The sequence below is a fragment of the Phocoena phocoena genome, chromosome 5, assembly GCF_963924675.1.
Source record: "Phocoena phocoena chromosome 5, mPhoPho1.1, whole genome shotgun sequence".
Lineage (NCBI taxonomy): Eukaryota > Metazoa > Chordata > Mammalia > Artiodactyla > Phocoenidae > Phocoena > Phocoena phocoena.
The window spans coordinates 1,135,099-1,423,456 of NC_089223.1; the positions used below are offsets into that span (position 1 = coordinate 1,135,099).

A 288,358-nucleotide genomic window follows, 5' to 3' on the forward strand; every position below is an offset into this window, starting at 1 on the left:
CAAATGCTGTCCATTGAGTGAGACCAGTGCCTCCCTGAGGTTGGCCCCCGACCTGCTAAGGGAGAGAAACTCAGCTATGATGGTCGCTGGTGCCCAGAAGGGACAAACGACTACTCCACACCTATCGTGTACCAGCCACGTGGCATCACACCTTACTTACCTAATCTAGTTCCCAGCAGCGGTCCTCTGATCTCTGCATCACACAGGAGCAAAGGGGGAAATCAAAAATATTAATAAATGGTCTAAGGTCATGTAGGTAGAGGTGGATTGACCCCAAAGCCCTGGCGGAACAACCCAACCTCCTGCTGGATAAAGCAAGGGGTGAAGCACACATTTTTGGAAGCAGTAAAAATCTGTGAAGGCATTGCAGGGCAAGTGGCATTTGAGCTAGGTCTGGAAGGATGGATAGGATTTTGCAATAAGCGAGAAGGGGAAAGGAGTTGAAAGCAGAACAAAGGCACCTATGAAGGTAAGGAGCTGAGGCAATGCATGGTGAGAGAAGCAATGGAAGAGCTGGTAGAGTGGACCGTCTGGACCAGGGTCACGAGAAAGCCATGGGAACTTTATCGCACCAGGTGACAGAGAAGATTTTTGAGGAGGGGATGGACCTGTGTTTTATTTAGTTGCCTCTTTACAGAAATACAACGTTCTTTGTGCTTGGTCGGAGCGGGGGGCTGGAAAAAGAACAGAGGTAGTGCAGAGAGAGAAATCATATTCAAGAGGAAAACTAAATTAAGAAATTGACAGTAAAGCTTGAAAGACAATGGGAATCTAGGCTGGAGCAGTGGGAGTGGGTCCAGAATTAGCTGGTTCAATGGTGAAACAAGGCTGGGTGGTTGATAAGATGCTGAACGGAGAGGGATACATTCAGGATGCCTCCCAAGGTAAGAACTTGGTAGGTACCACTCACTAATTAACAGAAACAAAAAGAGAGGAGGATTGGGTGAAGTGAATTCCTTCTAAGTGGTACCCACAGAACATTCAGGTGGACGGTTTAGGTGACCAAAGCTCGAACTCAGAAAGAAGAGCGGGGTTGGAGGTGGGGTGGGTGTGAGATGACCAGTCCGTGGGGAATTGAAGTCAGGGAAGTGCAGGGGTTGAATCAGGAAACGCATATAAAGAACCAAGATGAGCGAACAGAATTCAGCACAGGAGACTGAAGGAGGTCCTGGGAGAGAACTAAGAACAAAGGCGTCCTGGGAAACAAGTACAGAAAGAGTGTCAAGAAACAGAGTGTTTGGTAGCACCACATCCGTTTACTGACGGCTACAGGCATTATAATGACGTACTTTCTTTTAGCACAATGTAATAATATAATACATATATTTCTTTTTCAGACGTTGGTTCCGTCTGTTGACCACAGCTCAGTGTACACCAACACCTAGAGACCTCTACCATGTCAGTGCTTCTGGAACTTTATGTGGATGTGAATCACTGAGGAGCTCATTAAAATACAGATCCCAACCCAGTAGGTCTTCTGCGGAGACCCATGTCTGCATTCCTACAGACTCCAAGGGATGCGACTCGTGCACGAGCCCCACTTGTATTTCAAGGTGCTAGACCAGCTGTTGCAAACCTAGGCTACTTTAACAAGAATGCCACAGCCAGGCCAAAGAAAGTTCTGGTCTCAGCAGGCTTTGGGAATCAGGATGCAATTTTAAGACAAGTGGTCTACACACAGAACAGAATATGAAGCCGTGACATCTGAGGTTTAGTATGGGCACTGGCAGGCTTCACTTGCGAAAGGCAACTCAGAGAAAAAACTGGCAAGTTGTCTTCCAATATGTGAAGGAGAGAGCCTCAGTTTTTACAAAGGTCAAAACCTGGACTGATGGGTGGAATTTGCTGGCAAATAGATTTGTTTTTTGAACTGTCTGAAGAAATCCTGACCCAGTGAGTACTGTCTACCCTCGCTGAATGTTTTCAAATGAAGTTTCTTCTTTAAAAAATTTTTATCGACGTAGAGTTGATTTATACTATTGTGTTAGTTTCAGGTATACAGAAAAGTGAATCAGTTATACATACATATGTATCTATTCTTTTTCAGATTCTTTTCCTTATAGGTTATTACAGAGTATTGAGTAGAGTTATTACAGAGTTGTGAGTAGGTCCTTGTTGGTTATCTATTTTACATATAGTAGTGTGCGTATGTTAATCCCAAACTCCTAGTTTATCCCTCTCCCCAACCTTTCCCCTTTGGTAGCCATAAATTTGACTTCTATGTTTGTGGGTCTATTTCTGTTTAGTAAATAAATTCATCTGTGTCATTTTTTTTATTAGATTCCACATATGAGTGATATCAAATGAAGTTTTCAATGTGAGAGCAGGGAGAAATCTCAGAAGGCACGTAGTTTAAACTATTCACGGATTTAACATATGAGGAAAAGTGGTAGAAGTTTATATGTAACACTCAGGTTATGTTCGAACACTGGTTATCGTATTGAAGCCTTGACTTCAAAGGCCATTTTTAACTGAATGATCGTTTACATTCGTAAGTTTGAGCAATTAGGTACAGATCTTCATTCTAGGAACCAATTTTACAGTCAACTTGTTAAGCAAACAAAAAGGAAATTTAGTGGATTTTGGGGGGGGCGGTTCTGAGAAACATCAGGAATTTGCATCTATAATAATATCAGGACACTACCTAGGTACTTAACCATGGGTTACACGTGATTAAATGGCTGTGAATCATCTCATGGACCAACTGGAACCATGAGAGGCGATAAGAAAGTAATTTGGATGTTGACTTTTAAATGTATTGCTTCAAAATTCATCGAACAAGTATCGTATGTGAGATCTTAGGGTGGTCATTGAGGCTATGATGAATCTACTTCTATGGCGTGACTGTGGGACAGAGGGCTGCCTGCGAAACCTGAGGAGGAGAGGGCTGGGCCGTGCCCTGTCAAAGCATCTCAGAATCTTTGAGCCCAGAGTGTATCCGCTGTAACTGCAGGGTGACAAGTGGGCACATTAAGGACTTTAGGCACCATGATCATGTCTGATAGAAACAGCGGTAGTCTACAACAAGGTATCAGCTCACACCAGTCAGAACGGCCATCATCACAAAGTCTACAAACAATAAATGCTGGAGAGGGTGTGGAGAAAAGGGAACCCTCCTACACTGGTGGTGGGAATGTAAATTGGTGCAGCCACTATGGAGGTTCCTTAAAAACCTAAAAGTAGAGTTACCATATGATCCAATCATCCCACTCCTGGGCATATCTCTGGAGAAAACTCTAATTCGAAAAGATGCATGCACCCCAGTGTTCATTGAGGCACTATTTACAATGGCCAAGACATGGAAGCAACCTAAATGTCCATCGACAGATGAATGGATAAAGAAGATGTGGTACAAATACACAATGGAATATTAGCCATAAAGAGAACAAAATAATGCTATTTGCAGTGACATGGATGGCCCTAGAGATTGTCATACTGACTGAGATAAGTCAGACAGAAAATGGTATCGCTTATAAATAGAATCTTCAAAAATGATACAAATAAACTTACTTACAAAACAGAGATACAGTCAAAGATGTAGAAGACATGGGATTGACATATACACACTAATATGTAAATGGATAACTAATAAGAATCTGCTGTATAAGAAAATAAGATAAAATTCAAAAGGAAAAGAAAACAAGACTTACGGTCACCAAGGGATAAGGGGTGGGAGGGATAAACTAGGAACTGGGGAATAACAGATACACACTACCATATGTAAACCAGGTAAGCAACAAGGACCTACTGTGTAGCACAGGGCACTGTACTCAATATCTCCTGAGAGCCTTTAATGGAAAAGAAGCTAAAAAGAATACGTATACATATGAATCGCTTTGCTGTCACCTGAAACTAAGACAACATTGTAACCAGCTCTACTTCAATAAAAAAAGTGACTCTATAAGAACAGAAGCAGCAGTAGTCTGGCGACGGAGGCAAAGGGCTTCATGACCTGTTTTGATCCCAGGATTTTACTGAGCACCCACGGTCTACGTTTTCCTCAACAGACATCGGGCAACATCTTTGATCAAGTTCAAGAGTAAAAATGAAGCTTGTTTTACAGAGAGAAGAACACAGGTTTTGTTTATTCGCAGGCTAATTTTAAAAGCAGACGCAAGTGCCGGCACAACAGTTGCCTTCTCCCAGGAAGAGAAACCAAATATGGACCTCATAATTGTCTTCAAATGTTTTTACATGTCTGTGTGTGATGCCGAGTAATTACTCCGTCATGGTACATTCTCACTTCCTGACTCAGTCTCCAGCTGCAGACATCAAGATGAAAAACTTTCCACAAAGGTAATCATTGCAAAGTAGTGAAGTGGTTTCGGATAAAAGACAGTTTAGAAACAAATCACTCTGATTTATTACCATGCCAGTTGACGGCGGCAAGACGTACGTCTTGTTAACAACTATTCGTTTGCCTTAATTCCACGATGATGACACAATATATTGTCAAAGCAGATATGCCTTATGCAATACAGGAAAAAGTTGATTTAGCAAATCCCGTACATTAAGCCATCCAAATATACGATGGCAGTCAAAAATTCGTTGGTTGAATTATCACGTCTTCCAGAAGACTTCTAAAGATATTCACCATAGGATTGGTCAACACGAGCCTCTTCGTCTTCTGCTTTTTGCTTCTGGTCAGTTTCTTCTCAAGGTAGTCAAGTCCAGTAGCCCCTCAGGCTCCAGAGTTTCCAGGAGCTAAGCTGGAAGCGATCCCAGCTCCCTCCCTCCTGCTTCTGCTCAAATGCTGGCAAATCATGTTTTCAGATCACAGCTTGAGGATTGAAAACAAGGCACATCAAATCTGGTCAATGAATTATTCATGTATTTCCTGCTCTCCTTGTAATAGATTTTGTTCCGGATACATATGACACATAGTTGCTGAACTCTGAACACCCTGAAATTAAGACTGCCAGTCTGGAAATTTGGAAGATAAGCCCTACCACACATACTGTCTTGAAGAAAATAGCATCTGCATTAGGAGATATTAACTTTATTCCTTGCGCAGGTTACTTGGAATGCGTCTTATTTTCTGGATTTTGGAGGGAATTGCTCCTTAAAACTTGTCTATTGCTTATTTGTATTAAATATATACACATTTTAGTTACACCAGAAACTAGGTTATTTCATATAAATGATATTTTATTTACATCTGTCTATCTGGGATGTCATTGGAGCTAGTTGTCTATTGGTAGGTCCATCAGGTACTTCTTTAAATAACTGTACTAAAATTGATAATTTTTTCCCCTAGGATTTCTTTTAACAGGAAACTCATATAGTGTTTAGTGGGTTGTCATGGGTTTGACTTATATTGGAGGTGTCACTTAAGGAGGTAATACTAAGCTCTTTAAACAGAGTTAAATTTTGTACTTCTTAGTATTTACTGATTAAATGGATTGAAGACCGTTACAAAATTTAAAATACTTTGTTTTTTGCCTAAACAGGAGATTAAAAAACACTTGTACAGAATTTCAATTTAGCTTAGAAAATAATTGCATTTTTTTCTACCTGACTTCTGTGGAAGACCTTGAAATTAGACTAGTGTAATATCTCAGTCTTTCTGAACAGATGGGCAAAACATCCACCACCCACCTAGTACTGAGTAGCATTAATAATTTTAAAAATTAAACCTGCAGCAAGATTTAAAGACAGAGTTCATATTTCATAGAGTCAGATAATATTTAGTTTATACGTATAAAATGGAAATAGCTTATTTCGGTAGCAAAAAATTTTTAAGCAAAAATTAAATGATCATTAGAGTCACAATAATTTATAATATTAAAAGAGTTTCTAACACCAGGATAATAACAGTCAAGGGGAGCTTAATCTCAGAAACGAAATTCCAACAAAAAGTTCAGTTGCTAGTAGCATCCAAGAAAGGGACATATTCCTGCTACATGAATGAGAATTTAAGAGTGAAAGAGGAGTTTATGGTGAGGCTTAGGATAATCTCCATTCCAACCCCTCTTTCCAGATACAGGACTGAGGTAAAATTCTAAGCATCCTCACAAATATGGCTAACTTTAAAGAGAAGCAGTCAGAGGAGGTAGCATTATATTTCTCTCTGTTGTGAGTAGAAGGGCAAGGAGCAATGGTTTCTGGGGAGGCAGATGAAACATGGAAATCGGAGAGTGGGGGCTGATGTCCTCAGGCAAAAGGAGAGACTCAAGGTCTTTGCACGAGTCTTGAATATGATCTGAAACCTTCCTCTCTCCTTTCCCCACTCCATGAAGAGTGGATGCTTCTCCCAGAGTGAATCCCGGCATGAGATATTTTACAAGGGGGCTGAGCAGGATTCTTTTGATTACTGTAGCTTTGTAGTATTGTCTGAAGTCTGGGAGCGTTATTCCTCCTGCTTTGTTCTTTTCCCTCAGGATTGCTTTGGCAATTCTGGATCTTTTATGGTTCCATATAAATTTTGGGACTATTTATTCTAGTTCTGTGAAAAATGTCATGGGTAATTTGATAGGGATTGCATTAAATCTGTAGATTGCTTTGGGTAGTATGGCCATTTTAACAACATTAATTCTTCCAATCAAAAAGCATGGGAAATCTTTCCATTTCTTTGAATCGTCTTTAATTTCCTTTTTTAATGTTATGTAGTTCTCAGCATATACATCTTTCACCTCCTTGGTGAGCTTTATTCCTAAGTATTTTATTTTACATTTTGATGCGATTTTAAAAGGGATTGTTTATTTACATCCCTTTCTGATGCCATCAAAAAGAATGAAATAATGCCATTTGCAGCAACGTGGATGGACCTAGAGGTTATCATACTAAGCGAAGTAAGTCAGAAAGAGAAATACAAATAACATATGATGTCACTTAAATGTGGAATCGAAAATATGATACAAATCAACATATCTATGAAACAAAAACAAGACTCACAAATATAGAGAACAGATTTGTGGTCACCAAGGGGGAAAGGTGTAGGGGAGGGGCGGACTGGGAGTTTGGGATTAGCATATGCAAACTGTTATATATAGGATTGATAAACACAATGTCCTACTGTATAGCACAGGGAATAATATTCAATATCCTGTGATAAACCATCATGGAAAAGAATACGGAAAAGAATATATATCTGTGTAGAACTGAATCACTTTGCTGTACAGCAGAAATTAACACACTGTAAATCAACTATACTTACTTAAAAAAAAAAAAAAATCTGCACATTTCTCCAAATGCTCTTGACCTCCTTCCTCCACAAGAAACAGAAAATTAAATAGAATATAATATCTAATCCTCAAACTGTAGTTCTGGTTGGCAAACAAGTTGTAGAAAAGTAAAAATGGAGTCAAGAATTTACCCTTCCCACACAGAGTAAACAGTATTCTGGACGTAAACTATACATATGTAACTAATCAGAGAAGAATTAAAGGCATGGAGATTATATAAATAACCTAATGTTTTATAAAGAAAGAGGAAGGAAGGAAGGAAGGAAGGATGGAGAGTGAGAGAGAGAGAAAGTTTGGAGAGAAAAATAACCTAAAGAACAGAAGAAAATTTCCCAAGATGCTTTAAGTTATAAAAGAGCTTATTAAAAATATAAACATTAAACATTATTATTAAATGTTTCAATGTTTTGTATTAGTTAAACGTTTATTAAAACATAACATAGGGCTTCCCTGGTGGCGCAGTGGTTGAGAGTCTGCCTGCCGATGCAGGGGACACGGGTTCGTGCCCCGGTCCGGGAAGATCCCACGTGCCGCGGAGCGGCTGGGCCCGTGAGCCATGGCCGCTGAGCCTGCGCGTCCGGAGCCTGTGCTCCGCAACGGGAGAGGCCGCACGGTGAGAGGCCCGCGTACCGCAAAAAACAAAAACAAAAACAAAACCAAACAAACAAACAAAAAAACATAAATAATAAACTACAGTGAGAATGGTTACTGAAGAGGTGGACCACATTGTCCAAGAGCTTACTTCCTCTTCTTAACAGCAAAATGACAGATGCTGACTGAACTAGAAGCAAGTGCTTTGCAAGTGGTTTTATGTTTTTAACATTTTCAAGAACATTTTTTCACAATTTTAGTGGGATCGTTTAAGCAGATTATATCTTGTGTTGATGAAACATTTTCCAAAGTACATATTTTTCTGTCCCATTTCAATTTTCTGTCCGTAAGTTTCAAGTGAAGGTATTCAGGAAAGTTTCACTAAAAAACAGCAAGTATGATATGACCTCCTTTTAAATGAAATACCTATTAGTCACTCTCGCCAAATAATGTTGTGTAACAAACACCCTCAAGACCCCAGCAGCTTACAGCAAGAATTGTTCGTTTCTCACCCAAGTGCATGTGGGTTGCCTGGGCTCAGCAGGACTTGACCCCACGGCAGGGACTGGGTTCAGAAAAGCAGCAGGAGTTCTGGTCCAGGGTGCTCTCTGGAGCACACTCTTCTGGTGATGGCAGCAAAGACAGCAAACCGTCTGCGCCAGCACATGGCACCTGTCACAGGTACTTTCCTCCCGTAGGTTAGAGCAAGACATGGCAAAGACCAAATTCAAATGGGAACATATAGCCATGGCAAAGGTACAGACATCAGCCACTACTACTGGGGACACAACTGAGTCCAGTAATCCCCTAATAGCACCCATTCACTTATCTCTACACTGACAGGCATAGATAGAAATGGTGTGGGCTAGGGTGATAGAATTTTAGATTTTTTTTTTACTTTATTCCTTGTTTTTTTTGTTGTTGTTTGTTTTTTTGAAGGGAGCTTTATTTCTTAAATGCTGCAGTATATAATTTTAAAAAATACTGCACTTGTAATTAAAAAAATAACTTCATTGAGATACAATTTGAACACAAAAATTTCACCCTTTTGAAGTGTGTAACTCAGTGGTTTTTAGTATATTCAAATAACTATCGCCACTATCAAATTTCAGAATATTTTCATCACTCCAAAGAGAAAACCTGTACTCACCAATAGTACCCCCTTCCACTAGGCACTGGCAAAACACTAGTCCCCTTTCTTTCTGTATAGACCTGTCAATCCTGAACATTGCATATAGATGGAATCATACATTCTATGGCCTTTTGTGAAGGGCTTCTTCTCCCTAGCATAATGTTTTCAGGGTTCATCCAAGCTGTAGCCTGTATCAGTACTTCTTTGCTTTTTATTGCCTAATAATATTCCATTGCATGGATACACAACATTTGGTTTATCCGTTTATTAGTTGATGGACATTTGGGTGGTTTCTATTTTTTGACTATCATGAAAGATGTTGTTATGAACTGTCACATGCAAGACTTTCAATTTTCTTGAGTATATACCCAGGAGTGGAGTTACTGAGTCATATATTAGGTTTGGGTTTAAGGTTTTGAAGAATTGCGTCACTGTTTTCCAAAGTGGCCACACAATTTTACAATTTTTTTTTTTTTTTTTTTGAGGTACGCGGGCCTCTCACTGCTGTGGCCTCTCCCGTTGTGGAGCACAGGCTCCGGACGTGCAGGCTCAGTGGCCATGGCTCACGGGCCCAGCCGCTCCGTGGCATGTGGGATCTTCCCGGACCGGGGCACGAACCCGCGTCCCCCGCATCGGCAGGCGGACTCTCAACCACTGCGCCACCAGGGAAGCTCCCGATTTTACAATTTGACCAGCAATGTATAAAGCTCCAATTTCTCCACATCCTCCCCCACACTTATTACTGTCTGTCTTTTGGATTCTCGCCTTTCCAGGGGGTGTAAAGTGGTTATCTCACGATTTTAATTTGCATTTCCCTAATGACAAATAACGTTAGCTATCTTTCTATGTGCTTCTTGGCCATTTGTGTATATACATATATTTTTTGAGAAATGTGTATTCAAGCCCTTTGCTCATTTTTCTATTGAATTATCTTTTTATTGTTGAGTTGTGAGAGTTCTTTATACATTTTAAATGTAAGACCCTAATCAGATATATAAATTGCAAACATTTTTTCACATTGTGGTTTTTCTTTTCATATTCTTTATGATGTCCTTTGAAGAACAAAAGTTTTTCATTTAATAAGGCCCAGTTTATTTTTTTGTCACGTGTGTTTTTGGCATCATATCTGAGACATGATCACCTAAATCTAAGGCCCTCAGAATTTCCCCCTATATGTCTTTCTTAAGAGTGTCATATTTCACCTCTTACATTTAGGTCTTTGATTCATTTTGAGTTAATTTCTGTATATGGTGTGAGGTAAGGGTCCAAATTTATTCTTCTGCATGTGGATACCCAGTGGTCTTAGCACCATTTGCTGAAAACAAGAATACCCTTTCACCATTGTATTGTCTTGGCAGCCTGGCTAAAATCAGTTGACCGTAAACGTAAGGGTTTACTTCTGGACTCTCAATTTGCTGCATGTCTAAATTGATTAGACTTACCACACTATGTCTATAGCTTTGTAGTATGTTTCAAAGTTGGGAAGCGTGAGTCCTCTGAATTTGTAGTTCTTTTCCAAGATTTCTTAGCTATTTGGGTCCCTTGCATCCTCACATGCATTTTAGGACCAGCTTTCCTATTTGTTAAAAAAAAAAAAAAGCTAGCTGGGATTGCATTTATAATCTTTTAAAATAATGAAGTTATTAATGTTAAAAGCTCTATTTCCTACCAAACTACTAAATTTCTTCCTAAAATTTTATATAGGTTTAAACTGAATAAAAATTACTATAATGCCTTAGGAGTTACTAAAGAAATTGGATTTGGTGTAGGTGGCTGTTCAAATGCTTTCTGAAGCAGAGTGCAAAAGTATATAATGAACATTTCAATACACATAGGAGGAAATTATTGAAATAGGACTTCCCTGGTGGTGCAGTGGTTGAGAGTCCGCCTGCCGATGCAGGGGACATGGGTTCGCGCCCCGGTCTGGGAAGATCCCACATGCCGCGGAGCGGCTGGGCCCGTGAGTCATGGCCGCTGAGCCTGCGCGTCCGGAGCCTGTGCTCCGCGACGGGAGAGGCCACAACAGTGAGAGGCCAGCGTACCGCAAAAAAAAAAAAAAAAAAAAAAATTATTGAAATAGATGAGTCCGGAACCATTGGTCCCTACAGAGTGCTAGCACACGAAACAGGAAGACTCACAGACATAGAGAACAGACTTGCGGTTGCCAACGGGGAGGGGGGGAGGGGAGGGATGGATCGGGAGTGTGGGGTCAGCAGATGCAAACTATTATATATAAGATGGATAAACAACAAGGTCATACTGTAGAGCACAGGGAACTATGTTCAATATCCTGGGATAAACCATCATGGAAAAGAATACGAGGAAGAATGTACCGATACACGTATGTGTAACTGAATCACTCTGCAGTACAGCAGAAACCAACACACCATTGTAAATCAACTATACTTCAATAAAATAAATTAAAGACAAACAGTTGGAGGTGCTGGCTTGAACACAGTTCCACCGATCACTGCTCTTAGATTTCAGAGCCTCTCGACTGTGCTAATGAGCGTCGTCAACCGCCCAGAGGGAGAGGCAGCATAGAGCTTCCGGGGGAGCAGCTGGGCTGTATCTAATCAGCCTCCAGGGACCTGCAACACAACTATGAAAATAAGTCAATAAGACACAGCACGGATTTTCACTTTTCATTTGTCTTCCACATGGTTGGGCGCAGGGTAGGACTGCCAGGTGGAAAAGTGCCGGAAAGGGTATTGCCTTGGAAGAAGAGTCTGGGACCTAGATGGCTCCCGGGCAAGTTCAAAGGCAGGGATCAGGTGTTGAAGATACCAGCCTGCATAGAGATCTACCTCTGAAACTGAGGCCGCCACCTGGAGGAGTGCCGTGTAAACTGTGTGGATCCACGTGCCACATGGACTTGGGCTCAGCCCCTCTAGTACCAGCCGTTGGAAATGAAGACAAGAGTGGAAAGTTACCGGATCCCCGCCCACTGTCAGCTGCATACCACCATACAAGCTATCATCAGGCATTTCATTAACCACACGCAACTCCAAGCCATCTGCAATTTAATTTACCAGCAATTACTCTCAAGATGACTGGGAAAAAGAAAACTACTGCACAAAAGCACTGGAGTCCAGGGGCAGGAAAGTCTCACCAGAAATGGTCACTTTTCTGCCTGTCTTTTGAATTGATACCAGCTTTTGCCTAATAAAAATCATGGTAACACAAAAGTCTGTCGCTTTTATTTTCTTGGCATTTAAGGGACAAATCTTGCAAACACACACTCAGTTTCTCCCCGAAACAGCTGCATTTTTTTATTTGGTGATTCAACACATTTTTAATTCAAATAGTCACCACTTAACCTAGGCACAATATTAAACATTTTACAAGCAAAGGATCTGACTGATTTTCTTTTTAATTGCCAGAGAGTATAATAAGTGAATCGGTTAAAGGATATACTTCTGTACATAAAAATATTCATGTATTTATACAAGTGCATGGAACAGAGTTTAAAGACAATCCAACCGGAACATCACAATAAATAGGATGTGGTCCTACAGGACAGCCAAGCATGCTTTGTCAGGAGGCTGTCAGGTCTCTTTCTTCAAGGTGCTTTATGTTCTACTGAGCTAGGCTCACATTCCCCAAAATAAGGGTTAGGGGTTAGTAATTCCAGGATGCCTACGGGAATATGCTGCTTCTTGCTGGCGTCTCCAGTAAGGGGAGTGGAAGATGACATATTTACTTATTTTCCAAGAGTCTTTGCCACTTATCAAATTCTATCCATTTCCCATGTCAGTATTTTAAAATGCAGACTGATCTAAGCTCTAGCACCATACAAGAAGGAAATACATGTATTTCTGTCAGAGCAACAATATTTTATATCATCTTCGTCCCTCTGGCTATAACCATTCTGTTTAGAAAAATTTACCAAGCTAAAAATAGTTGATCTAGGTTGTCATAAAAAAGAATATTAAATACCTTTGGTAAAAATAGATATATTTAACAAGATTAGAAAAGCAAACAGTTATAATGTCAAAAGGAGACTATAAAAATGTACACAATAACACAAATAAACCAACTTATAAAGTGAAGATAAGGCCACTCTTCTTCTCAGGTTTGTCTGTTCCAAACCGTGGATGGAGGTCTGTTCTTCTAAGTGGTAGAAATCTGAGCAAGAAATAGGGAAAATCCAGTCTTTCCTATCAGCGTGACACAAGTTTAATTCATGGCAACACAGTTCTTTTTTTAAACCCACGTTGGTAGAACTTAGAACCCTCTGGCTTATGCATGTGAATGAGAAACAATCCCAGATTTCTGTGACTGTAGGCCCAGAGCAGGGGGCTTTAGAGTTAAGCAAGGCGACAGAACCAGGGGCTTAGGGGCAGTGTTTCCTGTGCTGACATGAACCTAGGCCACATCCAGACAAGAGACACAGATGCAGCCAAGGGCGCACGTGGGGACTTTGCCACTAACTAGGAATCTACAAGGTTCATCCTTTCCCCGGCAAGGACTTTTCTCCTGTCGTGGGGCCTCTCCTCCAAAGGGCCGTTGCACAACCCCTACTTCTGCGTGGTATCTCCTCTCTCAGAACACGCTGTAAATCCTGAAGATGAAAGGGCCCTGGAACCAACAGCCAGCCGGGATTGTGGATGGAGATAAGGCACGAGCTCTGTCGCAGTGGCAGCCCTGAGCCACCGCGAGGCGTTATCCCCCGGGGTTCCCCCTGCACACGCAGTCACACTCTTCGTGGTGCTCCAGGGCCACGTCCGTGAGCGACTTATGCAGCCCCCGGACGCCCGTCTTGGGTCGCAACTGAAGGACCTGAAAGGGAACGATGGAAACCACCTTTAAAATCAGGCCACGTCTGCAACTTCTGATTTCACGGACAAGGTCAATTTCAGACCAGAATCTCGGGGTCCAACAGCGACCTACACATTTTAATTTTTAACCACTGAAGGCAGGATGAACACTCCCCCACTCCTCAGAGAAATCACAAATGATCGTCATCACTGTATGAAAGGAAGGATCTTTTAACACCAACGATTTGGAAGGAGGCTGCTCAGAATAAAGAACAATCCTTACACGAGAACGGACTTGTGGTTGCCAAGGGGGAGGGGTGGGGGAGGGAGGGAGTGGGAGTCTGGGGTTAGCAGAGGCCAACTATTACATATAGAACGCATAAACACCAAGGTCCTACTGCAGAGCACAGGGGACTATATTCAGTATCCTGGGATAAACCATCACGGAAAAGAATACGAAAAAGAACGTACGTATGTGTATAACTGAGTCAATTTGCTGTACAGCAGAAATTAACACAATGTTGTGAATCAACTATACTTTAATAAACTAAACTAAAAAAAAAAAAACGTCCTTAAATGGAAAGACCCACCATGCCATGCCCGCTTTCCTTTACGCACCTAACTGTATTAGAAAGAATTTCACCTCGGTTAGGTGTCTTGGAACCACTACTGCACATTTCTGTTTGTTGGTTTCTTTCACTCATTCATTTATTCACACACTTAGCAAATATTTATCCTTGAAGCAAGGCAGGCAAGTACTGCGATGCTGCGAAAAGAAACATGGTCTGCAGGTGAGTCTCAGTCAGTTATTGCCACTCATTCACGCCCTTGGCCAAAGGTCAAGTCCTCCGTCAACTTGATGAGACAGGATTACTCGTACTTCGTAGACATCAGCCTCGGTCACAGCTAACTTTCTGCAACTGGGTCCTAGTGCACTGTAGACGGTTTGGCAACAATGACAAGAATGCCTCTATTAAATGAAGTTATTTGCAGTTTGGATGGTTGAGATTCTTAACCAGAAATATAGCACAACGGACACTGATACCAAACACACCCTTTTCACACTGTGACGGAAGGGCACGGCTATGTACGCTGTAAGAGACTATCTGACGTATCTGATAAGAACTCACTACTCAATGTGTATTATTACATTTTGGGTCTTATGACAGAAATGGCGAAGTTTTAGAAATTATGTGGCTTTGGCTTACGAACAAAGCCTAGAGCACAGGACAATAAGAAGTCGTCCAGTTTCTCTGCTTTCTGGGTCTGACACGGATGACCTCATAGAGCAGCTTCTAAAAGACAGCATTGCTGGAAATATTCATTAATCCAAAAAGCCAAAGGTCAGGTTTTATGACTGTCTTACTTGAAGATTTAAAGCAGAAAAACAGAGAACGGTCCCTCATTTGGAGTATGTGATCATATCGAAGGTTAATCAGGTAACGTTTTTTGAATGCTTATGGGTTGCCAGGCGCTCTGATAATGTTTTTACATACTTTAACTCACAAGAATTCTACGAAGTAATTTGCAGTTATTACCCCTATTTTACATGTGAGTGAACAGAAGCTTAGAGAGAATGAGTGGCACAGCCAGTGTCTGGACTTCTGCCAAACAGAAATGATTAAAGTTGCAGTGATGGATTCTAACTTCATCAAGACTCAGAACATTACTAGTCATACACTCTATTTATTTAGTAACCTTCTTCCTAGAGAGATAAACTGTAAAATCTTACGACAACGATGAGAAACAGTAAACTTTTAAAGATTCTCCATTACATTTGCAATTCCAGAATAAAAATTACTAAGACTATTATGTTAATGAGAAACGGAACCCAATGAGTATTGAATATAGATCATGGGTTGGTACTGATTTCTTGTTTTTGACCAACACAAGGCGGTGTCAAAGCCAACTTCTCTTAAGATGCTGGCACTATACCTTAGCAGCACACTCGCGCCACAAATGGCTTCTGGAATGAGGTTGGGTGGAGATACACTGCGATATTGGCATAGACAATGTCTTTAAATCCTACGTCCACTTGTATACATTTTCCCAGTTGGCAGGGGAAAAATAACTATGAAGGCTAATGGTTAGAGAGGCCGCCATATACAGTCCTGACAGTCGATGACACCAGGCTGCGATCTCACAGTCTTCCCTTCCTCTGCGGTGCTTACGCAACATGCATTCGCCAGATAAACGTCCCCCCCACATGCCCAGTCTTCATCCACTGATACCTGTGGACATTTACAAATAGCAGAAGAATCTCGTAATGTTCCAGTGACGTTAAGGTCTTGTACGTGGTGTGGAGGGGTGGGTGATAATCAGTGTTTTCCCTCTCAATTCCCTTTGAAAGTTTGGACTTTGGGAGACAAAGAGAGACTTGGAAGATGACCAGCTGGTCCCAGATAATGTTAAAGAAGAGAATTTGGTTTTTAGGACATAGCTTATGACACAGAAAAGAAACAAGGTAGAAGCACATCTCACAAAAATGTTGAGGAAGAGGTTCAAACTAAAATTACGAGGCCATGAAAAAATAATCCAGGGAAAAGCTAAAACCAGAGACTGCGGACAGAACAGATCAGGCACAGAAAGACCCATCGAGGAATGATGCCCAAAATTCTGGGCGGCATAGAACCTTGAGTGATGGGGCTCACTTAGAATAAGGCAATTGGGTGGTATATTTATTTCCCCCAAACAGACAGATCTAAGCAAGAAAACACTACCTGTTAAGGAAAGAAGTGACCCTAAATATACGAGGATATAAACAAGGTGAAACTCATCATGCTGCTTAAGAATGGAAGAAAGGAGCAAATCTGTTTCTTCTGTCAGTCTCCTATAGATCTTTTTGCCAGAAAGAGAATACCGTCCTACCTCTGGGCAAATTCATTAAATCTTTACTGATCGTTTGCCATGCTTTAATGAGGCTAGGAACAGGGAGGAAGTGAAGGTGAGTGAGACAATGGCTAGCATGTACTGAGGGCTTGAAATGTGCCAGACCTTGTCCTAAGCCTTATTCATAATAAGGCACGAGGGGTGACAGCTCACTTCACAGATGGAGAAATCGAGGCCCAGGGGACGAAGTAATTTGCTCCAAGTCACACAGCTAACAAATGTCAGATTCAAACCCTGGATGCCCAGCCTTGGAGTCCCCACTCTTGAGTGCTACACTGTGACGGGATCTTTACTCTGAGTTCTCAATTTGGGAGAAACAAATACAAATAAATAATAATTAGGAAATAATAACAGTTAGCTTATAGAGATATCTTTAAAGTCCTAAACATGCACAGAGGAGGAATGAGTTACGCTGGGACTGGCGGGAAACTCAAAAGTGTTTCAAGGAAGAGGCAACATCTAAGTTTATATGTATGTAAAGCTCCCGTCTTGCTTTTTTTTTGAGAATTCCTATTCGGGAGACGGGGAAATTAAGAGAAAACATTTTTTGTTTTTGGCTAAAATGGCTTGATACAAAGAATCAATCTTAATGATACTATTATGCTATAATATTATACCAAAACACTACTATAGTGATATCATTATATTTTATGAGACTTTTAAGTCTGTAAACTTAGCTTTGATACAGTGGTTGAATGAAACTCAAGGAAAATGCTAAAGGAAAGCAAAAGAGGGAATAACTCAGCTATATTTGTAGTGATACAAACGGACACACATCGGCTTAATATGCAGGGAAGCTGGTGTAATAGAACTGGATGGAAGAGAGAAAAATTAAAACGCCTAAGCTCTGTCTTTGCTTTTGCCTTGCCCGTGAAGTGGGATAATCTTTAAACTGAAAATTGGAGCAATGATCATCAAAAAGAATTAAAGCCCAAGATGGGCTTAACTTTGAATGAGTTAAATCTCTAGATCCAGATGAATGGTTTTCGATGACTTAAGAACGATTTTGAATTATGTTTTCAAAAAATTTCACTTACTTAGGAGTAGTACTAGACTCCCAACTTGCAAAATATAAGACTGAGAAAAATCTAGGCCTCAGAAATCATGAATTACACCAAACAAGTAATCCTTTTCTCATAGGGTAATTTGATGGTTAACGAAACAACTATCACAGAAAAATTTGTAATTCCCGTAGAAGAGAACTGAGATGATTGGATTGGAGATATCTATGAGAAATGTGGAATAGGTAACCATGTATATTTCTGCACACACACATTAGAGATATTTGTGGGAAACGTGCACTACAGGGTCGTACAATTAGATAAGCGTCCGAAGTTGTAAGTGTGGACATGCAGAGAATACATAGAATCAACCCCACCTGAAGACCGGAGAGGCTAAATCAATACCATTCTGGAAGAAGGTCAGTGAGCGTCCAAGCACTGACCATGGCCTTTCCCTACACAAGAACTTTACCTCAGACTTTAAAACAGATACTGCACGTTCTGGGGCAACTTTCTGGAGAAACCTAAAACTAATGGTATTTGAAAAGAAATGTACAAGTATAGGACGGGGGAGGATACACTTGATCTGAGGACCGATTCAGCTGTCCCAGAAGCATGGTACCAACTCAGCATCTGATACACTTGTTTAGAAAAGCTCTGGGTTTTACAGGTCGTAGCAAGGTTGAGTCATAAACCCAAGACTTGTTGGCTAAATCAGGTCCCCAGATACACTTTGCTTAGTAAGTCCCTGCTTTAGAAAGTTCAAAATGAAATGATTTTAGGTGGGGAAAGATCACCCCAGCTTAATTCCTACTCTCATCCTATTCTTTTACATTATGCCAACCAACTCTAAGATCTGCCGACCCTTTAAGGCCTTTTAACTTTCACGTGCTTTAGGGCTGTCACTGAGCAGGACCCTGGGAGGCCTTCCCAGAGCAGACCTCCTCGCCCGCCCGGCCGCATGTCCTCTGCCTGTCTTTTGTCTGTGGAAAAACTCTAGCCATTTAATCAGAGAAACGAGAAAACGCAGAAAGAAAGGAAAACAGTACGGCAAGACAAAATAATAACAGTTTAGCCATTAAGCAAAGTCAAGGACCTTTAGTTCCTCCTCACGGGCTACAGATGATATTCTGAGTCAGGTCCCTTGAGCTGTTTTGCAGATACTGAAACCGCCACCAGATGGAAGAAGTTAACTGCATGCTGCCCACAAGCATGTAGATCCCAGACCGGTTGGAACCAGAAGGTTGATGATGTGGGCTCCCGATGACCTCACCACCAACCAATCGGAAGAGTGTCCGCCAGCTGATCACGCACCTCCCCCTGTCTTTAAAAACCTGTCCCTGAAAGCCTTTGAGGAGTTGGGCCTTTTAAGCCCTGGCTGCCCGGTCTCCTTGCTTGGCGCCTGCAATGAATGCTGCACTTTCCTCCCCACGACCTGGTTCAGCAGCGTTACTGCCCCAGCAAGCAGACCCGAGTCTGGCTCGGTAACAAAACTACCACGTTAAGGGTTTTTTCTTGACTAGACTTCCAGTTCTTAGAGTAGCAGCAAGCCGTCCTCTGGGCAGAGTGGAGCTGGGGCTCCCGCAAGCTCCCGAGGACCTCCTCCTGAACAGGAGTGCACGCCGTTCCCAGCACAAGGATCTTTAGACGTGTGTGGTGTAGAAACGGAAGTGGAATATGAGGACGGCAGTCAACAGTCCTACTTTTATCCCGGACTGCCAGGTTTGGATGTCATCTTCTAAAACTTGCCATCTAACAATTGTCAGAGAATAACACCTTTAGGAAAAACCTGAGAGATTATCATAGTTTGCACATATTTTACAAAGGTTAAGTGTCCTGTGGATGGTTACAAGTTAATGGTAGATCTAGGAGGGAAACAGGCACCTTGTCTGGAATCCACTGCTTTTCTCCCACTTAATCACCTGCCAACACAATATTGGGGAAGAGCTGGGCAACCACGTCTCATGAGCACAGCTACCTGTTCAGATTACCCAACAGATGAGGGTTTCACCGACGTCTCCACTCACAGGTAAAATCATTTCATTTATTAAGTGGGTATTTAGTTCGTGTTATTCTTTTATTTAGCAGAAAAAAGTGAAAATGAATGAAGCCATATCCAAATGAAGTCAGGAGGCAGATTTTGGTTTGGTTTTGTGAAAATTAAAGTTTGTAAAAGACATTTTGTAAAAATTGAAGGTGAGCCATCAGGAAGGGATTGCTTCCGGATGTACGAAAGCTAGGTGCTTCTGGGGAGGACTGGAGGGGGTTGGGTATCACCGGGGATAATGAAAATTTGAAATGTATAAACTCTAAGGTCCCCAAGGCTCTGAAAAACAATAATTACTAACATTTAATATTGTATTTTCCTTAACTCCACGGAATAAAGGGAAGGATGAAGAATCTATAAAAAGCTTAACATACTATTTGGCGCACCATGAATAAGAGGAAGATATAAATGATGAAATAACAGGAAGTATAATTATGAATATGTCCCTTGGAATTTATGTGCCCAAATGGCCCCAAATGGAAAGATAAATATTAAAGATCTTTATTTTCTCCAAAATAGACCATAATTTACTTCCAAGTTTGTCTTTAAAATATTTTCCCTTCATATTTTGAAGAGGTGAAAAGTTTCACCCATTCTCCTCCCTGGAAAAACAGTTTCTTTTTTGTATGAGACAGAAAACCTCCACTGAGTACCCATGATGTGCTATCAGAGGACAAGCTTTCTAAATCCTTGATGTCTGGTTTCCTGAGTTCAAGGTCCTAATTAAAAAACAGGGATTTCCCTGGTGGCGCAGTGGTTAAGAATCTGCCTGCCAATGCAGGGGCCGGGTTTGAGCCCTGGTCCTGGAAGATCCCACATGCCACGGAGCAACGAAGCCCGTGCGCCACAACTACTGAGGCTGCACTCTAGAGCCCGTGAGCCACAACTACTGAGCCTGCGCTCTGAAGCGCACGAGCCACAACTACTGAGCCTGCGCTCTAGAGTCCAGGAGCCACAACTACTGCGCCTGCGCTCTAGAGCCCACGAGCCACAACTACTGAGCCCGTGCGCTACAACTACTGAAGCCCACGTGCCTAGAGCCCGTGCTCCACAACAAGAGAAGCCACCGCAATGAGAAGCCCGCGCACCGCAACGAAGAGTAGCCCCCGCTCACCGCAACTAGAGAAAGCCCGCACGCAGCAACGAGGACCCAACGCAGCCAAAAATAAATAATAATAAATTTAAAATAAATAATAATAATAAATGAAAACTTGAGCTCTTTGGTAAACCTTGGTTTCGTCTGGTCTGGTTTTCGTGAAGACGACATCTCCCTTCTAAACCAAAATCCACTTCAGAGAGGCTGGTCTGTCATCTTTCGGGAAGGGAAAGGCTGTCCGTACCTCGTGATACTTCTTGGTGACTTTGCTGGGGACACACTGACACTCGCTGCAGGTGTGCAGGCAGCACGCGCAGTTCCCGCCGCAGCGCTTCACCAGGAGACAGCCCGGCCAGAAGACGGTGTCGGTCCTCTTGAGCTCCTCCCGGATGGACACGGAGAAGTTGCGAGGCGTGCAGCTATAGAGCCGCACCTCTTCCTTGAGCAGGTTCAGGCCCAGCACTGCACGGCACACAGGGGAGCAGAGGAAGAGGCGGTCATGCTCTGAGCCTTGCGATTTCACCAAGCGCCCTCGCGCTCTCTCTCTCATACAGAAATCTAGACATCTCCCGAACAATCGCCCCAATAAGAACCCCGATTATTTAACTAGGTCTTAGGGCGATGCAGCTCGCAGGCTGGGCTTTCCGTTTTACGGCAAACAGAGCTTCCCTGTGACCCAGGGACGGATGAAGGGACGGCATTGTGCAGTGTTGAGGATGGAGACTACAGAAGAGTTACCAGCTATAAACAGGAAACTTTCTAGAGAAAAAGGGGGCTACACCTTTTAACCTTTGGAAAAAAGTAAACAAGGGGGGGCGTGGGAGGGAAGAATAGAATGTAAAAGGAAAGCTTTGATGAAAAAACAGATGCGATTTTTAGAAGGATGACAAGCTCCCGCAATGAATGGAGCACAACGTACAGACACTTGCTGACAGAACCTTCTATAATCTTCCTGGCCACAAGAATCATAGAGCGCGAAAAGGAAATGAAGCAAATGAATTTCTGAAGACGGCTGAGTGGACCAGGAGTGGGGAAAAGGACACGTTTTAAAGGAGCAGAAGTTGCTGGAAAGCACTGCTTCTGGCGCGTTGAGAAATTTTTGGACTTGGAAATTGAGCTTAACTAGACTGCTTTTCCGATTTCTATTCTCCTGAAGGGCAGAAGAAATGACTAATTTATAACCACTGTCTCTATTCTTTTAGTAACTTGGCTAACTATGCTGTGTTTTCTTCTTTAAGAGAGTGCCTCCATGTGAAGACCAAATGTCCTTTCATCAGATTGTTGCAGTATGTTCTAAAGAACCATTGTTATTAACTATAAAATGATACTGCCTCAGTTAAATCGTATCAAAGTAACACATCATGTTTAACATGAGCCTACATATAACATATGAAGTAGCTGATAATTATTAGGATAAGCAATTCTAATATGATTTTAATTTCTGCTTTATAGCTTTGCCTTTTTTCCCCTAGAAATATTCAAATCAAAGCAATTCCAATAAAATTGAAGTTTTGAATAGCATATAGTTCATCAGAGCTTTTTTCCTTCAAAAACAAAGTTTTTATTAAAATTTAGGAATACTATCTAAAATACACTAAATCTGGTTAAATACCTTTTCAGTGATATTGGCAACATTATAAATAATATTTTCTGGTTAAAGATAGCTTCAGGTGATAATAATCACTACGTAACCCAGTCTTAAAAATTAAGTGCCAACATTTTTAAATACTTTTAAGGCGACAAGGTAATTAGGAATCAAATGCTTGTTTTCTTAGCTAGGTTATTCGTGGGTATGTGGTCAAGTTTTTCTAAAATGTCAAAGGAAGCCAATGTAAGTATTTTCAGGAAATATATTATAGCTTATGCAAATGCAACTGTCAATTATAAGCACACGTAAACCATATGGTTGACTAAAACCTTGGTCAGGTAAGGGAAACACGGAGGAAATGCTAATTCAGTAAGTTCATTTCAACATCTTATCCAGCTAGAAATTATTTTTTCCAACTCAAGAGAAAATCAGTTTTATTTGAGTATCTAAAGATTTCCCTTTCATCTGAAAAATGACCCCGTGACAGTAAAGCTTTTAAATATTTAAGAGGAAAAGAGTGCATTCTTTCGAGGGCCATTAAAGAGAAGCTTATCTCTAATAAAATTAATGAGATAATTAGGTTAAATGATGTCACGTATTTTACCTCATTTCATTTTGCCGAACCCTAACCTATGTCTATACACGTACTGCTCTTTCACTGTCAAAGCTGTATATGAGCTTCTTTGAATCTTTTCGCTAGAAGTTAACATCTAGGCAAGGAGAGAGAAAACCTAAGACAGGCACACACATACAAAAGCCAGTTGCCAGAGTTTTTAATGCTTCTTTAAGATTTATCCTTCTTTAGAATGTGAATGAAGCTCTCAGCTTTCAAAGGATATTCATCTACCTTAAAGAGTTTTAAACATACTATTTCGTGAAACTAGAAAATGAGTCTGTATATGTTAGCTTTAAAATGTTTACTTAACCACAATAAAAGGTTAGATGGATTTCCCAAGTGAATCAAGCTATGATACCTGCTACAATGTGAAAATTTAAACAGACTTTCAACTTAGCTTCCACTCATCTATCATGTTTGACACAAAAGTCAAAAGCCCTTTTTAAGTACTAGTTAAGCCTGACTTAAAAAATATGGGTTTTTCTTTTCTGTAGTAGTAAGGTATGAATGAACACGCTGAACCAGAGGAAGAAAGGGAAAATAAAGAAAAGGAAAGACATTAACACAGTCCCCTCTGGGCTAAAAATACAAGTAAGGACTTTACATTTAGCATACGTTATTTGAAATTTATGCTTCCTGCTTCTAGGGCTTCAAACACATCTAAGCATCATTTAGAATAAGTCACGTGACTACGATTGGTGTCACAAATTCTCCAAACACTGGGTAAAACATCTAGTCAAAAAACAAAGAGAGAGATCAGGCACCAGCACATACGTCTTAATAGCTTAACTGTAATAACGTGGAAGTCTCCCTCTGCAAAATATTTGCAAAGTAAACTTAGCCTTCAGATGCTTTATTTCCTTTTCGTAACAACCTCCTAAGACAATACATGCATTAGCTTGTCTTTCTAAAGAATGAAGATTTGAAGCCTGTCGTCAATAAAAACTGTTTTTCTAATGCCTGTTTTCTTGTTCAGATTCATAAATATTGCAAGTTTTCCTAAACAGAATAATACTGATTGAAAAAAATTACGATCACAGTTTACTTTGTCAGTGTTCATTTTTTTCAGACACTCAGCCCAAGGATATTCTATTAACGTAACGCAATCTGAGGGTGGTCTTTCTAAGATGAATGTGGTAACGCTGTGATATGTTTATTCTGTGGAAAATCTATCTCAATCTCTAATTAGAAGCTTTTAAATGTTTTCCTCCTCCTTCCTTTGTAGAAAGACTCCTGTGGGGGGGAGTTGGTTTTGTCTATAGAGATGTTATCCCACACCTGCATTTTAGTTTATGTAGAGTTCCAAAGATATACACTGCTTTGCTCACACTTACTGTACGCCTAAAAAGTTAATAGTTTTGGCAAACTGCAAAGGGCTTCAATTTGGAAAGTGTTAAATGAATAGTTGAGAGATCTGGTTCAGCGCTGGGCCTTTTAAATACACCCTAGCCTCCGGCCAAAACTTCACTGAGCACCACGTGAGAGGTACAGGCATAAAGGCAGGGTTAGAGGGGAGATTTTCAGGCTCGTATCCCAAGATCGGCTGTCAAAAAACTAGATCTGAGCTCAGTCCGGTTGACTCCCTCTGCTTCTTATGGATCCACAGGATAATCTACCTCGAATTTGCTAACAAAGGCTCTATTCAGGGGCGTTTCAGCCAGCCTTGCAAATCTTCATCTTCCCGTTCCTAAGTGGGAGGGAAGGGAAGTGTTGTTGTTGGTGAGTTATTTGTCACGATCACGTCCTATGAATATGTAACCGTTTTCAGCATCTGGACAAGATTCAGCTGCCTCTGGACGTGAACAGCGATTTCCAATATCGCTGAGAGGAAACCAGGGCTGCTGGTCCAGCAGAACACCGTGCTGGGCAAGTCCGAACATGATCTGCTGAGATGTAAGCCCTGATCAGAAGGGCTGCAACTCTTAGCAGGAGAGGGCAGGAATCGGGTTTCTTTCTGACCAGTCTGATGCAATCTGCCCCTGTGAGTCGCTCAAATTAACTAAACACTGTGCTTTCTACAGACTTTCTGCAGACCGTCCTCCGTTCTCTAAAGGGACCCTGGGTAGATTTCAAAGTTTCTGACGGACTGAAACAGATTGTCTGAGGGCTTTATAACTACCCAGTTACGTTTTCATTTGTGTTTGAGAGGGATGCTTTCCAAGTTTAGGGTGACGAGGAAAGTTACCTGACCTGAGAACAGATTCGGCTAACATTATCTCCCATCTCTCGACCATGTGAAATTAAGTTTAATTATCAACACTTTCACTCTTGAAGGGAGATGTGCTCATAGAATCAAAAGTGATCATTTCAGAAGCATATTTACATAGAAAAAATTATCATGGTGTGAGTTCCTTTAGAGCATTATTTTCTTACAGTGACTTCTATCAGTGGAAACTACAGTTCTGTCTTCTGGGGAACCATTGTTATTTTTCGTATTATTTAGAAAAGTTTCTAGGCTTAGGAAATGGAAATTGATATAATCCTGACTCATGGGGTCATGGTGAATACAGATTTTAATAGAGCTTTCCCCTTTTCTAGCCCTAAACCTGGTTTAGCAGCTACGATAACCTCTCTTGAATCTCTGAATCAATATACCCCAAATATTAAGTTTGAATAAGCAATGTTTCTTGTGAAGTGTAGCACAGGACTTCATCAAAATGATATTTTTGAATTAAAGAAATGACAGGAATTTTCAGCAAAAGCATCTCTTTTAATCTTCCAAGCCCTCCTTTTATACGTATTCTTATTTAATATGTAAATATGCTCAAATGTTAAGAAAGTTGATTATTTAAACTTATCGGGGAAGAATTTTAAACTCTCCTCATTAGAAGGTATGGCAGAAGAATCTGAAACATTAGCTGCTAAGAAACTTAAATGAGCTTCTAGCCTGAAGAGAGAGCTTACCTCTGGATTTTCTTCCAAACACAAAAGCCTTGCCCAGCAGTTGCCAAGTGGGCCTGTATAGATCTTCTAAGTCCAGCTGCCATCTATCTGGTTCAAGATACCGAATAAGATCTTCCAAGGTGCTAAAGGCAGTGACAGCATCGTTAAGCAGGTCCAGTGGCAAAGCTGCGGCGGGGAGCACGGAAGGACTCACAGTTTCTGCCAACTGCTGAAAGTAAAACGAATCCAGTGTCAGACGGCAACCGTTTTTAAAAAAACGACGTGTTCCTTCTGGACCCACGCGCGAGGTTAGATAGGCAGACTAAGGCCGAAAACACCTGGAAGTGAAATTGTATTCAAGCCCAGTGAGCAGTAAACTACTTTGCCAAGACTTCATGCAGATGAACTTGGACGGAGTTTCTGTGGGAAAAGATTTTCAAGGGGCAAGACACTCACTTTCGTTACCACAAACCATGGTAGGTGTGGGTATCTGTTGTTTACACAAAACAGAAGATGCCTCCGTGGTTCAGTTATGGACCTAACAACGGAAGCCTTAATAGAGTTTTTACCAAAGTTTTCTTTTGTTTTCAACTTTTTATCCTCCTCATTCTGGAAAATCACCTGGGAACTCCCAGGTGTGTCAGAAGAATTAAAAATGTAATGTAAAGTAATTAACCCATAAAGAATAAGAAAAAAATATATAAGTGAAAAGCTAAAGCCTTTGACGTTAGAGAAGGAGTTGTTAATCAAGATAGAAAACGCCCAAACCATAAAAGAGAACTTTGATAAATTTGCCTAAATTTTTTGTAATAAACAGTTAAAATACAGACACTGGGAGAACACCTTGGCAAACCATATACCTGTCACAGGACAGAGTACACGGAAAAAAACAAACTCAATACAAAATGGACAAATTCCAGACAAGAATCTTGAATGGCCACTAGACATATGAAAACATGCTTAAAATTCATTAGTTATCAGAGAAATGCAAACCAAAATGAGATATTTCACATACAAAAAAAAGAGATACTATTTCACTTACAGGAGATCGGCGAGCATTGAAAGGAAAGGATTGCCAAGGATGTGGGTAAATTGGAATTTTTCTGGTCTGCCCGCAGAAGTGAGTATATATTGGTACCACTGTAGTTGATGTAACTGATGTACACAGGATACTGAAGTTGAAGATGGATATGTCCCATATCCCTGTACTTCACTTTTGAGGCTATAGCCTTTTATTTGTGCACGTGGAAATATGTGCACATGAATATCAGTTCATCACAGTGTTGAAAGGAGAAAAACTGAAAACCACCTAAATGCTCATGTATAGAGCAATGGATTAAAGTACACCATTTTAAAAGGCAAGCACCAAAAGGAGATAATAATTTCAGGAAAAGTCCGTTAAGAAACACCCTCCTCCCTTCCCCAATTTTTAAAGTGGACTAAAAGCGGGGAGTGGTAGCTTAGAACTGAAATCAAAACAGGCAAAATAAATACAGGAACAAATGTTCCACTTAATTTTTTAAATGTATCTATTTGTTTATCTGCAGAAGAAGAAGAAAAGGGAATAGTATGGAATAAAGCATTTATGTTGACTGACGTTTATTACAGTCATGTTTATAATAACAAAAAGTTGGTCACAGTCTAAATTTACAATAGTGGCATAGTTAATGACCCTGCAGTCATAAACTGAAATCGTGGGACAGGCATTAAAAACGAGGCCCTCTAGCAAGATGTGGAGCAACCTAAATGTCCATCGAGAGATGAACAAATAGAGAAGACGTGGTACCTATATACGATGCAACATCACTCAGCCATAAACAAGAAGGAAATAATGCCGTTTGCGGCGACATGGACGGACCTAGAGATTGTCATAGTGAGTGCAGTCAGTCAGAAGGAGAAAGACGAATACCATATGACATCACTTACATGTGGAATCTAAAACATGACACAAATGAACTTATTTACAAAAGAGAAAGAGACTCACAGACACAGAGAACAAACGTATGATTACCAAAGTGGAAAGCGGGCTGGAGGGGGAGGATAAATTAGGAGTTCGGGATTAACAGATACAGGCTATTAGATATAAAATAGATTAACCAACAAGGACCTACTCTATAGCACAGGGAATTCTATTCGATACCCTGTACTGAACTATAATAGAAAATAATCTGAAAAAAGATGTACATACATGTATTACTGAATCACTTTGCTGTACAGCAGAAATTAACACAACACTGTAAATCAACTATACTGCAATAAAAAAAAATGAGGTCTTGGGCTTCCCTGGTGGCGTAGTGGTTGAGAGTCTGCCCGCCGATGCAGGGTACGCGGGTTCGTGCCCCGGTCCGGGAAGACCTCACATGCCGCGGAGCGACTGGGCCCGTGAGCCATGGCCGCTGAGCCTGCGCGTCCGGAGCCTGTGCTCCGCAACGGGAGAGGCCACAACAGTGAGAGGCCCGCGTACCTCAAAAAAAAAATTAAAAAAAAAAAAATTAGGTCTTCTAGGAGTTTTTTATTAAAAAAGAAATGCCTAATATGTAGTAAATGACAAGAAATCCAAGCTCTGTAAACATAGCATTATTATACCATGATTTCAACATACATACATTGAAACAAAACAAAGAAAAATCAAAAGCACCTAAAATGTGGAGTGTTCATCCATGGTTTTAATGAGAATGGGTGATCTTCATTTTCTTCCTTATACCTATCCATGTTTTCAGCATTTTCTGTAATAAGTATGGATTCTTTCTAGAGATCAGGTAAAAATGATAACATTTGCTATAATTAAAAAAACTATCATATCAGCTCTTCCTTTTCATCGTCATTACTCAGATACAGGGCAGACCCTGAAAACAAGGGACTGTATTTAGCAGTCTCTAACCTTGTCTCCCTGCCTTTACTCTTTCTTATTCCTTTTATTCTATGCTGCATAATCCTGGGTTAATCTACCTAAAATAAGTTATCGCTGATCATGGGATGGATTTGGACAAATGCCTAGAGTGATTTCTCATCTGGAAGATAAAATCCGAATTCCTTTCCCTGCACTCAGAACCCTCAGCACCTGACCTTCACTCACCTTTCGCATCTAATCCTCCACTCATCAAAGACAGGCACATTTTGTCCCAATCAATCTAGTCCCCTCACTGGCTGCTGCACATGTCATATTCCTCTGACCTTGACCTTGCACTTCTACCCGTGCTTACGTTGCTGCCCCCCCTCCCCGGGCAAAACTCTCCATCTTGTGATCCACATAATAAATCTTTACCATTTCTAACAGCCTTTCTTGAAACCCAATCCATCCGTGAAACCTTCCCGAGTAACGGGGCCATTGCTTCCCCAAACACCTCAACTGGGTCAATTTAGAAAAGACCCTCTCCAGGCTATCCTGTGGACACATGGCTTGAAAAGCAGAGGGTACTTGCTTTTCAGAAAAAAAGGACATCCGTTCTCTGGGGCAGACACAGCCCCTGCTGGGACTCATGGCTTTGTGGGTCCCGAGCCCCACCTGCCCATGGTGGTTGTGGGGTTTATAGAGGATAATCGGCAGAAATGAATGTGGCAGCTTTGGTCAACACTGATTTCGTTCTTATTTTAAAGATCTACTTTCAATAATGTCAAGATTCTGGCTAAAATATTAGCAGTAAGATGTTTTTCCATTATTCTATCCAACTTTTAAGAGGAGAAAGCACATTTAATACATTCCTCTTTACTACCAGAATGTTTTTAATTGTCCAAGAAATGCAATATTGCTTTGACAGAGAGTACTATTATGACCGATAAGGACAGTATGGATATAAATAAGCAATTCTCTAATAAAAGTGTTCATTACTAATTTAGCCAGTTTGGTTCATATCGATTAAATTTATAATGTGAAAAACTCGATGCAACGGTTTGGCAAATTTTTAAACTATACGCCAAAATGTGTATGTTTATGTAAAGTGAAAAGAGTCAGTATTACTCAGAGGATAACTGAGTTATGACTGTGATGATACAAGACCAATCAAACGTGTCAATCCGCACACAGAGGGTAAGTGTATAGAAAGCCCATACAAAAAGTAGACCATATTCATCAAAGTGTCAGAGTGCAGATGTATATTGTAGGCATGATATAAAATTGTTATTTATGCTCTGGGGTTGGCTTATTTTGCTTCCACGTCTGTTGGAAACGTAGAGAGCATTCCTTCAAGAACAATGAAAAGTTCCAACTGAAATGAGGACCCCTGAGATAAAGTTTAAAGTAGTTACACAGAAAAAGAAAACACAATAAGTCTGTAATGTTGGACAAACAGAATATGCCCATCTTGGGTTCAGTGAAGTTATCAGAATATCGATCCCCTCAAATGACAAAGGGAAAAAAACAACTTGGCAAATGTTACCGCATGCAGTTAACTGGTTGATGTTATAAATCTCCACACTTTTAAATATTTAAATTAAATAAGACAATGCTTTAAAAAGATAACCCCCATACACACATACACACAGGCGCACACACAGCAGTCCCCACCCAAAAGAAACAGGAGGGGAGAATTAACTCATTTCCTCTGGATTCAAAGATTCAGTCCCGGGACAGAACAGAGGAAGCAGCGCTTTTCTTTTTTAAGGGCTTCCTCATGACTGTCACCCACCCACTGGTTCAAGGAACAGTCAAGTTGTTCGCTTTTGAAGTTCTGCTTTTCTAAGTTGTCTAAAGGGAGTTTTCAGAGAAAAGGGGGGACATTGGAAAAAAAAAAGTTAGAGGGAAAAATACCTTCTACTTTTTTTAAGCTTTAATTTCTCCTCTAAGAACTCCTCTTTCTGGTACAAGCCTAGAGGCTTTGCTCTCATATTTAGTGTCTAGAAAATTCTACCAGTATCTTTGCTGTGTAAAAGTACTTACGATTGGGCTAAGTGCCTCGAATTGAATTGGATTTGCCTATTCCCCTCTCCCCAGCTCTCTCAGATGCCATGAAAATAGATGCTTATCACTGAGCTATGGGTTGTGCTATTTAGTGGAAGCCAATGTTCAGAAACAAAAAGCAGTTTCTTGGCTTCTGTAATGTACACAGCTAACTAAATCAATACCCCTACTTCAGTAAGCCAGAGAAAAGCTTTTCTGCTATCCTCTTCAGTGCAGCAGCAGTAACCTGGGTGGATAACCTAATCCTAGTCTAGACCCTTGTGGCTATATGACTTTGTAAGGACAGATCCTGAAAGACGAGAAAAGAGCTGTGAAATCTCTATGCCGTGAGTTGTCCTGTCAAACCATTTCTAGAATGTCAGGACCGTGTGTAATGATCCTATACAGGACGAGGTCTTTTTAATTCATTTCTAGAATGTCAGGACCGTGTGTAAGGATCCTATACAAGACGAGGTCTTTTTAATTCCTTGGTGAGGGTCATTCCGAGTGGCAGCATGACACGAGAGAAGAGCCCTGATCAGGAGTCGGGGAGCCTGCACTTACCCCTGAAGCTACCACATCAGGAGAGGGAATTTCAGCAAATACTGTAACCCATATGAGCCTCAGTTTTCCCCTCTGTGAAGCACGGCTGCTTAAACCCAGTGACCTTTAAGATTCTTTCCAGCTTTTACGTTTAAGAATTCCACGTAACTGTGCGATACAAGAGGGTCCGTTTTCTCCACACCCTGGCCAGCACCTGCTATCTCTCGTCTTCTCGATGACGGCCATCCTAACAGGTGTGAGGAGATATCTCACTGTGGTTCTGAGCTGCATTTCCCTGGTGATGTTGAGCATCTTTTCATGCACTGTTGGCCATTTGTACACCTTCTTTGGAAAAATGTCTGTTAAGTTCCTCTGCCCATTTTATAATTGGATTTTTGTTTGGTTTGGTTGGTTATTGAGTTGTATGAGTTCTTTATACATTTTGGATATCAACCCTTGTCCAGTACTTGGCTTGCATACATTTTGTCCCATTTCACAGGTTGCCTTTTCATGTTGCTGAGCGATTCTTTTGATGTGCAGAAGCTGTTTTAGTTTGATGAAGTCCTACTTGTTTGATTTTTGCTTTGGTTGCTGTGCTTTTGGTGTCGTTTCCAAAAAATCCTTATGAACCGTTAGTGGGAATGTAACTTTGTTTAGCCACTATGGAAAACAGTACGGAAGGTCAGCAAAAAATGAAAAATAGAGCTACCATCTGATCCAGCAATCCCAGTTCTGGGCTTGTAAGAAGAAGAAATTTGTAAGAAGAGGTCCTTGAAAAAAGAGGAAATTTGGACACAGATACGCACAGAGGAAAGACCACATGAAGACACAGGGAGAAGGTGTTCGTCTACAAGCCAAGGAGAGAGGCCTCAGAAGAAATTAATCCTGCTGACACCTTGATCTCCAACTTGCAGCCTCCAGAGCTGTGAGAAAATGAATTTTGTTGTGCAAGCCACCCAGCCTGTGGTACTTTGTAACAGCAGCCCTGGCACACTAAAGCATGCTGTCACGGAATTCCCAACTTCATATCGACCAGAGCAGCAAACGAAGGTTAATATTATACCGTGTCCATTAAGTCATTTAACAAACATTTATTAAAAAGCCCATCATGAGGGTGCTGTGAGAAAACCGACAAAAATTCTTGCCCTTGGGAAGCTTAACCTTCACAAACCAAGTATTTTGTTTCACAGAAGAGACTTTTTCCCTTTGCCAAAACAAAGCCAAACTGAGAATTTGCTATTACGAATCACATAAGCAACTCAGCAAGGATCAAACAAATCCTGGTGAGTGTGGACCATAAAAAGGGAACTTAATGTGAAAGAATAACTGAAAAACAAACATATTTCTACTTTTATTATTGAAACATAATGGGCAGCCCATGTGTTTGGACAAAGTAAGGGCCAGGATGAATCAGTGTTACAAGCTGAAGACAGCAAGTGAGTTCCTCTGTTGGCCTCTCCAGGTTCATTTAAAAGATCAACATCTTAGTGGTTTTGTACTTTCTTATGGCTATTTAGATACCTTATGCATTAATTATCATCTTCTTTTTTAGAAGAAGAATAGCTGACTTCCTATTTGGAATAGTGCTATCCGAACTGCTTATAATTCCACGATAAATACCCAGCTTGAGAAAACCGCAGCTTGTCTTTCTATTAGTATTTCTGCGGTGAGTGCAAATTTAAAAATATAACATTGACAATGAACCTTCCCTGGACAAATACACACACACCAATGTTTACCTTGAGTAGCATAGCAACTGCTGCAAAATGTTTAGGGCCTACGATTTATGCTGCAGCTTTCCTAGCCAAGGCATAAAGGACATTTCAAACTGATAAGGGGGCTTCACTTCATTCATACCTAACAGAAGGGTTAGGAATGCGGATTAGGTTTTACTGTTGTAGTTATTAAAAACAAAAGAACAACAAAGTAATCATCCAGGTGTGGGGAGAGAAGAAAAAAGAAAAGTTCAGCCTTGCAGCCTTGCTTTCCATCACTTTGAAAGGTGTCTCCAGTCTCCGTTACACCATGTCAAGCTGATATATTGAATATAGGGCTGCCTTTTAAAGAGCTTAAGAAGCAGACGGGGCCTGCAGACAAACATTTCTGCCAGGAACGACTGACGGGCAGTGCCGTAAAGACACAAGAATGCTCTGGAACAATTCATTTAAACACGCTTCTTCCTCCTTTCCCCCTGCTCTTATCTGAATCTGTCCCAAAAGTTATCTGGGTTATGTTTTTAAATGATTTTAAAGCCAGCAAAGAAAATCAGATGCTTGCATTACTACTCCAGAACAGATGTTTTAATACTGTGTGGGTGAGGCAGATTATATATTTAAGTGAGAAATCCTAGGGAGAGTGGCCAAGTGTATTCATGTCGTGTCTTAACACTGAGCGACGCCTACTCAGAGAGCATGGCAATGGAATAAACCTTGATTTGTCTACACAGCTGATCCCAGCGACCGTCCAGGCTGAAAAGGGAACTATGTTTACCCTCCAGCACTTAAAAGCTGTCACGTCAAGGCTCAAACCTGAAGCTGACCTTCCCGGAGTTTCAGGGTTTCAGGCAAACCCTGAGTAGCAGCTGTGTTCTGTCTGGGCCCAAATATGGGAAAAGAGATGGCTAGCTTTGTTAAAAAATTCCAAAAAAAAAGAAGAATGGTTGTGTTATAAGCACAGTTTCTTACTAAATTAGTGGATGAGACTGTTACCGGCCCAGTGTTCCTTTCAGTGCGAAACTTGAGAACCACTGCCATCTGACTAGACTCACAAATTACAACACCATTACCCCAACTCCTCTCCACCTAAAGTTCCTGGTCTGAGGTCACCCCAGTTAAAGGGTGGGAGGCCTCCTGGAAACCAGCGCTTTCCCGGGACAGCTGACTGCGGGCTGGTGAATCAGTCTTCCACTTCCTAGGTAAAACTGTGAATTAGCAGTAATGACCCGGACTGAAAGCTAGGATTCCATGGGACAACTAAATAACACGGCACCAAGGACTCCTTCCCCAATGGCATCTGCGGGCGAAGCCAAAATGAAGGGTTCTTTCCTACTGAGATTGTTAAAAGGATTCCTCTGAATCAAAAAATGTGACAGGCCCTGAAAAGCTGAGACAACATCTACAGCTACTAGCGTTTGACGGCAAAGCACCACACGCCTTTTCCCCTAATCTCGTTATATCGAATGCTTGCGGATTTGCTTTGTTTCAGTGCTCAAGAAGGGACCGACAGGAAGGCACTTCACAGGAAAGAGAAGGTGAGCTAAGAACTGTTAGAAGAAAAACACGTCTTCCCCGAAACACTAGAATTAACGTACGCCTCAAGCCATAATCCTTAAGGCTCTTTCTTACAGAAATTTCTCTTGCGGCTCCATATTTATTCAATGCATCACTTAACAGCCATTAAGGGAAATTTTCGGAATGCTTTGTGGGGATCTAGCTGAGAAATGGCGCCTGTACTGGTTGATATTTTCAATTATCTGTTCAGTAGGCTTAATAGATAAGACCCTCAACCTCATTCAGATTTTATATGGGTGGAAGACTTTATCTGGGGCAAGAAACAATAGTATAAGTTATTTATTTTAAAATGGCTTGCCAATATAAAGAGTGTGACCGAGTAGCTGAAACTGGGAGTAGTAATAAAAAAATCCCTCAGAAAGTTACTTTGAGGGGAATCATGATATAATCTAATGGAAATAATTAGCGTGTACGTAAGGCATGAAGGTCCCCGATGACGCCCCACCCCTCAGGGTTGAATCTAACAGTCCATTTTCTGTCTCCAAGCCGACACCAGGCTCTGCAGACTTGCTTCCCACTTTGACAGATGCTTCTCCTTAGCTGTGCTTGCTGGGTCCACCCCACCTCCAGGCTGTCCATGCTTGGACCTCATCTATCTTCTGTCCGCGTTCCTTCCTTTAGTGACCTCCCTCCAACTTACACGCTACCACCATCCCCCTCTCTGTAACCTTACCCTGTGCTTCCTCAGTAAATGGACCCCATCGTGTGGAGTTGTTCTTTGCTTCTCTCCTGTGTCTTCACCCCGCATCCCACCTTATCTCGGCTCTACCATCAGACTAGGGTTAGAATCTGTGATCATCTGATTTATGGTAAGAAATATGGATTTGGTCTTCATCCTGTTTCTTCAGAGCTCCTAAAACCCTTGGAATTGCCAAAGTGATGAGAGCAATAAGGGTGTCTTTTGTGGTGTTAAGGAGATGACTCTAAGGATGGGGGCTGGTCGCCAGGAGAACCAATCAGGTGAGAGGGGTTTGAACTTTCAAGTCTCTGGTCACCCCTCCTGCCCCCATATTCCCCCCCTATGCCCCATCAAGGAGGCAAGAGGACCAGGTGGGTGAATCTAATGCCAATGGCCAATGATTTGACCAGTCAAGCCTATGTAATGAAGCCTCCATGAAAACCCAAAAGGATGGGTTCAGAGAGCTTCTGGGTTGGTGAACACGTGAAGATCTGGGGAGAGTCATGCCTGGATGGGGCACAGAAGCCTGGAGTCCTTTCCCCATATCCCGCCCTGTGCATCCATCTGCCTGCTCTGAGTGATATCCTTTTATAATAAACTAGATAATCTAGTAAGTAAAATACTTCTCTGAGTTCTCTGAGCCATTCCAGCAAATTAATGGAATCTGAGGAGGGGGCGGGGGTCAGAGCACCGGTAGCAACCTGTATTCATGACTGCCAGCCAGAATCGGAGGGGACTGTTGGAACATCCCATGTGTAGCTGGTGGGTCAGAAGCCCAGGTAACAACCGGGGCTTATGCCTGGTCTCTGAGGCCAGGAGGGAAGCAGTCTTGTAGGACTGAGCTCTTAACCTGAGGACTGAGCTCTTAACCACCAGAAGATGGTTCCCCCAGCTGGTGCTGGGACATTGCTGCCAACACTGAACTTGGTCTCGGGACACCCCGAAGGGGATCTGGGCGCTTTTCGCCACTTCCACTGCTACCATCCTATCATCCAAGCCACCACCTGCAACAGCCTTCTAGCTGGCCTCCCTGTTTTCTTTTGCCTTTCCCTTTGTTGACTGAATTTACATAATTCTATGCCAGATGGTCCGTAGGGTACAGTAAAAACACTAATTTTTAAGTTTTACTTTCCCAGAAATATATATCAGCTTTTAAACATTATACTTTTACAAAACAGCCTTGTTTGAAAGATGCTATAAATTACTCACAGTGGAGCCCAACGGGAGAGGTTTGTACAGATTCCATAAACCTCTGTACACTCCTTACGCCTCCTGAAATCTGCTCCTCCCCTCCCCTCCCCTGGCATCCTTCCTTCCATCGGGTGGAAGGCACTCCCCAGGCCTCCTGCAGAGAGCAGATGATGGAAAAGATGGTCTCTTCTTCAAAGTAGGGGAGCCATACCCACCGGCCAAAGAAAATGGAGCGTTTGCGTAAGTTACAAATGAACACTTCATTTATGTGTTTCTCTAGGGATCAATGTTTCAAGCAGGGATGATACTACCTACCTAAGAAAAGTTTTAAGAATTAAGTAAAACAGTAGCACTAAACATTTTAATAAACAGTTAAGCCTTGTACAGACTTAGGAATTATCATACACATTTTTAATTGTACATTTCATCGTCCCCACTATGTCAGTTTTACTCAAGATAAACAATTATCTTTAAAAATTTAGTTCCTGGGGACTTCCCTGGTGGCTCAGTGGTTAAGAATCCACCTGCCAATGCAGGGGACACGGGTTCGAGCCCTGGTCCAGGAAGATCTCACGTGCCGCAGAACAACAAAGGCCGTGCGCCACAACTACTGAGCCCACGTGCCACAACTACTGAAGCCCGCGCACCTAGAGCCCATGCTCCGCAACAAGAGAAGCCACTGCAGTAAGAAGCCCACGCACCGCAAGGAAGAGCAGCCCCCGCTCGCCGCAACTAGAGAAAGCCCGCGCGCAGCAACGAAGACCCAACGCAGCCAAAAATCAATCAATCAGTCAACCAATCAATAAATCAGTAGGTAAATTATAAGATTTAGTTCCTGATTTATGTTGTTTTGTGTGTATGGAGTGACATCAGCTATTTAGTCCATGTTCATTGATACCTCGTCCAACATTCTTATAACACTGACACGGCTTGCCCTGCACCACAGGGAAAACCCTTGTTCAAACTTCTTTCTCTCCTAAAACAGATTTATATTCAGTAGCTATTCTGGGGAGTGAAACGGGCATTTTAGAACCACAGGTCCAGTAAAGGCACGTCTAGGTATGTTCGTGGCCGTGAAAAACTCTGTGCTGAGAAACTTAAAAGAAAAAAACAAACGCATAATAATGTTCGTAACCAACATCTCTAGTTTTCAGTTTTCTGAATTCATATTTCTTGCCTAAAAAGTCTTTATATGAAATGAGACAAATAGAAACCCCACCAAAAGCGCAGGATTTCACGTCAGGCACACCGTGTAGCTGTATCTTAACTACAGTGTGTGGCATTGTATTAACACAAACTTCTATAAAGTAACTAGTCAGCACACAGTGTGAAGAACAGTTATTTCATCGAGTGTGAAGTCATTGTCTTTCACAATTGTAATCGCTCCGTGACATTCCTATCACGCTACGAAGTCTTCAGTGACTGTCCACACATCCCAACATCTCCAAAAAATAAAAGTATAAGCAGTTATATGTTCTTCCATCATGCTCTTTAACGCTTGTCACGGCACTAAAATGAAATCGTGTCACGTGGTCAGCGTTCTGGGCAGGTCCAAAAAAAATCACACAACGTGAGAAAAAGAAAAAAATTGTGAAATGTCGCTACCATCATCCCCAAATACACCTGAGATGTCTTTTCCTTCTGTTGATAGAAGCAAGACATGGCTTTGGAAATAGGGACACATGAAAGTAATGTCATTCTGCAAACTGGACTGTACGACTCAGGTGCTTGCAAGAAGCGATGAAGACGAACAGCCACTGAGCTTCTGACGGGCAAACCTACGTCCGTGCGTAAGGACTGCAACAGCGTTTAAAAACTAAGTGCCAGGAGAGCAATTGACTCTGCCCGAAAAAATCAGGGGAGACTACGAAGAAGAGATGAAAGTTAACCTAGAGCTCAGAGAACAAGAAAGCACTTAGACGAGGAGGAGGACACTTCGGATATTTACAAAGAACTTGAACTGGGAAACAGAAAGGCGATGGGTTAAAAGGAAGAGGAAGGGCAGCAGAGGCACTGCCATCGGGTGGGAGAGCAGGAGGTGGTGGGTGGAGAGACAGACCGAGGTCTGATCAGGATGCCGCTGTGTGTGCCAAGCTCCACAAGCAGCAGGAGGGTGAGAGAGATTGTAAGAAAGGTAGGATACGATCGCGGCTTTTTTCTTGGTCTTTCTACCTGAGGAGGAGTCCTAGATTGCGGGAAAGGGCGTGTAGACTCTGGCGGAGCCATAAACAAGGCTTCGGGCTTGAAGCCCTGCCCGTGCTGCTTCCCCGTGATGGGAAGTGCCTTGTTCCCTTCTGCACCTGGCTCCCCACTGCTCAGCCGTGAAGACTCAGCTCGTCCAGGAGGCTGTCACCAGCCAGACTTCTCTGTCCATCCACTATCGCTGGGCTACCTGCCCTTCTCTGATCCCATGTCTCTAGCACCACGCTGACTTGAAACTATTGCACATCTCCTTCAGGGCAGAGGACAAGCCTCATGTCTCCTGGATAATGTTTTGGTTTTCTTTTCATTAATTCATTTATTTATTTATTTATTTTTGGCCGCATTGGGTCTTTGTTGCTGTGTGCGGGCTTTCTCTAGCTGCGGTGAACGGGGGCTACTCTTCGTTGTGTTGTGCTGGCTTATCATTGCGGTGGCTTCTCTTGTTGTGGAGCACAGGCTCTAGGCACGCGGGCTTCAGTAGTTGTGGCACGCAGGCTCAGTAGTTGTGGCTCGTGGGCTCTAGAGTGCAGGCTCAGTAGTTGTGGCTCGTTGACTTAGTAGTTGTGGTGCACGGGCTTCAGTAGTTGTGGCTCGCGGGCTCTAGAGAGTAGGCTCAGTAGTTGTGGTAAACGGGCTTAGTTGCTCCGTGGCATGTGGAATCTTCCTAGACCAGGGCTCAGACCCATGTCCCCTGCATTGGCAGGCAGATTCTTAACCACTGTGCCCCCAGGGAAGTCCCTCTCCTGGATAATGTTGATCCCTAATGGCTTTTAGGGTCTGGCAGAAATACATCAACGGAATGCTGAAGAAAGAGTATATGCTATGAACCGATACCCACCGTGAGGAAGGGAAAGAAGGGTGTCAAAGCACTTGACTGTGGTTGCATCAACGGGACCTGGTAGCTGATGGAGTAGAGGGAAAGGGGGGAAGGGTCCTGCATGACCTCAAGTACTTCCAGCTTCAGAGAGTGGGCTGCCCATGACATACCTATCCAGGGTACACAAAACAAGTAAGGATGGAAGAAAGAAAACGTTCAGCTTGGGGCATCTGACAGAGAGGAGTGGTGGCCACCCCTCCCTGACATCACATATGCAGGACTGGCCATCGATGGAAACTGACGGTCATTCACAGGTATATGTTGGTTACAGCCATGGAGTGAGAGTGCAAGAAAAATGAGACTATCAAGGGGAGGAAATCGGGATTTCCCAGCACGTAGCTGCGATGCTGAGGCAGGGGGGCTGGCACTGGTTCCCAGAACACAGGAGTCAAAGGGGCTGAAGGGGGCCTGAGGCACCAGTGGTCCTGTAGCCAGAGAAGAGAGATCTGACAAGTGAGATGGGCAACATTAAGGTGATGGAAGGCCAAGGAGAGGGATGCTAACAGGCCACTGTAGTCACTAAATAGGTGGCCTTCTGTGTCCTTGGACTTACTGACCTTTCACTGAAGGAGGTGAGGAAGAAAGAGGGCCTTCCCGGGAAAGGAGCATCAGTGCAGGAGTGAGAACTGGGTTCAGTTGGACAGTGAGAAAGAAGGAGAAGAAAGAGCAGTGGATTTATGGGCAGGTTGACTAGAAGAAGGCCTAACAGAATAAGGGGAGAAATCTGTGCGTATTTCCAATCAGAATACAAGAGGCCTAATGACGAAGGGCAACTTGAAGACAGAAGAATTCATATCCACTGCAGGTAGAGAGAGGGCAAGAATATCCTTCCCATAAACCACAGGGAAACAGAGTAAAATGTCACAACATCTCTGAAGGACAACTTGATGGTATTTTCTAAGATCTTATAAGTTTATATTAAGAAATTTATCCTAAGGAAATAATCAGAGGTATAATCCAAGGACATTTTTTGTAGCAATATGATGAGGGAAGAGTAAAATTAAAATGAAATGAAAAACTTAAATGTTCACCAAAGGAAGACTGTTAAAAATGGGATTATACTGTATGTGTGAACAACGGTCCGTCATACTGCCAATACTTCTCAGTGTAGATAGAACACTGTAGAAATGAGCTCTAACAGCGTACGGATAAGATTGCCCGTGAGCTAAACTATAAAGCAAACGACAACTGACATCACACATAAGCTGAGAGAGAAGAGGCAGCCTGAGATCTCCTTCATTGTTCCCTAATTTAAGATTAATAAATATCTAAAAGGAGACTCTCTGGGGACTTCCCTGGTGATCCAGTGGTTAAGAATCCGCCTTCCAATGCAGGGGGTGGGGGTTCGATCCCTGATCAGGGAACTGAGATCCCACATGCCGCGGGGCAACGAAGCCCGTGCGCCGCAACTACTGAGCTCGCACCTTCTGCAGTCCGCACGCCGCAATGAAGAGGCCCGCGCTGCAGTGAAAGATCCCCCATGCCGCAACTACGATCCGACACAGCCAAATGAAGAAAGAAAGAGAAAGAATCCTTAAGATAAGCAGGGCACCTCCTGGATATAAGCAGGGCACCTCCTGGATGCATGTATCTTCCTGAACGGAAACAGGAGCATTGAAGGAAGGGGGTTACTGGACAGCTTTGTCTGTAAGTGAGAGGGGTTGACAGTGTGATTCTAAAGAGTGCAACAGTCACAGGTATACAGAAGGTAAAACTCTTCCAACCAGAGTCAACTAACGGGGTTACTAAAACAACCAGCAGATTTCTGCACTAGAATTTCTAGATCACTCAGGAGAAGCTAAGTCACAGCTGGGTTTATTGAAGTTCAAGGTAAATGTATAGATATCCTCCCACATTTTTTTCTTTGTCTTGTCCTTACCCTGCACCTCTGCTCTGCCGACCTTTGCCCTAAGCATCTTGTGCTCTGGAACCTTCTTTACACCCCTCACCCCCACCCTGCTCCCTAAAAATCCTCATTGTTTCAGCTGATTTCAGAGAGGGGACTGAGGGCCTAAAACATGTAGAAGTGTTAGTAAAAGCTAACACTTTTACTCTATAAAAAGTAGATACAACCACAATTAATAGCATCTTAATTATGCAATTAGGATAACACATACACTCATCCAATTATTTTTATTCGCTAATTTGGGCAGCCCTAGTTGGAGAGTTTCAAGCAAAGGCGTGTTATTATTTGACTATGTTTGAAAAGGGTCACACCCACTGCTGTGCTGAAAGCAGACTTCAGGAAGGCACTTAGCAGGTAATGCCAGTAAAATCCAAATGGAAACATTGAGGAGGCATGTGGATGTTCAGAAAAGGGTTTTAGCTGAGACACTGGGGCTGGATGTATAAATTTCAGAGCCAGTGGCTTCTGGATTGTATGAAAAGCCATGCGATGGGCTGAGCTTGCCGAATGAGTGAGTTTTGCTGAGGAAGAGCTAAGTATCATGGCTTCCAAGCCTGGCTAGAGAGGTCCTGATTAAAAAAGGGCCATGACCCTAGGGATACTCCCATAATTCCATGTCCAAGGAGGAAGGGAGAAGCAGTACAGGGAACTGAGTTAGGAGGAAACTGGAACGGGTGTAACGATGTAGAAAGCAGGAGAAAAAGTGTTCAGCGGGAAAGGATAAAGGATCTGCTGCGTCCAACACCGAGGACAGGTCTGATCAGAGAATCGGACACTCGATTTAGCAATGCCTGTACGACAGCATTGTACATGGGGCACTCCAGCATCCTCAGATTTTGGTCCCCAAGGGGGTCCTGGAAGAAATCGCCCTGGACCCTGAGGGACGACTGCGTGCACTCTTTGGAGACATTTCAGGTGTGATTTTGGTAGAGGGAGGGGGTGAAAAGCTTGAGGAGGGTGAGTTGAGGAGAGAATAAAAACAGACACAGCAAACACAAAGGACAGTTGAGAGGCGCTGCTGACCGCAGAGCCGACGACAGGATTGGTAGTGGGATGGGGACATGGGATCCGGAGGACTTCTTCTTAATATAGGAGAAATAACAGCCTACTCGTATGCTGAGGGACGTGGGCCAATAAAAGGTCAAAAACATTAAGCTGGGGCTTCCCTGGTGGCGCAGTGGTTGAGAGTCCGCCTGCCGATGCAGGGGACGCGGGTTCGTGCCCCGGTCCGGGAAGATCCCACATGCCGTGGAGCGGCTGGGCCCGTGAGCCATGGCCGTTGAGCCTGCGCGTCCGGAGCCTGTGCTCCGCAACGGGAGGGGCCACAACAGTGAGAGGCAAAAACAAAAACAAAAAAAATTAAGATGGTGCAAGAGAGAGAGGGGGGTGCCCCCGAGTAGATGCAGATAAGAGGGAGGGGTCAGGCAGGCACGGGCTCCCCGAGGTTCCCCCAAGGCTGCAGGAAGGAGGGCCAGGTGGGTGAAGAGCAGGCTGAGAGTTCGTGATCGCTGGTGTTCTCCTTGTGAAGCAGGAAGCAGAAGCATCTTCTGAGAGCGAGGAAAGAGGAAAAAGATGCTCAAGGTTTTAAAAGAAGATATTGTCCAGTGGAGTCGTGGAGAGTGGGACGGAGGGCGGACAGAAAAGGTGTAGAATGACTGCCCAGCAACACAAGAGAATGTGTGAATCTAACCTAAATGCAGAGATTATCATTCCGAGCGAAGTCACTCAGAAAGAGAAAGACAAATACTGCATGACATCACTCACACGTGGAAGCTAAAATATGACACCAATGAACTGATCTGCCAAACAGAAGCAGACTCACAGACACAGAGAACAGACTCATGGTTGCCAAGGGGCAGGAGGGTGGGGGAGGCAAGGATTGGAGCTCGGGATCCGCAGATGCAAACTAGCGTGTATAGGATCGATAAACAACAAGGTCCTACTGTACAGCACAGGGAACTACATTCAGTATTCGGTGACAAACCGTCATGGAAAAGAGTATGAAAACGAACATATCTGTATAACTGAATCACTTGGTTGCACAGGAGAAATTAGCACAGCGCTGTAAATCAACTCTACTTCAACAGGATACTAAAATAAAATAAAATAAAAGCACCATCAGTCAGAATGACAACAGGGTTTCCTTCCTGGACTCCATGAAGCGTGTGGGGCACGATCTTGTGGTTGGGTGTTTCCAGAGCTTTCTTACATCAGGTGCATTTGCCGAAAGTCACCAGTAAGGGGTCAAAAGTAGGCACACACTGGGCTGATACGCGTGGAGGCCAGCCCGGAGCCAACGCTGAGCAGAGAGGACACAAAGAAGTGGTTAACTCGGGGAAGAACGTCGCGGGTCCAGAATCACTGCACCCTCCCAGGCGCCCCGAACTTCAGCATGCTGTCGCTGCGGCCCTTTAAGAACTTGACCAAGATTCACCAAGAGTCGGAGCTTATCTCTTTTAGAGATTTTTAACGACAAACCGATACGAGAAGTTTTTATGAAAACATTCATTTCAGCGTCAGAAACTCAGCCAGGCCCCCAGCCTCCTTCATTGAACTGAGCATCTACCTAATTTAGTCATCATTGTGAATTCAACGTTACCTCTTATCCACCGTGAAAAGATGCTGAAATTCAATTTCTAACTTTCATCATTTTCTAACCAACTCACTTCAAAGAAGGGAATCCGGTTAAAAGTATTAACTTCATGGCGAACTGGAAACTTCGCACATAAGCAGCGTAATTTGAGATAAATCCGCTTTAAAGACTTTCACTGAAGTCTGGTCACATGAATATTCATGCCGTGAACACGATGCCACTGGTTTTTTTCCCCTGTGTTTCACAAATGGTTACTTTCAAACGATTTATCTTTCTAAATGTCTTTCCTAGTCACTGACGTGGAAATACTTTCCTGCTTCTGATGATTTTATGAAGAATATATGGAAATAATTATATAGTGGTCCCAGCAAAACTGTGGTTTAGATGCTCTGATCAGCTGTCATTTCAGCTTTGCTACTGCAACTCACAGTCTAGGAAGTGGTTAGTTTTGTTCTAGGGTTGAAAGTATAGAATTATATATTTGTTGATGCTGGGCTAACCTCTTTCTTTGATATGCAGAGCATGGCACAATCCTGTATCCACTGAGTAAAGCAGTTTCTTAGAGAACTCTGGAAATACTTGGGTTTTACTGAGTGCACTACTGCCACCTGAAAGCACTGATTTCCTGTGCTAGCCAAGCTGGATGAAGTTGGTCAGATGTGAGGTTTTCCCTCTAACCCAACACAGAGTGCAGACAGAAAAATGTAGAAATCTTAAACAGCGGTCCAGAAAAGAAGTTTTTCTGATTTCACTAAAGAGTAATGTACAAAATAAGGGTAAGGCCCACACTTCTTCACTTGAAAACTATGTACTCCGAAATGGTCAATGATGTACACATTGGCTTTTTAAAATATTTATATAAAATTTTACATAAGACAGGAGACTCAGAGAAACCAAAAGTATCTACGTGGGATGGGGGTAAAAAGGTTGGTTATGAGTACAAAATACATTACAACCACCAGAAGGCTGTGGGCTTTTTGCAAGCTCTTCATGGACATAAGTACACACACATGCACACCATCTAGAACCACTGACACTTCTCTCACTGAAAATTAGGTCACTTGAGGCATGGCTAACAGACAGAGAAACTGAAGAAGCTGAGGGTTTATAGCATGTGGAGCAGTGAGTACAGGAGACACCACTTAAGACTGGAAAAGATATTTGGAGGCAACGCAGCACCATGGAAAGAACATGGAATGTTGAATCCAAAAATCTCGGCTTGGACCTGGATCCACCCTGTATTATCTGTGGGTGTGACCATTAGCAAATCATTTATTTTCTCCGTGTTTTAGAGTATTTGTCTATGTGCCGGGGATAATAATAATACATAAGCTACCTAATTTACTGGGTTGTTTTGAAGCTCAAATCAGAAAATGTGCATAAGCATGTTTCATAAGCTAACAGCTGATCATGCATTACTAGTGATGGAGAAAGTCATAAAATTATCGCAGGCAAGGAGAAATTAGGACCAGTAAGGGGGAGTTAAGAGAACAAAGATTTTTGCTTAATATAAAAAAGAAATTTCTAAAAACAATACTGTTTAAAAGCAGAGTGGCCTCAACAGCTTAAAAGACAATGAGTTCATAAGTTTTGCATCAAAGTCGCAAAGTCATTTTGTTTGGGAAACAAAAGATTTTTGAACCAGATGGAAGTTATGCAAAATTAATAGATAGGGGTCTTCCACGTTTGAAACTCTATGAACTTGGTTAGACTAAAAATATTCAAATATTAATAATACAAAGAATCTTTGCCCTAAGTCGGCCACCAGGAGCCATTGCTTTGTGTCCTGCAAATCCTACCCACCCCAAACTTTCTAAATAAAAATACTAAGTTCAAAAAGTAAGCACAGGAATTGGCACCAATTATTTATTGAGATTTTAAAAATCACAGTTACCTGTGTTAAAATAAACATGTTAATGCATGTAAAAGTAGTGTGTGACTGGAAACTTACGTGATATTAACCTACGTATAGATACTATGGTGCTTTACTAAGAAATGAACAATTCAGTTAATTAACAGGGTAGGAACTTGGACATTTTTATATTACTTCATATAGCCTGAATCTCTTTTCCTGTCTCACTTTTAACTTTTAGTTCCTAAGTAAGCATCACTCTCACACCTTGAAAGTGACAGTGATTTCTTGGGCAAACCACCAAGGTTTTTCCCAGGATCATCATTCTGAATGGGCCCAGGGCTATGCCTCCCTGGCTTCATGCTCCAGGACTTGATTTATTTACAACAGAATACAGAGGCTGGCATCTTTCCAGCCAGTGCTACTAATGACGGTGCTACTGGCTATCATGGGAACACCTGCCTGCCACCAGAACCACCCATGAAAGATGTTATTTATCACTCATTCATCTGCTTAAAATTTTGGAGTGCTTTCTCTGAGCCAGGTACCCTGCCAGGAAGTGAGACTACAATAGCGACTAAGACAGCTGTGCAGGGCAAGGCATTTAGATGAACTGTAGTGATCCCTGCAAAAAAAAAAAAAAAAAAAAAAAAAAAAAGTATAATTATTATGGTTTACATTCAATTTGTGATACCGTAAAAATTAATAAACAGAAACCTCAATTAAAATAGAGTCACAAGGCCAGAAGAAGGAAGTCTCATGCCCTATAACTAGCCTAGCCCAGCAAAAAGAAGAGGACTCCCCTGCTCGCCTGGCAAGAGCTCAGCCAACGAAAAGCCAAGACACTTTGGAACTCTCGGCTCGTCCCGTGGTCTCTGGGCTTACGACAGCCCTCGCAGCTTCCTGCCCCCTCTTTAAAAGAGGTCTACTCTCCTGGCCGTGCAGGGACCTGCGTGTGCCTTGCCAAGGCTGCAGAACCCCAGCTGCAATTCTTTGGTGATCCCAAATACATCCATTTTTGCTGCAGAACTAAGGAAGTCTCATGCTCTACAACTAGCCTAGCCCCACAGGAAGAAAAAGTCTATTTGCTTTAGATCAACAAAACATTTATAAGGAACTTTGAAATTTCAAAATGACCACATTGAGTTTGATGTGCCTTTAAAACATCCAAGCCAAGAGGCCTTGAAAATGAATTTTCTTTTTTATCAAGAGTATAGTGACAACAGCTTTAGGAAAGCAAAAAGCAAAACAGGAAATAATGTGAAAAATGAAACAAAATGACCTAACAAGTAAGGGTTATTTAAAATAAGGCTTGCGTTCTAAAGAACTGACTCACATGTTGACTGGGGGAAAATCTACTAAATACGAAGCAGTGCCAACAAAGATTTTATGGCAGTTAAATAAATCTTAAAAACAAAGGTTTACGTATTAATTATTTAGTTTAATTATTAACTATTACATAATGCCCAACAGAATTGTTCTAAAGGTAGTAAAATATGTTAGTAGCAGTAACTTTACACAGATGCGATACAAAGGCAAGTCTTAAAACAAATTAAAAATGTGCATTCACTACATGGTACATATAGCTACGGTAGCAACAGTGTAATACCCTGTCCGTCTTGGGCCTGAAAGCCTAATCTCCATTTGGCCATCAACCTTCAAATCTATTCTAGGAAGGCCTGGAAACTTTGTACGCCTAATGAAACCCTCCCGTTTATTATTCATAGAGATCAAAAGGGGTATGTGAAAAGCAGTTTCACCATGGTTAACATCTGTAAATATTTCCTCTCAATCCCAAGGGTCAAGAAAAAGTCTAGCATCTTTGCCCATACTTAAAACAAATGTGACAAGAGCTGAAATTCTTCATGTTCTCAAAAGTAGAGCATTGATAGGAAAATGATTCAGTAAGTATTAATATCTGTATGATTTAGATATGGATAAAAGATTGAAAACATACAGATTTCATTGGAGCAATAATCCAAATATATGAAGAAAAATACAATTGTTATGAATACAACTTACTCAGAGTAAGAATAAAATGGCAATGCTGTGGGATGCTTGAGACAATTTGGAATTGAATTGAGACCTAAAAGTCACAGTCCATACAAAATATTTTGCTTTAATTATTTACCACTACATAGGACATTGTTCTAAAAGTAATAAAAGACGTTAGTAGCAGTCACCTTACACAGATGCAAGACAAAGGTAAAAACCACAGAGCAGAAGATTTAAAAACAAAAACCAACACATCAAAATTAGAAAAACTCAGATGAGCAGGGGAACAGGAGAGCACACATGAGCAGAGAAATATTTTGAAACTAAAGCATCTTCCAAGCAAAATGTCTCAACGGAGTGACAAGTTATTTTTACCGAAAGTGCTTTATCTTCAAGCAGAAGTGTCATTAATACACAGAGAGTAAATACCATGAAAGGCCCCATTTCATGTCATGTGCACAGCTCAGGAAGCCCAGAGACCTGTCTAAACCACGAGAAACGGTGCTTTCCAAAACCTTTCATCTGTGTTTCCAGTTGGACCGTGGACGGCACAGAGAACTAATTCAAGCCCCATCTTCATGAGTTGGCCCTGAGACAGCTTCCCATCCCAGCTCCAGCCTCTGCTCTGGTGTCACTGAAAACTCACAGAGAACCACAGTGTGTGCAAGAAGCCATGTCCTCCCCCCGTGCTGATGGCCGTCGGCACCAAACAGTCATGGGGGACAGGGGGGCCCTGGACTGCTGATTCAGAAACTGCTAAGTGAACCCTAAATTCCTGCACTAGAAGATGGATGAGCTCTTCAAAAGCCAAGCGCGGAAGCAAACTAAGCCAATAGAGCATCGTCGCAAACCAGCTGTGAATTTAAATACCGTAGGCTACAGGGAGGCATTCAATCCATAGTTCCTATCGTCATTCAGGTGTCAGTACAATTCTGAGAAGTCACCATCAAGCACAATCTCCCAAAGGAGTAACTTTTCAACGGGTCAACACTGATGAAAGACCTTAAGTCTCCATTTCCCAAAATCCATGGGACATTTTGCAGGGGATCATGGAAAGCGTTCTTTAACATCAATTTTGGGGATTTTAAGAATGAATTCTTACGTATTTTAGCATAATATGGTACTTTCCCAGGAAGGTGAGTAAAATGGTCCAAAGCCCTACTCTTCCACCTACAAATGACGCATCTTTTACAACTGAGGTCAGATTTCTCCAACTCAAGTTGTGATGTGTTTAGTGGGTTGTGAAACTGATCTAGTACATTTAACAAGCGTTCTTTAAAAAAAAGAAACGGAAGGCCAAAAAGTCGGGTTAACTTACAGAAGAGTTGAAAAACAAAACAACAACAACAACAAAATGGCATTTTCCCAAGTGAGGAAAGGGTGAGAAAGTATAGACAAAATTCTGAAATACTAACTTTGAAAATAACAAAAGTCAAGCCGTTGTTTAGGATAAGGAGCATTTAGGAAGAGGAAAGAAAGAGAGAAGGGGAGAGAGAGAGAGAGAGAGAGAGAGAGAGAGAGAGAGAGAGAGAGAAAGAGAGAGAGAGAGAGAGAGATAAAGTGAAGGAAAGAAAGAAAGAAGGAAAGAAAGAAGGAAAGAAGGAAGGAAGGAAGGAAAGAAAGAAAGAAAGAAAAAGGAAGGAAGGAGGGAGGGAGGAAAAGGAAAGCCTGCTCCACCATTACTTTGGTAAATATCTAATATTTTTCATAAGCTATTTTACGTTTTCAGTAAGATAAAAACATCTCTTCCTAAATCTTCGTCGGGAGTTCTCTATAAAGGATATTATAGGGGAACTCTATAAAGTTCTCTATAAAGGATATTCCGAGTGAGTCGGAAACTCACTCCTTCAAACTAAGTAACTTCCAGATGCCATGCTCTTCTCTGCAGCTTGAAAAACAGCAAAGCTAAATGACAGGAAAATTTACGGAAGAGAATCAAAGTGCGTTAAATGTCTAATTTGTGCCAGGCGTGTTGTTCCCACTCTGACAGCCATACGGAGGCACAGTTACCACTACATTTCTACTGGCCACACTCATTTAATTTACAATTTCCCAATGACACACTATCAGGCAGTGTCAATATCAAAACTGAACAAAGGATGAGGGTCCTTTTCTTAACTGACCTTCACTCGACTGGCCTCCTGGTTTAGGTAGCTTTCCTATCACGCAAAGCACACTGACCGATGACGCCCACAACTAACTGAACGCTACTGGCATCCTTTCTGCTCTTTCCAGTTGGATTCTACACCTACCAAGAGACAGTTGCATTGTTCCCCAAACTACTTCTATCAGTAGTACCTGTTACTGTAATGCTCCTTATTTAAATATTATGTAACCCAATCAAACAGAGCAGGTGTCTCTTTGAAAACTTAGGTAATCGGGAAGGATTCCATCCAAAATGAGTTACTATACAGAGCTGCTATTCAAGCAGGTATGAGAGAAAAAACGAACATTTAGGAGGGAAAACCTCACAACAGCTTAGTGGAATTCTGCACTTCGATTGCATTGAAAGCTACCTTTGACTTCTCATTTTTTACTTAAAGACACACAAACTGAAAGTCAATATTAAGGCATTACAGCTATGATTGTTGAAAGAAATACACAAGTTTCCAAGTAGCATATCCCTACTTAAATAAAAGGTCCTGGCTTAAATAAAAAGTAGTGAAGTTAAAATTAAATGCTTGTAGAATAAACAGCAAGGTCCTACTGTATAGCACAGGGAACTATATTCAATGTCCTGTGATAAACCATCACGGAAAAGAATATGAAGAAGTTACACATCTATATCTACATATCTATATGTATAACTGAATTACTTTGCTGTACACCAGAAACTAACAGAACATTGTAAATCAACTATACTTCAATAAAATAAATTTTTCAAAATTTAAAAATTTAGAAAATGAAATGCTTACAGAATATGTGTATCATTGTTAGGACTCTCCTTCTGAGCTCTCTACCAACTAATGGACGAGCTACCAGCCCCCAAGGCATGCAGGAGCTGCATTCCACAGAATTCTAAAATTTAAAAATACCTGGAAAATATCACATGTTACTGTATTTTGCTTTTGTAATAGTTTAACTTTTACATATTGTACAGTTACATTTGCTATGTAAATACTCCCACATACCATACCTGTTGGAACCGCAATATACAGATTTCGCATGAGAAGAGACCTAGTAGCGCTGAAGTCATCAATCTCTTCTGGGGAGATGAAGGGCTTTTAAAGCAATCAGTTCTGAATCTTGACATCAGTTTAAAGCTACAGATTATATCTTGAGCTCTCAGCATCCTAAAACTTCATTAATCTCTGTCTCAGAGGAGCAGACCCTTATTCATGGATTTATTTATAGTGACTATTTACGTTTCATAGTTCACTCTGAATCCCACATCCAGAGGGGTGATTTGTGGTATTACTTTTGATTTTATAAGCTTTAATCTATGATAGATGTTCCACTCTAAAATGCCGCAAAAACGGTTCTGCACCACACAACGGAATCTCAGATGAGCATTACAAGATCACCTAGTTCAGGACAGAAATTCTTCTCATGACCGAGGCTGATGTTCCGAAGCCATTTCGTGACACAAAAATATGTGCTCTTTCTTGACTGAGCCATTTTAGAAACTGTCTATTAATCAAATGTCCTTTTAGCTTTTATTTGTAAAAGTCTTTTCATATAGCACTTTCATGGAATACCTACTACGGTGCTGTGTATTTTCAGTCAAAAATTTCTTCTTGAGGTCGGTGGGCTGTAACAGCGTCACTTGCTAAGTTGTGATACTGTTCTATGTACGATCATGCGCGAAGCTAACCCTTGGGGCAAAGCAGGTGAAGGGTGTACAGGACCTTTCTTACAGATGAATGTCAATTTACCATTATCTCAAAATAAAATGTTAAAAAGTTCTTATTGAGCAAAAGTTGATTAGGGGATATCACGTACTATGGTTGAAATGCATGGTTTGACTATCACTTTTTCCTGTTTATTTGCTCTGAACCTTAGGCAAGCGGAATTCCTTCTGGGCATATGCTTCCTCACAGGCAAAATGGGAATCATTTCCCATAGTTACTATAAAGAATAAATGAGGGAATCCCCTGGTGGTCCAGTGGTTAGGACTCGGTGCTTTCACTGCCGGGGCCTGGCTCCCACCCCTGGTTGGGGAACTAAGATCCCTCAAGCTATGGTACGCAGCCAAAAAAGAGAAACGAGATGACGTATATCAAGAACCCAGTACAGTAGCAGGTGTTACAGAAATGGTTTGTACTACGATTATTCATGTTGGTAGACTGGAGTTTTTAAAATCAGCTTGATACGAAATTACAGTTAAACTACAAAATTCCATCTACCTTCAAGTCAAATGACTGAACCCTTTTACTTAAGCTAAACTGCCGCACCTCACAATATAAAGAAGTGAAAACCAGATGCATGAGGGCCCCGACGGAAGGTCCAAGATGGTGCTTTCCAGGAGTTAAATTTCCTTAAATTGCTCAAGCGTGGAATGATGCCACACCATTTGTGCCACTTATGGCAAGCCAGGGGCAACAGTGAAGGCTTTTTATGTAACAAGGAATTCTATCGGAAGAGAAAACACCCCCTGAGGATAAACGGAAAGCATGACCCCAAGATTTGGGGAGACCAATTTAAATGTGCAGTGTGAACGCACAATTCTCCATCAGTGTCATCACCATCACAGACTTCAGTCAGACGTACCCTTCTTGACATCGAGTCACAAAATAGGAAACCTGTTTGGAGTTCCACGACGTGACTGCGCAACCAGCAGACATTAAACTCAGGGCAAAGTCAGTTCCCTGCAGAAAACCAAGTCTGAAAGGGATCCCCCGACTTTAAACAAAACACTGCAGGCCTGGGTGGATTCGGGAGTTCTTTTCATTACCTTTACCAGTAATGGGATTAGAATACCACAAAGCATCACTCATCATATTCCGAAAAGAAAGGAAAATATTTCTGTCAGAATGTTTGAGATGACTTCTAAAGAATCTCGTCCAAAAGATGTGTCATATATTTTCGCATTGCCTCACTCAAGCACTGGAAGTCAAGCTTTGGCATGCAGCGTCTTTCTGTTTCTGGAACAATTCTGTGTATTTCACATGTCTTCTCCTAAAACGACTAATTATACTTAATGCTATTTCATTAACTTATACCCGGCGGGAAAATGCCTTTTTTTTCCAAGCTGTATCAGAATGTTATTCTTCTGGAAAAAGGCATTTCCTCTTTAGCGACCGTGTGAAATTTAAAAGCACAATTTCAGAGACGGTATTAAGACACTCGCACAGGCTGACCTGGAGCTATCCACGCTTACTTCCTATTCCTATCTCAGATTTTATTTTAGAGTCTTAAGATAATTGCCATTTCAATGCCTTTTCTATTATTCTTCCAAAGGAAAAAAATAAAAGTTTTTAATAGACACCTTAGCTTTCGTAAGCAAACCTGCTTTGGGAGTACTTAAAATCATTCACATAGTATTTTAAGGCAGACGACAGCCTTAATCCAGCTTCTGAGTAAGTACCTGCAGTGGGGAAGCACAGGCAAAGGTACGAGGCAGGCGTTTCCGAAATAGTGGAAGTTTTACTTCCACTAGTAAAGTAAATAGTGTTAGTTTTACTCACACTAAAACAAAAGCTGACTTACCTTTTTAAAAAACTTTTTATGTTATATTGGAGTATAGTTGATTAAAAATGTTGTGTGAGTTTCAGGTGTACAGCAAAGCGATTCAGTCATACATATATATGTATGTATTCTTTTTCAAGTTATTTTCTCGTTTAGCTTATCACAGAACATTGAGCAGAGGTCCCCGTGCTATACAGTAGGTCCCATTTTAAATGCAGCAGTGTGTACTTCAATTTATCTTATTGTAGCTGATTTACAGTGTTGCGTTAATTCCTGTCGTACAGCAAAGTGATTCAGTTATGCACATATATTCATTCTTCTTCATATTCTTTTCCATTATCATTTAAAAACGGACTCAGTTCTCTAAAGAGGAAACACCTAGGCAGATGCAGGACCTCTGTTCTGGGGCCAAGACACCAAGACATTTAGGTGCCTGAATGTCCTCTCTGTTCCCCAGGCCTTTGGTGGCCTCCAAGTAGCCACCCGGCAGACAGCTGCGGAATGGCATGCCCTATGCATATTTGTGCTTACGTGAGCGTTTCCTCTTCCGTTCATCTCAAATCTTACCAAATGTCTGCTATATTTCAGACACTATGCACAAACTGCAAGATTTCAAACTAAAAATGCTCTGGGTCTTTTTATTTCAGTGGGACTCACTGAGTAGCTGCTTCATAGGAGACTTTCAGTGGAGTCTCGTTCACACTGTTATGCTTGTTTTCCAACTTTATTTTCCTATTTCTTTGTATCAATTTTAGCCTTCAAAGTTTCCTTCACGATGAAATTCTGAAAAATTCTTTGGAGCTGAAAAGAGTGCTAGGGTACTTACAGGGAACTGTAATTTTTCAATAGCAATTGAATTTGATGGATAAGTGAAATTATTAACTCCATCGGCATTTTTACCTTTTTTTTTTTTTTTGTAACATTGCCTTTACTCTGAAAGTGACTTTTAAAGGAGCTTATATGTCTTGTTTGCATTTTAAAGGTAAGCGTGTGGAGAAAGTACAATAACCCTCAATATTGATTACCACTATCATTTTCACAACATTGGCAAATTCTAATTTAGTTCACCAGCTTCTCAAAGTTCCTAAACAAGCCATGACATCGTAATCGGCCGAAATAAAACTTAGGTGTCTTAACAGGAAAACATTTGCTCTTCTGTCCTCAGTGATCTTCCTAATATATTTCCCAAACCAGTGCAGAAGCAGCCTGGCTTTAACTAGAGTGAGGAAAACCCTAATGAACATCCTTATTCCTCCGAGTCATAACCTGTAAAATGGTGGTAATGCCGCAGTATGGGGATTCAATGACCTAAACGCGCCCATCAAGCCGTCAGCATGTGTTCGTTCTCTTCTCTTTCTGCCTGATTCAACTCCTTCCAAGATGACGTCCTTGAGCACCTCCTTTCCAAAATATGTTTAAAATATACTTGACTTTCAAAAATTAACTTCTGCACAGGGAACTACACTTGATATTTTATAAGAATAAGGGGAAAGAATCTGAAAAAGGATACACACACACACACACGTATAACTGAATCACTGTGCTGTACACCTGAAACTAGCACGACACTGTAAATCAACTAGGCTTCAATTAAAAAACAAATCGACCTCTTCAGAAGCACATAACACTAATCACACTGACCCTTTAGTTTTGTTCTAAGACTGTCAGAGGATGTAAAAACTGAAGGTTATATGATATATAAAATCAGGTTCATGTGGTTTTAAAGTAACCTTCAATAAATAACAATACAAGTATGTCATCTTAGTTAAAGGAATAGGTAAAATTTTTAAAGTTCTGGGTTTAATGTTTGAAACATTCAAATACTTTAACAGCATAACTCAAACAAGTGAATATGTGAAGACTCTTCTTAACGATAGCATTTTCTCAAATGTATGGATCCTATGAGCTGTTTGGTTAAAACTGACACGTATAAAGAATGAATCACGTCTTCTTATCCATTCGTCTCTCGTTGGACATTTAGGTTGCTTCCATGTCCTGGCTATTGTAAATAGTGCTGCAATGAACACTGGGGTACATGTGTCCTTTTGAATTATGGTTTTCTCAGGGTATATGTCCAGTAGTGGGACTGCTGGGTCGTATGGTAGTTCTATTTTTAGTTTTTTAAGGAACCTCCATACTGTTCTCCATACTGACTGTATCAATTTACATTCCCACCAGCTGTACAAGAGGGTTCCCTTTTTTCCACACCCTCTCCAGCATTTATGGTTTGTAGGTTTTTTGATGATGGCCATTCTGACCGGTGTGAGGTGAGACCTCATTTCTCTAATAATTAGTGACGTTGAGTACCTTTTCATGTGCCTCTTGGCCATCTGTATGTGTTCTTTGGAGAAATGTCTATTTAGGATGAATTGGGCAATTAGGATTGACGTATATACGCTACCATGGGTAAAACAGACGGCTAGTGGGAACCTGCTGTATAGCACAGGAGGCTCAGCTTGGTGCTCTGTAATGACCTACATGGGTGGGATGGTGGGGGGACGGAGGTCCAAGAGGGAGGGGATGTGTATATACATACAGCTGATTCACTTCATTGTACAGCAGAAACTAACACAACATTGTAAAGCAATTATATTCCAATTAAAAAAAGAAGAAGAATGAATCACGGTTGGTGTCCTATGGTTACTACCAGACAGGACACTAATACTGAAACATAGTTCAGGAAAAGTGAAATAGCTGAACAAGTCCTCTCTGCTTGTCCAACTTTAAAAGGATAAACACAATATTAGCATAACCATGCGAAGCGACTTCTATATGGGCTTATTTTATCTGGCCTGGGAGGATAACCGAGAGTCATTCTGTAATAGGGAAGAAGATATCTGACTCCATATTGGATCTGTTTCTTTGACTTTAATCTTTGTATTTTGTTGCTTTTGCTACAAGTTAAGAATGCCTACAGCCTGAAATATACAGGACAGCCCATTCTCAAGGCTCTGACCTTTAAGGGTATAACACTTTTCATTCATCTGAGACAAAACGTTGCAGAACAGAGAATAACATTCATCTCCTTGGAGGTTTATAGAAACATCATGACCTGACCTACAGGGACAGCTGCAAGAACAAAGGATGCTGCTACCAAGAAGTCTGCAACAACCAGCCACGCCCCTCCCTGACCTGGCCTTTAAAATGCTTTGCTGAAACCCTTGCGGGAGTTCGGGGACTTTTGGGCACCAGCCACCATCTCCTTGCATGGCCCTGCAATAAACTTTTCTCTGCTCCAAACACCAATGTTTTGGTTTGCTTTGTCTCACTGTGCATTGGGCCCAAACACTCGTGTTTGGTAACAATTCCTGAAAGCCAATTACAGAGCATGGCACCTGGCACACAGTGTGTCCATAGTGTGCAGAGTTTCCGAATATTTTCTTAAACAAATAACAACTTAGTCTTTAATAAGGACGTTGTTATATAAATAAAAGAAAAAAATGAAAAGATGGTGATTTTAGCTCTGATCTAAAGGTATTTTTTAAATGCATAATCGTTAAGGCCAAAGAAAATTGGAAAGGAGCCTACTGCGGTAACATTCTGAAACCGACACGCAGGTGGATGCGTAGTCCTTGCATCGGTGGACCTGCAGGAGACAAAGCCAAGAAGCAACCTGACTGACACAGAAGAACCACGCAAAAGCTCTGGGGGGAGGGGGGGGGCGTCAGGTAGCTATGGGCGTGTTAACGACAGGGAGGCTGCATATAGGGGGATGGGTTGGAGATCGCAAAGCCGTCAGGCACCCCAGAAAGACTTCCCCACTGGGGCAGAGAGGGACATATTCCCTGCTCGGACTTGTACCCTGAACAGGATAAAACTGAGCATTTACGGCCTGGGGGACCCAAGCATAGAAGGGAGCAGTGATGTTATTCTGAATGCGGGGTGAAGAAGCTGAATGAAAACCTTTATACTTAACGCTGTCGACTCTCAGCTCTGAGTCCGTAGAGCTGGTAGCCAGGACTACACCCTCAGCTAAGAGGCGAGGAGAATCTGGGGGTTTTCAAGGAATTGAGCCGCCTTTACTCACAGGACAGTAAACACCTTCATCAGCAAGCCCATCACATGCACAGAATGTCCAGTCAGCTTCAAAGGGGTCAACTCACATTCTAGACTGAGCTAAGAATTCAAGTCTGAGGGTTAAATCAAGGCGTTTTCAGTTATGCGAGGTCACAAGATCTTTCTCTGTGATACTCCTTTTTCTCAGTAAATTCATGGGGGTTTTACTCCCTTCCCAAATAAGGAAGTAAACTAAGAGAGAGGAAGACAAAAGATGGTACAAACAAGGGATCTAATTCAAGACAACCGCAAAGGGGATGCTCAGGGCAGGGGTGGAAGGAGGCCCCAAGGATGATGGCTGTGCAGCAGGTAAAGGGCAACCAGCCCAGAGGGAAGCAGACAGACTGCTTCTGCAGGGATTTCTTCCCAAAGATGAAACGATTAGGAAACCTAATGCATCTGACTGTACTGAGAGGAGATTCACACAATCTGAGGAATGATTGGGGGATGAATCAATGATAAATATACAGAAAGCTCAGCAAACCGCAAAATGACACAACTCTAGGGAGAATAAAACAAAACAGAGGGCAGGAAAGGAAATGTAGTCACAGCATACTTCATGGCTCAGCTGTGAGAAATGGCTGCGTGGCCACCAGGATGCACGGGGTGCATTTGGATCTTGATATAATTAGGATCTAACGGAGGATGGGGGGATGGATGGGAAGGGGTCTGTGAAGGCAGGAGGGTGAAAAAGAGTGAAGGTCTCACCTCCCAGAGCGTGACGTCAACGACGTCCACAGACAATTCTTAAAACCAAAGACGCCAGAAGTAGCGACAAAAGCCTTTTTGACCTGAAGGTCTGAAGGTCAATTCTAAGAGCATCAGTTAAAAGAACCAGAAGTACCTGCCGCCAAAGGACAACAGTCGGGGCAGGGGAAGTGGGCAGCAGGGGGCAACTGCTACGTCTGTAACAAGCCTAAGAAAAAGAGTCGCCTTTCAAAGCTACGTGCAAGTGTAACTCAGACAAAAATTAAAATTACATGTGAAAAAAACAGAGTGAGGAGAATGAAAGAACACTTCTTGATGGCTGGAAGTGTCTTGTTTTACTGAGAGTGGCCCATCACACCCATCACAACCGACAACAAAAGAATACGTTGTCCGGAATGGTGCCTCACTGCTGGACCTTGGCCACCTGTGCATTACCAGATAAGCTAGTGTTGACCAAGAAAAGATGGCGGGTGGTCATGTATCCTAGTTCCACGGGGAACAAACACTGACAGTTGACAGAATTGATAGGTTTTAGTCTACAGCTTAGAAAAGTCGGTACAATAAATGCAAGTACTACAAACTGAAATCATAAAAATGTAAAATAAGATTCTCACTGGAATAATTTGAAAAAAAATCTGAAATCTATCCATCTGAAAGTAAGTCCCACTCTTTTCTGCAGTCCTGAAAAATAGAGAATGCATGGACACGTTAGCTATTAAATACACGGGCAGAGTCTCCAATCTGTTCCATAAAATATTCATGCTAGTTTGAATATAAAAAATATTTCCCCAACATCTTCAGTAAAACTCTCTGTATCCTGCTCAGTTTATAGTTTCGAGAAATTTCTTCCCCCTAATTCAATGTGAGAACGTCTTGGAGCATAATATATAAGCACATTTGATGAAAATGCAGATAACTGGGCACCACTCCAGAACTAGAGAATCATAACCTCTGACATCTGAAAACATACATTTTAATAAGCTCTTGAAAGGTATTTATCATGCAGTTGTTATCGAATTTATACTAGGTAACTCCCGGGGTTTTTGTTTGCTTGTTTAGTTTTTTTCTCTTTAATCTAAGAGTTATGACATCCTCTGCTCTCAACAATCGCCTCTCTTCCTTCTCAAAATCTTTCCAAACCACTTATAGGACACACTGACACACTGTATTTGTATAGGTATACAGTACGTATCTCTTGTCCAGAATAAGCGAGGTTCTTAGAAACACAGGGCAATACCATATACACCTCTGAATTTTCCCATATCAAAATACCTCATCACATATTCAACAAATGTTGAAAGAATTAACAGGAACATGGATGGCGATATTGAAGAAAAAGTATTTCTTTTATCGTTTTAAATTGTAACAAACTTATTTCTAGAGAGCAGTTCTCTCCATTGGGTTTAGGTTGCTGTATTAACCCTAAACTTCCAAAACTTTGTGGCTTTCGATGTACAATATGAATCAAACTTCAAACTTTTAATTCACCTAACTTCTAATTTACAGCCCACTTGCACATCGACTTAAAATGATCTGCGCGCCTTTTAACCATTCCCGCAGTTGTAACAACTGCCTATTTCTTTCCAACTACAAATCATTCTATCTGTGAAATTCCTTCTTAGATAGCTAGGAATTAAATGGAACAAAAAGAATCAGCAGAAATGGAAGACAGCCCATGCCCTTCACGTGAAAGGGAGCTCTGTGTCCATGGAGTAGAGGGTGGGTAGAAAAATACATTTAACAGCTCTTAGGCAAGTAAGAGTTTAGTCTCTGCAGCAATTGTATAATTTCTTTGATGCAAGAAAATACTGTCACCTCAAGCCTCCTTGCATAAATATACAAGTACATTGTATATTTTAATGAAATTCAAATCATTTCAACGTGTTTCAGACTCCAGTATAGACATACAACACTTGAAATACTTCTTCTATTCTCTGCTACAGAAAAAATTCTAAGAACACATTTTTCTCTTAATTCTCTCTTAAGGGAAATAGAATTTTATTCTGAAAGGTTTAAACCTAATTTTCTCCTTGTTCAAATCGGTTTAATACAATAACATAGGAATGCAATGCAGTTTGTCATGAAGATTTACGATTTTTAAAAATCCTGAATACATTCTGACATTTTTTTTCCTAAGGCATTTGTGTTAGGATATTATTCTAAGTATTTTTATTCCAGCCCCGCTGCTGGAATGAAGTGAACCAATGAATTTGATGCCTTGTTTGAGAGTTAGCTGGAATTTTTCCTAACCTGAACATAAAAGCAAATCTGGCCTTCTGGTAAGACATTCCTTGACAAGATAGTAACAGTGATAAACCTACTGGCATATCCAGAAGGGAAGGAAACCCCCAGTCCTTTCTGCCCCGGAGCCAATGTTCACTAAGCTGCTTTGTTCTCTGCATCCTGCATAATTAATAACTCTTTGGCGATCAGTCATGCATTCCTCAATGGCACCTCGGGCTTCCAGTGTCCTCTGAGCCTGCCCCACGGAAGGCCCTGCTGCTGCACGGCCGCCCCTTCACTCCCCACGCGTCCTTCACAAGAAGGCCGCTCAGGAGAACACACGGTGGGGTCACAAAGTGGCCGCCATACTTACCCTCTCTCTCTCTCTCTCTCTCTCTCATACTTTGCTCTCTGGGTATGATTTTACTAATAAGAATAAAAAATATGTGATATCCAACAGGTGCCATCGATTATACATATTGAAAAGGCACCATAGGGAACTAGATTCAATATTCCGTGATAAACCATAATGGAAAAGAATATATTAAAATAATATATATATGTGTGTGTGTAACTGAATCACTTTGCTGTAGAGCAGTGATTAACACAACATCGTAAATCAACTGTATGTCAATTAAAAATGTAAAAATATTGAAAAAAAATGATTTTGGATATTTAAAAAAAGAAACATTAAAATCATACAAATAATAGAACAAATGCGGAGGTAACTTAAGATGAGCGGCACGGGATTGTTGGGTACCAAAGGAGCCTTCAGTTCATTCAGCCCCGCACTCTCCCCTTTTCAGGCAATAAAGTAAAGAAGATCAAAATACACGGCGTCAAGTGGTATGGTAGCGCTAACATCTATTTCTTTTCATCTAAACTGATCCAGTCAATAAACTGAAAATGAGAGCAAATAAACTGTTGAAAATATTGTTACTACTTCTGATCAGAAAGCTTAGATTAAAGCTCTTTAAAAATATTCAATAAAACCATCCTGAAAGAAAGCGGCAGTAGTGTAATCACCCTTCAAAATGTTAACCAGTTTGGAGAAAAGAAAAATCCTCAAATCCTATAACCATTTTAAAAAGTATGGATTACAAGTAATATTATACTCAAGAAGAAGAGTTCTCTATATAAAGAAGAAAACCACCAAAAATATCAGATCTGGATTTGTGCCGTTTATCTCAGAAATAGGTATGGTTTTGTGAAGTGACTGACAAAAATACGCGGTATATTTTACATTAAGGCTGAGATTTTTTAAAAAATAAAACACTTTTCACAACGTTTCTTGATATGAGAAAAGATGTTACTTTTCAGCCTTTGTAGGTTCTTAACGTTTTAAAATAACGGTGCTTATGCTACAGTACCCAGAGTGAGACACACATACTCTATTATAAATTACTCCAAAATTAAACAAGAAATTTTCTTTTCTTTCTAAGAGGTCTGAAATGTGCGCTGGTGCTCACTGCGTGTGGCCTCCAAACAGAAACAGGCTCGCACTGTTTTATTTCAGTTTTGCTTCATTTCTTCCCAAACAATCTCTCACTGCTAATCTACCAGGCCTTTTTTTTTTCCTCTTCTACCATAAAGGAAACAAAAATCAAAGACATTATTAACTCCTTATGCCCCTTCAGAAAGCTGGATATATATTGTTTGGCATCCATTTGCCTGCATTTCTTTTCCATTATGTATTAATGGAGCATGATTGGGGAACATACATTTCCATAAATAATTCTTGAAAACAGCATGAAAATTCTGGAAGTTTTAATTAATGTAGTCAATCTGGTACTATTTTTTTAAAAGCTACAAAGAACTAGCTCTAATTTCAGGTAAACATCCTACGTCACGTTTTTTTTTCTAAACTAACAGTCTATAATATCAACTTGAAAGAGCAAAATGGAAAGATAAATGTTATTCCTGTCTTAGTCTAAGGTACCTGGGAATCAAGAAAATGGTACTGAAAACATAATATTACAAAGGAAAGCATATCTCTATATAAAACACATATGAACTATGTTAGGTCAGCATCACTTTGTCCGAAATAGTAAGGGAGCCCTTGTTTAACTATACGCTCTCTCATTCACTGGTGGAGGGAAAAAGAGTGGGTAAATCATCTTTCAAAGGCGATCCCAATTTTTAATGGCAACACGTGTAGCAAAAACTATTTCTGAGAACTTTAACTAATGCATTAAAACTCTCCTGCTAAGATGTATGGTAATCAGAACCACAGAGTCTTAAAGGTTGACTGGAATAAATATTCATTCAAGCTCCCAAAGACGGCTGCGGAGTTCACTCTCTTATTTGTAAAATATAAAGGATATTAAAATAAACATTCTCTATAATCATCCCAGAAAAAAATGTGATTAAACTCAACATTATTTTTTCTGTGTCGACAGATGCAAAATAGTCGTTCTGCTCATTATAAAAAAGCAGGTAAGGATGATTAGACCCATCAATGCGTACGACATCATACGTAGGTACTAATTTCTTTACCCCGGGAGTGTGCTCCAGTCCCCAACAACAACAACAAAAAGAAAAAGAAGGAAAGAAAAGAAAAGATTCCAGTTCCATTCTTTCTTTAAGGAGGACAAGAATGTATCCTTGGCAATACAGCCTAATACACCAGGACCAGGAGAGTGTGTCGTGTCATTACTGCGATTCTTCGGTTTTCCGGTTTATGGATCATCGCTACTCTGTCACATAAAGTAAGTGAGATAGCTCCATGGGGGGTTCACACCCCCCCCCCCTGCAGGGGTGATGGCAGACGAGGGAACGCTGAACAGCTACACAGCGACAGCTCGAGGCAGGAAGTTCACAGTGCGCTCAGGGCCTGTGCTGAATAGCATTGTATCATTACAAAATCAAGAAGCCATCGGGCCGGTGGTCCCTAGTCCCCCTGTGCAGCAGGGGGTTTGCAGTCAGGGAGACCATGGCGTCTGGGGAGCTGGGTGTGTTAATTATGAAGTTCATCTCTGGGAAAAAAGAAAAGAAAAACAAAAAGTGTGAGCGAGGATCCAGGGGCTTGGAGGGGCACTTGCCCCTGAGCAAATGCCACAGAACTTTAAAGCCTCCTCTCCAAAAGGCAAACTTTCTTCCCTGAGGCTTTCCTTCGCTGGTGCACAGATAAGACTGATGGATGATGCCCTGCTGGCAGGGATGCTGGGCGAGAGGGTCAGGCAGGGAGGGGTGCCCTTGAGCAACGTACACTGATAATGCACAACACTCTGGGAGGCTAGAGTGCAAAATCACTCACCAATTTTCACTCACCAACTTGGGGCAGTTGTTGAGAGCAGAATGAGTGTGGGCTTCATGGAGAGAGCCACGGCTGCATGGGATCAGGGCAAAGGGTAAGTGAGGGAATGGCAGGTAAACCGTCAAAGTAAACTCACACCCTGAGGAGCCAAAGCTTGTGAGACAGTACAATTCATGTATCAGTGATCACTCCAGAAAGCCATCTGGCAAGATTAAAATCACCAGGTCACACATGTTCAGCAAGGCAGGAACCTACTGTCCTCTTCTCTTGCTTCTTCTGGCCCCAGCCTGATGGTTTCCTAACTAAGCATAATGCAAAGTGTTTCCCCAGACAGCCATCACAGGGCAACTAGTCACCAAGAAGTTAGTTACCAAGAAAGACACGTTCAACAGAGCCCAGGAGAGTGTCAATCCGAAGTCCATACTGACAATTTATCCAACTATTTCAGTAACGATCTACAAACGTACTGAACTTAATATTTTTTGCGGTACGCGGGCCTCTCACTGCTGCGGCCTTGCGGAGCACAGGCTCCGGACACGCAGGCTCAGCGGCCATGGCTCACGGGCCCAGCCGCTCCGCGGCATGTGGGATCCTCCCGGACCGGGGCACGAACCCGTGTCCCCTGCATCGGCAGGCGGGCTCCCAACCACTGTGCCACCAGGGATGCCCTGAACTTAATTCTGATGATGCAAACAGAAATACCCTCTTCACCCAAAGTCTCCCAGATGCAGTTTCTGCTCTTAGTCACAGTGAATCCCTGGTAACAGGTCAAACCCAGGGGGCAGGGTCCTTCCCAGCCCAGAGGATGGGTGGTACTTACAGCAGATCCTTATGGGTCTTTATCTCATCTCCAGGCTCAGGAATCTGACACACACATACATATGGAAACACAAGTGTCAGTGAATCCGCTGTTAGTTAAGCTGGGGTGACTGAGTTGTATGGTCAACTCAGTATTCAACTACTTATTGAAAAACTATAATGGGGCCAGAACTAAGCGAGGCACTGTACATTTCCTGTGTTTTTGTCTTTACATATTTTATTTCTTCCACACCACTCCGTGGGTTATACAACCAGGCAACCTATGAGATCATAAAATCAGAGGAAGGCAACACTTGGTGTCAGCATATATATGTTTTTGCTCTCATGTCTTATTCTGTGGGATGATAATAGATTGCTATTAATATAATGTGAAGACACTAGTTCATTTAAAATACTGTACAAATAGCCTCTCAGTTTCAAGTTTATTTTTGTCACAGGTTTGGGATAAATCAAACCTTCGCTATGATACAAGACCTACCATTATGTTTTACAGTAAAATTTGATTGTTTCATATTTAAATATTTAAGAACATTAGATGTGCTAAATCCAAACTGGAAAGTATGGACTGTATAACTTTGTGAAAGTGTAGCTTTCTCATGGCTCCCAAGGGCGTTTTAGGCTTAAAACAAATATTCAACTCATAAATTCTGTGAAGCAGCATACTGTGAAAGGGTGATAAACAGATTCTTAGTGGTTTCATTCAAACAAACAGTCACAGTATCAAAAGGTTTTTAAGTAAGTTCATCCTTGTCTAATACTAACACTTTTCTAGGTGAAATTATTAAATTTTATTAAATTTAAATTAAAATGTTAAACAGTTAAATTAAGAAAAATTTTGGAAATTAACAAAGGACATGGTAGAGAATCTATACTGTGCAAAGTACTTCATAATGGAATAGAGACACACATATCTCAGATAATCTGTATCAGAAAATTGATCAAGATTCACAATGGAAATTCACAGCATATTTTAGAGGTACCTCCCTTAACTTCAATTGTACACAGTAAATGATTCTGTTAATAAATAAATTATCATCTTTCCAACTTCAGTTTACATTCTGTGTTTCTTTTCAGCTGTATCTCAAGCAATACTTAAACTTCATAATTTAGTCAGTTGCTTAAATACTATTCCACGGAATTGAGTTTGGGCAATCAAAAAAGGGAAATTCCTGCTTAATGTTACAATATGAATAATATATAATTATTCACAATGTTTAAAAATTATTATATAATATAATATTATAATATTATATAATATATGAATAATGTACAATCGTTCACAATATTTATATGTTAATGTATAATTATTCGTAATATTTACATATCAATATAATATATAATTATAATTTTATATATTCTAATTGTAATTATAATAATTATATAATAATATATAAAGTTAAATATTGATCCCATGTTTTCTAGCTGGCCTCATGAATTGTTAGGGTGCTGGATGCATTATTTGTATACCTGGTTAGAATATACATGTTAATTAATGCATATAGCCCACGCCATTTCATGTTCCCAGTGTGCATAGTGATTTGCTAGATCTGTCAAAATCATTCATGATATCAATTTTATAGTCTTTTAAACGGTGATACTCATCATATTTGAAAAGTATACTAGGTGACACCATATTTGTATAAATAGTTCTGAATTACCATCATAAGCAGAATGTGATAAACAGCCAGAAGGTTTTCAATATTTTTGTTGCAGCGCAACAAATAGATACAAATGTTTGAAATAATACATAAAATGAAGGGAATAAACAATTGCAATACAAATAAAAATAGATTTCCTAAATCCCTGTGAGAATTTTGAAACTTCCTCTTTGGGGTACAAAGGCCATAATATTATTAATCAGGACAAACATTAAGTAGGAAAACTGAGATAACTACTTTTTAAAATATATTTTGCTAAAACACTGATTTGAAAAGAGTAGTTAATAAGTTGACCTTTCCCCCCAAAAAAGATAAAATGACACATCTAAACAATCAACTTTTGGTGGGTACAGAAAGGAAAGATGACACCTTAATGGGGGAAAAATTAAAACACATAAAAGCGTGGACTTTTAAGGCAATGGAGACACAAATAATCTGCAGTGAATAAATTATAGTTATAGCGATAACCATAGTGACATTTATGAAAAAAAAAATCAAGCTATGGAAAGGTTTTTGGTTCTTGGTTTTCCCAAATCTCTTGTTTAAAAGGAGAAAAAGAAGTGACCAAACAACTGATCCAGATACATAAGGGCATCTCTAAGTGGTACTTACTGGCATGACAATGTTATAGTGGATGCAGAACCCGGGTTCCGAAGGAAAATATTCATCAGACACAAACCGTATCCTGATCTGATTGCCTTTAGAAATCTGCTTTCCCGGAACAGTGCCAGACCCACACCAGCGCCCTAATACGGCTCCATCGCTGGGTTCCTCAACCTCTACAAAATCATACCTGCAAGAGACCAAGATAGAAGAGACATCAAACCATGGTCTGTTATTTTAGGAATTCAAAGTCCATGTCCATGGAGACAATGAGTCCCTGCAGACCACAGCTGTGAGTTCATCCCAAATTTAACTGCATAAATAGAATAAAATCTTCCAAAGAAGAGACACAACTGAAAATGCATTCCCAATTAAAGAAATACAAGTCTTCGATTCTAAGCCCTCCAGTTTTACTGGTAACGAACTTCAAATTCATTTAAAGAGCCATGTCAAAGCTTGAATATTTTGTACAGAGCGACCATATCTGACGTTCATGAATTATTCAATTTAATCTCCATTTGGATATGACAGTTTTGCTCCAACTTAATTTCCATGATCACTGCCCATCACTTTCTGGCAGTCGCTCCTTCACCCCAGTCAGGCTCCTTGGCCCCCTTTCCTCATCTGTGTTCCAAGCTTTTCTAGAGCCACTTTTTTACAGACACGTCCTCCAAATCTCACTCTGTACTGAGCTGCCTCTGTGAGACCTTTCTGGCTGTTCTCAGCTCACTGCCATCTTTCTCTTCCTGATAAACGCATACTTTTAACTACGCCTATGCAAGTGATCCATCTTGTTAGCTAGGCTGTTAAACCCTTGAAGAAAGGAATCAATTCTTACATGCTTCTGGTTTACGCTGTGCTACACACAGTATCTTAAACCTATGGAATGAATGCTTAATACTCTTCTAACCAATGTTAACTTGGGTTTGAAAGTTTCGATCAGTGGCACTCATGGAGAGCAGGGCTGCCCCTTATGAGAATTGTGAGAAATGTGTAGGGCATTTTACATTGTCTCAATGAGGGGGCGGGGGGTGAAGTGGGCAAGGTCCGTGGACACCCAACAAGGGACAGTCCCAAAAATGGGTGTTTGCTCCACGCCCTCCACGTCTTTCAAACAGTTCGCTGGACACTCACGTAAGGCAACATTTCTGCTATCGTCCATCTGAGTCTAGAACGTAATACTGTCACACAGAAGCACAAATGTGTTTTGCAGATTTAGCTGAAGCCAAATTTTCTAGAAATAGAACCATCACGTTAAGTCGAAGGAAGCGTCTGTACTTTGGAACAACAGCTACTACTTTGGAAAATCAAATCACTAATAGGAACGTTGCTTATACTCTTTGCATCACAGTGAAAACCAGAAAACATACCCATTTAGTCCGAGTCTGCTGCTTAAAAGATACAAACATCTGACTGCTTCATTTTCCGTTTCTTGTAATGGTGCGTGTGTATTTTAATATAAATGACTGTTATCATTTCAGCTTTACAGAGCATGTAGGCCATGACATTTAGTTTTTAAACAACTGCACATATAAATAGACGATCGCTGTTATGAATTGCGTTTCACAATAGTAAAGAGGACGTTGCCAAACTTTTCTTAAGGGAGGTCTGACATGGATGAAGACGACTGGTTGGTTTTTTAAAGAGTCTAAATTCAGTAGATGTCAGACAACTAAAATTAATATACTCTGTACAGTACAGAATTTACAGAAGAAAAAAAACTGATGAAAAAGGACAAAGTGCATAATGAACCAATTGTACTTACGCAACTTTGTCCTCAAGCAGTAGCCAGAGCTCTCCTATGGTGTGTAACTTAACCTGTTCCAGCCTCGTTTTTCTTGTCCTTAAAATGAGGAGAATGCTACCTGACTCACGGGGATGTTTTAAGAGAGGGAAGGCGGGGCAGCACACGCGCGGCGCCTAGACGTCGCGGGCACAGAGCTCCTACTCAACAGTTTGCCCTTCCTCTCTACCCAGCACCCCTTCGCTCCCACCCGGCACCTACTTTAATGTGACCCTGCGACTGTGAAAGCAACAAATAAGAAAACTCAGATACCGGAGGAGAGCATAGCTTTTGCTCGATCGCACGACGAGCCTGGGTGGTAGATGATAAATGCACAAGGCAGCCAGTACAACCTTCCCAGGAGTCTTGCTGTGAAGGTGGACCAGGAACGGGGGCAGGGGGAGGAAGATTTGGGTAAAACAGACTGAGTGGTTATTTCAGACGTGACGCCGTATAAAAGTTGATAACTAGCATTTTAAATCAAAGAGTAACTTTTATACCGAGATCGTTTACAGGTGGAACAAAGTCGCTTTTCACAGAGTATGTCTGTTCTGTGTTTGGGAGGTGATGCTCCCTGATATGCGTTACCATCAGGGCTAGTTTGCAGACAGCTGATTTCAGGCCTGGTCAGTCATTCCACGAGTACCTGTGAAGCACTGTGTTGGCCCAAAGTGCCAGCCCACAAAGTGCTGGGCTAGATTCTCGGGATACAGAGATGAAACCATAGCTTCTATGGGCTCAGGGTCCATTGAACAGCGCTGAGCGCTCTAACGGGAGTGCTTAGGAGAAACGGGCAGTGCGGAACACTTGCAAGGTGAGGGAAACCCTGTACAGTGAGATGAGGGTCAGCCTTCAAAGCAGCATCTGGGCTGTCAGTGAGTCCTGACTGACCAGGGGGGACAAGGAGAATGGAAACGCATTCTAGCGAGAAGCACAATCCCGAGGACATAACAGAGGAAACCAGGGGCCCGGGGTGGTCCCTTGTGAACAGAGGATGGAGCTCAAGCTGGAAGAACAGGTGTAGGTACGAAGGCCTTTAAGTTTCAGAGTCGGATGTTAGAAAAGTAGTTTGGAGACCAATGTTCCAAAGAGGTTAAGCACAGTGTGAAGAGGTTCTACCCTTCTTTATTTTTATTTATTTATTTATTTATTTTGCGGTACGTGGGCCTCTCACTGTTGTGGCCTCTCCCGTGGCGGAGCACAGACTCTGGACACGCAGGCTCAGCAGCCATGGCTCACGGGCCCAGCCGCTCCGCGGCACGTGGGGTCCTCCCGGACCGGGGCACGAACCCGCGTCCCCTGCATCGCAGGCGGACTCTCAACCACTGCGCCACCAGGGAAGCCCTCTACCCTTCTTTAAAATATTTGTCGACATTTAATGAATCGATTAAGTTTTTAGGTGCTACCTGTATTTTTAAAGTTACTTTTTATTGAACTATAGTTAATTTATAATGTCAAGTGCCCAGCAATGTGATTCGGTTACACATATACATATATTTTTTTTTCAGATTCTTTTCCGTTATAGGTCATTACAAGATACTGAACGTAGTTCCCTGGGCTGTGCAGTAGGTTCTTACTGTCTATGTATTTTTTATATAGTAGTGTGTATATGTATGTTAATTCCAAACTCTTAATTTACCTCCCACCATCCCCCCATCCCCTTTCCCCTTTGGTAACCGTAAGTTTGTTATGTCTGTGAGTCTATTTCTGTTTTGTAAATATGTTCATTTATATTATTTTTTTCAGATTCCACATATAAGTGATATCATGTGATATTTGTCTTTCCCTGTCTGTAAGTCAACATTTTCAAAAGTTAAATTTCACAGAAAAATCTGGATTTCAGGCCCTTTTAAAACAAATTTGAACATCTGGTCATACTAAATATTATTAGCCCTGGTGTGACTCCTTGTGTTACTCAGATCTGCAGAACCGGCGTCAGCTCCGGGAGAGGAGGGCCCTTTGTCCTCTGGCCTCACCCGAGCAGCTGGGTGCCAGGGACGGAGAGCGTTTACCGCACGAGGTCAGTATGGCCTTCACTCCTTCGCGGAAACTGAGGCTGGGCCAGGTGGAAAGGGCTTTAGATGAGACATCCTCCTTCCAGTTTTTAAAAAGCCTTGTCTGTTTCCTATGCTGCTTTATTATTTTTTTCTTAATAACCAGATCTTCATTTATTTCCATCACTTGCCCACGTGGGCATCTGAGTTTGCTTCCCTTGCAGACTATGGGGCACCTACAGGAGGTTTCAATGAGGCAGCAGCATAGACACAGGATCACAACACGTCTGAGGATGCGGAAACAACAGCATCTCAAGTGTGGGCAGAAAGGAAGCCCTGGTAACAAAAACATCCTGAAAAGGAGCCCTCAGGGAAGCAGGATGGCACAGGACGGAGGCCAGGGGGAGGGAGAGTGTCCACCCAAGCAGAAGTGGGCCCGCTGTCACTGCCAGAGAAAGACCAAAGGAGATGAAAGCCAAGAAGCATCCCGTGGGCCTGGCAATTAGGAAGTCATTTTCAATAAACTGGTTGGGTGAACACATAGTGTCAAAAACTTTCTTCAGATCATTTTAAAATCATTTTATTTTCTAATTTTTAAAAATTGAAGTAAATTTGATTTACAATGTTGTGTTAGTTTCAGGTATACAGCAAAGTGACCCAGTTAAACATATATATGTTCTTTTTCAGATTCTTTTCCCTTATAGGTTATTACAAGATATTGAGTAGAGTTCCCTGTGCTGTACAGCAGGTCCTTGTTGATTATCTCTTTTATATACAGTAGTGTGTATATGTTAATCCCAAACTCCTAATTTATTCCCTCCTCCAGACCATTTTCAAAACAACTATTATAATCTTTCTAATAGAAACATCCCAAGAGAAAAGAATACCATTTGCAAGGAACCTAAAACTAACAGCTCACATAACTATTTTATTATACATATTTCCTTTTGATTTCTGTTAAAAAAAGAAACACCAGGGACTTCCCTGGCTGTCCAGTGGTTAAGACTCTGTGCTTCCACTACAGGGGGCGCAGGTTCAATCCCTGGTCTGGGATCTAAGGTCCTACATGCCACCGGCGTGGCCAAAAATAAAGAAACACCATATTTGTTAATCCGATCTGTAAGCTCCTTATAAGTATTTAAAAGGTGTTTTTAGGGGCTTCTCTGGTGGCGCAGTGGTGAGGAATCCGCCTGCCAATGCAGGGGACATGGGTTCGAGCCCTGGTCCGGGAAGATCCCACAGGCCACGGAGCAACTAAGCCCGTGAGCCATGGCCGCTGAGCCTGCACTCTAGAGCCCGCGTGCCACAACTACTGAAGCCTGTGTGCTTAGAGCCTGTGCTCCGCAACAAGAGAAGCCACCGCAATGAGAAGCCCGCGCACTGCAACAAAGACCCAACGCAGCCAAAAATAATTTTTTTAATTTAAATATAAGAATAAAAAGAAAGATCTTACTGGCCTTAATTCAGCAACTCACGACAGCACACAATTTAGGAAAAAAAAAAAAAACAAAAGGAGTTTTTAAGCACACTCGGAAATATCTAGATTATCAGTGTTAACGTATTAAGGCACAAATAAGTCTTAAACTTTGCCATATCTAACTTGTATCCTGAGACAAAAATCACTGTCCTGCACAGAAGAGTGACAAGTAGATTATTACTTGTTTCATGAAGATTTGCTACTGAATTTGACGCCATAGAAAAAAGAAACCACCCCATAACCCTAATCTTTATAACAATTTTTGGATTTGCAGTTAGATAGCTGGTAATTAATTCTCACAAGCTCATACAAGTCTGGTGCATACAAAAATCTATCATCGTATTTTAAAGACCTACATAGTTTTTCATTCCATGAAGTTAAATGAAACGAACCTCTAAAAAGTGCTCTGTTCTTTGCCTTTCAGAAGTAGAACTTAAGTTATACTACTAATTGTTTCATAGTAAATTTGGCATTTTAGGATTTGTTTTTCAAAAGCAGTGTCATTATGATAATAAAATGCTAAGTTTCATCCAATTATTCCACATTAATTTTGTGAATCAAAACAGTAAATCCTCTTGCTAAAAATAGCATTCTTATATTTAAATCATATTCAAGTCGTCTAAAACAGACCCAGTGACAATCTACTTGAGACATATTACCATGCCTCACGGCTGCTTCCTAACCTTCAAAATAGAAACAAAACAAAACAAAAACCACTGCCACTCAATTCCATATTTTCCTCTAACTTGTTTATAGAGTGTGGTTGGAAAAAGACTAAAGTATTCAATCCAATTATCTTCCCCAATACTTTGAAATGTTTCTTTTTTCTCATAGAATGCCATGTAGAGGCTATGGGACTCATTGCATAAGTTGGTTGGCTGACACGCTACAACACAGCTCAAAACATCAAGAAGAAAGGAAGAGAGAAAACAATGATAAAAGATTATCTGCAGGCCTCAGCCAAATGAATGGGAGAAAATAAAACCAAGCAACGTTTGACCCATAAAAGTGAAATTACAAAACAGAATCAGATTCAGAAATCTACACATGCCCAGGTGACTTTTCTGGAGACATGGTAATCCTATAACACCCTCTCAGGTATTAATTTCCCACGTGCACAACTGCTCACATCAGTATTTAAGGGATTTACTAAACCTATTTTAGGGGCCAATCAAACATCACTTTCTCATGGAAACACGATACAGTATACACAGCGCTAAGTGGTTTATAACGAGCACTCCCTTTCTCTATCATACCCCTGGGGACCCACGGAGGATTTATGTTCTTTTATGTTTAACAAACAAGTCTGGTATTGTAGACAAAATTTTCGTTCTCACATGGGAATTTAAAAACTGAAGATAGGAGAGCTGCTGAGGACAAAACCAAAGAAATAAATTCACTTGTAAACACAACTGCCCGACACCCAGCTTCCTTCCACGAAAATACACCAACCCTGCAAAACAGGCTGCTTCTAGTTCACACTAACTAAAACCCTGTCAATTAAATCTACCCTGTGAATGATTGAACCCGAGGGTGGTGTGAAACTCTACCAACAAACAGACATGCATCTTCAGAAGGCCTCATTCTGCATGTGTCGACGGGAGCCTGGGCTTGTTGGGGAAGGTAATAAACTTAACAAGATGACAGCTATGCAGCAGTGCTCGCTGGCTTACACTTTGGTTTAACAGAAGACAACCCAGACACAGAGGAAACGTTTTAAATCCCTATTTAGGCACCAGAATGGTCATCCATACTTTACCTTATAATGAAAATAAATTTTAATAATTATGCGTGTTGGTGGGAATGCAAATTGATACAGCCACTATGGAGAACAGTATGGAGGGTCCTTAAAAAACTAAAAATAGAGCTACCATATGACCCAGCAATCCCACTCCTGGGCTTATACCCAGAGAAAACTGTAATTCGAAAGGATGCATGCATCCCAATGTTCATTGCAGCACTATTTACAACAGCCAGGACATAGAAGCAACCTAAGTGTCCACTGACAGATGAATGGATAAAGAAGATGTGATACATACATCCAATGGAATATTATTCAGCCATAAAAAGGAATAAAATGATGCCATCTGCATAGACGTGAATGGACCTAGAGACTGTCACACAGTGAAGTAAGTCAGAAAGAAAAAAACAAATATCATATGATATATTTTATATGTGGAATATAGAAAAATGGTACAGATTAACTTATTGGCAAAGCAGAAATAGAGACGCAGACATAGAGAACAAATGTATGGATACCAAGGGGGGAAGCGGGGTGGTGGTGGAATGAATTGGGAGATTGGGATTGACATATATACACTATTGATACTATAAATAAAATAGGAGAACCTACTGTATAGCAAAGGGAACTCTACTCAGTGCTCTGTGGTGACCTAAATGGGAAGAAAATCCAAAAAAGGGGATGTATGTACACGTAGAGCTGATGCACTTTGCTGTACAGCAGAGGCTAAGACAACACTGTGAAGCAACTCTACTCCAATAACAATTGTTTAAAAATTACACACGTAACACATGTTACACATAGTCATTGCTCTTTATACATTCCTTTGATCCTCACAAAAATCATAAAAGGTTAATACTGTTATTTTGCCCATTTTACAGATTATAAAATATGGAAAAGCTAAGTACCCAGCCAAGGTCACATAGCAACTAAGTGTAGAGCGAAGGCTTCGGTTTTGGGAGCTGAACTCCAAAGCCCACGCTCTCAAGAGCGAAGCCGTACTGCCTATTATATTTAAAATCTTCCTACTTAATTATATTTCCTCTATTCTGAGGCTTAACAGTATAGAATTTATGTGTCTTTGTCCAGATTGGCCAAATGAACTTGTTCAGTGGCTGGAGAACCATTAACAGTCATTCAAATAAATTAATCCATCAACTTGATAATTTGGGCATATACATTTACAGGTATTAATTTTAATTGACTCAGGACTGTCTACTTTTAGGCACTCAAAATTCGTTATGGAGAACTTTAAACCTACATAGGAAATGCATAAGTCAAAGCAAAGAGCACGCTGCAGAGGGAGGACAACATACGATGGAGTAATTCTCAGGAAAATATGAGAGTTCTACGTGTCAAAAATGGGGGTGTTGACTGTACATGGTAGGAAGTGAAGAGTTCTAAATTATCTTATTACTAAATAAAAATACTGCAAATATATAAGCCATGAACTCAATCTACAAAGTTAGAAAAATTAAAAAAAAAAAGAAAACCAAGAGAGTATAAAGTGAAAAAAAATGAAGACTAAAACTCTAAAAGATATATTCAAATACCAAATTAGGATTCAGAATTAAAACCAAGAGCTGGTTCTCAGAAAGGAGTTGGTGGGGGGGGGAGAGAGAGGTCAAGAATTGCCATGCATAGGAGTAAGGAAGAGGTAATCACAGATAAAAATGGATTTCACATCTGTAAGTATGTTTTAGGCAACACTATTGCCAATTAAATCTGAAAAGCTAAATGACATGGATGCCTTACTAGGAAAACGTAAATTACAACGGTTGACTAAAAAAGTGGAAAAAGTGAACAGACTAATAACTCCAGAAGAAATTGAAAAGACTGTCAAACATCTGTCAATAAAAAAGATGCAATGGCATAGGATTTATAGAAGAGTTCCGTTTGATATTAAAGGAATGTATAATTTCAATGTTATGTAAGCAATTGTAAAAAAAAAAATGGAACATGACCAGATATTCACTCAATTAATAATAATAAAACCTAGCCTAAATCTTACGAATATAGTTAACAATACTGTATCATATACTTGAAAGTTGCTGAGAGAATGGATCTTAAATGTAGAAGTAGAGTGACGTGGTATGAAGGGGCTCTTAGCTAGTGCCACAGTGGTAATCATACTGCAATATATAAGTATTTCAAATCAACAGGTTGTACATCTTAAACTTACACAATGTTACATGTCAATTATATGTCAATAAAGCTGGAAAAAGTAAGAATTTCTAATAATTGAAAAAAAAGTATTGTGTCCAAGTTTTTTGAAATGGCAAAATATCAAACATGTAAAATGAAGGCCAAGTTCACTCATAAATGGAGGGAAGGGCTTCGCTGGTGGCTCAGTGGTTGAGAGTCCGCCTGCCGATTCTGGGGACGCGGGTTCGTGCCCCATTCCGGGAAGATCCCACATGCCGCGGAGCGGCTGGGCCCGTGAGCCATGGCCGCTGAGCCTGTGCGTCCGGAGCCTGTGCTCCGCAATGGGAGAGGCCACAACAGTGAGAGGCCCGCGTACCGCAAAAAAACTACAAAAAAACAAAAAACCTTTTTATAAATGGAGGGAAATGCAAACATTCTACATAAAATTTAATCAAACATCGTTCATTAGTGGGTTAAAAGCATACTTCTTGACAGAATATGGATTTGCATCATGAACTTGAGGATTAATGTAATGATGACCTTTTAGAATATTCAAAGGAGAAAAACTATATGTTCATATTAATAAATGCTGAAAAAAACGTAATAAAGTCAATTATACTTAGATAAAAACGGAGTCAACTGTGAAGAGCAGGAAACTTTCAAATCATGGTAAAATTACACAACAGAAATTAACTGCAAGTATTACATTAAATAAAATCAAAGTCATTCTCATTAAGGTTAGAACAGAGACAGGATCGGCCATTCTCACTACTATTTTCAGCATTTTGGGGGGAAGCTCGAGCTAATTTAATAAGAGAGGAAAGCAAATAAATGTAATAGAAGCAGGAGAAAAACGATCCTTAGTTGATAACAGATCCCTTAAGAACAGACAGTAGTCGGATAAGCACGGAGACTGGAAAAGCTCCGCCATCATCCAGGTGGGTGGCTTGAGCATGGGGGCAGGTAGGGGTAAAGAATGGGCTCCAGGCTGTGAACAGTCTGAAGATCTGATAGGAGGTGGTCTGGGTGTGAGAGAAAAAGAGGTTTCAAAGTTTTTGGCTTTTAAAAACCACCTGGAACTAAAACAGAATTTACTAAAGTGACTAAGTGTGAGATAAATATACAAGCATCAATAGTTTTTCCTTATGACAGTAAAAAAAAAAGTTAGAAACCGAATAGGGAAACACGTCTTTCAGCGAGCTGTAAAAAGGTGTAGTAATAAAAGTAACAAATAAAATATAAGCACCCTATGACGAAAGGCAAACAATATTATTGAATGACAAAAAGGCATGCGTTTACGATAACTTTTACCAAAATCCCAAGTCTTCCAGAATATCTGTGCAAAATAATAACCACAATAATAAAGCAAACGATATGGAGTACATGTATGCAGCTACGTTATAAATATTAAGTGATTCAATCTTCAAACACAATCCTATCTGTAGCTCCCATTATTATATCCATATTAGAGATGGGAAACTGAGGTATAAAGAGGTAACAAAGCAAGTCATACAACGAAGGGTAACGGGGAGGCAGGTCCTGGCTCTGGGCTTCAGAGCCCATGTTCTTAGCCATCACACGATACTGTCTCTAGCAAAACAGGACACGATGGAGCCTCCCTAGATCGTCTTCTTTCCAATGAGGATAATATTCATTAACTCTCAAGGCTGTCGTGAACGGTCAATGAGAGAACGTATGTACATGAAGCAATTAGAACAATGCCTAAGGAGTAAACTGCTCAATAAGTGGTTTTTTTAGTAGCTGCTATCGTCACAACCCCACATGTAATACTCTGGCTCTGAGAAACAGCGGGCCCCCGAGCTCCTCACCTGACCACAAGCTGCGGGAATCATTACTTCTGGCTCGAGGCGGACCTCAGAACCAGCCCCCATGGCCCTACTTTCCGAAGCCTACCTGCCTAGAACAACACAAGCACACATGCCTTGCTGTTAATTATTATTACCGGTTGCTCCTTTCACTGTAGTAGAAGACACATTTATGAATGCAGTGGGCAAATAACGAATTCTTCAATTTTGTGTCTGTATTTTACGTCCTACAAAACAGGCACAGGAACAGGGTCAACTTGACGGCTGTTGTGGGAATGAAATAAGTTAATGTAAAAACAGCACCCACCTACCCGCTCAGCATCCTTTCCAGGACTCGCCAGCCCTTGAAACATATTACCCCTACCCTGAGGCAACTACTACGCGGGTGATGGATGCACTGTTACAGAAGCATCACCTTGTACCATTGTGCAATTCCTGAAACCATGCCGAGATTCAGGCAGCTCCGGTTACCAGGTCAACTCAGAGCCCCCTCACGAGACCAGGTTCCTCTCTGCTCCGAGGGCCACTCTTAACCATCATTACTATCAGGTAATTATTCTCACAATAAAACCTCACTAACACTGAGGGCTGCCTAGTGATGCTTTGCGGTGTGTGGCTGTTTATTAACCATATATTGACTGAGTCACTATTAAACCAGTAACAATTAAATAACAATTATATAAATGATAGACAGTATACCTTTGCTACATGTGCCAACTACCAAACCACTGTAGTACGGACAGAAACTGGAGGGACTAAATTGAAGCAATGAAATGAACATTCTCCTCAGACTTAAGCAAAGCTTTTCTCTCATGGGTTATCATCTTGTTTGTTTTTCCTTCTACTTTCAATACATAGGGTAAGGATAAAGGAGAATTTGCCTGTAGAAGTAGGTGGATACAGGAAAAAAGGACTTCTTGTAATGCATTCCAACTCTTGAGTTTAGGATACTAGGAATATTGAAATGGGAACGCACGTGTCAAGGCTTCCTTAAAGGGCCTCAAAATTTAAAAGAAAGAAGGCCTACGGATATACTCTTGTCCACCCAATATCAACACCATTCCAGGCATAGGAAAGCCACAATGAACCATCACCCAAAGGCACCCTACGGACTGCTCCTTCTGTATGCTGTTTACCTACCAACCAAATAGATTCTTTGAATAGCTGAATTCCATTGCCTAAACATATTAACAAAAGGCCATAACATCACTAATCAAGACATTCGCAAAGGATTGCTGTTGGTTAGGTTGGTTCATTTTTTACCTATGCTGTATTGTCCCTACACTTGCACAGACAGACCAAGGTGCACTGGATATGGGTTTATCTAAAGCTGAGAGAATTATTTAAGTAGTGTGATAATAAAATTTGGACCAGATTCCTGCAATGCTTATCAAAGCATTATCATGACGTCAGGCCTGGTTTTAAAAGAAAATACTTAAATGGCAGATCAGGAGCATAAGGGATTTTAAAAGGCTCGTCTGTTTAGATACACAGATTTACCTTTCGGTGATAAAGTCTGTGCAAATGGCAAAATAAGTTTGTTTTAAAATACACCAAAGTGAAATCAAAATATTCTTCCTCTTGGGATACTAGAGAATTTCAGGCATAGTCCTGAATAGGAGTGTTTTTTTTTTAAGCTCAGGGTACTTATTTTGAGCATTTATATTTATTAAAATTTATTTCATGATGGAATGATTTCTGAGAAAAAATACTCTGAAAAAAATACTCTCAGAGTTTAAAACAAATTTCAGGCCATCCAGCATAATTCATTATTCAAAGTTTTAAAATCACTAAGAACAGACCCATAGCCTAGTACTTTAACAAACACAAACAGATGTGCAGAGCACTTCAGTCTTGAGTCATGAACTCCTTATTTTAAGGAAATAGCTGTTCAGTTTTAACCGGCTCTAGACATCATGCCCCTCTTGGCAAAATAAGCACCAAACTAGACAGTCCAGAAGGTTATTTTTTAAAATCTTAGCTTTTTTTTTTTTTTTTTTTCTGGTTTAAGATCCAAATCACATTTCCGTCGATGTGTATAGTCGTGTCAAAAAGAAAGCAGCTTAAACACAGAGCATATGACTAGAAAACACCCACTACTACATTTTTCTAGAATATCTTATTATTTCCCAAGGTCTGTGTGGCACTGCTATCACCGGATATCAGCATTTTCTACAGACAATATCCATGGAAACAACTTGTAAATATCAGTGTATTATGAAGCCAGAGAGAAACATACAGTCCTGGAGGGGCTGAGGCACTGAGCAAACGTGCCAACAAGGAGCCCCGTGCTGTGCACGGCCCACTCCCTAACCAGGCAGCCCGGGGTTAGGGGCTCCAAGGCCCCCAGGAGTGAAGGCCCCTCCCCTCCTCCTAACCAAGGCACTCTCACAAAACTCTTCCAAGTGCCGACTGGTCCGCTTGGAAACCTAGGGCTCCAAGACTGCAGAGTGTCTCGCAGCACAAAATCCTTTTTCTTACATGTCGTCCAGTACAAATCACACCTTAAAAGGTCATCCTTATGGGGAAAGAATCTAAAACAAGAGTGGATATAGGTATATTTATAACTGATTCACTTTGCTTTACAGTAGAAACTAACACGACATTGTAAATCAACTATACGCCGATAAAAATTAAAAAAAAAAAAAGGTCATCCTTTGGAACACAAAAGCAGATTTTGGGATTCATGTGACATAGTCTCCATCTGACTCTTCTGAAAAGAAATGATCCCTCATCCCTCCTCAGATACACCAAAGAGTGATTCCAGGAGGTTCCCATAGGATGGGATCCGGCATGAAGAAGATGCTTAATTAATGGAAGTTTTTATTATAGAATGAAAATTCTATTAGTTTCCGAGACCTTCTCGTTTCTCATTCACCTGTGTTGTCCAAGTCATAAAAATGGAATTTTACTGCTACTTTGTTTGCTTTTTCTACTTTGTCTTCAGTGGTCCCTCTACAGAATACAGGTATATATTTGTGTGTGTATATACCCCCATGCATATGTAAATATACCCACACATATACACACATATATGCATGTGTGTCTTTAGGGTATAAATATGTAGCGTATAAGTAGAACAGGTAAAATTCTACTCATATCACTTTGATTTTCATATCACCCCCTGAGTACATATATATTTACTTTAAGCATGTTCATTATCAAGCTATTCATATATATATTTCATACATATATGAAATCCAGAAACTGAATTAGGTAAGTTGGAATAATTTTCTATTAAAGTTTACTGAGCAATTTTGAAAAGAATCAATCTTCACTTTGAGTTTTTCTAAGATCATCACTTTTATTTCTAACGCCAAAAGGTTTATGGGATATACGGGATTATATTTTCCTCGGAACCTGACTACAGAATGAGGCAGAAGAAAAGAAAAAACAAGAAAAAGAAAAAGGACTGTCATTTCTCAAGAAGCTAAACAGAACAAAAATCTTCATATTAAAGAAAACATTGCACTTTGCTAGGTGATCTGACCACTCTGGTAAGTCCAGCTAAGGCGATTACTTCATATTTTGTGGCATGAAAAGGGAAATAAGAAATGCTAGGCTTCGTGTGTACCTGGCTCAACCCACCTTCCTGGGCAGTATCCCTGGGCCGGGTTTGTTTTGGCCCTAGGGTTGTTTTATTTTCCTCTTCTCACTTAAAATTTTTCCTCTTGCTCTATTTCTTTCCTCATCCTGTTAAAATTACCCCTTCAAGGGGCTTTGATATCCAGGACTCTTACCATAGCCTTTAATAGGTTCCCGGGCTACCAGAAAATTCAGCTTCTTTTAACAGTTTTCTTAGGCTCTTCACCCCTTGACAGAGGGGTAGAATAGCTTTTTTTCTTTCTTTTTTTTTTTTGCGGTACGCGGGCCTCTCACTGCTGTGGTCTCTCCCGTTGCGGAGCACAGGCTCAGCGGCCATGGCTCACGGGCCCAGCCACTCCGCAGCACGTGGGATCTTCCCGGACAGGGGCACGAACCCGCGTCCCCTGAATCGGCAGGCGGACTCTCAACCACTGCGCCACCAGGGAAGCCCTGCTTTTTTTCTATTTTTGATTATCTCCTGACTTCTATTCATATATTCAGAAATTTTTATCTACCTACTTATTCTACTAAGCCTCAATGTCCTCTCTGAAAATGACAGGAATCAATCACGCATGTCACTTCTTGATTTTATTAATCTCATAGGTAAACAAGAAAACGATATAAATAGAGTAGAAGAGTACCAGATCATGTGCCATATAGGCAGAACCAAAATCTAACAGGAGTCACTTGCAGCAACTATTGTACTCTGGTTTCAATTGCAAAGCTGTTCATATTTTCATTTAAACTAGAGTTTAAAATATGAAAAAAAATACACATGTAAATGTCTTTCTAATACTGTATTAGCACAGGATATAAGTTTAGAATACAAGCTCTTATTAGGCAGGGGCTGCATTTCTTTTCTTTTCTTTTCTTTACTTTTTTCACCTCCGTGTCCCCAGCCTCTAACTACTATCTGACACCAAGGCACAAACACTGACCCATTCGTTCCGTTTGGCTGACAGCGAACGGAAGTGCTTCAAACCACACAGGAAAGTGAAAGATAAGGCAACATGCATCCTCTCCCTGCCCCCGCCCTCTGCAAACTTCAGTTCAGGGACCAGATGAGACACAGACAACTTTCCCGTCTACTTGTGGGCTTTTGGGCAACTGAGTAATTGTGGGCTACTCAGGGCTTTAGTCATCTTGAACCTCAACCTGGGCGAGACAGCACAGCTCACCAGATGGCAAACACGATCCCAGTTTTCAATACAGCAACTCCAGCGGTAATATTCCTGTCATAGGTCAAGAACGCACTATATCACCAATTATGACTCATGGGTTCCAAGCACACACGGCAGGGCATTTCACTGGATCTACTTAGAAGGTGCCTAATGGCAACTTTTAAAATACTGAGCATGGAATTCTTTAGAACAATGGATCCCACGCTCAACACTTTAAAAGTTGACCGATTAAGTCCTGCACGACTAATAGTATCAGCTCTATCATTTCACTCGGCACAGTTACGTGGACCCTTCACATTTCAGCTGAATGTCATCTTCTCAGAGACGTCGCCTGTGAATCCCGCAGGCACAGAGGTTGCCACCTTCCCCAGCAAAGTCGACACTACACACATTACTATTTTCTTACTATTCAATGCTTTCCAGAGGCCAGGGGCCCATCTAATAATCTTTTTATTCCCACTGTTTAGCATGGTCTTTGGTCCATACATAGCAAGGACTAAATGACTGGTGAGTGGGACGGATGGATGGACGGATGGATGGACGGACAGACGGATGAGTTTACACATGAATATATGTTAACATACATATTTATATACAAACATAAGTAGAGTAGGCAACCAGATAGTCGTGATTACACATGTGGTCTTGAAATAGTCCTATATAACCAACATCTATACTCTTGAACATTTTTTTCTTCTTTCTCTAATTCTGCCTATTCACGTTAAACACAAGCATAACTTTCTCAAAAATAATTGCAAGTGGCTTTTAAAACATGAGGACTCTAGACTTTATTCAGAGTAATAAATTAACACCTATTTTTTTGGCCATGCCGTGGCTTGTGGGATCTTAGCTCCCCGACCAGGGATTGAACCCGTGCCCTCAACAGTGAGAGCGCCAAGTCCTAACCACTGGACTGCCAGGGAAGTCCCAAATTAGACACTATTTTTTAGAAATTTATTATAAAGTTATTCCCCCTTCATTTCCTCACATGCTAATCATTACCACGGCGAGCTCTCTGATTTGCTGTATACACCTTGGCACGCTAGCTGAATACTAGTTACACAACTTGCTGTCTTTGAATTCTATGGTCTAGGTATCCGGCTGTTTCTTTTTCAAATCGTCTCCAAGTAGGGACCCAAGCTTATACATCTCAACCTCACCAGTGTTTCTATACTGAATAAAGGCTCGTAAAAGCAGTATTAATTACATATTCTCAAACCTCAAGGCTTGTTGTCATCAATCATTCTCTTTTTAAAATTTTTATTGAAATATAGTCGATTTAAATAAAATGTTGTCAGTTTCAGGTTGACAGCAAAGTGATTCAGTTATACATATATGTATACATACATATATATACTTTTTTTACATTCTCTTCCATTATAGGTTATTACGAGATAACTGCGTGTACTTCCCTGTGCCTTACAGTAGGTCCCTGTTGGTATTTTACATATAATAGTGTGCGTACTTCAATCATTCTCTTTGACTAAACGTTTTACCTCTTTCAAGGAAGTAACAAGCAGGACTGTAGCTAAGTTTTTCTAACTCTCCCCACCTGCTTTGTTAAACAGGAGATTAATGAATTATGCAGTGCTTTATGACTAATGCTTCCTTATCACACACAACCCAGCCCATGAATTTGTTAGTGCAAATATTTTTGTTCATTTCAAAATATTTTTGCCTATTTCCTCTCTCTGTACTGAAATCCCATGATTTCAAGCCCTGGTTAACATAATCCAGATGATGCTAGTAGCCGACCCTAAGCCATACTTTCTTGCCCTCCTTCTAACACGCTGTGAGGCTTACCCACCTTCAGGGCTGGCCTCGTCCCTACAACACACACTGGAGCACATGCCGCAAGCACCACATACAAAACCACGAGTGGTCATTTATCTGCTTCTTTGTCAAATCTGAACCTCGGACGTTACATTTTTCATTTAAACTGAATACATTTAATTCTGGTTTACAGGTTGATATTTTGAGAGTTTGCTTCACCTAAGCCTGGCCTTCAGAAGCTGGTTCAATGCGCTATTCAAGCCAAATTTTGGATCATCTCAGGTAAAGGCCACCTTCCGGTGGTGAGTTCATGACGGTTAAGTACCAACTTCTGACATCTCCTGGCAGCCACCCTGCTTGTGACCTTCTCAGGCTGTTCACTTCCGTTCAGACTTCTCCACTTCGAGAATCTTATTCTATTCTTCACAATTCAGCATTCAATTTCACATTATCTTGTGTCTTTCGAGCGCTGGTGTCTCTGGCTAGTTTAGCTGTTCCCTGAGGGCAGGGATTATGCTAATACCCCTAGTCTGTCCCTTACACTAGTGGGCCTTCACTAAGCACATAATTAAACTCTGGTCCTAGGAGGGAAAGCTCACATCACCTTACTGCAGCAGAGTAAACCAGAGCATCAGCGAACTTGAACTTTGCACCGATTGTAAACATTTGATGAACATAAATTCCTATTATTAGCAAACAGTCTGGGGATGGAATTATGAGTTGTCATTACCAAAATCTTCGGATAGGAAGTACATTGTCGATGTGATCGTGACTATTACTTAATGATTTAAGCTACCAGGTGTTATTTGTATTTAGTTTTATGATGAACAAGAAAGATACATAATGATGTTTTTCTTGCCTAGCAAATGATACAACAGTTAGTACAGACAGGGATAATTCTACTCTTAGATAATGCTTCAACTTGGAGCAAAGGTATGAATACAATCTTTACCATTTCCCAGCTCTGTCTATTTGGACAGTTTTTACATCCTCTTTCACCTGTATCCTCTTTTGTAAAATAAGGATAATCCCTCCTGTGAAGGACTGCTGAAAGATTAGTGCTTACGTGAGTAACTAACCTAGTTTGTTTTGCAAACCTAGTTTGCTTTGCAAACAGTAGGCGCTCCATAAGTGGTGCTATTTGTCACGTAGCTCCCATCTGCTAGGGTTCTCTGCCCAGGCCCTCGGAGACCTGACAGCATCAGAAAAGAAGTGTAGTCTGCAAATAGCCGGCAGCAAACACAGTATCTTCCTCTCTCCCTCTCTCCCTTCTTTTTTTCTGCCCTTCCCTTTTTCTTTCTTTCCTTTCTTTGCAGGCTGCGTGGAAAACTTTGTTTTTTTAAACGTTCCTTTTTATCTCCTAAGAAATTCCTCATATTCAAGTTCTTGAGAGATATAAATAAGAATCTGAAGTTTGCTAAGCATAAAAGAGCAGTGTCACACTTTGGAGAATGATGTTGAACTATTACCGTCATACTTTTGGACATCCTTAACCTAGATAAATAGTAGGGAAACTACGATTAGAGAGTTTCGGGGGGCAAAATGCTCTCAGATAACATAAGTGCTGGCCTCATTTGCGCCGAGATTAACCCCGATGCCCCAGCAAAACAATGCCTACCACAATCCCATGAAATAATTTTAGAAGTGATGAATTAGGACTGGTTCCATTTGCACAAATATTTTGATACCATGAACTGGCTCGCTTACTGAGACAGACGGGCAGAGTTGGAGACCCACAGATAGGAATGTCGAGAAGTGGGTGATTGAAGTCAGTGCATGGGGTTTTTGCTGAGAAAGAGTCGGGGGTTAAGTCAGCTGCCATGTGGGGAAACGATCTGGGATTCTTGGCAGACAGGGAGCACGGTCTACTTGACTGTTGACAGTGTATATCCAGACATGTGTCCAAGTGCTGGAAACAGCTCTTGAGGAATCACTTTAGGGGAGGAACCTTTGAGCAGTGGGGTTTCGACATGTGCTGTATGCAGTGCATAGTCCTTTACTACCGCCTGACTGTCAGCAGTGTGTTCACCAGAGCTGTTGGTTCCACTACATTTAGGGATTTGTCGTGGGCTTGGGTCATATGGTTAAGAGTTTGAAAATGACAACTAAGCCCCCGAGAGACTTCTGGGCAGTGAAATTTCTGTCCCATTAAATTAAATGTAAAGGAATCTAAAATATGATACAAATGAACTTATTTACGAAACAGAAACAGACTCACACAGAGAACAGATTTACAGTTACCGGAGGGGAGGGTGGGAGAGGGACAAATTAGGAGTTTAGGATTAGCGGATGCAAACTATTGTATATAGGATGGATAAACAACAAGGTCCTACTGTACAGCACAGGGAACTATATTCAATACCTTGTGATAAGCCATAATGGAAAAGAATATGAAAAAGAATATATATATTTTATATATATTTATAAAAGAATATATATGTGTATATAAATCAAGTATATTTTAAAAAAATCAATATTTCTGCAAAGGTTCATATATAAAACTACAGTTTAAGAAATATGAAGTGGGGCTTCCCTGGTGGTGCAGTGGTTCAGAATCTGCCTGCCAATGCAGGGGACACGGGTTCGAGCCCTAGTCCAGGAGGATCCCACATGCTGTGGAGCAACTAAGCCCTTGCGCCACTACTACTGAGCCCGCGCTCTAGAGGCCACGAGTCACAACTACTGAAGCCTGCACGCTCTAGGGCCTGTGCTCCGCAACAAAAGAAGCCACCGCAATGAGAAGCCTGCGCACCGCAAGGAAGAGTAGCCCCCGCTCGCCGCAACTAGAGAAAGCCTGCGTGCAGCAACGAAGACCCAATGCAGCCAAAAATAAAATGAATAAATAAATGTATTAAAAAAAAAGAAATATGAAGGGATTTTGTTCCCACGGGAACAGAAAAGTTATAATATTATCCTATACTTTAATATCTTCAGAGAACTTTTATAAAACATTACTTTATAAAGGCAAAACAAATGTGTGTGGACAGTCCAAGGAAACACAGATCTTTCAGTGGTGGAAGAGACTTGAATCTTCGTTTGGGACCCAATCCCCTTACTTTATTTTATTTAAAGAATATAATGATAAAACAGGCTCAGTATTTTAGCCAAAACCACGTAGCTAATAGTAAAGGACAGAGCTGAATCTGAAACACGTCAGGCATTCCAAGCCATTGTTCTTCCATGTACATAACAGTACCCTCATCATAATTCTCTCACGTCCATAAGTGGCCAATTCATCCTACTGAAAAATCTAAGTCATCAGTATGGTACCTGGAGCAAAGTACAAATGGAATTTCTCCATTTCCCAAACTAGTAGCCCTAACACTGTGTGTACTGAAAAATGCATTCAGAATTTCACCTAGATGCGTGCGGAAGAATCTACTCTACTCACGGTCTCCTGTGGGATTTTATTTATTTATCTGTGTTGGGTCTTCGTTTCTGTGCGAGGGCTTTCTCTAGGTGGCAAGCGGGGGCCCCTCTTCATCGTGGTGCGCGGGCCTCTCACTATCACGGCCTCTCTTGTTGCGGAGCACAGGCTCCGGACGCGCAGGCTCAGTAGTTGCGGCTCACGGGCCCAGCTGCTCCGCGGCACGTGGGATCTTCCCAGACTAGGGCTTGAACCCGTGTCCCCTGCACTGGCAGGCAGATTCTCAACCACTGCGCCACCAGGGAAGCCCTCCTGTGGGATTTTAAAAAGAAGCTAGGAACATACAGCTCTGTGCACCAGTAACCTGACGGTCTGTATGGACAGAAATTAAAGAAGGTGTACATTACTGCGGGCAAGAGCATCTTTCTCTATCTACGTAAGAAGAAGCATCTCCCTAAGATTACTAACACTGCGTGTGCTCTGAGCCAGGGTCCCCAGAGTCTACTCCCTGGGGCAGGACTCCTTCCACACGGCCCTCCTCTAAGTGGGCATCTATGAACACACAGGTCTCGCCAATTGTTCTTAAGCCAGGTGACAGCTTATACAACATGCAACGTCGCCAATATTCAACTGCATCTCATCTGAAGGCAAGTCACAACTACCACAAACCCTACCTCTAGCGGGTGAGGCTCCCTTGATTTCACCGAATGAAATGTTCAAGTGAGGTCCACTCCACAGCGTTTTCCTTTAAATATTGTAATCCAGTAGAAGAACTTTCTCCTTGATTTTATGATAACCTCTGTATACCAACAGAAAATCCCTTTGCCCCCGTTCTTTTTGCAAGTTTCAGTGAATGATCAAAGTTGGGTCTGCCTCTGCACAGAATCAGTCCCCTGGGCTCGCAGCGGGTCTGCCTCACCTGCATGGCGATGACATTCATACACGTATGCTGTTCATATCCTTACCACATTCGTATCATAATACCCATATCCCATTCGTACCCTTATATTCATATACACACACTATTCGTACCGTAATATTCATATACCTATACTATTCGTATCATTATAAAATTCATACACATACAATATTCATATCATTATGACATTCATATCCATATATTGGGTTGGCCACAAAGTTCGTTTAGGTTTCTCAAAAACCCGAAAGAACTTTTTGGCCAACCCGATACTATTCATATCCTCATAATGTTGATATCCATGTACTATTCGTGTCATGTTCATGGTCCAGGAGATAATATTCACATCATTCCTTCCGCCGAAAACAGGTGTAAGTGGAACCAACATGGGCAAGGAAGCTGGGAAGGGGGTCCTTAACGTCTACCTTCTACCTTGACGTGTGAATTAGGTTCGATGAAACCTTTTCAGCTTGACTTCAGAGGGTTTTGTGAAATATCTTAATTTAACCTCTGTTAACTGCATAGCAAAACAATAATCCTTTTGTGAAAGTTATATGTTTTGCTTCATTCTGTCAAAAACCTTAGAGGGGAAATCAAATAACACTTAGAAATAATTCCATGGATGAATTAGAAAGAAAACCTCAGTCAGCATCTCCCTGTCCTGTGAAAGCCAAAGGAGGTGGCCTATTCAAAGACTGTTTCTTTAGAAAGTAGTCTGTACCCTAAAGAGAGCTGAGCACAGCCTAGCTCCCCGAGAGTCATGGCCAGGGGAACTGAGGAAAGTGTGCCATTTGAAAGCTCAAACAGCAAAAAGATACTAATACTTTAATACTGGAGGTACAACCACATAAAATATCGAATAAGCTGAGAAAAGAAAGGCCTGCACAGTATATTTGAGACTTGTATACGTAGAAGTCTTTTATTCTTAATGATTGGTGCTGCATTGCTCTTGCCTGGTTTTTCTTTGGGGGTAAAATTATATAAATGGGTAACTAGCTAGCTAGCTGGTAATACGGGCGTTTCGTTGGTTGCAGAAGTTGTCCAAGTGTAAGTCGCTGTGCCAGTTGGACAAACAGGAGGTGGCATCATCACCCCAAGGGAAGACATGGCAGGAACTGAAAGTAAAGGCTTGCCACGGAGAAAGGCACTAAGATATGCCCCGAATCCTCATGGAGTGCAAACGGTCAGAATCTTCCTGAGTAACAGAGGGAAAGTGATAACTGGGCAATAAACGGGGAAGATGGGGGAAGGAAAGCCAAGAAGAGAGGGAGGTGTTGGGGGTAAATGGAGGGATATGACGGGGACATAGGTACAGACAGGGCTGGAGACAGACAAGCATGGAGAGACCGACACGGGTTCTGGGAGTTACGGGATTCGTTCTTTCTCTGCTGGAATGTTGATTTTGAACATTTCAAAACATAAAACCAAAACATCTCATTAGCCAAGGGCACAGTCCCTTGATCTCAGACTTGGTCAGGTCCCTACCCTTCATTTTAAGCCCTCTTGGGAACGATTTTTTTTTTTTAAGTTACATAAGTAATTGCTACAGAGGTCAAAGGATAACAAAACTATAAATTATGCCATCAAGCTCACTATACTCAAGAGCGGCTGGAAAGGGCTCTGGTAAAACCTTCACTCTAAAGAGAACTTTATTCTGGCCAGAAGTGGAGGAGGGGAAAGCAACGAGTGTACATTTGAAAGCTGCCCGTAACTCCTTTTGGGTCTTAACACCACGAGTGAAGATGGTTATTTCTGCACCACTGGCATTTCTTCCTCTTTCTGATGGAAAGGGAAAGTTTTGTTTTCAGGAACCATTTCTCCAGCAATACAAACCATCACTTAACTTCAGGATGGGCAAGGAGCCCAAATCTTGCCAAGCACGGTAACAGCTGCTCCTAGCTCCCCCTATAGTAACTGGTCCAGGGATGGATACCTGGCTCAAAGCAGGCCAATCAAAACTCTTCCGAACAGACGTGTGGTTGCCAAGGGGGAGGGGGAGTTTGGGGTTAGCAGATGCGAACCATCATACATAGAGGATGGATAAACAACGAGGTCCTGCTGTGGAGCACAGGGAACTACATTCAATACCCTGTGATAAACCATCATGGGAAAGAACCTGAAAAGAATATATATAAAACTGAGTCACTTTGCTGTACAGCAGAAACTAACACAACATTGTAAACCAGCTATACTTCAATGAAATTACAAAACAAAAAGAAACTCTTCCAAAAATTTTTGCAGGAAGAGTTCCTGTCTCCTTCGAAGATTGCAAGTTCTAAAATGTTGGCACCTGCCTGGTTTCCTCTGCGATTTTATGAAGACAAACTGATTGAGAGTGAAGCCCACCACAAGAAAGCAAGTCTATGGAAGCAGAGGAAGAGGCAGAGTCGGGGGCATCATTCAAAACCTGGATGAAGCCCATCCCTGAAACGTTCAGGGACGGATCCAAACATTATCTTTTTCAGTTGGTTACTTGAAGCTAAAAGGATCTTAAAGTTACTCTCTCTTGCATGAATCCCACTATCTTTCAACCGAAGCCATTACCTATTAGGGACATCTCTTCTGTCCTGGCACACCTGTAGCAGAACTGCAGTAGTATCCCCAGACTCTATGCAATACTGCTTCGTATTGCGGCTCTTCTCAGGGCCCACGGAGGCCTGGCTTAACCCATGGAGAAGTGAGGAACGCCTTCTCTTCTCTGTAACAGAGGGGCCACTTAACATTCTAAGCAATTCCCTGGTTTGTCTTTAATATAAATATTTCTCTTGTCGGCAATGTTGAAATTGGTCGTTTTGTTCCTCCCCAAACTTGTGCCCTGGGGCAAAGGGGAACGTAGCTTTGAAATACAAAGCATTGATCCCACTGTAGAGGTTCTTTCTTTTTTAAAAAAAAATTTTATTGGAGTACAATTGATTTACAGTGTCGTGTGAGTTTCAGATGTACAGCGAAGTGAATCAATTATAGATATACACATACCTATTCTTTTTTAGATTCTCTTCCCATATACGTTCTTGCAGAGTATTGAGTAGAGTTCCCTGTGCTCACTAGTTATCTTTTTTATATATAGCAGTGTGTATCTGTCAATCCCAATCTCCCAATTTATCCCTCCCCCGCTTCCCCCCCCCCCCCCGGCAACTATACGTCTGTTCTCTGTTGTCTGTGAGTCTGTTTCTGTTCTGTAGATAAGGTCATCTGTGCCATTTGTTTAAAATTCCACACATAAGTGACATCATATGGTATCTGTCCTTCTTTGCGCTCACGTGCATGGGCACACCGCCCCTCACCGGCCCCTCCACTCACACGGAGCTTTAACAAGGAAGGGGGAGAATGGAAGAGAGGAAGAGGCTTTCTGTTATTAGATCAGGCAGAAAATAATTGGCCAAGGGTAGGTCTGAAGAAATCTCTAATGGAAGAGTTTTGTGTCTGAAAATAACACAATTCCTTCAACTAAGTACCTTTAAATTCTTCCCCAATCCATTTTGCATGGCTTCTGGCAGTATTTTCTTGGTAAACTATAGACTGGTCCATGCTCTCTTCTGCAAGAAAACCCTCAGCTTCTGAGAGCAGAGGAAGGGAGACCAAATCCATCACTGGGGGTTCACAGTTGGACCCTGCCCACCGGGACAGCCTCACCTCGACGGCATCACGTGCTCCAGGGGAAATCATCGTTCACACATTCTTCCCCTCTAACCCACCTATCCTTTTATGTTAGCTAGCTCTTACTGAGTACCTGATAGGTGCTGGTCAGTACTGACGTCTCACCTGTTCTTCGAGGCAGAACACGCATTGTGTCTCCATCCTTCTGGATCATCACTCATCGCTTCCTAGTCGTGACAGGTGCTGGAGGAGACCCTACCTTTGCCCTCACAGCCTCCTCCTGTGCTCCCTTCTCTTCTGCCCTAAAACACCTGTGACCTGTGTAGGCGACCAGCCTGCATATGCCTGGCACAGACAGGCCCTTCAGGAAGGTCTCGGGGATGGATAATAAATGCCCCAAGCCCACCTGGGCCCCCTACCCCTTGCCAGTGGTGGAGGTGGACGCCAAGCAAGTGGCCATGCTATCACCTGTAACACCAGGCACGACTCCTCTGGTCTCACAGCAAGGCTCCCACAGGGCACCTTAAAAACGCACTGAGCTTTCTGTCTCACCTAAGCTTTTCTGGCCGTCCTGAACAGGACTGGAATGCTGAGCGAGAGGCCCACACCCAGCTACATGTTCTGAGCCCCAGTTCTGCAGACTCAGGCTGGGGCCCCACGGGATGCCTTTGGACCTTCCAGGGATAAAAGTTAAGATCATTTATGCCAAATAGTGTCTAATGCCGCCTTGTCCTTCCCTTCACTATTTTAAGGGGCTCACGAAAACATTTTGCTTGAAAAATAAATTCTTAGGATGAACTTATGGGTCTCCAACGTCATTAGCAGCTCAATAATACTGTCTTTTTTTCAGTTGTATGGCAATAGAACTAAGAAATATCTTTATTCCTTTCCACAAAATAACTTTTTCCTTAAAATTTTGTCTCCTAGAGCTTGCACTGTCGTTGTAAACTTGATATAAGAAATCTATCCTAGGCTTCAAAGTTACATCTACTAGAGGGAAACACAGAAAAGGAGTATTTGAGCTTCTGAGGTCTGCGTGGGAGGGTTAATTCGTGCCCCCCATTTCTCCACAATAAATTAATAACAATTATTTATAGGCTGTTGCTGGTAAGATACGCAGTTACAGTCTGAATTAGAAAATGGTCAACAAAGCAGTCTAAACACAGTCAGCTACAGTCATAACTACTCTCTACTCACCGTCTTCTGGGACCTGTGGCCTTTCTATTTTAATTGTCTGTTTACTTGTCTGCTTCTGACCAGACTCTGAGTTACTTGAGGGCAGAGACGACTCCCCTTCACCACTGTCTCCCCGCACCCCCATGGGGCTCAGCAAGTGCCCACTGGACTTACAGTAAATACACGAGCAAAAACCAAGGCCACATTAATTCTACGATAAACAGCAGGAAGGGAGGACAATGTCCAAAAGATTTTCTTCATTTGGAAGGAAAACTAACAGCTTTGATCATCTTCAATTCCAAGCGTTAAAAAATGTGTTTCTTTCGCCTAGCAGATTTAGCATTTCTATCATTCAACGTTTTCCACGCTGGACCAAAGACAACATTTCCTCCGAAAGAAACTCAGCTGTTTTGGTGAAAAAGGGCACTATTTTGTTTTTTTTAATTGAAGTAGAGTTGATTTACAATGTTGTGTTCATTTCTGCTGTACAGCAAAGTGATTCAGTTATACAGAAGCACCACTGAACAGCCCATTCTTTTCCACACACTGTCATTTACAGTCTTTCTCTTTGTAAAATATAATATATAATAAGTAAATTTATTTATGTCAGAGAGGAGCAAACAAACAAAAAAAAAATTGACTTTTCCACTAAAAAGTGCCCTCTTAAGGACACCATATGTCACACACATAAGAACCACATGTGCACAGAGAACATTGAAAAACAAGACATATTTCGGCCCTTTTTACACCAATGTGTGTACACACACACACACCCCATCCTTCCATTCCTGTCCCACACCAATACCCTCCACCACATTGCCTGCACATCTTCTCAGGCTGGAAAAGCAACAAAACCAAACTTGCCTCTGACTTGTTTTGCTCTTTGTAATAATGTCAACCTCACAGCATAAAAACACAACTCCCTCTGTCTGTTTCTTTATAAAAGATGATTTGAGAAGCCAGCAAGGCCACGGGGGTAAAAGTCAAACATCTCACTCGAGTCTGCCCTCTTTTGAAGATGCCGCTAAAACAGTGAATCACATTTTCTAGACTCTTCTACGTTTCAGACTTGAGAAAATATTGACACTGGGGCAGCTTAAATTCCGAAGATGCATTTTATCGGGGACACATCTGTATTTAAGTTCTCCAGGCTTGTCATGGAAAATAGTCCATCTGGCCATTTTTAAAAATCAACTTTAAACTTGAACTTGAGAACACTAAGTTGTATTAGGAGGAACCTGGTTTTGCTTGAAACGGTGTCTCTTCCAGCCACATGGTAGACAAAGTTAGGCAGAGACACTCTTCTTGGTGCGTTACAACAAAAATTGCTGAATAAATGAGTAAAAGAAAACCTTTGTTTCTCATGCAATACTGAGCTGTCAGGAAAATAGGAGAATTCTCTGGAGGACAGACAAGAAAAGGAACCAATATTCCAGTGAGGTGACTACGCTCTGGGCCCTGCGGGCATCTGCTGAGCATCTACGTGCAAGGGCAGGGTGGGGATGGACGGTTCATGGGCCACAGGTGGTCCAGGAGCTGCGTGGGGCTGCATCCTAGCTCCATCCTTCCCTCTCTACCCTGCGGCCCACACACGTCACTCGTAAAATGTACCCCTTGATGGGAGGCTACAGGGATACATCAGCAATTAACCGGACGACTAACTTCTCAACAGCCGTAGACAGTGGATGGCGTCTTCACAGAATTGAGAAAAACAGAAACACACAACTGAAAATCCTATATCCCGTCTGAACAACTTCCAAGAAAGAAGGTGAACTACAGAAATGTTCAAATAAATAAGACCTGAGTATTTACTATCCACGGGCTTTCATTTAAGAGGCTTTTAAAGACTATATTGAAAGAAGTAAAATGATGCTACCCCCAAAATTCTGAAGTGCAAGAAGAAATCGCTAGCATCAAAAGTAAGCCCGTAGGGATGGCTAAAGAAACACCGATCGTACAAAACAATAACGACACATGTTTTACTTGTGAAGGTAAAGAATACAAAACTAAAATCCTCAGAATCCCACACCTATCAGGAATGAGCGTAACTGTGGTGAGAACCAAGCCGGCTCGGACAAGAAGGATGAAACCACCCGGTTATGTGGTTATAGTAACAGAACATGACTATTTTACTGTCTTCATTATTTTCCCAGGCAAGTACCTTTACTGTTAATTATAGGAACTTCCTCCAAAGAACCATTAACTCCTTCAACAAAGCATCAACAGTTTACTGTCTAGCACTGCGGAGCGCATGCCTGAAAATCCCTGCCTTGTTTCCACGAGTTCCGCACTATTATGTCCTAATTCTTACCCAACCCTTAGTCCAGTCTCAGACTGAAGATCCATTTTAAACCAAACTTCAAACCCTCAACGGAGTCTGGTTTTGCCTTTCCTCCCCAGACGCTGCTCGAGCTGCCAAGGTGGCCGTCCCTGTCACCATGGTGAGCAACAAACTCGGCTCTGTCTTACCAGCTCTGTGAGCTGAGAGCTGGGGTTCAGCATTCCAGGGTAGTTCAAAGGTTCTCAGGTAATTTTCTATTTGGGGAAGGCGGGTAAACGTGAATGAGCTTTCTATATGGAGTCCCGTATGCATTTCTAAGGGAGCCATTTAAACACAGAACTTGATGTACACTTTCTGAATTAGTAGAAAAGCAAACTAGGATGAGAAGACAAACTGAATGAATGCAAAAAAGGAAAGAAAGAAACCGAAAAATGAGTAGAAATGGAATGTACAAAAGAAATAGTAGCAGGCTTCCCTGGTGGCGCAGCGGTTAAGAATCCGCCTGCCAATGCAGGGGACACGGGTTCGAGCCCTGGTCCGGGAAGATCCCACATGCTGTGGAGCAACTAAGCCCGTGCGCCACAACTACTGAGCCTGCGCTCTAGAGCCCACGAGCCACAACTACTGAGCCCACGTGCCACAACTACTGAAGCCCGTGCGCCTAGAGCCCGTGCTCCACAACAAGAGAAGCCACGGCAATGAGAAGCCTGCGCACCGCAATGAAGAGCAGCCCCCGCTCGCCTCAACTAGAGAAAGCCCGCACGCAGCAGCGAAGACCCAACACAGCCAAAAACAAATTAATTAATTAAAAAAAAATAATAGTAGCACTGAATCTAAAAAAGGTATAATCAGAACCAATGTGCTAAATTAAGTTCCTAAGTGTAACATGAAGATTTTTAACTGAATTTTTCTTTTTAATCTTACTCATGTTCCTCTCACAAGGGATAACACACACACACACACACACACACACACACACACACACACCCCTAAGGACACAGGAAAGCTCAAAGTAAAAACATGGAAAGAATGCCAGGCAAATAACCAGCCCAATTCCTGGCACATCTATATCAATATTAGGCACAATATACTTTGAAGTCAAAACAAAACATTAATAAAGATTAAACAAGATCAGGTCTCTGAGCCTGCCTGCACCAACCAGCACAATTTAGACACATATAAAAAACAAAAGTGGACAGTCCTACAAGATGAAACTGATACATATATGTATTCTCTATTACGAGTATTTGACACATATCTCTCAGGAATTGTTACATCAGGAAGAAAACAAAATCAGGGAAGACCCTGACGTCGTGACCAGCACGGCTACAAAACTTGCCATGATGTACATACATGCAGTGCTGCACCCATAACGGAAGGAGAGCACATGTGGAAACTTAAAAAACTTGAAGCAAGTGAAGCCAAGTATTAAATTTTGAACAACCACAGACAAATGGGCCACATTCTTTTTTTTTTTTTTTTTTTTTTTTTTTTGCGGTACGCGGGCCTCTCACTGCTGTGGCCTCTCCCGGTGCGGAGCACAGGCTCCGGACGCGCAGGCTCAACGGCCATGGCTCACGGGCCCAGCCGCTCCGCGGCATGTAGGATCCTCCCGGACCGGGGCACAAACCCGCGTCCCCTGCATCGGCAGGCGGACTCTCAACCACTGCGCCACCAGGGAAGCCCAAACAGGCCGTATTCTTTATCCAAAATACAATTAATTTAGAAATCTATAATAAAAAATGCATTTAAAAAACCTTATGCATTTAACGTAGAAAATGAACAATATGCTTCTATATGACCCGTGCGGCTTAAAAGAAGAAAACAATCGATGCTATAAAAATCCCCAAATGGACAAAAATAAAAATACCACAATATCAAAATTGGCAAGATGCACTGAACACTGGATTGAGAAAGCAAATTCATGTCGTGGAAATGCAATAAATGAGCAGGGGACTTCCCTGGTGGCACAGTGGTTAAGCATCTGCCTGCCAATGCAGGGGACACAGGTACGAGCCCTGGTCCGGGAAGATCCCACATGCCGCGGAGCAGCTAAGCCCGTGCGCCACAACTACTGAGCCTGCGCTCTAGAGCCCGTGAGCCACAACTGCTGAGCCCATGTGCCACAACTGCTGAGCCTGTGGTGTAGAGCCCGTGGGCCACAGATGCTGGGCCTATGGCGGGAGAGGCCACTGTGGTGAGGGGCCCTCGTGCTGAGGTGGGGAGTGGCCCCCCGCTCGCTGCGGCTGGGAAGCACCTACATGCAGCGGCGAAGGCCCAATGCAGCCATAAATAAATATATAAATAAAGAAATTTTATTAATAAATAAATTGATCTTCAAATAAATTAAAAAATGAGGAGTCTGAGGTACCCATCGCCTAGAGAACATTCTGGCCAGAATCTTTCAGCAGGACTTAATTATGAAAACACACTCAGAAATGAAATTGAGAGACATTCCACAGAACAAACGGGCTGGATAGCTCACAAATATCAGTGTCATGAAAGTGAAGAAAAGGCAAGAAAAGAGTTACAATAACCAACTTCAATCAATGACTGATTACCGAATCAAAGCATAATAAGAAAAAAAGCTAATAATGAAGTGATAACATATTGGGACCATGAGAAACATTGGAAAATCAGCTATATTATCAGGTAATAGTTTCATGTTAATGTTACATTTCTTGCAGGTGATACTGGTTTTCAAAAGACAAAGGAAATACCCTAGCTCTTAGGTGATATATGGTGAGGTATAAAGTGTCATTATCTCTGTAACTTCCTTTTAAAAGCCAAATTAAATGAATAAAAAAATGTCTCCCAAAGGGAAAATAGGCCCCTTAGAAAAGTAAAACAAAACAAAACAAAAACAAAGTACTTCAAATAATATAAGAAAATCTTCATCAATCATCATATTCAATATCGATGTGCTAACAAATCTTTTACTTCCAGTGGCCAAAGATGAAACGATTTCCACAACAAAGTAAACAACAATAGCACTGCGTTATAACACAGGGCATAAAATAAATCTCCGTGAGTCTATACTGATACAAATGATTGAAGAAATAAAGGAAGGAAGGAAGGAGGGAAGAAAAGGAAGAGGCACAAATTTTCTTTACTGAAGAATTCCCAATAATATATGTATATATTCCCCCCTCTAGGAGGTGTAACTTAATCACTGTCTCCTAGAACGTGGACCGGACTAAGTCACGTACCTCCAAATAATAGCATATGTAAGGGAAATGTATTTCCTCACCAGAGGAGAAGCCCACCTGACCTGAGTGATTATTGCTAACACCATCAGTGATGAGTGCGGCTGGCAGTACGTACCCTCTGCCACCATATGAGGAGAAGAGCAGCTCACCTACTTGGAACCCTTCCCCCAAATCAATAACCTCAGTGTAATCACCAGGAAACATCTGAAGAACCTAAACTGAGGCCTCTTCTGCGAATTACCTGACCACTACTCTTCAAAACTGTCAAGGCCATGAAAGACCAAAAAAAGAAGCTCACAGATCGGAGGAGACTAAGGAGGCTTGAGGACAGAATGCAAGGCTCATCCTGGAAAGGATGCTGAACCAGAAGAAGCACACGGAGTGACCGCACTGCTGACATCTGTGTAAAGCGTGTAGCTCAGTGAGTGGCATTGTATGAATGCTGGCGTCTTAGTTACGCAAACATGTGGTGCTGACGGAAGGCATAACGTGGGGGGAACCTGGGAATATGGAAACTGTACCATCTTTGCAACATTCTGTAAATCTAAAATTATTCCAAAGTTTAAACTTTACTTTTTTTTAAAGAAGCAAACTCTAAAATCAGGAAGTTAGAGACACCTCCTCATGCAATCAACAACTTAATAAGAAATAGAAAAGAGTAAAAAGAACTGACTGGAAGAAAGACATCTTTCTCATGAATCATATCTTCTTTTGCACAAATCCAAAATAATTGCCAGAAGAATTATTAAAATAAAGAGCTTAGTGAGTTTGCGAGATACAAGACTGATACTAAAAAACTATACAATTAGAAATGCTAGATACAAGATCGCTACTAAAAAACTGACTGCCTTTCTATATACCAGCAATGTACAATTAGAAATGCTAGATACAAGATCGCTACTAAAAAACTGATTGCCTTTCTGTATACCAGCAATATACAATTAGAAATGCTAGATACAAGATCGCTACTAAAAAATTGACTGCCTTTCTATATACCAGCAATATACAATTAGAACTGTAATTTTCAAAAAGGGATTTTAGTAAGAGACCATAGAAAGAAGTCTAAATAATGATGCATCACATCTTTATAAAGAATAGTTTAGGGCTTCCCTGGTGGCGCAGTGGTTGGGAGTCCGCCTGCCGATGCAGGGGACGCGGGTTCGTGCCCCGGTCCGGGAAGATCCCACGTGCCGCGGAGCGGCTGGTCCCGTGAGCCATGGCCGCTGAGCCTGTGCGTCCGGAGCCTATGCTCTGCAATGGGAGAGGCCACAGCAGTGAGAGGCCCGCATACAGAAAAAAAACAAACAAACAAAAAAAAAAAAAAAAAAAAAAGAATAGTTTAAAACTGTACAGACAATAAAGAAGACCCAAATAATCGGAGAAGCATAAAGTTCTCAAGGACAGAAAGGTCGTTACAATAAGGATGTCAGTTCTTCTCAGAATGATCTATACGTGCAAGGCTATTTCAATAAAAATCACAGCAGGAGTTTTCAAGGAACTTGGTAACCTATTTCTGAAAACATATATTGAAAAGTAAAATGGTGAGGATGCTCGAAAAGGAGAGGAAAACAAGACGACTTCCCTACGACACAGCTTCTGTAACGCTACAGTAATTAAGACAGGGTCAATTTGGTACACAGCGGGGCACAGTAACCCCAAGGAACAGAACGGAGAACCGAGAAACAGGCCAGATCAGATACAAAAATCTGACCTGTAAGTTGGCTTTGCACATCATTGGAAGAAAGTGTGACTATTCAATAAATGATGTCAGGGGCTTCCCTGGTGGCGCAGTGGTTGAGAGTCCGCCTGCCGATGCAGGGGACACGGGTTCGTGCCCCGGTCCGGGAAGATCCCACATGGCGTGGAGCGGCTGGGCCCGTGAGCCACGGCCACTGAGCCTGCGCGTCCGGAGCCTGTGCTCTGCAACGGGAGAGGCCGCAGCAGTGAGAGGCCCTAGGACCGCAAACAATAAAAAATGCCTTTGCTGGGTTTCCCTGGTGGCGCAGTGGTTAAGAGTCCGCCTGCCGATGCAGGGGACGCGGGTTCGTGCCCCGGTCCGGGAAGATCCCACGTGCCGCGGAGCGGCTGGACCCGTAAGCCATGGCCGCTGAGCCTGCGCGTCCCGGAGCCTGTGCTCCGCAACGGGAGAGGCCAGAGCAGTGAGAGGCCCGCGTACCATAAAAAATAAAAATTAATTAATTAAATAAATAAATGATGTCAGGACTCTATGTGATACCCTAGTGAAGAACCTCACATCGATAAGATGAATTACAGATGAATCAAGGACTTAAATGTGGAAACCAAAGTTTAAATAGCCAAAGATCCCAGTAAAAACTGGGCAAAAGACATAAGCAGGCATTTCACAGCAAAGGATATCTGAGTAGCCAATAACAGTATGAAAATTTTCAAGCTCACTGCTAATAAGAAGAAACAAATAGGAACTGACATTAAGGTACAATTCTACACTTACCCTAATACCCAGAATTAAATGAATGCCAAATCAAAAGGTTGGCGAGAATGCAGAAAAACGAAATTTTGTATATTGTTGGTAGAACTGTAAATTGGTCACTTTTAAGAATAATTTAACTCTACCTCATGAAGTTGAAAATATTAATTTCTTAAGACAGCAATACCATTCTCAGCTATAGATTAGAAGAAAGTTTTCTTGCACTTTGGACAAGGAGAGTTGGAAATAAGCCAGACATTCATCAAAGCGGACAAGACAAGAAAGGTTGCCTATTTATACAATGGAGTACAGTCCGTCACAGAAAGCAAAGGATCCAAGCTCTCTGCATCCACATGAACTGGAAAAACATCACACTACATCAAGTCACAGGAGTAAGCAAGTAGTATTACCCCACTGATATATACTTCAAAAGAGGCAAAACATAATGTTTACAGTCTAGTTCACAGGGAGATGTGTACATGTGGTAAAATTCCAGAGAAAATTGGGAGGTCGAGGAAAAACAGAAAAACTTAAAACATGATTACATGTGCAGGAATAACAGGAAGGTAAATCAAGGAAGCACAAAAAGAAGGGATTTCGGAACTATTGGAAGAGTCACTTTTCTCGAGTCTCATATGGTGCGTGACGCTGAGCCACAAAATGCTACGGTAGGCGTCCTGGACGATAGTTTATCTTCTGCGATCTAACCACTCACATGCATCACACACACACGCGTGCACACACGCACGCACACAGGACGCTGCCTGTCCCGTCACACGTCCAGCCAGGCGTGCAGGTGTCACGCGGCCCTCCCGGCACTGACCTGTGGGAACAGAACTCCTGTCACTGCCACTGCTGTCACGGATCCTTTGTCTCGGACCCAGGAGCCTCCTGTCTGCAATCAGCATCCATGAAACTGTGGTAGGTTAACTTGCTACTTTGCAAGGAGGGCCAAACCTTAAACCCTCTGCAGTTTTTACAACATTATGTAATCCTCCACATGAAAAGAAGGCAAGAGGTGCAGAACGGCATGGTGAAAAAACATCTCTACGAGGGTTAGAAAAATGGATTTTAGTACGTGTTGAGTTATAAAACATGAATGAGATCTAGGGCAGCTACTTTACTTCTCTGGCTTGTTTGCTTATCTATAAAATGAAGGGTTGAATAACACCATCTCCAAAAATAGCTAGAATAACTTATCCTTCTCAAAGCCTAAAATTAGAGATGTAAGCGAAAAAATAACCTGAAACGCATAGCCACAGAAAGAAGAACTTGAAAGAAAAAATGTAACTATATATAAATATCAAAGATACAAATTGTGATGACAGCAAGTATAAAGTTTATCTTATCTGTATTGAAATATTTATCTGTAATATACCATAAAGAGAAAATTCTCTTTTAACTTGTATATCAAAGGGAAAATAAAGAACCCCACAAAGAAGCTCAAGTGAAATATTTTCATGATATACAAATGCCATTGAAGTGAAAAATCTTCCCTGAGACCACCCAACCTTGACAAGTATATTCACATAGGATTTAAAGACTAATATTTGTATGACATACGGTAGGTGGTCTTTTGCGTGGGTGAAATACTCCAGCTGACTCTGGTTCATGAAAGCTTCTAGGAGAATTATGATAAATTTCTACCTGGCCAACTATAATGTTAGCCTAAATGTTTAATTCTGCTCTCAGAACTGTACTTCTTCCTTGTAATGAAATATTCAAATTTCTTAGTTCTGGGTGTATGTATGTATGTATGTATCTATTTGTGTACCTATGGATACTGGATAGTATGGATAAAATGTATGCATGGACACTGCTCTTTCTTTTTATAGCTTACTATTTATCTTATTGATTTGGCTATAAGGAAGCTCAAATGTAAAAGTTTTGGCACTAGTGGTAACTCTGGCACAACCTTCGTTCCTTTACTTGGCTTTTGATTCTATTCCTTATTTTATAAATTGTTTTACTCTATATGTAATTTTTTTTACCATATATTACCTCAAATTACTATCAGATGTAGATAGAAACAGAGCTTAAATAAGGTTGTAAATTTCTTGGATCATCAGAAAAACATAAGAGAACAAAAGATGCCATTTAAAATCACAGCCTCAAAATGAAGCAACTTGAAAGACTGTAACAGTGGTTACACTGTTGGAATTTCAAGTACGATCACTTACTTGCATATGTCATCTTCTGGGTCTTCAAGCCCAAATCTCTCATCAAATGTGAGCTGTATCCATACATTTTCCTCTACTGCTACTAATCTCCATACCAAGACCATATTTCTTGGATAGGTATGAGGAAACCTCGGGCTGTGAATACTTCCATTAGTAGACACAGTAATAATTCTCTCATGCTGGGGATCTTGTACTCCTGAAAGTAAAAACATAAGCATAGACATACACTTAGAACAGACATTTCAAAAATTACAGGTTTCAAAATAACTTCTGAAAAAAGGTAACCAATACAAGCCCAAAGTTTCCCATGAACTGTAAGGACTAAATGATTTCAACCCTTAAATGACCTCGAAAAACGAAATGAGGTCAAAGCAATGGTATCAATTTCTCGTTGTAAGGGAACTAACAGCGGTCTATGAAGATATGAAATTGTAAGAAATGTTGCAGGACTTCTCAGTGACTTTAAAAGGCTAACATGAATTTTACATTTCTAAGAGGAGAATACAGTATAAAATCGCTTCCAGGTTTATTAGGCATGGCAAGCTTTTACACGGTGAAACGCCAAAATACATTGTTATTAATATCTTTTTCTTTTGCTTAGATTGTTGGGGGAGACATGAGGGGACCGGCAAATTGAAACAATTTGTTGAGACAAAAGCGTTCTTTTTTTATTGAAGCATAGTTGACTTACAGTGTTTCAGGTGTACAGCAACATGATTCATTTATATAGAGATATTTTTTTCAGATTCTTTTCCATTATAGGTCATTACAAGATATTGAATATAGTTTCCTGTGCTATACAGTAGGTCCCAGCTGTTTATCTATTTTACACACGGTAGCGTAGAGACAAAAGTGTTCTTATATCCACCCAACTGAGAGTTCATAATGAGAGGAAACAAATAATTGGTATTTGGAAAAGGAGCAGCTGTTTACCTACACAAAGAAAATCTAAGAAGTAAGACAGTTACACGTTTTCAGGCCATGAAAATCCAATCCATTGTTTGCTAAATCCCAGTAAAAAAAAAAAAAACAAAACCTTTTAAAGACTCTTTTATTCAATTTCTAAAACAATTTAAAAGTCCTAAACTGCATCTTGAACACATGAAGTAATGTGCGTGGCACAACACTTGACACGTTGTTTGTTCAACTTTGATACACTCATAACATCAGGACAACAATATTATACTGTACCAATACCTCATTCGTTTTCATGATTTAGAGATATACTTCACAAGACTGAACTTTGTATTTGCAGTATTATAGAGAGAAGAATATCATTACTTTATAAGCACCATTCCTCCTTTATTTCCCAACATCCAATCTCAATATATGCATAGTTACTTTCAGAAATATGAAAAAAATCTCATTTTACTGACTGCTTTTAGGTACGTCCCATCAAACTGTGCAACAGAGTTGTCTAAGGCCTATTACATCGTTGACATTTTATACTAAACTACATTTTTCTTCTCTCTCTTTTTTTCTTCTATTATGGTTTTCTGCCTTTTCCCCTTCAATTCTTTCACTCCCATACCCTACTTCCCTTTTTCTAATTGAAACATACTTGATTTACCGTATTGTGTTAGTTTCAGGTGTACAGCAAAGTGATTCAGTGATACATACATATGTATCTACTTTTTTCAGATTCTTTTCCATTACAGGTCATTACAAGACACTGAGTACAGTTCCCTGTGCTCTACAGGGGATTTCTTTGTTTTATAGACAGTAGTATGGATCTATGAATCCTAATTCCTTTTTGACCAACGGACTCCTCCATGCCAAGTTTGCCTGCTAAGTATTTCAGCTCCACGTGCTCTCTCCATGATTTTACACCGATGACCCTGCTTCCCGCTCTGGAAGGCAGACTCTGAGGCGACCCCCAATGTCCCTCACGCGTCAGGAGCCTCTGCCTTGAGCGGGTGGAAGCTGTGACACGGATGGGGTATTACTCCCATAATCAGGTCCGTTAACTCTGAGTTAACCAAAAGTTAGGTTACAGGAGAAGCCTAACCTAATAGGGTGAGCCCTTAACAGAAGCTGGCCCTTCTTGATCTTAGAAATTCCAAGTGTGAAAGACACTCAATGGGGAAAATTCCGTGTGGTGGCCTTGGAAAGGGAGCAGGTTGTGTTCCCAGGATGTGGGCGGCTGAGAGGTACCGAGGAAGAGGGGGCTTTATCCTGAAACCTCAAGAGACCTCGATGAATCGGAGGCAGACTCTTCACCGGTCTCCAGAAAAGAATCGAATCTCGCTCACACCTTGATTTTAGTCTTGTAAAAACTTGGAGCAAAAGCCCAGTCTCCCAGGCCTGGATTTCTGAGCTCCAGAGCTGAGAGCAAACAGGGTGTATAAAACCGCGGGTTCGTGGTGATTTCTTACCTAACAGTAGACAATTAATATACCTTCTGTTGTGCACAAAGCTATTTGATTTGCAAGTATGTCTTTTTGCCCTTTGTTCTTCAACGGCACTTAGAGTAATTGTAGCAACTTTTCATTTACTATTTATGTGACTCAAAATACATATTTCACACTGATAAAATGCAACTTAAGAATATGCTCTATGAAACTTCTTGAATTCAAAAGACAACGTCAAGGGTTATTTATTAGTGAGAATGTGATTCGGGTTAAAGAATACCTGTTTTAGTGTTAAAACACCCCAAATAATTTTAACAAGGTGTAGTTATGGTTCTTAAAGCAGCTTTTTCATTCTCTTAAACTCAGCTGTTTCAACAATGAGCCTGTTAGGTATGATTTTATATTGTCTAAGACAAGGTAAAGACAAACATAATTTCCTTTGAATATACAGTGCATATAATGGGTAATATCATCATATTAGTAAATACGCCTTAAGTGCCATAGGATGTTTAAACTAAATAATTATTATTTATAATCATCACTTGTGCAAAAGCATGTTCCCTCTCATTGGGGGCTAATGTTCGATATGGCCATAGGTTATGTTAACATATATCAAATAATCAATACCTCTCTTGTGCACATAATTTAGCACCAGTATATCTCATAAGGACACAGAAGGATCTATCAAGTTAGATGAATTCTCCTCTATACTGACAATTTTTTAAAGAAAATGATTATAATCTACTATTAAAATTAAGTGAATACGTTGTCTGTTTTCAAAGATTTCTTTTAAAAATGAGATTATTTCCCCACTATCTAAATTTTAATACAATAGCCTACATATTTCAGAGGTATTTTAGAGCAGTAGCTTATATCAAGAGTCCTTCTCATTTTAGCAGCTGATATTTTTTTAATGAATTAATTTTTTCCAATCAAATTTATTAAAATATATTATTTGCCCCATTCTGTCTCAAAAAAGAAAAAAAAACAAGAGTGCCTTATATCATCCACAGCACTGTTTACAAATATAACAGTGTTTACGCTTTCATATGCGTAAACTACATGGCTACTAAAAGATCTGAATTCTATTTTTATACCTTCAGTCAAAAAAGTACATGGCTAAAATGTATATACTTAGATTGTGTTTACATCTTTATTTTTTCCTTTATAGTCCACAATTCCATTAAACTATAATTAAGCATAATTTTAAGGCTGAAAATCTAGGCCTTATTTGTGGTAAAAGAATTGTAAATTTCCTTTTAAGTTAAATTGCTGCTCCTCCAAAATCATCTCAGAACGCAGTGAGGTTTGCCACCAAATGCATATGATTTGCCCATGACTGTCAACGTTACATGTAAATCTCAAACAACGAGGCCTATAATCGAAAAGGAAAAAAAAGAAGCAACAAAGAGTAGGATCTACCAAAATAAGACTTTGCATTCGTAGCTCAGTTGCTTAAGAAATCGTCTTTCCAAACACAGAACTTTACTAGGATTTTAGGGATGAGACAAGTACCTATTTTGTGACTACTTTATTGAACGTTTGCTTTTCCTAAACAATGGACAGTACACTCAAAGAAAGTACCAAAGAAATGAAACAAATGTTTGTCAGCAATCATTGACGTGTTTACAACATGCTCCTTGCAATGCATCCTCAACAAGAATAAGTCTTGTTCATCCAGATAAGACAGCATGAAAAGTGAAAATATAAACACTAAATTTTAAAAATTAAAATTAACACCATTTCATATTATCCTACCCAACCCTCCTTGAGGTCAAAGTATTGAAAACTAACATGAAATAACAATAGAAAAGGAAAAGAAGGGAGATTAATAATGTGAAGACTCTAAAATTGTTGACTAAATATGTTCACATACAATTCAGTTATGAAGAATCATTACACATCTGTATGTACTCAATAAGTTAACAGTAAAACCAAAGCAATTTCATAATATTTGCCATGCATTTCAGACTGTTAGCCCCTTTAAAAGTATATTTATTGGGCTTCCCTGGTGGCGCAGTTGTTGGGAGTCCGCCTGCCGATGCAGGGGACACGGGTTCGTACCCCGGTCCAGGAAGATCCCACATGTCGCAGAGCGGCTGGGCCCGTGAGCCATGGCCGCTGGGCCTGCGCATCCGGAGCCTGTGCTCCGCAACGGGAGAGGCCACAGCAGTGAGAGGCCCACGTACGGAAAAAAAAAAGTATATTTATTAAGAACGAAAGAGGGAATGAGTAAGAGAATCATGAAAAGCAAAAAAAAAAAAAAATTTAATGCTTGAAAATCTGTATTATTTAAAAAGATAACATCAAAAAAGAAGTTCTGTAGGGAGTTCCCTGGTGGACCAGTGGGCAAGACTCCACGCTCCCAATGCAGGGGGCCTAGGTTCCATCCCTGGCCAGGGAACCAGATCCCACATGCATGCCGCAACCAAGACCCGGAGCACCAAAATAAATACATAAATAAACATTAAAAAAAAAAAAGTCTGTGGACAATATATAATTCCTAAAGAAAGAGAAACCATCTGTCCTTCTCCATGCTAATGCTTTAAGTTGGCAATAGCAGAAAAGACCTGGAGGATTAAGAATGAGGTAAAAAGAAAGGCCTCCAGTTTTGGTTTAGCTTTAAGTTCTGAAGAATTCTGGTTCCTGTTCACATAGGGAGGGCGTAGGGATGTGTCCCCATAAACTGGTAGATTTCACAGGTGTCTTGTGAGATTTTTGATGCGTTTACTTACAAATATATGTTATCTTCAAATTGCGTTAGAAAAGGTATTTCTGTAATAGTCAGGTGCACCTATTTCCAAATCCTTCCTTGATGCATACACATACGCACTGGTCTTATTTGTGCTTTGGTCTGCTCACTATTTTTTTTGCCTGTGATGATCTTTCTTTATCTTAATCTTGCTAGTTTTTTATATGGTTATTTCCATTTTCAATCTCATTAACTCTTAATTAGCAAATTTCACTTTTAACAAAAGTTAGTTAAAATCATTTAACATATATATACATGCACACATACAAATATATATATATGTGTTTGTTGCTACTTTCGCTGGCTCCATAAATTGGCACTTTTTGCCTAGAAAATCCAGAGTAATCTCACCTAATCTTACTTGATTCTGTAGAGAGAACGTATACTTGAACTCCACAGCGCAAACAAATCTCCCTCCATAAATTCCAAACTATATAGAAGTACCTTGTTTTCATGCTTGATATTTTAAATTCTGACTATTGTACAAAAGTACAATAATACTTAATACAATAACACAAAAAAATTGAGGCTCAAGTTTTTGTTTTCTTATTGGCTCCATCTACTGTTTCCCATACTTTAAAACAACAGCAAAATAAAACAGACAATCAAAAAAAGTTAGTGTCGTCTACCTCAAACTGTTCACAAATTGCGAAAAAAATGTTCACTAAGGGAAAATAAAAGATTGCTATATTAAGTAAGCCATAAAAACAAATGCAATTATTTAAAATATGCCCAACTGAAGTTCTTGAATTTATTCTAGGAGATGATCATTTTATGCCTCAAGGGAATGACAGTCAAAAATCATGTATTGAGAACCTATTATGTTTCATGCACTGTACCAAGGGCTTGGGACATCAGAACAAGACAAAGCCTTGTCCTCTTAATGTGACAACTTCTAGGACTGTAATTTAGTATCATTCCTAGACTAGGTATTCTAGTAAATACATATTCAATTATCAAAACCCACTTCAGATGTCACCTTTTATGGAATGTAATCCTCAATTCCCTTTGTACATTCCTTTAGGGCTGCATTTTTAAAATTTTATTTTATTGAAGTATAGTTGATTTGCAACGTTGTATTAATTTCTGCTGTGCAGGAAAGTATTCAGTTATACAGATATGTACATTCTTTCTTATATTCTTTTCCATTGTGGTTTAACTCCAGGAGATTGGATAGAGTTCCCTGTGCTATACAGTAGGACCTTGTGGTTTACCCTTCCTATATAACAGTTTTCATCTGCTAATCCCAAACTCCCAATCCATCCCTCTCCCACCCCCTCTCCCTTGGCAACCACAAGTCTGTTCTCTAGGTAGGACGGCATACTTTAATCATCACGTGTAGGCTGACGTTTCTTTCTTTTCTGCCACGCTCTGAACCTCTAGTGAGGTAGAAAATCTTCTAGGCAGAACTGATTTTGGAGTCTGTAACCAGTATCTAGCTCCGTGCCTGGCACATGGCACCACATAGTACATACTGTTAGTATAAAGACACTTGATATCTTGGAACTTGGCAATAAAACAGTTTCAACGCTCCATCCTTCATTCATAAGTTTCCAGAGACAATACATATGAGAATAAGAAGCTTTTACAATGTACATTCCTCCCCAATTAAAGTCCCTTAATTCATATTTACTCCAAGTTCATCTATTATAACCTACATATATAGTTCAGCTGAAGGTGACAGATTACTCATTACTGAGATTTGCCATTTTCTTAACATACTCACTCATTTTAAAATAAAACGTGTTTTATAATTTTACCACACTGAGAATGCCACAATTACTGTCATTATTTTATCTTAACTCTGAACTATGAATCAGTTGACAATAAGAATCTGTTATTTTGGGGCTTACCTGGTGGCGCAGTGGTTAAGAATCCGCCTGCCGATGCAGGGGACACGGGTTCGAGCCCTGGTCCGGGAAGATCCCACGTGCCGCGGAGCAACTAAGCCTGTGTGCCACAACTACTGAGCCTGCGCTCTAGAGCCCGCGAGCCACACCGAAGACCCCAAGCAGCCAAAAATAGAGTAATGAATTAATTTTTAAAAATCTGTTCTTTTAGGCAAGACACTTGATATCAGGGTTTATTTTTTTTATAAACTAGAGATAATCAGAGACTGCTTTAAAGTTCATATGAAACGATGCTCGTATAAACTAACCACCTTGATAATTACAAATCAGTATGTATGTGAAGGAGAAACTTGGTCCATCATATTCGGCCTAATTCAAACACAGTGAGAAAGAAAATTTATTATCAGGTATCCAGTTTTTCTGATGTTAGTAAATAGAAGATTGATATGGAAGATAATGCAAAGTTGGTCAATATGTATACGGAATCCAATTTCACAAAGATCAAAAACTGATGACGCCAGAAGCAGTAATTTTTCGGCAGTGATGCAAATTTCTGATTCCCTTCTACAGGCTGATCGCAGAAGGAGGAAAGAGGATAACTTTGTAGAAATTATGCCATTTCTTTGACTTGGCACTATCTTTAAAAAGAGGTTTGAATTCTTTCGTATCTAAAAAGAAGTAAAAGAATTCAGCCATAAGCCTCCTACCTACCTATGAGCAACGGTAAGAAATGAGCGCCCATGTTCAGAAGTTCATAGCAAATCTTCCAAATGCAATGAGGGAAAGTTTATAGACGAGCATCTGCACAGCATCCCTCCCCCTGCCCACCAGCACTGTGAAGCAGCCCTGGTTGCCTCTACCCAGAAATATGCCTGGAAAATCAACACGAGTCCATTTCCCTCATTGCATGGATGGCTCTAAGGGGCCAGAGTGAATCCAATGGCTTTTTTTTTTTTCCCCCCTCAACAGTTGGGGATTAGACCATGTTGGGCACAGAAGTAAGGTCCAGAGCTGCTGTAGCCAATAAGCTGTCATATTAGAATCCAGTCTGACGGAAAAGTCAATGCACAGAAGTAGACAGACACACAGCAGTATAGCAAAGAGGAGCCAGATCCCAGCTGAAACCACACAGTAAATTCAGCCCACCTCTGGGCTTCTCGGGTACATGACTAAACAAATCACTTTTACTATTATTCGAGTTAGAGTTAGGATTTTTACGCATGCGACCAAAATCAAAATGGGCCGTGGTTCAGGCCCATTATCCTGGCGTGATTATTGCCGGTGTTCCCTGTTCATGCTTGAAAATATCTGGATTAATGTTACAAAGGACACGGCAAGTAAGATCTATAAAGCTCTTCTGCTGTTGAGGCATGAGATATAGAAATGGTAATGATTTGACAGCATGGCATTTTAGCCTTAAGGTAGTGGTAAAAATAACCTATTTGGGCTTTATACAATGGGGTATGACATAACATTTTCAGTGAAGGCTCAATTATGGGAGACACACTGGCAATAATCTTCTTAGCTCTTAGCGCTGCAGGACAAATCGCCAGGAATATAAACACAGAATCTCCTTAAAGCTATTACTGCACACCAATTAGTAACGAATATGATTGTACACACATTACACAGAAACATGTCTGAGCAATGCTATTAGTTTTCATTCTGCATTAAACTGTGCACTATTTTACACACCACAAGGCGGCTAAAACCAGAACAGAGACAAATGAGGAATAGAAGAAACGTCCACTTTAAAGGTTCACTATTGATTTCATTTTTTCAATGTTTAATTGACCCTCCTGTTGAATTAAACTATTATTCAGTGTAGGAAGTTTACATTAAATACCAGGAGCTCTGAGATATTTTAAGCAGCGAAATGTATTTACGTGAAATATCACGACACATGATTAAGCGCAAATTCATATTACTTAACCTCTAGACAAATATGCTTATTTAAGAAAAGATATGTCCAATACAGAACCTAATCCATTTGGAGACTCAGGATCTGTCAGTGTATCGTACCTGCACTGGATGTATAATTTACACCATTCAGATGGAATTTACCAGCAATTTCAAATGTGGAAAGCAGTGACCTATTTCTTTGTGAACACACAATGTCTAGTGTAGTGACATTTTGATGGGAAGATGTTTAAAATGCATCAAGGAGGGCTTCCCTGGTGGCGCAGTGGTTAAGAGTCCGCCTGCCGATGCAGGGGACACGGGTTCGTGCCCCGGTCTGGGAAGATCCCACATCCACGCAGCGGCTGGGCCCGTGAGCCATGGCCGCTGAGCCTGCGCGTCCGGAGCCTGTGCTCCGCAACGGGAGAGGCCACAGCAGTGAGAGGCCCGCGTACCGGGGAAAAAAAAAAAAAAAAAAAAAATGCATCAAGGAAAATAATCATGAAACAGTAATCAGTACAAACTTACTCATTAAATAAGGCCATTCGTATATGACTTAAGTGAATTTTTAAAGTATGTTTAAAATTCTCTCTTATGTTAAACTCTGAATTAGGCAAAATAAATGATTTCTAAGAAACAATAAAATAGGAACCTGTTTCAGCCTTAATATATTCAACCATCATCAGTGTTGACGAATGAGACTTTTCTGCTTCTAGTTATATTTATCATTAAAGATGAATGCATATAATTTATAGGTATTGAGCCTATGAGTTTCTTATGAGTAACATCCAAAGATAGGAAAAGTAATAAATTTGGTCACTTCTATGCAAATCGTGTCCTCCCATCTTCTGTTTTAAATGTTATTAATTAAACACTCTCAATAATGGAGAGCGTTTGGGTTTGCATCTCTTTCCGTAAGCAACGTATGAGATTTACAAGTTACATCTACAGCAGGATCTTTGGTTTCAGTGGTAATTCCACATCAAGAGAGCAGGAATAAGAGAAGAGCAGTTACACTGGACGTGATGGCCCTTCACAGGCCACGTTCAAGCAGACTTACGCTCGTGAATATTCGAACCATTCTGCCCTGCTAGAAAACATCACCTCCCTTCCCCACCCTCCAAAACCAACAACCGTCCTCAATAGTAAAGTGATGTTAGAATGTGTATAAAACACAACTGTGAGACTTTTAAAAGAAGTGGAAGTCGCAAATGAATAATACCGATAAAACACATAATTTTGGTGGGGAAATAGATTACTTAAATTTTATTTCTCAAAGCAAAGGCATTTTTTTTATAATGACCAGGAGATACCAAATCATGCCAAGCTATTTCATCTCAGCGTATGTTATTTTATCATCTAGTTGGGCTATTATAAGGGAGAAAATAAGCACAAACATGAAGATGTCGAATAATTGGCCTGAATATAACCGTTAGCAGAGTTCTTCAGCAACAGCTAGTTTTATGACAATAGTTTTAAAATCAAACCAAAGATCCAGAGACGAGCGGTCTAAAAAGAGGAGCTGAAACACAGGATGGGACAGAGTCACGGAGATACATATTTTGAATTTTGAACACAATTTCAAAGCAGGAACTGAACTGAACTTTACAGAGTCCACTGGAAGTTTCGTTTGTGAGGAGGGATGATTCTCTGACACTCCTTATCACTGGTTCCTTCAACATTATTCAAAAATACCTACTCCCCTAGCTTCTGATCTCAGGGAAGATTCTGAGGATACGTCTGTCAGACTGGACGGTGTCAGATGCCACAAGAAGATTAAGAATCCTTCTGCGTGGTGTCTGCACTGTTTACGTGAGTGTAATCTCCAGCCAGCAAATGGACCAGCTGCATTCGTGACCTCCCAGCAAGGGAACAGACCTGTCTCAACAGAGCATTTCCTTGAAAATTCTTGCCCGTGAAATCTGATTTTGATGCTGAAAACTCTCCACCCATGTTTCCTATAAATCCATCCATCCCTCTTCTGAAAGAAATCGAACATTGTCCAAAGAAATGGAACAAAGTTATGGAAACACATGCCCAGGGAGTGAGGGGAAGCGGGAGAAAACAAGTACAAATTGTACTTAATTTAATTACAGCAACTATAGTAATACTAATTACCTTGACATGTGGCTATCTATCACTCTTATTTTCCAGTAGAGATCAGGCTTTTTAAAGAAAGATATTCATAACAGAAGCCTCAAGGACAACTACACTAATCGCTTAAAACACATGATTTAAATTTACAGAGATGTATTCCTGCACAGCCACACAAACCATCAAAATATTTATTTTATAGCAGCCGTCATACTTTCAAATTTGATTGCAATGTTGTGATCCTGTTAAAAGTCATCCGGAACAAAAGATTTATGATGGGGAAGCGACATACCAAGAAAAAGCCCCTGATATTAAAAAATGTGTTAAGACTTTTACTCAGGAATTAACAAGAACCTTTTTTATTCAGTAAGTTCTGCCAAAGAAAGTTAAGTATCAATGAAGGATGAAAAAGAGCTCCAAGAAGCACGAGAATAATCAATTACACCTTGAGAAACATCCTGCTACTCTCTCTGCAACGTAACAGCCAAAGCAATACGCCAGGGGACGTTACCTTGAACACATCAGAGAATACACGATTGAGAACAGAGATGTTTCAGTAAGCACGCTGCAGTCTGCAGATCATTAGGAATATGAAAACAGCCCTGAAGCACCGGCACAACTGGCCAGACGTTCAGAAGCACAAGGATGTGAGGACTCCCACTATGAAAGGAAAACAGTCAAGTCTACACTTGCTCACGTCGAAGAATCAGGTAACAATGTGATCCCACCTAAAGAAATTCTCTGCTTTAGCAGGGTTCATTGTGTAAACCTTAATCACGTGAGATGATGTCAAGCGTGTATAAGAAACGTTTAAAATGGAGAGTAAATAAAATATATGTTCCGCTTACCTTTCAAATGTTCTCTCTCCTCTTTTCTATGCCAGTCCAGATGCTTGGGGATAGTTCCTCCCTGCCAGTAGATGGAGATAGTAAAATTGAGTCTTTTGATGACCTCAAATCCTAATCTAGGGGGTTCAGAATCTTCAGTTTCAGATTTTGGAAGTAAAAATAGTTTGAATGATTGAGAAGACGCACAAAGTTCGTAATAAGTGTTATCTGAGTCAGTCAAGTGAACTCGTATTCATGGTCATTCGTAACAATCTGTAAGGGAGAGGTCTTGGCTGGCATAGAAAAAAATTAAAGAAAGAGCATTATTTTGTAGGATATATTCCCTTGACGCTTGACGCTTCATCCTTCCCAGATCTTGCGCGTTTACTCAACTAGTGTTTATTAAGCAGCTACTCAAAATTACAGGTTACGGACCCGATGTTTCCGTACACGTTATCTCTTTAATATTTTTAACAACCCTGTGAAGTAGTAATAACTATCCCCTAGTATCTTGTCCCAGAAACTGTATTTTTAAAAGTTCCAAAGGGTGAGCTGACGCTTGCTTGCCAAGGTTCTGTGGTCCACACGATGCGTAGTTAATGGCTTCTCGGATTTAGGCAGAATTAAGTTTCTCCTTCCTACTGATAAAGGGACCTTGAATCTACCCCTTATCCTCTTCACAAGTAAAATCTAGGTTTCAATACTCTTCGTTGTCTGGTTTTGCCTCGATTTCAACATAACATATTCTGGGAAACTAGGGCATTATACAGCCACTTAAACAAGAGTAATACCAAATTTGTTCGAGAATGACCGACTAAAGTAAAACCACTCTCTGTGTACAAGTCACTGTAGTCTTTCTGCCCAAATGAATACACTAATATTTATATACCTCTTTCTAGTTCTTATAAATGATGTTCAGATTACAAAATGTTTTCTTATACACAGGTTTCTTCCGGCTACCTCAACAGCCTGAAAGACCAAATGTATTACGCAAACTTTATTAGCGTAAAAATAGAGGTGGTCGTCACAGTAAGTTGGCCATACAATTTCTTGTCCAAACCAACACATTTTTAAGCCTGAAAGAGGGCAGTATCATTAACTGTGTCAGGACCACAGATGTAAACCAGGACGGTCCCCAGACAACCCGGGCACATGGTTACCCTAATGACAAATGACAGCATTAACCTTCAGTCCAGGTCTTTTGTGTTTAAATCGGGAAATCTTTCACCCCGAACATCTGTGTGATGAATTCTTAAGTGTATGTTTTCCTCTTAGCATCTTTAGTCAACTCAGTACACCGAGTAGAACTTTCTGTTTTCATAAACTTGGTAATATCTATTGCTTTCACAGTACTTTATTTCAAGGTAAGTTAAAACAACAAAACAGCAAAAATCACAATCCTAATAACTTTCTCTGTTTAACCACTTTTTTTTTTTTTGCGGTACGCGGGCCTCTCACTGCTGTGGCCTCTCCCGTTGCGGAGCACAGGCTCCGGACGCGCAGGCCCAGCGGCCATGGCTCACGGGCCCAGCCGCTCCACGGCATGTGGGATCTTCCTGGACCGGGCCACGAACCCGTGTCCCCTGCATCGGCAGGCGGATTCCCAACCACTGCGCCACCAGGGGAGCCCTGTTTAACCACTTTTTAACGAGTTATTTGTGAGGTCTTTCTAATACTACCAAGGGATCGGGAGACATTTTTACCAATTATTGCTGACTTGCTGGATTCTGGCTCCATTCCAGTGCTTGGACCAATAAGTTTGACATTAATTCTACCTCTAACTATAAACAGCTTCCAGAGTTTGGTACTCCTTAACAAATGACAAATTCCTTATTAATTGGGAGGAGATAAAAGATCATTTAAAAGGTACTTTAGTCCATTGACCGATGAATGGATAAAGAAGATGTGGCACATACATACAATGGAATATTACTCAGCCATAAAAAGAAATGACGTTGAGTTATTTGTAGTGAGGTGGATGAAGCTAGAGTCTGTCATACAGAGTGAAGTAAGTCAGAAAGAGAAAAACAAATACCGTATGCTAACACGTATATATGGAATCTAAAATAGAAAAAAAAAATGGTCATGAAGAACCTAGGGGCAAGATGGGAATAAAGATGCAGACTTACTAGAGAACGGACTTGAGGACACGGGGAGGGGGAAGAGTAAGCTGGGACGAAGTGAGAGAGTGGCATGGACATATATACACTACCAAATGTAAAATAGATAGCTAGTGGGAAGCAGCCGCATAGCACAGGGAGATCAGCTCGGTGCTTTGTGACCACCTAGAGGGGTGGGATAAGGAGGGTGGGAGGGAGGGAGAAGCAAGAGGGAGGGGATATGGGGATATATGTATACGTATAGCTGATTCACTTTGTTATACAGCAGAAACTAACACACCCTTGTAAAGCAATTATACTCCAATAAAGATGTTAAAAAAAAAAAAAGATAGTGCTCGAACTGGTTTTAAAAGTTTAGCTCTTAATTCTCTTAATTTTCCACTCAGGGAAATGGTTAGTGTAGTTTACTATGGACCCAAAAATAAAATAAAATTTAAGTCAAAAAATAAAAATAAATAAATGACAAATGACAGTATTAACTTTCAATCCAGGTCTTTTGTGTCTAAATCAGGAAATCTTTCACCCTGAACATCTGTGTGATGAATTCTTAAGTGTATGTTTTCCTTTAATTAGGGTTAAAAACTATAGAAAAATGAAGCTATACTAAAAACTGCTCACCTTTCACAGTGAGTGCTGTCTCACATATATAATCATTTACTTACTTGATTATTCAATTTTTAAAGTACCTGTGTGTAATTTCATTAACAGACTCCAAAAGATCATGGATTTTGCTTAGGTTTTTGTTTTGCTTTGTTTTCATTGTTTGTTTTTTTCCTAAGGTATCCTCCCACCAAAATAACATAACACCTCACCCAAAACAGACACTTAATAAATATGTGTTGACAGGAAAGGCCCATGTTGCAGCTGCAAACACATTGACAAAGGAAGTTCAGCAGATAAAAAGGATGGCATGTGGGTAGACTCCTGGCATACCGCTGCTCTCTGAAGATCTCTGGCCTTTAGAAGAATCAACCAAAATCCCTCACATTGTACGCAAAGACGCCAGCAATCTACTGCCACGCCATCAAAGCTGTTTCTATGGAATTGAGTTATACTACATTCATATTTGGAATTACTTCACTGTATCTCTGAGATCTCTAAAAGAAACCTTCAAGCAACTGTAAGATTTCATCCATAGAGCATCATATTCAGGGAAGAAACTCTTTTTCCCTTTCTGAGATCAAAAGTCAAGTACCTATTTTAAAAAATAAAATCCCCATTCTCTCTTGGTCAGACTTTAGAAACACGTATATACGAAACACGGACGAAGTTGAGATTTTTCACTTCACAATTCCCTTTCTTACACGATGCCAAGTTCAAAACGTGTTTTAGTTAGCTTTATGCTTTTATTTTTCTGCGCCAGATGAGAGGTATAAAAGGTAATGTTAAGAACTGATTGTGAGCATTATGGGATGGTGGGATAATACAATAGCACCATTATGGCGAAGAGCATGATATAGGCTGGTCTATAGAGAATATAATAATGTAGGAAGTTGTTGAGACAGAAAACAAGCCTTGATATAATTTGCTAAATAATGCCTATAATCCTCTGTTCCTTTATAATTGCTCCAATTATAAAACTAGGATTCCTCAAGAATGTTGAACTGATGAACCAAGTATAACAAGAGATATTTTTTGATCCTTTTAAACCGTGGCTTGAGAAAGTCTTGAGAATCTGATGAAAGATATGAATGTTCAAGCCAGAAAATTACATATCTAAATACAGAATCTCATAATTTTCACAAAATAGCATATAATTTCAGAGTATCCATCCAGCCCCTAGAAACTATCCATGCACCTTTTAGCTATGAAATCAAGGCTAAGGCGGCTTTGCTCAAAAATAACTTGTCCATTATAAAGCAAAACGAACACAGAACCATTTTGGTAAAACAGCATCAGCGCAAAAAAGTAAACAACTTAGCAATCAGGGATTAAAAAAGAAAATTATTCTGAAAGACTAACTTGAGTTTTGAGTAAATAAAATATATACGTATGTATATACATACATACACACACATATATACATATATACACATACACATATAGTAGGTGTAGCATGTCTTTTACATAAAAATAATGACAATATTTCAGACCTCCAGTGCAACTGTATAAAAGTGTTTAAAATATTTCCTGGAAAAATGTATCTAAAATGTGTAATTTAGAACAATCTAAGAATTCTTTACATTCACTTTTCAGTGATATTCTTCAAATATTCTCTTTTCTGGAGAAATTTTAAAGATTCGTTATCAAGAAATGTATACAAAAAACAGAAATAGACTCACAGACATAGAAAACACATTATGGTTACCAGAGGGGATAGTGAAGGAGTGGGGGAGATAATCAGGAGTTTGGGAGGAACACACACACACTACTATGTATAAAATAGATAAACAAGGTTCCACTGTATAGCACAGGGAGCTCTACTCAATATCTTATAATAACTTCTAATGGAAAAGAATTGGGAAAAGAACACATATATGTAAAAGAAATGTATACATTAAAGAATATAAGATAGTTTTTTAACAAGAAGGATTGTTTACTGTAATAGTTTATAAGTGCAAAGGACAGAGCAATTACCAACGTTTGAGCACTAATTGTGGACAAGTAACTGTCGGGCACTCACGTGAACTGTCCTACAGCAATACTGTTAGGGAGTTAGTAGAAGGAAAGAAATCATAAAGATCAGAGCAGAAATAAATGACATAGATACAAAGAAAACAATAGCAAAGATCAATGAAACCCAAAGCTGGTTCTCTGAGAAGATAAACAAAATTGATAAACTTTTAGCCAGACCCACCAAGAAAAAAAGGAGAGGACTCAAATCAATCAAATTAGAAATGAAAACGGAGAAGTTACAGCTGACACCACAGAAATACAAAGGATCATAAGAGACTACTACAAGCAACTATACACCAAAATGGACAACCTGGAAGAAATGGACAAATCCTTAGAAAGATACAACCTTCCTAGACTGAACCAGGAAGAAATACTGTTAGGGAAACTCTGGTATCACTGCTCCACCAAGGAGAACACTTCTAACTTCTAACAACACATCATAAGCGCAGAGAATAAAAAAATGGTATTTATCAATGTGCCCCCCCTGCCCCCAGGGAAGATGCTCCCACCTGCAGGCATGGATTGATAACAAAGCTGCCTTCTTCTGGGGCAGCTGTAACTGTACCCTTAGGGCGGGTAGTAACAGGAGTTCATGTACTTTGAAATGGGCTGTGGTTCTCCTGAGCCATGCAGGGGGTCAGATAGCATGAAGCAGATCTAATTCAATCCTAGTTCTTTGGGGACCGAATTGATAGTGGTTCATTTTCAGAAGATACTTAAGACAGCATTAGAAATTTTCATCTACTTTTGGTTTTAACAACCCAAAAGCCCGTTCAGTCAGGCTGAAAAGCAGTTATCACAAAGACTGCATATGCTGCTATTTTTTGCTTCTTAAAGAAGTGTTATAATGCAATTGAAATCTTTCACCAGACTTTCTATTTCATAAGGGAGATTAGAGAAGGTTTAAAAACACAACAGTACTGTATATATTTAAGTCCTCAGTAGGTAGTTGGATATTTTGCTCAATAATATTAACTAAAACAGTTTTTTCTTGACAAATGTACAGGAGGTAGGTTCTTTCTTTAGTGAGCACGGTACAGAAAATGTATGGGCAAACAGTGCACAGCAAGTACAAATTCAATCAGCATTGGATTGAGGCTCATGTAAGGCTCCGGAATCATCACCATTCTCTACTTGTCCCTGTCGAGTGTAAGTGAGGGGGAGAAGAGACTTCAGTAACTGTGATCTCCTTCGTATCTTTCATATTCTCCTACTTCAAAAGAAGTCTAGCACGCGGTAGGGTATAAACAGTCCAATATAATAAAAGTCCTAAAAAGAAGTTCAATTATAATTTTAAAAATGTCTTCACCCCCAAATTTCATGTTTTAGTCAAGAATAAAATACCTTAGCATGCGTATGAAGCTGACATGTTTAGTAAATCATGGACAGAACATACTCTAAGTAGAATTAGACTTCAGAGCTATGCCTACATGTTGCGGTCAACAAATATTCATTGACCGTCCACTGAGTCCAGGGCGTAAGACAGGAGCCGGGCTGCTGCAGCCTGGTGGGCCCGGGCTCACTGCTCCACACTCGGGTGTCACTTACTTGAAGCACAAAGCGCTAAGCAACGATGCTAGGTGACCTTTCTACCTCTTGAACTAAGTGACTTTGAAAGGCATATCCTAAGTCTCCGTAGTCACTTAAGGTCTCCGTTTGCTTCAGGAGACAGTGGTGGCTGGTGAAGGTCCAGGTGGAAGTTGGCAGAAGCGCTACGTGGACATCACGGCCAAGGCCAAGTGTACGTGCCCATCAGTTCAAGCGAACCTAGCCACCAAGCGTCCCACAGCCGGCTCTGACCTTAAGAAAAGCAGTAAATCACCTAGAGAAGGCTTAGAGAATCGACAAATGCTCACTATAACCTCAGGGGGCTCCTGTTTTAAGTGAGATGTCTCTCTTGCTGTTCACAAGCATGTGATTATAGCTAGTTTTAATATTTTAAACAGAGTCCTTAACATCAAAACCATAAACCCCCAATATGAAAGAACTGATGCAGTGCTAAGAATCTATGCAAGTGTCAAAGAAAAATGTGAAAGTTAAATTCAAGCCCAAAAGACTAAATCATGGGATCCGCTGACAAAGTAATGTCATGTGAAGAAATTGCATGAAGAAGTATTTTGTGGCAATAAAGGCAGGATATTAAATACTATGAATGTCATGCAACTACCAGCCGTACCTGTCATTAAAAAGCAAAAGGAGCATTTTGAAAGTTCAGACGGAATATCCTTAGCTAACGTAAAACTAAAGCTTGAGCTGGGAACTTAATTCTTTCGTAGGTCATTTTAAAGTCAAATAAAATTTTATTACTACAAAAACAATTTTTTTCTCAAAATGATTCCTGTGGAAACACTGCTATTTAAGGATTATCTGTCACCAGCTTTGAAGACGTAAGTGCATCTGTTAAAGAATTCATTTAATAATGTTTTACAATCAACAAAAATCACCCAAGGAAAAAACGGATATATAAAAATAACTCTCCAAAATCAGAAGCCTACTATTTTTTCATACATTTTCAGAGGCTGATTTTATAATAGTTTGCTACCGTCCACCAATGGGACGATATGACAGTTACCGACTGCTCTTCTAACTGCTTCATTGTATCGTGCTATCTGGTACCACTTTCTACTTCCTTTCTTACTTTAGATATCTTAGATGCTGCAGAACTGCATCCTCTCCTACCCAGAATTCCTTCTTCTGCAAGAATCTGTCCTCAGTATTCTATGTTCTCAAACCCTTGGCCACCTTACTCCTTGGACTGAAGTCCGTATCTTCCACAAGCATATGCTCTTTGAATCTAGAGCAGTAGCTCAGAACTCTCTCCCAAGTCACAATCACATCCCCAGGTGTCTGACTAGTCCTGTAAATCAATATATCCTGCTCCAAACTTATGTATAAGGTCTAGATCCTCTTCTACTTGTTTTTTTTTCTAATTTCTATAAACGGAACCACCATCTCACCAGCCAGTTAGCCTCCAAATCTCCTTTTTACTTTGTTTATGACACTACATGGCCAATTTAATATGATTGAGATGATTTTAAAATAAAACGTGGCCTAGGACACGCTTAGTGCTCAATACATACTGGTTACTGTTGTGTCTGCAACTGTCTTCAGTATGGATTACTCAGTTTGATCAGACAGCAACCTTGCTCTTCCTGTTCTGTGACCAGAGTTTTGCCACCTGCGAGTAACAGCATATTCGTGTACTACTTGGACATACCTATAAGTGAAACAAATCTTCTATATCAAAATCAATACTGATAATCCCATACCTCCTTAAGGAACAAACTTAGGAAGTAAACACATTTCGCCAAATATGCCTATTCATGTCTGGTTTTATCAGAGTGAGTTTTTAAGTGAACACAATTAACAGGGAAGCTGTTTCCGATTTTTTTTAAAACGTTGGTATGGTTTTTTCACACACGTATACACTAAAGTTTAATATTAGTAGTCAATTTTGAGTGTTTCACGTCTTATTTAAGGAACTATATCTTATAAGGTCAAAGGGATATTCTTTTACATTTCACCCCTGAATGTTTCTTAAAAAAGGTTTTTGTGTATGGTATGAATCATGTTTAATTTCATTTATTTTCCCTTATGGATGGCCAATATTCTAAACATTTCTGTATTCTCTGTCTCGCAAATCAAATTGCTGTATGTATATAAATCAATTTCTGGTTTTTTTGGTTCTTTTTCATTGTACTATGTGCCTATTCTTTTTTTTTTTTTTTTTGCGGTACGCGGGCCTCTCACCGTTGTGGCCTCTCCCGTTGCGGAGCACAGGCTCCGGACGCGCAGGCTCAGCGGCCATGGCTCACGGGCCCAGCCACTCCGTGCCATGTGGGATCTTCCCGGACCGGGCACGAACCCGCGTCCCCCCCATCGCAAGCGGACTCTCAACCACTGCACCACCAGGGAAGCCCTGTGCCTATTCTTATACAAAAAAACACCATATGGTGATTACGTCTTTATAATACGCTTTCATGCCTTGGTTACTTACTCGTGGCCCTTTACATTTTTACGTCAGTTTTCAGATTAGCTAATCAAGTTCCATGAAATTCTACAAGTATTTCATTGAAATTATGCTGAATTTATAGAATTATGGGAGGATACTTTACATAACTGTAATGTTAAATTCGCCCACCAGCAAGCATGGTATTTCTCTCTTCATTTATTTACAGTTTATGTATTCCTTTCTCTTTAAGACGATTTGAACAACTCCGAAGACAGCTACTGAAAATGGAAGGAACAAGTATAAAACTGTTGATGAGTGCTCCTGTCAGCTAGGAAATGCCAACGTCAGATTTGTGACAACATCCCAAAGCCAAGGCCAAGGGTGGGGAATGAAAACAGCGGAGAAAGCAACCACTGCATATAGCCCTCAGGACCGTCAGCTGTCAAAGCGTTCTAAAGCTTGGCTGGCTCCCATCGCCAGAAGAGAGACACTGTCTCACTTAATCCACCTGCACAGCAAAAACAGTTCTCCAGCTACTATTTCAGTACAATTTCAATTATCTTCACAAAGGTCTCACACACCTTCTTTCACACGAACTGAAAGGCGGTAGTTGTGTAGTTGTCGTGAATAGGAGTTCTTCACGCTATTTACAACGGGTTCTTCCTCACGCTGCTTTCAGGTTTCTCCTCAGTACTTATCTGAAATCATCTTATGCAACATGCATTTGCTTCACTGCCCTTCTCTCCCTACCAGAAGGTGGTGGGTCCCTTGAAAGCTGGCATCCTGTCTGGACTGTATATTGCTACATTCCCAGCAACTAGAGTAATACATTGTCCACAGAAGTGCACAATATATATCTGTTGGATTAATAAATTCATATTCACCTAACAATATGCCTTAAATGCAACTATACAATAGTCAGACTGTTTGTCTTAACAGTTTTATAGTTTTGTGATCCTGTTATCCATTAAGAGGATACCAAAAGGACTGGAGTCAGAGCCAAACCAGGAGAGTCTACTAAACAAAAATGATTGACTTACTTCCCCAGTTCAGGCCTCCTCCTATTTCTTCTTCCCTTCACTTTCTTCTACCCATTTATTACACTTTAAAGAGTCTTTTTCTCTCTCTCTCTCATTTTACCTTAATAGGATTTTCTTTTTCCTCTCCCCATTTATCTCACCCAAAGGAATTTCATTAGGACAAAAGTTTAGTGTTTCAGACAAATTTCATAGTGTTACAAAGCCACAAGGCTGAAGTGAACTTAAAGAAATGTTTTTGTCTTAAATATGGAGTAGAAAGATGAGCACAACACATAATCATCTCCTGCTTCTAAGAACTTGCCTCTCCAGTACGCTGTCTCTGTGAAACTCACTCTTCCCCATAATCTTCTTGAAGGAGATGTTATCCCTGCCGTATTTAAATGGCTTTTATTCTCTTCACCTATAAATAGATATTACAAAGTTGTTTCCACAAGGCTTATTACAAACTTATTTTTTTAAAAGAGAAATACGGAATGAGTGCTTCAAAAGAATGCTCAGTCCCGATGCCGCTGATAGGTAAACACCATGAAGATTAAGAAATCCTTAATACAGAACCACTTCTTATGGGGAACTAGATGACTTCCTCACCCGTCCATGTTCACACAGTATTCCAAAGTCTAGCCCAATTTTAATGCCATTGATTTGTATATTCTATCTTGCTGTAGTTATATGACAACAAAAGCTATGCTTTATAAAATGGTTGCAAAGTTTCTTTGAAGAAACTGGACAAAGGAAACAGTAAAGGGGAAAAGATCATAGAAAACACTGAATGCTGAGTGATTCAAAATACTAAAAGTCAACGTGGAGGAAAATCCTGTAGGTCAACAGAATAACGCTTCACAGGCAGAAGCTTTTTTGTGTCGGGAGTACGGTGCAAAAAGAACCAACGTGGGGCGGAAAAGGCCATAATGTTCAGTATTCCTTCCAATAAACCGCTCAGTCTGTAGGAGCAGCTGCAAATTCTCTTAGGGAGATGCCAACGCGAGAGTTTTAATCAGCTGAGGATGGGAAGCGTGTAAGAAATTCCTTGCAAACAGGAGCACGAAGAAAAGAGACAAACGGGAGGAACTGGAACAAATCTAGGCAATTCATAGACGAAAAGGCCTAAAACGGATTAGATTTAAAACTATTTTCCTGGTAAAGATTGTAAATCATGGAAACAAACAAGCAATCACAAGCACCCAGTAAGGCTACACAAGAAGTTACTGTGTCATTCTTTTTGTTTTACACTTTTGGTTGAAGGTAAGAAATGGTGCAGGTATCATAATTTTTAAAAAGCGAATGAAGAAATTGACTCTTTTAATGGGCCACGCATAAGAGAACTCATCTGTTACAACTGTCTTCTATTTTAAAACTTTCGATCATTTTTGCTCAATACCTATATATTTAGGTGTTTGTTTATGGATTAATATAAAGCGCGTTTAAATATTTAATTCGAGTGAAAATGAGTTAAGACACACTCCAGGAAAATGTATTAAAGAGAATATACTGCTTAAGTACTTTAGCCACAAGCTTAAATAAAAGTTACTTTTTAAATAGTTATAGGCTAGGCAATAACACTTCAGTATTATTGTAAGTGAACGTGGGAATCCTGATCGTGTGTGTCCACAGAAAGATAAAGGTGTCACCAAAGATGTGTCAACTGCAGGCTTTTAACTTACGCGCCTGTACCTGTCCTATAACGCTGGGGTCTAGTTCTCAAATAGTTTTTCTGAGAAATCTACTCTTTTTTGGTTCTCAATAATCAAATGGCATATTTTAAAGGAATAAAACTAATTAAAGAATAAATAACAAAGAAAAAACTAACAAGGTTATAAAAATAAACCTCTTTAAAAAACCACACATAAGATCACTAAACCTCTATTTACCACTTAGATTACAAATAATAGTTTTGCCCACTCTGGTTATACCTGGGGACCCCTTTAACACAACAGTCACAGCTGCTGTCCTTAACCATGTTTGTCATAAATATGATAATATACTGAAATTTATCTGTACACATACAATACGTACACACACACGCACCCACATCACTAAACCCAAATGTAAACAACGTGCCACAGGTGTGGATTTCTGGGAAAGCAGAGCAATGAGGCCGTGGCCTGAGAAAAGTGCAAACAAGGCTAGGTCTTCAAATCCCAAAACCTGATCAAGGGTTTTTTTTTCTCGCACACACATTAGCAGACATTGCTGATGGCACGGCTTTGATGCGCTCCAACTGGAATAACGCTGTTGACTCAGAGCTTCAAAGGGCCAGCGGCAGAGTCGGACAGCCCTGGACCCATCACGCACGATGACCTCATCCCCTCTGAGCGCCCGGGGCACATCGGTCAGACTCACTCATTCTGAAGTTTAAGCTTGGAGGCCTTCACTCTTCTTTACTTGGAGGATACGTTGAAGTTTTATCTCCTTAACTAGACTGGTGACTACTTCAGGCCACAAAATATACTCTAGCGTGTTTTCCTTTTCAACATGCCACGTTCATGCAACCGAATATAGAATTTCAGATGGTTCCGTCTTTGACAAGGACTGTTCTGCACACAGTAAGCAATCAAACATGCATCTTAGGATGGCTGTGAATGACAACATTCATTTGGACCGTTAGCCTTTTGCTAAAAAAAAAACCTCTTACACTGAAAGTACATATAATGCTAAATGCACCACGATATTGACAATATACACAAAACATCTGCTGTTTATTATAACTGCCTCCTGCCAAGACTAGGTTTATCCAACTACTTTTCACCCATCGATGTCAGCAGCTCACTAGGCATGGACTGAGGAAAAATAGTTCGACCACAGCTCTCACCTCTTCACCCCCAACTCCCAGAATGAGCATGACAGTGAGCTTCCTTCCTGGAAGGAAGGGTTCCAGTTCGGAACCCTTGCTCTAGACCACTGTCTCTGAAAGCGTGGTAACTGTACCACTAGTGGTTCTCAGTATGATTTTCGTTAGTACATTAAAAAGGCATGTTCTTTATGTAACAGTTGGTAATTCACTTTAATAAATATTAACTATACATAAATTATATTTTGTTCCCATGGATATTTCCTACTGCTTCTTTTAAAGATCTATTCAATTAAGAGAAAAGGTGCTCACGGGACTTCCCCGGCCGTCCAGTGGTTAAGATTTTGCCTTCCAACGCAGGGAGTGAGGGTTCGATCCCTGGTCAGGGAGCTAAGATCCCACATGCCTCAGGGCCAAAAAAACCACAACATAAAACAGAAGCGATATTGTAGCAAATTCAATAAAGACTTTAAAAATGGTCCACATCAAAAAATCTTAAAGAAAAAAAAAAGAGAAAAGTTGCTCAATATAAGAAAAAATATTTAGGGAATATTTGGGTGAACAATTTGGTGAGTAACAGGTGAGTAAAACCGGTAAAAACTGTGAACGGGTGTAATGCAGTGTCAAGTCTGGAATAAAGGCTGTAAGGTCATGAGGATGGAACCAAAGCTGACGTGTTCATCGTTTTATACGAAGGGCCTAGCACATTCTTTGGACTTATTATGCTCTTAATAAACATTTGTGGAAAGCATATCATGCATAGGTAGGTCTTGTCGCTTGATAAAAAAAAGAAAAATGTCAGGTTTGAGCAAAAGACAGCAAAATTAAATATGCAAAGTAATTCAATGAATACTAAAGTCCGAGGGCTGCAAAGACCTTTTCTTACTTTTACTAAATTGTCTGAAACTATCACAAGTCATTCCTGGTCAGAAATATGAAAGTCCACGCTCGTCCATGGATTACAACGATATAACACATTAGGTGTTTACTGTTATACATGCATATATTGTCACTTGCAGAAGTAGTGATCAGGAGACTTTTAAGGCTGAAGAGGGTGTGGTATGACCAAATTCCAGACACGAAGTATCTTCTGTATTAAAATCGAAATCAACAGCCTAACGGCCCTTTGGGCATTAGCTCTAATATGAGACATTAAATTACAAGATGTTCAAATAATGTTGTAAGAATTGTGTAACTGCCCAGTTGTATAATTGTAAACATGTACAGCTATGTATTATATAGTTAATAAACTGTCATAAACGTGGAAAGAAAATTTAATATATACTGTAAAGATGACCATTTTCAAAGAATCAAAAAAGTAAAATTATAGATCATAGACCGTATATCAGTTTTTTAAAAAAATATTTGAAACATTTATTAAACATCCAGTTTGAAGACTGAAACATAAGAACAACTTTAGTTTAAGGTGGTTTCTAAGACAGACCCTGTAGAACAATGAAGACTCAAATACAACAAAAACTATGACTAGAGAAACAGATCTCACACAATCTGGGGTGAAATTACACGTACGATATAGTCAAGGCAGCTGACATAAAAAATAAATCAGTAGTTTGCCTATGATTCGGCTCAAGAAATTGAAAAAGCCGACCCACCTGAATAAAAAAAGAAGGAAGATACTGCACCTTCCCTCCAGCTGCCTCTTGGTCAAAAATATTGGATACATGCCAGACAAAATAAACATTTCTCTATTTGATAACTTATTTTTGAAATGGCCAGCATCATTTTAGGTGTACGTGCTGCTTTTTATGAGCATGACCACGTAGGTATTGCAATTATCAGAACACAAAGCAAAACTAATTGGTGAATGTGAGCAGAATTAAGACCGATGTCAGGGGTTAAAACCGCCAACCAGAAGTTCGTTTGTATCTTTTTTTTTAGATTTCACATGTTAGTGATGTCATATGGTATTTGTCTTTCTCTGTCTGACTTACTCCACTTAGTATGAGAATCTCTAGGTCCATCCATGTTGCTGCAGATGGCATTATTCCATTTCTTTTTATGGCCGAGTAATATTCCATGGTATATATGTGCCACATCTTCTTTATCCATTCCTCTGTTGGTGGACGCTCAGGCTGCTTCCATGTCCTGGCTGTTGTAAACAGCACTGCTGTGGTCACCGGGGTGCACGTGTCTTTTCAGAATGCTATGCTGTTCCGAGCAGAGAACACGGCTGGTAAGTGCACACAGTGGAACTTACAATGTCAGTAATGTCCTCCTTCCGATCAGAATAACAGAATCGAAGGCAATAATGCTTAAGGGTAGCCCAGCTCACTGGGAATTGGGCTGGATCTAACACTTATTAACCTTCCTTCTATTTACAGAGTTGAAGAGGGAATGTGACCATCATTCAGGTGGACGCTGAGCCCTTAAAAATCCACACACCCTGACCTCCAGCAAAACCCAGGTCTACCAGATGTCCCTTCACTCAGTCAAGCTAAGTGGTGAAACAAATCTATGGAGACTATGATAAAATCACTGCAGCCCAGGCAAAAGGTAATATTAGCCTGACAGATCAGAGGAAAAGGCATCTCAAAAGTGACTGAGCACAGAAACATGACAAAAGAATTTTAAAACTGTTTTACATGTTTGTAAAATGAAAAATGGAATACTGAGGTACCATCACCCCTGAGCTGTGGGAGAAGTTAGTAGACAGAGAACACAAAGGATGGAGAACCAACCTAAGAATGACAGAGGCTCCTGAGGAAGAAAACGTAAAGTGGGAACAGAAACAGAATCGAACACGAATGCCTGGCTGCGCAGCGATAAAGAAAACAAAGCAATGACGTGAGTAAGCAGATAACAAGTCTCCCCGTGCGTGCCCTTTACAAACTTAATGAAAGACGATCTATTCCTAATCATTTCCCCACAATATTTTAAATTATAAAAATATAGGGAAAAATCCTAAACTTCGGATTACTTATTCTGTCTACTCTTCCCAACACACCTTTGAAATAACTACTGTATAGTCTCCCATTTAATAGCTGAGCAAACTGAATCACAGAGAATTACACATGACCCTGGCAGGGTTTACAGATGGCACTAAGAGAAGAAAAACTGAGGCGGCCTCCGAAACGGGAGTCACGGTTCACACTGCTGAGGGTCTTGGCTGCCATGATTTCTCCTGATTTCACTGCATAACTCTTTTAAATATGAGACCGTAACTGAGATTATGATCCCTTCTTCATAATATAGAATTTCCGGTGAGAACTTTGGGATATGCTAAAAACATATGTTATTTATCATACTATGCTAGGATAAGAGTAGCTTTATTAAAATTATAAAACTTTTTCTCATCATTAACAGCATGTCTTCATTTGCTGAAACACCATCAGTGCAAAAAATGCCAGTATAATACCGAAGCACAATACCCTGTCCTCTTGTAAGAGTATAAGTTAAGACATATATCTTCAATTCACAGATCAAATATATCTCTATTAATGCTTTTCAACAGTCAAAAACAATACCTAATCTAAAAAAGAGTGGCCCACTTATTTAAATGTCTCAAGTTAATCATTTCAAAATCACCTAACAATGATATAGCGTCTACATACTCTTCTAGGTATGAAAGAAATAGTTTCATTTTTTAATATTGCTCTCTTTTAATCTAAAAATTACTTATGACAGGGACTTTCCTGGTGGCACAGTGGTTAAGACTCCACACTCCCAATCCAGGGGACCCGGGTGTGATCCCTGGTCAGGGAACTAGATCCCACATGCATGCTGCAACTAAGAGTTCACATGCTATAACTAAGGAGCCAGTGAGCCGTAGCTGACGAGCCGGTGAGCCACAGCTAAGGAGCCCTTGAGCCGCAACTGAGGAGCCCCTGAGCCGCAGCTGAGGAGCCCGTGAGCCACAACTGAGAAGCCCGTGAGCCGCAGCTAAGGAGCCCGTGAGCTGCAACTGAAAAGCCCATGAGCCACAACTGAGAAGCCCGTGAGCCACAGCTAAGGAGCCCGTGAGCCGCAGCTGAGAAGCCCATGAGCCGCAGCTGAGGAGCCCGTGAGCCACAACTGAGAAGCCCGTGAGCCGCAGCTGAGGAGCCTGTGAGCCGCAACTGAGGAGCCCGTGAGGCACAGCTGAGGAGCCCGTGAACTGCAGCTAAGGAGCCGGCTCAACCAAGTAAATATAAATAAATAAATATAATAAATCTTTTTCAAAAATTACTTATGACAAACTTTACATGGCACATTCAAATGACCATAACTTAATCATTCTAAGTAAATGATAAGGTTATAATAGGGTTAGTGATGCATGGTGTAGGTTATTTTTATAAAAGTTCTTTCTTCCTTCTGGACTCCATTCCACATCTTGCCAAAACTGTATATTGTAATCAAGTGTCTGCTGAGCAAACACTATAAGGCAAACATTGTTGGGGGGTAAAAACAGAAATCCCGGTGCTGTACGGGTGCACAGTCAGGAAGGGCGGCAAAGCAGAATACCCGACTTCACACTTGTATTCAGTGCAACCTAACGCTGGTCACAAAGCCTGAGCACTAAGAAATTCAGAAGGAGCAAAAGCGGAATAAGTGCACTGTGCTGTTTCCTCCCCGACACCATCCCTTCAGGGGTCCTCGAGCCACCCTAGCCCTCCATCCACATCCGAATCTCTTGCTTAGTTAATTCTATTCACCCTTCAGCTCTCCTCTGCCCATGGAGACTGTCCCTGGTTCTCCAGGGTGGGACAGAACACCTCTCGGAGCACGCGATACTGAGCGCGTCTTTCTTTCACAACACATACGGGAAGCGCACGTGGACGCATCAGCTCTTTGCTGCCCACCCACCCAACCAGGAGGTAAGTTCCTCTGGCACAGAACGGCGCTGGCCCTACCACAGCTCACTCCAAGACGTACCCCTGGGCCCGTGCGGGGAAAGCACTTAAATATTTGTGTATGAGCAAAGGGGTGGGATGGATAGACAGTTACCTGGGATTCAGATCGGGGAAAGGACAGGAGATGAAACGGCCTTTGGTTGGAGCGGGTGGGATGGGGTAGTGGGTACTTTGATCCAGTCATCACGGATTGGCTGGGAAAAGTAGGATGCAACCAAAATACGGCAGAATGGATTCTACCAGACGTGAAATGCACCACAAAAATGATTTAAAATTAGAGTTCACAAATCTGTTTAAATAATATCATTTTTTAAAAACTCAAGTAGAGTTGATTTACAGTGTTGTGTTAATTTCTGCTGTACAGCAAAGTGACTTAGTTATACATATATACATTCTTTTTCATATTCTTTTCCATGGTGGTTTATTACAGGGTATTGAATACAGTTCCCTGTGCTGTACAGTGGGACCTTGGGGTTTATCCATCCTGTATGTAATTGTTGGCATCTGCTAACCCCAAACTCCCAATCCATCCCTCCTCCACCCCTCCCCCTTGGCAACCACAAGTCTGTTCTCTATGTCTGTGAGTCTGTTTCTGTTTTGTAGATAAGTTCATTTGGGTCATATTTTAGATTCCACATATAAGGGATATCATATGATATTTGTCTTTCTCTGTCTGACTTCCTTCCCTTAGTACAATAATCTCTAGGTCCAGCTATGTTGCTGCAAATGGCATTATGTCATTCTTTTTTATGGCTGAGTAATATTCCAATCAATAATATCATTCTACAGCTCAAAGATACTTGTGGCTTCCTAGTGCAGACTAAAGCAGTACAAAATCACTGGTCTAGTATTCCAAAGCTTTCTGACTTCCATTCCCTCTAACTGGGATAGAATCTTTGCACAGCCTGTAAGTTCCATCTCCAATACTATTCTGTAATAAGTGAGTAGAGTGGGAACTTCAGAATTAAAGAATAATGACTCACCACCAGAAGGAATTCCTACAAAGCATTTCTATGTTTCCTTTCCCTTTGCATTTCCTAACAGAGTGTTTGACATCTTATAGATCCTAAACACTTGAGATGTGTCTGACTTTGAACCTCCTCAAACACTGGCTTAACGATGCAATCATGACTAATTTATATAACATCTCTGTGCCCCAGATAATTTGTTTGTAAATGTAGATAACATCAGTTGCCTTATAGAGTGCTTTCTACATAATATCCGTTCAAAACTGAGTTCCCTCTTTTCCCATTTTTCTTCCTTCTGGAGGTTTCCTTACTGCTCTTCACTGAAAAGCCTTGATAAACCTTAGAAGTTTAGTCTGAAAAACATTCAACCCTTAAATCACTCTCTCTTCAGATGTCACAATAAGGAAAGCTCTGTCCCTGCTAGTTGATGAGAGTAACTAATTTTTATTATCTTCACAAAGTATTTGAAAGACTCACTTTCACACTTACAGATAACAAAAATCTACCAAAATATGGCATCAACCATCTAATCCCATCTAGCAAAGGCAGAGGCGAGGGGAGAGAGTAAAGCATTTTAGATTTTAATTCCTTGTTTCCTCTTTTAAGTTGCTTACTTTCTTAAAGCCCACCCCTTAGAGAAAAGCCCAACAGTGACATAGATAACAAAAAATGAATTCTCCAAAGGCACGAGAAAACCAAACTGCTCAGTGTAACTAAAAATACAGCACATTAATAATAAAGAACAAAGCTGCTGGTCAGTCTTTAAGCCGTTACACAAACATGGGGCATTTATTCCAAATTCCAGTATTCTTAACCATGATTTATGGACATTTTTTAGCTACTGAATAGAACATGCAGATTTTCATTGTTTTGATTTTAAACAACAACACACTATTTTCCTCTCCTGAAGTGTAGTTCTTTCAAAACCTCCAGTAATCTCCAAAGTAAAATTATCAATTAGTTTTATGACCCTACATTACCAGGCAGACTTTTCAAACTAGATATTTATATCTCAAATAGTAATAAGTCTTCCAAGTCTTATGTATCCAACTGTTTCATTATTCCACAACTGAAAACTCTATTTTGTATTTACTTTGACAATTGAGTCTTCAGTCTTTGCCATTCACTGTCTTTTAATCCCTTTTTAAATTGTAATCAAGGGATTTTCTGACAAAAATATTTTAGGGAAAACAAACTGCATCAAGACTCAAAAACCTATTTCCAAGAAGTCATAATAATACAAAAATATAACACTGTATAATTCACTTAATGTGAAGAACTATTAAGGCACTTATCCTTAAATGAGCATTTAATGCCCCAAATATAAGACAACCTAAAAAGACTCCAGAACCATATTGTAAGATATTTAAAATTACCATCTTAAATATATAAACACACAGGGTTCAGAGGCTAAAAGATGCCCCACGTAATGTTTACAATTATAGAAAGTTGTGTGTTGATAAAGATTATTCTTCTCTCTTCTTAAAAAGCTAAACTTTGACTCAGTGGAGATCTTTTCACTAAAAGTAATCAGCAGTAGATTCTGAAATAGATTTCCGTAAAGCCGTTTTAAGCACAAATTTGAATGAACTGCTACGGCGTTGTTAAGACACCTGCAGCTTTCAGGACCACAATACAACAGAGGAAATGTCACTCAGTAATTCTGGCTTGACATCATCGTTCTTCTAATATTCCTATGCACTTTCCTTGTCTTTGTCTACATCAAACAAGACGGCATGCTTTTATATACTGCTGTATTTCCCTATTATTTCAGAATATTGTACAGTTGGAAAAGACCTAAGAGGACCTCAGGTCCAACTCTTTAATTTACAGATGAGAACTATATAACCAAGCACCATGATATGATAGGATCAAAATCACTGGATGAAAGCCATTTGGGTTTTTCAGAGGCTGGAGCTGAAAACACACCCAGGTGATCTTCAGACACTTGGTCTTCGTCTCATCCTAGCCTGCCGCATTACCCTCTTTCACAGGCTTCCAATTAGCCTACCCCAAGAACGAGCAATTTCAGGGGCAGGGGCTATGTTAACTCTTTTTGTGACATGCTTTTAAAATGCAAACTTTCAGGGACCTCCCTGGTGGCGCAGTGGTTAAGAATCCGCCTGCCAATGCAGGGGACACGGGTACGAGCCCTGGTTCTGGAAGATCCCACGTGCCACGGAGCAACAAAGCCCGTGCGCCACAACTACTGAGCCTGCACTTAGAGCCCTCGAGCCACAACTACTGAGCCCACAGACCGCAACTACTGAAGCCCATGCGCCTAGAGCCCGTGCTCCGCAACAAGAGAAGCCACCGCCATGAGAAGCCCGCGCACCACAACGAAGAGTAGCCCCCGCTCGCCGCAACTAGAGAGAGCCCGCGCGCAGCAACAAAGACCCAATGCAACCAAAAAATAAATTAAAAGAAAAAAAATGCAAACATTCAAATATAATTGCCTTGATTGATTACACTGCCCATTTACCTTATGCAGAAGAAAACAAATTAGCTAGAATAATTCCAGTGACCCTCAATTATAGCGGTCTTATGTGTATTCTGAACTTTCTTCTTGATGAGGAAAAGGGCATCTGTAATGATCCGGGACTTTCTTTTCTCCCTCTCAGTATCTTAAAGAAAACTCAAGTAGCTGCTGATCTAAACTGCTATTTTCTAAATTCTAAATTTCTAATTAACAATATCATCAGAGCTGATAGGGGCCCTTTATTTAGGCTTTCACTTTTACTGAGCATCTACCTAAATCCAAGCACACCCACAGGATACCTTGGGTCTTTTGGCAAACACCACTCATGCACAGTTTTGAGGGAAAGTTAAGGATGCCCACCTCTTACAGACCACTTAGAATTAATCCACCCTGACTTTCAGCAGAAGAACTAAAGGCGTGTATTCTACTGTGGATCCCTAAGCACCCCTTCCCCTCTTTTAAGTCACGTCCTGCTTGGAGATTGCCTCCAAGAAAAAATACGAAGCAAGATTAGAGGAAACCCATGGGAAAGCAAACCCGGCAGCTAGTTTTTACATTCCAGTATGTTTAGATTCCACAGCAACGTCACATTTACACGATGCCATAGTAATGCTTTATATTAGTTAGATAAAATCAGCTGACATGATGTATATTTAACATTTGTGAGGTTTGAAAGATTGTTCGTCCTTACTTTCCCCCTTTTCCTTGTAAGAGAAATAGCTCATGAAACCACAGACTGTCACAATTATTTAAAATGCATATACTTTGAGGAAAATATAAATACACTAGGCTATATTTTTATTGGGCTTAAGCATTGGTTTCTGGAGCTGATTTGAATATATACATATATCTTTATGGATATAATTGTTAATATCAGAAATCTGTCATCTACAGAGAGTCTGTGTTTGTATTGAGAGAGTGAGGATTGCAGGTGGCTTTGTTCTGTTTTGTACAAGCTCTGTAAGCTACACAATGTCTATTTCAGATCAATTTAAAAGTTCCAGTTTCCTCAGAAATGACGCTGAACAATCATGCTGTTAACGAGTACATTCAAGTAGCTGTTAGCGGGTAAAGAGACTCTTACCTGACCCAAACCTCAAATGCAGAGAAGCCGAGGCTTAGCAGACAGGGACCTCAGATTCTCCGCAGCAAATATCTTACGTGAAAGTGATTTTACACACGTACCAAAGGATCACCTTGCTGTCACGAGCCACACTAAATCCCCTAATGAATTCTACAAAAGTAGAACCTTATCAATGTTTTCTTAGAAAAGAACGACGCGATCTGTAGGCTTCAAGTTGCTGGGAGTTCAGGTTGGCTTAGGCAAACCTCTCCCCAAAAGAATCTTTGCAGTCCCTACATGTGAATTATAAACCTTTAGATGAAAGACATTTTCATATTATTACTGGGACTGTTACTTCAGGACTGCATATTTGGAGAGGCCATAATAATAATATTTCTTCTTCTGTTAGACATTTCAGAACGAATGTCCTAACCTAACCAGAAATAGAATATGAGAAAAAAGGACTCAGGCCTACACATGTGCATATGTGTCTGTGTGTGTGTGGACACACAGAAACACACACATGTACCCATCCTTACATAAACATTTAATATCTAAATATTTTACCAACAGTTCTATTCCACAAACAGAAGGTTTATGTGGGCTTATTGTATCTTACTTCTTCCGTGTTAACAGCATCCAGTGAAATCGTGTGTTACATATATGTCCTAATACAAGTGATGAGCATTACATTCAATAAAGAGATCAGTGAAAATGTAAGTTTCAAAATTTTCTAGGCTGCAAAAGTTAAATTAATTAAGATGCGTTTAATAAGGCTTGGAGTACCTGTGAACCCTTTCAAAGCCACATGTGTGGCTTTGACTTTACGCTTCTAACAGTTTAAATATGAATGTCATATAAAAATGGAAATTTCAACTGATAATTTGAAGTAAGCACTCATTAGCTGTCAAATTGCCACCATTTCATTTTGTGTCATAAGATGTAGGCAGCTACGTTCCTTATTTTTCAGCTTCCGGCATAACAAAGTAATGTTGGCAATTCTTTTAGTATTCTAGCACACTTAGAGGAATATTTAGGAGTACACTACATTTTGTCTCCCGGGTTGATCATTATCACCTAGAATTCTGTTCGATTATTAAAACGTTGCATTGCAAAGCCGATTTAGCAGGAAACAAGACTTGGGGGTGGGTGGAAATGAAATCTCGACTCAGATGGGGATAAGAATTGGGGGAGGTTATAAACAAAACAAGAGTAACTCATAGCCAAGTCTCTTACATAAAATCATAACTATGGATCTAAGTATATTTGGGGGGGGCATTTTTTAGAGGCTTCACTTATGTGTCAACAAAATGCCAATGTATTACAAACAATCCATAGATGACCAAGAGGTTAACTGCTTCTTCATCCTTGATGATCGTTCCCACGAGACTTGCCACTCTAGTTGGGACTTCTTTTCAACTCTGTGCTAAAAATAAAATTAAAGTAGTTTTATATTGTGAATTCGTATTTGGTAGACACAGTTTTGTGAATGCTCCAATTGTCATCCCATACTCACTATACTCTGTTAACAGAATCTTGATTTTTTTTTTTTTCTCTCTTCTCCAAGGGGTCAGGTCCTTCACGGGAAGTGGATCACCTCCCCAGCCCAGCAGGGACTCAGAAATGACCTAATACAATGAACTTTGGTCTCCTTGCCCTGTGGCCAGTGACTTCTAGACAGAGGCCTGAGACCCAGTTCTGGCCAATGAAGGAAAAGTTGCAGTTCAAAACGAGGTAGCTGTGTTGAAGCTTCCTTTGCTGCGTCTGGACACAGCTCCGTGAGGAGGTGACACTGGGAAGAGCCTAAGGTCTGACGTCTACAGGCTGAGGAGGATGGAGAAACAAGTTTAATGAGCCTGGTGACAATGACACTGAGCCCCGGAACTAAGTAAGCCCGAGCCTGCCCGAACTCCAGACGTCTTGTTATAAGAGACAATAAACCTAACATGTAAGCTATGAGTTGAGAGTTTTGTTACAGGCAGTCATTAGCATCCTATACGATGACCCTGCATTAGAAATCATGTGTGTATATACGCAAATATGCATCCAAAAATAAAGCCATACGACCTGCTATTACGAAACTTATTTCTGCATTCAAACACTTTAGATCATATACTCATTAGAATATGAGGAAGAAGAGATCACCATGGATGCTTCACAGCATCCCAGTTTAGTGTAGGTGTGAAAATCTGATTTAGGAATGCATTTATACCAATTGCTAATTTAAAAGTCTGATGTCAATTTGTTAGAAAGACTCCCTCTAGGTCATCTGTTTAGTCACTTGACTAAACACGGAACACAAAGAACTCATTTCAGTGCAAGTGTCCATTCTCCACTCTTGACCCTCTCATTTCTCTTTCAGGAGTAAGGACAGATTACGTGCATTACACCATCAAACAGAAGCCTTATAATCGTGCCTGAGGTCACAAAGTTTACCTGAACTCTTTCTTATTATATGGGTTAACTGACAACATCACAGAAGGGATAACTTCTTTAAAAAAAAAAAAAAAAAAAAGAAAGCAATCAGTTTTGAAAGAAAATCTGGGAGTCCATGTTGGTCTCAGGCCAAGGAGACCAGAAAAGTCCACGTTCAAGGTTACCGCTAGCATAGAAAAAGCAGAAAGTGATACCCTAGTCCTATAACAGTTCAAAGAGTTTTCTATTAGGAATCTCCCTTAAAATAATAGACTTCTTTTACTCTCCTCTTGATAAATACCCACAGAAAATTAAAGCATGTTTACGAGTGTGTAAGCAGTCTCCAGGTCAAGCAGTCCTAAGAGGTTACTCACCCTGGTATCTGGATAACATAAAGAGGAGAAAAGCTGACCACTGTGACGTGTCATTTAAGGTTGCAGTTAGTGACCTGGTCACCTCACAAGCATCGTCTTACAATTCAACTTTGTGCACGTTTATACCATCTACATATTGATCACCTAATTTAGTTCAAGAAATCCCTTAAAGAGACAAGGGCTTTACTGACCATAATTTCAGGTATAGAATTAGGTGTGAGATGAAAATATTCTCCAAAGAGCGCCTCCACTTGGGTCACATGACGCTGCTTCTTCCTGTGGCTCATCACCCAGAAATCCGTCCCCAGAAGGCCCTTTCCTGCGTATTCTGCCTAACTCTTTTGATTTTTTACTAGTTGCGTTGGTTGCTTCTCACGTGACTCAGTCGTGCTCCATCTTTTACTTGCATTTCACATCATTCTTTGTGTTTCACCCCTTTTTCTTCCAACAATAGTGTATATTTATCGTTTGTAAATTTTGCATCCTTTACCAAACGGTGTTGGAGGCTCAGTAGCTGCTGTACGAAGTGTTCACAACACACGGGAAGAAAAGGGCACATACAGCTCTCACACAATTAGAGGCGGGAACCGTTTATCCAAGAACTACAGGCTTGAGAAAAAAACTGTTTTTTCAAAGTCAATCTGTTAAATGCCTCGAGGAGTTACTCTTTAGGGCTAATGTACTGTTGCACCGCATGGCGTGTAATGATTCCTTTGTGAACTGCCCTCAGAACTCCGAGAGAACGAACACATTGTGTGTCTACCACTGGGATGAAGAATCCAGACACTCACTATTCTGTGTGATTACAAACCTCCCATTTTTCACTCAAAGTTATTATCTTCAGAAATCTCATTTTCGTGCCCAGACACAGGCCTATTCTCCCCTCAGCCGTAATTTCTTAACTCTATTCACCGTTATTACTTTTTTCCTCCTGTTTTCATGTACTCAAATACCCAGTTGTGTCTGCAAAATCTCACAAACAGATCTGGTAGTTTCTCTAAACATCACACCTTCCTATTAAACATCCAGCCTACCGTGCATCGCATTTCATACTTTCCCAGACACACACACACGGTTGGCCCTTGGTATCCATGGGCCATTGGTTCCAGGACCCTCCAAAATCTACAGATGCTCCGGTCCCTTGTATAAAATAATATAGCATTTGCATACAACCTACACACATCCTCCTGTATACTTTAAATCATCTTTAGATAACTTACAATCCACAATACAATGTAAACGCCATGTAAATTGTCGAGGTGTACAGCAAATTCAAGTTTTGCTTTCGGGAAAGTTCTGGAAATTTTTTCTCTGAATTTTTTTTTTAATTTAATTTTCATTTTTGGCTGCGTTGGGTCTTCGTTGCTGCACACGGGCTTTCTCTAGTTGCGGCGCACAGGCTTCTCATTGCGGTGGCTTCTCTCGTTGGGAGCACGGGCTCTAGGCGCGTGGGCTTCAGCAGTTGTGGCATGCGGGCTCAGCAGTTGTGGCACGCGGACTCAGTAGTTGTGGCGCACGGGCTTAGTTGCTCTGCAGCATGTGGGATCTTCCCGGACCAGGGCTCAAACCCGTGTCCCCTGCATTGGCAGGTGGATTCCTAACCACTGTGCCACCAGGGAAGCTCTCTCTGAATATTTTTGGTCTACAGTTGGTTGAGTCCGTGGGTGTGGAGGCCTGCCTACATTTAAGATGTCATGTGATCCACAGAGCGTCCCGGGGTTATGGAGAAGGAATAGACAGACACTGTTGCCACAGTCCGTGCGAGGATACTCAGCCCTAATAGATTTAAGTCACCTGCCCAAGTGTTAGAACTGGGATTTCAACGTGCACAACTTTCAAGGCCAGAGCTCTTAACTGCCACACACCTGTCCAGGTGTCTACAACGCCGATTCTGTAACGTGGAGTTCACATGTAACACCCGAGCCTTTTCTTCACAAACAGGAGCTCGTGGGCCCACAGAACTCCCTCCACACAACCCCACAGGGCGTACACGGACCGGCTTAATACGGCAGACCTCAAAACCAATCGGAGACCTGAAGCTCACAGAAATTGTCTTGCTTTCCTCTGATCTGGGCATTTGCCCAATTCTCCACAGCAGCCAACTGGCTTTCTCTGTGAACAGAATGTAGTTCACGTGTATGTCTAAGCAGCAGCTTTGCAACCTTCACGCATAAAGGTTTAGCAAACTGTACACGCAGCTGTTTTTTCAATGTTGAACGGTCCAAGCATTGGTTTATCTGGGGAAAAGGTATATGGTACCTAGAAGTAGGGATGGGGGTTTTCTTGCTTATTTAATCAATTCACTCCTTATTTTTGTTTGTGTTTAACTTTACCTAAGCAGGTGTTCTGAGTTCATACATGCTGACGGTCTGCGTTTTGTTAGCTCCTGGGTTTACAAGGAGGGTGGGCACTGGCTGAAAGTGACATGTGTCCAGTGAGGGGACGAAAACACATAGGGTCAGTTAGAAGCAGTGACTCTCGGACCAGACTGCGGAGGAAAAGGAAGCACCCGAGCATGCATCCAGAGACCGGGGGGACCAGGAAAGCAAGGTGACCACTGCAAGGACCAGATGTTCCCCCGGTTCTGCCAGTCTGAGAGCGACGTGCCCCCCGCCCCCTGAATTCCAGCTGAGCCTTGCATCCCTGGCTTCCCTCCTTCAGCATCTGGCACAGCTGCTGCTCTGGCTGGGACGCCTTCCTCCGCCCAAGTCCTCCCTCCTCAGCCTCCAGACCCAGGAAAAGTCTCAGCCTCCCAGAAGAATCCGCTGTGCAGCCCCCCGACCCAGCACTGCCTGCATTCTTTTTTGTTTCTTTAATTGAAGCAGAGTTGAATTACAAAATTATGTCATCTTCAGGTGTACAGTAGAGTGACTCAGTATCTTTACAGATTATCCTCCATCAACAGCTATTACAAGCTCATGTAATAACTCTCCCCTCTGGTACCAACCAGCTTGTTCTCTATATCTGTGAGTCTGCTTCATTCATTAGTTTTAGTTTTTAGATTAGGTTATCATATGATATTTGTCTTTCTTTGTCTGACTTGCTTCACTCTGTATGACAATCTCTAGGTCCATCCGTGTTGCTGCAAATGGCATTATTTTGTTCTTTTTTATGGCTGAGAAGTATTCCGATGTATATACACACCACATCTTCTTTATCCATTCATCCGTTGATGGGTATTTAAGTTGCTTCCATATCTTGGCTATTGTAAATAGTGCCACATGAACTTTGGGGTATGTGCATCTTTACACATTAGCGTAAGGAATCAGTGTTTTAATTTTTTAAATTTTTTCCAGATATAAGTGGGATTGCTGGATCATACAGCAGTTCTATCTTTACTTTTTTTGAGGAACCTCCATACTGTTCTCCACAGTGGCTGTATCAATTTACATTCCCACCAGCAGTGCAGGAGGGCTCCCTTTTCTCCACACCCTCTCCAGCAATTTTTGTTTGTAGACTTTGTGATGACGGCCATCCTGAGCAGTGTGAGGTGATACCTCACTGTGGTTTGAGTTGCATGTTCCTGATGACGAGCCATGTTGAGCATCTTTTCATGTACCTGTCGGCCATGTGCATGTCTTCTCTGGGAAAATGTCTGTTCAGGTCTCTGCCCCTTTTTAATTAGGTGTTTGGGTATTTTTTGGTGTCGAGCTGCTGAAAGGTTGGGTTCCCTCTTCCCCACGCTACCAAAGCACATGCACCCCTCTTGTTTACTTGTCTTTGTCACTAAACTGAAATCTCCCTGAAGCAGGAGCAAAGATCTCTGGCCTCTCTTTACTCGCTTTAAAACACAGAGCAAAACAGGCACTCAATGAATGTGTTGAATAAAAGGCTAAGGAAAAACAAAACAAAACCTTAATAAACTGTACAATGTTTCATGTAAATCTTGCTATGGCAACCCAGTGGCAAATATAAATGTAAACAGTACCCTTTACAAACCGAATACTCCCTAAATGTATCATTTCAACGTTTAAATTTTTCTGTTCCCCGTGACATACATCAAGTTGGTAACACATATGCATATATATTGCATTTTCACCACAGACAGAGTCTTATGACATCAAGCCTCAGAGAGGAACAGTGATCTCCACGGGGCAGTGGCCAAAGACAAACTGAAATGACCTCGGATTAACCTTTCCGCAAACCTCTCGCGTGTTCAGTTAAATAAGTTAAGTGCAGACTCGAGCAAACAATACCAAACCTTTCCCCCTTCCTTACCACGTGTGCTAAGACACCGTGGTGAGCACAGGCACTGGCTTTACAGCTGAATAATTCACCAATCATTTCTACCAAAGGGAGAGCTTCCATTAAAATCTGATCATTTCCCACGAGAAATACAGTTCCTGTCAGCATCGATGCACAGCTAAGATTTTTATCATTGAAAACCTTGAACACAAGCACACACGAGTCCTGTAACTCTGAATGACATTACCTAGATGTGGAGTCCTTGCTTCCCGTCACCCAGACGGCAACCTCTGAGCCCTGTGATGTTTAGTCTCGCACAAGCTCTCAGCACAGTCAAGATTGGCTCCGTCCTAGCTTCGCCAGCTATGTAACCTGGAACAATTAAAATCCCTGACCTTGGAGGTCCTTATCTATAAAATAGGAGAAAAGAACCTCTACCTAGTAAGAATGACAAAACAAAATAGGTAAGGCACCAGAAATGCCAGAAACCACTGAGACATCAGTAGCGGCAGATACTGTACAATAATGAACGAAGTGACTCTCTTTATGCAGACTACACCTACGGGAGGCAGAATTAACAAAAGTGACATGTTTCTCAACTCAGCTTTGAGGTCCTGGGAGCTACTAAAATGCAACACATTTAAAACAGAATGAACGCTCTCCTCCCCAGAATCAGTTCTTAGACACGGTATACTTATTTTTTTATTTTTGTTGTTGCGATTTCTTTTATTACTTTTTAGTTTTCTGATGGCACCATCATTTTTCTTACCGTAAGTCTCAAACAAAAATGAAATATAATCATAACAGAATGCTGCCCTAATCTTTGATGAATGGTCAACTGGGAATCCAAAAAAGGATTTACAAGTCCTGAGAGATTATTATGAAGAAAGTTGGAGAAAAGTATAAATATATAATCCATTATAATACGGGTGGGCCTTTAAATATGCTTTTGTTACATAAACTGTGCAGCCGAAGGATTTCAGCTGAATTTATAATTTCTCAGCAAATGACACTGATGATGGAAAATGACCTGCACTATCACACCGGACCACGATATTGTTTGCTAAGTGTTGGCACACACGGTGTTTATGACCCCAGCTATTTACTGACTGAGTCAGTCCCCTAAGGCAGGGGTCCCCGCTCCGTGGCCCGTTAGGAGCCGGGCCGCAGAGCCGCAGGTGAGCAGCGGGGCAGCGAGCGAAGCTTCATCTGTATTTACAGCCACTCCCCGTCGCTCGCATTACCGCCTGAGCTCCGCCTCCTGTCAGCATCACGGCGAGTTGTATAATATGTCATTATTTATTGCGGTGTAACAATAATAGAAATAAAGTGCACAATACATGTAATGCGCTTGAATCATCCCCAAAACATCCCCTCCCCCTCCCCCGTCCGTGGAAAACCTGTCTTCCCCGAGACAGGTCCCCGGTGCCAAAAAGGCTGGGGACCGCTGCCCCAAGGCAGGCAGGGCCCTGGGCTCGCACAGCTGTGTACCTGCTGCCGTGTTTGGAGGACCTGACTTCCTACTAAGTGCTCTGGAGTCAACTATGCAGATACCTGGCACATGCTGGGCTAAGTCCTCACCACCCCTACACCACACAGATTTACTTCTTTAATTTTTATGTTATATTGGAGCATAGTTGCCTAACAGTGTTGTGTTAGTCTCAGGTGTAAAGCAAAGTAACATCAGGTGAATATTACAAAGACCTACAGCATCCTTTCTCAATATTTCGTATTGCAATACTGTTCATTTGGAAACAGGATAACAGCATTTGTCACAATCCTTTTAAAATACGTTGCAAGTCAACAAAAGAACAGCAGTGGGAAAAAAAGGTCAAGATGAGAGTCTAGTTTTCTTTTTTATGCATTTTTATTGAAGTATAGTTGATTTTAGTTGATTTTCAATGTTGTGTTAGTTTCAAGTGTACAGCAACGTGATTCAGTTATGTGTGTGTGTGTGTGTATCAATTCTTTTTCAGATTCTTTTCCATTATAGGTTATTATAAGATATTGAGTGGAGTTCCCTGTGCTATAGAGTAGGTCCTTGTTGTTTATCTATTTTATATACAGCAGTGTGTATCTGTTAATCCCAAACTCCTAATTTATCCCTCCCCCCCTTTCCCCTTTGGTAAGCAGAAGTTTGTTTTCCATGTCTGAGAGCCTGTTTTTCTTAATGTGAAAAGAGCTGTTCTGTTCATCCTATGCAAAAGTAGCAACACACGATTTCAACGTCAGTCCTGTCATTTATGGTGAGGAGGCACCCAGGGACACAACAGGTAAAAAGAGCTCTGCTGGGTCTATTTATGAACCCATTCATCACCACTAAAAAAACTTCCTGATGAGGTAACAGTGGGGACAATTACTGCACGCATTGGTCTGCTGGTTTCCATGCTTGGTTAACCAGCAGTGAGGTACACTAACTAGTTCAAGGGGCAAGCAAAACAAATATAATTTAGAAACTCACAATGTTTCAACGTCTTAAGGTGGAAAATATATATAACTATTATATTTCAAAGTCCTCCATGAAAATCATGCCAGAGGTTAGATGATTTTTTTTCTCTTTAGTAATTTTTTTTCTCTCACAGACTAGACCTTGAGGCGTCCCTTTAGATCATGTGTCTCCTGAAGGTGATACACAACTAAGGTATCATTCACCTTTTATTCCTAACATCTTCCAAGGTGCCGGATATACAATAGGTGCTCAAAAACAATTGTTTAATTAATTATGTATTTACATCTTTTATTCCATGGTTAAAAGAACATTCATGCCCCAATTTATTACTTTATCATCACAAATGTATTAGCAAAAATTCTGCTGTATTAACTCCCTTTTTACAATTTTGATGAACTATATTTTACTTTACTAAACTTGACGTTTTTATTAGAGGCTATTTTAAAATCTTTGGAGAAATAAGAAGCCTAATTATAGTCTAAACACATAATGTAAAATTTCATAACTTACATTATCACTCTAAGTTCCTAACTGGGCAACTTAATTATCCAGTTCTCCCCCAAATTCATGCTAAAGCCAGGGATTTGAGTCTCTCCATAAAGGAGTTACAGGTCCTTTTAGAAGTATGCTATAGTTCTGCTTTTTATGAACAATTTGCTCCAGCAGGGTTGGTCTCATCACTACTGTAATGAACACAATAGGTATTTAAACATATATTTAAAAAATTCAGCCACTAATCAATTAATACGAGCAAATATATGGCAATAATTCAACCTCCAAAATCTTGTATTCAAAACGAATTCATTCTCTCGTTCAGAGGCAGGTTGTAAACAGGAAATACGTTACACAGGAGATAAGTTATAGCATCAACAAGGACCTACTCTACAGCACAGGGAACTCTGCTCCATATTCTATAATAACCTGTAAGGGAAAAGGATTTGAAAAAGAATAGAGAAATGTATATGTATAACTGAATCACTTTGCTGTACACCTGAAACTAACACAACATTGTAAATCGACTATACTCCAATATAAAATTAAATTTTTTTAAAAAACAGTTAATTATACCTTCAAAAACTGGTATAGAATAATTGGGATTCCACCAAATAGGAAATGAAAGGACTCAGTGGTTAATAAGCCAGAAGATAGATATCCTGTCTGAGAAGTTAACAGAAAAATGAACAAAAACCAAGCCATAGGCTCTTCACTCATTTAGTCCCTTTTCTAGATTTTGACCCACCCCTGTATTCTTCAGTCGACCGTCTCTTGTTATGACCACGCCTGGGGACCTTCACAGCCATTGGATGGGCAACTCAGCAGTGCTGCATGCAACCCAGTGTGCAGTTACATCCAATTATGAACTGTCCACTTTTCATGTGTTCATCTTGCCTCTGCAGGTACAGTCCTGTGAATTCAGATGACATGTTATATTTCTTTGTCCCCTCACAGGCCCTGCCACTAAGAGTGCCACGTAGGGGCCACTCCACAGGAGGACCACAGAATAACTGTCCAACAGAGAACTCTTCTTAGTGAACGGGGGCCCTAGTCTTGATGAGACTACAGACCCAACCAGCATGAGGGTCCACTTAGTTCTCTAAATCTTCTATTTCTACAAAATAGTGTTAACACAAAGTGCTGTAAATTATACAAAACTTTAAATGGCTTGATACCTAATTTGGGGTTAACAATCTATAGAAAAAACACAGGTTTCATAAAAGTGATAAATTCTACCTTATTTCCTCAAAGAGACATAAACTCTATGGATACATCTATATGTCTGTGTATTTATAGTACAATATATATGCAAAACTCTTAAGTGGGTTTTTGTTTTGTTTTGTTTTGTTTTAATTTATTTAGTTATTTATTTTTGGCTGCATTGGTCTTCATTGCTGCGCGCGGGCTTTCTCTAGTTGCGGCGAGCGGGGGCTGCTCTTCGTTGTGGTGCGCGGGCTTCTCATTGCGGTGGCTTCTCTTGTTGCGGAGCACTGGCTCTAGGCACATGGGCTTCAGTAGTTGTGGCACGCAGGCTCAGTAGTTGTGGCACATGGGCTTCAGTAGTTGTGGCACGCAGGCTCAGTAGTTGTGGCACATGGGCTTCAGTAGTTGTGGCACGCAGGCTCAGTAGTTTTGGCACGTGGGCTCAGTAGTTGTGGCACACGGGCTTAGTTTCTCCACAGCACGTGGGATCTTCCCGGACCAGGGCTCGGACCCGTGTCCCCTGAATTGGCAGGCAGATTCTTAACCACTGCACCACCAGGGAAGCCCACTTCAGTGGTTTTAAACAAAAGCATGAGGATAAAGTTAATGGCACAGAAAGGCAGAAGACAGTAAGTAAACAGGGAAGGATGAAATGGAGACAGAAAAGTTAGCAAAGTAACAGAAGACCTGAAAAGGTTGATTTACTAGGAAAACAAACATGACTAATACATTAAACATTAGCATTGCTACAATAATAATTAATCCACTTCCACTGAGTGAATCAAAAGAAGACAACTTGGTCAAATCTCGATAAAAATTAAGTAAGATTAGAAATGATTATAGCATTTCAACTACAGATTACAAAGAAAATGAATAATAATGGAGACCTGATATCAGAATTAAGAAAATCTGATTAATTACATATTAAAGCAATTAATGTACCAAACATGATGAACCTTTTTACCTAACACACAATTCAGAAATATATAGGGAATAATTTGCAGTAACACAGATGCATCTAGACATGAGCTACTAAGTGAAGTCCGCCAGACAGAGAGACAAATATCGTATGATATCACTTACATGCGGAATCTAAAAAAATGATACAAGTGAACTTATCTACGGAACAGAAACAGACTCAAAGACATAGAAAACACACTAACAGTAACCAAAGGGCAAAAGCAGGGGGAGGGATAAACTGGAAGATTGGGACTAACATATACACACTACTATATATAAAATAGATAACCAACAAGGACCTACTGTAGAGCACAGGGAATTCTACTCAGTATCTTGTAATAACCTATAAGGGAAAAGAATCTGAAAAAGAACACACACACATATGTATGTGTGGAACTGAATCACTCTGCTGTATACCTGAAACTAACACAACATTGCAAATCAACTATACTTCAATATTTTTTTTTAATTTAAAGAAAATGGGAATAATAATTTTAAATAAAAGAAATATAGAAGGCATAATTTAATCTTTCTTAGCATAATTCAAAAATACCTCATAACCTTACAGTGTGTAAAGATTAGCTATAAAAATCCTTGTAGTCTTGAAGAAGTTTCTGAGGTTCAACAACTGTCTACCAATGTCTCTGAGTATCTGATCGATGGCTGGGAAAGTGCTAGCTGCTCTCATGCTCTCATTCACTCCCCACAACGACCCTGAGAGGTAAGTGACACCCTCATTCTACTGGTTAGAAATGTGAAAAGCAAGTAGTTTACAAGCCCCTAAACACACAGGTCTATAGGTTGGACTAAGAAATCCAACCTATAGATCCCTCCAGCCCTGAATCATAGCTACTGCTTTCCAACTTTCATCACAATTTTAAACTGATGCATATTAATTAACAGATTGATATCACATAGAATATCAACAAATCAAAATTTGAGTTATATATTTGGAAAAGTCATGCATGTAACACATTAAATGTGCACTAAGAGGTGAAAATACAGAGAAAACTATGCAGGTCCCACTGTGCAATCTGACCAGCAAGTTACTATAGCAACCCAAGTATTCAGAAGGTAGAAAGTTATTCAACCATCCAGGTACAGGAAGCTCAGAAACAAGCCACTGAAAGATGCTTTACGGAAAACTGTAAGCTTTAAGGACCACCAAGTACCATATCTGGAAATAGATTTTCTTTATTTTTATTTTTTGAAGAAGGAAATCTTCTATTAAGATTTGAAATTGACCCAAGAAGAGACTGACTCTGCGTCTCTGGACCATCTGCTAAAACAATGGCATCGCTTTGGGCAGAAAAGATCTCACTCACTTTATGAGGAGTATAATTTAATATGTACAATGAAGAAGCCCAGTCAATACCCCCTCTGCAGCAATAAAGAAATCTTTAGATGTGCAGGCCTCCACGCATAATAGGAAAGACAACAGAAACTTATGTGGGGATTTAAAGCAGTGAGATTAATTGGTAAGGTTTTATTGAGGTAAACAGGAAGGCACTGGACTCAAAAGTAAAGAGAGGAGATCTCACTTTTTTTAGTTATCTGAAAGCTACATTTTCTTTGATAATTCCACATAGGAAATTGTTCAAGGTAACAGTACTATAGCCAAAATCATTCTTTCAAACTCAACACACGTTAGGTCAGCCTTCTTATACTTTTTATTCTGTTCTCTCTGTTCCCTGCACATACACACATTTTCCGGCCCCCAAATTACGCGACTCTTTGCCCACAGGAAAAGGACTGAATGAGCTCTACCTGACCAATCTGGAGAGAGCCTAGCCAGGATGCAGAATCATTTCTATTTCTACATTAAATATGAATTGAAAATATGAGAAAAAATATGAGACAATTACAGCTCCATGATCTACATAGATTTCCAGAAATCTCACTATCAATATTCACATTCATGAACATTCACGTCTGGGTGGACACACGTTACTTACAATGAGGTTATTTCCACTTTTCGAGCCGTGTATGAGCAAACTCAATCACCAAGCAGAAGAGACTGGCTCATGCATAAGACTCGTGAAACTCACTTTCCAAAGAGATGTGCTTTAACCCCTCACCGCGACTGAGACTTCAAGTAATAAATGTTGGCTTTACAATAAAACAAAATTGGAGCTTCACACCACAGAAACGTTACTCTGCTTGAGATGGATGAGATGAAGCTCTACGGTGTCTTAACTAACAAGCTATGTGCACTAGTAAAAGTTATCAACACCCACCACGGAGGATCAGATGAGGAGTTTGGTATGCACAAACCTTCCAGATCTCTCGCCTCTGCATAAGCATGTCTCCAAACGGAGCCTGCATTTCCTCTTTCCTCTTCGCTCCCAAGGAAGAGGCATGTGTCCCCCTACTCAAGTTAGAGTTCCTCTACTTCTGCTCAGAATAACCCACATTCTTGATACCAACAGTATCCAATCCTTCTTGATTCTAAGGCACTTTTCTTTTTCTAGGAATTCTATCTCTTGGGCAATTCCACATGCTCAAGTTACACCCATCGTAACTAAAACCAACGAAACAAAGCCAGTCAAATGCATGACTGCCTTGCTGCCCTACTGCTCTTGTCTAAAGCTTCTTGAACACGGAGTTGATTCTCATCAATACATCTCCACTGGCCATTCACTTACTAACCCAAGGGCTTCCACTCCCACTGCCCCCATTAAAATGGCTTTTCTTATGGGGCCTATTGATGTCCTAATTGCAAAATCCAAAAGATAACTTTCAATCCCCTCGATTCACTGGACCTTTCTGCAGCATTTGTCATGGCTGACCACTGCTGCTCTCCATAAAATCTCCACTCTGCTGCTAGGCCTACTATGTGGTTACTCCTTCTCTGAAGCCCTGATTCCCAGTTTCTCTTTAGTATTGGTATTCTCTATCGTTTATATCCTATGCTTTCTATTCCTTCCTCTAAATGATAATCTAATCACTTCACTTCAACTACCCCAGCTTGGCTGATGTCTTCCAAATAATTCATTTCTAGACTTAAGATCATGAGTCTGTATCCCTAGATAAACATCAGTCATCTTTATTAAATAAATAAACAGAAAACTTGAACCAAATATGTGCAACACAGAAAGCCTCATCCTTTCCACCCACCTGGCTACAGCCTTGAGATGTTAGTCATCTCTACCTTCATCAAATGCAAATCTCCAATCTTGATCTCCTCTGTAATCTAATTTTATAAATTCCTGCTAGAATTCAACGTGGCCAGTTTTGTTCTCTTTTTCATAAATCTCTTTAAGTGATCTACCGAAAATGCAGGCTCAAAAGGCATAGCTGATTCCCTGTCACCTTTAAAGCAGTGCTATTGATTTAACAATCTTTTTAGAAGGCCCCTCTTAGGCCAGATCCCTTGCTGTGTGTTATATAAACAAGACTCCCCCAGCCTCAGGACCATTACCCCTTAAAGGAAGGGAAGGTTTGAGAAACTAGGCTAAGTAGCTTGAGAGAGAGAAACTTGTGGAGTCGAGGGAGGGAAACAGGTAAGACTTTGAGACGCTAGCGTATTGAATCTTAAAGGATGAACAAGCCCTGAAGGAACTAAAGGACAGCACGGGGAAGTGAGTGTGGAAGCACAGATGAAACAGAGGATGCTGATGAGTGAGGAATGAGCTTTCAACACCCAGCTCCAGAGCTGGTACAGGCTCCGGACGCGCAGGCTCAGCGGCCATGGCTCACGGGCCCAGCCGCTCCGCGGCATGTGGGTTCCTCCCGGACCGGGACACGAACCCATGTCCCCTGCATCGGCAGGCGGACTCCCAACCACTGCGCCACCAGGGAAGCCCCAGAGCCGGTCTTTTATCTAATAGAGTGATGATTCTCAGATTGTATGAGGCATATAAAACATCTGGGCTGTTTCTTATAAATACTCATCTGAGACCCACCCCTAGAGACTCTTAGTCATCAGGTCAGAGTCTGTGCCAGGGAACCTGCCTTTTGAACAAGGACCACAGGTGGCTTTGATTCCAGGGCCTCCACGGATCACACAAATGACCTTAGAGAGCCTGTAGGGTCCTGAAAGGGTTCTCAGCAAGCACAGGGGATGGTCAGACTGGCTTGGAGTGGGTCTCCCTAGAAAGTAGGTGAAGGATTGGTAAGCAGAGTGAGCCCAAAGGGCCACAAGCAAGGTCACCACAGAAAACCAGGACAGAGGGACCAGGGGGCCAGACTCAGTCGATGACGGAAGAGAAGAAAGAGAATCATAAGACAAATCCATGGCAGATGAGACAGGTAGAAGCAGGTGAAGCACTGTATCATGGTGGTGAGTGAGAGATGAGAATAATGGCGTCATGGTGGTGAGTGAGAGATGAGAATAATGGCGAGGTGTCTGGAATAAAGTAGAAGATGTCTAGTCTGGGGCATGTTACATCCACAGCGCTACCAGGACAAGGGCGGTGGGACACAGAAATCCGACATGCAGAGGAGGGGGCTGGGTTGGGTTGAGCTCAAGGATTCCAGAGTCATCAACCAAACGATGAGTAACAAAAACCATAATAGTGGATACATTCACGGCAAATCCACAACTTAGCATGACACGTCAAACACCTTCCAATCTAACTCCTGGCTACTCCTTCACTCTTCTTATTCTTTAACTGCTGTCTACTACCGTATCTTGTTACAAAATATGTTTGTGATTTCTGTCATAAAATATTTCAAAAACGTTCAGAAAATCTTACAATGAAAACTTAGTATCTACTCCCCAACTTTAACAAGTCTGAATATTCTGCCAAAATTGCTTCAGAATTTTCAAAAGAAATTCATTATCGAGGGCACAGTTGAAGACTCCATGTTCCCTTTCATAACCCCATTTTCCTCCTTGCCTCCCTGGAGAAAACTTTTGTGCTAAATTTGGTTTTAATTATTTCTTGTATGTTTTTATACTATCCCTAATATGTGTATATCCGATTGCTTTGCATGTTTCCACACTTTACATAAGTTCTATCAAACTATAAGGACCATCTATAATTTACTTTTCTTAATTCAATGCTATATCTCTGGATGCATTCAGGTAAAACAGGCTCTAAACTATTTAATCACTGTATAGTATGTTGTATAAATTCACCATAGTTTATTCGTGAAATTACATCTCGACGGGCTTGTAGGTAGTTAACAATACATCTGCAGTCTATACCCCAGGCAAACAACAACCTGTGGTCCTGAACATCTGGCCTTGGTTCATTTCATATCCACCTGAAATATCCTTCCCAGAATCAGTATATTAGCAAACAGTATTTTTTTCCTTTCTGGCTTCCTTCAAACTTCTCATTCTTCAACTATACAGAGCAAAAAACAGGCACTCAGTAATTGTTTACTGGATGGATCAAGTATCTAGCTGCTGAAGATTTATTTACAGAGTTCCTACTATGTTTCACTTGTTAGAATAACATACAGTGGTCTCAAATACTTCCTACTCTCCTGGCTCTGATGGCGAAGAAAGAAAGCAACAACAAAGCAACGATGACAAGAAGTGTTTGTGTGTGTGTGTGTGTGTAATACAGTGTGAGAGGGCAGTTACTTAAAGAAATCTTAATTTTCTAATGAGATGAAATCCTCAAGCTACAAACCAGTAAGGGGGATATGTTTATGAAATAAAATGATTTCTGGAACAAACTAAACAGCAACTTTCTATGATAAAATGATGCACTGATGAGCTACATCATTTATGTGTATGTGTCCATTTAAGTCTTCATAGGGGAACACAGACTCAATAAAAACAACAATTAGGAGACTACACCAAAGTAAGCAAAGGTGATACAAGAGATTATCAGAAGAATTTATAGTGTTCCCGGACAATAAAATTAAGTACCACTTCTACACGCATACTTATTTTTATGCACTAGCAACAGACATGACAGTTTTCACCTATGAACAGTGAAAACTACACCCAAAATATACAACTAAAAAATAACACACAGCAAGTTCAGAAACAGATATTTTTGCTTTATAAATTTATTTGCTTATTTTATATTTTATTTTTGGCTGCATTGGGTCTTTGTTGCTGCACACAGGCTTTCTCTATTTCTGGTGAGCGGGGGCTACTCTCTGTCACTGCGGTGTACGGGCTTAATGCAGTGGCTTCTCTTGTTGCGGAGCATGGGCTCTGGGCACGCGGGCTTCAGTTGTTGTGGCATGCAGGCTCAGTAGTTGTGGCTCGTGGGCTCAGTAGTTGTGGCTCGCAGGCTCTAGAGTGCAGGCTCAGCAGTTGCTCCGCAGCATGTGGGATGTTCCCGGACCAGGGCTCGAACCCATGTCCTCTGCATTGGCAGGTGGATTCTTAACCACTGTGCCACCAGGGAAGTTCCAGAAACAGATATTAAAAATAAAAGTGACTTCAAAATGAAAGATTGAATGTTGACTGATAAGACTGAATGTTGACTGGAAAGACATGGCAATTCAAGACAACACCCTTGTCAAGTTATCAGAAATAGAGATAAATCCATATGTGCAAATAGCGTGACTTACGGAACACCAGCACACAGACCACACAATCCATTTTTGTAGGACAAACAATTGTTTGGATCTCGTCATAATTTCAAGATTTATAATATAGCCAAGTATACGTAGAGAAATAAACAAATACACAGATTTGACCGGAAGAGGAAGGAAAGGGAGACTCTAAACTCAAAGAAGGTTTTGAAAGGTGAAAAACTCTGAAAGGTTTTTCTCTTAACAACCAATTTTAACCTCACTAGTCTGATCTAACGTTCAGAGTGACACCTGCCTTTAAGCTGGTAAATCATACCTCATTAGAAATCCAAAACCAGGTTAACTATAAACTTCAAATAAGTACACGAAATGTAATAATCGACTTTGTCAATGAAAATGAATTTAGGGGCTTCCCTGGTGGCACAGTGGTTAAGAATCCGCTTGCCAATGCAGAGGACACGGGTTCAAGCCCTGGTCCGGGAAGACCCCACATGCCGTGGAGCAACTAAGCCTATGTGCCACAACTACTGAGCCTGTGCGCCACAACTACTGAGCCCGCGAGCCTAGAGCCTGTGCTCCGCAACAAGAGAAGTCACTGCAATGAGAAGCCCGTGCACCGCAACGAAGAGTAGCCCCCGCTCGCCGCAACTAGAGAAAGCCCACACGCAGCAACAAAGACCCAACGCAGCCAAAACTAAATAAATAAAATAAAATAAATTAAAAAAAAAAAAAGAAAATGAATTTACCTGTCATACTGTTGCAATGAAATCACAACATACCAGTTACAGGCAAAATTAGATTAAATCGGGATTAAAATGGAACGGTGGAGCTGAGGGAGAATCATTAGTCTTTATTTGAACAGAGAACTGAGAACCTTATCACCTGACTTAGATGTTCAGTCTTTCATGGCTCCTAATTTATCACGTGAAGTAATGGATGAAAGCTCACACAGGAAAGAGATCATGACTGAAATCCTTTTTCCATCAGCCATTAATAGTGTGTGACTTCAGGCAAATTACTTAATTTTATTGAGCCTCTATCACCTCTAAAACAGGGCTAATTATACCTTCTTTAACCATTATGAACGTTAAGTAAAATAACACACAGAAAGTGTCCTGCATTTATTAGTTCCCTTACCGATAAAGAGTCAGCATTTCCTTCGTAAAAAACCACACCCTTTATCCACCTCTCGAAACACCAGTTCCATCCTTTATAAGATCCAAAGAAGAACTAATTACCTCTTAAGATATTTGTGTGACATAACCTTCAGGAGATATAAGCAAGCTTTAAGAAACTTTCACTCGTGTGCACATGTGTGTTACAGTTATTCCAACCATCTACCCTACCCTGGAGCTAAAAGCACCTCCTCTGCGGGGTCTTCCCTGGTTACTAAAATAGCACCTGCCGACAGGCACACCTGTCTCTCTAGTCCCCTAGACTAGTCTCCTGTTTCGTTTTCCTTCTTAGCACTCCTCACCGCCTGACATATCTTATAAGTTTACTGGTTGTCTATCCTCACTGGTTTGAAAGCTCCATGGGAACAGACACTTCCTCTGTATTTTTACTGCATAATTGCTGGCATAATAGGTGCCCAATAAGTATGTGATGAATAAAAACCTGAGTTAAAAAGAAAACTACCTTCAGAGCAGATTCAACATCGGAAGAGGAAAATCAACCTGGCTTTAACGCGTGTATCTTAGCAGCAGGAGTATCTGGGCACTGCCGGCGGTTCTGGGTCCCGCACATCCTTTACACAGAAGTGAAGTGAGTATCAGACAAAGACAAATGTCATGTGACACCCCTTACATGTGGAATCTAAAATATGACACAAATGAACTTATTCACAAATCAGAAATAGAGTTGCAGACACAGAGAACAAACTTATGGTTACCGAAGGGGAAAGGGGGGGAGGGAGGGATACACTGGGACATTGGGATGGACATATACACACTACTGTATATAAAACAGACAGTCAACAAGGACCTGCTGTACAGCACAGGGAACTCTACTCAGTACTCTGTAATGATGTAAATGGAAAAAGAATCTGAAAAAGAATAAATACATGTATGTGTATAACTGAGTCACTTTGCAGGACACCTGACACTAACACAACATTGTAAATCAACTCTCCTCCAAAAAATTTTTAAAAAGACAAAAAAAATAAAGAAAGAAAGAATGGCGATGCTGCCGCTGTTAATGTCTGGGGACAGGCCTAGACCCAGAAATAGACACTGACCCCAAAAGTAACCCCCAAACTCCACTGAATGAATTCATCAGCATTTCTGAGAGAGTAAGAATACAGCAACCTGAGAGCACTGCTGCAGAATGAGGACCCGTCTACCAAAAGCCAGGCGTTGTTGTAGATATGTTACGTTTATGATTTCATTGAATCCCCACTACACCCCTGCATGGCTTCAGTGTCATTCCTGAACTCTGACTACATGCCAGACACGTTGCAAAGGTATTTCACACAATCGTTTATGTTCACTTTGCTTCTCAAAGATAAGACAGTTGCCCATAATATGCAGATGTGTAAACTGAAATGTGACTCAAAGAGATTAGTAAAATCTACCCAAATAACACAGAGATTTAGGTACCAGGACCTGGATTCACACTCCAGCCTAAGACTTCAAAGCTTCTTATCCTGTCTAAAATACTACATGATCACTCAAATTTTTATAAAACAGATCTTCTAAACTGTCAAGTGGTTCAACTTGGAATAGAAAATATGTATCTACTTCTCCCCTCTCAGTCAACCATTTAGAAATCCTGGCATCCAATCTCTGATTCGTTCCCAAAGAAAGACTATTTCCCCAGATACCGAAGTAAATCTATTTAGAGTTTAAAGAGCTCAGCTTTCTTTTAATTTCATTAGAAAAGCCTTTCTGTATTACCCACGGGGCACTCAAAGCATGCATTCTATCTCCGAAATGGAATAAAGGAACATAATTGTCCTATACTGTACTGCAGTTACAACATCTCAAGCATACATATGAGCTCTGCTTACATGTCCCTTATGCAGATGTGTCAGGGACCAGAAGTACAATATGAAACCCAGTATTATCGGGAGAAAGATGCTCCCCCGCTTTGTCAGCTCGTGTTGTGTGTGTATACGTGTGTGTAAATATACAGAGAGATATACATTTATAATCTACACATATGCATTTAATGTTTCTGTTTGTATGTACACATGTAATATATATATGAAATACATTTTACACGCTGCCTCTTCTGGAGTTATAAGGTCGGAAATTTTTAAAAGATTCAAGAGAGGGTTTCATATGATCATTGCACCCAAACAGATACAAACCACTTAAAAATATTGCTGACTTAGATTTCTTAATATCCTAACTTTTATTTTGGTGGGGGGGGCAGGTAAAGACTGAGTTTATTAGCACGGTAATATCCTAACTTGTGAAAATGGAAATTTTAAGCTTTTTCTGCTCTTCCTTTTCATTAAAATTAAATCCATTGTTAAAGATAGCAAATGAAATTCAATTTCTTTCCTTTTTTTTTACGATTTTTATTGAGGTGTAGTTATTTACAACGTCGTGTTGGTTTCAGGTGTACAGCATAGTGATTCAGTTATATATACATATTATTTTTCATATCATTTTCCATTACAGTTTATTACAGGATATTGAATATAGTTCCCTGTGCTCTACGGTCAGACCTTGTTGTTTATCTCTTCAATTTCTATTTCCTTGCTTAAATTCTAGAATGTTTGCGGTTCCTGGTGAGAGGTGGTTTGGCCTCCTCTTTTGTAGGAATAATCACTTTCTCACTTTGATTTACTATATTTTTATCATCACCTGTAAAACATGTGATACAGTGGAATGTAAAACTATATTCTTGAGAGTAGACAGATGTGTAATGGGAGCTGACTTCCTGCTTCTTCCCTGTGGTGTAATTAGGAATTCTTGGAAGGTAGCTTAGGGGGACAGTTTCCAAAAAAAAAAAAAAAAAGATTTATGATGTACTTTGAAGAAATCCTGAGCATGGACAAAGGTTTCTCTTTGAAGTTTGGGGATATAATTAAAGTGGAAATAGACTTGGGATTCATAAAGCTCTTATAATTTCCTCTTTGCAGACTCGGTTTCTGGCTACCCCTCGGCGTTGTCTCAGGGCGTCTCAAGGTGAGGAAAGGGACGTACACAATGGACTTTATTTGTAGCTCAGTGGCATTTGGCAACTGGGACTTTTTCCCCTCAGTTACATGTAATGACATGTAGTTTTTAAATAAACTTTTTATTTTAGAAAAGTTTGGGATTTACAGAAAATTTGTGAAGATAGTACAGAGTATCCATTAACCCTAAACCTTGTTCTCCATCATTAACATTTTAACGTTCCTATGGTACATCTGTCCTACTTAACAACCAATATTGATACACTGCCATTGACAAAGGTCAAAAATGTATTCACGCTTCCTTAGTTTTTGCCTACAGTCCCTTTTCTGTTCCAGGACATCACATTTACATGTAGTTATTGAATTACCTTAGGGTTCCCTTTACTGTGACAACTTCTCAGACATTCCTTTCTTTTGCTGACCTTAAACAGCTTTGAGGCATAGCAGTCAGGCATTTCGTCGAATGGCCCTTAACTGAGATCTGACAGATGCTTTCCTCGTGATTAGACTCAGGTGATGGATTATTAGGAGTGAGACCACAGAGGAAAGAGTCATCCCTATCACATCCTATCAAAGTGTATACTATCAGCATGACGTAGCGCTGCTGCTATTAATTTGATCACCTGGCTGACATAGTGTCTGTCAAGTTTCTCCACTATAAAATTACTCTTTCCCCCCGTTTTACTGTATTCTTTGCAAGGAAACCATGATGCACAGCTCACGCTTAAGCGGTGGGGAGTTATGTTCTACCTCTTTGAGGGCAAAGTAGCTACGTAAGTTTTTTGGTTTCATCTGCATGGGAAAATTTGTCTACACTCCTCATTTATTTATTCAATAATTTGTTTACATCGGTATAGACATGTGGAGATTAGTTAAAACATAGGTTATTTTTTAAAGTCATTTCTACTTCAGGCAATTCTAATCTATTGGAGACTATGTTTTCTAATTAAAAACAAAAACGGTGAATACCCAAACCTTCAATATTGTCCACTATTTAACCTATACCCAAAAGCCTGGTAGAAAGCTTCATTCTAAAAGAAGAAACAACTTGCATTAAAAAAAAATGATGGGGCTTCCCTGGTGGCGCAGTGGTTGAGAGTCCGCCCGCCGATGCAGGGGACACGGGTTCGTGCCCCGGTCCGGGAAGATCCCACGTGCCGCGGAGCGGCTGGGCCTGTGAGCCATGGCCGCTGAGCCTGTGCGTCTGGAGCCTGTGCTCCGCAATGGGAGAGGCCACGACAGTGAGAAGCCCGCGTACCACAAAAAAAAAAAAAAAAAAGATGCATCTCATGTAATTTAAATAAATTCCATCCTAAGCTATTCCATAAGAGAATATTAATAATATAAACAACTACATAAAAATTAACTCAAACTTGTAGCATCAATGACTTTTACTTTAATTAGTGATGATGGCATCTACCAAACAAAAATCAAATATCAAAACGGATACAAATACATTTCCAAAAGAACATAGGAAACCTATAAATTTAAAGATCTCACCAAATATAATACTCAAAAAAGGGGAAATAATATTTAAGATGGTAACGATTAGAGGCATAAAAACCTCTCCAACTTTCTGAAATTTTGCTAACATAAAGCAAAATTTATTAAGGCATACTTATATAACTCTTCCATGATTACTTTTGTGTATACACATAATATGTGCATATAACTTAAGGTAAATTTTTGGAGATATCGTCAATTCAGTGTAACTCAATAATTTAAAAGTTGAAGTACTAAAGGGTACTTTACTGACATTTAAATAGTGTATTAATAAAATGTTTCCATTTGTAACAAAGTTGAAGGGAAAAAAAAGCAATGATGATAAAAGTAAAAAGAGTGGTTACAGCAGGGATAAATTCTGACTGACCGGGTACATACATGTAAAAAGTCACCAGGCTGTAGACTTCAGATGAACATTTTCGCACTTTGTTCCATGTATTTATTCTCTTCCTTGAAAATACAGAGGGGTAGCGCATCCCTAAATGCATCACCATAGCTATGCCATGACGCATGTGGACCTTACGAATGGCTCCTGGCACTCTCCAAACATACATGACAGTCACTGTCTCTGCCATTTATCATAAATTGTCTCAAATTTGTGGGGCAATCTGTGAAGAAGTGTTTTTTCTTCAACCAAGTATAACTGACTGAGGCCCTGGGTTATATATTAAGTTTCCCATATGTCTAGTTTGCTTCTGGCATCTCTGCCAATAATCTCACCAGATTGGCCAAAATATACCGCATTAGAAACTATATTTTATCTGAGGCAGATAGGATTTTTAGGTAAACCAGTGAGGGGAAAGAAAGTAAATGCTCTGACAAAGAAACACAGTCAAACTCACCTGGATTTCCTTAAAAACCGTACAGCGATGATCTTACTACAAGGCATTTAATTATTGATGTTTTTTTCATGTTACAAAAGATATCAAAGATATTCCTGAATCTATATATCATTTCAATTTGATAATGTTTATTTTGGGTAGCAGTCATATTACAAAAGAGTTGTACGCAAAACAGGACTTTTAGAGGTTAATCATGCTTTTCCCTTAATTTCTAGGATAATTTCTAACATGCTTTAATTTTATAATCACTTCCAAAGAGACCCGTCTGGAAACAGGAAGCCTGGTTTGAGCTGGTGCTGTGGACTGAATTGTGTCCCCTCCAAAATTCTTGTGTTGAAGCCTTGACCCCAATGCAATGGTAACTGGAGGTGGGGCGTTCAGGAGGTGATGAGGCTTAGATGACCCCATGATGGGACTGGTGTTCTTAGCGCTTTCTTGGCCACGTGAGGACACAGTGAGAAGGCAGGTGTCTGCAAGCCAGGTAGAGAGCTCTCACCCAGGATTAAATCTACAGGCACCTTGATCTTGGACGTCCAGCCTCCGGAACTATGAGAAACAAACTCCCGTTGTTTAAGCTCCCCCAGTCTGTGGAACTTCGTTGTGGCAGCCTGAGCAGACAAAGAGGGGCATCAATTCTGTCCCATCCGCTACAGGTGAGTCAATAAAATGATGCAGATGTAGCCAAATATGTTTCATGATAGAAATTAAATCTTTATGGTCATGAAAAATGCACTTTTGTAACGACAGTTATGTTGTTTATTACTTGCATTTACGTTGCTCAGAGCACATGCGTATTTGGGGCCCAGGATCCATCCTACATTGAGAATTTACTACCACAAAGACTTAAAAATAAAAATGGGCCAAAAAGGGATTAACAATAGTTTTTAAAGAGACTTTTTAAGAGATTAAGAAATGCCTGATGTAAGTTAACACCTGTCTTTAATATTTTGGTAACATGAAAATTAAAATTATTTTATCTTTTTACACATCCTGATTTTTTCACGAGATTTTCTTAACCTAACACCTAATTCTAATCATAAACTACACATTTGCTTGTATTTGAGTGAAGTTATGTAATATAAAATGTAAGCCAAAAACACAAACAAAAGAAAATCCAAGCACGCCTAACGATGACTTTTGGAATTCGCACCAAGAAATGGAACATAAAAGTCTAGAGATCTGGTACTCTACGACAGATGAAATGAAGTCTTTCTTCTTCTTCCTTTGCATCTTTTAATTAATCTTAGTGTCTGAAGACTTCATTTCTTGTATCTCTTTTCACAAAATAAAGCTTAGCTTCAAGGGAATAAGAAAATATTGATTGATCAATAATAAAAAAATTAAGAGATTTATAGCGCCTTGTCATGACAACACTATTCTAATTACATAGAATAGTTGGTGAAATATATAACATTTCATTAAAGGCAATTTACTAAACAATTTAACTCTCTTAATACTCTTCATTTATTTAAAAATAATTATTTCAGGGTTTCCCTGGTGGCGCAGTGGTTGAGAGCCCGCCTGCCGTTGCAGGGGACACGGGTTCGTGCCCCGGTCCGGGAAGATCCCACATGCCGCAGAGCGGCTGGGCCCGTGAGCCATGGCCACTGAGCCTGCGCGTCCGGAGCCTGTGCTCCGCAACGGGAGAGGCCACAGCAGTGAGAGGCCCACGTACAGCAAAAAAAAAAAGATGTGGTGGATAGATACGATGGAATATTACTCAGCCATAAAAAGAATGTATTAAAGCCATCTGCAGCTACGTGGATGGACCTAGAGATGATCATACTAAGCAAAGTCAGTCAGAAAGAGAAAGACAAGTATCATATGGTATCACTTATATGTGGAATCTAAAATATGACACAGATGAACATATCTGCAAAACATAAACAGACTCACAGACATAGAGAACAGACATGTGGTCTCCAAGGTGGGGTGGGGGAGGGACGGAGTGGGAGTTTGGGATTCGCAGATGCCAACTATTATATAGAGAATGGATAAACAACAAGGTCCTACTGTAGAGCACAGGGAACTATATTCAATGTCCTGTGATAAACCATCATGGAAAAGAATATGAAAAAGAATATATATGCATATGTACAACTGAATCACTTTGCTGTAGAGCAGAAATTAATACAACATTCTAAATCAACTATGCTTCAATAAAATAAATTTTAAAAACAAGAACTCAGTCCCTGTGCCATGGTAGATATTCAAAGCTCACATGTCTGTTGATCATGGCCTCTAATGATTCAGAAGTCCTTACTGCACTCAAGGCAAATGTCCTTAGAAAATTCCTCTCTCCCTCCCTCTGCCCCTTTCTCTCTCCCTCCTTCCCTCCTTCCTTCTTCTGGCAGGTGAGGAAATAATACAGAAGGCAAAGCCAAAATCTACCCCTAAATTCTGATCAACAGCACTGGCCTCGTTTGTCAACTTTAATGAGATTTCACAATTTTAATGAAATGAATCGATCTTAATCTTAAGGAGAAAAAAAGAGGCAAACTCAAGAAGTATGTAAGTACACTGTCAATATTATATACATATTTATATTTTTGTCTACTTTGGAGGTAAGTCAGTAGGATGTCACATAGTCCACACACATATATACGTTTTCACCTTTTTTTTTTAATTACTTTACTTTTTGGCCACATTGGGTCTTCGTTGCTGCACACAGGCTTTCTCTAGTTGTGGTGAGCGGGGGCTGCCCATCACAGCAGTGCACGGGCTTCTCATTGCGGTGGCTTCTCTTTTGCAGAGCACGGGCTCTAGGCGTGCGGGCTTCAGTAGTTGTGGCACCTGGGCTCAGTAGTTGTTGTGGCTCGTGGGCTCAGTAGTTGTGGCACACGGGCTTAGTTGCTCCGCAGTGTGTGGGATCTTCCTAGACCAGGGCTCGAACCCGTGTCCCCTGCACTGGCAGGCGGATTCTTAACCACTGCGTCACCAGGAAAGTCCCACACATATATATAGTTTTTAAATTACAGGCTATAAAATAAAAAGAATGCTGCTCAAAAAGCTGGAGGGATTTAAAATTTTAACAGGTGTTTTCCCCTTTGTTTCTCCAATTACAGTCTTTTGAGACACAGTCCACACCCATCCTCACGTTCTAGACAGAGGCTTCCAGCTGGGAAGCTGATGCCCACGACCCATTAACAGAAAGACTCAAATGCAAAGTTCAGGTTAAAAAAAGTCTGCCCTTCAACAGCCCCTGTGTCGCCTTTCTCTTCAAAGAGTAGAGATCCTGGAAGATTTCTTACACACCCTGGGCATTACTGGCACACAGTTATACAGGCAAACATTTCCATCCTTCAGCTAAGAACCGGGCCACCTAGATCCCGTGGGTCAATCGTTTACTTTATTGAGATATAATTCACAACCACATAATTCACCCATACAAAGTGTATAATTCCATAGTAAAACACAAGCACTGTAGTAAAGGTTCCTGTAACCATAACTGGAAGAGCACTTTTCAATCACTTTAGTGCTGTCACACTTGTATAACAGCTATGCTAAAATAAATGTCAATGTAAGTAACTATACTCTGATAAAAATTTTTAAAAATTAAAAAATTTTTTTTAATTTAAAAAGAAATGTAAGGTGAAAAGTTCTACTTAAGCCCTGAGTCTGCTTTTCACTTACATATTAAAATAACAGATATTTAAAAAGAGAGAATTTCCTGAATGGGGTAGTAAAATAGAAGCTCTAAAATGCTTATTTTGCAAAATCTTTAACAAATTAAGCTAATCCAACTGTAACTTATCTAATTTACATGAGTTATGTTCAATGGAATATTTTGCCTATATGGGGTTTTTAGCTTTCAAGCTTTCAGAATGTTAAGAAATAATTCTGCATGAACGGTAAATAATGCTTTATTTTGTTTTCATTCCTTTCTCAAGTAGATCCATACTTCAAACCACTCCTCTCTTCCAATGTTCAAAAGAGTTTTGTTTCAAATCTAATTAAATTCCATTAGTGAGAAAAAACGCTTTTTGAGTTTTAAATGTATGCTTTAGTGCGTTTAGTTTTCGATAGTGATCTCTTTACAAACTTGACATTGCAAAGTAAATCACTTCTACCACATCATCTTTAACTCATAATTGAAGACATTTCATTGTTTTTTTGTCTTACGGGCATTTCTTTCTTTCTTTTATTTTTTTTTTAACGGGCACTTTTAAAATTCGCTTATTCCTAAACTATTGTTTTTCCTTAGAAATAAGTATTCTTGGGGAATTTAAGAAATCATAATGATTTAAATACTGAAGATAAGCTACATATATGGAGTTAAACAGAGTATATACTCCATTTACGAAAAATAAAGGAGAAAAAACAGGCATTGAAAAGGTTGTATCTATAAGACCACGTCCCTTAGATAGGTACGGAGTATGTTTACTAATTATTATACCGAACATCCTTGAGAAGTGAAATTCATGAAGCTATCAAAACAGATATTACCAAATTTCCTAAAAGGACTTTCTCTGAATGTATAGCTTGTAATGGTTTCTAGTATTGTATTAGGTTGTAGGATAATAAAGATTCTGCCAAAGAAGTAAAGTGATTCTACAATATGACTTACTAAATATGGACATATTTCCAGTGCTATTTACTAAGTACCCTCTTTTCAGGCCTAGAAAGACATTCACTTGTTTCCAAATGTGCTTTCAATCTGATTTATACGAGTATGTAAATGCAGAAATATAAAGTACGCCATTCAAAAATTGTTCATATCAGGATATCTGAGAAAAGTTAAGCAAAGCATTATCTTTTAAGGCAGGCTGACTTCACAAATCGTATTTTCTCACTAATCTCCTTACAAACTAAAAAAGGAAAACTAAAAATTCATTACTGAAAAGTACATGTACCTTTTTCTACATGCAGGTAATCCCTAACCTTCCTAAATGGCCCCCACATTTCATAATCTTCATCTGAGTGGAAAATTTACTGGGATAGAAAGTGGAGCAGACCAAAGAACTTATGGAAAGTTGTCTGAAACTCCCGACTGAAAACGCAAAGATTCCAGAGAAGGAAACCATTCAGCCCAGAGGACGGCCTGGGCCAATGACCTCACGAGCATCCTGGTCTATTCCTCTGCATCTGCCTGTCCCTCAGGTTCCACGGATCAGACCATGAACGACCCTCAGGCGGCTGCCCACCTGGGCTCTGTCCTCTGGTGGAAGCAAAGAGGGTGGAAACGAAGTTGAGGACCAAGGAGAAGGCGCCCAGGATGTGCCCCAGACCCCGGGTGACGGGTACACAGATGCTGCCGGCACCTGAGGCCGGCTGTCAGCCATGATCTCCACGATCATTTGAATAACAACAGGACAGTATTAATTTGGACAGAGTTACCGGCATGAACCTTTCTCATGCATTTTTAATTAATTTTTATTGGAGCGTGGTTGCTTTACGATGTTGTGTTAGCCTCCACTGCACACCAGAATGAATCAGCCATACACAGACATTTATCTCCTCCCTTTTGGACTTCCCTCCCGTTTAGATTACCACCGTGCATTAGGTACAGTTCCCTGTGCTATACAGTGTGTTCCCATCGGTTGTCTATTTTATGCATAGTATCAATAATGTATATGGGTCAGTCCTAGTCTCCCAATTCCTCCCACCCACCCCTTGCCCCCTTGGTGTCCATACATTTGTTGTCTACGCCTGTGTCTCTATTCCTGCCCTGGAAATAAGATCATCTGTACCATTTTTCTATGTTCCACATATATGCGTTACTATACGATAGTTGCTTTTCTCTTTCTGACTTATTTCACTCTGTATAACAGTCTCTAAGTTCATCCACGTCTCTACAACTGGCATGAAACTTAATTGGAATTTCAAAATATCTTAGCTCTCTAAAAGCAGAACTATTCTTATTAACGTATATAAGCCTGTGGTCAACTTCCCCATCTTGAATTTTTAATACAGCTAAGAGGTACCTCACGTGGGCAGCCAGACCACTGCCTAAACCTTGTCTCATTTAGTCCCTTTAACAATTCTGTGAGGTGGACATTGCCATCATCTCTACAGATGGAAACCACTGAGGCCACAGGTTGAAGAACTGAAAGTGGTAGATGAGGTTTTGAATGCAGAAGAGTTGGCTCCAAATTCTATACTCTCCCTAAACTTCTGCCCTACCTCAAGAAAAATGTCCTCAATCTGGGCTTCCCTGGTGGCGCAGTGGTTGAGAGTCCGCCTGCCGATGTAGGGGACACGGGTTCGTGCCCTGGTCCGGGAAGATCCCACATGCCGCAGAGCGGCTGGGCCCGTGAGCCGTGGCCGCTGAGCCTGCACGTCCGGAGCCTGTGCTCCGCAACGGGGGAGGCCACAACAGTGAGAGGCCCACGTACAGCAAAAAAGAAAAAAGAAAAATGTCCTCAGTCTCAAGATAATTTAGAAGTTAGCTTAAATCAGCAGACTTCTCCAGTGAAAAGAAAAATCACATGATCTGAGGAAGTGTTTGTATTTTGAGAGTATATAAATTCTGCTGTTGAAAACCTTAAAAGGAAGGGAAGACTCACAGTCTTACACACACACACACACACACACACACACACACACACACAGCCCTGTAGTTCGTCCTATGGGTGAAGAAAAGGTCTGCCTAAGAATTTTCTCTGGCCCAACTTAAATGAAAACTGTAATTGTAAACCTTTTTCTACTGTTTTTCTCCTCCTAAAGGCGTATGGCCTGGTAGATGGTTCTTCTGTTTTGGGGGAAAGTACAATGAATCCTGTCTTTTGTGCCAAGGATGTTGGAGCCCAGAGCCTGGAGATTAAAAGTTAAATTTCTCTACACAAGATGGCTGGAGCGAAGGAGTGAGGACCAGCAATCCAGTCACCCACGACCAGATAGAGCAACAGATAATCGGAGAATAAGGACTCAAACCCTAACCTCCAAAACACTGAGAACCGTGGTGAACGTCCCACAATAAACAGGATGGGGCATGTTTGGGTGTTAAGAGAATGTGATCCCAGATGTCTGGAGAATTTGGTGGGTAGGTAGGGACTTCCTGACAGAAGCAGGGGAGGGAAGGAGGAATGGAGAAAAGAAAAAGACACACACTGATCTAGAGGGTTTTGCCCTTGGTGACCAAGTTAAGGGACAGAAAGGTTTCTGGGGTGATGCCTGAATTTTTGAATTTAAACTGACCTTCTGAACTGAGCAATCTTATGTCTCCGACCACAGACCGTGCAATATTAGAACCCATCTAGTTCTACCCTCCATTCTATAAAAGAGTGATTTCCAAAGAAGTAAACACCTGCCAACACCTTACAGCTTTTCACCAACAGTCCTCCTGCACCCTAGTCCAAAGTGCTTCTCTTTTCATGACTCATTTCTGGAAGCTTCTCATAAAAAAACTTAACTTAGGAAAAACATTCTCAACCTACTTATAAGTGTATATATATATATACACACAACTTGTAAGCCTGTTAGGAAACTCTTTTATTAAAGGAAATACAGATAACTATTTCTACTGATTTGAGTTTCCATCGTTTATATTTCTAATTTTTCTCTGATATGTAAGTTGTCACCTCAAAATTCTTCCCTCCTGAGCAACTCTCTTCACACACACACGCACACACGCACACACACACGTCTTCGTAGTCTTGGCACAGTGATGATTACAACTGCCGATCAACGGAACAAGCTGCTAACTGTGCTAATGACAGGTGTGCAGACAACAGCAATGAACGCGGCCCAGACCCAGCCCTCAAGGGGCTTCAGCTTAGTGGAAAACCAAAAAATGAAAATCAGCTCAATGAGGGCTATTTCAAAATATACAGTAAGGAGTCCACAGGGTTGTGCCCATGTCACAAGGATTCATCCTTTCAAGGGGGGGTGGCACACAGGTGTGTGTTTCTGGTTCCTGGTTTGGTTCTTATGTAAGGTATGGACTCGGTTAAACCCTGTTCACTGGTGCTGAATTTTGAAAAGGACTCTTCTGTTTCACCTCCAATCTGGAAAATGCATTCATTTATCCATTCAATACCTAACACATCCAAATAATATTGTAGGCGCTTAGACTACAACACTGAAGAAAATGTACCCAGGTCTGTTCTTCTGGAAATGTCAGTGTACTAGAAATATTAAAAAGTAGCATATGACAACACATGGTGTGGGGAGCGTCACTGTGACAGCAAGTGGAAGGGCAGAGGCTGGCATGAGGAAACGGCATGAACCTCGAAAGGTTGTCCATAAAGTAGGGCACCGACGACCGGGGCTCACGTTCACATGCAGAGGTCTGGGGGCTGAGCCAGGTCACACGCAAAGGTGGAGGGAATATCCCCAGGAGAAGATGATGGGGGAGAGGGTTTGAGCATCCTCGTGGACTGATGTTGGGGAAAAGATGCTGAAGAAAGGGGAGCCATGGGAAGAGAGAGAGGACAAGCCGGACGGATGGGTGAGACAACATCACCGCCACTGTGGTGGTGAGGTGACCCCAGGCCACTGCATCCACCCTGACCATGTTCAAGTCCACGCCTTCCCCTGCTCGTCACTCCGCGGCTTCCTAGGTGCCCTGCACACCCACTGTCTCTTCTCCACACGGAAGGGGGCGATTCCTTTAAACACAAATCAGATCATTTTATTCCCCTGAAAACCCGCCAGTGGTTTCTCACCGCTATTAGATCATCCAAACTCCTTATCCTGGCCCACGAAGCTGTCCTCCACGACGGGACCCCTGTGCAACCTCCCAGCTGGGTCTCCTGGTCCTTCACCGGGTCCCCTGCAGCCACAAAGGCTGCCCTGCGGCCCCTCCGTTAAAGGCCGGGTGGGTCCTGACTCAGGCCCTTCACACTTCCCGCTCTCCCTGCCTGGCAACGCTCACCTGTGGTTTTGGTACTGCTTCCTTTTCATCACTCCGGTCTCCAGCCAAATGGGACGTCCTCCCTGCCCCGCAAGTCCAAACACACCCTCCTTCCTCCCCTCTCTGTTCCCTTCATCTTGCTTTACTTCATCCAGGGCAGCTGCCATTTTCTAAAGATGTACTTTTCCTACTTTCTCCCTTGTGTGCATGTGTTGTGGAGGCAGTATTTTTTTTTTTTTTTTTTTTTGCGGTACGCGGGCCTCTCACTGCTGTGACCTCTCCCGTTGCGGAGCACAGGCTCCGGACGTGCAGGCTCAGCGGCCATGGCTCACGGGCCCAGCCGCTCCGCGGAATGTGGGATCTTCCCGGACCGGGGCACGAACCCATGTCCCCTGCAACGGCAGATGGACTCTCAACCACTGCGCCACCAGGGAAACCCCGAGTCAGTATTTTTGTTTATCGTCTTTCTCTCGCACCAGAAGGAACCTCTAGAAGGGATTCTGCCCGTGTTACTCACCTTTCCATCCCAAAGGCCAAGAACAATGCCTGGCACATCGTAGACACTCAAAGGACACTTGTTTAAGAGTTAAAGATATTAAAGATTGAGTGATAGGAGCTAAGACAGGAATAAGCCCACCGGAGGACAACCTAAAAGGAAGGGTCAGGCAGATGGAAAAGCGTGCTAAAGCAATGACATATAAGATGAAACCTAAAGGTGTGGGAGGATAAATTAGGAGTTTGGGATGAACGTATACACACTACTCTATATAAAATAGATGAACAGGGCTTCCCTGGTGGCGGAGTGGTTGAGAGTCCGCCGGCCGATGCGGGGGACACGGGTTTGTGTCCCGGTCCGGGAAGATCCCACATGCCGCGGAGCGGCTGGGCCCGTGAGCCGTGGCCGCTGAGCCTGCGCGTCCGGAGCCTGTGCTCCGCAACGGGAGAGGCCGCGGCAATGAGAGGCCCGCGTACCAGCAAAAAAAAAAAAAAAGATGAACAACAAGGACCTACTGTAGAGCACAGGGAACTCTACTCAATAGTCTGTAATAGCCTATATGGGAAATGAATCTGAAAAAGAGTGAATATGTGTATATACTACGTATATCTAAATCACTTTGCTACACTCTTGAAACTAACACAACATTTCAGTCAACTAAACTCCAATCTAAAATAAGAATTTATTTTAGAAAAGATGAAACGTAAAACACAAATACCACATAACATACTGAGTGAAAGCTCAAAGGGTGAGTGGGGTATTCAAATACAAGAGAATAAAAACTTTAAAGCCTCAGATTGAAATTAAAGCCCATGCGGAAGCAAGTGCAGTACGGATGGTCCCAAGAAACGAGGAAGAAACCCTGACTGCAAAAGGAGCCGAGACTGTGAAAACAAGGACAGTGAGATCAGCCCCAAGAATGTTCAGATCAACTGAGCAGCTGACAATTGCTTGTCCTGCCTACACTGAGTATAGGAGTGTTTCTAGGAAGGTCCAGCATATAATGGAAGTTCACTAAATTGCTATTAAAGGGGCTAAGAGACCAATGCCTCGTTATTATAAGAAATATGGCTTAGTTACAGAATCATACAACACCAACGTTAAAGGAGTCTTCTTAAGCCATCTATTCATTCTTCAATCCCTGGTCATCCTCAGACATCTACTGAGCACCTACTATGTACCAAGCAGGAAACGGACGATACAGTTAACACTGTGTTGATACGTTATTCTCCTTGGAAATTGCTACAGATGGTTACCTCCACTCTCCACTCTGAGAATAAATGTTACAAGCAGCCTTCTGGAAACAGTGCCCTTGGATTTCTAATGTAATGACGGGTCCTGAGGTGAGGAATGTCAGGCCCTTCAGGAGGGGAAAGTGGAGCACGTGGAACCTGCGCGAAGGAGATTCTGGGGCAGGTAGAGGCTTGCAGGCCCCTCCAGTCCTGCCACGGAGGCAAATACCACCAGCTGAAATTAAACAGGTACATAAATAAGACACTGGAGAGAATGTTCTCTAACACCATACACGGAAATAAACTCAAAATGGATTAAAGACCTAAATGTAAGGCTGGATACTCTAAAACTCTCAGAGGAAAACAAGGAAGAACGCTCTTTGACATAAATCATAGCAAGATCTTTTTGGATCCGCCTCTGAGTGTAATGAAAATAAAAAGAAAACAAAACAAAACAAAACAAACAAAAAACCCCAAGACAATGAAAATGTCTGGTAATTGAAACAACCTCCTGCCAACGGAGAATCCATTCTAATGACCCCCAGCCCCTAGCTGTCAAAAAGAGTTTAGGAGATATGCGGATATATGTATTCGTAGAGCTGATTCCCTTTGTTATAAAGCAAAAACTAACACACCATTGTAACTCAATTATACTCCAATAAAGATGCTAAAAAAAAAAAGTTTACTACCGAAGTTGGAATTAATACACAAAGACAAGTTTCCCAGGGTGTGGATAGAGATTTGTTCACATTATGTCTTAATAAAAACCTCTCTTGTAGGTGGATTTTAGGCTTTCAAGGTGATCGCCTGAAGGTATCCCTGTCCTTTTCCATTGGAACTTCCTGGGACGATAGGAATGTTTTCACAGCCCAGTACCACTAGCCATACGTGGTGACCGACTTCCAAGGGACTACAGCAACTGAGAAAGTGAATTTTTAATTTAAGCTTAGTTAGCTTTAACTCATTTAAATGTACACAGTTACATGTGGCTAGTGGCTACCGTGCTTATCAGCACCATCAGGCCACAGCTGTGGTCCTAACACTGGTTAACAGAGGCTGATGTGTGAGAAACGATATCACTGCCTTCGCTTCCACCAGCACTGAAATGAAAACAAAGACAGTGAGATCAGCCCCAAGAATGTTCAGATCAACTGAGCAGCTGAAAATTTCCCCCAACCCAGAATGACAGTTAAACTAGTATAGTCTTTGGTTAAATTAATTAATTTATTTTTTATTGACGTATAGTTGATTTACAATGTGTTAGTTTCAGGTATACAGCAAAGTGGCTCAGTTTTATATATATATATAAAATATATATTAAATGAATACATATATATATATATTTTTTTTTCAGATTCTTTTCCCATATAGGTTATTACAAGATATTGAGTAGAGTGCCCTGTGCTCTACAGCAGGTCCTCGCTGTTCACCTATCTTAAATACAGTTGTGTGTATATGTTACTCCCAAATTCTTCTTTCTAAAGGGTTAGGTAATCAACACTATTCCTGAAGTCCCCTTATTCTACTTGTAAATGTATTAGCTGTTTGACTGTCCATAACTCTTATCATTTCTCTGGACCTCAGCTGCCTTACGAGTAAAATAAATGACTGGAACCAGGAAGCCATTTGCTACCTGACGGGTTTTTCCATATCAAATATATATGACTTAAATCAGTCTACTTCACACTTTGAAAGAGCTATTCTTTGTAGGTAATTAATATGCCTAAAACGTCATCGGCCTGAAGATGCGTCATTGATTTAATAAACAGCTCGGAAGAAAAAAGAGAACAGTATATGTATTCCAAGGTCTCCTACAACTTCAGCAATAGAAATTTGTAAAAAATGTGCATCTTGGGGTCAAGGACCTACAAACACTCAATACAGATATAATAAATTATTATAACACATCAGCAGTTTTCATTTTCTTAACTTAATCAGATAGTACTTTTTTTTAACATCTTTATTTGAGTATGATCATTTACAATGGTGTGTTACTTTCTGCTTTATAACAAAGTGAATCAGCTATATGTATACATATATCCCCATATCCCCTCCCTCTTGCATCTACCTCCCTCCCACCCTCCCTATCCCACCCCTCTAGGTGGTCACAAAGCACCGAGCTGATCTCCCTATGTGGCTGCTTCCCACTAGCTGTCTATTTTACGTTTGGTAGTGTATATATGTCCATGCCACTCTCTCGTTTCGTCCCAGCTTACACTTCCCCTTCCCCATGTCCTCAACTCCATTCTCTCATAGGTCTGCGTCTTTATTACCGTCCGGCCCCTAGGTTCTTCATAACATTTTTTTTTTTTTTTAGATTCCATATATATGTGTTAGCATACTGTATTTGTTTTTCTCTTTCTGACTTACTTCACTCTGTATGACAGAGTCTAGGTCCATCCACCTCACTACAAATAACTCAATTTCATTTCTTTTTATGGCTGAATAATATTCCATTGTATATATGTGCCGCATCTCCTTTATCCATTCATCGGTCGATGGACACTTAGCTTGCTTCCATGTCCTGGCTATTGTAAATAGTGCTGCAATGACCATTGGGGTGCATGTGTCTTTTTGAATTATGGTTTTCTCAGGGTATATGCCCAGTAGTGGGACTGCCGGGTCATATGGTACTTCTATTTTTAGTTTTTTAAGGAACCTCTATACTGTTTTCCAAATTGATACAGATAGTACTATTATAATTCAAAAAAGTACAGAAATACCATATTAAACCCAGGCCAATAACATCCAGCAAAAGCAACAAATAACATACACAATAAATATATAAAAAGAGTAACTGGAAATTCCCTGGCTGTCCAGTGGTTAGGACTCTAAGCTTCCACTGCAGGGGGCCCCGGGTTCGATCCTTGGTCCGGGAACTAAGATCCTGCAAGCCGCGAGGCACAGCCAAGAAAATAAAAATAAAAATAAAATAAAAAGAGTAATGTCTCCCATAGCATGGTCTACCCATTTTATTTTTCTTAATCATGGCTTAAGTTAAAGTTAGTCCACAAGAGTGGCGTCTGTTAGCGATGACGTGTCAAACTGAGCTTTGAATTTCCTAGCTTTTTACATATAAAAGCCTCTAAGAATGGCTTAAGGATGGTAGTAATATTGTACATTAGACATGAATTCCAGGCCATTGTTACCTGCTTTCAGATTGTAAAACCTGTGTTTAAAGCATCCCAAAATATATTTATTCTGTTGGTCTTTGAAGTAATTATTTTGGCTGAAAGAATTCCAGAGTAATTAATTTCTTCCTTATATAAAATTTAAATTTATGAGAAAAATGAACATATATTCATAGTCAGATATAATTATTAATTCATTATGTCTGCATCTCACATTCTCCTACAATTATAGTAAACTATTAAAATGTTTTTTAATAGTTTACTATAATTATATATCAGCTGGTTATATACCAGCTAGACGTAAATGAAGATTATTTCAAATCTAGAGATCAAACTCAATGCTCTGTAAGCCCTAAAAAAAAAAAGCCAAAAAAACTATCTCAGAAACGATAAAGAGAAAATAAGCAAGCTATTCAATTTTATTCAATGAATAGACTTGGAAAATCAGGACTGGAAGTGGTTACTAATTATTTTTAAATACTTTTAATTACTAGCACTAAAGGGAAATGCCGCAGAAAGCAATTTGTAAATAAACAAAGAAGGAGTTTCAAAGAAAACTCAGAAGCCATTTTCTTCAAGCCACCTTTTTAAATGAACTATCAAAACAAAGACTCCTTTTTCGAATTCCATTCAATGACATTAGAAGGACCAATGATTGCTAGTAGTGTCTTTTAAAATAACCTGTAAAATTCTCAAAAAGGGGCCATACGACACATAAACCCACCTTCCAAGAGACACAGCATCTAATCGGTCAGCAAATATTTGTTCGTCATTTACTAATACATGCAAGGAACAGGGGGCAAAGAGATTAGAAAAATATCAGTTCCTGCAATTCTGCAGCTCATGGTCTGGAGAACATACAAGACAGAAAGGCAGCAAACACGGATGGAGGTGCAGATAGAGAGGCCAACGGGAAGACAGGTGACTGTGTGGTGAGGTCGAGGGAAAATGAAAGATGGACAGTGTGGAGCTGGTGATGCCTATTCCTAGAAGGAAATGTCACACCCCTGCCCATACCCCCTGCCCCACTACATCAGTGGAAATATTATTCTTTCAAGGCTCTGCTTAACGAGCAGCCCCAGCCAAGCATCCTGGTCTAAAAGGCACAGAGGAGGCACTCCATAAACGTGGGCCAAATGAATAGCCCTTTTTTGGTCTCTGCAAAGCTGGGTCACGTAGAAGTTTAAAACTTCATTACGTGCGGTCAAGTCCATTCAGGGGCAGCTGAACGGTCCTACCCTACAATCTGCATGCTTGAAATCGGGCCCTCTTTTTCTGCGTAAACTCATTACCTCGTCCATCCATCATTTACAGAGTGCTTGGGGTACACAGAGCATCCTTTAGTTGCTGTGTACTGGCACGAGAAAAACACCTGCTCTTAGGTCCCAGCGGGAGTAAAAACTTTTTAAAATAAATGTTGTCTAAAATAACAACAGAAATATCAGACAGTGATGTGTGCTACACAGAGAATTAAAATGGTGTGATGTGACAGAGACAGGGTGGGTCCTCTGGTGGCCTCAGGTGGCTTAGTCCTGACATCCCCAGAAGTAGACCTTGGGACAAGGATTCAGGTGCAAAACGTTTATTCGAAATGTGGAAGAAACATCAGTGGGGGTGGGGGACTGAGACCACGAGATCGAGTAGCCAGTAGAAGCTTCTTTATCAGGACAGTCACCGCCATGAGCGGCATCACTTAATCCCTGGTGTTAATTTTCTGGGCAAACCCTGGGGCCCCATGGACATACACATGCTTCTGAGTTTCCCAATTCTGAGGGGTGGGGAGCTGGGGTATTTATACACCGAGTCCTATCAGTCATTGGTTGAGAGCTGATGGGGAGAGAGTATCAATTCCCTGGCACTTCTGTCCTTCTGGGCCATAAGGGAAGCTCAAGTGAGGTATAGATGCCACAGGTCTGCCGGGATGTAGCAGGTAGGGTGCAGGGCTGTGCCGGCAGGGGGCCTCCTGGACCAGGAGACAGGTGCGCTGGGGTCTAGATGGAGGGAAGGATCCAGGGTAAAAGACTCCCAGACGGAAGGAACTGCTAGTATAGGATCAAGCTTGGAATGCTCATCCAAGGTCACCCAGAGAGAATGTCTGGAGCAAAGCGGATGACAATATCACATCAGACCACAGAGGGCTCTGGACGCCAGGGTAAAGTGCCTGGGCGACACCAGTGGGAAATACGGGCTCGACAGGCTCTTACGTGCATTTTCTTCATTTTCTTACTTATATGTGTGTGTGTGCATATATATATATTATATATAATATATATATAATATATATATATTATTTTTCAGATTCTTTTCCATTATAGGTTATTATAAAATATTGAGTAGAGTTCCCTGTGCTATACAGTAGGACCTTTTTGGTTATCTATTTCATATATAGTAGTGTGTATATGTCAATCCCAAACTCCTAATTTACCCCCCTCACCCCGCCTTCCCCTTTGGTAACCATAAGTTTGTTCTCTAAGTCTGTGAGTCTATTCTTTTTTTTGTAAATAAGTTCATTTGTATCATGATTTTAGATTCCACGTATAAGTGATATCATATGGTATTTGTCTTTGTCTGACTTACTTCACTTAGTATGATAATCTCAAGGTCCATTGACGTTGCTGCAAATGGCATTATTTCATTCCTTTTTACTGGCTGAGTAATATTCCACTGCGTGTGTGTGTGTGTGTGTGTGTGTGTGTGTGTGTGTGCGCACATCTTCTTTATACATTCCTCTATAATTTCAATTTTCAAAAGATGACTGGTGCCAATGAGTAGCGGAGTCCTGAGTGGAAGCAGGAAAGTCAGGACGCTGCTACAGAGGTGGACTCATGGCGAGGGTGCAGGGGGTGGGGAGGCAGGAGCGGCCAGACGAAAACCCTGCATGCGTTCTTCTTTAGGGATTCTGTGTCCGGTAGTGTCAGTGCGGCCTTTTACTAAGAAGGAAGAAGACTAGAGGCGGAGTATATTTGAGGAAAGAAATGAAGTGGTTGTTTCAGTCAAGTTAAAGTTAAGATGCCTATGAGATATTTGCAGATGGAGAAAAAAGACAAGCTTGAAATCAGAGAAGCATCAGAACTAGAGATCAATATTAGAGTCATCTACACGCATACTGCATTTGAAGTCAAGAGATTAGATAAAGAAGAAATGGGCTGCAAAGACAGACTGTTATCTTGCAAATAATAGTTTCGTGTCAGTAACCTTTTACTGTATCCGTAAAACGTACCTCAGTAATCACAGGTGAGTCATTCATTATTTATTGAATATACAATTCCCCTGAAACTATCACAACACTGTAAATCAACTATATACCTCAATAAAAATTACTTATTGAATATAAAAGAGACGTGTGGCATTACGCTGAGAACTGTAGGAAATTAAAAATATATCATATATTAATCCTCATTTTTAAGATCTAAGGTCTACAAACCCTTCAAGATTAAAGATTGACCACAGTAATTGTCCCAAGAGATAGAGAAAAAGGACCATGGAAACTCGAGAGAGAGATTACTTCCACCTGGCAAAATCATAAAAGGTTTTGAGTGGAAAGTAGCATTTAAGCTGGGGCTTAAAGCCTTTTCAAATTTGTAGAACTTGCCCTGTAAACACTTAAAAGTGGATGCATTTCAAGAGTTAGAGATTTAAAGAACAAAATCACAGAGACGGGACATCGGAGGGAGCATAATTCTGGAGTTCATTAAGTAGCTCAATTTGCAAGATGATGAAATATATGAATGGGATATAGGTGGTGAATATTTCTAGAATACAGTGTTATTAAATTCATTTCTCAAATATTCCATGTGAGTAAATAATTCACTTTCCACGGTGTTAAATATATATCTGGTCGGGTTTAAGAAAAAATTTTAAAAGACATAATTTCATTTCACCTCCATCTTATAGAACATTATTTTCCACTATACGCAGCTACTAGGAACAATCATTATGCACCTAGGAACTTGGTTCTCACTTTCATTGCCCATGTCGGTTATACTGTTCCCACATTGTAGATAATTTCCCATCTATCTGTCTATCTGATTTTATGTTTAAAGACTGAAAATCTGTGCACTAAAATTGGATCTGTAAGGTGGGATTACTAATTACTGGTCAGTAGAAAGGGAAAGGAAAAGACCTGGGCTGGGTAAAAAGATGGAAAAGGCGCAGAACAAGTGAAGTACAGGGGACATGCCCCAGTGACCGATCGAGGGGACAGGATGTGTGGACCACAGAGAGGGTGTCACCGGTTCCACACCCTGCACGTGTCTCTAGACAGCCTTCATTTTAGACCCACCAGTCCAGCTCCTTTTTGCCATTCTTTAGGAGACCATGAGAAACATCCTTTTATGGTGGCATTTGAAGACTTCTTAGTTCACAGTTCCCCCAAAACAAAAACATAGCCATAAAGGACTTTCTGAAAAACACTGCACATGAGAGATTGCACATTTTCTCATACTGTTTGTTGTAAGAATAAAGTTTATAATCACTGAAGGACCAAGTGTTTATCTCTATGGTGGGTCTCCAGAAGACTGTCATGCTAACAATACGTGACTGCACGTACAGGAAAGTGAAACCAAGTTACAAATTGGAAAACGCAACAGGCGAAGAAGTGATAAACTTAAAGAATATGCCTGACCTCTTTCCAAAAGAAAGGTGAGTAGAAACAATTGCAATAAGTGAATCAGTGAGGGGCACCTCAGGAGGATGGGCTGGAAGCAAGTGACAGAGGAGCAGTGACCCCCCTGCCTGGACTGGGCCTTAAGACTCAATAACTTAGAAACTCTTAGTTAAAAAAATGTGCAAAATGACAACTACCAAGAAGACACCACATACAAATCAGTCAATGCTTATAGAAAATGACTGAATAATACTATTACTATGTAAATAACGTGTTCATCCAACATTTAAATACCTGTGTACTTTCAAAGAAAATTTAACATCGTCTGCTCGACCCAGAAATTATGAAAATATAATATATTCTATGTCCTGAGCTATCTAGGTTAAGATACCAGTTGGGGAGGAAAGAGGGAAAAAAAGGAAAGAAAGAGGAGAAAAAGTAAATCTATCTTATAAAAATAATTTTTATAGTTCATAAAATCAATTTTTCAAAGTAAAAAAGGGCAATAAAATATAGAACTACTCTCCAGTTAAAAAACAGAACTAATTTTGCCCCCCAGCACGTGCACATGTAATTTCTATTCTTCCGGCCTTCCGGAAAGCATCAGAATACAACAGAATGACCCAAAGGGACAAAATCTCTCTTCCTCCCCCTCCTCCTTCAGTGAATGATTTATTGTTCGACAAGGGTTAACTCAGGTCAGCTTAAGGAAAAAAAAAAGAGAGAGAAAAGAGGGAGCTGGTACTCACAGACTTTACAGAATGAAAAATACTCCCTGGTTATTTACCCTTCAGTGGGATACGAGGCACAGTTGATAACATTTTTAAATACTTGGGTTCACATCAAGTTACCTCTCCTACTTTCAAATGGTCCTTTCAAGATATGTGTGTAGACAGGCCCGAACTTGCAGTGCCCTGCCCAGAAGGCCCACCCAAGTAGAATGTTGAAAAACTCCTCTGCTCACAGATGGTAATATACCAGATGCTGGAAAACACCAAGTGGGTTGCCATTTGAGTTTGGGTTACTAACTGGGTTAATTTGTCATTAGACTCACCTTCCTAACCTCCAAAGAGCACATTTTCATCGTGACCTCGCCTGCATGCCTTTGTGGGAGTAACGGGTAACTCACATACACCGTGTGCAAGTATCTCTTAAAACGACAAGCAATAATCTTGCTTAACAACAGATTTAAGGGAAAAAATTCTCTATAGTTCACCCTCATTGTTATACGACTTTTCCAGGTAGCCTCATGGAAAAAGAATTTCGGGCACTGGGAAAAGCGAGTGCAAAATCGTGCAAAAATCAAACTGTGGGGAATCGTAAGGACTGCACATCAGAGGTGGATGGCTGAGGGCAATAAGGAGTTTGAGCTGGATCCATGGAGGATTTGTAAAATAGGAAATCCTGTTTCTAGATTTTTGAAAGGCAATAACGTACAGAACAATTTGTTTACATGATCTGAAAAGACACTTTCTTCAAATAAGGCATTACCACAAGAGTCATATAATTGTAAACAAAAATGAAATCCCATTATAAAGCTGAGACTACTTGTAATAAAGGCCAAAATGAAGAATCTAGGTTTACGTGTTTATTACACGCAAAATTCAGCCTGGCTTCTTTCCCTTTCCCACATCGGTGGGAAATTATCATCGGTGCTAATTTCCCTGCCCTGTAATCCCACAATGTATTTTAACTTTCTTTCCCTGCTGCCTACCAACTGGGGAGAGAGAGAGCCTGCAAAGTGTGGAATGCAGCCAAGTTGATCTGAAGAGACAAAACTGACACGAACTGTGAAAGCAAAGGATGTGACAGCCTCAGAATTCTGACCTTTAGAACAGGAAACCCAAGGTACGACTCAGCTCCCCAACCTGCATGCTTTCTTTTGTATCTGGGTAACACGGGACAGATTTCCTGTTATTAAAGCATTTGTGGATTACCTTCCCAAGGGTCACAAGAGCTTCGGAACAGATAAGTGCAGGGAGACAATGAGATGACCGTTAACAGGGCCCGTCAGCTAGGGGACAGGAGTATCATATTTCTACTGAGAAGAGCACTTAAATCACAGGCAAAGGTCCAGGAAGGCTTGAGTTGCCAGGGATCACGTTCACCTCTGTGGTCAGTGCATGTGCTCAGGGACACGTGACGATCGCAGGGTTGGCTTGCTCGGGGAAGGACAGGAGGGATCATCTTTCCCTACTATCCAGGAAAAACCACCCAAGGTAATCTGGAAGCACCTCACACCTCGCGTGTGGATCGCAGCTGGGACAGGAAGGCCAGGGCAGTGGACAGAGGCAAGCTGTCGGCACTGGCCCCGACTCCCCAGAAGACTCACGTCCCAGGAGACTCCAGACCACCCAGACGTGCGCTATGCTAACCGTCATCTTAAACTGAAGTGGAGATACTTATTCAGAAATATGGTTTATACTTATCTTTGTGTAGATTTTAAACATCACATTTATAGGAGGTTTTTTTTTTTTTTTAAATCTACGTCTGTTGAACAGAAAAGTCTCAGGTAGCACGGTCTGCTTTACTTTTATTTTAGAATCTTCTTTCCTTTGAAAATTGTTCCATACATTCTTCCTAAAAAGTATATTATGGCAACACCGAGAAGGCACACAGTACCTGGCCAGGACATTTATAGGATATGAGTTGGCTTTAAAATAGCTCCAAGTTTTAGAAAACTTATAAATAAAAGGAGTGAGGGGGGCTTTTTCCTTACCAATGTAAGGTTAATTTAATCTATTATTAGGAACTTTTAATACGCCGAAGACTCTGTTTTGATCAGGAGTCTGACTGTGTCCGTTTCCTCCTCAGGTTTCCTGCAGTTTACATTTCTAAGGGCAACACTGCAAAAACTTTTAAGAATGAAGGCACTTAGGTTTAGCTTTCAGAAATCCAGGAAGGTATAATATTTACTCTTTCTGGTTAAAGGAAGTAAACCCAGAAATGCCACCCTGTATTTGTGCTCAAAGAGGGAACAAAAAAAAGCGCGGAGAGAGAGTTAATATTTAATCACGAGCATCACGGTGGGGCCAGACAGGCCTGTTGAGAATCCGACCGAAAGCCCTCAGGTTCCAGAACTTCTCAGAGTCTGAGCTGCCTCACCTCAACCGGCAAAGTCAGCTAACGCACAGGTTTGCTTAAAGACCCACAGGAAAGAAAGCTAAGGAACTCCTGGCCACGGCAGACGTTAGTCGGCTTTCACTGCACATCCGTCCCATAAAGGAAATGCTGCTCACCTGTTTCATGCACATTCAAACTCCCTACAGCAGGTTCTCACTACTTGTGGACTCCACGTTTGCGAAGTCCAAGCAGGCGAAACGGTCCTGCTGATTTCAGTCCCTCCCTGCGAACGAGTTTCCTTTCCACAGCGTATTTGGCACTCCGCGTTCCTCGTTTTTGTGTTTCTGGGGAGAGTTCACTGTTTTCAAGGGCCCCAAGCTGGTACTGATGCGCCGACTTGCATTCCCTGCGATGCCCTTTATGGGTGTGAGATAAGCTTTGTTCAGACACGAGTTATATGCCACTGGCCGTGAGTTCAGTCGTCCTGACTCAACAATACAGATCAAATAAGGTGTCTTTAAACAGAAACACACATAAAACCGGGTATATGAGGTGATGGGCTGAAGGAAATGTGACCAGGGGCTCATGGGAACCTGATCCTACGTTTCCTGTAGGGGCGATGGTTTGGTATTCGCTAATGCACGTTTGCAATGACTTCACACAACATAACTACCACGGATGACGAGAACTGACGGTATGTATACACTAGATCTCATGTTAAGCAACAGCAGTGCACAATTAAAGAACACAGCCCCTCGCTCTCAAGGAAATTAAAATGTCAAGTACACACTTCGTAAAACATTAAAATACAAACAAAATTTGCGTCATTCTTTTTCAAATTATGTAAAATACACAAACATCCTGTCATTGGAGGTTAATATTAAAATATAAATTACCAGTCTCTGGCTGGAATCAGGCAACACTCGTTTGCCTGCTATACGATTCCTTAGCACAGCCTGACGTGTCTAGTAGTTAAATCCATCGTGTGGCCCATCATCACCTCCATAGGCTGAGTTTCAAAAAGTATCTTTGTTTTGTTCAGGATGTGAACTGTTTCCCTTGAGGGCGTTTCAACTTTGAGCCTTGACTGTGTCTCAAGAATTAAGTCAGAGTGTGGCCAGTGGAGCCCTTCGAAGACGATTTCCACCCCACTTCAGGTCTTGATACCGAGCAGGACCCCGTGGGGCTCCTGGGCACAAAAGCCTCTCCGTGTCCCCTGTTTTCTTGATGACAGGAAAGAGGCTTCATCCAGCCTCCAGGACCTTCCCTGAGTTCCAGCGGGCAGGTTCAGAAAGTCGCTAATCAGGGAAGGGAGGGGATGCAGAGACCCTGGGGCCAGGGTCCCGGTTCCCCCTCCAAGGATGCACAGAACAATATTTTGAGCTGTTCTGCTGATACGGAGACGCCCACCAGGTGGGAGAAGTTAACAGGTAACACAGCATGCTGCCCGCAAGCACGCAGACCCCAGACCAGCTGGAACCAGAAGATTGATGAGGCCGACTCCCACTTACCTCACCACCAACCAATCAGAAGGACGTCCGCGAGCTGACCACGCCCTCTTTGAACCGCGATGATAAACCTCCGCACTACCGCTGCAGGTCCTGACACGGTTTTGAGGGCAGGAGCCCGCTGCGGCCCCCTCTGCCTGGCAAAGCAATAAAGCTGTTCTTCTTCTCTACTTCACCCAAAACTCTGTCTCCGAGGTTTAGTTTGGGTACAGAGGCCGGATTCGGCATCGGCCTTTCTCTTCCCCACCCGCCCCTTGGACTCATTCCCCTTGGGGAAGGGAAGGCATTAATAGCCTTAAGGGAGCCACTAAGCCACTAAGGGAGGGGAAGGCACTAATACTATGAATTTCCCTCGTAAGTGTCTTACTGTGTCTTTAAAACGAAACCAACAAACAGCTTCCGGCCTCTCTCTGTGACCTACGAAGGCCAGCCCTGAGCCCTTTTGTTCCTTTCTCCTTATTTTATCCTCCGGTGCAGCAAGCAAAGAGAGGCAGGGGATGCACCGGCTCTCCTCCCTCACGATGCACCCTTCCCGCCCTGTCCTGTGCCCTCCCTCGGGTGCTGACCTGCAGAGGCCACCAGGCCAGGCGCCCCTGCCCTCCAGCATCTGGCCGGGTTTGGTCAACTAGGCACGGGCCCAAGTTCACAGGGCAGAAGAAGAAAAGGCTGAGCCCTTGATTTCCTCTCGTCCCTGCCTTGAAGTTCAAGTCCTGGCTGCGCATTTGTTCTCGGATGCGCCAAACCCCTGCCCTCAAATTAGAGGCTCACTACGTGTGGTCCAGGCACCCCTTCGTGTCCCCAAGGGCCTTTCAGGGGTCCATGAGCTCAAGATTATTTTCATCATCATATTAACATACATTCTGCCTTTTTCTCACTCACTCTGTCACGCGTGTGCAATGAACTCTGCCAACGGCAACGGGACCTGCTACCACAACCTACTGAGTGCAGACGCGGATATGAACGCCCCGCTGTCTTCCAACAGGCCAGACGTTAAAGAAATCGGCAAAAACGTGACAGAATTCTAGCACTATCAGTACAATTTTTCTTTGGAAAATGCAATTTTATGGTTCATGAAATTACGTTATTTAGGTTAACACAGAATGGGTTTGTTGTTATATTTAAAGTTTCCATCTGTTTCCTGCCAGGAGCCTTCCAGTCACAGGGGCATCTCCTTCCAAACCCCTTCCACAAAGGCCCACCACCCTGACTTGGTAGGTTAAACAGGTCAGGCTGTTTAAGGACCCAGTGATGGATGCAAAAACTCTATTTCGGTCTCAAGTGCAAATCCCGTTCTCCAACACAATTTGTCTGAACCCCTGCACTTGGCAGAGTTATTGGATGGGCGCCCAGCCTTCACCAAAGCTGTTATTTGGCCACCACTAGGCTGTCCGCTCTTGGGGCGCAAGTTCTGTCAATCAGGGACGATGACGGGGGCGGGGGAAGGACGTCTTAGGTCCAAAAGCACTTATGAGAGAAGGTTTCGGGAGTTGCTGTCTCAAAGCAGGCGATGAAGCCAGGAGCCCCCCTGAACTTCATTTATCCCTTCAACAAAGTAGTCTGGCTCAATTATAGTAGTTTTATATACAGTCATAACCATTTTACTTACCAAATGCTTGTAACTAAAAATAAAACCTTTCAAACGCAGAAAGCCTCCGTTCTTGCCTTCAGGAACAGTAAAGGAAGAAAAATTGGGGGGTTAAATTCCAACATGTCATTCAATGCAGCCAGTCTGGTGGAGCAACAAACCCCAAAGACCAAGTGGCCGATGGTCTCCCCAAGAAGAGAGAGAAAAGCAGAGTCTTCAGCCAAAAAGAAACGTGGGTAAGGAGCCTGACATGGGTTTTAGTACAACCAGCACCGGCAGCTTTGATTCCTGAATAAAAGGAACCCAGTGTTTTATTCATATTTCCAACACAGAAAAAAAGATCAACGCCATTGTTAAAAAGATCTCTTCAATTACCTGTTCTTTATCTTCTGCGCTCAAATTGAAAAGCAAACTGTAAGCTAGAGAACATATTCACTAGAGAGGTGTCAATGCACTAAACTCTTCATTGTAAACATATTCTTATGCATAATGAGAAAAAGAAATTGACCAACACAAAAACACACCGGGGGTATGAAGATGTAGTCACCAAGAGAGAAATGCAGATGACCACAAATTAAACTTAAAAGAAAGAAAAAAACGTTCAACTTTACCAGTACTAAAATTATGCTACGCAAAATGAGAAACTGCTTTTAAGTGTTTTAAAAGAAGATGGAGCTAAAAAGGATAATCATCCCATCACCGCTTACAGAGACACCAAAAATTGGGTCAAAATTTTTCAACAGAAAACTGGCTAAAGGAATTATAAAACATGAATTGAAAGGGCCAGTGTATCGTGAACAAAATAATGCTGTCAACTAGTATTTTATATCCATGGTATTTTATTATTGCGTAAAAAAATACTATAAGGCAGCTGGATCCTAAGAGTTCATTTTTGTGAAAACAGATCTGTAAATACGCACAATAAAAGAAATGGAAGGTGACACACCAAAATTAACTTTAGTAACCAGGTGGCCAATATTCATGAAAGCAAGGAGAAGCAGGTATAACATAGCTAAAACGTTCCGGGGAGGCTTCCTGGACCAGGCAACGCAGAACTGCGGGCTATCGTGAAAGCATCTCAGGGAAGAGGGCGGAGCTTGGGAGGAGATAGGACTGCTTCCTCTCCGCAGTGCGATTCCTGGGTAGGACCAACAGCTAAATGCCAGGTGGGGCGCGAAAGAGAAAAGACTACACTGAAAGATTCGAAATCCGGGCTAAGGAATGTGGATTTTCTCCAAAAGGCAAAAGGGAGACGTGTTAGTAGGCAGATGGACTAGATACATCGGTGGGAGGAGAACGGCAGGTCAGAGGTCACTGCCCTCACCCAGGATGCTGTGACCCTGTCTGCGACTCAGCCTCAGAAGACGCTGGCTTCTCTCTCAGCCTCTGGATCAATAAAGTCTAGGCCTGCTTTATGAATTAACTGAAGATCTTTTTATGTTTAATTTACATGTCTTCATTCTTTAGGCTCAAAGTGTGCCAGCCACACACCACAGTCCACACACCTATAGCACCACTTGAAAGCTGTGTTCTTCCTGGTCCAAATAGTATCTTGAATTATATTCTACAACATGTGTGTAAACTTGTAATGCTGACATCATGAACAAAGTGAATTCAGTAGAAAAATAACTCAGTGAGTCAGACGTAGAAACAAGAAATAACAAGCAAGTTCATCTCTACATGAAAGAAAACCCTATCACCGGCAAGGCCTACTCTCACTCCTGGAATTTCTCTCATAAACCTGAAAAATAAAATTTGGCTCATAAAAAGAGGGCTTGAAAAGATGAGTCTATATAAATCTCCAAGATAAGAAAACACATTTTTCATTTACATGGGAATGAGGAATTCACTTCAGAATTGTATTATGAACCAAAGAGAACATACAGAGAAAATTTCTTATTGTGGCAAAGTTAGATCATGGCTTGTTTAAATAATATACCTTACAAAAACATAAGATGCTCAACGTTGCTAATTATTAGAGAAATGCAAATCAAAACTACAATGAGGTATCACCTCACACCAGTCAGAATGGCCATCATCAAAAAGTCTACAAATAATAAATGCTGGAGAGGGTGTGGAGAAAAGGGAACCGTCCTACACCGTTGGTGGAAATGTAAACTGGTGAAGCCACTGTGGAACACAGTATGGAGTATTCTAAAAATAGAATTTCCATATGATCCAGCAATCCCACTCCTGGGCATATATCCACATATCCGGAGAAAACCATAATCCGAAAGGATACACGCACCTCAGTGTTCACTGCAGCACTATTTATAACAGCCAAGACATGGAAGCAACCTAAATGTCCATCTACAGATGAACGGATACAGAAGATGTGGTGTGTGTGTGTGTGTGTGTGTGTGTGTGTGTGTGTGTGTATTACTCAGGCATAAAAAACAACGAAATAAAGCCATTTGCAGCAACAAGGATGGAACTAAAGATTATCATAGTAAGTGCAGTAAGTCAGAGAAAAAGAAATATATGATATCACTTATATGTGAAATCTAAAAAAAAAAAAAAAATCATAGAAATGAACTTATTTACAAAACAGGAACAGACTCACAGACACAGAAAACAAACATGGTTACCAAAGGGGAAAGGGTGGGGAGGGATAAATTGGGAGACTGGGATTGACATGTACACACGACTATATATAAAATAGATAAGCAACAAGGACCTTCTGTATAGCACAGGGAACTCTACTCAATACTCTGTAATAACCTATATGGGAAAAGAATCTGAAAAAGAATATATACTTGTATACGTATAACTGAATCACTTTGCTGTACACGTGAAAGTAACACAACATTGTAAATCAACTGTACGCCAATAAAAATTAAATTTAATTTAATTAAAAAATTAAATTAAAAAAATTAATTTAATTAAACACAACATTGTAAATCAACTGTACGCCAATTAAGTTAAATGTTAAAAAAACATTATGACACTGATGTGTCATCAGAAGAAATCAAATTAACATATTCTTCTAAGACATATTACTTCTAAGCACGTCTCATATAATAATTTTGATTCGTAACTTTGATCCTTCCCCTACAAACTACTTCTTAGATATTGCCCTTGTGATAGAAAACTGTCAACCCGATACGAGTTTCACGTTCACTGGACACAGAATAAAGACGGAACTATACCAAGAGGGTTTACAATATATGAAACTGTCAGTGACTTACTGGAAAGAAAGTCTTGGAAACTGGTGAACAGTTGTACCCGTGTCACTGCACCGCACTGTACAGCTTTTTACTGATAATCACGTGAAAAAAAAAAAAAAAGGAAGAGCTGAGTTTCTAATTTCCTCGTGATACCCAAACCAAGTAACAATAATTCAGAAAATACATATTTAAAGAATCAACTACTGGTTGTAGTCAAGGAACTCTAAAGGAAACCATCTTATTATTACATAAAATCTATTATTTTCAAACGTGAAAGGAGCACTTCCTTCCTAAGTACTTCAGTACGGTTGAATCTTGAACACAGCGGGGGTTAGGGACCCCAACCCTCTGTGAAGTTGAAAACCCACGGATAACTTGCGGTCAGCCCTCCGAATCCACAGTTCTTTCATAGCCTAGGTTATTCCGTATCCTCAGATTCAACCAACCTTGGATTGTGTAGTACTCTCTATTTACTATGGAAAAAAATCCGTGTTTTAGTGGACCCGTGCGGTACAAACCTGTGTCGTTCAAGGGTCAACTAACTCTACCTATTTCCAAGTATCCTGAAAAAGTTTAAAAAGTATAGCACTTCATCCAGGGAGATTTAAGCCAGCCTGCTCTAAGATCTGGGGTCATGTCTATACTAGTAGAACACATGCCCTCAATATGGGGTTAGAAAGTGTACATTCAACACCATAAACAGTTGATTTTATCCATTCACCCCAGAAATGTTTAATAATAAAATAAAACCCATAAGTAAGAATCAAAAACAAGAAGTCTTTTTGGAGACTTCACTGTAGTGGGAGAATGAAAAATAATAATTAAAAAGAAAAATTGCACCTACTATGAGAATAAACTGTACTTAGGTCCACAAAAGCCAAGACTAGAGTCTCTTTTTGTGTACCAGTCTATACCTGCGGCTGACACAGAGGTCCTCAAAGTGGGCTCTAGGAACCTTTGAGGGGTCTGTGAGACCAAAGTTATTTTCCCACAAACGTGCAGTCATATTTTCCTGAGGTTATTTCCTGAGTCATGTTTTCCTGATGCACATATCTCAGCGGATTGAGTACAGAAGCAGATCTGAGAATTCACCCGTCTCCCTGCGAGCCAGACACTAGATTTTTTAAAATGTAAAACAACAACACACTTCCTACCCATTGTGTTTGCTTTGGAAAAACAATGATTTTTTTTCATAATATATGTTCACGTTAATATTTATCACTGTTACTTCTAAATGAGTAAGTATGTCGAAGCTTCCTCAGTTTAATTTCGAATATGATCAACATCAATAGATGTAACCCCTTCAAACACAAGCTCTTTGGCATCTTCAATAGTTTTCACATGGATACGAGGATCTTAAGACCAAGAAGTCAGAGAACCAATGGTTCAGCATCCAGTTGGCGCTCGGTAAGTACCGAATCGTGAACTAAGGGGGAAGGCCAAGCAGACACAGGGAGAGCTGAACTGGGATCTGAAGGGTGGCACAGATCTATGAGGTGAGCACAAGACAAGAGGGGGTAGAACTCTTCTATAACAACGTACACAGTTTACAAGTCGTGCTATTTAAAATGTTTTCCAAGCCGTTGAGCAACTTGTAGACAATGATTGAAAATGAAGTGGTCCCTTTACAAATGAGAAACTGGACAGGATGAAGCGGCCACAGCCATGGATGCTTACTGCCTCTCCACAGACTCTATAGTTGTAATTCTAGAGAACATCTTGAATTTAAAGCTGGACACGCAACCATCTTTCCAAGGACAACTGTGCTGAGGGAAGGAGTGTGGTATCTTGTTGGTTCTATCATTTTCGAGGATGCATCAGTTTTTAAATAACGTTATTATGATCTATGTTGATATTATTTCCCTTTAAAAAATGATGTCGAATCCAGAGAAAATATCAAATATGTGTTTGCGCAACAGTGTTTCCTAAAATCACTCGCCCTTCGTCCCTTCAGGCCGGTTAGTAGTCTCCTTGGGTGTAGAATACACGAGATTCCTCCTCAAAGACAAGTGTGGACGTTACTTAAGGGACAAAGTAATACCATCTATTCCTGGAAGGAACACTAGCCATTCTGAACAGAACAAGTTACGATTAAAATAAGGTGACACTGCCTATTTTGTAAGCAGAACCTATTAACAAAGCTAAAAATTGAACAGGAAGAGAGGTGAGCTTGAAAAAAACAAAAAACGCTGTCCTTCTGCATAAATGCCTTCATTCGTTCCAGATCGCCTATCAGCTAACAGAGGCAAGCATCACAAAGCCATTTCTAAGATTTTATAAAAGGGGACCAGCTTGTGAAACCGTTCCTACGGGTGGTATCAGAAACACACTCCAGCTCCTAGCCCCATTGTCTGCCTGAAGACCAGAGGGAAAACCCCTGGTTGACCATAAAAGGGCCGCCTGCATGTGCCCAGGGCAGAGTATACAGGATCTTATTTACACGAGTATAAATACATGCCATTCCCGTGTGCTCACTGGTCCTCCTGAGGCCTGGCCAGAAGAGGTGGGTCCCGGGTGCAATGGAAACAGGATTCAAAAAGTCTGTGACGTTTTCCCAACGTCTTATGTACTTTATTTTTCTAGCTTATCTTCTCTCCTGAGAAAAATATCTACAAAGCGTAAGGTCACTATCATTTAACAGGTGACAGCTCCACAAATACTTGACAATAAGACTCTGCAGGAGAGAAAACACACTTCCCATAAACAGGCACTTTTTTCTAGGTAACAGTACAGCTGTGTGAAAACTGAGGAATGAAGAAGGTATTTCTGTTCCATCACAATGGGCTAGCCATTTATATTTCTAGAAGGCTAAAGTCTGAAAACTTCTGAGAAACATTAAGTGCACACGTTACCATGATGTAAACCTGGCAAGAAATACTGGTAACAATAAATTAAAGGTACAGCAGGCACATGAGACTTGGGTGGGGGGGTGGGGGTGTAACTACAGCACTGATCACAGAGCAAACATGTGGATATGACTATGAACAGTTTCCACTTAAAACTCTTAGGAAACTCTGAGATTTCAGTTTAGTAACTTGTGTTAAAGAGACACGGTACAGATCTCAGAGTACCGCTTTCAGCTGGAATTAGTGTCTGATTTAAAGACCCATCACAAGGCTACAGCAAATATTAACAGTACCTCATCTGATCATCTTCACAGAGAGTGAATTCCCGCTAAAACGTCTGGGCTTGCTGGTCTCACCGTCCAGAGAGACTCAAACTATCTCCGCCAACAACGCGTAAAGGCTCCACGGCTTCTAGGCGAGGTTACCCCGTACCAGTGGGTCAGGTGAGGTGTGAGTCTGGCTCAACCCCCAGAGCATCAGCAGTGACTGGGGAAGGGTCCCCTGGGATACAGCTCACCTCACCTCTGAGATGCTCCTGGAGAATGCTTTCCTGATATTGACCTGAATATCAACCAGTATCACTCCCCATGTACTTCATAAACCTATTTTGATAAGTCCTTGCTAGCCATGAAACTGAGCAGGACCCTGCGGGGCCCTCCTGGGTACAAACCCCCTCCATGTCCCCTGTTTCTCGCTTGTAGAAAAAGGCTTTAGTCTCCTAGACCTTCCTTGGGTTCCAAAGAGCAGACTCAAGCAGTTACTAATTAGGGAAGGGAGGGCACGCAGAAACAAAAGAAAAGCCGTGAAACAAGAAAAGTAACGTTAGCTTAAACAACAGCTGAGTGATCAAACAGAGTCCGAGTTGCTCCCCAAGGGATATACAGAACAATCTGACACGTATCTTTGAGTTGTGCTGTGGAAACTAAGACCCCTGCCCAGGTGGTGGACGGTGAGTACATGCTGACAGCAAGCACTAGACCCCAGACTGGTTGGAACCAGAAGGCTGACGATGAAGATTCCGGAAACACAACCCTGTGACCTCACCACCAGCCAATCAGAGGAAAGGCATGCACCCCGCAGCCCTCACCCCAAATGCTGCCTTTAAAAACCCTTCCCATTGGGGAGTTCAGGTCTTTTGAACATGAGATGCCCACTCTCCTTGCTCGGTGCCCTGCGATAAACGCTGTACTTTCCTTGGCCACAACTGGGTGTCAGTAGCTTGGCTTTGCAGTGAGGTGAGCAAGGGGACCCAGGTTTGGTTTGGTGACGGGCAGCGTGCAGTCCCCGGACCGCCAGCACCAGCATCCCTTCAGCTTTTTAGAAACGCAGAATCTCAGGCCCCACCCCAAGCCTGCTGAAGCAGAATTTGTATTTTATCAAGATCCCAGAGGGTTCAAAGGAGCACTCCAGTCTGAGGAGCGCCGAGTCGAGCAAATGCATGCATTATTTCTTTACGGTCCTGCTGTGGGGCTGCACTGCACCGTTCCCCTAGCCTCCTGCATCAGGGTCTTTTTCTCCATTCTATCCAACTTGTTTTTGGAAACCCCTATGTTTGTTTTCAGCCTCTCTAGCCTGGAAGATGGGCAGAGGGAGTCAAACGTGTTAAATGGACCAGACGTTTTGCTACTTTTCATTACTCTACTCTGTGAGGTAGTTCTTAATTTTAAAATTTTACAAACGGGAGATCTGGGCACTCAGAAAGGTGAGGCAACAAACGGAAGAAGTAACAAGTGGGTAAACCAGGATTCGAGCTCAGTTCCAGGCTCCACGGAGTCACACTTCCACCCTTTCCTTCCTCTATGGGCTCTTCTCACCCCAAATGTCCAGGCTTTCCCAAAAACAAGAATGTGATGATGGAGAGAAAAACTTCCAGGGTATTCAGGGCCCCCGGTGCCTTCTAGACACTGAAGAAGCGGAACCACATTATTTCGTTCCTTTTTATGGCTGCGTAATATTCCACTGTATACAAGTGCCACACGTTCTTCATCCATGCCTCTGTCGATGGGCATTTGGTTTCTTCCACGTCCTAGCTGTTATAAACAGTGCTGCAGTGAACACTGACATACACACACTGCTACGTATAACACAAATAACTAATAAGGACCTACTGTACAGCACAAGGACTCTGCCACGGCCTACATGGGAAAAGAATCTAAAAAAGAGTGGATCTATGTATACGTACAACGGAATCACTTTGCTGTGCACCTGAAACTGACACAACATTGTAAATCACCGACACGCCGATAAAATGTTTTTAAAAAGTGGAACCACATGTGAGCAAGTCTACTCAGCTCTTAACCAAATTCGAGCTCTCGTTCCAACACAGCAGGGTGGCGATTAGGGGCCGGGTGATGCAATGGTTAAGGGCAGGCACCCTGGGACCAGGCTGCCTTGCTTGGAGCGCGACCCTGGGCAAGTGGGTTACACCCTCCTCAAATTGGGAATAATCCTAGCCATCGCCCCCAGAGGTTTTTGTAAAGATTAAAGGAGTCAAAGTATGTAAATCATGCACTAACACATGGTGTGTAGTAAGCACTCGGTAACGGTTAAGTATATTTATTATTAGATGGAATTTATTACAGTACCACCCGCCTCTGGTTACAGTAAAAAGGTCCAGTCTTCCAACTAGTAAGCAGCTGGTAATATTCTTCCAAATCAATACAACACTGCTTTCTTCTCTTCTGTTGCTCTTAAACACACACACATTGATCGCTTATCATTATTAAATATGAACAATGAAACCCATCACCAACTTGTATCTTTTACATCCTTTCACGGTCACAATCGAGCCACGTGTCCGGGGTACCCAGAAGAGCAACTGACAAGTCGCCTGAAGCCTTGAAGACATAAACACAGGCCGCAGACCTACATGCCAGTCTGGCCCATGGGCCAGAGCTTCAAGCTTCCTCCTTCGAACTGACTCCCAGCTCCAGACAATTCTAACAGCCCCAGTTTCAGAACAGAGCCAAATCTGAGCCCCGACCCCCTTCACTGTGGTCTAAGTCACCCTTTTCTACCCACCCCGCCCTACAGAAGTAACAAGCCCTGCAGAAAGCACCACCACTCAGCTCAGCCCTCTCCAGCCAGCCCCCAACCCCCGCTGTCCCCAGGCATCCGGCACAGGCACACTCCCTGCGTCTGCCAGGCCTTCTCGCCATGCCCTCAGATCCATGCTCAACGCCACCCTGCGGAGGCCCCCGCGACCTGTTCTCAACTGCGGGAACGTGCCCTGGCCACTCTGCCCATCCTCCAGTACCAACCGCGATCCGGCCCCGGAGCGCCAGCAGCTTCCTTCTGTGTGTGCGTGTCACCTTCTCTCCGCACCAGACTGCGAAGTCCACCAGGTCAGAGTGTTACCGACCGGGGTCCTTGGGCTCTTTGTAATCCATAGAAATTGACCAGAGGCCAGACGAGGAATCCACGCAGGGCTTTATTGGGGCCCCCGGCTGCAGCAGGCGGGAATGAAAACAAGTAACAAGTGCCCTTGCTCGCTCCCCACGGGGTGGGCTGGGGGAGCAGGCTGGCCCCTTATCTGGGATGAGGGTGGAGGCAGATCCGACGGTCTGCCCGCCCCCTGGGTGGTGCTGTGTGCAGGGACCCTGCTCGGGACCTGCTTTCGCTCCTGGGGACCTCAGGAGCGGCAGTTGGCTTGTGCCCTTTCTGTATCTTGTTCATACCCTGCCCCTCTGCTCAGGCCTGCAGTTATTTTTAATCCCTTATAGTTTCTTAGTATCTGTTGCTCCAGGAGATGTCTGTCCAGGTGCCAGCACTGCAGCAAAGGGTCCCAGGTCCCAGCCTGTCTCACGAGGATTTGGACATTCTGTTCAGCACTGTTATCACCTGCGTCTAGTATCTTGCCGTCTATGTAATAAATGCTCAGGAAATACGCATTGAAAGAATAAATGAATGGGGGTATCCTTTTCCCGTCCCATTCAGCCCTAGACTCATGAAGAGTCTAGGGGTCTCCTAACATTTCAAAACAGAAATATATGCATATATCAATATAGATATAATCTTAGGAGCAAAAGCTTAAGACAGCAATACGCCTTCAGTTGCACAAAAATCTAAATCAAAACCCAAAGATTTAAAAGAAAACACGAAAGAAGAAAACCTAAACTCTGTTTTTTTAATCGGTTTTATTACATAAAAATTTTGCTTAAACTTTCGCATGGCAAAAAAGCACTATAAGAAAAAGGGACAAAAGTAGAAAAAAATGTTTGCAAGTTATTCGTAAACAAAGAGTTAACATCCTCAACTCTTTCATGTAGAGAGACTTTCCCTCATCAACTTCCCTTCATCATAAACTCTAATTTTTAGACGCTCAGCAACCACTGTCCCATTTCCCAAAGCAGGGGGAAGAAAACAATAAATGTATAAGTCTGCGAATTAAAGAACTTGCCCCGTCTCAGTTAAAGAGGCCACTCTCCCTGAATGTGATGGTTTTGCTTGGGAGGTGGAGGCAATGACCTTGCACGAATGAAACTGCAGGACCGAATGACAGAGCCACTCATGTAGCTCATGTGGCCAAGATGCTGGCTAACGACTCATAATCTTGGGAAAAGCACCTTGGGGACTGTAAGGACCATCCAGATTCAGCAGTTTCGTTTCCATTCTAATCTGAAAAGTATCCAGTTCTGTATCCATCCCTCTGTTGTGATACCTACTCATGGGTTCGATATGGCTCCTGCATCACCTGGCCGGTCGTCAGGAGGACTCCGGCCCTCTGCTCCCACACACAGGAAACCCCGCCTTCTCCAAACCAGCTGCTGAGAAGGAAGGAATTAGAGAATCAGAACTCGTACGCTGTCTTCTTCTCGTATTTGGTTTGGCCATATTTATCATCCCAACAGCAGGATGCTTTAGCCTTGATATGTCTTCTTGTAAACTGCAGGGTGTGTATTATCTATGAAAAATGGATAAAGGCAGGCCGTGTCCTGCCTCTTAAAGCAACCTACAGAATATGAAAAGAGAAGAAGAGTAAGCCCTGTAGAAAGTACTACTTATTAATATCATTCACATGGACAGAGGAGATACAAAGAAAATAATTTTAAAAGTCAAGGAATTTAACGTGAAATGCTGCAATGTCTCCTTAATCTGCCACCTAGAATATGGAGTACGTACCCAGGTCAAGGCAGAAATAACATCTCTGGTTTCAAAGGATACAGTGACAACGTAACCAGAGACACAAAATGTACAAATCAGAAAAAGAGACCAACCCATTTAAAAATACAATATTTCACGCGAGATGATTTCATTTATTTATCCAGGAAAATTATAAACAAATACGTCAGAGCAAGGTTTTGACCTGTTCTGAAAAACGGCCTTGGTATCATTTCTTCACTTAATGAGCATGGCATTTTTTTAAAGCCCCTTTTCTGAGGCAACAGTGACCTCAGATGAGCCCAGGTCACTGGAAGGCAGAGCCCTGGTCTTTTCTCGGGAGGTCACCTACTGTCATCAGGACACCCTGAACCGAGGGCAGGTCAGGATGCGGCCCACCAGCCAGGGCGACGGCCAGCCTCTGCTCCGGTCCTTCCCTCAAGGCCTCCATGACTCAGGACATGACTTCACCTCCCAGACAAGGAGGGGGCCCTGACAGCATCTCACCCACTCCCAGGGACTGTCCCTGGATCCTATCATCCGGGATATATCCAGAACAGAAGCATTAAAAAGACATCCTCAAGTCTATTTCAGAATGTTGAAATCATATTCTGAGCTACTCTGGTGGAGAAGGCTGAGGCCCAGAGAGCTCTCCGGGTTTCAAGGCTGGGAGCATGGCCATCACCGTGGCTCAGACAGCCCAGCCCCTCGGCGGGGATGAGTCACCATACATGTCTCCAGCCACAGAAGGCAAGGAGGTCCGCAGTATGCACAGACTCATCGCTCTCTGATCTCCTACGACTCTCGCCACGAGGAAGTCAACTGGATGGAAGACCAAAGGGGGAGACAGCTGCAGCGCACACAGGGCCCTCCCTGGCAACCGGCAGCTCAGACCCTGTGTACACACGGCTGCACCCACCCTGCACCCCGGACGCCCCGACCTTTCACTGCTTACAGAGCGTCCCTGAGGCACTTCTTCCCCACGCAGAAGCCCGAATCTACTTCCCCACTCGAAACTCCCTTTTCATTGAGGATTCTCCCCTGAGCTGGCGAGTCGCAGCGCTCAGTGCACTTGGAGGGGCTCCAGCCTCTGCAGACAGAATCTTTCACTGGCATCACAGAACCATAAGAATTCAACCTCAAAATGAAGGCGCGGCCATCAAGTATGAGGGCAGCAGGAAAAAGTGAGAACCAAACACACCAATCATTTGTGTAACGTCTTTGTTATTTTGGGGTTTTGTTTCTTTGCGTTCTTTTATTGATTACCAGTGTCACTGTTTACGTGATAGATGAACCTCTGAGCGGGGATATCCCAAAATAAGCACCTTAGCCGAGGCGTAACTTCACCCACGGGCACCAAAAACCAAGTCATCACTGAGTCCTTTTTTTCCTCATTCCCTAAACTCAACGTGCAGTGTCCTAAGTGCAAACTGTAGGGCTTCTTCCAAAAAAGTATTCCCCAGAGCAGAGTTTTCTTTGTGCTTTACACCTGGAGTTTGAAATAATTTTGAGTCTCGAATTTCTAAAAAGGCAGTCACAGATTGAGGATCATATGACATCACTTATATGTGGAATCCAAAATACAACACATATGAACAAAACAGAAACAGACTCACACAGAGAGCAGTCTTGCAGTTGCCAAGGGGGAGGGGGTGGAGTGGGAGGTTGGGATTAGCAGATGCAAACGATTATACAGAGAAAGGATAAACAACAAGGTCCTACTGTAGAGCACAGGGAACTGTATTCAATATCCTGGGATAAACCATCATGGAAAACAATCTGAAAAAGAATGTCGATATACGTATATAACTGACTCACTCTGCTGTACAGCAGAAATTAACACAACATTGTAAATCAACTAGACTTCAATAAAATAAAATTTTTTAGAAAATGAGAAAAAGAAAACTGAAGTGTGAGAGCCTGTGGCCTCGGGGCAGCACAGCCCTGATGGAAGCTGCCTGACCCCAGTAGGGGACCAGGGCCTGGTCCATCGGAAGGGCCTGCTGTGCTTAGAAGGGTGAGTCCCACGTGTTTCTCAGTCTACCAGTCTGGGCGAATGGGACACGGGTGGGATTCTGCAGTCCATACAGACCTGGGATCACACAAGCCGTAGGAGGTCTTTTTTTTTTTTTTTTAATGATGGTTTATCTCACACACTTGTTTGTAAATAAAGCCCATGGTATGCAACCTAGTGGCACGTTCCAGATGTTTCCAATAAGTGTGCAAAAAGCCCCACCATACTGTTTTGCTCTTTAAGGCTTCAGAGCAGGGTGTACAGACTACACACTAAGCTCGGGGGAAAAAAAAGAAAAGGAGAAAGCAGAAATCCCCGTATGGTACCAGATGATCTCTCCTCTCTTCCTGGACAAAACTCTTAGGTCTTGTGAAAACAACATTTCTTGTAAAGGGCCAAAAACAACACAGATCATCGTGGTGATGCCTTGCCCTTGCCGACTGCCGCAGCCATGTCCAGCCTCCGGGGTAAAACTAAGAGCCTAGTTCAGCTCTCAACCCTGCTGGCCCAGTTCGAGATGACGCCTCCTCCTGGCTTCTAAAACAAGGCTTGCATTTTAGGTGCTTTCCTTCAGAAGAGGAGAAAATGCTATTGTTTGAATCTGCCTCCCTTTCATTTAAATTTGGTTTCCACAATTAGTACAGCGTGGCTTCAACTCTAATAGTAATACAAGCGTGTTACAGGAAATTTTAGAACTATTCAATGTATTGCAGGAAGGAAGATATCAGCAGCCCCACTGCTTCGCTGGAGCCCTTGTTGATAAAATACTAAGAACATGTGAGCGTGCTTCATTCTACCCTTCTGCACCATGGAAGAATGTATGTGGGCATATGTACAAGTATCTTGAAATCCGGCCTTCACCCTGCCTTTCCTGTTAACACGATAGTGTGAGCATTTTCCCAGGGTCAGACAGCATTTTGATCCCCATCCCTTATTCCCTGAGTAATGACAGCTCTGGATAATTCACAGCACTTTGTGCTGCTGAAACCGGAGAAAGGTGCGCACGTACTATAGTACACGCGATGGGAGCCCACCTCGGAACACACGCAGCTCTGGGGGGTGGGGGGTCTCTTCAAGAGACTACAAAGATACCATATATAAGAGAGATTAACCAGCAAGGACTTGCTGTACAGCACAGGGAACTCTACTAGATACTCTGGGATGATCTATATGGGAAAAGAATCTGAAAAAGAGTAGATACATGTATATGTGTAACTGATTCACTTTGCTGTACACCTGAAACTAACACAACATTGTAAATCAACTACACTCCCATAAAATTAAAAAACAGGTAAACAAATAAAACCTTTCCAACAACCCCTGCCAAAAAAAGAAACTAGAAAGAACCTCTTTTTCTTAAGAACCCAGAAGAGACAAACGTATTCTGTGGTGTCCTAACATTACAAAGCCTTTGAGAGATTCACGATTTTTCCTTTAAATACTCAAGCCATTGAGATGTGTGTACAATATAGAAAATGAGGCATTTAATTTGAATCATGGAGAGAAGTTAAGAAGCATTCATTACCTTCTGCCTGAGGCTATGATCTCCGTAATTAACATGCAAACTAAAGGCGTCCTAAGTATCTAATGCTCACTTGTTTTTTTGATACAGAGCATTAATATCATTTAAGTTGGTCATTAAGGAGTCATCACACACACACACACACACATGCAACTCACACACACACTGTCTGTGCTGCAATGTTTCTTTATAACAAACCAGCCTCAGGAAATTATTAATGAGGGGTTAGGAGGTTACACAGCAGCTAAGCCCAGAAGAATGTCTGAGCAAAGAGAAAACTACCTATTCAGAGGGAAGAGAACAGCTCACAGCTCTGGAGGATGGGCAGCTGGAAAGGAATTCCTTCCCAGCCAAGAAAGTTTCTATACTGCCCAAAGCCAACACGCAATGAGTCAGAACACTTCACATTTCCTAGCTGTGTATTGCTAGAACAACCTCTGAATTTCTACAGAAATCCAGGATGGCACAAATGAGGCTGGAGAATTGCTTCTCCTTCACTCACCCTCCTGCCTACACATTGCAAAGAATATTTGAGGTCATATGGACCTAGTCCCGGCAGAAGCTAAACTAAGAACTAGGTGCCATATCATTTGTAACTTACGGCTTTTACAAGAAAAGTAAGGAGTGTACCAGAAAATAACAGTGGCTTTACACAGAGGTACACATGTACCAGCATCGCCAGCCGCCAGCAGCCCACTTATGACCCGTTTTCCAGGCTACTATTTGCTAATAGTACAGCAAAAGCCAAATGGTGTAACCAATAGTTAGGGATCCAGAATATGCCACCCCCAAGATATGCCACTTTGGCACAAGGACTGTTTTGAGCAGAAAGCAGTGAAGCATCAACAGATGCAGGAAAAGTTCTCTGCTCTTTCCTTATCTGCCTAAAAACACAGCATAAATTTCCCGTTGGGAAGGTGGCATAAATTTCGCCCCCTACCCCAGTACCTGGGTAAGAAGAGCTACCCATATCCCTGGAGACAGAGAGCCAGCACAGAGATGAATATGCATAAACAGACCCACTAAAATGAAAATAACCCTTATCTTCCATTAATTTCCTCCATATATTTCCTAGTCACTTTCACACAATTTATAGCCCTTTGTTAGAATGGTATATAAGCCCCCCTGAGTCTAACTGCTTCTTTGGATTTTTCATCCCTTTCTGTGAAGACTCTGTGTACATAAAATTAAAAATATTAACAAAATTTGTACGCCTTTCTCCTGTTAATGTGTCTTTTGTCAGTTTAATTTACACACAGCAAGGACTGAATCTAAGAGTGTAGAGAAAATGTCCCCCTCCTTCTATAATTCAATAGGCAGTTTGAAAAGCAGTGTTGAGTTGGAAAAATCCTACAAACACGTACAAATACATAGATCTCCAAAATGTCTATAATTGTTGAAGTGCTAAGTGACTATAAATTTGTGAAGTGCAAAAAATTATAAATTGATAAAAATTGGCCAAAATGGCAAAATAAAAATGCCAATTGATATGTCTTTGTAACAGATAAAATCAGCAGTTCACATCTGTGTAGTTTTTGAAATTCACTTATTCATTCTTTGAGTTTTTGAGTGCCCACCACAATCAGTGTAGGCAAACAGTTTAAAGAGGATACACAGTAGACACATTTCTGTATTGCTATATGCTTGCTTGTGAGGACGCCAACGTCAGACCATTTGTCTTCAATTTTGAAACCACTATTAACCTTGCAAGTTTTGATTAGTGAGTTGTGATTAGGTTCTCTATGTTTTGGTTTCTTGCTGAACGATCTGTTGAAAGGGCAGTTTCTCCTATGAGACTGTCTCACGGGGCAAAAGTTAACCAGGACTCCTGAGTGCCTCCGTGTTCAAGGTCATGATACCAACCCATCAAAGACAATTCGAATGGCAAATGACAATGAAAAGAAGGCAACCGCTGCTTCTGTACCAGAGCCAGCCTTAGTCTTGTCATACTAATCTAGCCAAAGAATCTAGTCCTTCTCAAGTTAGCCAAAATCTGAGCCTGGAGATCCACATTCCATGTGGCTGGAAAGATGAAAATCCTTGTTTTCTAACGCAGACCAACCGCACAAAAGGTCAACGTTAGTCATTCCTAAACCCACAATGTACTCAGGTCCCCAAAATGTTCCACATTTTAAATTTCTAAACCATTTCAAGAATAAATTTTAGTGGCAAAGAAACTGATAGTGAAATGTCTAAATTGGTAGAAAAGAAACCAAATCCTTCCTCTAGGAATATTCTTCTGCTTCAGACTTCCTTCCCCCAAAACAGTAAAAATGACAACTGTTGGTCACATTATCTTATTTGTGGCATAACCTCTTTCATATGTACGATGAAATGAAACATGTCCTGTTTATAATCTATGACAATATATTTAACCAAAAGGATGAGTCTGCTGGATTTTTAAATATTGGGTGTCTCAAATAAGCAAAACTTCTTTCTAGAGCTTTTACTAAATATCTGATTTTACCAACATCCTCTGTCCACTTAAATAAATAAGGTATTTTCCATAAAATTTAAAGGACTCAAGAAACAGGCAGAAGCAAAGAATTTCAAGTCACAAAATAATGATGGAGGGCTTCCCTGGTGGCGCAGTGGTTGACAGTCCGCCTGCCGATGCAGGAGACGCGGGTTCGTGCCCCGATCCGGGAAGATCCCACATGCCGCGGAGCAGCTGGGCCCGTGAGCCATGGCCACTGAGCCTGCGGGGAGAGGCCACAACAGTGAGAGGCCTGTGTACCGCAAAAAAATAAAAAAAATAAAAAAAAAATGATGGAGTTAACCTAACTTATGGGTTACTTACTACACAGAGATATACAATGATACAATCAAGTTTCTTAAGAAATGGAATACTTACTTATTGTCAGTTACCACTGAGGTAGATATCAATACTTATTACCATGTAGAAAATCAAATAGAAATCTTCAATTCTTTAATTCTTCAATTCTCTAAATCTATGTTTTAAATAGACACACAAAAGAATGTGTTTGTATTAGCCACTAAAATCACTGACAGCACTGGAACTTAATCTATTAATGTTTTAAGATATGAGCCATTCTTTAACCTGCCATCTATTCTAGTACAAAGACCTAAGCTGCAGATGAAATGGGGAAAATCAATGTTAGCAGCTGGACAAGAATGTAAACAGCAGAGGCCAAGTATCCCCAGGCCCACGACACTGCCTGTAAATGACACACCTAACACTAAACATTCAATAAACTGAAGTAGTAAAGGACTGCGAAAGTGATCTTCCTCAACCTTCTAATATACAACCAAGGAAAGTTCCTTGGTCATTTGTATTAATCTGCACAGGATTCAAACACCCACAGGAATCGGTACAGTTTGTTTTTGTTTTTTTTTTTTTCAGCACCAAAATAAGATTTTAAAGATCAGTAAAAAATCTGTGATCATTTTTAAATTCTTGGGCATAAAAACAATTGAATATTTCATCTGAAAAAAAATGGTAAAGGAAAGTTTGTTTTCTGTTTTGTCTATTACTAAGACAATTATTTACAATGAAAACATACTGAATTTTGTCTTTTTAAGGAAACACCAAGGGAAATCTCAAGGATCAATGTCTGGACTACCAAAAAAGATCCTAAGCACCATGTTTAAATTACTGAACTCAAAAAAAACCCAAAATAGCTTCTTAAATATCTTGGATCCTATTCCATCGTAAAAGAAGGATTTACATAGTCAAGCTTCATTTGCTCCCAGGGAAGTTACTCTTTAAAAACTTCTTTTATCCTACAAATGAGGAAGCCTCCCCCTTGCAGAACAGATGGCCACTTGTGCTCACCAACTATTGTGAAAAACTTGCGCTCGACACTGACTTATAGGACCATCTCCCCAAGAGTCAAAGAGCTAAAGAGGTGTACTAATCTAGTTCCTGTCCAGATATTTTTCTAGACTGGAGTCTCAGCTAACGCTAGAATCTGAAGGAATCTGGCAAGAACCTAGGACTTTCAAAAAGACCATGAGGGATGCATTCATATGCAAATGTCATATCCACCAGCAAAGGTGAAAGCCTGTTTTCTACAAAACCTCATTCCACTCATACCCCTGCAGTTTTGTACTACCTTTGTCGCTTAGAATGCTGTACAGGAGCCCAGCAGTGTGATTATAACTTAAATTACCAGATTTCCTGGTCTTGTAAAAAATAGAAAAGATGGAGTCCCAACAAGCCTTCTGACATTTTACTGTTCTTAAAAATTTACCAGATGGTAATGCTTTCAAAATTGCCGTAAAAAGACAGAAACTATGTCTTCTTACCAAAAATATGCTTGGAATTTTTCTTTTTCCAAACTGGTGTAATCCAGGTCCTCTACTAGGAGAAACAAGACACTATATAGTAAAGATGGGGACCTACCCATCTAATCTAAGAAGCCATCCATAGACAACCAACAGGGACCTACTGTACCGCACAGGGAACTCTGTTCAGTACTCTGTAATCACCTAAACAGGAAAAGGATTTGAAAAAGAACAGATACTAGTATATGTATAACTGAATCACTTTGCTGTACACCTGAAACTAGCACACCATTGTTAATCAACTATGCTCCAATATAAAATAAAAATTGAAAAAAAGAAAAGAAGTAAATTTTAAAAATAAATAAATAAAAAGAGGTTCTATTCCATACCAGGGCATGTCTATACAGGTAGATAAGCTTTCTTTTATATCCATCAAAGCTCTAAAGTCTTTTCTGTATATTTCTTGTTAAATTTATTTCTAATTGTTATATACCTCTGTTGCAATTTTAAATGAGATCTTCATTATATCTTATTATTTTTTCCTCACTATAGAGATAGCTTTAAAAAATTATTTTAAAACATACGGCCATTTCAAACAAAATTTTTGGAACAATAAAGTAAAAATCACTCGAAATCTTAAGAAAAACAAATATGAAGCTGTCCATGTTCATGATAAGTAAGCAGTACATCTAACTCCTCCCACCCCGCAAGTGAGCAGACCAGGGTGTAACTACCTGAATGCATGGGAAAGCCCAAAGCCAGTTTTCACCTCTGCTAAATGCAAGCCCTTCAGAAAGAACAGAAGTGAAGACAATTCACTCTGCCTTACAGAGCAAAATCAAAAGGATGTGAAAGTAAAGAGTCTGGTCCCTAAGAGCCCTGAGCATCTGTACTGCCTTAGATTTACTCAGCAACACGGGCACAAACTTGTCTAGTCTGGGGGCTGCACTTCTGAGGGTATGGTTTTAATTTGGATGTGACACCATATACACTGGCACACGGAGCGTGTGCTCCCTGCCATGGATTCTGAACTTCCCTCTCCAGGGTCTGCTTCTGTTTTGTCCACATGCCAGAATGAAAGACTACTTGCCCATAATCTCATACGATCAGGGCTGAGAAATTCCACTTTATTTCCAAGAAAAAAACTACATTCTTTGAGTGACTTTCTAAAATAAGGATTTTTTTCAAGATTTCTGCCCTCCAGGGAATAAATCACAGTTGTCAATCTCAAAGAAAAAAAGAAAGCCGCACTAAAAATAAGAAAGTACACATTTTATGTTAACTAGAAAACAGAAGGGGGGGGAATAATCCCAAGTGAAATCTCTTAAAAACGGATTTTTGATAGTCATGTTTTTCTTAGAATAAACTGATTGCAATAAACGTTATCACAAAGTTCCTTGTCTAAAAATAAGTTTCCTGGAAATGATATGTTTCTTTTTCTCGTGAAGGGAATCACATTGTAAGCAGTCATCATTATAATGTTGCCAGTGAGGTTCTTTGCACATTCGTTTTGCTCAGTCTAAGCAGAAAGATTAAGATGCCCTCCAGTGCATCCCCTTTTAGTTCCTCAAAATGAAGCCAGACGTTAGCTGCATCCTTGGTTGTGAAATAAGGCAGATGACTTCTTAGAGCCATCAGCCATGACCCATGAGACCAGAGGTCCACGCTGACAGGACGGGCTGCCCTGGGTCAAGGGGGCTGCTTTCGCTTCACTTCAAAGATCTGCCATCCAATGGGGCTCCAAGCTCCACACTCTTCCACATCTTACTCTTGACACTTGACGATTATGGGAGATAAGGTACATGTATAATTACAATCTGAGGTAGAAAAGTGGTGGACTCTGTAATATTCTGGGAGTTTGGAGACGGTAGACATGCCAGCCTGAGAAACAGGAAGGCCGGGCCTTGAATACCTGCAGGCTGTGGACAAGCAGAGTAACGGAGAAGCAGTGTGGACCTGCCCCTGTCCCGGGCAGGGGATATCCGACATCCGAACTGTTACCAATGCCTTCAGACCGGGGTCTAGCTTCTGCTTCTAGCTTCTCTGCCCTTTACAGTCATCCTGACGTACAATTTTTTTGAAAGCAAAAAAACAAAACCAAATAAAAGCAAAACAAACAAAAAACCAATCTGACCATTCGGTGGATAGTTACTGATCTGTTATAGTGTAAGAATATGAAAACGGAGGGAAAGACAGGCCTTAACGATTAGGAACTACAGCCTCCCCCTGCATCGTCCAATAGGTCCAAACATGTCAGACACAGCTCTTTACATTTAATGAATCACTTCTTCAGTCATATTTGCCACCAAACAGAGCTGACTTTTAAAGAGACTGTGGTCTCTCCCAAGTCTACGCCATCTGCTTAGAACCCTCCTCCTTTTCTAGTGAATTCTCTTCATCCTTCAAGACCCAAATGGTACGGCTTCCTCCTGTGGAGTCTTTCATGACTGGGAAATGGAGCTTCCTTGGTTTCTTGTGGGTTCTGAGGACACCTCTGGTGTGTCACAAGCCACATGACTCCTAACATCAAGGACCCTAAGAACCGCACTTTGTTCATCCGTCTTCGGGATGTGATATGGTACCTGGGACACAAGCTGCCTGATGTTCGCTGGATGGACCTGGATTACTTGGTTAAAAGAGTTGCAAAAGCAGTGGTACAGGGTCCTCTCTGTGCTGAACAGAGATGGGCTTTGTGTAACCGTTTTATTAGAAATATAATAAAAATATGATGAGATCACAGCAGACCTCAGAACACGGGGAGAGCCCTCGTGACTCAAAGTTTGGTCCTCATACCAACATCACCGGTGCACGCACTGCACCCCCATCCAACCCACAACAACAGAGTACGTTTTACTAAGATTTCCCAAGTGATGTGTACGTACATCAGAGTGTGAGAAGGACTGACCCAAGCGACACAGGAGTAACAGCCAGAATTCTACTACAGGAAGCCTGTCTGCTATCAGTCTCCTACGTAAGATCAGTAGCTTGCAGGACGGTATGAGGAAAGCCTGGATGCAGAAGGAAGAGAAAGGATACTTCTGCCACCGTTGAGGTACCCAGCACCTGACCCGGGGTGATGACAGCGAGAAAGCAGAAACTACAAACATACTGGCTTTACCTAAAAATAGGAATGTTAATATTAGCTTAACAATAACTCTGTACTTGATTAATGTACTGTATTGTAAACAATAATTCTATGCTTGTTTGATCTACTACATTACACATTTTGAATTTTTGTTGAGGAATGATTTTTTTTTCATTTATTTTTGGCTGCATTGGGTCTTCGTTGCTGCGCGCGGGCTTTCTCTAGGGGCGGTGAGTGGGACTACTCTTCGTTGCGGTACGCAGGTTTCTCATCGCGGTGGCTTCTCTTGCTGTGGAGCACGGGCTCTAGGTGCGCGGGCTTCAGTAGATGTGGCTCGCGAGCTCTAGAGCACAGGCTCAGTAGTCGTGGCGCACGGGCTTAGTTGCTCCGCGGCATGTGGGATCTTCCCGGACCAGGGCTCGAACCCGTGTCCCCTGAGTCGGCAGGCGGATTCCGAACCACTGTGCCTCCAGGCAGCAAGCCCCAAGGAATGATATTTAAACAGAACAAAAGCTCTTAGCTTTAGGTTGCACTCTCAGACTCGCAGTTGTAAGCGCAAGCCCAAGAGGAGGGATAGGAAATCCTGTAATCGTGTGTAACTGGAGGCTCTAATGGGGCTCAGGTGCAGACGCACAGGTACCAGATACCAAAGCGACAGTAAGACAGATGCCGCCATAGGTAGGGTTTCAAGGAAAATGGCCAGAAGCCTTCCCTAACTCTGTAATCCCCTTGCTCCTCCATCCCACCTCCTTTTCCTAACAGGGTCCCACTCAGAAGCAGGCCTAGGAAGGGGCTGAAGAGATCCAGAGCTCTCACATTTAGAGTTTTATTTATTCCAAAGGACTGGGCAATCTCATTGGTAAATCGTACGGGTGTTTACATTCGAAGTCACTCTAGAACTCTGTACCTCTTAGGAGTGAGCTGATAAAAACACCATCTTGCAGAAATATCTATCCTTGGATGGGGGAAGATTGCCCTGCGCAGTAGAAGTCAGGAGCAACACACATAACATCATATCTTCATCAAGACCCAAGAATCATGATCATAAACAAACCAGTTCCCAACAGCATGTTGCCAATGCCCGTAAAGAAGGATACCCAGGACAGGAGCACAGAGGATCCCTGCAGAAAATGTACTCTGCAGATGTACACAGAAGACAGCCCTCTTTGGAGGGCGTGGGAAACACATACCAAGATACATTCTTCTCTTGAGCAAACAACTGCCATAAGTTGAGCCCACACCCAATACGTTTCTCTGTGGCTTCAGTAACCGTTAAACACAAATCAGGGCTTCCCTGGTGGCGCAGCGGTTGAGAGTCCACCTGCCGATGCAGGGGACGCGGGTTCGTGCCCCGGTCCGGGAAGATCCCACGTGCCGCGGAGCGGCTGCGCCCGTGAGCCATGGCCGCTGAGCCCGCGCGTCCGGAGCCTGTGCTCCGCAACGGGAGAGGCCGCAACAGTGAGAGGCCCGCGTACCGCAAAAAAAAAAAAAAAAAAAAGAAAAAAAATCAGAACAAATCTGTGTAGTGCTTACAACAGATGCTAAAGATGCCACAGCAGAGAACCCAGAAGGCTTGCCCTGGTGTTCTACCTTTTATGACTTAAGGGCATATTTTGAAGAGCATCAGAACCAGAAAAATCAAGTAAAGATCATTAAAGAGGTCACTGACTTAGAGATCTTCATACTAAGTGAAGAAAGTAAGACAGAGAAAGACAAATACCATACAATATAGCTCGTATGTGGAATCTAAATAACACGGTACAAATGAACTTATTTACAAAACAGAAACAGACTCACAGACTTTGAGAACGAACTATGGTTACCAGGGGGGAACGGTGGGGAGGAGAGATAGACTGGGAGACTGGGATTGACATGTACACACTGCTGTATTTAAAACAGGTAACCAACAAGGACCTACTGTATAGCACAAGGAACTCTGCTCAATATTCTCTAATAACCTAAATGGGAAAAGAATGTAAAAGGGAATAGATACACGTGAGCAGAAGCAAGAAGAACTACAATCCTGCAGCCTGTGGAACAAAAACCACATTCACAGAAAGACAGACAAGATGAAAAGGCAGAGGGCTACGTACCAGATGAAGGAACAGATAAAACCCCAGAAAAACAACTAAATGAAGTGGAGATAGGCAACCTTCCAGAAAAAGAATTCAGAATGATAGTGAACATGATCCAGGAACTCGGAAAAAGAAAGGAGGCAAGGATCGAGAAGACGCAAGTAATGCTTAACAAAGACCTAGAAGAATTAAAGAACAAATAACTAGAAAAATTAAAGAACAAACAAAAAAAAGATGAACATACAATAACTGAAATGAGAAACATATTAGAAGGAATCAATAGCAGAATAACTGAGGCAGAAGAAAAGATATGGAACACAGAATGGTGGAATTCACTGCCACGGAACAGAATAAAGAAAAAAGAATGAAAAGAAATGAAGACAACCTGAGTGACCACTGGGACAGCATTAAATTCACCAACATTCGCATTATAGGGGTCCTAGAAGGAGAAGAGAGAAAGAAAATATTTGAAGAGATTATAGTCGAAAACGTCCCTAACGTGGGAAAGGAAATAGCCACCCAAGTCCAGGAAGCACAGAGAGTCCCAGGCAGGATAAACCCAAGGAGAATCACGACGAGACACACAGTAATCAAACTGACAAAAATTAAAGACAAAGAAAAATTATTAAAAGCAACAAGGAAAAAACGACAAATAACATACAAGGGAACTCCCATAAGGTTAACAGCTGATTTCTCAGCAGAAACTCTACAAGCCAGAAGGGAGAGGCATGATATATTTAAAGTGATGAAAGGGAAGAACCTACAACCAAGATTATTCTACTCGGCAAGGATCTCATTCAGATTCGACAGAGAAATCAAAAGCTTTACAGAGAAGCAAAAGCTAACAGAATTCAGCATCACCAAACCGGCACTACAACAAATGCTAAAGGAACTTCTCTAAGTGGGAAACATAAGAGAAGAAAAGTACCTAGAAAAACAAATCCGTAACAATTAAGAAAATGGTAATGGGAACATACATATGGATAATTACCTTAAATGTGAATGGATTAAATGCTCAAACCAAAAGACACAGGCTTGCTGAATGTATACAAAAACAAGAATCATATATATGCTGTTTACAAGAGACCCACTTCAGACCTAGGGACACATACACACTGAAAGTGAAGGGATGGAAAAAAATATTCCATGCAAATGGAAATCAAAAGAAAGCTGGAGTAGCAATACTCATTTCAGACGACATAGACTTTAAAATAAGGACTATTAGAAGAGACAAGGACACTACATAATGATCAAGGGATTAATGCAAGAAGAAGATATAACAATTATAAATATTTACGCACCCAACATCTGAGCACCTCAATACATAAGGCAAATGCTAACAGCTAAAAAAGAGGAAATCGACAGTAACACAATAACAGTGGGGGACCTTAACACCTCACTTACACCAATGGACAGATCATCCAGACAGAATATTAATAAAGAAACACTAGCTTTAAATGACACACTAGACCAGATAGATTTAATTGATATTTATAGGACATTCCATCCGAAAACAGCAGATTCCACTTTCTGCTCAAGTGCACACAGAACATTCTCCAGGATAGCCCACATCCTGGGTCACAAATCAAACCTCAGTAAATTTAAGAAAATTGAGATCATAAAAAGCATCTTTTCTGACCAGAGATTCGAAATCAATTACAGGGAAAGAAACGTAAAAAACACAAACACATGGAGGCTAAACAATATGTTACTAAATAACCAAGAGATCACTGAAGAAATCAAAGAGGAAATCAAAAAATACCTAGAGACAAATGACAAGGAAAACACGACGACCCAAAACCTACGGGATGCAGCAAAAGCACTTCTAAGAGGGAAGTTTATAGCTATACAAGCCTGCCTCAAGAAACAAGAAAAATCTCAAATAAACAATCTAACCTTACACCTAAAGGAACTAGAGAAAGAAGAACAAACAAAACCCAAAGTTAGTAGAAGGAAAGAAATTATAAAGATCAGAGCAGAAATAAATGAAATAGAGACAAGGAAAACAATAGCAAAGATCAATAAAACTAAAAGCTGGTTCTTTGAGAAGATAAACAAAATTGACAAACCTTTAGCCAGACTCATGGAGAATAAGAGGGAGAGGACTCAAATCAATAGAATTAGAAATAAAAAAGGAGAAGTGACAACTGACACCGCAGAAATACAAAGCATCATAAGAGACTACTAACAAGCAACTCCAGGCCAATAAAATGGACAACCTGGAAGAAATGGGCAAATTCTTAGAAAGGTATAACCTTCCATGACTGAACCAGGAAGAAACAGAAAATATGAACAGACCAATCATAAGTAATGAAATTGAAAGTGTGATTAAAAATCTTCCAACAAACAAAAGTCCAGGACCAGTTGCCTTCACAGGTGAATTCTATCAAACATTTAGAGAAGAGCTAACACCCATCCTTCTCAAAGTCTTCCAAAAAATTGCAGAGGAAAGGACACTGCCAAACTCATTCTACGAGGCCACCATCACGGTGATAGCAAAACCAGACAAAGATATTACAAAAAAAGAAAATTACAGACCAATATCACTGATGAATATAGATGCAAAAATCCTCAACGAAATACTAGCAAACAGAATCCAACAACACATTAAAAAGATCATACACCATGATCAAGTGGGATTTACCCCAGGGATGCAAGGATTCTTCAAGATACGCAAATCAATCAGTGTTATACACCATATTAACAAACTGAAGGATAAAAGCCATTTGATCATCTCAACAGATGCAGAAAAAGCTTTGGACAAAATTCAACACCTATTTGTGATAAAAATTCTCCAGAAAGTGGGCCTAGAGGGAGCCTACCTGAACATAATACAGACCATATACAACAAACCCACAGCAAGCATCATTCTCAATGGAGAAAAACTGAAAGCATTTCCTCTAAGAGCTGGAACAAGACAAGGATGGCCACTCTTGCCACTATTATTCAACACAGTTTTGGAAGTCCTAGCCATGGCAATCAGAGAAGAAAAAGCAATAAAAGGAATACAAATTAGAAAAGAAGTAAAACTGTCACTGTTTGCAGATGACATGATACTCTACATAGAGAATCCTAAAGATGCCACCAGAAAACTACTAGAGCTAATCAATGAATCTGGTAAAATTTCAGGATACAAAATTAATGCACAGAAATCTCTTGTATTCCTATACACTAACAATGAAAGATCAGAAAATTAAGGAAACAGTCCCTTTCTCTATTGCAACAAAAAGAATAAAATACCTAGGACTAAACCTACCTAAGGAGGTAAAAGACCTGTATGCAGAAAACTATAAGACACTGATGAAAGAAATTAAAGATGATACCAACCGATGGAGAGATATACCATGTTTTTGGATTGGAAGAATAACTATTGTGAAAATGACTGTACTACCCAAAGCAGTCTACATATTCAAGGCAATCCCTATCAAAGTACAAATGGCATTTTTCACATAACTAGAACAAAAAATCTTAAAATTTGTATGGAGACACAAAAGACTCCAAGGAGCCAAAGCAATCTTGAGGGAAAAAAATGGAGCTGGAGGAATCAGACTCCCTGACTTCAGACTATACTACAAAGCTACAGTAATCAAGACAATATGGTACTGGCAGAAAAACAGAAATATAGATCAATGGAACAGGATAGAAAGCCCAGAGATAGACCCACGCACCTATGGTCAACTAACTAATCTATGACAAAAGAGGTAAGGATATACAATGGCGAGAAGACAGCCTCTTCAATAAGTGGTGCTCAGATAACTGGACAGTTACATGTAAAAGAATGAAATTAGAACACTCCCTAACACCATGCACAAAAATAAACTCAAAATGGATTAGAGACCTAAATGTAAGGCCAGACACTATAAAACTCTTAGAGGAAAACATAGGAACAACACTCTTTGACATAAATTACAGGAAGATCTTTTATAACCCACCTCCTAGAGTAATGGAAATAAAAACGAAAATAAACAAATGGGACCTAATGAAACTTAAACGGTTTTGCACAGCAAAGGAAACCATAAACAAGACAAAAAGACAACCCTCAGAATGGGAGAAGATCTTTGCAAACCAATCAACGGACAAAGGATTATCTCCAAAGTATATAAACAGCTCATGCAGCTCAATATTAAAAAAAACAAACAACCCAATCAACAAATGGGGAGAGACCTAAATAGACATTTCTCCAAAGAAGACATACAGATGGCCAAGAAGCACATGAAAAGCTGCTCAACATCACTAATTATTAGAGAAATGCAAACCAAAACTGCAATGAGGTATCACCTCACACCAGTTAGAATGGGTATCATCAGAAAACCTACAAAGAACAAATGCAGGAGAGGGTGTGGAGAAAAGGGAACCCTCTTGCACTGTTGGTGGGAATGTAAATTGGTACAGCCACTATGGAGAACAATATGGAGGTTCCTTAAAAAACTAAAAATAGAACTACCATTCGACCCAGCCACTACTGGGCATATGACCCGAGAAAACCATAATTCAAAAGGACACATGTACCACAATGTTCACTGCAGCTCTATTTACAATAGCCAGGACATGCAAGCAACCTAAGTGTCCATCGACAGACGAAGACAATGGAATATTACTCAACCATAAAAAGAAACGAAACTGGGTCATTTGTAGAGACGTGGATGGACCTAGAGACAGAGTGAAGTAAGTCAGAAAGAGAAGAACAAATATCGTATACTAAGGCATATATGTGGAATCTAGACAAACGGTACAGATGAACCAGTTTGCAAGGCAGAAATAGAGACACAGATGTAGAGAACAAATGTATGGACACCAAAGGGGGAAAGGGGGTGGTGGGATGAACTGGGAGATTGGCATTGACATGTATACAGTGATATGTATAAAATGGATGACTAATAAGAACCTGCTGTATAAAAAAAAAAGTAAAATTCAAAACAAACAAAAGAGAAAAATACCGTACGCTAACACACATATATGGAATCTGAAAAAAAACGGTTCTGAAGAACCTAGGGGCAGGACAGGAATAAAGACACAGATGTAGAGAATGGACTCAAGGACACAGGGAAGGGGAAGGGGAAGCTGGGACGAAGTGAGAGAGTGGCATGGACATATATACACTACCAAACGTAAAACAGATAGCTAGTGGGAAGCAGCCGCATAGCACAGGGAGATCAGCTCGGTGCTTTGTGACCACCTAGAGGGGTGGGATAGGGAGGGTGGGAGGGAGACGCAAGAGGGAGGAGATATGGGGACATATGTATACATATAGCTGATTCACTTTGTTATACAGCAGAAACTAACACACCCTTGTAAAGCAATTATACTCCAATAAAGGTGTTTTTAAAAAAAGATACATGTATATGTATAACTGAATCACTTTGCTGTACACCTGAAACTAACACAATATTGTATATCAACTCTCCTCCAATATAAAATAAAAATTAAAGTAACAAAGTGGTCATTGAATTTGAATTTCCATGGTTCTTTCTTAAATCTCTGCGGCTTTTTCTAGGTTACCAGTCTTCCCCATTAGTATTTTCACTGCTACACATGACCATATCTCCCACCACAGCCTTCACGCATCTTCCGCCCATGTCCACCCCCCAAGCCTGTCACTGCATTCTCCCTGTAGATGGACGAATCATGAGAAAACACCCACTCTCCTTAACTTTTCTCTCCTGTTATTTAGGAGACATTTGGCTGGACCCAAACCCCACTGCGGGGCTCTCTCCAGCCCACCAAAGAAGGAAACAAACATCCTCTGTCCTCCTTCCCCTCTGGGAGCACTCTCAGATCGCCCCCCCCCTTGATCCCTAAGACTCTCCCCAAAGTCTTACAGACTTTATGTCTCACTTCTCCACTTGAGCCCATAAACATTCTTCCTTCCACTTCTGCACCCCCTCATCACACTGAAGCGTTTTGGCTTTTGTTCTGTCTTCTGTCAACATTGAAACATCATAAGCTGTTTATTCGCTGGTCCTCATTTTCCTAAACTCTACTGTATTTTGTACTATCGGCCAGTTTCCTTGACTCCTCTCTCCCGTCCTTGGCGTCCTCACCCTCTACCTGCCTTAAGCCTCCTCCTTTCTTTCTCTCTCCTTCCCTCCCTCCCTCCCTCTCATTTCTCTCTGCTTCTTTTCCTCCCCTTCTCCCCGCTTTGTTTCCTTCCCTGTTTCCCTGCATGGACTCGTCTTCCTGGTTCCGGACCACAAAGGTGGGACTGCCTTTTCCTTCCACTTTGGGGTTCCCTGTCCAGCAGCTCCACTCCTGTCCCTGTCTGCCACACACCACGAGGGCTCAGATGTACGTCCGGGCCAAGGATCCGATTTAAAAGCAGATCCTGGATTTTTCACAGACTTAAGGCCATCTAGCCCTAAGTTATTCATTAAAAGGAAGGTGGGGAAAAGGAAATAGCAAGTCACACATTACACAGAAACTATAATATCCACCATTGTCCCTTGTTTTTCAGGCCCACGGAGCCGGAGCAGTTCTTTCCGCTGCCAAAGCTCCAGCAACAACACGTGAAAGCTACCAGTACGGTGTGATGCAACCAATTTTCAGAACTTAGAAAGGCTCATTGATTTTTACTGCAGTCTCTTACACAATCCACTCCCTCTCAGGCCAAGCAAGCCACCCCTGATGGAGAGAAGTTACAGGATGAATAAATGTTATGGTATCGACATCGAAATTATTTACTTTCCTTTCCTCACTTCAATTTCCAAATTTATTTCTGCCTTCCTCCCGCTAGCTATCACCAACAACGTGCAGGACCACGCACCCCCTGCCCATCCCCCCCTTTATTGGACAACTGTGGCACAGCCCTCATGCCAATGTTAGGGGAGGTCAATTAATATTCTAACGCAATAAAGCAACTCTCTAAAGTAAGACAACTTGGGAAAGGATTTTTTACCTACACCTCAAGCAAGAGGAATGAATGTCACAGTAGGTTGATATAATAGCGGTTTTACTACATCAGCGGCAGAGTTACAGTAACCGTAAATCAGAACTTTGGTTGGCTTTCTACTTTACATACTTATAATTATGAGTCCACTCTTGCTATCCAGAACAATTATTTTACAATTAGTTGGGCCATGTCTGAGCCCAGAAGGAAAACTTCAATTTCAGTCTTCTTATTTTCCTTGAATAGAACCCAGTGCTACCAAAACTCAGGTCAATTCAACTTTTCACACAAGGGTTTCTCACCGTTGTCTGAAGCTGAACCAATATAAATGTAAATGCTCAGAATTTTAAGTACTTTTTCAAGCTGCCATATAAAATAGCAATAATGGGTCTCCAGGCACCAAAGAAAAACAAACACACAAACAAACCAAAAAACTAAGCTTGTAACTTCATTTTCAAGGTGGAACATGGTCAGAGCCTATAAAACCTAACACCTAACCCTGAATTTGGACTGCAAATCTATCACTGAAACATCTAGTAAATGACTCAATTTGTTTACACAGCTCTGTACCTTTTTACGGCCTTTCCATAAAGAAGTCGTTACATCCTTTCCCTTTATTTTGTTTAAGAGTGTTTGAATGAACCTCCAAACCACAAGCCAGTTAAACGAGCTCTCCTTAGATGGACGTGGTCTCATATAATTCACCACTACCGGGGAAATTTTCAAAACAGTGTTTGTAGTTTGGAAACACCACCCACTCCCACACTCTCGAAGTACTTCCTGTGCTTTATGCAGTTTTAAACATCCAGCAGATATATTAAATAAGTCCTCCTTTTCCATTTTTCCAAGTAAAAAGTGTGGCATTTGCACTTCTTCCAGAAGATGTGCACCTCTGAGTGTTTTGCTATAGGGTAGTTTGGCTGTCTGGAAATGACGGCAAAGGAAGATCGCAAGGAAATGTGGGGTCCAGACACCTTAATTGATTTCCGAGGACGTAAATGTTAGTTCGCAAAGGAAACCATCCTAAAGCAGTTAGCTTAATGGGGTGCCCAACCGGTGCCCAGCAAAAGTTATCAGTACGGGACTTCCCTGGTGGCTCAGTGGTTAAGAATCCGCCTGCCAAGGCAGGGGACACGGGTTCGAGCCCTGGTCCGGGAAGATCCCACATGCCGTGGAGCAATTAAGCCCGTGCACCACAACTACTGAGCCCGCGAGCCACAGCTACTGAGCCCACGCACCACAACTACTGAAGCCTGCACTCTAGAGCCCGTGCTCCGCAACAAGAGAAGCCACCACGATGAGAAGCCCGCGCACCACAACGCAGAGTAGCCCCCGCTCGCCGCAACCAGAGAAAGCCGGCGTGCAGCAGTGAAGACCCAACACAGCCAATCAAAAGTTATCAGTACAGATTAAAGATAAATTTTCTACCATGACAAAACAGGTCCTTTCTTAAAACAAACACACAGATTATTTAATTCTTAATTTTACATTCTTAATCATGCCTGTAAACACCAAGCCTGTTAATTTTCTCAAGAAAACAGAGGTCAGAACCACTTTTTCAAGGGTTACCATTTATCAATGAGGTATCTAGAGTCAACATCCTGGCCAGATTTTGACCAGGAACACCTGCTAGTTTTTGATTGTGGATTTTTCTACAGCCAGACAGTTTTGCGACTAACACAAAATACAGATACAACCGAGGCCATACACATCTCTAATATATAGGAAACTGCATCTGAAACTGTAAAAACATAGTACGCTATGAGATCTAGTCACCTGTATCACAGAGGCCGTCCACTGTCATGTGGACCGCCAGAAACAGAGTGTAGTTTAGTTTAGAGGTAAAAGTAAAGCGAGTCACGAAACATACGCATTGAGACATTGCTGCTTATCTAACAGGAAGCCTCCCCAATACCTTTTATTACCCACAACATAACCCTACTACCATCAGGGGAGACCCGCCTCCAGGACACCCCATCTCTGGCCCTCGATGTGCTCTAGCTAATTCGGTTTCTCGTTTTTATGGTGTTCAGTCTCCTTTGAATGGCTAAGCAGATGGCAAGTCACACTCTAGTAAGAAGGAGTCTAGTCTATTTCCAAAGAAAAACATGAACATGCTGGAAGCTACTGTGTTCTTCCTGTGTTCTTAAACCATTTGCACCCTACCACCACCATGCCTCAGGTTTAAAGTCAGATACATCAGAAATGAACCCTGCGGGTTCCCCTTTTTTCCAAACCCAGGAAGACATTTCCAGTAAGGAACTGAATACTTTTTTGTTCTCATCTCATCTCATCACATTTTAAGCAAACATTCCTTCTTCATACATGGATTTTAAACATCACCTGTTGCCACAGAAAAAGACATTATAACGCTTTAATGACTCCCAATTTGCATTTCTCATCACCTCAGCCTATGACTGTGTGTGGCAAATACAGGAAACAAGCTGTGATTCATTCCTCAGTTGGGAAAAAAAAAAGATAAATAGTAGGACTCTTTAAAAGACAGATGTCCTTATAAACACCCAGCAAAAACAACTGCTAGAAACAACACAAGGTGAGCCCCTCGCAAGCCCAGCTTCTGTTGTTCATGGTTCCTGATCTCTGCAGTGACTCTCAAGGCAGGTGCAGGAGCCAGCTGGGCAGTGGAGCACAGAAGCCCATCCCCATCTGGCAAACGCTGAGAAGCTTAAAATAGTACGCACTCACGAACAAGGCTTCCCTGGAATGCAAATGGCCTGCCTTCAAACAAAATAGCATGGCATCCACATCACATCGAATGCATTCATTTCAAATCCTTAAATACCTCAAAATATTTCTAGCATTGGGTCCAGGGAACCAGGACGAACCTCCCCAGAGGTTACTCAATGCAAACTAACCTCACAGGAATTAATTTTCCAGGAAATTCAACATCCTTTCCCTTAAAAGTACAAAGGCCGTTTTCCTCGCTCCTTGCAAGGGAATAGCTTCATCACACTGATTCTACGTGCGCTGCCCCTTTATCACATCCTGTCCCACACCCGGCCTCCTTCTGCATGCCATCCGTTTTGTGAATGAAGTGTGAAATTAGCACTTTGTTTACATAAAGCAGGCAGCAGAGAGGGCATGGACACAGGCTTAGCTTATCCGAGTGTCACTGAGGCTGTGCGGCCTGCACTCGGACCCGTTCAGAACCTCCCAAGAAAACCCCAATAAGCCCTTAGCCGCTCACACCGAAGTGGAACTGCTACCTGCCTGCCTAGAAAGCAACTGGAAAGAAAAGGTTTGACTCAACCTTAAACATGAAGACAACCTTTCCTTTTTTTGAATTAAAGCTGATTTACAATGTTGTGTTAGTTTCAATTGTACAGCAAAGTCATTCAGTTATACATACATATGTATTCCTTTACAGATTCTTTTCCCATATAGGTCATTACAAGATGTTGAGTAGCGTTGCCTGTGCTCTACAGTCGGTCCTTGCTGGTTATCCATTTTATATATAGTGGTGTGTATCTGTTAATCCCAAACTCCTAATTTACCCCTCCTCCACTTTCCCCCTTGGTAACCTTCAGCTGTTTTTCTATGTCTGTGAGTCTGAGTCTGTTTTGTAAGTAAGTTCACCTCTATCGTTTTTTACATGGAATCAATAGATTCCACATATAAGTGATACCCATGATATTTGTCTTTCTGTGTCTGACTTCACTCTGTATGACAGACTCCAGCTCCATCCATGTCACTGCAAATGGCATTATTTCATTCTTTTTTATGGCTCGGTAATATTCCATTGTATATATGCACCACATCTTCTTTATCCATTCACCTGTCGATGGACGTTTAGGTTGCTTCCATGTCCTGGCTATTGTAAATAGAGCTGCAATGAACATTGTGAATTATGTTTTAAATTAAGTAATTTTATTATAAAGATTACTCTTTTTGAATTATGGTTTTCTCAGGGTATATGCCCAGGAGTGGGATTGCTGGGTCACATGGTAGCTCTATTTTTAGTTGTTTAAGGAACCTCCATACTGTTCTCCATAGTGGCTGCGTCAATTTACATTCCTAGCAGCAGTGCAAGAGGGTGCCCTTTTCTTCACACCCTCTCCAGCATTTCTTGTTTGCAGAGTAAAGACAACCTTCTCCTGGATCCTGCTTCTGAGCTGCCCTGCACACAGCACCAGGGCCTTACATCTCCCCTGCCTCTGTTCATCCTCAACCCCAGACTTGCTTCCATCCTGGGCTGCAGGCTGTCCCCTCGGCCTAGAACACTTTCCTCTTCTCCCTTCTCAAGCCCACTTCAAAGTATGTCATCTCCCCCGTGGGAGCTTTTCTCCATGCACTTCTCTTCCGCGCGGAATCCACCACCTGGTCCATCACCAGAGGATCCGGGGGGTCACGGTAAAGCCCTCTGCGTTCCCACAGCTCCTGGAGCCCAGAACCAACAGACCTGGAGATAAACTCCAGAGCTGCCATCCTCCTCGGACAGCGCTTCGCAAGGGCAAGGGCTGCATCTCCTTCTCTGCGTACCCGGCACCTCGGGCAGAGCTTAGCACAGAGCACAAGCTCATAAACTGCTGTTTAAAAACAATGTTCTAATAAAACGTTAGACCATTAACTCATGACGGGGGAGGCGCGTGGCTGAGTCCTGGCTTGTAGTCAGAGCCAGGTCCAAACGTTCACCAGCTGCGCGACCTTGGCTACTTGGCCAGCCTGGCCTCGGTGTTCCTCCCAATAGCGCACGGTGGTGGGGGGGGCGGGGGGTCACAGAGATGAACTGTGGACTGTCTGCAAACACTGAGCACCAGCGCCGCACCCAGCGGGCTCTCGGGGAGTCATCATCAACATCACAAGACCAGAGACCCACCAGGGACCCTTTGGTCCCACTGAGTCGCCCCCCGTGGCGGCATCCAAATACTGCCCTTCCCGGGAGCGCGTCCCGGCTTCTCATCAGCGCGCAGCGTATACAGGTGCAACGCAAAGCCGCGTCCTTGCGCTGGCTACCATCGACGGGCCTCGTTCTGTCTGGGGATGGTGTTTTCTCTCAAAGAGCCAGACACCCGCTTTGCCTGCCGCCCCCAGACACTGCAACAACCCGACACACCATCCCTTAATTGAGAGATGGTTCAACTACCCTTCAATGGGGAAAATGCCAAATCCGAAAAAAAAAAAAAAAAAAAAATCACAGTTTGAAAATAAAAAGGAATTAAGCCTAACACCACGAAAGCTAAATTAGTGAAGCTAGCCTGGCAAAGATGGTTTGGCTTTGCACCAAGGCAGATGTCCAAGGGGGGAGGCTGCCCCCTCACCAGGGGACTGGGAACAACCACTTGAAGGTGGGGCAGAGAGCCCGACGTGAAGGCAGATGGCAGATAAGAGGGGCTGAACTCCATCTGAAATGTATCCTCCCGACCTAAACCACAGAATGAGCTCATGCTACCAAAAACATCACGCTTACGAACTTGGCTTTAAGGATAAACGTAATTAACATAACTCCTCTTTATAACTGTAGCTCATTTGTTCTCAGATTCTGAACTCTGTAAACAAAATTTTTTTACAAAGGTAAATGAATTCTGTTTTAGGCAAGCTGTTCGAGTCCACAGCTACGAGTTTATCTCCTTGATGCTCTTGATTTAAGAGCAGTCTGAACCTCTGAATAGAATGCCCTGTATAATATAGGGTAAATAAAGGCTAAAGTCACTCATTACATCCATTGCAAAAGAATAACAGGCTGTGCGTTCTAGAGCAAACTAAACCATGCTTATTTACTCACTTCTACGGCACTTCACCACTGAGACATCCTGCTAAATAAAATGTTCAAAATTGTTAAAAAAGAAAGAAAGAAACAAAGAAAAGAAAACCTCCCAGTGGAACCAAGCTTTCCCATGTCAACCTTCCCCCTCAGCATCAAGAAATATGGCAAAATATGCCAATCAACATTGTTCATCCACGGACCCGCTGGAAATTCGATCCCAGCCCATCACAGTAACAATTCTAAAGGAAGTATTTCAAGTCATTTGCCAAACTGGCGGATTTCTACCCCAACAGAGGTGTTACCGTAGACCTTGGCCAGAGTATCTGCTCTGCGTCGTTAATAGGATTATTCCGAGATTGTTGTCCTTAGCGTGCCCGTAAAGAATGTTTCAGGATCAAGGGAGCCCAAGCTGCCCTTACAACCCCCAAAGCACAAAACCTCCCAGAACGGTAAAGAAATGCATTTATGCCAAGTGTTGGAATTTTGAAACTAGAACGCCATTTGCCTCACTGGTTCCCATGGAAGGAAAACATATCAGCCCACAAGCCGTTGAACCCGGCTACCCTCCAGCGCGACCTTGACAAAGTCACCTCGGTGGTCTAGGCCTCACGGTACACATCGCTGTGGACGGACTCCTGGGACCCTTCCAGCCCTGACGGTCCACCTGCCAGAATTACTGCGGATTTCTATCCTGTGCACGTTCTCCGTGAGCCACAAGCAGAAGGTGGGAAGCACACTGATGCTGGAGTGTGTCAGCCATTCAACCTCACCATTCCGCGCAGTCCTGGGTCCAGATCACATGCGTGCGACCCAGCTGCAGCACTACAGAGGTGCACAGCCCCGTGGCACTTTTAAGACAGTAACTAGCACCGCTTCTAGAAAACCTACCCACCGGCTTGGTACACACGCTCCTGGTCACGTGGTACATTTACCAAGATGACAAAGTAGAACCCTCACTGGGGGCTCCCATCGCAACCAATAAACAAGCGCATCTTCCTTTGCAAAAAGTCAAGCAATGGTGAAAGTTCCAGTATCAGAAAGCCACCTTCCAAGACGGGCTGCTGTTCCAGGCAATACCAGAGTCCTGCTTAAGCAAGGCACCGCATCCAGAACCGTCTAACAAATATTTACTCTATGCCACCCTTCGTTCCAGGCGCTGGCGCACCCATAAAGGGCAAGTCTGACAGGGCCACGCTCTCAGGGACCTTACATTCTACAGGGGTGGCAGGGAGACAATAAATAAACCAATAAACAAGCAGAATATCACAGTGGTAAGTGCTATGCAGTGAATTTCCCTTGACGTGATAAACAGGGGTGGTTAATGAAAGCGGTTAGAAAAAAGACCTCGCAGAGAAGGTGGTCTCTTTAACCCAGATGGCAGGAAGGTGGTACCCAGGCCAAAGCAGCTGCCCGGTGTTGCCTGGGGAACCAGGAACAGGCACCTGAGGGCTGCAATCCCACGCCACGCGTGCCACGTCCCCTGCCGCGTCTCACCCCCAGGCCGCCACCCTTGACAGGCTCGAAGCAAAGAAGCTGCAGGAAGGAGGCTTGAAGGAGGCTGTACCCTTTCTTCTCTCCGGGTCCTTCAAGCTGCAGGTGGGTCGGGCCCGAGTGCCCAGCAATGGGGAGAAGAGACAGGAGTTTTAACTCCCCTGTGAACTAAGCTGTCCATAGCTGAAAGTGTCAAAAGGCTTAAGCATCAGTGTGGCAGGCGCAGGAGGGATCCATCAGGAAGGAGGCCAGCAGGGTTGGAGCAGTGTCCCCGATGTCCCCAGCTGTGCCGGGCATTAACGCTGTGGCTTCTGCTCAAAGATGCTCCATCTGTCCTGGAGGAGTGGCCAGGTTCCTTCTCAACCCACTGGCGATGTTTCAGTATTTCCACGATGGGTGTGGTCGTACCCCGTGCTTACCAGCCAAAAATCGACCACTAGACGTATCCTCAGGAGACAGAGAAGGGGGACGCGAGGGAAAAAAATCACAGGTGGAGGCAGTGGTAGAGAAAAATAATTCACAGAGACTGTTTAACCAACGAGCGTTCAGAAATTATATGGCGTCATACAGAGATATTCTGGCTACAGATAACACTTGCAAACAGAACCATCAGAGGCATCGAAAGCAGGCCAAGTAAATGAAGGGACTTTTATTACGACTTCTACCATGTTGGTTGATACAAACAGAAACCTCCCCTCTGCTCAGTGCTCTGGAACAGCCTAAATGGGAAAAGAATTTGAGAAAGAATAGATGTATGTATACGTACGACTGAATCCCTTTGCTGTGCACCTGAAACTAACACAACATTGTTAATCAACTATGCTCTGATATAAAATAAAATAAAATTTCTTAGAAGAAAAAGAAGCATCTAGGGAAATGTTTAGCAGCCTTGGGAACATTTCGGGGGGAAGGTGGACATTACAAATGCACTGATTCAATTATCTTTTATTTAACACACATCACATTATCGTTAGATTTCTATTTCTACAAAAAGTGTGCAAGTTTATAGATAGAACAATTTTTTGCACCAAAATGTTGAAAAGAAAACATGTAGTAGAAGAGAATGTCAAGAAGATATGTAAGGAATAAGTTTCAGGAAGGATGAACTAAGAATAAACCAAGCTAAGACGTTGGTGCCCGACACAGGGCACTACAAAATACACCAAGAAGGAAAGTGTAGAGTCGGCCCCCAGCATCTATTTACAACTATTCAACAAATGATATATAGTCCCTGAGGCTTCGTACAGACCTTTTTACTTTCTAATTACCTTTCAGAGGTAAACACCAAGTTTATAAGATTAAGGGTAGAAGGTAACAGCTGGGAGAAGAGGAAATGTCACCATAGAATAGAAGGGGGATTTTTTGTCACCTATGGTGAAAAGCAATATTCATCATTACGTAATGGTGCTTCGCTTCTCCAACTTCCTCAACTACCCCAAACAGAGCAGAGAACCAGGAGGAAGTTAAAAAACACAAAAAAACCCCTCTAGATAACAAAAATAAATGTCACAAAGGTCATGCACGACAACTTATAGACCAACAGGAAAGTCCCCTGGGTCCTCGGGCAGAGCTATGTACTCTTGGACACTATTCTAAAGGTTGTGGCGATCTGCCTTGCAGTCAAATACAGCTTTGAAGCTGCTACCTAGGGCAGAGGGGTGGGGAGTGGATATGGGCACACTGGCAATGGGAGGAGGGGTGAGCTGGCACTGAAAGAGACGCACTGAAAAGCCGTAAACACAAGGCACACGTACTGAGCGAGGCACCAGGGGACCATCTGTCCCCAAAGTAAATGGCCACACAGGCCACAGAAGCCCTTGAGGACAAGTGCGCAAACAATAAACGATGCTCAGTGGGAAAAGGGAAGGGGGAGGGGCAATCTGGGGTAGGGGATTAGAAGGTACGCTATTATTATGTTGAAAATAAGCTACGAGGATATATTACACCACACAGGAATGTAGCCGATATTTTACAGTAACTATAAACGGAGGATAACCTCTAACAATCATGGATCACTACATTGTACACCTGTAACTTACCTAACATTATACATCAACTGCACTTAAATTTTTTAAAATAACGTTCGTAAGGAAAACCCTAATCAACAGAGACATATCCCAAATCTACACTCACAACAGCTAATAGAACAGTCAGAAGCATGTTTCAGGGCTATGGGTAAATTAAAATCCCTCCCCAGGGACACAAGGTGGGTGAGGCCTCATCCCACCGACAACCCTGTGACTGGCGTCTACTGGGGCTAAACACACGCGGTAAACAAAGTAAGCTGTGTTCCGTTTCGCTGGAGACGCGCCTGATTCCCTCTGCTACAGCCCGGAAGCAGCATCCCAGAACGCGCCCATTTCCTGGGAGGAGTCCTCTCCTAAAAGGAGTGCATGCAGACCACACTCATTTCCCCATGGCCGTACAGCGCGTCCAGGCCAGAAACCCTACCTGCGTCGGCGTTCTCATCTTCCATCTCCCTCTCTACGTTAAATCTGGGGGCAGATCCTTGGTGGATATGTGAGACTTCATTGTCAGCAGTCAGATTAAGAATGAAAGACACAAAGGCGGGAGTTCCCTGTGGTCCAGCGGTTAGTTAGGGCTCCGCGCTTTCACTCATGGAGCCCAGGTTCAATGCTTGGTCTGGGAACTAAGCTCCCACAAGCTGCGCAGCGAGACCAAAAGAAAAAAAAAAAAAAAAAAGACACAAAGGCACCTCATAGTACTGGAGGATAAAATTATTTTTCCAGTAAAGTGGCAAGAACTGCAACAGAGTTTTGAGGAGAGAAACAACTAACTAAAACAGGGTAAGTGACACTGACCCCTCACACCTAATTTTGAAGTGCCTCCCTTGCCCCGGTCTAAATCCAAGTGCCCAGCATCGGTTAGAGCAATCAATTTCCATGTTTGACAGGGCTCAGGACACCCAGTTGATTTTGAAACTAAGCAGGCCTGGGGATCTGATGGAGTCAACCCCACAGGAGACTCTGGAATTCTCCAGGGAAGAGAGTAACCATCCATCGGGGAGGGGGGTGGTCAATGGTGGACAGAATGACCTCCGACTGTCACAACAGATCAATCTGGACATCTCACATTTAGCACTTGTGCGAAGACCTTTCTGAATATGACACAGTGCACAGACTGGGTGAATGGCGTTTTCCATGTGGTACCCTCAGGTGGGTCTGTACTGGGGGAATTAGACTCTCATCTACATTGAGAGAAGCAACAGGGCAATCAGAAACCAATCATAATTCAGTAAGAGGGCAAAAAAAAAAAAAAAATGCCCACATGACGGAATGGAAAAGTTGAAAGCCACAAAAAGAGGAGAAAGTTCCAGCAAAGCCGCTCACTTTCCTGGGGGATCTTCCTCAGCACCCACCTGTTACCCTCGCATCCTGGAACCTTCCATGCGCGGGAAGATAGCTCTACACCGCCCCCTAGCGCTGGCCGCCCCGCTTCTCAGGCTGAGCACGCAAGGTGAGCGGTTCCTCCACCTCCACTTACTTCCGGCTGCCAACCCTCCCAAAGGCTAAACATAGACCAGTCCTCTGCACACAGATTAGGAAACCACCCGGCTATTTTTAGCATCATGCATCTTAGGAATGGAAATGGCCCAGCCTCTGACGGCAACACAATGTGTGTGGCCTGGCTTCACGAACACACTTCTCAGGAGGGGGGTGAATCGACCCCGGAAAGTGGCCAAAGACCCCGGTGAAAGTTCTGGGCCTCGTTACAAAGCGACGATGGCACGTGGACCACAAGAAAGAAAGGCAAGGAGAGGACAATGACAAGTACAAGTCGCGAAGGGACTCGGGAAGATGAGAGATGCCAGGACAGGCCTGATAAGTAAGTCAGAGCATTAGGAGAAAGGACTTGGGATGGAAAAAGTTTAAAAAAAAAACAGAAGCCAGGAGCCAGGGATACGGTGCATGGTCATTTGGGGAAACCTGGTCCAGTCAGAAGCGATATTTTGAACTGGGCATTTATTTTACGTGATAAAGAACAGAGGTTGGTCTGATCCGTCTCCTGCCAGGGTACAAGTGGCGCTGTGGCTTCTTTGATCCCCCCCTCGCCCCCCCCCCGCCCTGTCCCCGCGCCCCCGGCCCTCTGCAGTCCCCGTGATTGGCCGTGGATCCCTTTGATCAGCAGCTCAAGCAGCCTGCAGGTGCCCCGTCCCATCGCATCACCAAGTCCCATCGCATCACCAAGTCCCATCGCATCACCAAGTCCCATGGCATCACCAAGTCGGAAGAAGCAACCACAGTACCATCCGCTGATAAATGTGATTGCCTTGTCTTGCTGCCCAAACAGCGAGTACAGATAACGGCTACAAAGGTCCCAGGAATCCTTATTTTCTCTCTTTTTGGACTCTAGAACTTTCTGTGCTTTCTTAAAGGTGAACACTCTGGAGCGTTTCAATCCAAACTTGAAGCTCTGAGACACCCCCCCCCCCAAAACCTACAGAAAAAGTTGCTTGTGACTTAAAAACACAGTTCAGGGCATCCTGATCTCCGGCACACGCGGCTCACGTTCGCTTCGCACGGTTCATGAAGTGACAGCCTTCTTGCATTCTGAACAGATGGCATACAAAGCAGTAAAAACATGTACATTTCTTTTCAAATAACACCGAGAGCCGCCACTTGTAAACAGGGTGTTTACTATTCTAATTTTGGACAGCCTGCATGGCATTGCGGTTTCATGTACAGTATAAAATTTCTATTTACAAAGTAGTCTCAAAGATGACTTCATAATGTTAGATCAAGAGCAAAAGGGTTTAGAAAGTGAATGATGTAAATCATATGGGGTTCAGAGGCTAAGCAAATTACACACCCTGAAGCAGCCCTGGCTTTATGAAAGGAGCCTTTCTCCGGCTCTGTGCGATCCCAGCCCAAGGGAACTTGCATCTGAGAGTTTTCTAAACATTTCAGGTACACTTGAAAGGTGAAAGTAATTCTCATTTCCTATGCAGGATTAAGTCGTTTCCAGCACACACAAACTAGCAGTCACTCACCATCGCATAGAAAAACACACCACCAGAAAGGTAAGGGCTTCAGGAGTACAAAGGCACATTAAAAAAATAATAATAAAAAATAAAAAAAGAGCACAAGAGAAATACACTTTTTTAATTCCCCCCAGCACACGTCCACGGGGCCCCTCGACCTCTTGGCTTGCTATCTACTTACTGATTAATTGATGCCTTTCCACCGCGAGCGCTTCAATTAATGCGGCTGACACACGTCCTGGGACACCCCTCCCCAGGGCAAAAAGCTCGGAGGAGAGTCACACATGCCAGGACGCGTTCGTGTCGGACTCGGGTCTAGAGGCAGTTCTCGAACTTAGGACTCCGGCGACGAGAGGTCTTGCAAGCGCGCTGGCCCTGACGCCCCCCAGGGCTCCCAGCATGTCCGCGCTGCGGCGGCGCCTGCGGGGACACTCAGGCTGCCCCGCTGGAGCCCGGCGGCCGCTGCCCCAGCCGCAGGCTGCGAGGAAGCTCCGCGAACGCGGCGCGGGGGCCGGGGTGCGTCCCGCCCGGGCGCGCCGGGCGGCGCGGGCGGCGCGGCAGGGGACGGAGCGGGGGCACTCACCGTTCTGCTCCTTGGTGCTGGCGAGCTGGAGCTTGCTGCTCAGGCTGGACTCAGCCCGGGTCCCGGGTCTCTGGCCGGCCAGGGCGGATGTCAGCAGCAGGAGCCCGAAGAGGAGCATTGGGCTGAGCGGGCGGGCGCGCGGGCGGCGGGCACTGGGGCGGCGGGGCTGCGGGCCGGGCTCAGCGCCGCCGAGCCCCGCGGGCTCCTTCCCACATCCTCCCATCCAAGGCTTTCTCCGAGGGCCCTCTTCGGCGTCTCCAGTTTGCGCCGAGGATCAAAGCAGAACCTGGACCTGAACCAGTTCCCCGAGGTCTGAACAGATCCTGCGCCGCGCCGCGGCGGCGGGGGGGGGTGGGGGGGGATGGGGGCGAAGGCGAGGGGGAGGGGGGGACGCGGGGGCCGCGCGCGCCGCCGAGGAGTCCCCGGCCAGGGCCCCGAGCACCTGTCAGCCGGCCGACGGCCCGGCGGCGGGTCGGGGGTCGCGCGGGGCCGGCCTGCAGCCCGCGGGGCGGCCGGCACCTTCCAAGCGATCACAGAGCTGCCGGTCGGGGCGCTCTCCGGGCGCCGCGGCCGCCCCGCCCCCAGCTCGAGGGGGAGGGGAGGCCCAGGCGCGGGCGCGGCGCCGGGGCCGGGGGGTGTCCCGAGCGGGGCCGGGGTCCCGGCCAAGGCCGCCCAGGGCCGGGCGCACGGAGGCCGCGGGACGCGCTGCCCGCCCGGCGCGCGCGGCGCGGATCGAGCACCTGGAGGCGGTCCCGCGCGCCCGCCCTGCGCAGCGCCGGAGGTCGGGCAGGGGTCGCGCGGGGGCCGCTCGGGCGTCCCTCCCCAGCGCTCGGGCGGCGCGGCGAGCGGGCCCCGGGCGCGGAGCAGGCCGGCGCGGACCTCGCGTGTCCCCTCCCCTTCCCCACCTTCCCGGCGCCGGGGGGGTGGCCGGGGTCCCGCGCGCCCGGGCGGTCCGGCAGGTGCCGGCGCGCGCGCGCGCGCGCGGGGTGCCGCGGGGCCCCGGCGGGGGGATGCGGCCCGGGTTCCCCGGGCGCCACGCGACGAGCCGGCTGGGCGCGGCGGCGCTGCCCGAGCCGGGGGACGAGGAAAGAACTTCCTGCGCCTCCCCGCCTCCGCGCGGCCCTCCCCCCCCCCCCCCACCCCGGGCCGGGGCTCCTCGTTCCTTCCCGAGGGCATCCCCGTCCCCAGAGGGCCGGGCTGCGACCCTCGGCCAGGCTTTCTGCGCCCGAGGAAGAAGGGAAGCCGGAACGCAGGGAGGTCTTTGCCTCCAGCTTCCAGCCCTCTGAAGCAGGGAGTGGAAAAAAGTAAAAGTAAAGACAAATGGCCGGGATAGAACACCATTTATTCCTTTAACAAACACTGTAGGGACCGAATGCCTCCTGAGTCGGGCACTGTTCTAAAGCTGCAGACATGCAACCAGGCAAAAGTCTCTGACCTCGTGAAGCCTGCCTCAAATTAGTTGTCAAGCAAGTGCCAGGGCAGGCAAAGCACAAAGAGCGCCCACCTCCTGTCAAAGAACCGAGGCGAACGACAGGACCAGGTAAGGCCGGGTGAAGGATGGAGCCCGAGGGGCGAGCTGAAATACGGGCATACTTTCAGGGCTCCCGCCGAAGGAGCCAGCTGCCCTTCCCGGCCCGGCTAGGCCCTCGGTGAGTACGGAGGGGAGCCGCCCTGGGAAAGGTCCAGGGACACCTGGGCGGGGACACCCCCACCGTGGACCCAACTAGGGGCGGAGCCTTCCCGCTGAACGTGGTAAGCCCCCTTCCTCTGCTCGGATGCCCACCGAGCCCAGCCAACTTCACCTCTCTGCTTGTAACATCTTAGTTCTCTTCTCTTTTTTCCCCTCTTAAAATTCTTCGAGGCTCAATTCCCCTTTGAGGCCTTTGCTCACCTCTCCCATGGGTTCATTCTTGCTGCTTCCCCACTTCTGTCTTCAGAGGGCAGGATGTTAAGGCCGATAAGGAAAGCCCAGTCTCTGACGGTGAAGACGCCGCAGTGTAGCAGACACAGGCCTTGGTAGTGTCTTCACTTGAGCAGCCCCTCAAGGCCAGTGTGAATCCATATTTGCGCAGTGGATCTGGGGGAGAGTTCCCTGTTTTAATAGCTTAAGGAGATTCGGTATGTAGAAGACATGCTTTATGAACACACTCTAATCTATTTGTCTTGAAACCAATCACTTCCCGGTTTTTCGAATTCGGTACTTTTAATTTCCTTATCAGGATTTTTCTAAATGACGCTGTTATATGTCTATATCGTTGAGTTTGATGACCACCCACGTAGCGTGTGTGTATGTGTGTGTGTACAGATTTAATCCATTTGCTCTCACGAGATTATAAGGGTGATGACTACCCTTTCTTTTGTATCCTTTCATATTGGCTAGAAGAGTGCCTGGCCCAGGGAGCTCATAAAGAAACACTCGTGACTGAAACTGACAGGTTTCTTGATTGGAGTCACTTACGTTCGCCCTGGACTTTCAGCATGGAGGTTGTATTTGAAAAGTTACACACGATCTAGAATACTCCTCCACCTCTGCGTTTCACCTCATCCATAGTCTACAGATTGCTTTGGCACTGGCCTTATAAATAAAGCCAGCCGGGTGCTCCTGCAGGACTCCAGAGCAAATCCGCCCACATCTCCATTGCCTGGGTTCCCTTCCGTGGCCTTGCACTAGTGTCTCTTGAACTGCCCTTGGCCTTGGCAAGGTTGATTGTTTTAACACTGTATCGTCCTCTGCTCCATTCTGCTTATAAACCCTTCCTAGGAAAGTGGGATCCTTGCATCGAAAGTAAATTTTATATAACCCGGAGTCTGCACAGTTACTAAACAATAGATTCTGAATGAATATGGCTTTGTTTTGGCCTAAAGCATTTTCCTTGAGGAAAGGCATCTGTTCCGCCCACCAGGAGAAAATAATTGGGAACATTCTTTGTGGTTTTCGTGTTTTCTTAAACCTTCGGCAGGCGTGCCCACTCCGGCTGAATATGTGTGGAGTGCCACCTACAAATGCCTGATCAGGAACATGCCGGAAGGTACTCAGTTATTAGCAATGATCATTTTTGGGGGGAGGGAAGGGTGGGTATCGCTATTAACTTTTTTTTTTTGGAATGAAATAAGATTTAAAGCCAACTATCCATTCAACTAATCACTTACCACTCAGGAGGGCAGGAGCCATGGGGCCGTATATTTTGCCCAGAAAATCAAATATTACAAGTTTTCTTGCTCTTCTTCTGATCCAGTCCTGACACACACGCGCGCGCACACACATGCGCACACACGCGCACACACACACACACACACACACACACACACAGGGACACGTGCAAAACGATTTTGACTTTTCCCAGAACTTTTCAGTATTTTAGTGGCAGATGAGTGAGTAGGAGTTTCTGAAGTTCAGACTGCTATGAACTGAAGCGTCCACTACTTTCTAGAATGACTAGCAATACTTCTTTTTTCTTTTTTTTAATAAATTTATTTATTTATTTTGGGCCACATTGGGTTTTCGTTGCTGCACGCAGGCTTCTCACTGCGGTGGCTTCTCTTGTTGTGGAGAATGGGCTCTAGGTGCACGGGCTTCAGTGCCTGTGGCTCACGGGCTCTAGAGCACAGGCTCAGTAGTTGTGGTGCATGGGCTTAGTTGCTCCGTGGCATGTGGGATCTTCCAGGACCAGGGCTCAAACCCATGTCCCCTGCATTGTCAGGTGGATTCTTAACCACTGCGCCACCAGGGAAGCCCAGCAACACTTCTATACACATTTAAATGAGGCTGGGAGCTGGGGCTGTCGTTAGTAAGCAAAGTGAATGCCCACAGATCACAGCAGGAATAAAGACTGTTCTGGGGGAAAGAAGAAGTACAGTAAAATCTCTCTCAGAATCATGCTTTTCTTTCTCCAGTCTCTCCAGTTACCCCGAGAAACACATGACCTCGCTCTCTTCAGACATCTCAGGATATATTAATACTCTGTTTTTCCACCCTAAAAACAGAAAATACACTCTTCCTTATATTTTGTTTATCTAGATCAGTCACCCCTTACCTCCCCACGTGCAGCTGGAATCAGAAAGCCTTGCCTGCCGAGGCAAACGGTAGAGGCTTGTGTAGGGGCCCGCTCTCAGAGGAGCAGATGTACTTTCTCATTGTGGCCTTTTGAGGGAGGGGAGTCCAGAGGTGGGAAGCTAAAGGTGTGTGGCCCAGAGAAACGGGAGATAAGGACAGGCCTTGAGGTGGCTTTGCCCATTGAACTCAAGCTGCTCTTTCCTTCCGGAAATCACGGTTGAGTGTGCAAAGGTTTTTTGTCAAAATCTCAGAAGTGTTTGTCTGACTCAGAACCCAGAGCGTGTAAGGAGCCAGAAACAGCCCCAAAGAAAGAGGAGCCCTGGCCAACTCAGAGCCACCACAGCGAAAGATTGTTTCACCGGGAGACGGGAGACCCCGGACTTAGGCTGGCTTCACGGCTAGCAAACAGCACAACCTGGGTCTAGAATCCTCTCTGCCCCTTTTCCTTACAGGAGACGTTTACACTGGAGTCTGTCTCCAGTGTATATGGAGAATTGAGAATTCTTAGAATTCTTCCATTCTCTAAGCTAGTGATGCCAATTCTTTTTCAACTTAATCGTGCTTCTGTGATGATACAGGACTAGGACCAATTTCCTGGCCTCAACTCAGAGGTGCCTGGAGGCTGGCAACAGGGGATGAGTAGGTGCTCCTCCCCAAGTCCATCCAGTCACGGTAGTTCTCTTTCACCTGTTACGATCCTGGTTGGGAAAGAGAAATTCTACTGATAACCAGAAAGAAAGGGAGAAAAAAGAGTTTGGAAACCACTGACTAAGGCAAGTGTCAGGAATTGTATTGAATTCAGGAAAACAATAAGTTACGCGTGGGTAGCCACCTTTTCATGTTTAATACCTGTTTGGTATCATCAAAAGATGCCAGGTGTGGTTCCGAGGTAAAGAAAAATAGTACAGTACATAAGTGAGCTGTACATCGTAAGGAAATTCTGTCGTCATTAGCCAAGCACGGACATCCGATCTGCTGTTCCACAGAGTCCCACGGGTGGCATCCGGAACAATCTTGAGATCGGGATGCCCCCTGAAAATTCGGACAACCACCAAACACTGTGTTTGATCATATCCCGTGGTCAATAAATGTCCTTTTTCTCTCCCCCGAAATCGTGTAGGCTCTGAAGGCTTCTGTCCACGTGGTGAGAAATCGTAGTAAAGAACTCAAGACACGGCCACGGATCTTCCTTTCTCAGACAGTGAGCCCCTTCTTTCAGAGGTCATGAGAGAAGGACCCTCTCGCTTTGTGATCATTGTCTCAAGGGCAGTCTTTCCTTGGCTGTCAGCCTTCGTGTAAGGGGCCCAGAGCCTAGTATACAGCTTCACGAATGTGAAAAGAGTGCCGCTTGTTAGCAGGCAGAGACAGAGAGCTTAACTCATCTTACATCAAGGATCCCTCGATTGCTTTTGAAGTTCAGGATAGTTCAAAGAGTTGTCAGAACCCTTTTCTACTGTGATTACTGCTCTCAGCCGTCTGTCATCTTTATGGTCAGAAAAGTGCCTGCCCTCGTCTATCCTAAAACAGCCTTGCGACATCCTAAGGCATCGTTTTATTTTCCCAAATTTTATTTCTAGGGGCACAGTTGGCTTTGATGCTTTCCCCATCTTCCCGGACCACAGTCTGTCCTTGCTCATTGTCTGGATTATCTTTTACTGGTGCTTCGTGAAATTAGGAGGGTAAAAAGCATGCCTTTCTCTGCAGATTGCTAGTTAAACAGAAAGGCAACCAGGGCAAGTAAAAGTGAGGGGAGAATCATTCAGATTCAGATTTACTTTGTGAAGCACCTGTCATGTCCCAGGAACTGTTAGATATCTTGAAATATATTTTCTCATTTCATCTTCCCAGCAGTCCTTTGAGGAAAGCCAGAGTTTCCCCCATGTTACTGCAGAGAGATGGAGAATTAATGGAGAATTTGCCTGGGGTGACACTACCGGTGACAGGTACAGGTCACCTTTGTCTCCTGACTCCCCTTAGACACCAGTGCGTTTCATTCGACACTCTGAGGCCCTGGATTTTGGACCAAAGCGCTCCCACGTGAAGCTTTTGCATGTTTCCCAAAGTTTTCTTCATGACGACTGGCCTCCCCATCTTTGATCTGGGGTAGACCTTGGCGTACGTAGACAAACTCTCGCACGTGTTCAAGAGCACAGTGCCGAGACAGCTAGCATCTTTGTGGAACAGCCTAAGTAAAAGATGTGAGCCAGACTGAATCTGGGTCACTGGAGGTAGGGTGGTGACTAAGGCTGGCCTGGGGTCGAAGCCCACCCAAGGCGTGGGCATCCTGTTTATCCTGGCCAAGTTAGTCATCCAGGGAATGCCTCAGTCTGCACCGTCTGTGGGCAGTTATGTCAAAGAATCTATCTCCTTGTCTTTGAGGACAAAGGGGAAGGAGTTCTCATTCCTCTCTTGCTGTTCATGATTGCTACCGAATTACAGCATCAGGGCTGGGAAGAAATACACTCTTTTCCCAGTTGTTCCCTTGGAAGAATGAATTTATGACGAACTCTAGGTGTCAGAGCCTAGGCTTCTTTCACGCCTACCATTCCTGTGTGTATCCCTCCACGTGTTTCTAATTCAAAATTCCTGGTCTACGGTGTTTTCTTAAAGCCCTATGGCAAGGCAAATTTGCATCTGCATTAATAATTTTGTGAAGGTATTTTTAGATAGGCTGGAGTTTTTCAAAGCCCAAAGGCAAGAACTAACCAGCGACCTGTTAAGCCCTCAGGCGAGCAAAAGTCTTCAAATGAAATTCTAATTCCTGAAATAAATTCCGTTCGTATCTGAAGGGATATACAAGTGGAAAAGACACTCATGGTATCAATATTTGTCCCATCAGACAGTTAGTGTGGAAAACAATTCATTCTTTCTTTTCTTTCTTGAATGACTTTGTAGACACATAAAACCAAACAAAAATGTGAGTGTTGGCCCATTATTCTAGCCACTATTTTTCACACTTACTGAGGCAAGCGATTATACCATGGGACTGTTAAAAAACACTATTTTAGGAATTCAGAGCACTTCCTAATACCTCTTTCCTCCTGGCTGCCTAGATTTCTGTTTGAATTTGATCTCAGCCCTGAAGGGGGAAGCAATGTCCCATCCCTCAGAAGCTGTGTGGTCTGGTACACGAATGGACCGTCACCTAGCCTGTGAAGTATAGCGGCCTATTTTCACTTTACATCTTGCAGAGCTGTTATCACATGACTACCTTTTTGATTGAAATGCCCACAATGAAGTACTCTACAGTGGAGTTTCTACAAATGATGGATAAATTAACTCTGTGCGTAACTATTAATACAATCCCCATTTTAAAGATGAGAAACCGAGCCCCAGGAAGGCTTTGTAACTTGACCAGAGTCACGTGTTTGTGAGTAGCAAAACCAAGCAGGACCCTGCGGGGCTCCTGGTCTAGGAAGCCTTTCTGTCCCCCATTTCTTGTTTGTAGGTAGCAGGCTCCAGCGTCCATGGCCTTCCCATGGAGGTTCAAACAGTTGCTCATCAGGGAAGGGAGGAGATGCAGAGACAAGGGAAGCACAGTCAAGAAACAATGGTGTAGCCTTGGGGCAGGGTCCCGGTTCCCCCTCCAGGGATGCACAGGACAATGTCTTTGAGTTGTTTACAGAACTAAAACCCCCATCAAATGGAAGATGAAGCATTCTTCATTCCAGAAGACAGGAAGCACAGAAGCTCGGCAGGAGACCTCCTGAGGCCAGATTAAAGGCGCAGGCCCTGCACACACCCTGGTCCTTATCAGCACCCCCGCCCTGGAGCCATTGCTGCAAAACTCCTCACCAAATCCTCCCGGGTTGGGACACACAGTTTTCAAAGGCAGGAACCTGCTGTGTCCCCCTTTGCCTGGAAAAGTATTAAAGCTCTTCTTTTTCTACTTCACCCAGCTGTGTCTCCAAGATTCCATTCAGCGCCGGTGCTCGGAGGCCGCGTTTTCTGCATCAGTATTGAAGCCAGAATTGGAATGCGGGTACTTGGTTCCGGTCCTGGCACTTTAAACCATCACGTTTTCATTCCTCCACGAGTGTCTCCGAAAAGACATTTCAGACTTATGAAATGTACATTTATATTAAGCACTTGGTGTTTATTTTATGACTCCACACCGTTTTAGTCATAAATATGTAACTTAAAAATTCTACTGCCAACAACAAACATACATCATTTTGATTCTGGTCTCACATCAAAAGGACAGTGCCCCAAGCCTACAGGAGCTAGGCACTCAGTCAGTGAAACCATCACGGTGTCTTGGATGGAATAGCCTTCTTAGTGGCTATAGAAATGCGAAATGAATCTTCTGAAACCATCCAAAGGGAAAAGGCCCTGTTGCCCTGATTCTTAGCGAGAAGACTTTTTGCCATAAAATCGCCGTTACTGTGTTCCTGGGTCTGACAGCCCGTGATGAGGGAAAATCATAATTTGTATTCACATCAGTGTCTGAAGGACAGAAGTAGGAAAAAGCAAAGGCAGTGAGGTGACTAACTTGTTTCTGGGGAAAAGTGAACGTTCTAAGTAGGAGACAGAGTTTCTGTTACCTCTAACCTTGAGGTCATCATGGACTTGACCAAGACGGCAATCTGTCGGGAGCTTCGATGCATGCGTGCTGCTGGACCCAAGAAGCTACAAGGTAAATAAAAGGCGTGATTGCTGCCCTCAGTGAGATCCCCCTGATTTGGGGCATCCAGTCATCTTCACGTGTGTTTGTTTCCACCTGTGATGTGACCTGTCCTCTTGCGTTATCTACAGTCTGCAGAAAGCCCTGCAGACTGCACTCTGCCCAGTCCGCTCTTAATGTTCCTGAAAGCTGTCCTCAGGTTACCAGCTTCATCTCTTCATCTCTAGATCCCTGCTCTAAAAGGCTGAGCCTCCCCCTTGACCGCAGGAGAAGAAAAACCTTCTCCTTGGGCGTGATCTTCTCTTCCTTACCCACCGGGTCTCACACTCCCGATGCACCGCAGTTCCTGTACTCACACTTGCTGGTCCTTGCTTCTTTTCTTATGCTCACTCCACAGTTATAGATAGCTCAATCTGGGACTTCGTCTATTCTGATTTACTCTTCTTATCAGCTTCTTTTTCCCCAGTACTTAACATACTGCACTCATCGAATAATCATCGCTAACTCTACTGTACCAGGCACCATTCTAAAGATTTCATGTATACTCACATCTTCATTCTCACAGCAAACATACAAGATGGGTGTATTACTTTTTAATTTATTTTACTGAAGTGTAGTTGACTTTCAATGTTCTGTGAGTTTCTGCTGTACAGCAGAGTGACTCAGTTATACACATGTATACATTCTTTTTCAGATTCTTTTCCATGATGGTTTATCACAGGATATTGAATATAGTACCCTGTGCTATACGGTAGGACTTGGTTGTTTATCCATTCTCTATATAATAGTTTGCATCTGCTAACCCCAAACTCCCAATCCATCCGCCCCCCCATCCTCCTCCCCCTTGGCTACCACAAGTCTGTTCTCTATGTCCGTGAGTCTGTTTCGTATATAAGTTCATCTGTGTTATATTTTAGATTCCACGTATAAGTGATACCACATGGTATTTGTCTTTCTCTGTCTGAGATGGGTGTGCTCAATAGGATTTACAGAGAAGCAGAGTAAGAACAGAGAGGCCAAGCGATTTACCTAAGACCACTCGGGCTGTAGGTGGCAGAGCCAGGTCTTGAACTTGGTAAGTCTAATTCTCGAGTTCCTGCTTTCGACCATCACTCTGCCTCTAACAGAAGGGGTCCAACCGGTACAGGAGGCCGTGTAGATGCCCAGTCACGATCTAAGCATTGAAGTCAGAGGTACAAGCTAACATCTTTTTTTTCTCTCCAAAAGGGCTGTTATTAATTCAGTGGAGGATTTTATCATTAATGGTGTCTTAAAATAAAGATAACACTAAGTAATTTTTTTGGCTGAATAAAGAAGTCTTTCCCTAACTTCTCTCCTTTTCTCACCATCACTGAGTCATCACCAGGGTAAGTCTCATCCTTCCAAAAACTTTCTAGGACAAATCCTTAGCCCCACTGCCCCCGAATTAATGATAATATCCTCCAGTTTTGCTGATGCCCCCTCCCTGAAATTGACTGTAAATGCTTTGATGGCAGAAATCGTGCCTACTCTCTCTCTCTGGTTTTCAGTCCAACCACCCCTGGACCGCCTGCCCACCACAGCACTTAACTCGCATGTGTGCACTTCCGTGTTGAACACATCTTTTAATAGCTGGTGAGTGAAATTAACAAAAGTATGAAGTAGCCAAATGCAGTTACAGCCATGATAAATCTTCATGGAAGAAAAATGAATGGGGAGCAGCTCCTTCCGACATAGTGACGGAGACTGGAGCCATGTGGAGTTCATTTTCTTGCTTGGCTGTCAGTCAGAGTTGCGGAGCTTGTAAACGGAAGAGCTAAATTATGGAAAACAGGAGTCAAAATGTACAAATCTCTAGGCTCACACCTAAGTGAAAATTATTCATATAATTTTATTTATTTGATGAGCTGAAAGAAGACCAGGTGAGCACTTCCCAAACTGGAAGCAATGCAGAATCTGTCTTTTCAGAAGTCCTATGGTAATACTCATTCCAATATTACAAGGTTGTTTCTAAAGCCTGGCAAACAGCCCAATTCATATTGCCTGAGTGGTTTAAATAGAGTTATGATAGAAAAATCTTATGTAACAGATGGTTCACAAGACTCTAATAGCCAATCTGTTATAGCCTAGATGTCATCATTTTGAAAAATAACTTCTAGGAAAGTATCTTCTTCATATTTTGAAAGTATGATGTCAAATGAAATCCTTTGCTTTTTAATTTTAGATTTTAAATTTGTGTGTCACAATTGAAAACATGTATGTGTGTGCAAGCACGTGGCTTTGAAATAATAACTTCTGACTGTTGCCGCCTGGGGAGAAGAAATTTCAAGAGCCACTGAGCTAAAATGGGAAATGAAGGGTCGCTGTTCATGAAGATTCATACGTAAAGTAATTTAATGAAATGACAATTCACTTTGCATCTCCTGTGCTTTGGGCAATTAATTTTACTGTGAAATATTAGACCTCAGCTCGGAGTTAATGTCTTACAAAATAAAGAAACTGTCGTGGACTGAACCAAACATGCCACTTCATGATTAAAAACAGCATATAGGGAACTATACTCAATATTTTTAACACCTATAAGGAAAAGAATCTGAAAAAATATATGTGTGTGTGTGTGTGTGTGTGTATATATATATATATGAATGTATAACTGAATCACTTTGCTGTGTACCTGAAATTAACACATTGTAAATCAACTATATTTCAATAAAAAACAATTTTTAAAAAACACATGCTGAGATTTTATTCTTAGAAATAAATTAATTCATAACACAGTAATGGAAAAAGCTTCCTTAATGAGCTTAGATAAAATATCATTACTCTCATGACGATTTAAGTTCATGGAAATGGATTGTATTTATTGCGACGTAAAAATACTGTTTATAAATAAATACTGTCTATAAAAAAATTGAATCACTGTGTTGTACACCTGAAACTAACGTAACATTGTAAATCCACTATAGTTCAATGAAAATAAATAGATAAAAATGCCGTCTATGATAGTTTCCTTGTTCCTTTCACCACAGATGCTGAAACGATGCGTTCGCAGCTGACGTGGTATGGGGTCTCCGAGCACCGCCTCATGTAAATGTGTCTCCTGAAGTTCATCAGGCACAAAACTTCACAGGAGAAAGGTCGCATATACTTCTGAAACTAGGATTGACCTTTCATTAGTAATTTAATTTTGAAAGATTTTAAAATGTTTTACAGTATACCAAATGCTGATGCGGGATGTTCATTTATTGTAGGACATCATGTTACGATGAGAAGTACACACAATTGGAAGTTCTGTGTTCCACCACAATTAGATTTGTGACTTTAACAGCAAGGAAAAGTTAACTTGTCCTTAGTTTCTACAACTGCAAAAAAGAAAGTTTACCTGGTTGATTTCAAGATTCTGTTTCCAACAATTTCCGATTCAATATACACTTTGTTTCTTTTTTACTGGAAAAAAAATCCATTCTCATAGTCTTTCTTGTGTGGAGACAATTACATCTTAAAGGATCTTCTTTATTTTTCTTTAAAGGGAAACAACCTGTGTCCAGAGAGCTTCTACTTAGCTGGACATCACATCAGAGCAGTCGTGGTTTCTTAGAGATCTGTCTACCTTGACCTTAAGGACTTTTCTGGTCAGAGGCAGCATATAGATCACTCTAAAAAATGTTAAATGTTTAAAACAACAGAAAAACAAACAAAATATTACTGGGGGGGTGGGGGGAGAATGTGAAATCTAAAAAAAGAAGAAAGGAAAAAAAAAACTCCCAAGGGAGAAATATAAGGGTCCTATAATCAAAATTTCCATGTGTTTAGAAAAAACTGTTATCCAAATTATTCTTCAAGTGTTTAACAGTTTAGGATTTTTATACTGCCTTTGGTCATGATCTTTTCATATGAATATGAGTTACAAAGTGACAGTGGCCAAGTTCTGCTTTGGCTTCTGCTGGTGGCTCTGCAGTGGCAAGCCTGTGATGTTTGAACTCCATGGAGCAATAGAAAAGGATATTGATTGATGGCTCTGTCTTCTATACATATGCAAATGGTGTTTGCATTAATATTAATATTGTCTAGATACAAAAGGAAACATTTCCTTTATCATTATATCATAATAATGAATATTAATACCTTCTAGACTTCAATGTAAATTAAAAACACTACAATCATTAAAACTTATCTCCTGACATTCTGCTATGGATTTGTTCTTTGCCTTCCTCTGAATCTAATATCGTGCGGTTATTCACGTCGAAAACACCAGGAGGCACATACAGGAGACTCTGTATCTGTTACTATGGTGACTATTGGACATATTTTGAAAGAAAAAGCAACCGTTATTATGCATAAATTTAAATACTACTGTCCACCTTTTTTAGAATTGCCGTTGGAAATTAGACGTCGCATTTTAAAAATTGTTTAAAGTCGTATGCTTCCTGTCTCTTCTCAAGGAAAATATAGCTAGTTGGAACAACACAAACAAATAGCTGAGTTGTTAAGGAGAGTAAACTACAACTTTTGTTTGCCTCTAAAGATGCTGACACATTTTTCTGTACGTAGGCTCTAGAGACAGTCTGATCTGGCTCAAATCATAGCTCTGTCACTTATTGGATGTTTATTTCCCTCTGTAACATAAAAGGAACGATAAAGAGGAATTGGAATGCATTATGGATAAATTTGGTTTGAGTATGTGGACCAAAATCGTTTTTAGGGTGAGCGGACAGAGAAATAAATGTACAATATCTTATAGTATTTACTGATTTAAGGTGCCACGATTAGCATCTTAGAGACTCTTTTGCAGGTCATGCATCCTAATACTGCAATTGATATAGGTGCATTCTGAAGTTGTATTTTCAGTATTTTATTTTCACCTTTTTCCAAGAAAGTATTGACTGTGAGTATCGGGCGCTGTGCTAGGTCCTGGGAGACAATTGACAGTAGCCAGGATGAAGCCCTGAGAATCTCTAATACGTAGAGTCTGGGTCGAGAAGAACAATTGAGAAAAGGGGTCTAAGAAGAGCCAGTCTTGTTAGGTGTAACAAACACAAGACATGTCAGGAGAGCTGGGGAAACAGTACGTGTTCAGTTGTTAGAGGTAAGGAATGTGGTTACTGGCTAGCGTCTGTGAAAACTATTAGATAAAGAGCACATTGGATTTGGGACCATGGAGGTCATTGCTGACCTTGACAAAAGCAGTTTTAGTGGTAAGGCAATGACAGTAGCTAGAATAGGATGAGTGGAAGATTTAATTGCAGATTGGTTTTTAATTTAAATAATCCATTGCATTATCATTTATATACAATTAATTTGTGCATTTTAAGTGTACGCTTTGGTGAGGTTTGCCCCACGTAGACACTGATGATAGGGAACTGATGGGATGATCATGTGAGACACAGCAGGAAGGCGGCCACGTGTAAGCCAAGGAGAGAGTCCTCGAAGAAGCCAAAAATGCTCCCGCCTTGATCTCGGACTTCTAATCTCCAGAACTGTGAGAACATAAACCTCTCTTGTCCAAGCCACCCAGGCTATGGTACTTTGGGCTCTTTGCTGGGGTTACGACAGCCCTAGCAACTGAACACAAGTGTCTTCTCCCCACCACCTTGGGCAACTTGTCTTCTTATTTAAATGATGAGAGTTCTCTCTGTATTCAAGATCTGTCTTTGTCAGATATGTCTTTTGTCTTTTCTCATATTAATTGAGAACATTTTCTCCCACTCTGTGGTTAGCATTCTTAGGTGCTTAATGGTATCTTTCAAAAAGAAAATGTTTTAATTTAGATAGAGTCCGAGTTATCATGTGTTTATTTCAGGGTTTGTGAAGTTTCTTATATCTTACCTAAGAAATCTTTACCTACTCAGATTTATACGATTTTCTCCTATGTTTTCTTCTGGAATTTTTATAGTTTTTGTCTATGATCCATTTCAAGTTAACATTTGGGTATGGAGGAAAGTGAAAAAAATTACACTTTTTCCCCATTATGCATATCTAATTGTTCCAAGACTCTTTGTTGCCAAGATTTTACTTTTCCCAATGAATTAACTTGGCACCTTGGTTGATAATCATTGAGCACGTGTATGGGTCCACATCTGAACGCTTCGTTCAGTTCCCTAGACCTGTATTTCTCTTTTTCTGCCAATTCTGTGCCTTCTGAACTATTGTAGCTTTATAGTAAGCCTTGAAATCAAGCAATGTGAGTCCTCCAGGTTGGTTCTTTTTCCTTTTTTAAATTGCTTTGACTATAGATAATTTGAATCAGTTTGTCAAATTCTACCCAAAAATCCTGCTGGAATTTTTATTAAGATTACTTTAAATCTATAGATAAATTTAGGGAGAATTGACCTCCTAATAATATCAAGTCTCTCAGTCTGTGAGCATATTCTGACCCACATCCCTCATTTATTTAGGTCTTTAGTTACTCTCAGCAATGTTTGGTAGTTTTCAGTAGACAGATTTTGTACATATTTTGTGAAATTCACAACATAAATTTTTCTTGTTTTTAAACAATATTATAAGTGGAATTGTGTCTTTTTACTTCTTTTTCCAGTTGTGTGTTCCTGGTGAATAGAAATAATATCAATTTTTGTATTAATATATTGATCTCATTGATCTGCCTAAATTCACTTACTATTTCGAGTAGATCTTTTGTGGATTCCTTATAATTTTCTACGTACACAATCATGTCATCTTATTATGGGTTGAAAGTCTCCCCTCAAGTCTCCCCTCAAATGACATGCTGTAGTCTTAACGTCCAGTACATGTGAATGTGGCCTTATTTAAAAATAGGTCTTCACAGATTTAATTATCGTAAGATGAGGTCATTAGGATGGACCTTAATCCAATAGGATTGATGTCTTTATAGGAAGATGGCCGCGTGCAGACACAGATGCACAAAGAGAGCACCCTGTGAAGATTCGGGCAGGTTATGGAGTTAAATAGCTACAAGGCAAGGAATATTAGGGATTGACAGCCTCACCAGAAGATGGGAAGAGACAGGGACGGTCTTCCCTCTAGAAGTTTCAGAGGGATCATGGCCCTGCCAAAACCTTGATTTTAGACTTCTAGCTCCCAGAAATTATTTAGTTGTGTTTAGCCACCTTGTTTGAGCTATTTGTTATGGCAGCCCAAGGAAACTGCAAATAGAGAGTTTTGTTTCTTTCTTTCGAACCTCTATGTCATGTATTTCTTCTTCCTGCTATGTTACAGTAGCTAGTATAACCAGTAAGATGTGGATTACAAGTGAGGAGAATGTGCATCCTTGCCTCCATCCTGATCCCAGAGAATTATGGATCTAGACTTTCACCTCACAGCTGATGTTGGCTGTGGGTTTTTATCAGGTTGAGAAAGTTTCCTTCTACTGGTAGTTTTCTTAGTTTCCTTAGTTATATTCAGTTGGCGAATACTGGATTTATTAAAGATTTTTTTGCCTAGGGTCTGTAGTTTTCTTTATTTGGAATGCGTTTTTCTAGAGTTGGCATTAATGTAACGCTGACCTCATAAAAGCTTTAACTGGGTAATTGTTCAAATTTGAGAAGACTGTATGTTTGCAGTTATTGGTTAAGGTGATTGAGAGTGTCATTCAGATTTTCTATATCCTTACTGTTTATTTTATTTATTTATTTATTTATTTATTTTTATCTAATTCTTCTAGTAAAAACTCACTGTGTCTGGTTTACTAACGTCCTACAAAACATCACCTCAGTCCAAGGGACCTTTTTCAAAGTAAAGCAGGTGAGACAATGGGCATGTGATAATAGAATCCACTGATCTCATCGTATGTAGACTGACCTGGATGCTCTTGGTCTGACAGAATGTTGGAATAGCCTCAGAGAAAAGTAAATAAGGTGCCAACTTAAAGATGATAGCCTGTAGAGTTGAGGCTCTGACCTTCAGGATGCGATATATACCTTAAACCTATGGCCATTCTATGGAGCTGTGTCCCTGGTAGTGAAAATATATGGTTTCAGAATCAAGGGTAGAAGGAAGGGAGGCTCTAGTAAACTCGTGGTCGTCATCCTGGGCTTTGGGGGAGAGCAGCTACCAGAGGCAATATTGATGCTACGAAAGCATCACTCCCTCCTGGTCCTTTTGGGCTCACCATGCCCACATTCCAAGAGTAAAGGAAAGGAGTTTCCTGTATTCACTGGAGGAATTAAGTGGCATTAGTCATCATACGGAGACAAGATGGCTGTGTCCTAATGGAGCGCGAAGGATCGAGTCTGAAACTCAGAAGATAACTTCCGTGCTCTTCGTCACTTCCGCAGCCCGCCATAGCAGTGACCCGCCATAGCAGTGAGCGGGCAATCGCCCCATCTCACAAGGCGTAATAACCACAGAGGCTCCAACCTCGCAACAGGGAGGTCTGTGTTACTCCACTGGGAAAGCGGACTGGACCACCAGAGGTGATGGCCGTGCGCAAGCTGAGCCCAAAAGATGCGGCAGGGACAACACCTCGTTCCACACATCTTCCTACTAGAATCTTTCCATCGGAAGTGGTGATCAGACACCGCCTTGAAGAAGCAGTGAGGGGAACGGATGAGCTGATCAAGGGCCATCAGTGGATCCGGATAGTACCCCATCCTCGTGCCAGCCTTCCCAGGGCTGACCTCTGACCGCCGGCACATGCACCTTCTGACCGAGTGCTTCCTTTTATTTTCTGTTTATATATAAAGTCTTTTTTGTTTTCGCTTAATGATAGTAGTTAAGAAGTTATAAACCTACAAAATGGATCTGCCGTAACACCTGCCCCCATCATAATCACCGCTGTGTTGTCATTAGCACTGCTAACAATGGCTGATAGGATCGCTACTTACTGGATTGTGTGGCATCGCAGTGCAAAGCAGACATGAGCACAGTGGCCATATACAGCATCAGTATTTGTATTTGTGGGGAAGACAGTTTCATTGTAAGAAAAGCAATCTATGATGGGGAATGAAGACAAAATAGAATTTAGTGTGTAGAACAGACATATAATTTGGAACTGAACTCATGAAAAGCTGGTAGCTTCTGGAAGTCACGTTTTGAACTGGGGTCCAATACTCGCACAATGGTACCAGGTATGTGGAGAGTTAACAGTGGAGCTGAACAAATAGAGTAGGCTACAAATAATATACACTTGTAAAGCGATCGGTCCATATGTCATTTAACAAGTTCTGGTAACTAGCATTTTAAAAAGCAGGATTCTTTTGTACATGATTCCAAAAATCTTGACTGAGTGTTTTCTTGGTGATCAGAACTGCACGGAGGCCAGAAGTGTTCTTAACCAGTCTCTAGTGGAAGTTCATGTATAAATATCCCAACTCCTTTGTCCCTCAAGTGGATCAACGCTGAGTTCAAGCTTCGTTGGCTGCTAGAATCCCCAAGGGATTAAGTTCCACTTACACAATGGTAATCTGCTTGTAAAATACTCTTATTTGGTTTAACTTTCCTATTTCCCTATCGGTGCTCGTTGAGATCACTTTTTAAACTTTGGCATCTGGTCCCCGCAAGACCAAACAAGGAGTATTTCCTCCTGCACGTCAGGCTCTTTCTTGCCTTCATACTTTTGCCTACAATGTTTTCTTCACTTTTTCCTCCCTGGCTAATGTCCATGTACCTGTGAGGGCACAGCTCTGACACCATTTCCCTCTGGAAACCTTCTGGAAACCTCCGTGCTGAGTTACGTGACTCTCCCCTGAGATTCCGGAGTGGGGGAGCATCTCCGTGACTCCACTGACTGCACTGGGTTATGAGTGTTAATTCATACGTGTTCACCACAGGCCCCCTCCTCAGATTCTTGAGACAAGAGTTGTGTCACAAAATCAGGCCCATGGCTGATCATTAAACGTTTGCTAAAGAAATAAATGCCTATGCATCTGAGCATGACACAAAAATATAACGTGCCTTAAACACTGTATTTTGAGCAATGCCAGCCCTATTGGTTTTCATGACTGGTATCCTAAAAATTCTTTTGAGTACAACAAAGTACTTTGAGATAGATGTTTGTTAAAAACAAAATTAGCCGTAGTAATTATGGATATAGTTATATCAGAAGTGTAAATAAAAAAGTAAATTATCGTGGTATCATGAAGCTGCTAGCAAAGCATTTGATGCCACATGTGACAAGTATGCAAATCGGAGCCATCCCCACGCAGCCAAAGCAAAAACTGCCAAGAACGGTTTTGATCAAATGGCCATAAGTTTTCAGCAATTGGTGGGCTCCCGTCGCACAGACAGGAGGAGACTGAGAATATGGTTTTTTTGGAAGTCCATGGCATCAAGTCAAACGTTGATAGGCTGAGCCCTGTGAATGTATCCACAACTGAACAGATTCCAAGTAGGAAATGTACATCATTGGGTCAGCATGTCCATGTTACCAGACGCACGGCAATGTACAGAAAACAACAACATTATTTAAGTTTTTGATGGTAAAAAGATTTTATTTAAAAATATATACTCACAAAAACTCAAACACGTTTTCTTCTTAAGTGTTAATTAAAGAATTATTATTGCTCATTAGGCATGTATTAAGAGATCAAGAATGCAGTGAATTCATATTTGTTAAGTGTCATTAGTGAATTCTTTTCCCCACCTGTTCCTTCTCCTCAATCAAAAGGTGTATAAAAGACAAGATGCTGCTAACATCACAAAATAAAACTGATAGACGGGGCCTCTCTGGTGGCGCAGTGGTTGAGAATCTGCCTGCCAATGCAGGGGACGTGGGTTCGAGCCCTGGTCCGGGAAGATCCCACATGCCACGGAGCAACTAAGCCCCTGCACCACAACTACTGAGCCTGCGCATCTGGAGCCTGTGCCCCGCAACGAGAGGCCGTGATAGTGAGAGGCCCACGCACTGCGATGAAGAGTGGCCCCCGCTCGCCGCAACTAGAGAAAGCCCTCGCACAGAAACAAAGACCCAACACAGCCAAAATAAATAAGTAAATAAATAAAAATTCCTTCCCTCTACTAAAAAAAAAAAAAAAAACCTGATAGACGGACATGTAATCCTGTTGTTACGTATTTGGCTGACCTGATTCATTGCAAGGGTTTTATCAAGTAAAAGTCTGTAGTAACATAGGTCAGCCACTAGAGGGATCACACTCCTGAGAGGATTAATTTCCCTGAGACGGTGCATCAAACATTAGCAAAGACTTGAATGCCTGTAGTGCGGTAACCCAATACCCAAACGGAGGAAATATGTCCTTTCTCGTGTGTTGAGAGCCTGCTGGGGGAACACACTCATCCAAAATTTTTATAATAAAAAAGAGAAGTTCTGTAAGAGAGAACCATACACAACTTCAGGAACAGAGACGAAGGTCCTTGGAGCTGATCAAATGACTCCTGGGATCAAACTCTAGAATTGTTGGGAAACCGACACCGGTTCTGTTTCAGAAAACAAGGACCTCAATTCTTTTTTTTTTTTTTTTGCGGTACGCTGGCCTGTCACTGTTGTGGCCTCTCCCGTTGCGGAGCACAGGCTCCGGACGCGCAGGCTCAGCGGCCATGGCTCACGGGCCCAGCCGCTACGGGGCATGTGGGATCCTCCCGGAACGGGGCCCGAACCCGTGTCCCCTGCATCGGCAGGCGGACTCTCAACCACTGCGCCACCAGGGAAGCCCAATTCTCTCTTTTTTTTTTTTTTAATTTATTTATTTTTGGCTGCGTTGGGTCTTCATTGCTGCGCGTGGGCTTTCTCTAGTTGCGGCGAGCAGTGGCTGCTCTTCATTGCGGTGCACGGGCTTCTCACTGCGGTGGCTTCTCTTGTTGCAGAGCATGGGCTCTAGGCGCACGGGCTTCCATAGTTGTGGTGCGTGGGCTCAGTAGTTGTGGCTCACGGGCCCTAGACTGCAGGCTCAGTAATTGTGGCGCACAGGCTTAGCTGCTCTGCAGCATGTGGGATCTTCCCGGACCAAGGCCGAACCTGTGTCCCTGCACTTGCAGGCGGATTCTTAACCACTGCGCCACCAGGGAAGCCCAGGACCTCAATTCTTGATTTTAGTTTCAACAGTCAAATATTGTGTCTTCCAGTAAACTTTACTCTCCAGCCATTCCCTGAAACCTTGACAGTTTACTGAACATCTCATTGGTGCCAGGCATGTGCAAGGTTCTGAGGACCAGCCAGTGACCAAAGCTATGCTGTCACTGAGTCCGAGGGTGGGCAGGCCCAGACACAAGGCACTTCAGCACAGGGTACCGAAGAGCAGGCATCTCCAGGACACACAGGAAACTTAGCCTGGCCTGGGGGGCAGAGAGGCTGTCCCAGCGGGAGGTGCTTCTGAGCAGAGCTATTATAGGAGATAATCAGGTGAATGTGGGACGGGAGAACATTCTCATCAGAACAGAAGGGTCACGTGTGAAGCCCTAGAAGCCAGAGGGAGACTGGCTCATTGAGGGAACTGGGACAAAGGCACGCGGTGTTATTGGCTCCTGAGGCCTAGGGAAGGGGAAGGGTCAATGCTGAGGGTGGGGAAGGGAACTCCAAGGCCTGCTCTAGACTTCCTCCCGACGTGAGAAGGAGATGCGTTGATTCCAATGGTGTTTAGGAAGATACAGCTGTTGCAGCATGGAGACTGAATTAGAGGTGGGTCGGGAAGGAAGGCTGGTAGGTATTCGGGGCCGTGCACTGTCCAAGGAAAGCCAGAGGTTTTGAGAGCTTCAGTTTTTCCCCATCATTCCCAGTTCTGTTTCCAGACTTGGACTTCTGTTTACAGCAAGTCCTGCCATGACCCTCCCTCTCAGTCGTCCCCCCCGCCCTCCAACCCTCAAGTCCTCTGAATTACCGCCTGAGCAGCCCTCCTGGTCTCCTTGTCCTTCCCCGCTCCCTCCCCGTCCCCTCAGGGTGCCGGACAAGGGTCAGAAAGTGGGGGGGGGGGGGGGGGGAGGGCAGGAGCGGCATCAGGAGAATGCCTTAGACCCGGGCATCTCAAAATCGCCTAGCCTCCAGATGGACTGTTTAAGAGAAAATCAGACCTTAGGCGTAAAATTTAACTTCCGGTTAGGACACCTCCTACCGCGTGTGGCTCCCGGGTTATGTTAAACCAGTGTCAATCTCTCCCTTCACCATCAATTTCTTTCTTTAAATACCCTCTTAAGATATGAGAAATGGAATATTTCCTGCCCCATCAGTACGCAAAGGATGTCACAGTCATCAGCGTTTGCAGCCACCAGCCAGTGGCAAGCCCGTGAGCCGTGAGGGGACTCAGGAAGGAAAGAGTACCTGCCGTCTAGCAGCCGTCAGACGGCAGCCACCCCCGAGGGCGCACCCCAGGGAAACTCAGGATGAGAAAACACAGGATGCTGGCCGCACGTGGCTGAGGGGGCACATCAGAGGAAAGATTTCAGGGAGCCCAGACTCCTGCATCTTCCCAGACATAGAAAAGCGCTCAATTCCTTGAGATCTCTGTTTTTCCTTAACTACCGATAATCTTTAACGTTCAGACTACCTGCCCTTTGTTGCAAAATCTCTAGAACCTGGCCCCTCCTCGGAGCCCTTTTTCAGGGTTATTTGAGATGCTGCCTCCCGGGCTGAAGTCCTAAGGATGTCCCCTGAATAAAACATCATGCTCAACTTTTAGGTTGTGCATATTTCTTTAAGTTGACAGATTTTACTCTTTCCCTCCGCCCCCCTGTTTTTGTCCCAGGCTGCCAGCGGGTAGAGAGCGGGGTGTCATTGGTGAATGTAAGGTCAACGGGCCCGAGGCAGGGGAACACAATCAGATTCACAGGTTGCATCAGACCAAAATTCTCCGGACCACCCAGTTCCAGAAACTGCCCTGGAGACATTCCGGACCACCCAGTTCCTGGAATTGACCTGGGGACTTTGAAACCAGCCCAGCCTTCCCGCCTTTCGAGGGGCGGGACTAACGGTCCCCCAGGATACCCGAAAAGACCACCAAATAAGGAATACCCTGTGCCGTCCCAGATTCACCACACCCCTTTCCCTTCTTCCCCTAAAAAATCTTGCCCAACCCTCGCCCGGGTGCGACTTCTCTGGCCCCTTTCTCTCGGACCAGTGAACCTCGCCCGGGAGCGCTCCCTGATAAAGCTCACGTGAAGCTTTCCTCTGTTTCGCGGTGCCGTTTGTTAAGATCCGACCTTACAGTGAAGGACGCGGTTGAGGAGAAAATATCCTTCAGCTACACAGCAACATGAGAGTTCAGCTAATGTTCTCAAATGACTAATGCCTAAAACATATGACATCTGTAATTCAAGGACATCAGCAGAGGCAAACTATTACATATAGGATGGGTAAACAACAAGGTCCTGCTAGAGCACAGGGAACCATATTCAGTATCCTGGGACAAACCATCATGGAAAAGACTATGAAAAAGACTAATATGCTTATAACTGAGTCACTTTGCTGCATGGCAGAAATGAACACAACATTGTAAATGAACTCTACTTCAATAAATTTCAAAAATAAAATAAAAAAGACAGGAAAGAGGGAAAGCTAGAGTGTCTTACTAGTCCATGAAAAGAAGAATTTCTGCAACGATTGAAATCTGGTAGCTGTTGACTGATACACAATTCGAATCGTAACATGGGCCACTGCATCACAAGATCTGGGCAGAATTGTGGAGAGTACCCAGGAAAGAGAGGCTCGCATGTGGACAGGAAATGTCTCCGTGACAACTGAAAGAGGTTCATAAAATTAGGCATAGGTGGTGAGGTGCGAGCTGAAAGGGCTTTTTGCCATCCACCTCTGCTTTACAAGTCTGCCTTTGGGCCCCTCTCTCCTGCTTCTGTAACAACATCTTGGGCAAAGGCCCCGGCCGTGCAGCGCCTTTTAGGTATTAGCACAGTGTCATGTTTTAGTTATTCAAATGTTGCTCCAACCTAATGTCCCAACATCAGTCTCCCAAAGCTTTTTCCTTGTTCCAGCTCCTACCCAGCCCGTGAGCTCTGCCATGGGGACCAGGCCCTGGCAGGTTGTCTCACTCTTTCCTCTTTCCCCAGCTGGCCTCTCCAAGAGCCCTCCTCTCTCCGCGCTGCTGGGGAGACAGGAAAGGCGGGGTTCTCCGGGGACTGGTGCTCTTGTCATATGTACATGGGCCTCTGCCGTGGCAAATGTCCCGGCCACACTTCTCTCCTATTCACTTTGGGACTCCCCTCCCCGTTTCCCATCCCCTTCTCCAGCACTGCACGGTTTCCTAACTCAAGCAGTGGATTCTCCCGCTAACATTTTCCTTACATTTACCACTCAACCCTAGCCCCGAGGGTATTCACCGAGAAGAAACGCTGACCTCACATTCTTTCCCGGTGAGTCACCCTGGCTGCCTTCCAGGATGGCCTCTGGCTTTGGGAAATGTTATACTTATTTGCCCACCGAATTCTTTAGGGGCCACTCCACTGGCAGCTGCAACTTTGCTCTGATTTTCAAGTAACTCCAATCCTAGACTTTGACTCTCCCGGGGAAGAATCAGTCACCACGTGGAGTCTCAGCCTACCACCCACCCCCAAGCCCCAGGGATCACAAACTTCCAAGGACATCGCCACTGTTTGGAAACCTGAGTTTCTGCAGCTTCATGAGCACCCAGCTGGGTACAGAGATGTATTTCCAGATGTTTCTGGAAAGCTGGCTAGCTCTCCATTGGCAACTGACTGTTTCAAATCTTCCACGCCGTCAAGGGTTCTTATCATACCTTGTCCTCGGCTTTGGGGCCTGAGCCGAAGCTCCCAAGAGGAAAGTCTCACCTTAACATCCTGCTACAAAAAGAAGACTCACCGCAACTCTAGAGGAGGGCATTTAGGGTGGCACTAGGGTTCCAGGAGAGTCAATCCACATACACAACGAGGATTGAATTGAATCATGAAATTGATGCCGAAAACTCGGCCTCTGTGCACCGCTGCTGAATCAAGTCTCAGAGACAGAGTTTAGGGTGAAGGAGAAAAGAATAGGTTTATTGCTTTGCCAGCAAAGGGGGACACAGTGGGCTTGTGCCCTCCACAAACTGTGGTGTGTCCCAACCCGGGAGGATTTGGTGAGGAGTTTTGCAGCAATGGCTCCAGGGCGGGGGTGCCGATAAGGACCGGGGTGTGTGCAGGGCCTGCGTGCCTTTAATCTGGCCTGGGCGGGGGCGGGGGGGTCTCCTGCCGAGCTGCTGTGCTTCCTGTCTTCTGGAATGAAGAATGCTTCATCTTCCATTTGATGGGCATCTCAGTATCTGCAAAACAGCTCAATGATGTTGTCCTGTGCATCCCTGGAGGGGGAACCGGGACCCCGCCCCAAGGCTGCACGGTTGTTTCTTGGCTGCCCCTCCCTTGTCTCTGCATCCTCTCCCTTCCCTGATGAGCAACTGTTCAAATCTGCCCTTTGGAACTCAGGGAGGGTCACGGACGCTGGTGTCTATTCCCTACAAATAAGAAATGGGGGACATAGAAAGTCTTCCATGACCAGGAGCCCCACAGGGTCCTGTTCTGGTTTCAAAATTAGTAACTCTGGGTTGAAATCTTCCATGAGGCATCTAGTCCAATTCTATAAACAATAGTTTAATCAATAGTAAAAGAATCCTAATAAGATTTTGTCCGAACTCTGCTTGAATACCTCTGGCGACAAGGACATTTCTGCATCTCAAAGCTGACCACACCATTTCTGTACAGTTCTAATTGTCGGCAACTTTGGATTTCCATTGAGTCAGAATTTCTGTTTGTAAATTTTACCCAATTTTTCAGATTCAATCTCCAAAAACTCATAAAATCTGACCAGTCACTTCTCTGCATGGTACCCCTTTAGGTTTTTTGGAAACAATGATCATTTCCCTTTTAGATTACTCTGGTCCAACCTAAACTTCCCCAATTTTTTCCAAGTGTTCTTTCTATGGTAGGTTTCAAGCTTTCCTTACTACTTTGGCCACGCTTCTCTTATTGTTTTCCAGTTTATCCGATGCCCTACTTACACTATGGTAGCCAGAAGTTAAAACAACACCAGGAAAAATGAAACAGGGACTCATTTCTGTAAAAAGTTAATATCCAAAAAGGGTACAATCATAACTCATGTGGCTGCAAAATAAATATATGTTAAAGATTAATTAAGGTCGTAATCAACAAGGAAACCAGACAGAGATTATAATTGGTTGAAAAGAACCCAAAGAATGGACACACTGGTAGGTCAGGAGAGGCACAACTGTTTACCCCATGATGGTAGGGGATTGTCAGTTACATCTCCACAGACAGGGCGGAATTTGCATGTATATAGAGAAAAGTGATCTTGCATTACTACCTGTTATCTACAATTCATGGTCAGTGCAATAGCTTTCAGAGCTTCTGAAGACTCGGAATCAGATCACCCAGAGAGTATCTACTTCTCTTGTTCCAAATATTATATTTCTTTGAATTCAACAAAATAACGATTGCGCATAGAAGCCAACACCTACATAGTTATAAAACTGCCCCACATCTTTTTCAAAAGTTTCTTCGCATTTATAAGGATTAGTAGATTATCCCAATAAACACTAAGGTTAGCCTTAAGTTACTTAAGGAAAAAAAACAAAAAAGGAGGCATTGAAAGCACGTTTGACCTTCCCTGGGTATATCTGAAAGGAAGCTGATGTCATTGGTTTGCTAACTGTGCCGCACCCTTCAAGTTTCCCACCTTACAAGCGTCTGGATTTATCCGTCCCAAATGAGTTAACAAATCAAATTAATGCCAACTGAATTTACAAAACTCCTGTATGCATGAGAAACAACAATAAGTAAAAGCATAGATTTGCTTGCAGAAAAATCATATTTCAGTTGGACAGGGCAAGGGGAAGACATGTATAAATAAATTACAAGACGAAATATAACTTACCGGCAAAAAAATAAACTATTTGAATTTTTAAATGAGCTAATATTTTAGGTCAAAAAAATCAGAAACAATGGGAAAATTGCATTTCCTTAAATTATATCAGGGTACAAGAGATACTCCTGGAAAAGGAACCAGAAAGAATGGATCCTAGATTAGAAGTGTTGGAAATATCGCTGGGTCATCTGAGGGTCTTGAACGTCAAGCTGAAGAATTTTTATGCAACTCCTAAGAGAGTCATGGGAATTTCTGAAACGTTTATTTACAGGATAAGAGCAAGACTGAAAGATCTCAGCAGAGCCGTGAAGAAGACTGTAAAAGGCAAAGACCGAGGGGAGGGTACCTCTCAGAAGTAAACCTGATGGACCTGGCAGCAGTGTTCTGGCAATGAAGCTAGCAGGGGTGGGTGTGGGCTGGGAGAGAAAGAAAGGAGGGGTGATTCCAAGTTCTCCAGTTTAGGGAAAAGCCTGTATTAGCTTCCTAGCGCTGCTGTAACAAATTACCACAAACTTGGTGGGCGTAAGCAATAGAAATGGATTCTCCCACGTTCTGGAAGCTGGATGTCCTGTGCCCTCTGGAGGCTCGGCAATGACATCCTGACTATAGCCTCTTTCCGGCTTCTGGTAGCTCTCAGCATCCTTGGCCCCATGGCTTGTGGGTGCATCACTCCAACCTCTGTTTCTTTCTCCACGTCGCCTTCCTCCCATGTCTCTGTGTGTCTTCTCTTCTCATAATGACACCGGTTATTGGATTTTAGGGCTCAGCCGTACCCAGGCTGATCTCTTAACTCTTTGCAAAAAACTCATTTCCAAATAAAGTGACTTTCTGAGGTTCCAGGTGGACATGAACTTTTAGGAGACACTCTTCAACCCACTACAAGTAACTTGGAAAAAAGAGGGATTATTAATGCAAATAAGTGTTCTACTGCCCGTCCTGCTGGAAAAGCAGTTTTCTGTGAAGGTAGATTCAGGTTGGAGTTCTGACAGCCAGATGTGTGAGTGGTAGAAGCTGGAGTAGACTGACTCCTGGTTACAAAGTGTAGGACCAAGGATGACAATCATTATCATAATTAATATTAATAATAATAGATGAAGTCAGCAGCAAAATGAAAATTATGAAAAGAGATGACTTTTTTTTTTTTTTTTTTTTGCGGTACGCCGGCCTCTCACTGTTGTGGCCTCTCCCGTTGCGGAGCACAGGCTCCGGACGCGCAGGCTCAGCGGCCATGGCTCACGGGCCCAGCCGCTCCGCGGCATGTGGGATCTTCCCGGACCGGGGCACGAACCCGCGTCCCCTGCATCGGCAGGCGGACTCCCAACCACTGCGCCACCAGGGAAGCCCGAGAGATGACATTTTTTACCCAGCAGAAACTACTTTCTTTTATTGGAGTAGAGTGGATTTACAATGCTGTGTTAGTGTCAGGTACACAGCCAAGTGATTCAGTCATATATTTCTGCATATATATACACCTTTTCAGATTCTGTTCCCATATAGGTTATCACAGAATATTGAGTGGAGTTCCCTGTGCTCTACAGCAGGTCCTTGCTGTTTATCTACTTTATATGTAGTGGTATGTGTATGTCAATCCTGAACTAATGTATCCCTCCCCCCATTTCCCCTCTGGTAACCGTAAGGGTGTTCTCTATGTCTGTGAGTCTTTCTGTTTTGTCAGTAAGTTCATTGTGTCATTTTGTGGGACTTCCTAAACCGAGCTGTGTTGGTAGCACAAAGCCGAGCGCTTGCTTACGGGGTAAGAAAGACAGCGCCTTCAGGGATCTTTGTACTGTCTCCAAGTGGGAGGAGGGAAGGCAGCACTGATTGACAGGGGAGTTTGATTTAAGGCAGAGTTTTCCACGCAGGGACTTGATTAGGGTTGGGTAAGGATCACACGCGGGAGTCCCGTGAGGAGAGGACGTCAAAGAATCTGAGGGCCTGAGGTAGTGACGCTCTCCACGGGGACATGGATGCGGCTTTCAGAAAGTTCTTGTCATGAGCCAGCACATCTGTAAGCGTCTCCAGCAAAGTAAAGTAAAGACAGGAGGCCAGCAGACGGCTAGGAGGCAGACACCGTCGGCAGGGAGCTGGGGCTCCTGTTCTCAGCATCCTTTCTGAATGTGAGGGCAGGTAGCCTCACAGCCACCAGGGAGACCATGCCACAGCCCACAGGTTTAGAGCGCGGGCTCAGAAGAAGAATCTAGACGAACTTCTTGAGGTGCAAACCACAGGGGCCAAGGTGATGGCGACGCTTGGGTTTGGGTTTGGGTTTTTTGAAAAGATGCCTGCAACTTTGGTCAAGGGTTCAAAATGGGTTCTGAGTGTATCCAAATTTTGGAACAGAAATAACAAATGTGGGAAGACGATGATAATGAAATGAATAACTATAAGGCATTAGGAAAGTATGGTCATATTTAAAAATAAAGAGGTGGCTTCAGTAAATTGGTATGGTAGACACTGCTAAAGCTTCCCAGCAGCCAAGTCTTCTCCTTCTGCACCGTGCAGGAACTGTGACCCCCCCCTTCCAGTCCTCTTGCGAACAGGCAAAGCCACGTGCTTAGTTAAGACGAATGCAGGGATCTACGAGGAGAGAAGAAGTACTTCTGTGTGTCACTTCTGGGCCGAGACAATGAAAGTCGGTGGTGTGATGCTCCAGCTGGTCCCTTTCCACACACCGTGCTCGTGTGGGTGTGTAGTGAGATTCCGGAGCCACTACATGGAACATTCTAGATCCCTGACTCATCAGAAAGCAGTATCTCTGCAGAGTCACTGACTTGCAGCAGACTTTCTGAAGGCAAACAACACGTGTGTGTGTGTGTGTGTGTGTCCATAAGAGCTTTGAAATTAATTTATACCTGCAGCAAACCTTATCATACGTTATATACCGAATTCCAAGAGTCACAAAAATGAACAAGTGATGACAAACTGGGTCAAAAACATAGAGATTATTGTTTGAAGGATCTGTTGATGAGGCAAAGGAGGAAAAAGGGGGAGTTTTCAAGGTCTTAAAAGCAAATGCACATTTTTTTTTTTTTTTTTTTTTTTGCAGTACGCGGGCCTCTCACTGCTGTGGCCTCTCCCGTTGTGGAGCATAAGCTCCGGACGCGCAGGCTCAGCGGCCATGGCTCACGGGCCCAGCCGCTCCGCGGCATGTGGGATCTTCCCGGACCGGGGCACGAACCTGCGTCCCCTGCATCGGCAGGCGGACTCTCAACCGCTGCGCCACCAGGGAAGCCCAAATGCACATTTTTGATATTTCATTTAGTTTTATAAAATTTGGAAGCTAGAGCAGCATTAAGAGATCCCAGGTTAACTTTTTTGATTTTTAGATCATAAAATGAAACCTCATTTAGTGGATAATGTCACTTTCCACCTTCTAATCTCCATCTTTGCTTGGAAACTCACATCAGAATTTACACATTTGGTGGTTGGCCAAGAATTTGACCTCAGTGCCAGGAATTTGATCTCATTGAAGCTAAGGGCCTATATGAAATCACTCTATTTTTTCCTAAAGTGCTGTCTGCCACTTACATGCTCTGGATTACTGAAATACATTTAGATAGCATTTGATGTAAGAAATACTTTAAATTGTTTTTCATTTATCATACACTATTTTCTTGGGCAATTATTTTTATACTTCTTCCATCAATTGTCGGTTCAGTAGGACGTGTTCTCATAATTCCAGGAAGTCATGTTATGGTTGTCAAGACGAGGTGTTGCATAATCGGTAACAGTAAATAGGTTGATTCTTTGAAGCTATTCCTGCTGGAAGGTGTATAAGGATATCCATGGAAAGGTGCCAAAGTCTACCTGCCAACAACTGAGACCTAGGAGTTGAAAGAGCAGGGAGATAAATAAGGAAATGTGCTATAACTGTCCTGAAATATTGAAATATTAGCCTGGGAGGCACTGTGTGAAAGTACAGTGATCCCTTGTTTTACGTGGCAACGTGTTCTAGTAGGAAAAAGAGTGATCTATCCTTAACTCACTTTTGCTGCTGGATTCGGAGCGTGCTTGGTAAAAACGAGTCAGTGTAGAGGGAAAAGATCCTCTGCTAATTCAGTGCCTGGCGTATGGTGGGTACTCAGTAGATGTTTGGTAATAAGGCCATGGATGAATAAATTAATGTAGTCATGGAGCAATTGGTCCAAACGATGAAAACCCATCCCTTTGTAAAATTTAGAAAAGGCTTGAAAAACTAGGGTTCTAGTTTGCACTGGAAAAGCTTAGACGGTTAGTGGATAATCTCTTCCTGGAAAAGGAGGGAGCCAGAGTGCTAGGTTCAGGCTTGAGTAGGGACTGACAGAGCTGGACTTAAAGATGGGGACTTCACTTGACTGCCGGCTCAGGTAGGGGCTGTGCTTTGAGCGGCAGACCTAGGAAGAAGCCAAAGTAGAAGGAAGGCAGATGGACAGAAGTTCTCTCCTGAAACAGAAAAAATCAGAGCAAGGCAATGGAACAGAAATCAGGAAAAAACTGGAGGGCCAGGAGCTAAACAAATTCTTGGCAGCAAAGCGTCATAATTGCAATAACTTCTTAGAAGATGAGGTAAGCGTGCTGTTGTAGAGATGGCTAGCGGTATCCCAATACCTAGTCTTCCTTACTTACTTAGTAATAACTACCCTGTTGGTCAGTGAACACACTGCAGTCCAAGAAGAAGTAAGGACATTCTCCATCCTTCCTTGCAGCTGGTTATAGTCACGTGATGACAGTTTGGCCCATGAGCTGTGGCAAAATTGGTGTGCTACTTTTAGAAAATCTACTTTAAAGGAACTGGATGTTCCCCTCCTGGATTTCCCCTCCATCCTGCTTTGTGAAATGCAAACGTGAAGGCTGGTGCTCCAGCAGCCATTTTGGACCATGGATGTTGCTCTGGAGAAGGCAGAGTGGAAACTAGGAAGGAGCCTGTGTCGTAAATACTTCATGAACCTGGATTGCTTATCCCTGGATTCATTTTACACGGAAAAGTAAAAAGTCCATCTTACTCAAGTTACTGTTTTCCGAGTCTACGTTACAGCTCATATAGACTACAACTGGTCTTGGCAGTTGCAAATATTCCTTCATTTACTTTCTAAAAATGAGTCATCTTGAAAGTAATGGAAAACTGTTCTAGAATACCCCCAGAAAAGAGCGTGATAATCATTGATACTGACTGATAAAACTAATCATTGACCAAGCTGTTACAATACCTGAAATTTTATTTGGTTTCTGTACAAAGTGGAAACACGTGTAAACATGATTTTTATATTTTCTGGTGAATCGATGGTAATAGTCCTATAATTTTAGTATAGCACGAAACTTTGGCTAATCCTCTAAGTTTTCAGATGGAAAAGCTGATTCAATGACTTAACCAAAGAAAAAAGTTTAATTTTTTGTAGAAATGAAACTAGCAGCTAGCTATCCCGGTTTTCAGTCCCATGTCTTTGTATTCTACTATAGTGCTAGTATTTCAAAGAAGATAACATGTCCTCATTTCTGCCAAACCATAATTGCTCAAACGTTCTCAAAGCCAAGAGATACTATTCAGTATCTGAAAGCATAAGAATTTCTCCTTCAAAAAATTTAAGAAATAATCTTAAAATTTTGAGTTCCATCGCAGTAAGTTTATATCAATTTACATTCCCACCAGAACTATACTCTTGTATTGACATAGTAAGACACAGATAACTCTCTATGTTAATATTTTAAAATGTTTCCCTCTGGTGGATATAGCATTTGGAGGTTACTAACTGCCTGATATATCCCTGCATAAAACTTGTCCTGTTTTATTTTGATGTACAGTCTAATCCATCTCTTCATTTGATTGTAGTCTGGTAATATCTGCTGCAGCGAGAATAGGGAAGCAGTCTGTTCTTTCCTATAGCCTGGTAGATCAAGATGTACTTCTTCTTATTAATGCTTTAGAAATGATGGTTTCAGATTTTCGACTTGTTGGATTATGCTGGGAATCTCTAGGATTGTAGTCATATTTAAGAAACTCCGTGTACAGTTTATTTCAGGTGTGAGCTGTACAATTTTAGGGTATTTTAAGTGTTCTCGTACTGTGACTAATCTTAACCAGAATGTCAGCCTCACTCATCGTAGGGTCGATGCCCTCACTGGAATGGCATAATATGAATTGCATATTATTTTGATTGATGTTAGCATTTTACGTTAAGCTGGCAAGAAATTAGTAAGGTTCTGAATAGCTAAGGTACAGGCGAGCCCATTTCCGGCCAAGGGAAGAGTGAAGGAAGGCATAGACTGGCAATAGCAAGGTGCCCAGTTAGAACAGGACATCCTGTAGGGTCAGGAATCACCAAGTGATGCGTCAGAAAGGTGTTCCAGAGTCAGGTGGGAGGGTGGGATATAGTATCAGAGGCAAATGACTCAGCAAGGACCAAGCGTCCAATGCTGGTAAGTCATCATGAATAGAGTGTATTGCCTCAAAGTTAGGTAATTAAAGGCCTGAGACTAGATCACAAAGCGGCATAAGATAACAGACTGCACGGTTGGGATGATGAGAAAGTGAGAAACAGCTCTGCTGGCAGCCAGTCCATAAGGTTCCCACTTCACGTAAACATTGTTAGCCAGGAAGAGTTCCCTCTCTGCAACCATAAAAGGGACTAAACATGCCCCCTCCCTCCTGACTCCACAAGGGTCCACGGCTCAGCCCTCCCACTGCAAGAACGGGTGAGATGGCCTCCAGCCGCCCCCTCTTTGGCTTCACGGGAGGTCACCTCTCCCAGGGCTGTTCCCAAGCCAGTGACACCGTGGTAGGGGCTCCAGAGCTGAGGCGTCTCTGCCTAATGTGGACTCTTCTAACGGACAGGCTGGCTGCCCCACTGCCCCCCCAACCCAGGTGTTTCTCAACACAGGTCTGAGTCAGAAGGATTTCCTATACAACCTGCTTTCACAGATGTCAGAGAAACATGGTGGTCTGCAGGTCCCCCTGCTTCTTCCCGCTGCCCCTCCCTTGTCTCTTCAGAGATGTTCCCCTGATAAATCTCTTACACTTGTACTTTTTACCTGGCGTCTGCTTCCCAGAGGATAATCTGACACGGTTGGTTCTGCGGAGGCAGGATGAAGGACGGGTCTGCCGATGGACGGCGTCACTCACCCCCTAGGTGGCAGAGAGGACCGGGGGATGCTGGCCCAGCGGTCTGAGGTCACAGACACTCCAGGCTGAGGGATGGTGGTCCAGCGGCTGTTCCTGCTGGAGCAGAATGCTCTTGTCAGTGTGGCGATTCTGACACTGAAAAGGTGCAGGGGAACCGTGCATATATGAGCAGTGGCTGGAGCTTCGCGGTCATGCAGAAGATGGAGCCCAGGCAGAGAACATATACAAACCTGTAGGCGGTGGTCAGTGCCCTGGCCAGCTGGTCAGGGCCCTAGAAGGAAAAGTGCTAAAAAATCAGAGACAAAGCCATGGGAGGTAGAGGCATGCATGTAGGTGTGAGCAGAGCGTGCAGATATTTTTACAATCATGTGTTCATGGCCTCCCACCAGACAGTGTCCGTCATGGGAAAGGCACTGAACAGCTATGGTGACAGAATGATTCGGCCCATCCTGGCCATTAGCCGTCTGAGAACTGGCACAGTGGGCCCATAAGGAGGGTCACCAAGAAGGAAGAGAGGAGACTACACATGCACCCAGCCATAAGGATTCTCGCTTGCAGAGGCTGACATAGCTGCTGTTGCCTCTAAATATCTCACTTGCCAGCAATGGAGACCAATGCTGAGCCTCCCATATGTTGGTTTCTCAAGGAGACCAACCGTCAGCCTGGTGGCAATTCAGCTACACTGGGCCCCATTGGCCAGAATTCATCCTTCCAGGAGCAGGTACCTATTTGCTGTACCGGTTTGACTTTCCTGCCCTCAGAGCCCCAGCCAGCATCTTTGGGGGCTTACAGAGTGCCTGATCCTCAGGCAGGAAATCCCACATGGCGCACCATCTGAACACTGAAGCAGAAGCGGTAGCAGACTCACTTTCCCAGGATCCCCTGGTGCGTCACGTACCACGCCAACCAGAGGCAGTCGGCCTGCTAGAGCCCCGCGATGGCTTTTCGAAGGCATCCTTGAAGGGCCATCTTGGAGGTAATAGTCTGCAAGGAAGCGGTGTCACTCCCAGGATACAGTATACACAGCAAATTAAGAGACCTCCCAAGAAAACCATAATTTGACAAGATACGTGCACCCCAATGTTCATAGCAACATTATTTACAATTGCCAAGACGTGGAAGCAACCTATATGTCCAGTGACAGATGAATGGATAGAGAAGATGTGGTGCATATGTATATATATATATACATATAAAGGAATATTACTCAGACATAGAAGAGAATGAAAGTTCCATCTGCAGCAACATGGATGGACCTAGACATTATCCAACTAAGAGAAAAACAAATATCATATGATATCACTTATATGTGGAATCTAAAATAAAATGATACAAATGAACTTATTTACAAAACAGAAACAGACTCACAGACATAGAAAGCAAACCGAAGGTTACTAAAGGGGAAAGAGGAAGATAAATTAGGAGTCTGAAATAAACATAAACACACTACCGTATATAAAATAACCAACAAGGACCTACTGTATAGCACAGGGAACTCTACTCAACATCTTGTAATAACCTATAATGGAAAAGAATCTGTAATAGAATAGATATATGTGTACTTTGCTGTACACCTGAAACTAGCACAACATTGTCAATCAACTCTACTTCAATTAAAAAAAAAAAGCGAGTGACCTCTCCACGTGGCTCTGTATCTCCAATGGGAAGAATACACAGTTCTCAGGACCAAAGTGGTTCCACTTACTGTCACTGCCAACGTCCCACCGGGAACTCTGTGCTCTCTCTGGTTGCCGTGGAAACTGGAAGGGATCCCTCTCACAGTAGGAAACACAAAAGTTATCCCTGGAACTACAAGCTGTAGGTCCTTGTGACCAGAGCCCAGCAGGCAGAAGAAGCGAGTGATTGTCACTGGTCATGGGGAAGAGGGGGCTGCTCTTAACACGGCTGGGCAGGGGGGAGCACGTGTGGGACTCAGGTGACCGCCGGGGCATCTCTGGGTACCCCTTTTCAACCGTGTGGTGAACAGACCCGACAGCAGCCCTGGCCTGGGAAAGGTACGCTTCAGACAGGAAGAGCTGGCTGCCACTGCGAGCTGGGCCCCCAGGCTCCGCAGGGCTGGCTGCTGAGGGAGGGGAATGGATAAGGGATAGTGGAGGAGAGTAAGGATGAATGGCCTTTGCAGTCAGAGACCAAGAATAGCCACTGCGTCTTGTTTATGTCCCACCAACTCCCTCCCCCACGTTTCCACTTTGGGTGGGAAGTGAGAACCCTGGGACCCTGGAGAAGCTACTCCCTGAGCACCCGTGCGTCTGTGCAGTGTTACGAGTGGAGAGCGGGAGCCTTGAAGGTCACCTCTCAGACTCCCCTGCTGGGAGGAATGGGGGTCGCTGAGGGCCTGGGGCAGCCCCCTTGGGCTCCACGGAGCAGCATTCCCGCCGAGGACATGCTGGCTGTCCCAGGCAGCTCCAGCCAAGCCTGTGGTGGTGCTGGAGCTGGGCCCTCTTTCCATCACGGACCTCCCCGACTGGACACCTTTGCTGTTCGCTCCACGACAGCCTGGCCTTGTCTGTGTGGCTCTGTAGCCTGAGCTTCTCCACCCCGAGCCTCCTGTCTTCTCTCTCTCCTCAAGGATGTCAGACCCGCATCCAGGTCAAGGGCTCTCTTGGCCCTTCCTCCTTCCTCCATCCTTTCTAAGTCTTTCTCCCAATCAACGTCTTCATTGGACCCGGAACGACACAATAACTGACCACCCAATTGTCACCTCTTTGTGACAGTATCCAATCTAGAAACAAGATCTCTTTTGACACACCTCCTAGAGTAATGAAAATAAAAACAAAAATAAACAAATGGGACCTAATGAAACTTAAAAGCTTTCGAACAGCAAAGGAAACCATAAATGAGACAAAAAGACAACCCTCAGAATGGTGGAAAATATTTGCAAATGAAGCAACGGACAAAGGATTAATGTCCAAAATATACAAACAGCTCATGCAGCTCCATATCAAAAAAACAAACAACCCAATCAAAAAATGAGCAGAAGACCTAAATAGACATTTCTCCAAAGAAGACATACAGATGGCCAAAAAACACACCAAAAGATGTTCAGCATCACTAATTATTAGAGAAATGCAAATCAAAGCTACAATGTGGCCCCTGTTTCTTAACCAGCCTAACCCCAACTCATTCAAGAAGTGTGTTCCAATTCCTCTTTTCTGAGACATACCATGGTTCCTTTGAGTTGCATTCCCGGCAACTAGCAAAAAAACAAAACAACAACAAAATAAAAACAAAAATCCTCATAAAAAACAAAAACAAAGACCACCAATAAACAACAACAAAACACCAACCTAGCTTTCTGACTACCACTGTATCTGGCCGTCTTTGACTGGGAGGTTCAATAATTATTAGCATTAGACAAACTTCGGTTTGATTCTCAATTCTGCCACTTATTAACCTGTGGGATTTTGTTAGAACTAATTTAATCTATATACAGTAGTGACCCCAAATCCCACAGCAAATTTTACTAGACCAAACCTAAACTGAATGCATCTTAGATCCCTAAAATGTTTGTGGCTGCTCCAGTTTTCTACTCACCCCTCACAATAAAAGGGATTATGTGTTGGAGGGATAATCAGATGGAAAGAGATAGTGTTATTACGAGATTACAGCAAACACAGCTAACATCTGCAAATTCTATAAAAATATATGACCAGGGCTTCCCTGGTGGCGCAGTGGTTGAGAGTCCGCCTGCCGATGCAGGGGACGCGGGTTCGTGCCCCGGTCTGGGAGGATCCCACATGCCGCGGAGCGGCTGGGCCCGTGAGCCGTGGCCGCCGAGCCTGCGCGTCCGGAGCCTGTGCTCCGCAACGGGAGAGGCCACAACAGTGAGAGGCCCACGTACCACAAAAAAAAAAAAAAAAAAAAAATATATATATATATATATATATATATGACCATATGAAAACCCTGCTGGGGTTCTTCCCAAGGGCTTTGAAGATTAAACTTCATTAGCTTCAATGTAAATTAGTTTTCCGTGTGAAATAATGAATGATTGGATGCACCATAAAACCATCGTCTCCTTCAAGAAAAGCTGACTACTTGCTGGGTATTCAGGTTTGGGGATGGTAGATTCAAAAGGCAGCTTGGCTTTGAGGCTAAAAGAATAAGAGAGTGGAGGGGTAGAGAGAGAGACAGATAGACAGACAGACAGAGAAAAACTTAGAATTAGGAGAACCTCTGCTTAGACCCTGGGAAGACAGAAGCCTAAAGAATATTCTTAGGAAGCTTTGTTCTATGCGAGTGTGGCCAGCCCTTCCGTAATACGCACATTATTATTAAAATGTTTGGAATTTAATATGCATTGACTTATTAATATCGTGGGGTTGCCCTTGTTGGTTAAATTATACCCAGCTTACACACATGTGCAGGTTGTAGTGGAAATAATGACGAAAACAACATGCCAACTTTGTGCAGGTGCCGTTAGAAGGTCTTCTCCCGTGTGACCTCATTTAATCCCCACAATAACTGTTGAAGGTAGGTACTCTCATCACTGTCATTTTATAAACGAGGAATTGAGATCAAAGCCTTCCTAACTTCTTCAGAGTCACACAGCTATTATTAAACGGTGGGGACAGGATTGAAATCGAGCCTGACCCTGGAGCCTGCGTCATCTATACAATACTGGCAAGGGGGTGCTTCGATGCCTCCATAGATGTCCTTAATTCACTATTCTTCTGACCTTCTCCAGGCGGGGACAAATCCCATTTCTTCATCACACCTTTGTCTCAAATTCATTGAAGCGGGGCAGATTATGCTATTCTTTATACTCATTAATTTTCCCCTCCATTAAATATAAATCCCAGCACTGTGTACAAAGAACCCATGAGCTTTGGAGGCAGATAAGACCTGAGTTTGAATTTTGGCTATGTTACTTAGAAGCTGTGTGAACTGCGGTAGTGTTACTGAGCCCAAGGTCACTCTGCTCACTTCCTGATAGGCCAATGAATCGGGGAAAAGGTGTTGAGGCCAGGGATACGACTTTATTTGGAAAGCCGGCAGACCGAGAAGGTGGCAGACTAATATCTCCAAAAAACCATCTTATTGTGGTCTGGGTGCCAGTTTCTTTTATAGCACAGAGACGGGGAGGAGAAGAGGAAGTAAAGTGAAAAGGCCACAAGTTTGCAAATATCCCCAGGAATGGCCAGACTCAGGGAGGGGATGTGTGAATTTCTTCTTTCTTGCGGCCGTCCACAGGTGGACAGAGTCCGGATGCTTCCCGGAACAAAGGCACTTTGGTTTACCATTCAGGCAGAGGGGCAGGGTTCCCCGGGGTAGGCCGTTACGTATAGACAGTAACCTCTTAGTGAACAAAAGCAGCGGAAAGCAAAGGTTAAAGTAAAAGAAACAGATCCAACATGGAGTCAGATTTGGTTCTTCCATGTAACAGTAGGATCTCATTTCCTTATTTTTAAAACAGATGATAATAGTATGTAGTTTACAAGCAGTGTTTATGTTACATAAGATAATGTCTATCAGATGAATGGACAAAGAAGATGTAGCCCATGTATACAATGGAATATTACTCAGCCATATAAAGGAACGAAATTGAGTTATTTGTAGTGAGGTGGATGGACCTAGAGTCTGTCATACAGAGTGAAGTAAGTCAGAAAGAGAAAAACAAATACCATATGCTAATGCACATATATATGGAATCTAAACAAAAAAAAAATGGTTCTGAAGAACCTAGGGTAAGACAGGAATAAAGACTCAGATGTAGAGAATGGACTTGAGGACATGGGGAGGGGGAAGGTAAGCTGAGACGAAGTGAGAGAGTGGCAAGGACATATATACACTACCAAATGTGAAATACCTAGCTAGTGGGAAGCAGCCGCATAGCATGGGGAGATCAGCTCAGTGGTCTGTGACCACCTAGAGGGGTGGGTTAGGGAGGGTGGGAGGGAGACACAAGAGGGATGGGATATGGGGCTATATGTATATGTATAGCTGGTTCACTTTGTTATACAGCAGAAACTAATGCACCATTGTAAAGCTATTATACTCCAATAAAGATGTTTAAAAAAATATAAAAAGAAAAGTGATAATATCTATAACAACACCTAGTGTATATATCACAAGAGTTTAATATATGGTCATTTTCTTTCCTTCTTTACCAGGAAATTAGCTAAGATACTCCAAGTATGCTGGTATGTTTATATCAATATTCCTATTTTCTTAAACACTCAACCTGTCCAAATATTAATAGTTTGGATACTTTCTTGGTAAGCAGTTTTCCGTATTGAGGTGATGAAGAAAGTGTTGTGTAATAAAGTAGCTTGTGTAAGAACTGGGGGTAAGTTTATAGAGAATTTTTGCCAAGTGATTTCTGTAGAAATATGACGAGCTTACTTATCTTTTAAGTGTAATTATATTTGATTTGCAGTTCTTTTCTACTCCTTAATTCAAGACCTCATGCTTCTATGTTCTCGTCCACCAAAACCATAAATATATGACATTTTGTTGGTCATCATGCCAGTGGGAAAATCTTAGCTCAGAAATACCCAGGATAAAGATCTTTCCTTATTGTTATTAATTCATTCCACTCTAAGGATGAGAGTATAAAATTTTGTATCATTCTCTAAATAGGCATTTTAACATGAAAAAATGTTAAAGTCTATAATTAGAAGTTAGAAGTCTATAATTTTAGGGATCAAACACCTACAAACACCTTTTTTTAGTAAACAGAACGACATCGCAAAACTTAGCTAAGCCGCTACATTTAGAGCAAAATGTTACTATGAACCAATTACAGTAAATATTTAGTAACTTTACCCAAAATAGACATCGTTGCAGTGGAAAAAACCCCAATACATTAGGAATGCAACTTTATTTTTATGGTCCATCTAAGTCAGCGTTAAATATTAGTCTTGTTTATATTAGTAAACTTTTAAAAAGTATAGCAAAATCCCAGAATAGAAACAAAATATAAACTTAAATTCGTATAGCACATTCTTAACATATTCATCAAAAGGTAACATCGTCCAAATAAAGATTTCAATGCAAATTTGTATTTTATATTAATGAACAAAATGATGAGCAAACTTTTTTATGTATATGGAGAAAATGTTTTGTGAAAATTGTAAGTACATAAGAGACCCTTTTTAATCGCTTATCTTAAATGAGTTTAAGATGATTATCTGGGAAGATACATAGATACATAATGACTCATTGGAGCATTGCCAACTCTGGGTCATGTACATGAGGTTTTTATGTATGGGTGATCTTCCATGAACTTCTCAGGTTTTCTTGGTCGGTTTGTTTTTGTTTCTTTTTCCTATTAAAGGTTCAGAATTAAGCTGGAAACAAACGAGGGCACTTTAGTGTGGCTGGTATAACAGACGTTCTCTTTAGAGTTTTGTGGTTGATGTTACATGGAATGTGGGCTCACTGGGAATTCACACAAACGGGGCATAAAGTGAAGCAGTAAGCTACGATGTAAGAAAATTCTGTCTTGGTCTCTCCGGTTTCCGAGTATCTTACAAGCATTGATAGTTCTGTTTTGGATTATCTGTTCAAAGGTGTTTGTGTAGCAAGTGGCCTTGGAAGATAGAGCTACTGTGTCCCTCTGGGACAGAGGGCTGGTTTGTCTGTGGTCCGCTGTGATAATAAGCATGATGTCTGCTTCCCAAGCAAAGGTCATGTGTAGGTTTGCTCTGGTCTTCTATTGATACAAGATTGGAGTGGGTGTCCTCAGCTGGAGGACCTTTCCTGTGACACAAGCCACTGTGTGTGGGGGCGTCACTTGGCCCTGTCACATAGCCCTCCCTCCTGGAGCTGAGAGAAGAAGAGGGTGGTGCTCAGGCTACTGCTGTTGGTGTGGGTAAGAAACTGTCCTGTTCTCTGACCCAGGAGCATCGCGGCTTCCGCACATCCTCCAGGAGCATCGCGGCTTCCGCACGTCGCCGGAACTGTGGCCGTCCAATGCAGCTCGCAAGCACAGCTTAATCCCCAAACTCATCACAGTTCTTGGTGGCTACTACAGACGGTTTACAGACCTAGATACTGTATGGCATATAGCGTGAAACATCTATATACACCCCAGATAACCAGGAACATTTCAATGGGGTAGAGTGCTACATGGGAAGTGACTCATGACTGCCTATGGAATTATAAGAATTTATCTTCCTGCTGGTTTGGGACGGGCCAGTACTCTCGGGACACTGAGAATGTTTCCAGCTGTGACTCACAGGGCTGAAAACACGGGCCTGATGTGAAAACTTCCCAGGATGTGGTCTAGCGTGCAAAGACAAGCTGGACCAAAGAGAGTCTTCTCTCAAGATTCTGAGTGGGAGACAGAATCCGACATGACAGGTACTGCAGCTGAAAGGATGCAGAGAGAGGTGCTCATGGATGTCGTCAGAGCCGCGAGGTCTCAGGCGAGTCAGACTTCTGAGGAAGAAAAGTGTGAGGAAAGGGAGCTCCTTCATGAAGGAGGAGGCTGAGAAGAGGAGAGAAGTGTGTAAACACACACAGAGCAAGAGAGATCAGGGAAGCCACATGGCTAGAGGCAGAGGAGGGCTCCACCCCCGGGGCTGCCTGTGTTCCTGGCTGTTTCCAGCTCCACTTTACGGCCCGTTTGTGTGAATTCCCAGTGATCCCACGTTCCCTGTAACGTCAACCACAACTCTAAAGAGAACGTCTGTTATACCAGCCACACTAAAATGCCCTCGTTTGTTTCCAGCTTAATTCTGAACCTTTAATAGGAAAAAGAAACAAAAACAAACCGACCAACAAAAACTGAGAAGTTCATGGAAGATCACCTATACATACAAAACTTATGTACATGACCCAGAGTTGGTAATGCTCCAGTATGAGTCATTATCTATGTATCTTCCCAGATAATCATCTTAAACTCATTTAAGATAGGTGATAGGGTCTCCTGGGCTTCCCTGGTGGCGCAGTGGTCGAGGGTCCGCCTGCCGATGCAGGGGACACGGGTTCGTGCCCCGGTCTGGGAAGATCCCACATGCCGCGGAGCGGCTGGGCCCGTGAGCCATGGCCGCTGAGCCTGCGCGTCCGGAGCCTGTGCTCCGCAGCAGGAGAGGCCACAGCGGTGAGAGGCCCGCATACCGCAAAAAAAAAAAAAAAGGTCTCCTATATAGTTAAAATTTCACTAAACATTTTCTCCATATACATAAAAAAGTTCCCAGAAGGCTTCATCTTGCTCTGATGACATTAAAGAAAAATGACATAAAAGTCCATGATTGAAAGATTTGTTTCTTTATGTATTCGTTCACTTTAACAAACTTTTCCTAAGTGCCTTTTATTTATCTATTTATTTTTTAGGTGGCATACCTTCATTTTTATTTATTTATTTTTCAAGCAGTCACCAAGTTTTGTTGATTCTGCTACCTAAATACTTCTTACTTCTATCTACATTCCTTCTTTAAATCTATTTTTTGAATTGAAGCATAGTTGCTTTTCAATGTTGTGCTAGTTTCAGACGTGCAGCATCTAAGGTACGTTTTGTACACCTGGACATGGGGAAAAGAAAAGACGAATTCCTAAATAGAGCAAGATATAGGCTTTGTGTTCGGACAGTACACAGTCTACCGGTGCGAACAGAGCAGAGCATCACGGCACAGTCGGACTGTGGAGGTGGAAGAGTCACAGTGAGGCTGCTCAGGTGAGAAACTTCAGGAGGGACCACTCACTCAGAGCCCAAGACCGTCTACGGATACTTTATCCTCAATACCTCCCGAGAGAAGGGCGCCCTCAGGGACTGAGCAATGTTGTGGTCCTAGTAGCCTGGACGTCATCTCATAGAAGGAAATACTAGCGTTAGACGCTGGCGTGGGGCTGGTAGCAGGCAAAGAATAGGAGAGGAATGCAACCCAGGCATCAGGTACGTTCTGCGTTCTGCATGTAACTCAGCATCCTCTCCTACTCCTTGCTGTCTGCACTCCTGAATCATGGTAGACAGCCGAAAACTATGTCTCCTGGGCTTCCTGGTAGCCCAGGTCTGGATGCAAATTAGGTTACGCTAACTGGAGGCATTTGTGTGAAATTTGGAAGCTGGCTATGTAGTAGGAGCCATTTTTTCACCGCTACTTTAAGTACCAATAATCCCAAAGAGATGTTAGAGTTTAAAGACGGTTGTAGCAGCCAGACTTAATAGTCTGATGTCTGGTGGGTCTAAAGGCAGCCATTGCAGGAGCTGCAGTCCACACACCTGGGTCTAGTTGTCAGCGTCCCGTGTGTCCTTGAAACAATCAGTGCAGGAGCTGCCCACGCCCCTCCTCCTACAGCAGCCCTTCGATCATTTTGTAAGCATTTAATTTCCTGTGTCAAATCTCTTCTGCTGGAAATATCTGTTTACCACGCTCCACTCTGGCTGACACGGCGTGTTCAAAGGCAAGAGATGTGGGAAAAAAAAAGTCTGTGATCAGGGAATGCGGAGCTGCTAGATGGGTTACAGCCAAGGATGGATGGGGCAGAAAATACAGATGGAGGAGTGTTACAAAGATTACGAGTTTTTAAGTTTTGCTTCTCCCAAAGACTTAGCATCTAGTAGATTTTCATTAAACGTTTGCTGTATGGAACCGTATTTAAAGGCTTTAGAGTTCGACCTTTGTCTTGTAGTGGAGCCAGTGGAGTGAAGAACCACTGAAGGCTTTGACTTAAGAGAACAACACAATGAGATGTGTGCTCCTTGTTGAAAATTCTCTGTGGATGATGTGGGGAAGGAATTGGAATTCTATGGATAGAAAAGCTATCCCAGATTAGCCTGTTGCTAAGGAGGCTACTGAAAACACAGTTTATAAATTTGGTCACATTTTATGCAAAGTTTATTATGTGATTTTGAACAGCTAAAACCTTAAGATGGTCACACTTTGAGATACTGAGAATCTGAAAAATTAAAAAAATATTCATCAAGATCACATCTTTTTTTTCCATTGTTTTAAATTGAAGTAGAGTTGGTTTACCATGTTGTGTTAGTTTCAAGTGTAAAGATCACATACTTTTAAAGCTATCAGGCAGAGGAAATTGTAAACTGTGTAAACAGTATTGCCCTGAGGTGACACCAATTTGACCGGTAAACGGATATGACTTCTATCCGTATTTAGTCGGTATTATGTGATTTGTTTATGGGCCTCAGACTGTCTATATATGGAGATGTATTTTATCATATGATATTACTACGTAGAATATTTTCACGTCCTTTAACAGTGTCATCTGGAGGTCATTTGCACTGAATTTGCTGCAAAATATGTCCCCAAACTTTGGGATGCACGAGAGATGACAGGAAATGCCAGGGTCAAACACTGCAAGACAAATCTTGCTAATTCATTTGAAATGGGAAACTTTAAAATATTAGACCTAGGTTGAGAAAATGAAAGGGGACGGTCAAGCAAAAAAGGTGCTAAAATAGTTCGAGAATAGTTCTAATATCCAAGAACACCTCCTCTAACTGACATTTATTTTTATGGGGAAATTAGTCGAATTATATGAGTGTTAATTTAATGTCTTTGGAAAGTTCCCCCTTTGAATTAAACGGGACTGCTTACACACGGCTCTGTTCTATCACCTACCACGTTGTATTAGAAATACTTTCTTACATGTCTGTGTGATGGAGAAAACATTATATTCCATATCAATCCATTTCTTCCCGGCCAAATAGAAAGATGTTATTTTCCACCCTGGAACCCCATGGTTTCCATGGAACCCTGTGATGTACGGAACTTGGAGGCTTGGCTGTGTGACCCTTGAACAGTCTTCCTCACCCTATCTTCCTTTTTCCCCGTTTATGGCAATTTTTAAGGCCACACGTTGAAGCTGATGGAGCAGCTAGGTAAAAAGAAACTGAGTTTCTGAGTCACTGCATGGGCCCCCTCCCCCCTCGACTCCCCCATCTCCCGACCTGGCCACACACACACACTGGTCCACGCTAGGCTGTGATATAAACTGGAAATTAACCTTTGCTGTGTTAGGCTGCTGAGATTTTGACATGTTTATTACAAAACTAAACTCACTTTGTCTCACTAGATTACGTGTGCTCCTTGAGCTCAGAGGTCTTGCTTTATTTATCTGGATCTCTTGTTCTACGGAAACATCTGAGACAACGCCCTGCACATAGGACATACTCAATATATGTTGAAAAAATAAGTAAATGAGTATTCTCAGCAAGGGGTAATAGGTACCTTTAACTAAGGCAATGGCAGGAAGCCGTATGAGTAATTATTTAAAGACATCTTCAATTTGGAAATGATTTTTAAAAAGAATACTTTTAAAAATATATGGTTCTTTAATAATTATCTATATTTTAAAAATATACAGCTTTAATATTTGACAAATACTGTGTCAGTATTCATTCTTCTTTTAACTTTTTTTGCTGAATATGTCTGGGATTGTTGTGAAATATGAAATGAAAAGTGACGTGTGATGAAACGTATTGCCATGTGTAACATGGAATCAGTTGGACTAATTTTAGGTCATGATGTCACATGTTGTAACATAATTCATTCTCCCCACAGCTGTATCTTCTTAAATCTTTTTCTTACATTGATAGACTTGAATTTTTGAGCAGTTTTAAGTTTACAGAAGAACTGAGCAGAAAGTACAGAGGGTTTTCATATACCTCTCCCTTCCCCTATTATTAACATCTTGGATTATTGTGCAAGATGTTATAGTGGGAAGATGTGTTTTATTGTTTGCTATAATCGATGAGCCAATACCGGTACATTATTAATGACTAAACGCCATAGTTTAGAGTTCACTCGTGCTGTGTTGTAAATGTATAAAGACATGTACCCACTGTTACAGTATCATAGAGAATAGTTTCACTACCCAAAAAATTCTCTGTGCTTGGCTTATTCATCCTTCCCTTGGTCCTTTCTTTTGAAGCCCTGGCAACCACTGATCTCCTCACTGTCTCCATAGTTTTATCTTTTCTAGAAGGTCATATAGTTGGAATCATTCAGTCTGTGTGGAGCCTTTTCAGACGGGCTTCTTTCACTTAGCAATATGCATTTAAGTTTCCTCCATGTCTTTTCATGACTTAATAACTCATTTCTTTTTGTGATTGAATACTATTCCATTGTATGGATGGACCACAGTTTATCTACTTTCCTGTTAAAAGACATCTTGGTTGCTTCCATGTTTTGGCAATGTATAAGTAAAGCTGCTTTAAAAATTCATGTGCAGGGCTTCCCTGGTGGCGCAGTGGTTGAGAGTCCGCCTGCCGATGCAGGGGACACGGGTTCGTGCCCCGGTCCGGGAAGATCCCACATGCCGCGGAGCGGCTGGGCCCGTGAGCCATGGCCGCTGAGCCTGCGCGTCTGGAGCCTGTGCTCCGCAATGGGAGAGGCCACAGCAGTGAGAGGCCCGCGTACCGCAAAAAAAAAAAAAAAAATTCATGTGCAGATTTTTGTGTGAGCAGAAGTTGTCAGTGAATTTGGGTGAATACCGAGGAGGAAGATTGCGGGATCGGATTTTGTGAGCATGTTTAATTGCACCATTTGGCCTCCCAACCAGCAATGGATGAGCTTTCCTGTTAGTCCACATCCTTGTCAACATTTGGTGTTGTCAGTGCTTTGGATTTTAGTCACTTCAGGAAGTGTGTAGTGATTCTTCTTAGATTTTATTCCATGGTACTTAATTCTGTCCTATGTTTTCAGACAAAGTCCTCCTTATTACCTGTGAAAAGCGGAAGAAGACAGTGGAGAACCGAGGTTTACATCTGGGAATGCAGGCTTAATTTATCGAAATCATAGGTCACCTTGGGTCTTAGACTCAACTTTCATGTATGAACAAGTGGGAACTTCGGCTGAAAAACATGCTTCTAAGAGTTAAAATTCTGTGCAACTTACTTTGTTTATCCTTTATTGACTCCAGTACTTTCTGGCTCATGTCCGAGAGCAGGTCAGATCACTGTGATGACGGATGAATCGACCCAGCATCCCCAAAGATCGGAGGAGCCAGTCCCAGCTCTGGAACTAGTGGCCCCATGCTTTGCCCTGAATGTGGTTGCATAGTTGGGACTATGTAGTTGCACACCTTCCTTATAAAGTTGCGCTTGCTATGAAATAAACAGGCTGGAAATGGACAAGAGCAGCTGGTATGAAATTCCTTTCGAAGTACTGACTCTTTTATCTCTGCATTTATGAGATGTGACAGAAGGACAACCAAATGGTCACAGGATGGCTGCAGCTTAGGGCACAGGTACGAAACTCAGGGCACTGATACAGTTGCTTTTTGCAGATAGCTGTTAACATTCTGAAGTGACTGTCAGGTGCTGAGTGAGATTTTTAAAGGTGCTGAGAGTGGGTAAGAGAAATTCCTGGTCAGAGACGCACATTCTCTGTGGTTCACGCTTCCCTTCTGGCAGTAAGCTTTGGGATGACTGCTCTAATTCTGACCCTCGTGTGTAAATATTGTTTGAAGGATAGAGCCTAACAATTCATATAATTCCAAAGAATTCCCAACTCTATACTACTGAAGTTTGGGGGAGAGGAAGGAAGGTGGGTAATGGAAGAAATTTTACTTTATTCCTGGTATTGTTACAGAAAAAAATTATTTTTCTTATCTTTCAAATTGAAACCCGAGTAAACCTGGCTGACAGGCGAACTGACCGTATTATGATGGCACTAAAAGCCAATTTATTTGCCAAATGTCCTTCAGTGAGAGCTCTGGTGATTGAATGATACTGAAAGTTGTCCAAAAGGGTGATAAGTTCACTTTTATGTGTTTTGACACTACGGATAAAGAAATTACTGTCATTTCTCATGGATTTTTAGTTATGAGTTACTGACAGCTGTGCAGTACCAGATCTAAATGTCATTACTGCGAGCTCATTGACTTTAGGATATGTACAGTAGGAAAGTTAGTACGCTATTTTAATAAAACCACTTACAGAGAGAGCACGGGGTAAATATGTTTCAGTTTGATTTCAAACTAATTGCTAGTATATTAAAACTATTCTGTAAATACCGAACACGTAGATGATATTCTAGCATCTATCATTAGTCACAAAATATGAATGCTTGTACATTGCCCTGCCCTTTAATTGATTCACATCATAGTAAGGCCAATAAAGGTATAGTAACTGTGGTAAACTGTATTTTTTGTCAATAAATATTCAATCTTCTTCTCTCTTACCACTGAGAGAACCGTACTTCCCCACCCCATCAATTCTGGGTTTGGTCATATAACTTGCTTTGCTAATGGAATGTGGCAAAAATGACATTTTGATAGCTCTAGCCTTTAAAAGAAATTACAAGTTTTCATCAGTTTGTGAAGCACACCTAATCCAGTTCATAGCCTGAAGCACAGCTGCAGCCCACACGGTCCACAGCCAACAGCAAGCACTGTGAATAAGATGTATTTGCAGTGTGTGCCCTTAAGATTTGGAGATTTTTTTCTTCTTGTTATGGAGCATAACATATTTAAAGCCGACAAATGGAGATATTAACATCTAAGATTGAAGCGTTTTTTACAATAACAACAAAGAAATAGAAAGCTCTGGCATTGGCTTGGGGCTGGCTGATGTAATGTAAGAAAACTTTTAGGAGTCTGGAAAAAATGGCAAGCCGTGTTATGTAATAAGGAAATATTTGGCTGAACTTTTGAATGCAAATACCTGAGGGGCTGAGAATGTAATGGATATGGTGTTTGAAATTGGTTGTGATTTGATATATCTGTAAAGCTAATGCAAGAAAGAATAAGCTCAGAAAAGATCTGCACTGTTTGTGAGGGGACACAGAGAGTCTAAGGAAAGCTGGAGGACTCAGAAATGAAATGGTTTCTCATTTCTAGTGAGTCTAAGATAAAAGTGAGAAACCCCTTGAGCCACAAATGCTGACTAGCCCTCAGGACACAGCGTCAGGGCTGTGGCCATCGCAGATGTATAATGTATTATATTTTCTAAGAGGGAAAAGTGAAACAAATAGCATTTGCGGTTGCCATCCTGCCCTCACTACAATACACATTTCCACTCACCCACGTGAACTAACGTAACACCTGCACTGAAATTCACTCATACGTTAACATTGATGCAAACAGCAGCCATGCCTCATTGTATCAGACACCCGTACTCGTGTCTATGTCTGAGATTTAGCCCGTTGTAAATGCTCAGTAGTAACTGCTGAATAAACTCTTGATTTTTTCCCAAGGTCTTGGATTTTAGATGCTAATAGATCTGTTTTCAATAAATGGAGGAGACACATATGTCTTGTATAAAAAGTCAAACTTAAAGGCTTACCAATTTAACATACAATGTAAATACATAAATAATTTTTGCGTGTGGGTAAAAGAAAGACTTTAAATTAAGACACAGTGAAGAAAATGTTTGGAAACTCCAGGGGTTATCTTTCATTAATGTTCATATTGATATAAAAAGTAATAAATGTATTTTTTGGCCAAGATATATATTGCCTAGATTCAATATTGTTTCTGACAAAGGGTAAGAAGACCCAAACATATGAGTACTAAGGAAAAATGCCCTAAAGTAAAGATGGTCTACAACTAATATTTTTTTCTAGTGCAGCCAGAAGTAAAGAAGAAAAGACTTCCTAAGAATTCTTTTTTTTTTTTTTTTTTTGGTTTGTTGGGTCTTCGTTGCTTCATGCGGGCTTTCTCTAGGCGAGCAGGGGCTACTCTTCGTTGTGGTGCGCGGGCTTCTCATTGAGCTGGCTTCTCTTGCTGCGGAGCACAGGTTCTAGGTGCGTGGGCTTCAGTAGTTGTGACACACGGGCTCAGTAGTTGTGGCTCATGGGCTCAGTAGTTGTGGCTCACGGGCTCTAGAGCGCAGGCTCAGTAGTTGTGGCGCACGGGCCTAGTGGCTCCACGGCATGTGGGATCTTCCCGGACCAGGGCTCGAACCCGTGTCCCTTGCACTGGCAGGCGGATTCTTAACCACTGTGCCACCAGCGAAGCCCCTCCTAAGAATTCTTGAGAAAAGTATTACAATTGATGTTATTGAGAATTCAAGAAAAATTTCCCCCAAGTTTACTTGGTTTGTGAGTGTATTGGCTTACCCTTCTGAGTTTGCATCAGTTTAAAACTCAGGGGATGTAAAACAGAATTGCCAGCATTATGTCTAGATATCCTTGCAGACCAAAAGAAACTTGAGTCATGAAGTTTGTAACAGTACTTGCTTTTTCCATGCTGTCTCTGTCTCCATGACAGAAGCAGCTGTAGAATGAAGGGAAAGATCTTAAGCCTTCTAAAGTCTTGAGTCATTTTAGAAATTCCTTCCCTTTGTATTAATTACATATTTTAATTTGATGCTGCGTTCTAAGTGTAGTTTCACACAAGAGGCTGAAGACACGAAAATCCAAAGTAGTCTTCAGAAGTCTCTCCAGAAGAGAAAAATCTGTTAGAAATGAGCATGTATAGGAAAAAATAGAAAAAATTTGTTTTAAATTTATAATAATGGAAAAAATTTTAAAATACTGTTTATAAGACTAGAAGCTTAAAGTGTGTCTTTCCACCACAGACTTCAGCATCCCTTCCACTGATACTCATGAATTTTATTACAAAATTCCTTGGCTTCACTACACTAGCTTTACCAGTTGTTTTCTTCGTGGACCTGTGTGAAGAATTAAGTATTTCTCTATTATTTTACTCGTGTATTTACTTTGTAGTTGAATTCAATTTATAATACATAGATCAAAGTCTTCCCAATTTGCAAGAAAATTAGCTGTTTATAAAATATTTAAGCTATTTAAATGTGTTAGAATCCAAGGGACCTCAACATTCCTTTTGAGCTACTCAGTGAAAGTAGACTTTGAAAATCCAAGAACAATCTTAACTGAAATTCCTATCTTAACAAGAAGAGAGAGAGAGGGAGAATTCCTAGTGTGATGGTCAGGGACCATTATACTGCGATGATTTGACTTATGATTATTTGACTTTTGGAGAGCTCAAAAGCACTAGGCATTCAGTAGAGAGCACACTTGGAATTCGGAGTGTTGATCTTTTCCCGGGCAAGTGATTTGTGGTTCAGTACTGTCTTGTGAGGCTGGGCGGCCACGTGGTCACCAGGGTAAAGAACTGACATGCTTACGACCACTCTGTATGCAGACAACCATTCTGCTTTTCACTTTCAGTGCAGTATCCAGTCAGTTACACGAGAGAGTCAACACTTTATTATACAATAGGTTTTTTAGATGATTTTGCCCAGCCGTAGGCTAATGTAAGTGTTCTGAGCCTGTTTAAGCTAGGCTAGGCTAAGCTATGATGTGTGGTAGGTTAGCTGTATTCAATGCATTTTTGACTTACGATATTTTCAACTTACAGTGGATTTATCAGGACTTAGCCCCGTCGTAAGTCAGGGAAAATAAGACATTTTGGCCAGTAACTTAAATCATGAATTAAAATATTTTCCTCTGGAAGCTGTCAAATTATCAAACCACATCTAACTTTGTAAAATATCCATGTCTAAAGAACAGTAAATATGTCATGTTTAAATGTGCCTTGAAAGATTTGATTGTAAAGCTGACAACTTTACAATCCTCAAATGTTTTAATTGGAAAAAAAAGTAAATCACATTTATCATGAACACATTTATAATTATCATGAAAATAGGAGGACTGATTTTTATCACCAGGACTAGAAAGGGTGACAGAAAGCACAAGAAAGGGGGCTACGTAAGATTGCAGGAGATATTTTCTGTGCACGTGTGAGTGGAAGAGGAGCAGCGGTGGGTGAGAAGCACACAGGAATATTCCCTGCTCTTTCCCACAAGGCCTGAGGGCACAGTCTTCTGGCGTCCCACGCATTTGCATTTTTAAGCGCTCTTTGCAGTTAGCATCCTTGTATCTATCTGATACAAACCTGGTAGAGCAGTAAACTCAATGATTTAGAAGAAAATACCATAATGTCCCTTGGTTTCTAAGATTCTAAAAGGAAAGCAGCATAAATTCAACATAAGCTAATTCAGACTATCGTATCGTATCCAAATTATTAAATGGAGGAAATGTTGTACCTTCTCTAGCTACATCCTCTTAGGAGGTTTATAAAATTCATATTTGCTCTTAAGGTCAAGATTGAGGGATTGACCACCGACGAGGACCTTGTCTAATTGTCAGCTTATATATTGTTTTTTATTTCCAGAAAAACGTCTGGAGTCTCCATACAGGTAGCTACCATTGAATAATAAGTAGCATGGAATGGTCCCACCCAGCCAGAAGTTTAAGCACATACAAGGGCAAGGATGTTTCATAATTACAGGCTCTTCTCCCTCTACATGATCCCGCTTTTCCACATCTGTGGTACCATCATCAAGCACAGGGTCTTGCAGTTCTGTATTATAATATCAGGGTATTATAACATCCCTCATGAGAGGACTTTCAGCGGTGGACTGACCACTGTTACTGACCTGTAGAGACTTGTGGTGTGGTAAGCACTCATGGCCCCCAGCGTTTGCTGCTGGTTTTCCTCTATTTTTGTAAGCAGCTCTTTGCAGGAAACCGCCCTCAGCAGGAAGCCCCTTTTCTTGTTACTTTAGCAGAGCTATATTGTCACTAATCTTAAACCAGGCGCCCCCATGCTCTATTCGTCTCTGTCCCAAGCACACAATACTTTGCCTAACCTGTTGGTTCTTTCCGTAGATCAAAGTAGAAATAAAGAATAAGTAATTAACAGATGACCAGATCTCTCCCCCAGCTTCCCCTTCAGTAATCTGGCAAAGTGTGTGAACAAGACAACATCTGAAGAAAGATCACCAGCAGTTGACAAGCCTGCCCACAGCGGGGGATGACGACCAATCTCACCTCCCTTCTCGATGATTCACTGAAATTACTTCCCTTTTCCCCTTTAAAAACCTTCACGGCCGAGCAAAATCTCTGGAGGTGGATTTTGGGGACCCTGAGTCCACCTTCTCCCCAGATTGATGGCTTTCGGATTAAAAGCAACTTTCCTTTCTACCAACACTTGCCCCTTGGGTACTGATTTTCCAGCAGCAAGCAGCTGGACCTGAGTTTGGTAATGTTTGGGGACGTGGTTCCGTAGTAGAATGTGGAAACTGTCCCAACTGCATTGCCTTCAGGTATGATTCTCTGTGTATTCGCCTGCTGCAACCAAGAATACTTTTTCTTTTTCTCCTCTCTCTCTCTCTCTCAAACACACACACTTGACAATGAGGGGAAAACACCTTATTACCAGATGTTGGTTTATTAAAACACATTAGCTTTATAAATTTTTTCTAGCATTTTCCAAAAGATATAAGAGAAAATGTATTGAGTAGAAAAACATGATAAATGAAAAATATTTCACGATTCATCAAACTTACCTCATCTGTTCCCCCGTACTGGGCATCAGAATTTGGTAACTGGGATAGAAGAAGGATTTCAATGGGGAGGCCAATATGCAGCAGCTTTTCTCCTAAGGCTTCATACACTTATCAAACCTTAAACCAGTTCATTAAACAGCCAGTGTGATTCACACATCCACTCATTACAGAGTAACTCCTGACATCAGGGACACTGGCACCTGCATGGAAAATGAGTGACACGATTTCTGCAACGGGGCAGGTCAAGTGCAGTGTTTACACCTGAACCACCAGAGGGTCCGACTCACACGTGCTGGGTCAGAATCTACAGAGAGTGGAGCCCAGGGTCATGCCCGTTTTTATATTCACTCTCTGGGTGATTTGAAGGCACACTAGTGAACGTTTGAGGGTAATGTGTGAATTTCTTCTCAAGGAAAACTTAACTCTTAAAACGAAAACAAAGCCATTAAAAACACCGGCAAATGCTTTGCATCCTATGCCACACCTTCAAAATTTCAGATTGTAATTTTCACAGTTTTTAAGGCATCATTTCATTTGCTAAGTTTAGGGTGACAGCATTTTCCTCATCCAACAGAGACGAAAACCATGGCAAATACAAATTGTTTCAAATACTTCCAAATAGGAGGAGCCCTAAGATTTGGATTAAAGTACGACGCTTCTAAAATTCTAGTTGTTTGCCCCGTTTAACTCCATGCTCTTTAAATTCCTTAAGCTTCTTTCTTCTGTAGCCCCATTATGTCACTATTATTCCACCACGAGGCCCAGAATTGGGGCAAGTATTTATCAGACCGTCTCAGGCCATTACCCCAAAGTGTTTCAATGCTCTCCTTAATTTGACCATGACAACTGACCCAGCTGTAAAATTTCAACAGGATATGAATTATCACCCAGAACCACATTTTGGAGTGTCTCAACTCAACTAGTATCATCATATCATATCATATCACATCATATCATATATCATATTGCATTCTATTGTATTGCATGCTATTGTATCATAAACTCATAACTTTCTAACAGTCTGTCTTTTGCTGTACAGTTTTGGCCCAGGATCCCCAGGACCCTGGTGGTGAGTCCTACTTTATCTTATTGCTAGAATCTTGAGAAGTACCCATGTCTTTGACTCCTTACCTCACTATAGAGCACAGTCAGTATCAGAGTTACAGTCTAAGCAGGTAGGCTCATCTACACTTACAATATACATTTTCAAGCTTTTCCTTTCGGCTAGGGCTGGTAGGAACTGTTGCGTATGTTACAGGCAGAATCTCAACAACTGGTATAAATGGATTAGTTAAATAGGTATTGGAAGGCTCTGAAGATTCTACGGAATGGCTTTGGGTTTAAAGTGTTAGAGATTAGGGAAAATCCTCCATTCTCCCTGGGTGATATAGTCACTGGGATCTCATCCAAATCTGCCCTCGGAAGAGGCGATTGCAGTGCCAACTGTTAACGAGTGTTTTGTTTATTCAAAAGGTTGACAGGTGACATCCTTTAGAATAGTCACGCAATGCGTTAACATCTTTGAACACGCTCATTCTTTGGCTCGGTTTTTCCATCTGCATCAGGTCTTTGATGTTGATCATTTTTGTTGGCTCATTAATTCAACTTTTCTTTGTTCAATAAATTCCCTGCATGCTGATGTCGAACTGCCAGGAATAAGAATACTGATGATAGAAATGGCACCAGAGGAATCACTGCTATTCTTGGCCACAGACATTTCCAGCCTGAACAATAGCTGTTTTCTTCATAGCTTTCACCAATGTCATATTTTAAGCAGGGATTTTGTGGGCTCAACAAATGAATGGAAAAGTCTGTAAAATATGTTGCAGAAATCTCTCACAGGTAGGCAGGAAATTTGGAATAGATTATCAGGACAGAAAAGTTATATAGAGATGTCTAGGTCAAAAAGACAGAGTAAAAAAGCTGACGCGTGTGGTGAAGTGTGATGCAGTCAGTAGCCCAGCCGTGCTCTTCCCAGATGATTCTGTATCCACTGCTGTGAAAGAAATTAAAGGAGGAAGGCCAGGAGACCTGGCTATTTGAAGAACTAGGAAGTGTTAAGAAGGCAGGTTTCATAAGAATAGAACTATCTTAAGGTAGTTTATTTTATAACTCGGTATAATAAAGCTCTTATCCTTTTACTTTATTTATTTTCAAAAAATTTTTATTGGCACACAGTTGATTTACAATGTTGTGTTAGTTTCAGGGGTACAGCAAAGTGAATCAGTTATATACATACACGTATCCACTCTTTTTTAGATTCTTTTCCCATATAGGTCATTACAGAGTATTGGGTAGAGTTCCCTGTGCTATACGGTAGGTCCTGGTTGGTTCTCTATTTTATATATAGTAGAGTGTATATGTCAATCCCAATCTCCCAATTTATCCCTCTCCCTTTCCCTCCTGGTAACCATCAGTTTGTTTTCTACATTCTTATCCTTTTAAGTGATAATTATTTAAACCAAAATTTTCACAGATTGCAAATATCCAAATAGTCAATTCCAGAGTCAAGGGATATGAATGAGGGAGAATTAGAGAGGACAAAGGTAACATGCTCATACCAGAGCTATCTGCCTTTCTTGGCTTTTCCTTTGAAGCATGAGTGGGAGGTAACACATACAAAGAAAACAATATCTAATTATAAAAACCATGCAGAAGAATAAGGAGTTTTCCTGAGAAATACCTGAGACCTAGGGAAATATCCCAAGTTTATTCAAATTTTCTTCATCTTTCCATCTCTCCAGAGACCCTCAGGAGTGACATCTGCCCCTCCAATACTCCCAGTCTTTTGAACCTTTCTCTTGCTGTTCTATACTGCTTTTTTTTTTTTTTCCTCATTCCACTTTAGTGATCTCTTTATTATGTGAATCAAGGTAAACCTTCATAGACTTTTTCCTTTGGATCACCACAGTGACTCCCAGCAAATGTACTTCATTCTGAAAGTTTACCTCAAAAGGTCAATTTGTTTCTCTAGTTGAGAAGATGTACTTCATTCTGAAAGTTTGCCTCAAAAGGTCAATTTGTTTCTCTAGTTTAGAAGATGCACCTCTTGTTAGGAAAAGTTGATTATACTGAGACACCACAGGTATTTGTGGAATTAACTTCTCTGTTTTCAGACACTGAGTTCAATGGCTAGGGGTACTGTATCCACTCGTAGGCGGTCTAGGGAAGCTCCAACAAGAGTCACTAGACATACCTGACAATACTTGAGTTAACTTAAATGTACTAAAATTAAACTTTCACTCCCACTTGCCCTATTTCAAAAGCTTACTTGTTAACTACGCCTACTGTCTATCACGTTGGAAAGCACGGATAGAGACCCTTTTCTTCTTTGCAGAAAGTTCTATTGGGATGACTGTTCTAGAAACTTCTATTCAAGGTGCATTCATGGACCAGCAGGGTCAGCCTCCCATGGGAGTTTATTAGGGAAGTGGATTCCTGGGCTCCACCCCAGACCTACTGAATCATAATTTGCACTTTTTCACAAGATACCTGGGGTTTCATATGAGGACACATCGGTGCCCCCAAGAGGTCATTTTGGAGTCTGCCTTTAAATATGAACTTCCTTGCAGAGAGAGCAGATTAATATATGCCTGGTTTTTGAGATGTAGAGGTCAGAACTCCATCTGAGCCTTTCTTATCATGCAATGCCAGAACAACCATTAAGCCCCTATACATTTATTTTAATAATAAGGACAATTTACAGCATTCCAAGATGTCTTCTTCAATTAAACAAGCTAATCATTTGCTATAATTTTTCCAACCCTCACGTCTTTCTGAAATTATGCTTCTTTTATTGGGACCTTCAGAAAAAAAGGAAATCACAGGCAAAGGGCAGCTCATCAAGATGTGACACTTTTTTTGAATCATGAAAATACTTTGGTCAACATGAGGGAGACAGCACCTAACACAGGCAGCTCTCTGGGAGTTGAATGAACTATACTTGTAACTGCAGAATGTAATGGGGTCAACCCAAACTTTTTTTTTTTTTTTTTTTTGCGGTATGCGGGCCTCTCACTGTTGTGACCTCTCCCATTGCGGACGGAGCACAGGCTCCGGATGCGCAGGCTCAGCGGCCATGGCCCACGGGCCCAGCCGCTCCACGGCATGTGGGATCTTCCCGGACCGAGGCACGAACCCGTGTCCCCTGCATCGGCAGGCGGACTCTCAACCACTGCGCCACCAGGGAAGCCCTCAACCCAATTTTAAAGACAAGGATAATAATTAATCTATATCCACCGTTACAGATAGTCACCTGAAGGTATTTAATATTCATTTAAAATCGTAAAAAAAAATTCAGTTCTCAAAGTTGCCAAGCCACTCACCGTGGCCTCCTTTGAAACTCAGAAAATCTTGCTTCGCATATATTGTATACCTCATCACTTTTT

General features: G+C 42.0%; 1 protein-coding gene across 1 annotated transcript; it reads right to left on the bottom strand.

Annotated features, from left to right (window-relative positions):
• Positions 1-13,572: 13,572 nt before the first annotated feature.
• On the bottom strand, positions 13,573-230,341 carry PDGFC (platelet derived growth factor C). The gene is made up of 6 exons (XM_065878195.1): positions 230,224-230,341; positions 103,420-103,615; positions 66,752-66,932; positions 25,809-26,016; positions 20,945-21,162; positions 13,573-13,689 (listed from the first exon to the last, which is right to left on the bottom strand). Exons 1-6 carry the CDS (start codon positions 230,339-230,341, stop codon positions 13,573-13,575), a joined length of 1,038 nt encoding a protein of 345 aa, XP_065734267.1.
• Positions 230,342-288,358: the final 58,017 nt, after the last annotated feature.

What these genes read in the sequence shown, in the direction of transcription:
- PDGFC (XM_065878195.1), bottom strand. Translation starts at nt 230,341, where the DNA reads ATGCTCCTCTTCGGGCTCCTGCTGCTGACATCCGCCCTGGCCGGCCAG. An exon ending in CAGCACCAAGGAGCAGAACG is followed by an intron (nt 103,616 to 230,223) that starts GTGAGTGCCCCC and finishes TTTTACTTTCAG; the next exon opens with GAGTACAAGATCCCCAGCAT. An exon ending in TCACCAAGAAGTATCACGAG is followed by an intron (nt 13,690 to 20,944) that starts GTACGGACAGCC and finishes GTTCCCTTTCAG; the next exon opens with GTCCTTCAGTTGCGACCCAA.